Raw genomic sequence first — 268,171 nt, forward strand, 5'->3', positions numbered from 1 at the left:
CTGGCTGACATGATGGAGATGTACTATGTATACAAGAGACCAGGTGGAAGGGGAGTAAGGCCAGGAGTATTGGAGCTGGGTACAAACTGTTCTACCGTGGAGTGGATGGCAGGAGAAAAGGCGTAAGGATAGTCTTGAAGGAAGAATATGTCAAGAGTGTTTTGGAGGTGATGAGAGTGTCGGACAGAGTGATGAGCATGAAGCTGGAAATTGATGGGGTGATAATGATTACGCACATTTGAGAATTTTTCGTATTTTTCGAGCTTATAGAGCTTATTGTGCATAATCACCGGGTGTCATGACATTTCACTGCATATATGTAGGACCGTATGTGTATGTATGTGACAAATAATCTCTTGAACTTGAACTTGAACTTGAATGTGGTCAGTGCATTTGCTCCCCAAGTTGAGTGTGAGATGGAAGAGAAAGAAGAATTCTTTAGTGAGTTGGATGTAGTGGTGGAGAGCGTCCCCAAGGGAGAGAGAGTGGTCGTTGGAGCAGATCTCAATGGGCATGTTGGAGAAGGGATCAGAGACATAGGTGACGAGAAGGTGATGGGTAGTTATGGTGTCAAGGAGAGGAATGTGGAAGGACAGATGGTGGTGGATTTCGCCAAAAGAATGGAATTGGCTGTTGTGAATGCGTATTTCAAGAAGAGGGAGGAACACAGGGTGACATACAAGAGTGGAGTAGGTGCACACATGTGGACTACATCTTATGCAGGAGGTGCAATCTGAAAGAGATTAGTGACTGCAAAGTGGTGGTAGAGGAATGTGTTACTAGGCAGCATTGGATGGTGGCCTGTAGGATGACTCTGCAGGCCAAGAAGAGGAAGAGAGTGAAAGAAGAACCAAAGATAAAATTATGGAAGTTGAAAAAGGAGTGTTGCATGCAATTTAGGGAAGAGGTAAGGCAGGCAATAGGTGGAAATGAACGGTTACCAGATGACTGGGAAATAACTGCAGAAGTGGTGAGGGAGACGGCCAAGAAGGTACTCGGCGTATCACGCGGGAAGAGGAAGAAAGACAAGGACTCTTGGTGGTGGAATGAGGAAGTACAGCAGAGCATAGAGCAGAAGAGGTTGGCGAAGAAGAAATGGGATGGTCAGAGAGATGAAGAAAGTAGACAGGGGTTCAAGCTAAAGCGGCACAAGGCGAAGACAGAAGTGGCAAAGGCAAAGGAAAAGCCATACGACGAGTTGTATGAGAGGTTGGACAGTAAGGAAGGAGAGACAGACTTGTACCGATTGGCAAGACAAAGGGACCAAGCTGGGAAGGATGTACAGAAGGTTAGGGTGATGAAGGATAATGATGGGAATGTGCTGACTAGTGAGGAGAGTGTGTTGAGAAGGTGGAAGGAGTACTTTGAGGAGTTGATGAATGAAGAAAATGAGAGGGAGAGAAGCGTGGATGATGTGGGGACAGCATTAAAGAAGATGAAGAGTGGGAAGGCAGTTGGCCCAGATGACTGTGGAAGCATGGAAATGTTTAGGTTAGATGGCAGTGGTGTTCCTAACGAGACGGTTTAACACCATCCTGGAAAGGGAGAGGATGCCGGAGGAGTGGAGTAGAAGTGTACTGGTACCAATCTTCAAGAATAAGGGAGACGTACAGAGCTGTAGTAACTACAGGGGAATAAAATTTATCCGCCATAGCGTGAAGCTATGGGAAAGGGTAGTGGAGGCTAGGTTAAGAGGAGAGGTGGGGATCAGCAAGCAGCGTGTAAGTATTGCTTCATTAGAAGATGAGTACTAAAGATGCAATGTTTGCTTTAAGAATGCTGATGGAAAAGTACAGGGAGTTCCACTGCGTCTTTGGACACAGTGGAACTCCCCAGAGCAACTTGGTGGATTTGGAGAAAGCATACGATAGGGTGCCCGAGAGAGGAAGTGTGGTATTGCATGAGGAAGTCGAGGATGGCAGAGAAGTACGTAAGAGTGGTACAGGATATGTATGAGGGCAGTCGGACAGTAGTAAGACGTGCAGTAGCCATGATAAGGCATTCAACGTGGAGTTGGGATTGCATCAAGGATCAGCTCTGAGCCCTTTCCTGTTTGCCATGGTGATGGACAGATTAACAGATGAAATCAGGCAGGAGTTCTCGTGGACCATGATCTTCGCGAATGACATTTGGATCAGTAGCAAGAGTAGGTAGCAGGTTGAGGAGAGCCTTGAGAAGTGGAGGCATGCATCAGAGAGAAGAGGAATGAAAGTCAGCAGGAGTAAGACAGAATACATGTGCCTGAATGGGAGGGAGGGCGGCGAAAAGCTGAGAATGCAAGGAATGGAGATGGAGAAGGCGGATGACTTCAAGTACTTTGATATAATTTATTTTATTTTATTGTTGTTGAAATGTGCCTAGCATTCCAAGGCTGTAAGAATCAGTAGCCAACAGGACTTTTTTTTCAAGTTTTTTGGAGGGTGCAAAAATGTATTATTTAGTATATACAGTATAAATCATTTATTTAAATTTAATTTAATTCATTTTGTTGTGGAAAATAGAGCATTCCAAGACTGTGCATTGTCAGAGTCTTTGTAAAACTCTGCTATACTGAGGTTGTTGATTTTTTTTAAATAAATGATTTATAACAACACATTACGTAGTCATATTTTCAAATCTCCAATCAGCTTTTTGCAAAAACTTAATGTAAGGCCCTATGGAATCTGTGTTATTGCTTTTTTAAATTCTCAATTACATGACTGTTTGTTCCTTGATTTTGTTATCTGTTACCTTAATGTGTGTGTTTTCTGAAGTCCACAGTCAACACAGCCACCTACCAGGACATTTTAGAGCACTTCAGGCTTCCTTCTGCTGACAAGCTTTATGGAGATGCTGATTTCATTTTCCAGTAGGACTTGGCACCTGCCCACACTGCCAAAGGTACCAAAAGCTGGTTCAATGACCATGGTAACCTTTGCAGGTGTTTGGAGTTAATTAGCTGATGAGGGTGTGACACCATGACTTCCAATAATGTACTTTTTCACAATCTTCGGATTTTCTGAGACGCTGAATTTGGGGTTTTTGTTGTCTGTGGGCACAATCATCAAGGTTTCAAGAGGTGGGGGCTTGAAATGTTTTACTCTGCGTGTGATGAGTCCATATAATATATGGGTTTCACTTTCTGAAATGAGTGACAAAATATTGAACTTTTTCATGATGTTCTAATTTTATGAGATGTACCTGTATTGTGTGCTTTCTAATGAAAAACGAGTGGTGTTATATCAAGGGAAACCTGTCCTATGTGGACAGAAAAACTGAAATATCTGGTCAAGTTTGTAATGATCATCAGTGATGTGATGATAATTAGGAGGTTAGGAGGTTAAATATGCATATATCAAAATTTTGAAGTGACTTTTATAGCACCGGCCACTTGTGGCCGAAACAGTATTCATTGGTTAAACATCGAAACATAATACAAGGGTTAACTATCACAACAGGCATATTAGATACCTTGGTAATGATATCTCCACCAATCTGTCAGATTTGTTTACCCTGATTATAGAACCCAGAATCGCGATTGTGGCGCCGCCCCTTGTGGTCGCCTGCGCGAGCACCGCGTGTCGATTACGCACATTGGAGTATTTTTCGAGCTTATAGAGCTTGTGCGTAATCACCGGGTGTCATGACATTTCACTGCATATATGTACGACCGTATGTGTATGTATGTGACAAATAATCTCTTGAACTTGAACTAATGCTGCCATCACTGGCCCCCATCAAGAGACATTTGTCCGCTGGCCCCCGTCAATAGATAATTGCCACCGGGCTTAGCAACTTTTCTCATGGAAACCCTGATTCTGACTTAAAAATCTAACATTATACATGAAAACAATGGAGAGCACAAAATGTACATGTTAAACTGAGTTTCCTCCTGGAACATCTCTACTGGTCATTATATTCTACTCTTCCTAGGCAGGGGAGTCAGGAGGACACTGTGTGCTCTGGACACTCTGGACATTTCACTGCATGTATGGTTGTATGTACTGTTTATGTAAGTGATGAATAAACATCTTGAATCTTGGGCGGTCTGAAACTGATCGTCGGCAAAATGTGAGATTTAAATGTCACAGTTTGTTTGTTCCTTTGAGTAAATTGCGCAGTAAATTAGTTGACTGCCGCACAACAGTATGGCTCAAGAGTTCTGCTTGACAAAATCTGCCGAGATTTCCATTAGCAACTTGGCACCAAACCTGCTTGTGATTGGGTGGGTAGTGCATTGATGTGGATAAGAGGGAAGGCACTTGTAAAGGCTTTTTGTGGCCGCAGCGGCTCAAAGTTAAATGCTAAGAATGGGTGATTTACCGGTTTCTGGGTTATGAACCACAGTACAGGCAAAATAATTGTTGTAAATAATAAACATAAAATAAATAAACACAAAGTTATGTTAAGAATTTATAGAGTCAAATAAAGATTACATAGCAACTTACAAATACATTTGATGCATCAGTTATTTACTGTACTGTACTGTATTTCTGCCTTAAAAAACGACTGTATTAACTGTTATTTTTGGATGCCACCTGCTGAGCTTTTATGCGTTTATGGCAGGAATAGAGAGACACGCTATTAATATAAGTTCTCTTTCTGCCAGCTAATGGGACAAACTACCAGCTAAAGGCAGCCAAGAAAGATGCCACGTAAAATCACTTTCTTTCATCTGTATATGTCAATTTTTCCCCACTTGAAATAAAAGCAGGCATACCTGCTTTGTCACTTACAATGAGCTTTGGATAGTGAGAACAGCTACAGCCTACTTTCCTCTGATCAGTGTAATGACGGTATTATTAATAGTGATGAACAATCCCAACGCAGCCAGCGCTTTCACTTGACAAAGGACAGAAAAAGCTTCAACCTATTTAAAATTTCACCGCCATTTATACCGGCATTAATGTGAAACTTGTGCTTCAGCGGGGAACTTTTTTCATTGTGGATGCAGTGTAGGTCAACAGTTTGGCGTTATGAGGCACACTTCCTGCGTAATGTTTAATGAAAGCAGACAAATGTGGGTGTCTGATAACAGAGTCCAAACCAATTTACACAGCAACCAAATAGAAACCATTGTCACATTGATTTATCGCTTGTTTTTTTTTTCCATCTTGCTGTTGCACACTTCAATTCCTTCTTGCCATTTTTATATTTTTAATATCTTAATGATATAACAATAGCTCATTACGATAACTGTATAATGTTATAATTGTGGCTTATGGCCCTGAATTTCGATATAATTAGAAATAGATTTAGATATAATTGGAAATTAATAGTGTTATCTTGTTAAAAAGGGTTTAAGATGGGTGCGGCACAAGTAAATATACATAACATGATTGAAGTCTGAGTAGATTACATATAAAAACATATTGTAATGTATGCAATTGTGACACGATTCCAACAGACTGTTTCTATAATATCTGCAGATTATGTATGGATATAAACTTTATACTGGTCTGATGTTCTCAGACTGGGGGCACTGGTTCATGCACTAATCAAGAACATTTACTTAAACAGAGGTTAAAGTGACAATCCATAAGACCGTCAGTGTAGGATGGATTTCACCGCAAGTCCCCAAATTCCACAATAAACTGCAACATAATTTTTTCAAAAGTAAAATTCCTTCCTTTAAAGTTTGCCTACTGATCGATAGATTTTCACTATCGAGGTCACTTGAGGTGATGGTGATATTTTTTCATGGGACATAACTGGTGCATGGCTGAACTTCAATTAAGAATATATGGTACATCTTTCATGTTGAAAAAAAAAATTATTCTAGTTGTGGAAAAAACAAAAAGGTGAATTTCACTGGATTTGTTCCACACAGACCAGTTACGACTAGTCTACCAATGGAAATAAATTTAATATTTTAGTAAATATAAAATAAAAACACACAAGAACTATAAGCATCATAACTGAGTATATAAATAGCTGATTAAGGCAGTTTAAATGTTATTATAGGCCAGGCAATAAATGCAACACTTTTTTTTTAAATAAAACAAAAATGTAATCTAGGGGCTACCCTGCTCTGTTTCTCTATCCACAGAGAAACAGAGCACGCCAAGGTTTTAAACAGCCCAAGGTCCTTCGGCTAAAAAAGATTGAAAACCCCTGGTCTATATTGAATGGCTGGTTAGTTACGTCAGCTGAACATTTTTTTGAACAAACTAATAACACAATAACCTTACGGATTACCACTTCAAATCGATTGTCCTCCGTTTCACTTTGTTGTCCATAAGATTCACCCGAATTAAAAATAAACTATCCAGTGTAATTGTAAACACATTTGATACTGGGTATATGGTTAACGAAGTGCGTGGATCATTAAACAGCAGGCTGTTTCAGACAAAAGACATTAGTCAAAATAAACTTGGACGTTCTTACTTTGTCCCTCAAATTTTCGGATGATGGTGTCCAGGAAGGTGTTCTGCGGCGCCACATGGCCCCGTCTCACTGGCATGACTGACCGTCAGGGGCCGTCCGATTCCCACTCCTCGGGGGCTGGGGCCTGGAGGGTTCAGGTGGCTGATCAAGGTGAAGGAGATGAAGAAAGAGAAGAAGCAAAGGAAGAAGAAGAAGAAGGAGGAGAAGGAGGTAGGAGCCTTTCTCCGGTGTCCGGCTGTCGGGACACCTGTGGTTCCCTCCCTCTCCGACTCCTTCCACCCTCAGAGCGAGCCGCGCTGCCCCGCCCACACCCGAGACCCTGCTCGTCCCTGATTGGACCGTCCAACAGGTGCTCCCCTCCACCTGCACTGGTCTGCCCGTTGTGACTTCGGCGGCAGAAACATTTTTATTTTGTTTTATGTGTATGTTTTGGAAAGATTTGTGTCGCATTAACGTTGATAATATTAATAATAATTTTGCTTGATTTTGGAAATGCGTCTTATTTTAATAGCATTTTTTATGCCAAGTGAAATAAATTTATTTAATAAATGTCATATTACAAGATTCTTTTTACGTAAATGCAAATATAGAAAAAGCCAACATAGACAGACAGCGGTGTTTACAGCCGCACACATCATTTTTTTTAGAATGTATAGCTATTAATTACAAATAATAAAGTAATATGAATAAAGATTGGAAATAATTGGCATTGTGCAACAAACCTAAAATATGAACCATGATCAAAGAAAATGAACAATATGCAACCCCCCCAAAATAGAAAAAATATAAATACACAATAAACCTAAAATAACCGATAAACTATAAACCTCTGTATCAACAACTCACATTCAGACAAATTTTGAAAAAAACATATTTTTGCCTTTATTCAAACCTTTTCGAATTCCAATAGCAAATAGCCTTTGCAACTGATTGACATTTGTAAAAGTAAAAATAAAAATGAATCGGACTTCTCTGTAATAATGTATTACTCTGTTTGTGTTTTTTCTGTTAAAAACAAAAAACATTGGATATTTGGCCCACTTAAATTGAAATTATATATATTTTTGAGAAAAGAACTCCGATGTGAACATTTTTTTTCAAATTTACCAGTAAAATAAAAAGGGGATTCCACGAGGTTATATACAATCTTTTAAGTGTTATTGCACTGACTGAACGTAAAGTAAAAGCTGCTCCACAGTAAATTGCAGTCGACTGGAACATCCGGGCTTCATTCTTCTAGTGTGTAGGTGGAAAGTGACACCTAGTGGTCAGATTTGATAATAGCCTTTTGTGTTTGAGTATAAATATAAAATAGTGTAGTATAGTAAAGTACATAATATAATAGCAATACATATATAACATGTAATATTGTGTAAAAGAATAACATGGCGCATAAGCTTTCAAGATTCCAAGATTCAATATGTTTTTTTGTCACATACATATACATACGTTCATACATATGCAGTGAAATGTCTTTGCAACACACCCGGAGATTATGCACAATAGTTACTAAACCGAACATAATGGCTAACCTAATTTATACCTAGCTAACTAACTGAAACGAACTGATTCCTTAAATGTAATGCAGTTAGTGAATAGAATAATATAAATAAAATTAAAATTAAAAAAGACTCAAAAAGATAATACAAAGTGGGGGTACAAAATAGAAGTAAAGGGGATAAAGTTATGTATATGGGATAGGCTATTTATATTTACAGATATGTGCAGTAAAGTTCATGTGAATAAAGTGAGTATGGACATATACAGTACACTATACAACAGTAAGAAACAGCAATACAGTAACACTGAACAGAACAGCAATACAGTGCAGTATGCAGTAACCTAGAACAGTGATACAGTATGCAGTACAGTATGCTACATACAGTACAGTAAGGCAATGGGGCCTGTGTGAGTGTTCCAGTGTTTTGTTAGGACCCCTGGTGAGTTCAGCATTGACTTATGGCTTGCGGGAAGAAACTCTGTCTCAGTCTCTCTGTCCTCGCTGTGTGACTATGGAGGCGCTTGCCCGACCGCATCAGCTGGAACTGTTAGAGTGATGGTCAAGAAGACGAACCCAAATACAGGACACACGGTTTTGGGAGTATGTACAGGGGGTTTATTGAGAAGGCACAGGGAGTCGGGAACAGGCAACAGACGGGGGATCAGGACCGGCAGGGACTCGTGACGGGGAACACAGGGACTCACGACCAGGCAGGGAATCCAGAATTAGGAACCAGAGGAGCCGGCGGAGAATCAGGAGCCAAGAGGTCAGGGCACACACCTAGGGAAACATGCAGGGCCCTGGAGCAGGCGAAAGGACATGCAGCAACCTAGGCAGAGACACATGCACGAACCAACACCGACAGAGTTAATGGGAACAGGTTAAATACAAGGGGAGTGACGAGGAAGGTGTAGACATGGGGTGAGTGTCTACTGACTGGGGACAGGTGTGCAGTGACAGTGAAATAAAGTGACAACAGACACAGACAGAGGGAGCCAGAGAGGGACAGAGAGACCTAGAGGCAGACAGAGGGAGCTAGAGAGGGCATTAGGGAGGCCGAGACAGACAGGGAATCAAGGCAAGGGAAGAATCGTGACAGGAACAGTCTGTTGTTGGGGTGGTGAGGATCCTTCATGATCCTGTGGGCTCTGCTACTACACCACCTGGTGTAAGTCCTGCAGGGAGGGGAGAGTAGTTCCAGTGGTATGTTCAGCTGAACGCACCACCCTCTGCAGGGCCCGCCTGTCCTGAGCAGTAAAGTTCCCAAATCAGGCAGAGATGTTGCCTGTCAGGATGCTCTCCACTGCTCCAGAGTAGGAGGACTTGAGCATCCTCACCGAGACCCGGAATTTCCTCAGCTGCCTGAGGTGGTAAAGACGCTGCCTCGCCTTTCTCACCAGAGTCTCTGTTTGTAAAGTCCATGTTAAATCCTACGTGATGTGGACTCCCAGGTACTTGAAGCTGCTCACCCTGTCGACAGAAGCCCCATTAATCACCAACGGCGCATGCGTCCTCGGTTGTAATCCTCTCCTAAAGTCCACAATCAGCTCCTTGGTTTTGCTGACGTTCAGGTGGAGGCTGTTGTCCTGGCACCAGAGTGACAGGTCAGCCACCTCCTCGCGGTAGGTAGGCCTTCTCTTCGTCGTCGGTGATCAGGCCCACCACAACGATGTCGTCAGCAAACTTGATGATGGTGTTGGAGCTGGACCCAGCTACACAGTCATGTGTGTACAGGGAGTACAGTAGGGGGCTGAGGACGTAGCCCTGGGGGGATCCTGTGTTCAGGGTGAGGGAGCTGGACATGTGCCTCCCCCCCAACCGCCTGGGGCCCGGCTGAGTCCTAGCTCCCGTAGCTTGACAGCCAGTCTAGTGGTGTCTATGGTATTGAAAGCTGAACTGTAGTCAATGAACAGCAATCTCACATAGGCCCCCTTCCACCATCCAGGTGCGTCAGCGTGGTGTGCAGTACCTGGGAGAACGCATCGTCCATGGATCTGTTTGGCCAGTACGCAAACTGCAGCGGTTTCAAGGTGCGGGGGAGGGAGGCACAGATGTAATCCTTAACCATGTGGTGCCTTACGATAAATGTTTTTTTTTTTGTTTTTGTTTTTTTGTTTTTTTGTTATTACCATAATAGGCAGTGAATAAGTGATGATTATTGCTTATTATTTCCTCTACCTGCCAATGATCTTCCTGAGAAAGCCAGTCATGTGGTAGGGACGAGCCAATGAGTCATTGCTGATCTCTTGGTCCAGTACTGCGCGCGCACACACACACACATATACACACACACACACACACACACACACACACATACACACACACACACACACACACACACACACATACACACACACACACACACAGAGCACCTGCCCTTTTGCCCCTTGATGCCCCATGGTGCCCTTTTTATCAGGTGCATTTACCCTTGGCTACACCAGAAGCCACATCGGCTTGGACACACCAAAGCGCAGCACACAGACGTTTATGCGTGCAGAGATTTGAGCAGATCTGAACACACCAGACTTGCAAGCGCGTAGACGATTTGAGAGCGCGATTGTTTGTGCACCATCTAGGTGGGATGATGTGCAAAGTTTTGAGAAAAAGTGTAATATAAACAATATGAATACATTTACATAATAGGCAACAATACATTACAATATTAAAATGATTAAAATAGTAATAACAATAATTATAACAATCACATTACACATTACATATGCATTATTTTTTATTATTATTATTATTATTATTGTTATTATTATAACTATTATTATTATTATTATTATTATTATTATTATTATTATTATTATTATTATTATTATTATGGTTGTTGTTGTACATTTCCTCAGGTGCTTTTGAGGTGGGTGGATAAGGGAGGGAGGACAAGATGACTGTGGCTGCAGGCCGTTGACAACATAGCAGCATCAAACAATCTCCCTTCATTCCAATCATTCCCTTTTTCATTCGGGCCTGTATCAAAATATAATATGTATTAAAATAATTAATAACAATAGTAATACTATTTGTAGGTTGAAAAACATTGATATGTGGTGATATGATGCAGATGTTGGGCATATACAATATATTTTTATGCTGCAGAAGACCCGAGTGGAAAAATCAGCTTCATGTCATCGAGCCGTCCGGCTGGCAGCCATGCGCGCATGGCCGGTTTGAACCACGGCATTCATTAACATGGGAGTGGAAGTGAAAAGTGTGTTTGCGCGTCTACTTGTGTGTACGGGTCGTTATGGAAACAAAAAAGTATTCAGTGTGGAGGCTCTCTCAGGTCCCTCGGCAGGGTGTTCCATTTTAAAGAAAAGAAGAAACAGTCTTTAATCATCACACGACACTCCACAACACATGCTTGCACACACACACACATGCACATGCTTGATGGTGGCCGGTGAAATGGCTCCTCTGCTTTTGACCCATCCTGGCTTGTCCTTCCTCCGGGGGCACAGCCAGGAGCAGTGGGCAGCATACGTGGACGCGCCCGGGGACCAGGTGATAAGTGTCCATCGCTGGTCAGACGATGATGGGTGCATGTTTTTGGTGGGGGTCCTTACTGACGTGAGGTGGAGGAAACCCCATGTGAACACGGGGAGAACATGCAAACTCCACACAGAAAGGCTCCTGTTTTTGGAAGATAACCCGCCGGAGCACGGTGCCAACAGCGCCCCAGGCGGGAATCGAACCCAGGACCTTCTTGCTGTGAGGCAGCAGTGCAATGCACTGCGCCACCATTTACTTGGGGCATAGACACAGAAGGCAGCCTCCCCTGCTTTAGAGTTGGTACGAGGGATAGTTAAAAGACCACTGCATGTTGACCTGAGAGTTCTTGCTGGTTCGTGTATAATTTGCATTTATTTTATATAATGAGGTCAAAGGCCATTTATAGCTTCATATACAAGTAGTAGAATCTAAAAATCAATTCTAGTTTTGACAGAGCCAATGAAGAGATCTAAGAACAGGTGTGATATGTTCAAACCTTTTTGTCCCAGTGAGAACGCGTATAGCCGCATTTTGGATTAACTGTAGCTGCTGCACAGCTGATTTTGAAGTGCCGGTGAATAGGCCATTACAGCAGTCCAATCTACTCATTATGCATCCATGGATTCATTTTTCAGAGTCTGTTTTGACAGGAAGTCTCTTAATTTTGAAATGTTTTTTATATGGTAGAAGTCAGATTTTTTGATGTGATTGATATGCCTCGTAAAATTTAGATTGCCGTTTATGATTACACCCAGATTTTTGGCTTCATTCTTGCTTTCCAGGGACAGAGAACTGAGATAAGCTGCAATTTTCTGTCTCTGAGCCTTTGCACCAAAGATGAGTATTTCTGTTTTGTCTTTGTTCAGTTGTAAAAAGTTCTGTGACATCCATGCATTAATATCATTAATACACTGAGTGAGGGAGTGAATCTGGAGTACGTCAGTAGATAGGGATATGTACAGTTGTGAATCATCTACATAATTATGGTAATTTATTTTGTGTTTCTTTACAATATGTGATCCACCGCATACTTTAGGGTCATTTGGCGTCATTTAGACTTTTTTTTCGTATCATTTGAAAGTGGAGAATCAGAGCTTCCAAGCAAGGTTTTAAAGCTATGACTTGTTAATGACAAGGGTGTGGCAAACCGTGTTTCTGAGACGATCACCTTCAAAGTTTTCCCCCACACTTGGTTCATTCAGCCAGCCCCCAGAATGCAAATGGTTGGAGGACTACAAGAGTCTAGCTAGTTGTCACATGGCTACTTAACATCCTGCTGAATGGGGACTCGATACCTTGCTGAATGGGGACTTGATACCTTGCTGAATGGGGACTTGACACCCTGCTGAATGGGGCAATCACTGCTTTGTTCTTGTGTTTGAGGGAATTTTGAACAGTGTATTTTTGTTTTTAAAAAAGCTTTTATTTATCAGTAAGAATATACATGTTTCATAAAAGTGGAATTATTTCGGAGATTAAAAGTACGGACAACACAACAAAATGTAAAGTTTATGAAAATAAAATATGAAATCTGAAATTTGAAAATCACCAACCTCAACGGACTTCATCACGTCATCAACTTCTTCCGTTGTAACAACAACGGGCGTATCGTCGGGCTCCTCCGGTGGTTCTTGAAAATATTCTGTTTCATCGTCACATTCAGGTTGACATCCGCTGTTTGAAATGTTCTCCATGTCCGGGATAATATCAGATTCAGCCTCGCTGTCATTCTCAGCGTCGCTGTCGGAGAACTGACTATCATTGCGGAAAAAGAAGTCCAGCTGCTTACACTGACTTGGATCTATCGCACTGGTCAGATTAAGGTCCGTGATATCAATTTGATCTTCCTCCACCTGCTTCTCGTAATACATAAAAAAAAATTTCCTTCAATAAAGGTTTTTTCAACTTATTTGGCAGCTCCTGGTGATTTTAGAAATGCGCGAGACAGCGGGTTTTGCTGTGGCGGGTCACATATGTACAAATGGGAGCATATAGAGATTAAACAATAATGGGGCTAGAATCAAACCTTGGGGCCCTCCACATATAATATTCACTTTGTTTGGCACAAAATCGCCAATGGACACAAAGAACTGCTTGTCCTGTAGATAGGTTTTGAACCAGTTTAGAACTGGGTCAGATAGGCCGATCCATTTTGGGATCTACACAATCGCGCTAATAAAATCTGATTGGTCAACAGTGTCAAAGGCAGCACTGAGTTCAAGGAGCAGAAGAGCAGATAGTTTTTTTGCATCAGTGGTAATGTGCAGATCGTTCAGAACTTTAATAAGTGCTATTTCTGTGCTATGGTGAGGTCGAAAGCCAGATTGATAGCTGTCTAAAAGGCTGTTTGAGGTTAGATAGTTGTTAAGCTGAAGGTAAACTGTTTTTTCCAAGTATTTTGCTTAGTAATGGCAGGTCGGAAATTGGCCTGTAGTTGGCAATAACTGTTGCATCGAGATTGTTCTTCTTCAGGAGTGGTTTAATGACAGCTGTTTTAAATTTTTCATGAAATATACCTGATTCGAGAGAGCCATTTAACATTTCTAATACCTCATGTGCTAGGTAGTTAAAAACTGTTTAAAAAATGTGGTAGGGAGGGGGTCCAGGCAGCAGGTGGAGGACCTGAGCTGTCTGGATGTTGAGGCACTAATATTCTGTCTGATAGCTAAAATTTTGTGACTAAAGAATGTAGCAAACTCATTTTTTCAGTGGAGAGCATCTCTGATGCGGTTGTAGATGATGGATTAATAAGTCAATCAACAGTGGAGAAGAGCACTTTACTATTGTTGAGGTGTTCATTAATGATTTTAGAGAAGAAAGGCTGTCTGGCCTGTTTAATTTCTATGTTGTATTGATTTTGTCTATCCTTGTAAATTTCATGATGAGCCTGAAGTTTTGTCTTTCTCCATTTTCGTTCTGCCTGGCGACACTGTCTCTTAAACTGTCTAACAACTGCTCCATATCTCTTGGGGCCTTTTTGTTTTTCTATGTTTTTAGTTTTAACAGGTCTAATGTTATCAATGATATTTTGGAGTTTAAGTTGTTCACAGGATCCTCAGTTGATGATGCCATGAACAGCGGTAACTCATTTACATTTCTCTTAAAGGTTTCAATGGTATTATTGTTAATGATCAGTTTTTGTTTGGGTACCTCTCTGTTGTACAGGAATAGCCCCTCCTCTCCGTGCACACTCTGAGACACTCTAGAGACATGATCATGCGTGGGGTGTTTTAAACGTCCCATTAGGTCATGGTTAGGGTTAGGGCTAACCTGGTACCACTTTAGCAACGGTTCCTATATGGTTCCATTTCGGTGCCATGCACGAGTTGTTTATAGATTGTAATAGCTGCCCTCCAGTGCTCCAAAAGCACCACAGCCTTCACTAAACATTGTTGTTTGGAGCGCCCTCCTGGAAATCCCCTGTATTCCTTTGCGTGACGTACCTGTTCTTTCCTTTCCTGTGCGAACGATGTGGCTCACCTTTTGGTCGATAGCCAGACAGCAGCGCCGCTCGTCAATGTCACAATATATTCGCTTAGCCAATCAGATAAAAGAGGCGGGTTGTAAAAGTTTTCACTATAGATAAGTTCATACAGAATGTCATTTATTTGTAACCATGTGTAAAGTATATGAAAAGTAATGAAGGACAAATGGGGTTAGTTCATAAAAATATCTATATGTCTGATCTCTGGCAACAATTGATAGATTTTTTTGAGGCAAAATTAAGAATAATAAAAAAATAGACCCGGATCTATTAATCTATATATTTTGTATGTATTTCATTTAACTGAACTGCCTAACTGAACCGAACATAAATAAGCACTGTGTGTAACTGCACCCCCCCCTCCCCCGGCCCATACTTGCCAGTGGGCCTAACAACTTTTCTGGAGGAGACCCTAGCTCTTAAACTGATTATGTTTTTCTCTTAAAAAAAAAAGTGATAAAAGTACCGTTAAAGTGCTGGATAGATAAGCAGTATCAGTAAGAGTAGTGGTACTGTGAAATTCGTAACGATACTCATTCCTATGTGTGCCCCGTTCCCCCATGCCCCATCCCAGTTCCTCCAATTCAAACTACTGAGAACACACTGTTTTAGTTGTTTTATTGGAGGAACTGGACAGGAATTTCGTACTCTGGGCGCACAGAAAGGCATGTTCACATCCATCTCCGGATGCAAACGATTCACAAACTGGTTTGGGTTCTCTGGTCCAGGGGCTAGCAGCAAAGCAGTGCTCTAGCATTGTTGACCCCGGTCCCTTGTGTAAGACCTGGGCTTGCCTGGTTCAGATTCTCTGCTCCGGTGGCTCCCAGGAAAGCAGTGGGCAAGCATTGTTGACCCTGGTTCCTGGTGGAGGACCTTGACTCGCCTGGATTTGGTTCTGTGGTCCTGGGGCTCCAAGGAAAGCAGTTCTCTAGCATTGTTGACCCTGGTCCCTGATGGAGGACGTGGGCTAGCCTGGTTCAGGTTCTCTGGTCCGGGAGCTACCAGGAAAGCAGTGCTCTTGCATTGTTGACCCTGGTCCCTGGTATAGGACCTGGGCAAGCCTGGTACAGGTTCTCTGGTCTGGGGGCTATCAGGAAAGAACTACTCCGGCATTGTTGACCAGTTCAGGTTCTCAGGTTAGGGTGCTACCAGAAAAGCAGTGCTCTCGCATTGTTGATCCTGGCCCCTGGTGGAGGACCTTGGTTAGCCTGGTTTTGGTTCTCTGATCTGGTGGCTACTAGGAAGGCAGTGCTCCGTCATTGTTGACCAGCTCGAGTTCGCTGGTCCGGGGGATACCAGGAAAACAGTGCTCCAGCATTGTTGACCCTGGTCCCTGGTGGATGACCTGAGCTAGCTTGGTCGGGGTTCTCTGGTCCTTGGGCAACCCAGAAAGCAGTGCTCAAGCATTGTCAGAGAACCACTTTAACATATTTACTTAGGTCATGTGCTCAAGTATACTACTCCCGACTTTGGGAGATGTAGAAAAACAAAGTTATGTTATGTTAAAATATGTTAAAGCTGTCCTTCCATTTGCTGAACTTGGACGCCCCGCCAGTGGCCACCGATTGGGTTTCCCTGAATCACTGTTCCTCTCCCTTATTTCAAGATTCACTATTATTAGTGTGTGAGTTTATCTTCCTTATTTCAAGACTTATTGTTTGTGTGTGTGGGTTTATGTTCTTGCATTCCAAAGATTTACTTACTGTACATGTGTCATGTTATTTTCTTGCATTTCAAAGATCTATTTACATGTGCGTTTTATCGTCTTTTATTTCAAGATTGGTTTTTGATACACATGAAAATGATTCTGGTATTAAAGTTTTTAATGAGACTGATTGTAAGCCAGATTCAGAGTAAAAGCTTAAATCTAAATGCACCTGAATCAAGAGAACACCTTCCTTCTGCCACGGACCAATGGGAAATCGATGGCCATCGAAGGAGGTCACTTCCGAATTCTGCCCCCTCAGAGGACATAAAAACCTTGGGAAACGAGTGCTCGTCAGTTCCTTCTCCTGCCACTCTTCTCTACTGCAACCATGACTTTTACCTGAAGGGACCATTCCTTCACTTTACCTGGCGCAGTGGCATGCGGCTTATCTTTTTCTTTGTTCCTCTGAAACAACATTTTTCGCACCGCGTAGGACCCTTGCACCCTCAGGACCATTTTTAAATGAACCACCTCATCTGTGTTGAACAAACGCATCAGATCCTCTGAAGCCGCCAGCAAGCCACCACATGTCAAGGCCAGAAAAACCCCTGTTGAACACGTTCACCTCATCCCGCTGTTCCAGAATCTGACAATATTGAGGGATTCATGACCCTTCTCGCAGTTCTGGACCAGAGAGAATCCCGAGGTGATCCGGTAACAAAGGCGAAAGACCTATCGAACCCAGTAACCTTTTGAGGTTGAGGTATAAAAGTTTTCTTATATTATTTTAAAATTATTAAACTCTGTAATTATAAATAATCATTCATTGTTTGATTAAGTAGTCAAGTTTTTATCTGAATACAATTACATCTAGAGATGTTTCCCCTTCATTCACTTTTGGTGAATTTAGCCTTGGCCAGGAGGAGTTGATGTCATCAGACGGTATTCATCGTTCACCGGGTGTTTCGACCCTGAACCGCAAAACCCTCAGGATGGTGGGTCGGCAGTGGTGGCCAAGTCACTGCCCATCTACTCCTCCTGGCTTCCAACTAAGCTCCTCCCTCCTGTTCCATAACCAGCAAGAGGCTCTTTCTGCTGCCTCCCCCATCCTACGAGCAGCTGTCTTTCTCTCCCTCCCTGTCATCCCAATGGCAGTGAGCATTCTCCACACTGACTGGACAGGGAATCCTCTACAGCCAACCTCAACAGGAAACAGTCATGCCTGCCATACTTTCCCCCTGCAGTCATGCAAGAGATCCTGGTATTTGGCGTAATTTTCTTTCAAAGGCCTGGTCGCACCCCTCTTATGAGAGGTGCGACTTCTTATGAGGATGATCTTCTTTGTCTCTTCAGACAGCAGTACCACATCCGGCCTCAGGGTTGTCTGGACAACCTGGGGGAACTGCAGTCTTCCTCTCAGGTCCACCTTCATTTCCCACGAACGGGCCTGATGTAGTCTGTGAGAATTTCTGAATGTAAAAGAACTCGCTTACCTGAGAGCTGTGGGTGGACATTTGTTGCCATGCGGCCATAAACTATGTTTTATTAAAACTTTGGAGGTGGCTAAACTAAACTCAAAATATCAATTATAGGTCCATATCAGGCAACAACTGTATGGAAATAGATCAGATATACTATCCTTGAAAGACTTTTAGAAGTGGGGTAATCATTTTATTTTTGTGCATTTTCGGTAATTGGTTTTTGTTTATTTTGAGCAGGTCAGACAATGAGATCTCTGTGTACCAGAGTGAAGCAGGAAACGCTGCGTAGCGACTGTGAACTTAGTGTTATTTTTGCTCTTTACAGAGAATCTTTATTAAATGTGTAGCACCAGATTGAGCCTGTGTGCCATCATTCTGTGCCCCACTACATATTTTGCAGAGCCAGCCAGGAGGGTGATCCAGCCAGTGGACCATCCGGAAGTGACAAACTGGATCAGCATTAGGAGAGAAGGGAATCATGGGGAACAGTTACAGTTGTTTGGGGAACAGGAAGGGGACACAAGTAGCGGTGGGTATCATTAAGAATTTAAAAGTTTAGATTAGAAGATTTTAACAAATTAGAAACGGGTTATATAGCCTAAATAAATATACATTTATTTTTCTGAATTTCTCCAATACCATCAGCAGTACAGGTAACGTCGGAACTTATCGATACTAAGATGTTTGATCATTTAGCTCCGGGGCCCGTTTAGTTCCAGGTCAGTCGAATATTCGCATTGAACAGCCAAATCTGATTAGACTGACAAAACTCTGAGTAATGTACAGCCCTACCGACCACACTGTCAGAGGTTGATGAGGAGACTCCTTCACAGAGCTTGTTAGGAGCTTCAAACATCTGGACTGCAAAGATAAGGACAGCAAAGATAAGGACAAGGTCTTATCATAAGGGGCCCCTCTTGCTATACACATGTACCCACCCTGATGGCAGCAAAACCCGCTATATTTCACTCTGGCGCAATTTCTACAATTTTTGCAATTTTTCCAGATTCCTGTGTTTATTCCTTTGTGTTTATGTCTCTCAATGTATTTTCAAAACTAAGTTTGATTTATAAATAGTAGAGAAATGTTAAACTGTCAATTTAGATATTCCTGTTAGATTACATAGGCAAACGTAGTTAACTTATCGAGACACTGAACAGCGCTGAACTATGCCAATCAATCATTTCCTTTAAACTGACTGTCCAGGTGAAAATCATTCCTTCATATTCCATGTGATGCGAAATCACAATGTGAAACTATTTTGATAGAGTTCAACCTTTAAATCGTGCTACTTTTACACACACACATGGAGACATTATTGTGTAGGGGGCGTATACCAACGAAGAAGTAAAGCTGACTTATTTTCCGTAAACAAGACGAGGACCTTTCGGTTTCACTTGTCTGTAAAAACTTTCATCTCCGTATTCTTATGGATTAGGAGGAGTGGGTGGCGGAAGCTCTGAATCATATCGCGGACCCTAATCTGACCAGTGCGATAGATTCAAGTCAGTGTAAGCAGTCAGTTCTCTGACAGCAACGCTGAATCTGATACTGGCGTTATCCCGGAATTGGAGAACATTTCAAACAGCAGATTTCAACCTGAATGTGACGATGAAACAGAATATTTTCAAGAATCATCGGGGGAGACCTACGACACACACGTTGTTGTTGTTACAACGGAAGAAATTGATGACATGATGAAGTTTGTTGAGGTTGGTGATGCAGATTATGAACAAGTAGCGATGGACAAGATTCTCATATTTACCTGCAAATGCAGCCAGGGGCGAAAAGAAAATGAAAAGAGGCGGCCCCAAACAGGCTCTCAGAGTGTAGCTGGGATAGGGTGCGTTGGGGTTAACCCACACAATAGCTCCAACAATTTTGAATATATATGGCATACGCATATTTATCTATTAAATTACACATGAGGTTGATATACAAAGACTAATATTATTAAAAGACTGTACTTTTTGTTGTGTTGTCCACACTTTTAAACTCCTAAATAATTCCACTTTTATAAAACGCAAATTTTTACTGTTAAATAAAAGCTTTTTTTTAAAAAGAGATGTTGTGTGTTGATGACGCTGTTCAACATTCCCTATAAACACAAGAACAATACAGAGATTACCCCATTGGGTGTCAAGTCCCCATTCAGCACGGTGTCACGTGGCCATGAGGCAAGTAGCCATGTGGCTCTGTTGGTCCTCCAACCTCGTTGCATTCTGGGAGCTGGCTGAATGAAGCCAAGTGTGGGGATAAACTTTGAGGGTGATTATCTTAGAAACACAGTTTGCTGCACCCTTGTCATTAACAAGCCATAACTTTAAAAATATTTGCTTGATTCACACAGGTGACACCTTATTTGAAGCTCTGATTCTCCACTTTCAATGACGTGTCAACAAATGGCAAAGTCAAACGGCACCAAAATTACCTAAAATCTGTGGTGGGTCACATATTACCAGCTAGCTCTGAGGATCGGTACTTAATAAAACATTGTTTTTTTTCTCCCTAACTCTTCATCTTCTTTCACTTGTAGTTTAGTTTCTTGATGGGTGTGATGTGTTGATTAATGAAGGAGTGACCGCTGACGCTGACTTGAATAAAATAATAGTATTATTACACAAATAATCCGAGACCCGAGCCAGATGGAATCTCTCCCAAGTGACGCTCAGCATTCGCTTTTAAAGCTGTACAGAGATAACATACCACATCTGGTTCCAACCCATAGGTGCCTGCTCAGCCTCTGTCCTGTCATAAGTCTAAACATTTCCTCCTCTGGTCAAGCTGGAGGAAACAACAACATTTCTTTCCCATAGGACCTCTGATTAGACCCATTGTTGTCTTCGCTCTTCCTATGACATCAAGGCAGTAAATCTACAGTAACAAACATTACTATTATTCCCGCACTATATCTCAGCCCTGGGAGCTCAGTGACCTTTTCACCTCAAACCTTCCAGACACCTCATATTCCTCCCTTCGAGACTACACAAAGTCTCGACAGAGAGAAGAGTAATTGAACATACGATGTTAATTGGCTTAATAGAAATCACTTAATAAAAACACAATTGGTTATAATATACCCTTCTGACCATGCTTAGTCGTAGCAATACAGCAAATTTGTGGAGTGTGAGAGCGAAAAACCCATCCGGCAGCTTCCTTTCTTAGAACATCCATCAATCAATCAAGACAGGAAAATTCTCCCACGGTCCCTCTGCCCCAGGCAACCACCTAAGGTACTCCAAATCAATTAACAGAAAAAGATGAAGGGTTTAGAATACTGTATAGGATGTTACATATAAATGTATACATTTAGAGCCTCAGAAATAAATCAAAAATGAGTCCAAAGTCAGGCTGGTCGACCCATCGGACCTTCCAGTGGACCTTTCCCTGCCTAGCACCAATGTCCCTCAAAAACCGCAAAAAAAGAAAATGTATTCACTTCATCCTACTACAGACAACTCAAAGAAAACAATAGCAAATCAAAGTAATATGTCTTGCTAAAAATATCTAGCGTAGAGTACAGGATATTCATAAATAATACAGGTTACATTGTAGTAAACAAACTCCAATATTATAAAAACATTCAGGACACATATGTATGTATTGAACTGTCGCTTTTTAACACCATCAACTTTTAATGATATTTCACTCGACACTCCTGATCATGATGTCTTCATTCAGGGTCCGCCGTCCATTTCCATCCTCCATTTTCAAGTGTCCATGTTTGAGTGTTCAAGTCCATTAGGCTGTTAGGATCTCTGGACACAGCCATCCTCTGACTGGTCCTGAAAGAAAGAATCACCAGCCAGTATCTTGCACAAACATCAAATACAGTATAATAATTTCACTTTTGCATTATACTTTAACATTATTCCAATATATGATTAACATTTTCCTTTCCCCCCTTTGTCCATGTATTTCCCTCGTTAACAATAGTGTTGAGTAAATGATGGAATCAGATATTTAGAATGGGTCTTTCTCTACTAGTGTTAGCTCCTAACTACACACCTCTACCCAATTCAGACCTGTATGCTGACAGATTTTAACAATGCGATTTTTCAGCACACCATTCATTTTTTCACAAACTCCTTGGCTTTGCGGATGATAAACAGCTCCTAAACGTTGTTTAGTTCCCAATTTTTGCAGAATTAATTTTATTGTTCTATCCACGAACTCTTTTCCATTATCTGAGGATATCCGATCTGGAAGTCCCCACCTGCTTATGACCTCACGACACAAGAACTTGGCAACCGACTGAGCATCTTTACGCTTGGTTGGACATGCCTCAGGCCACCGTGAAAATCTATCCACGACGACTAGCATGTATCTTTTACCTCCTATTGGTCTTATCATGTCAACAAAATCCACAACCAACTCACACATAGGACCTGTCGGAGTTGGAATGTGACCGGGTGGACTCAACACACCCCTTCGAACGTTATTTTTAAGACAGATTGTGCATCTGCCTATGACATAATCAATTTGCTCAAGCAAGTACGGTGCCCAAAAACCATACTCTTTCGTGATCTTTCTCCTTACCTCCCCCCTTGCAACATGGGCTAACCCATGTGCTTCCTGAATCATCAGACCTAGTAGGTCAGGGGGTGCTACCATCAGTCCTTCATGATTTCTCCACAGACCAGCAGAATCTTGTGTGGCCCCTCGGGCCAACCATAATTGTTTATCTATTGCTGACACCGCCTCTTGCATCGCGATCACATCTCTGAGCGTGATTTTATCTTCCAAGTCCACTTCATGAGTGACCAGAAGAACCTTGCCTGCTTTGTTTGCTCCTGTAACTGCTTTAGCAGCCTCATCAGCCGCTTTGTTACCTTGTGTAACCCTTGACGTGTCCATTTTGTGTGCTGCACACTTAGCTACAGCTATTTCCTTTGGTTTCATCATTGCATGCAACAATTTCATTATTTGGGCATGATGCTGTATCGGAGAACCATCGGTTTTTTTAAATCCTCGATTTTTCCACACTGATCCAAATAAATGACACACATTATGTGCATATGCCCAATCTGTATATATTGTCACTCGCTTGCCTTCGGCCAATAGACAAGCTTCAGTCAGGCCGACAAGCTCAGCAAGCTGTGCAGAAGCAGGTTGTGGTATTGCTTTTGCTTTCTCAACAACAAATTCAGTTCCCTGGGCTTTGACTACTGCATAACCAGCACTCAATGTGTCTCCTATTCGATAGCAGGACCCGTCAGTCCAATACTCCACATATGACACAAGCTTGCAAGTTTGATCTGAGCTTTGCATATCTCTCTACTTCCTGAATACAATCATCTGGCTCTCCATCCCCTGGTGTTGGTAAATTATCAGCTGGATTTACCGTGACGCACCTTACTAAGGTGACATCTTCCTGCTCTAAGAGCCTATGATTGTCTCTTAGCCTAGACATAGTCAATGTACATTTACCGAAGTTCAAAAGATTTCTGAGACTATGATGGGTAAGAATTCACATGCCACTTTGAATGCACATATCTGTATATACATAGGCATATTCCTTCTATCTATTCCATTTTATTTCAATTTATTTTTATTGTATTTTATTCTATATATTTTTATCTTATTCTATAAGTATTCAACTTACTGTATTACGTTTTAGGAGTCAGTTAGTCGGTCTATTAGAAAGGAATTTTCTACTTTCTTATTTTCCTAGGACATATTGTGTGCTATCACCGGGTGTGTTGCATTACATTTCACTGCATATATGTATGAAAGTATGTATATGTATGTGACAAATAAAAATCTTGAATCTTGAATCTTGAATCTTGAATCTTGAATTGTCAATGGGTAACCCATAGTTACTGATGATGCTTTCTCATACATTAGATCAACTCCCACCATTGCTCTGTAGCACAGTGGTAGCCCCGATTCTACTTCTGAATAGGCAGTAGAATAATACACCAAAGGTTGAGGACTTGTCCCTGTACCTGTTTGCTGACAAAGAACTGCACATGCATATTTGCCTCCAGTGGACGTAGCCACATACAGCAAAAAGTTGTTAGAGTAGTCTGGCAGCGCTAGCGCTGGAGCTTCTTGTAGCCTCTGTTTGATCGTTTCAAATGCCATAAGACCTTCCTGGGTCCAGGTGAGGTTACAATGGAGTTGAGCATTCCCAGTCTCTTTTATCATGGCTCTCAAAGGCCCTGTTAGGCAGGCATAATCTTCTACCCAGGCTGAAGAATATCCCGCAATGCCAAGAAATGTCATCATCTCTCTGACTGTTCTAGGCTTTGGTGCCGTTCGAATGGCTTCCAAATGACTCTCAGAGATGCGTCTGTGTCCATGGGTTATTGTTTGACCCAAATAAACAACTTTTTCTTGACAATACTGTAGCTTCTTCTGAGAGGCCTTGTGTCCTTTGTCTGCCAATAGCTGTAACAGTTTAACTGAATACTCATGGCATGTTTCCTTATCCGGTGAACAGATGACGATGTCGTCCACATGCTGAATGACAGTACTTTTCAAGATCTGATCAATCCCAGCCAAGTCATCCTGCAATACTTTATTGAAAATGTGAGGGCTATGTTTGAATCCTTGAGGGAGCCTCTTGTACTTGAAGGTTTGTCCTTTGTATGTGAATCCAAACAATCCTTGACTTTCTTCGCTCAGTGGAACACTGAAAAATGCTCCACACAAATCCAACACTGTGAAGTGTGTAGCCTCTGGAGGAATTTGGGCTAACAAGGTATGTGGATCTGGTACATCTGCTGGAAAATCCTGCACCACTTCATTTATCGCTATTAAATCATGTACCAAGCGATAGGACTCATCTGGTTTCTTTAAAGGCAATATAGGCGTATTGCTCTGAGGATCCAAACATATTTCAACTACACCTGCTTTTAACAGTCCTTCAATTTGTGGTTCAATCCCTTTGATTGCCTCCTCCTTAAGTGGATATTGGTTCTTCCAAGGAGGTTTGGTTCCTGGTCTCAGTTCAACTCTCACCGGTTGGGCTGACTTCACAAGTCCGATGTCCGTACTATGTCGTGACCACAAACATTCTGGAATTTGTTGCAGCATCTCCTCTCTCGTGCTGTCTGAGTCCAATTTAGCGCTGAGCATTGACTCATGTGTCATCTGTATCACTTGTGGTTGTCCTTGTCCTTGAGCTGAAATCATGATTTTCATGAACTTCTGTTCTTCACTTGTCCAGATAGCAAGATTCTCCTTTATTGGTGAAAAAATGGCTTCCTCAGCTTCTGCCATCATTTCTCCTATATGCTTCTGCTCAAATCCTTCAGCCACCATTAAAGTCACATGTGGCACACTTTTCACAATGTGTTTCACATGTCTTTCTCAAGATATTCATTGGTGTTTATCTTCATAGCTGCTCACAATTATGCAGCATGAGGTCAGCTGAACATGCTTCGGTTGACTACTCAACCATTCTTCTGGATTCAATTGGTCAGCTTTCTTGAAATATTTCAACGTGCAGTGATGTGGATACTCAGGGGGCTTAGCATCAGGCACATTTGCCACAATGAACTTCTCCCACATCTTGGCTGGCTCTAATAGCTCTGGACTAAGATTTCCAATCCAATATACTGAAGAAGTCTCGGTATCTGGTGCGATAAATAATTGGTGGTAGACATCAGGTGGCACATCCACCAGACAGCTGTCCGGTGTACACCGTATTGTGCAATTTAGTTTGCACATAGCATCTCTTCCCAAGAGTGCAATGGGCGTATGTTCTGACACCAAAATAGGTAGTGTGATTTTCCGATTTCTACAGCAGAGCTCAATTGGTTTTGTGAGAGAAATCAGCTGTTTCACACCCTCAAACCCGATTGTCCGTACCAATTGGTCAGACATGGGGAGATGTATAGCATCTTCAGGCCGAACACAGGTGAAAGCTGCTCCACAATCTGCCATTACTTCCAATGGCTTATCATTTATTTTCACCTCTATTTTTGGATCTCAAGATTCAAGATTCAAGATTCAAGATTTTTATTTGTCACATACATATACATACTTCCATACATATATGCAGTGAAATGTAATGCAACGCACCCGGTGATAGCACACAAGAAGTCCTAGGAAAAAGTACTAAAATAAAATAAAATAAAAAGTAGAAAATTACTTTCTAATAGACCGACTAACTGACTCCTAAAACGTAATACAGTAAGTGGAATACTTATAGAATAAGATAAAAAATATATAGAATAAAATACAATAAAAAATAAATTGAAATAAAATGGAATAGGTTGAAGGAATATGGCTATGTATATACAGATATGTGCATTAAAAGTGGCATGTGAATTAAAGTGGCATGTGAATGTGAATAGTGTGAGGTAGTGTTTGGGATAATACAGCACAGTATACAACAGTACGGCGCAGCAATACGGCATCACGAACAACCCTGAACAGTGATACAGTATGCGGTACAGTATGCTACATACAGTACAGTAGGTAGTGGAGCCTAGTGCATGGCTCAGTTAGGACCCCTGGTGAGGTCAGCATTGACAGTTCTGATGGCTTGAGGGAAGAAACTCCGTCTCAGTCTCTCTGTTCTCGCTGCGTGACTGCGGAGGCGCTTGCCTGACCGCAGCAGCTGAAACAGTCCGTTGTTGGGGTGATGAGGATCCTTCATGATCCTACGGGCTCTGCTACTACACCTCCTGGTGTATAACTCCTGCAAGGGGGGGAGGGTAGTTCCAGTGGTACGTTCAGCTGAACGCACCACCCTCTGCAGGGCCCGCCTGTCCTGGGCAGTACAGTTCCCAAACCAGGCAGTGATGTTGCCTGTCAGGATGCTCTCCACTGCTCCAGAGTAGAAGGACTTGAGGATCCTCACCGAGACCCGGAATTTCCTCAGCTGCCTGAGGTGGTAGAGACGCTGCCTCGCCTTTCTCACCAGAGTGTCTGTATGAACAGTCCATGTTAAGTCCAGGGCCGGATCTTGCTCCGGCCCTGATACTACCAGCTGACACCTCCCTTTCGAGTCTTCTGGGCACCCCTAGAAACCAGGTTCCGGACCCCTGTAAGGGTTCGCTGGTCCCCTGGGTGGCTGTGGTTGTCCTCTGAAGCCTCCTCTGAAGCCTCCTCTGAAGCCTCCTCTGAAGCCTCCTCTGAAGCCTCCTCTGAACCTGTAGCAGTCACGTACAAAATGACCTTTTTGTCGACAATTATGACACGCTCCTTGAGACTGTTGGAAATTTCCTCCTCTTCCTCTTCCTAAATTTCCTTGACCTCTTCCTCTCCATGTTTGTGGTTGGTCAAAAATTGGCTGTGGAAAGGAGACAGTGAAGACCACAGGTGGTAGTACCTAAACCTGTCCTTGCTGTGGTTGTGGTGGTAATTGATTTAGTTGTGACTGGCTCTGCATAACCACAGCTTGTTTCTTTTTCTTCTTCTTATTATCCACCAACTGTATTTGGTTGACTTTTCTGAGAGTCTCCTGATCCTGTTCCTTCTTCTTTGTACTGTTGGAGCTCGGGTACATCTTCATGGTTGTTTTAGCCTTGCCCATCTCTATTATTTGTTCATCCTCATCTTTGAAAAGATAGTTGCCCTCCTGTGTAATCACTGGGAGCTGGGGATGAACATCAGTGCACTTCACCACCTTCTCATAAGGCGGGGCTTCTTTACAGAAACTGTATGTGAGAAGGGTGCGGTAATCTTTCCCATCAATTTTTCTGTTTCCTTTTCATTTTTCTTTATTTCTTGTCTACTTTGTTCTCTTTTTTCCTTTGCAGCTTCGAACCATGTCTGTCCCTCCTTTGCAAACAGTTGCAGAATGCCAAGTTCTGTTTGTCTTTTCTCCGTGTGTCTCTTTCCTTTCTTGCCTTTCTTTTGATTTACTTTATATGTGGACACAAGCACCTGCATTGTTTTAATCACATCCGGGTTAAGAGTTCCTTCAACTGGCCATGGTTGTTCAATGTCCGGCCAACGCTTGCTCCATTTTCCTGCAATTTTTGCAATATCTTTAATAAGGGGATTGTTCTTTTGCACTACATCAATAGGAATGATTACTTTTGTAATTTAAGTATCCATTTTTTACATCCTAATGACTCTCTTATTTTTCTTTTATTGTAAATCAAATTGAATTATTTTAAAAATGTGTTTATAAAGCACCGTGTAATCACACTCAACCAACAACAGCTGAATTTGCCAACCCCAAAGGAGACCAATCGCTTTCCACCTGTGAAAGCCAATTCACTTGTTCACCATCTGATGCATCTGATCACACTCATTTATGTTTAATTATCAAAATTACATCAGTGTTCATTCTCAAAACAGCATAGATAAATCATACCCAGATAATGAAACCAATATTCACAGAACAGTATTTAAATCAAATCAGCTTTTCCCTATGTGATAAATCAATTAATCAATAATACTCCATTAATTAGGCAAATACCTTAATTGGTCAGTCTGTTGCCAAGTCTCTCACTAAATAATTGCAAATGCAATGTATGAAAAAGAACTACTACAAACCCATATGTGAAAACAAGCTAAACACATTTATTATAACTAAATTTATAGGTATATAGGTAAATGCAGGTGAGGTCTGTTGAAAGAGTTTGTGGATAAAACCGTACTGGCCTTTAATTGGTTTGGATGGATTCAGGATTCCAGAACGTTGTCATCCGCAAGCCTCAGTGTCTGTGAAGATCTGCCAGATGTCTTGTCATCTGCCCTATGGATGATTCAGTTCAGACTCATTCCATCTTCTCTGTCTTTTCCCCAGCTTTCACTCAGCATAGTAAAAGAGAGGAAGAAAGAAAAAAGAAAAAGAACAACAGAAGAGTTCAATGCCTTAGGCTCACTCTAAATTCTTATACACACTGTAATACAATTCAGTGCGACATACATTATCAGCTTTTTTATTTTGCGCACACTTGAAATAAAGCAATGGTTACTTTTAATCATGCAATGCATTTAAAGTCCAAAGAGTATATTAGTCAATCTGATATCACTTTTAATTAGTTATTTTTATTCTATTTATCTATTTATTTTTATTTGATTTTATTATTTTTATTCTATTTATCTATTTAATTGTATTTTATCCTTTTTATTCTTTCTTCTAACTACTGAGAGAAAAGAGTAGAGAGGGGGCTCACCAGCCCCTCTTCTCAGGAGGAGTTAACTAAATTCCACTCTTGTGTGAAGCACCACCCCTTGCTCCACCTCTAAAGTTTAGCAAAGACTTCCAGTATGGACTGGTCGTCAGCGAGTGAACATCCTGTTTTGGCTCCCGTAGGGACAGCCCAGCTCAATGCAGTTACACGCACTCGTAAATTAAAACTGTTTTCTCTCAGCAGTCGAATCACAAAACCTCTTTTCTTGCATCAAGAACCAGAGTCTCCCTTCACCCCAACAAGACCATCTGCTCTTTTAACCAGACAGGACTCACAGAAATCACCGCCACACACACCCCAAGCATAAAAATAGAAATAAAAAACCCACACGCCAATCAAACAAATCACAAATCCTCCTTCCAATTCAGAGCAGGAGATTTTCTTTTCTTTTCTGGAAGTGTACATGTATGTGTAGGCAGACTGTGGCTCTAGTCCTTCAGAAGACTCATTTTTTTATCAACTATATTACTATAAGTCCTGTAAAGGTTCATATCCTTTACCAAATGCACAAACGTCCTTGGAAAAAAGGCTCATATATATTTATCAAAAGTCCTTAAAGAAAGGCCCATATATATTTATCAAAAGTCCTTAAAGAAAGGCTCATATATTTTTATCAACTTTACAAAGTCCGTAATCAGGCTCATATATGTTTATCACTAAAGGGGCAAGAAATGTTTCTCTTTATGTACTATTCAACTGCTCACCACATATGTATACCTATTAATAACACATATATTCTATATCACATACACAAAACATTACACAAAGCTCTTCTACCTCTGCAGCCGCGGCACTTTCACACTCACACACAAAAAAAGGAAAAAAAAGAAAAAGGTATGTCTGACCAGCAGAACATCTAATCCCCAGAGACTTTAACAGCGCTTAGCTTTATGTTTTAGGTCGACTCATTTATACTTTTCTAATTTCATCAAAATTTTCACTTTGGCCAGACTTTTAAAATTTTACTTTGGCCAAACTTTTAACAAATTCTTTTTAATCAGATTCTCTCATCATGCATGTTCACTAGTTCTCCAGAGCAGGTTCTGCCCTGTTTTTCCTCACTTTTCTTTACAAACTTTATTTTTTCATCTTTTGAGCCTTTAACTTGTAACTGTTTTTATTTCACTTTATCCTTTTCATCTTACTTTAGCTCAAACTTTATTTTTCATCTTTAGCCTTTATCTTGTAACTCTTTTTAATTGACTTTATCTTTTTCATCTTACTTTAGGCTTTTAACGTTTATCTCTTTTTCACTTTACTTTCCTGTTTTTCATCTTTATTCATTTAATTTTATTTTGAGTCAATTCCCCTGGCCAGGGTTATTTCCTCTTGTTTTTTCCTACCTAGATTTGACTAAATTATATCTTCATTCGGCCAACTTTCACGCAGCATTTAATGTACACATGTCTTACTGTTTAACGAGATACGGGCCCTGTCTTCGTTTATCTTGCATGGTTATTTAAATAACTTTTGGCTACTAGTTCTGCCATTCTACAATTACTTTTGATTTCTACTTTCTCCACATCTTTTAAGCCTTTAACTTTTACTTTTAACTTCATTTTTCATTTCTCTCATCCCTATTCTCTATTTCAACTTTTAACTTTTAGCTTATATTGCTCTCGTCTCTATTCTCTATTTCAACTTCTAACTTTTATTTCTCTTGTCTCTATTCTCTATTTCAACTTAATTCTCTTTTTCTTCATTTATTATTCTCTTATTCCCCTTATTTACGTCTTTTACATCTTAATTAACCCCAATTTAGACGGAAACTCACTTCACACATCAACACATCATCTCCATCTCCGCATAATCTCAGTGCAGTCCCTGCCAAAAACACAACTGCTCCAGCCACATAACAGCTCAATTTTGTGAGAGGTCACTCACCCTGAGAGCGGCAGTTCGCTGGAGCAGGCAGCATCGGCAGATGAGGCCCAACAGATCCTGTTCGTGACGCCACTTTGTAGTTTAGTTTCTTGATGGGTGTGATGTGTTGAAGAATGAAGGAGTGACCGCTGACGCTGACTTGAATAAAATAATAGTTTTATTACACAAATCAGCATCAAACCAGACTTGCCATGGATGTCCTGGGAGAGACCCGAGCCAGATGGAATCTCTCCCAAGTGACACTCAGCATTTGCTTTTAAAGCTGTACAGAGATAACATACCACATCTGGTTCCAACCCATAGGTGCCTGCTCAGCCTCTGTCCTGTCATAAGTCTAAACATTTCCTCCTCTGGTCAAGCTGGAGGAAACAACAACATCTCTCTCCCATAGGACCTCTGATTAGACCCATTGTTGTCTTCGCTCTTCCTATGACATCAAGGCAGTAAATCTACAGTAACATACGTTACTATTATTCCCGCACTATATCTCAGCCCTGGGAGCTCAGTGACCTATTCACCTCAAACCTTCCAGACACCTCACACTCCAGCACAAAACCAGCCCGTCAGGGTGACTCTGATGCGTAACTTTTGGATCTGTGGGCAGATTGGAGAAGCTGGTCTGAAGGACAAACTGTCCTACACAAGCTTCATTAACCAGTTGGAGTCTGGGCAGCGTAAAGGACATTCAGAAGCAGAGATTATTGAAGCTGTCGTATGTGCAGTAAGTCCAGGCCCTCATCTGAGGGAAATGCTCGAAATAAAGAGAGGACTGACAATCCCCACAGTGAAGAATATCCTCAGAGGTCACTTTAATGTTGACTCGTCCTGAGATCTGCTGCATCGGCTGATGAACATCCACAAGACCCAAAAGAATCAGCCCAAAATTTCCTGATTAGGCCAATCAAATTGAAAGAAAAATAGTTGTGGAAAGCAAGTGATGAAGTTGAGAAATTTAGTCCAGAGCTAATTCAGAGAAAATTCCATCACTCTGTAGACACAGGATAGTTCAGTGATGCAGTTAATTTCCAACTTCAGCCCTACCTCAGTCGTCACTCTGTAGCAGATGAGGTATTAATTGAACCAGTAAGTGAAGCTGCAAACCTAGAGCAGGAAAGACGGCAAAACTGAGAAAAGTAGTCATGAGTAGGACCCCCCAAGACTCAGTGAAGTGCAAGTGTATCCACATGCCTTCCAACCGTCTCATGGAGGAGTAACTGAGATAAAAGATGATGAAATAGACACGGTTATAAGGAGGGAGGTAGTGAAAACGGGTAAGAAAAATCAGGGGCGAAACATAAAGCAGGAGACAGGCACGAATCAACTCATAAAAGGGCTGAATGCTGAAATGCTAGAAATAAAAGTTAGTGCTAGAAACAGTTGAGGCCACAATGAAAAACCAGCGAGATAGATTCAAGATTCAAGATTCAAGATTTTTATTTGTCACATACATATACATACTTCCATACATATATGCAGTGAAATGTACCCGGTGATAGCACACAATATGTCCTAGGAAAAAATAAAAAAAATAAAATAAAAAGTAGAAAATTCCTTTCTAATAGACCGACTAACTGACTCCTAAAACGTAATACAGTAAGTGGAATACTTATAGAATAAGATAAAAAATATATAGAATAAAATACAATAAAAATAAATTCAAATAAAATGGAATAGATAGAAGGAATATGCCTATGTATATACAGATATGTGCATTTAAAGTGGCATGTGAATTAAAGTGGCATGTGAATGTGATTAGTGTGAGGTAGTGTTTGGGATAATACAGCACAGTATACAACAGTACGACGCAGCAATACGGCATCACGAACAACCCTGAACAGTGATACAGTATGCGGTACAGTATGCTACATACAGTACAGTAGGTAGTGGAGCCTAGTGCATGGCTCAGTTAGGACCCCTGGTGAGGTCAGCGTTGACAGTTCTAATGGCGTGCGGGAAAAAACTCTGTCTCAGTCTCTCTGTTCTCGCTGTGTGACTGCGGAGGCGCTTGCCTGACCGCAGCAGCTGAAACAGTCCGTTGTTGGGGTGATGAGGATCCTTCATGATCCTACGGGCTCTGCTACTACACCTTCTGGTGTATAACTCCTGCAAGGGGGGGAGGGTAGTTCCAGTGGTACGTTCATCTGAACGCACCACCCTCTGCAGGGCCCGCCTGTCCTGGGCAGTACAGTTCCCAAAACAGGCAATGATGTTGCCTGTCAGGATGCTCTCCACTGCTCCAGAGTAGAAGGACTTGAGGATCCTCACCGAGACCCGGAATTTCCTCAGCTGCCTGAGGTGGTAGAGACGCTGCCTCGCCTTTCTCACCAGAGTGTCTGTGTGAACAGTCCATGTTAAGTCCTCTGTGATGTGGACTCCCAGATATCTGAAGCTGCTCACCCTATCGACAGAAGTCCCATTAATCCACAAGGGCGCGTGCGTCCTCGATTGTGATCCACGCCTAAAGTCCACAATCAGCTCCTTGGTTTTGCTGACGTTCAGGTGTAGGCTGTTGTCCTGGCACCAGAGTGACAGGTCAGCCACCTCCTCGCGGTAGGCCTTCTCATCGCAGTCGGTGATCAGGCCTACGACCACGGTGTCGTCAGCAAACTTGATGATGGTGTTGGAGCTGGACCTGGCCACACAGTCATGTGTGTACAGGGAGTACAGTAGGGGGCTGAGGACGCAGCCCTGGGGGGATCCTGTGTTCAGGGTGAGGGAGCTTGACATGTACTTCCCCACCTTGACCACCTGGGGGCGGCCTGTGAGGAAGTCCAGGATCCAGGTGCACAGCGTACCATTCAATCGTAGCTCCATCAGCTTGACAGCCAGTCTGGTGGGAACTATGGTGTTGAAAGCTGAACTATAATCAATGAACAGCATTCTCACATAGGCCCCCTTCTGGCCATCCAGGTGCGTGAGCGTGGTGTGCAGTACCTGGGAGACCGCGTCATCCGTGGATCTGTTCTGCCGGTACGCGAACTGCAACGGGTCCAAGGTGTGGGGGAGGGAGGCGCAGATGTAATCCTTAATCAACCTCTCGAAACACTTCATGACCACCGAGGTGAGGGCCACCGGACGGTAGTCATTCAGGCAGGTTGGAGAGGCGATCTTCGGGACAGGAACGACGGTGGACCTCTTGAAGCAGGATGGGACCACTGATTCAGCCAGGGAGATAGCTGGTTAGCACAGGTCTTCAGTACTCGCCCAGATATGCCGTCTGGGCCCGCAGCTTTCCTGGTGTTCACCCGCATCAAAGCCCTCCTGACCTCGTGCACGGACACTGAGAGTGCGCGCTCGTCCCCGGCGGTGTAACTCCAATTAGCCGGCGAGCTAGCGGTGTTGCTGCCAGACTCGAACCGCGCATAAATGGAGTTCAGTTGGTTGGCCAGGGAGGCGTCCACACTCGTGGCTGGGGAGGAGCTGCTCTTGTAGTTTGTTATTGTTCGCAGCCCCTCCCACAAGCGTCTGGTGTCCCCCCGCTCCATCTGCAGCTCCACGGTCTCTCTGTACGTCCGTTTAGCGTCCCTCACCGCCCTCCACAGATTGTACGACGCCACTTTGTAATTGTCCATGTTACCAGATACAAGTCCGTCGTTGTAAGTGGCCGTGCGCGCATTCAGAGCGCAGCGGATGGATTTATCAACCCACGGTTTCTGGTTTGGAAATATCCGAACTTTCACCGTGGGAACGATTTCATCCGCTAGCGTAGCCACAAAACTTACTACAACCTCCGTAAACTCGCTGACGTCACTTGAACTTGTTTGGAACATGTCCCAGTCTACGTCAGTCAGAGCGTCCTGAAGCGCAGCCTCCGATTGGTCCGTCCACCGCTTCACTTCCCTCGTCATCACCAGATCCCGCGCGATTAGAGGCCTGTAAACAGGAAGCAGCGAGATCGCGGCGTGATCTGATTTCCCGAAAGCAGGGAGCGAGACGGGCTTGTATCCGTTCTTGTAAGGAGTGTAACAATGGTCCAGAGTTCTGTCTCCCCTGGTGGCACACGTGATGTGTTGGTGGAAATTCGGCAGAACTTTTTTAAGGTTGGCCCTGTTAAAGTCCCTAGTCACCACCACAGCCGCGTCGGGATGTCTGTTCTGAAATCCGCACAACACATCGTACAGAACCGACAGAGCTGCGTCAGTGTCCGCTTGCGGTGGGATATAAACGGCTGTAATGATGACCGTGCTGAATTCCCGGGGGAGATAAAATGGACGGCATAGTATGGTCAGCTGTTCCAGGTTGGGCGAGCAGGAGTGGGAGAGGAATTTGGTGTTGTTGGCGTTACACCAGCTGTTGTTTACCATTAGGCAGACGCCTCCACCTTTGGATTTCCCCGACTCTCCCGTTCTGTCGCCGCGGAACACGGAGAAGGCCTCGGCTGGACGTATGGCTTCATCCGGCACCAGTGGGTTCAGCCATGTTTCCGTCAGGCAGAGGACGCAACAGTTCCTCGTGTCACGCTGGAATTGAATCCTCGCTCGAAGTTCATCCATCTTGTTCTCCAGGGACTGGACATTAGCAAGAAGGATGCTTGGCAGAGGTGGACGGTAAGGTTGCGTCCTCATTCTGACCCGAATGCCGCCTCGTTTACCTCGGTGCTTCCTCCGTGGGCCGGCTCGTGGAACAGCGACTCCATTTTTGTTGTTGTAGTTGTTGTTGCGAGTGTTCCCGCGTAGGATTTCCGCCGGCCACTCTGCTCCCACGGATAAAAAGTCCCAAAGTTGTTCGTTTAGGGAAATTTTTATATCCATGAGTCCATCGCGGTTGTATGACTTAATTGTTGATGTTTTTCTGGCGAACATTGTGATAAAAAAAGGAAAAAAATACTAAAGAGTAAGAAAGTAACCGGAGCGCCGGCGCAGGCGACCGCTAGGGGCGGCGCCACTATCGCCTTCCGAGAACCGCCACTCATAGCTGTAGCAGACTCAGTGGTTGCGGACACTGTTATAGGTGTGATTTGGACATTTGTGTTCACACATACAGCTCCCCCGTGTAATGTCTTGACAATTTCAGGGTTGCAGTGCATGTCTGAAAGCAGCTTAAGAGATGCATCGTCCATTGTCAGTTGGATGCAGTTTTGGTAGAAGCAGATTGGGACACAAGCATCCAGGCTTGTCTCAATAATGAGGAATGGGGAAAATTGTATTTTACACATCATATAGTGAGGCCTGTCGATGAACTGATAGAGTCAGCGACACTGGTAGTGCTAGCTGCAAATCAGACACAAATGCCTTTCCTGGGTAGCGTGGAAGAGAAATTCATACTAAGCCAAGACAGCCTCGGTAGAGTCACTGCTAGTATTAATTAGCAGAACAGTAGGCATGTTGCACACAGGAAAAAGAAGAATCAATGTTACCGCCGAACAGCTAACCATTTTTTCTGTTAAAGCCAATACTGGCGGCCAGTTCAAAGGGCAGGACCTTCGTATAGTCCCTAGTGAAGAGCCTACACTACCAAAGGGTGTCACAATTAAGTAGGGTCTCATCACCGTCCCCAATGATAGGTCAGGGTATGCCAATCCCTATTGCTAACACAAAAAAGCAGGGCATTATCTTAAGCCAGTGCACAGTTTTTTGCCTCCAACAAGCATTTAAGACCACTTATGCTGCTGAACAGAATCTAACAATATTTCTAAATCTATGTAAGCACATAAACATATATGCATACACATAATGAAGAACACAACCTCATATCCTCAGTCACATATCTTTATTGCAGCACAGTGTTAGTTTCCAGACATTCCAAAACCATTGGAGTACAGTCTGTATGCTGTTGTCTTTTTGGCCTCCCCCGATGCAGCTCCGAGAGCAAGACCAACACCTCAGTGTCCTTTGTGTGTCAAAGAGTTAACCTTATCTTGAACAGGTATGAATCTGTGACGCCAAACTGATCATATATTCTCTGACTCCCTGAAAATAAACTGTTCCTCTCAGAGAGCTGATCGAGAGCACATCTTTGATCCAACCCTTGTACAAGTAAAAACCAGTGTCTGTCTGCCTCATTTTTTTAAATCACCGACTGACAAACTGCAGATTAAAGCGACCCTTTAATTTATGTAACAACCAGAGATAAACATAGATGAGGGAGGGAAAAAAACAAGAGAGTAAACAAAGAAACACAGTCCCAACTTGAACTTGAACTGAAGTAGAAATCCAAGTTAATGGTGAGAAGACAAAAACACATAAGCCGACACATTAGGATCCCCAAGTTAACCTCAGTCACTTAAGTGTCCAAGGAGAGGCTGTGACAGTTACTGAGAGAGGGGAGTCATGTGTATGTCTACAATGGTTCAATTATTTTCTTGAAGCTCCACATCACCCTACATGACATCACCCCAGTAAAGAAGACATACATGTCGGTTCCAAAGCCACTACACCAGGAAGTCAAAGAATACCTATAGGACCTGCGGAATCGAGGTTGTTTTGTTTTTGTTACTGATAAAATGCTACAATTTAATTATAATAACAAATGAGAGACAAAGCTGCACGAAATTACAAATGACACACAAAAATTTACATTTATTTGACACTAATGTTATTGTCTGCATTGTCTCTACAGTTCACTTATTTTAAATAAAAAAATGTATCTACTAAATTCATGTCCACAGGTAATCAAAAAACTAAACTTTGTAAAAAAGGAAAATGCATGAATGAAAAATGTATCAACGATAAAATAATAATAATTATTATAAACTGTGTTATATTAACGTCTGATCTGGAAATAGTCTCCGCATTGCAGAAGTGCAGGATTTATTATTGACAAGTAAATTATTGATACAAATACATTCAGTTTTAACTAAATGAATTCCCATAGCAATGGAAAGCAACAGGGAAACAGTGTGACGTGGCACGGGACTGTGGGGACACACAGGCAGGCACCTGCAGAAGTGGGATGCTGAGGGCGCCTGAGCACCTGCCACTTGATTTCCATGGTGCCCTTTTTATGTGGCGCTTTTTTTTTTAAGCGTGAATGGGCTAGCAGACTTCCACATGAATGGGCTAGTGGATTTCCGCGATCGGGAAACTCGCGATGATGCGCATCGAGTCACCCATGAATCACAAAACGGATCTGTGCTCCGTTCCTAAGGGAACGGAGCACAGATCCGTTTTGTGATTCCGAAGTTAGGAATCACAAAAATGAATAGATCTATAATAAAGGTGTAACGGGTGTGGTTAGGACCCAATTGCAGCACAAAGACAGGCAGGGATATTTGGTAAAGTCTTTTATTTGTAGAGCGGACGGAAGACAAGCATGGGGCAGGCAGGATACATCGTCGGGGACAGGCAGGTTCGATAACGAGGAGTGCAGACAGAAGACAGGCGGAGGGTCAGGCAGGATACGTCGTCGGAGCGAGGCAGAGTCGGTAGCGGGCAATGAGTCCGGAGAACGCTGGAGAGTCTGGTGCACGCATCGAAGACAATCTGGCAATGGGTGACTGGTGAGAGAGGCATATATAGTGGTCAGATTGCAGATCTGGAACAGCTGTGTGCGCAGGTGAATAGAGGCTAATGGGACAGGTGAGGAGAGGGAGGGGAAAGTGAAACAAGGCGGAGATCATGACAGAACCCCCCCTCAAGGGACGGCTCCTGACGTCCCAAACAAACAAAAGAGGAAAAAAAAAGAAAATAACACCAAAAGTCCATGCAGGGTGGGAGGAGGGGGTCCGGAGGAGGGCTAGTACTCGTCGGAGACCCCGTCCATCTCCACGTCCTCCGCTAAATGGGCCACGTGATCCTCATCGGAGTAGTCGGAGACCCCGTCCATCTCCACGTCCTCCGCTAAATGGGCCACGTGATCCTCATCGGAGTAGTTGGAGACCCCGTCCATCTCCTTGTCCTCCGCTAAATGGGCCACATCCACCTCAGGCGGAGGATGTCCTGGGGGTCCCTCCTCCGCCTCTGAAACATCGCTGGAGGACGCAGACAAGAGAGGTGGTGGGGTCTGCGGTCGGGAGGGTTGACCCGGTCTGGAGGGCTGGTCAGGATGGTGCTGATCGAACCTCCTGATGAGGGTGTGGTCCAGAATGTGCCTCGCAGGGACCCAGGACCTCTCCTCCGGGCCGTAACCCTCCCAATCCACCAGGTACTGCAGGCCTCTCCCACGCCGGTGGGAACGTAGGAGATGGCGGACAGAGAAGGCAGGACCCCCGTCAATGAAGCGTGGAGGAGGCGGGGGAGGGGCGCACTCTCCCGGACTGGCTTGACCTTGGACACGTGGAAGGTGGGATGGACGCGCATGGACGTGGGGAGCTTGAGCCGCACTGCCACCGGGTTGAAGACCTTCTCAATCTTGAATGGGCCGATGAACCGAGGAGCCAGCTTCTTAGAGTCCACCATCAGGGGAAGGTCCCAGGTGGAGAGCCGGCAGAGGCGTTGCGGCCAGCGGCTCGGAGGAGGGTGACCCGGGCCCGGGTCCAGGTCCTGCGGCAGCAGCGAATGAAGGCCTGGACGGACGGGCAGGAAGCCTCCTTCTCAAGGGCCGGGAACAGACGCAGTTGGAAGCCGTAGGCACACTGGAAGGGGGAGAGGCCTGTGGCCAAACTGGTCAGGGTGTTGTGGGCATATTCCACCCACAAAAGCTGCTCGGACCAGGACGACGGGTGTTGTGATGTCATGCAGCGAAGGGCCGTCTCCATCTCCTGGTTCTTCCTCTCTGTTTGGCCGTTGGACTGGGGATGGTACCGTGAAGAGAGGCGGACGGTGGCCCTCAGGAGCGCACAGAACTCCCTCCAAAAGACAGAGGTGAACTGGGGACTCCGGTCTGATACAACATCTACCTGGATGCCATGGAGGCGGACGACGTGGTACAATAATAGCCTGGCGGTGCCCTTGGCCGACGGGAGCTTCGGTAGAGGCACGAAGTGAGCCATCTTGCTAAACCGGTCCACCACAGTCAGGATGGTAGTGTTTTGCTGCTAGACGGTGGCAGACCGGTAACAAAGTCCACGGAGATGTGAGACCAGGGGCGATGAGGAACCGGCAGTGGGTGTAGGAGACCAGCAGGAGCAAGAAGAGAGGGTTTGTGCTGATTACAGGTGGGGCAGGCATTGACGAACCCTCGGACGTCCTCACCCAGGGAGGGCCACCAGAAGCGACGCTGGACGACCTCCTTCGTCCGCTAGATCCCCGGGTGGCAGATGAGTCGGGAGTTGTTGCCCCACTGGAGAACCTCGGACCGGAGGTCAGGCAGGACGAACAGACGGTCGGGCGGACATGCGCTGGGTCCAGGTTGATCCTGGGCGGCGGCTCTGATCCTCTCTTCCACCTCCCAGGTGAGTGTGGCAACTAGACGGGAGGACGGTAGAATGGTGTCAGGGTCAGCAGCATCTTCCTCCTCCTCCTGGAACTGCCGGGACAGGGCGTCAGGTTTGATATTGCGTGAGCTCCCTATTCCCGATGTCGTAATTCCTCTCGGCCGGGGTTAAACGCCTCGAGAAGAAGGCGCAGGGATGAAGCTTCTGATCGGAGGCGGTTCTCCGGGACAGAACAGCTCCGACTCCCACGTCGGAGGCGTCCACTTCAACCACAAACTGCCATTTTGGGTCAGGCAATAACAGAATGGGGGCTGAAGTGAACCGTGCCTTCAGGGCCAGGAAGGCGTCGTTGGCAGCGGTGGACCACCGAAACGGCACCTTGGAGGAAGTTAGGGCTGTGAGGGGGGCAGCCACCATGCTGTAGCTTCGGATGAACCTCCGATAGAAGTTGGCAAAACCGAGGAAGCACTGGAGTTGTTTGCAGGTGTCCGGGGCGGGCCAGGTGGTGACGGCGGAGACCTTAGTGGAGTCCATCTGGTGGTCCCCCTTCCTACTACGTACCCCAGGAAGGAGACGGACGGGATGTGAAACTCACACTTCTCCGCTTTCACAAAGAGTGAGTTCTCCAGGAGGCGCTGCAGGACCGTCTGGACGTGGTGGACGTGCTCAGCTTGGGATCGGGAAAAGATCAGGATGTCGTCGAGGTACACGAAGACAAATTTGTTGAGCATGTCCCTTAGCACGTCATTGACCAGGGCCTGGAAGACGGCGGGGGCGTGGGTGAGGCCAAAGGGCATCACCAGATATTCGTAGTGACCGGAGGGAGTGTTGAACGCCGTCTTCCATTCGTCCCCCTCTCGAACCTGGACCAGATGGTAGGCGTTGTGTAGGTCGAGCTTGGTGAACACCGTGGCCCCCTCCAGGAGTTCGAAGGCTGATGAGATGAGGGGCAGGGGATAGCGGTTCTTGACCGTAATGTCGTTGAGACCGCGATAGTCAATACAGGGGCGAACTGGGCATCATTAATATAGGTGTCCATGGCCTCTCTCTCCGGGGGCGGACAGGGAGTACAGGCGGCCTCTGGGGGGGGGGTGGCAGGTACCGGAGAAGACAGGAGAACTCGACCAACACCCAGCTGCCGTGCTAGGTTATCGTCGATGATGTTAACATTGGAACCAGAGTCAATAAGTATGGCGAGGGAATGTGAGCCTTGGGGCAGGAGCAGCCGAGCAGAGGCAGAGGGGGCATAGGTTAGATGACACCCGGAAATGTAGTGTCCAGCTAGACAGCAGTAGAGGCAAAGGTTCCCCACCCGGCATCTCTCCTTCTCCTCTGGGGTGAGGCTGGACCTGCCAACCCGCATGGGAGAGGCCTCACTCGTGGGTTGACGGGCCGGAAGAGCTGGCGGCCCAGAGGAACCTGGAAGACGGGTTGCTGGGCGGCGCTCCACTTGCCTCTGACGCCTCTCTCGCTGGCGGGCCTGGATGCGTCGGTCGATACGGGAAGCAAGCTCAATGATGCCATCGAGAGAGGTGGGCAGGTCGTGGGAAACTAGCTCATCCTTCACGTACTCTGCTAATCCCATCAGGAACGCGTCAATCTGGGCTGCCGGGTTCCACTCGCTCAGTCGAGCCTGTGTGCGGAAGTCGATCGCGTAATCGACCACGGAACGGAACCCTTGACTGAGAGCCAGGAGACCACCAGCAGCATCGGGACCTCGTGATGTCACCCCGAACACCTTGCGGAGCTCGGCGGCGAAGGCGTGGAAGGAGGAGCAGGCTGGTGTGCGTCGTTCCCACTCGGCCGTTCCCCACAGCCGAGCGCGGCCCGTCAGGTGATTTACGGTGAACGCCACCCTGGCTTCCTCGGAGGCGGAGGTGTGGGGCTGCAGAGCGAAGAGGATGGAACAGTTCGTAATGAACGGACTACAGCCGTCTGCGTCTCCGGCGTAGCGTTCTGGAACCCGTACCCGGGGCTCCAGGGAGTACCCAGGCTGGGCCGGTGCAGGTGGGTCCGGGGAAGCAGGCAGTGGGATGAACTGACCAAGAGCGATGGCGAGCTGCTGGACCTGGGCAGCTAGCGTGGCGAGCGCTTGCTCCTGGCTAGCTGCTGCTAGCCGAACGTCCGCTGAGGTAGAGGCTCGGACAGCCTCCTGGTGTTGGAGCTGTGACTCCACCCTTCCCAGGCGTGCCAGCAACTCGGGGTTGTGTGCTGGGTCCATTGTTGGCCAGTTTGTACTGTAATGGGTGTGGTTAGGACCCAATTGCAGCACAAAGACAGGCAGGGATATTTGGTGATGTCTTTTATTTGTAGAGCAGACAGAAGACAGGCAGGGAGCAGGCAGGATACATCGTCGGGGACAGGCAGGTTCGATACCGAGGAGTGCAGACAGAAGACAGGCGGAGTGGCAGGTAGGATATGTGGTCGGAGCGAGGCAGAGTCGGTAGCAGGGAATCAGTCCGGAGAACGCTGGAGAGTCTGGTGCAAGCATCGAAGACAAACTGGCAATGGGTGACTGGTGAGAGAGGCATATATAGGGGTTAGATTACAGACCGGGAACAGCTGCGCAGGTGAATGGAGTTGGACTAATGGGACAGGTAAGGAGAGGGAGGGGAAGTAGAAGAAGGCGGAGATCATGACAGAGAGATGTCATATGTCAACTATATTTGGATGATAACCTTGTCCACAGCCCAACCCCACTTTAAGGAACATGTCGGTCACATGAGAATTGTGTTGCAAAGATATCAGAAACATGGGGTCAAGCTCAGTCCACGCAATTGTGAAGTGTTCAAAAGAAAGGTGAGATTTATGGGGCGAGTGGTGTCCAGTGAAGGCTACACTATGGACCCGGCTGAGGTGGTGCCAGTGAAAGCATAATAGAGGAGAGGGTGACAACAACTGTTGGAGATTTGAGAAAAATGCATGGATTTCTCTCCTAGTACAGAGCGTACATACCAAATGTTTCCGTAATAGCAAAACCTCTCTACCAGCTGCTCTCACCATCTCCTGGGAAAACATTACCTGAAAGAAAAAGAGAAGGTTGTCACCAACAGAAATAAAGCTAACCTTCCACCTTACACTCCCATATACTGGACACAGAGCCACCAGGAAACACTAAATATCCTCATTGATAAACCCAGATCTCACACAACCCTTTGTCCTCCATACGGATGCCACCCAGGAGGGATTGAGGCAAGTTCTTTATCAGATAGAAATGACAAGATGGTAGTAATCGGATACAGCTCCAGAACGCTGACTCCACTGGTGAAAAACTATTACATGCACTCAGGGAAGTTAGAATTATTAGCACTATTATGGGCCATATGTGAGCGTTTTCGGGATTGTCTGTATCATGCCCCTCACTTCGTGGTATTTACAGATAATAACCCCCTAATCGACATCCTTTCGACAGCTAAGCTTAACGCCACGGGCCACAGGTGGGTGGCTCAACTGTTAGACTTGGATTTTTCCATTAAGTATCGACCTGGCAGACGCCATGCTGATCCAGATGGCCTCCCGTATGCCACTGAACATAAATTAACTCATGGAACAGTGTACAGAGAAAATGGGCCAGGAGCTGATCAGTGCAGCTGTTCATGGAGTGAAAGAAAGACACTCCGCCAGCCTGGGTAACGACAGCTCATCTAGCTACACTGGACATAGTGAGCGATGCATGTTCGCCTCCCTTAGCTGAAGCATTAACATCAGAGAAAATAAGAGTAAAGCCAAGAGAGAGACCCTATCATTGCTGGAGTTCTGCAGTACAAAAGGAACAACCAGCACCCTTACAGAAAGTCTCTAAAAACTGAACCTACAGATGTAAGAGTCTTACTGAGGCAGTGGCAGAAACTGTGTATTGATGATAATGGTCCTCTACAGAAAAGCTGGGGATAAATGTCAGCTTATACTACTAAAAAAACATTAGCGCACTATTTTCCAAGAGCTGCACAAATAGATGGGAAACCTGGGGTTTGAGAGGACCCCAAACTTGATGTGGGACAGATTTTATTAGGCCCATATGACCAGTGATAGTGAATTTTTTGGAACCCAAGTGTGTAAGTGTCTGAAGGCAAAGTGCTGACAAAAGGCGAAAAGAGCTCCTCTGAGATCCATCGTAACTACACGCCCATTTGAGCTAGCCTCTGTAGACTTTTTGCATTGAGATACCTGTAAGCACGGATTTGATTACATTCTCGAAGTAATGGACCATTACACTCCTAAAACTGTTGTTGAGAAACTATTCAACAACTTTGTCCTTTGTTTTGGGTTTCCGGAGAGAATCCACCACAACATGAACAGGGAGTTTGAAAACCAGGTGATGGTACAGTTGTGGAGGTGCTGTGATGTACGCAGCTCCTACATTACCTGTTATCACCCCCAAGGCAACAGGCAGGTAGAAGGGACAGGTTAAATAGGACTCTGCTGTCAATGCTTCGCACACTCACAAACACACAAAAGGCTGACTGGAAGAGCTTGCATATTACTGCACCCACAGTGGAGTCACAGGGTTTTCTCCGTATCACCTGCTTAATGGCTGTTCCCCCCATTTGGAAATGGACCTGCTCTTCAACCTACAGCCCAGTAAGACACAGAACCAGGGGGCGGAGGGTACCCGAGCACCTGCCCCTTGACGCCCCATGGTGCCTTTTTGGTCAGGCGTGGGTTTTTTTAAGTTTGAATGGACATCAAGATAGCGGACTGTCTGGGCAAGATATGCATATTCATGAGGAATTTGTCTCTGGTGCCTCAAGATGTGCGCACAGCAGACCGCAGATCACGGGCATCTAACCTTGTGGCATGTACCTCCAAAAACAGTCCAAAACATATTCCGCTTGTGTCCTCACACAGGGAGTTTGTTTGCAGCTCCAGCACAAAGGGTCTGAATCGTGTCCGTTTATTTTAGTGCCAGAAGTTTAAGAAGTTGATGAAATGTCTCTGAGAGACATGCAGTGTTTAGTCTGTTTGAATAGAACCATGTTGTCTGGAACTCGAAAATTTGTAATTGGTGTCGATAACTGACCCCATATGTATTGCAGCTGTATTTATTAGTAAAATCAATACTATTAAGGTTGTTCTGGGAAAATTCCCTGAATTTTGAAATCTAAAACTATTTAGAACATAAGAACAGCAGAACCTACGAACACTTTTTACGTCTTGTTTGAACCGGTATGTCACAAATACCCTGTGGTTGAAGTTTTATTCAAATCGATCCACATACGGAGCAGAAATTTGTGACCAAATTTGATTGATGTACTGCACGCCAAAACATGTCCACCCAGCTCAAATCATCTGGAACACAATAATGACAGAAGCCATGAGCATGGTAAAGGTGTCATTTTGGCCAGTATGTCACAAGCATTTTGTGGTTCAAGTTCATACAAATTGATTCACATACACACCAAATATTAGTGAAAAACAAAACAACTTGGACCCTAAATATTCAGCTGGTCCTGCTTGACTGAAATGCCATTATTCATTAACAAAATGAACAAGATGAGATTAACAGTAAGACCCATTATGACGCCATCATACTCTTCTTCTTATTCTCTCGGCTGCTCCCGTTAGGGGTCGCCACAGCGGATCATCTGCCTCCAATACCTTCTGTTTTGTGCATCTTCCTCCCTTACACCAACTGCCTGCATGTCCTCCCTCACCACATCCATAAACCTTCTCTTTGGCCTTCCTCTTTTCCTCTTGCCTGGCAGCTCCATCCTAAGCATCCTTCTCCCAATGTAACTCTCATCTCTCCTACACACATGTCCAAACCATCTCAATCTCACCTCTCTCACTTTTTCATCAAACTGTCCAACCTGAGCTATCCCTCTAATGTGCTTATTCTTAATCCTGTCCATTCTTGTCACTCTCAATGAAAATCTCAACATCTTCAACTCTGCCACCTCCAGTCAAGCCACCTGCCTTTTTGTCAGTGCCACCGCCTCTAAACTGTAAAACATAGCTGGTCTCTCTACCGTCCTGTAGACCTTCCTCTTCACTCTTGCTGGAACCCTTCTGTCACAGATCACTCCGGACACTCTTCTCCATCCACTCCACCCTGCCTGTACTCTCTTGTTCACCTCTCTCCCGCACTCTCCTGCACTGCTTTGGATGGTCGGCCCCAAGTACTTGAACTCATCCGCCTTCTCCACCTCTACTCCCTGCATTCTTAGCTTTTCGCCGCCCTCCATCTCATTCAGGGACATGTATTCCGTCTTACTCCTGCTGACTTTCATTTCTCTTCTCTCTAATGCATGCCTCCACTTCTCCAAGCTCTCCTCAACCTGCTCCCTACTCTCGCTACAGATCACAATGTCATCCGCGAACATCATAGTCCCCGGAGACTCCTGCCTTATTTCATCTGTAACCTGTCCATCACCATTGCAAACAAGAAAGGGCTCTGAGCTGATCCTTGATACAATCCCACCTCCACTTTGAATGCCTTCGTCACGCCTACTGCACACATTACTACTGTCCAACTGCCCTCATACATATCCTGTACCACTCTTTTGTACTTCTCTGCCACACCCGACTTCCTCATGAAATACCACACTTCCTCTCTCAGCACCCTAAAATATGCTTTCTCTAAATCCACAAAGTGGATTTAGACTTTAGTGCAACTCCCTCTTGCCTTCCCTGTACTTTTCCATCAGCATTCTTAAAGCAAACATTGCATCTGTTGTACTCTTTCCTGGCATGAAACTATACTGCTGCTCGCTGATCCCCACCTCTCCTCTTAACCTAGCCTCCACTGCCCTTTCCCATAGCTTCATGCTGCTGCTGATCAACTTTATTCCCTTGTAGTAACTACAGCTCTGTATGTCTCCCTTATTCTTGAAGATGGGTACCAGTACACTTCAACTCCGGCATCCTCTCCCTTTCCAGGATTACATTACATTACATTACATTGCATTTAGCAAACGCTTTTATCCAAAGCGACTTACAATTATATAAACTTATCAACATAAAAATTATTTTATATAAAATTATTTTATATAAAAAAGTCGGCAGCGCACAGCTGGAATGGGTCCCCGGAGCTGATGCGGCGGGTCTTCCTGAAATAACACTTGAGCTTGAACTCGCCTTACTCCTAACCTGAGCTGGCGCAACTCCCGCAATAGGAGAGCGATGAAAGAATCAGCGATCTTCAGTGACGTCAAGAGTCCCTCCGTCTGCTCCAAACGTTTACTCTATGCTGGAGGTATAGTAAGTTAAGTTTTATTTGGGAGTATTTAAATGTATATTTAATACAGCACAGACAAATAATTCTATTATATAAGTTTAGAACCCAGAATCGTGATTGTGGCGCTGCCCCTTGCAGCCGCCTGTGCGAGCATCTCGTGTCGATTGCGCACATTTTTGTATTTTTAGAGCTTATTGTGCGTAATCACCAGGTGTCAAGACATTTCACTGCATATACGTATGACTGACTGTATGAATGTGACCAATAAGCTCTTGAATTTACACTTGAACTTGATTGTCGTCTGAGAACACCCCGAAAACCGCATAAAAGGAGTTCAGTTCGTTGGCTAGGGAGGCGTCCACACTCGTGGCTGGGGAGGGGCTGCTCTTGTAGTTAGTTATAGTCCTCAGCCCCTGCCACAAGCGTCTGCTGTGCCATTGCTCCATTTGTAGTTCCACAGTCTCTCTGTACGTCCTTTAACCCTCCTTCACCGCCCTCCGCAGATTGTACTATGCAGTTTTGTAGTTGTCCATATTTCCGGATACAAGACCGTCGTTGTAAGTAATTGGAGAAGGAGCCCCTCTCACTCTTTTTTGTTGTACTTGAATCTCTGATACACAATAAACATTTTTGCATTAGACTTTGTTTAGTTCCATTGTTTTTTTTCCATTTTTGAGGCCAGAATAGAAAGAAACATCATCCAGAGATCCAGACTTCTTACTAGCCCAGGTCTGGACCTTTTTTGCTCACGACACTTTCCCACATGATGCCAATACGGAACATTGCCAGTAGATTTATGGCTTCCAATGCAAATGGGAAAGAGGCTTTAGTTAATTGTAGGTCCATGCATCATGCTACAGGCTAGGATGTTAATCCTATAAACTAGCATGCTAATGCTACAAGCTAACATGCCAGAGCGAGCAGCCTAGCCCAGCCTGCAATGTGAGCAGCATTCAATAAAAAGGAAGGTCTGATTTGCTTTATTGAAACTTCATAGTAGACGTACTTACAAGTAAATAGTCTGTGCCATTCCTCGTTCCCCTTGCTACAGGATTGGCATCTTAAACAGTCCAAACAAACACGCTCAAAATTGACTGTCTTTAGACGACCAAAATGTTCCTCAAAGTTTTGTGTGTTGACAAAACATAGTGCCTTTACAACCAATCAGCCACAACATTAAAACCACTGACAGGTGAAGTGAATAATATTGATCATCTCACTCCAATGGCACCTGTCAACCTGTTAGGCAGTATTTGAACAGTTCTTGAAGTGAATGTGTTGGATCCGGATCTGAACGAATTTGACAAGGGCCAAATTGTATAAGCTAGATGACTGGGTCAGATCATCTCCAAAACAGCAGGTCTTGTGGGGTCTACACGGTATGCAGTGGTTGGTAACAACCAAAAAGTGGTCCAAGGAAGGACAACCAGTGAACCGGCAACGAGCCTCATTGATATGCGTGGGGAGCGATGGCTAGCCCGTCTGGTCCGATCCCACCAAAGAGCTACTGTAGCACAAATTGCTGAAAAAGATCATGCTGGCTATGATGCTGGTCATGCAGCAATGGAAGAAGGTGGTGTGGTCTGATGAATGACGTTTTATTTTACATCATGCATGTGCGTCGTTTACCTGGGGAATTATGCTCTATGGGAAGAAGGCAAGCTTGCAGAGGCAGTGTGAAGCTCTGGGCAATGTTCTGCAGGGAAACCTTGGGTCCTGGCATTCATGTGGATGTTACTTTGAGATGTACCACCTACCTAAACATTGTTAAAGACCAAGTACATCCCTTCATGTGTCTCCCGGCAATAGTACAGTACAGTGCTCCGGACTAGTCCTCCATCTAATGGGTTAGATCTCTAGCCTGCCAGGTATTACAACTGGACTAGGGAGCGAATTGACTCGCCCAGCTGCAAACTGTCTCCCTCCTGAAGCCTCCCCTGTTTCAGCCCTGAATTATACCCCGTCAGTAAACCTAAAAACTAAAGGATATAACTAAAGGCCTACTAAAAGGCCACTCCAGTTAACAACAGCTCTATTCTAATGATTGCCAGTTGGTTTGGTTGCTGAGTGTTCATTTAACAACAAGTATACTTTTGTCCTAAGGAGATGATTCTAATTGGGGGGGCTGGGCTAACCATTTAGATCCTGTAATGCACTCTTCCTAATTTTTTACCATTTACAAGAAGGGTACTCAGGCTTTGGTGACTTGTTTCTCTAAACTAAAATTATAACTAAAACTGATTCTAACGGCGCCTCCATCTTTTACTACTCAGCCCCTTTTGTTGTATCATATCCTCCTTTCTTAGCGGTCGCTTATCCATCCGGGTCCAAGGTATATAAGGTGCGTCAGAGTGGTGGAAGCCCATACTCCGGGTCTTGCCGACACATGGTAACGGTATTTCCTAATGGTAGTGGCCTCAGGATAATGGATAATGCGCCCTAACACACTATAAAAACTGTTCAGGAATGGTTTGAGGAACATGACAAAAAGTTCAAGGTGTTGGGTTGCCCTCCAATTTCCCAGATCTCAATCCGATCGAGCATCTGTGGGATGTAGTGGAACAACAAGCCTGATCCATGGGGGCCCACAGGACACTGTCAGAGGTCTGGTGGATTCCATGCTTCGACAGGTTAGACCTGTTTTGGCGGCACAAGGGGGAGCTACCCATTATTAGTGGCACAGAAGTCCAATAACAAAGCACCACTTGGATTCAGATCAGGCAGGCCGTTCCTCCCAATCACCCCCTTCCAGGTTTCTCCATCGTTGCCCACGTGAGCGTTGAAGTCTCCCAGTAGAACTTTAGAGTCCCTAGGTGGAGCCCTTCCAGGACGCCACCCAGAGTCTCCAAGAAGGCCAAATACTCTGAACTGGTGTTCGGTGCATAAGCACACACAACAGTCAGAGCCTCCCACTTAGCAACTTGTAGTCGCATAGAGGCGACCCTCTCATTCACTGGGGAGAACTCCAACACAGGGGCACTCAGCAGGGGGCAAAAGGAGAGAGTCCAGCCCCTCTCCAGGAGTTTGGTTCAGCCAGTGGTGTGCGTAAAGGTGCGCCCAACTATATCTAGTTGGCACCGCTCCACATCCCGCACCAGCTCCGGCTCCTTCCCTGCCAGAGAAGTGACATTCCACATCCCTAGAACTAGTCTGCGATGCCGAGGATCAGCAGGTCCAGGCCCCCGCCTTTGCCCATCGCCCGGCTGGCATTGCACCCATCCCAAACGCCTATCCCTGCAGGTGGTGGGCCCACTGGGTGAAAAAAGTATGTCACTTCTGTTGCAAAAAGCGACATGTGAAAGCAGATTGCTATTATCTAAAGAAAAGAAACAAACAGATAAATGTAAAGTTTACGTCATTGGCGGCTCAAGTGGTGAGTGGGATTTCGCACCTACCTTTTTTTCAGGTGTGTGAAAAAATGGTGTGTGAGAAAGTTTCTTGTGAGGATGCTTATTTGCCTTTCATATCAGGTGTTTTTATTTCCCGCACAGGACAAAGTGAGAAGGTGCCGGGTAAAATCCTCACTCAGGTGTGTTCGGGACTCAGGTGCGTTCGATTCATTTATCCTGGCGTTAGTTCTCCCTTTTCAGAGCAGTCTGATACTGGTGGTTTAGCGCTAGTTTGGGCATGGGATTGTCTATCCTGTCTGCTGCAGTGCACAGGCTGCATCTGTTTTCAGATTTGGTGCAGTGGGAGGTGTGCATCACAGTGCACCTGGCGTTGAAGGAGTCAATCTCATTCTTGTGAATGGGCTAGCTCAGGCATGGGCAAACTACGGCCTGCGGGCCATATATGGCTCGTTGGGCTTTTTAATCCGGCCTGCCAAACCTGTCTAAATTATATAAAATAATATTATTAAACCTTATTTATTTGGCATTTTCCCTGCAATGCCTGCGTTTCCCCAGTAGATAGCACACCCTATGTTCATTGGCCTTTGTTGGGTGTATTTACTCTCTTGGTCTCACGCTTTTCCCCTTTTCCCCTTTTTGCCCTTGTGTTTAATAAAGAGTGGACAACAAAATATTTTTTCACTGAAGTCCGATCAACGGCTGTTTGTCTGATATGCCAAGAAACGGTCACAGTATTCCAAGAGTACAATATCAGCCATCACTTTGCTCCGAATCATGCTATCTATGCTAGCAAGCAGTCAACGCAAGAATGGGCGGCTACTGCTGAAAGGTTGACAGCTAATTTACAGACTCAGCAAAGCTTTTTTCAACGACAAACTGCGATTCAAAAGTCAAGTACAGAGGCAAGTTTTTTGCTGGCATTCAAACTAGCAAAGGCTAGCAAGCCTTTCTCCGAAGGCGAGCTTTTGAGAGAATGCATGATAGAGACAGCAGGGCTCTTGTGTCCGGAGAGCAAAGACAAGTTTGAAAAAGTCAGTTTATTACACAGGACAGTGACTCGCCGCGTGGAACTGATTGATGAAGACATAGCCAGCGAGTTAAACAAAAAGGCGGAGACCTTTAATTTATATTCACTGGGCACTGGATGAAAGTAACGATATAAAAGACACTGCTCAGCTCCTTATTTTTATCCGAGGGATTAACGACAGTTTTGAGATAACGGAGGAGGAGTTTTTGGCCATGGAATCCCTGAAAGGACAAACCCGGGGAGAGGACTTGAATGACCAGGTGTCTGCTGTCATCGAAAGAATGAAGCTACCTTGGAGTAAACTTGCCAACGTCACCACGTATGGATCGCCAAATTTAACTGGAAAACACGTTGGGCTGCTGAAAAGAATCCAGGATAAAGTGAAAGAGGAAAACCCTGCACAGGATGTTATTTTCACTGCATCATTCATCAGGAGTCTCTGTGTAAGTCCGTATTGCAGCTTAATCATGTTATTAATCCAGTTGTAAAACTTGTTAACTTCATACGAGCGAGGGAACTTCAGCATCGTCAGTTTATTACGTTCCAGGAGGAAACCGATGCGGCTCACCAGAACTTGCTTTACCACTCTCGTGTCCGCTGGTTAAGTTTGGGCAAAGTGTTCCAACGAGTGTGGGAGCTGAAAGAGGACATCAGCGCATTATTGGAGTTAATGGGGAAAGCCGACGACTTTCCTGAGAAAGTCAAACTGGCTCTGTGACTTTGCGTATGCTGTGGACATATTTTCACACATGAATGAACTGAATGTGAAGCTACAAGGGAAAGATCAGTTTGTACACGACATGTACACAAATGTGAGCCTTCAAATCCAAGCTGACCTTATTCTCCAGACAACTTTCAAACAAATCTTTCGCTCATTTCCCCACATTAGCCATGCAGAAAGAGGCCCCCTGAAACGAAGAAATACAGCAAATCACTGGATGACCTACTCAGAGAATTCTGCTGTCGGTTCTCTGATTTGGAAAAAATTGAAAAATCACTTCAGTTGGTGTCCTGTCCCCTATCATAAGATCCTGAAACAGCACCACAGGAGCTGCAGTTAGAACTGATCGATTTTCAGTCTGACTCCGTGTTAAAGGAGAAGTTCAACTCTCTTAAACTGAATGACTTTTATGCTTCACTTCATGAAGCCAAGTTTCCAAACCTGCGGAGGACGGCACAGAAGATGCTGGCATTGTTTGGCTCGACCTACGTGTGTGAGCAGATGTTCAGCCTCATAAACATCAACAAAGCACGTCACAGATCTAAGTTAACGGACCAACACCTCAGATCTATTCTGAGAATTGCCACAACAAAACTTACTCCAGACTTTGATGCACTGGTAAAAAAGGGAGACCAACAACACTGTTCCCACTGAAAATCAACGTGAGTTTCTCTACTGTGTTGTGAAAAAAATGCATTTTGAAAATAATTTGTACAAAAAGCTGTCACGACCAGAACAGGGAGGAACCCAAACACACGACACAGGGAGACGGGAGGCAGGCAAGGGATGTTTATTAACCGGGACGGTGGAGCTGGCCGGGGGGACCTGGTCGGGAGGGGATGGAGCAGGGCAGGGCAGGGACGATGACCAGGAGATGGGGTCCAGGATCCGGGTGGAGAGACGGGGAACCAGGCTGGGTGGAGAGTCCTGGTCGACGAGCGGAGACAGACAGGTGAAGGCGAGACAACAAGACATAAACTAGAAACTTGGAACGGAGCCAATCGCGATGCAACTCGGGGAAAGCTAGTTGACGGTCTGGCAAGGAATGGCTAGGAAGCTGGGGCTAAATACAGTGCGGGTAATTGATCCCAGGTGTGTGCAATTGGGTCTGAGTAGGGAGCTGCAGATGGGGCAAGGGCGGCCTCTAGTGGCGCTGGGAGGCCGTGGGCCTAACAAAAGCAGGCTGGGTGGGAGGGATTGAAAACTAGCGACCATTCTTAAACAATGCAGGATGCTCAAGGACATGGTAAATAGAACAAGTAAAACATCACTGTATTGTACAATAGAAGACACCAGGCTCTATAAAGCTCTGGTTGAATTCCTAAAAGTGATCCGAAAGTGTTGAATCCAATGAGAATCATTGATGGATCACCCTCTGAAAAGGGGAATCAAAGCGCTGAAGAAGTGTATGGTTAGGTAGGCAGATGCCAAAGCATGATAGTATTTTTTTTTTTTTTTGTGTGTGAAATATTTTTTTACTGCTGTTAATAATTCTTTTTATTATTATTATTTTTTTTCAAAAAGCCTTGCATATCCATGCTTTACTACCTATTAAAGGCCAAAACCTTTTATGCAATGGCCTTTACACGTCATTTTTATTACTTCACACAAACACTACATCCATCTGCTCGTGGCACGGCCCCTCTGTCAAATTTTAGAACCCATTGTGGCCCACGAGTCAAAAAGTTTGCCCACCCCTGGGCTAGCTGGTGGGCGCGTGTGGCCAGATGTTCCACCATCTGCAGTTGTTAATTCAGTTCCTGTGATTAACAGTGAACCAGATGAGAGTGAGTGTGACTTCCCAGAGGTGTTTGCTGCGTGTGCCGTGATGCGGACTGGAGCCATTTGCAAGAGTCAAAAAATGTTGAGTTGGCAAAGCTATAGGCAGTTCTCCAAGATTGTTTGGTGACACCTTCACAAACTCATCTTATAGAGCATGATATAGTAGTGGGGGATCAAAACCAATCAAACAGCAGTTTTATAGTGTCTGATAAGATCTTTATCTGCTGATAAGAGCAAGTATTTAGACGCAGACATTCAGTACAGGCTGGAAAACACTATTGCTAAACCAACATTGTCTAGTTGGGCCAAACCATACCTGCTTGTCCCTAAGTTTGATAACACCCCAAGATTTTCCTCTGATTTTCATCAGGTCAACAGTGTTACCATCCGGATGCATTTCCACGTCCACGGATGGATGAATTCATCGACCAGGTTGGACCTGCGAAGTTCGTGAGTAAATTTGAGCTCAAGGGATATTGGCAGGTACCATTGGCCAAAAGAGTGCAAGAGATTTCTGAATTTATAACTCCATCAGGCCTGTATTCATAGAAGGTGATACCTTCTTACTTGCGAAAAGCACCAGCAACATTACAACGTTTGAAGAATATGGTGGTTGGTGATTTGGAAGGTTGTGTTGTTTATTTGGATGACGTGGTTGTCTACAGTGACAGTTGGGAGAGTCATGTTTTACATATTCCCTCGTTATTTTGTACGTTTGGCTGCTGCACGACAGATTTTGCTCATACAGTGGTCCCTCGACTTACGACTGCATCTACTTACGACTGATCCAAGATACGAGTAGTATCGTAGTCGCGAAAATTTGTATCGATTTGCAACCAACTGCTCCAAGATACAACCGTGGAAAATTGCAGTTGGCGCATTGGCGGCCAGTCAGCAGCCAGTCAGCAGCCAGTCAGCAGTCAGTCAGCAGTCAGTCAGCGGGCGACCTACATCGTGTGTGCACATAGTTCGTGGCTTATCCATATTTTTTTCATATTTACTGTGTTTGTGCTGTGTATTTTGTTTATTTTCACCCTTCATGATGAGTCCCAAGAAGACGGATGATAGAAAAAAGAAAAAGGCAATGATTCTTATTGAAACTAAGAAGGAAATCATAGAAAAATATGGGCGTGGTGTATATGGAAAAAATTGCTTTTACATATGATTGTTTTAACATACGACCGTTCTTATAGAACGAATTACAGTCGTAAGTCGAGGTACCACTGTACAACAGTAACATACCTTGGACATGCGACTAGTCTAAGCAAAGGTGCTGGATGTAGAGCAGTTTCCTTTGCCAACATCAAAAATGGAGCTAATGCGGTTCTTGGGAATGGTAGGATACGACCACAGCATTTGGAGAAACTTTTCCTCTGTTGTTCTTCCCTTTATTGATTTATTCAAGGCAAATGCAAATTATGTGTGGTCTCCTATTTGTCAGTAGTCCAGAACACCAAGGCCCTTCTTTGTCATGCTCCAGTGCTGGCCGTTCCCTGTGTGGAGAAATCGTTCAAGCTGCAGGTTGAGGCCAGTCACGTAGTAGTAGGCGCAGTATTGATGCAGCCGGACAATCAGGAGGTAGATAGGCCTGTAAGCTTATTTTCTACGAAATTTAACAACATCAACTTAACTACTCGGTGATCGAAAAGAAGACTTTGGCTTTAGTTTGGGCTTTGCATCATTGAATGTAGGTTCAGGAGTACCAGTTGTTGTATTTACTGACCACAACCCACTAACATATTTGAAGTCTTTGAAATGCCTTAATCAAAGGTTAATTAGGTGGTCTCTGATGTTGCAGGCTTATTGTTTGGACATTCACCACATTAAGGGGTCTTGCCCCTGTGATGTGATATAACCTGTGTTGTATTTACCTCTTTTCTTCCTTATGCAGTGTATATGCAGGATCCTGGTGCTGAGGTTGAGGGGGAGTGTTGCATGCAGGTTGTCTATTTTGTTTTGAGAATTCACTGAAATTGTTGTCGTGGCTCCTGTGGGGGTGGAGGGGGTGGGATGGTGACCACCCTCCCTCTCTTCGCTGCTGGGTTGGCTGCTTGTCTTTGTGTTTTGTGTTGCAGATGTCCAGTAGGTGTGGTCGGATCATCATTTATTAGGAACACCTGGGTCCTGTGTTCCCAGTACTTAAAGCGCATACCCCAATACTATAAGAGTGGAGAGAGGAAACTCTGCTCCCTAGCTCCATGCCCTCAATCTTTATCTTTGTTTATTCTTTTGCCATACATCACTCCACTCACTATACTTTATTTTTGCCTACACACCAACACTACTGACTTACTGACTGCCACACCTCATCGCAACTTTGACATTTATAGTTGTTTTGGTTATTTTCAAATAAATGGTTTCTCTGTGTAACCTCCTGTTCTATGTCATGGTTTTTGAGATGGTAATGACACTGGTATGAAACCCAGTCATAGTTCACCCATCGATACCACTACACGTTCGATGTGAAGCCGGCACTAGTATCCATTGTCTAAATTAACTTAACACTGAAAACCTATTTCAATTAGACTATTTTTACATGTAATGAAAAACAAATGTCAATATTTAAATGTGTAGCTCAGTGCATTATGTTTTATTAGGAAAAAAATAAGTTAGCATTTCATTCAATTCAACTTACAAATACATAAATAAAAACAATGGGTTGCATTCATTACAAACATGAGTGGACCAGTTGTAGAAAACGACTTACAGGATTTATCAAACAAAAGAATAAGAGAATAATTAAAGCACTTTTCTGCACTCCGAGAGACCACAAGCCCTTGGCTTTGATAAAGGAAGAGGAGGATCAAAATATTTCCATTTAATATGTGTTACATTTTTTTTCTTTGTACAGACCAACATTGTAATGAGGAAAGCAGGTGAGTGGAGTCCAATTCATTTATTTAAAACATAGCTATAACATATCGTGGTATATAAGGGCAAATACAATCAATATAATCTATTGATTATATTTGCCCTTATATTAAATATAACAAAAAAAAAAAAAAAAGTTCAGGTCGTTCATGACATTTGCTCTCTCAGGTTGTTCCAGATTGGATCAAAGGTTCAACCATTTCATTTCAGGTGACCTGAGGTTCAGGTGGCTTTGGATCTTTTCCATGGAAAGTATTAACGTCTGCAAGACTCAAAGAATCTTTCCATTAGACCCGTCTAAAGTATCCTGTTATCCTGTTAAAACAGAGCCCCTCATCGGGAGTCGTAACAACTCATGTCACGATACATCAGTATCATGAGTGTATTAATGTTAAGTGATAGGTTGGCTATTTTTCAAGCCAGTCCTCATTAAGATGTGGGTTCCAATCATTTAAAACTGTTCACAGCACAGCCCCCTTGAACGCTTTATTCTTGAGAAACTTACCACTCTGCTGCAGGGTGGTAAGTTTCTCACTAGGCTTAAATGCAGTCCAATGGGGCCAATGTGTAACAGTTAAATTTCCTGTTTAAGCAGTGATTTTCAACCACACTGCCGCACCACACTAGTGTGCTGTGAGAGCTTGGCAGGTGTGCCATGAAAATGTTTTAAATTCCACTTGTTCAAATTCCACTTAAATACATAAATTTCCGATTCAATATGACATTTAACAACTGAAAGTTGTGAGAGAAAGTCATGCAAGCAAGTGCTAAACAGTACCCTAATGTTTCAATAACACTTTTTTTCTTATCCTGTGAAGAAACAACTATGAATACCTTACAAATTAATGAGCAAAGTCTATCTTACGTATATTACTTCACGTATGAAGCCTCTCATTGCAAACGTATTAACCATAACCCATTGGACTACCCATTGGAAAGACTTAAGTGTTAAGGCGATACACAATTAACATCTGTTTAAGAAATGTTCTGGTACATTGTATTTTGTTGTTATATACTGTACACGCCAAAATTGGATTTTCCATCTGTAAAATGATGTGCTCTCATAAACAAAAAACACAACTTTTCATTTGCACTCGAAATAATAGAAAAATGTTATTACTTAGCCCTAGGATTACATGACTCTAAACAGAGCCGTTTAAGGTTGTAATAGTGTCCTCCCCTAAATAAATCTGAGGTAAATGATGAATTAGATAAATCCAGTTCATCTAAACACGATAAAAATGTGTGATGTGTGATGTGAAATATAATATCCATTGATCCATCCTATGATTTAAGTATAACTACTTAACCGTGTTAATTTTTAACTGTATAAATCCCAACCTGGGGCAACTTTCCCTATAGATATTATGTACCATGGCCTCAGATCCTCCAAAAGATTAACGTACAACTCTACATTAAAAAGACTAAATCTCCGCCGTATTTTATGTCTTTTCAAAGTGGTAATCACATTAAAAATGTACTGATAGTCACAACGTAATCGTCGAAAGCACCAAAAGAGGTCACAGTTATGGGCCAGGCTCAGACTACACAACTTTTAAAATGTGTGATTAATTACTGCGGTTCATATTACTTAAAATACAATACAATAACTATTTTTCTTTAGCTCAAAGACTGGTCCACCAGAACAACGAAGGACCCCAACAAGGGCATTTTGTCGCAAACCTCCAAATATTGTCTGCGCCTGCCAAATTACGGCTAAAGTCCTGTAGTCTGAGCAGGTGTAATTCACAGTGTCAGATTAAAGTCCATATTTGGATGGCAAATACCATCGAGTTACAGTAATATAAACATCTTTAAAGCCAGCATGCCATTACAGATCACCTCCTTTGTTCGGTGCAATGAACTTTTTAAAATCAGTCCTGCTATGACTGTCTAAATGGGTAAAAACTGGATTGCATTAGATTAATTTCAGCCAGTTTAAATGTTTTGTTACAGTTAAAGTGTTAAGCCGTCGGTTAAAATGCAGGTGTAGTGTCTCAGCCAATGAGGTGAGACACTAGATGACAGCAGAAGTAAAGTAGGTTAAAAGAATACTACCCAACATGAGATCTGCAGTCAACAGCGTAGGGTATGGTCCTACATAATGGTCCTTCTCAGAAACCGATGAGCAGTTACACATGCATGGTGGCACAGAGGGTGACTCTTCCTTTTACTTAAGCTTTATTTTGATATCAAGAAAGTACCATTGGCCACAGTGTCCTCCAGGCTAGCCAGTGATAACTTGGGGTGACATTGTTTTGTTTTTCCAATTTGAATGCTGTGATATTGGAACAAAGGCTGATATCACAACCGAAAAACTTCCTGCTCTTGTCTGACGGTTGTACGACATTTTTGAGGAACGTCAATTGTCGTGCTGTCAACATCCACCGAATTTCAGTTGAAGTAGAGAGAGAAAAAAACATGGGGGTCAGGACCTGCCTTGTCATCAAGTATATCAAATGAGAAATGTTGAAAAAAAAATTATAATACCTGGGGGAGGGGTTTGGCTTGTGGGAGCCATCACCGCAACTGGCTAGATTTTCCCAGAATCCGATGCAGCCCTGGCGACATGAGGAAAGGTTTCTCCGTACTGCCGTCGTTCCTCTCCAAGTCCTCGCCTGGTTTGGTGGAGGGGTGGACGAATGGACAAACAATGGCATTGATAACAGATAGATGGGAGAGGGAATGCAGGGGCAGACAGGTGGAAAGTTGGATTGACAGGTGGATGGATAGAGGAATAGATGAATGGAGAGGACAGCAGGGAACATGGGTTAGATGGTTGGACAATACCAGAGAGAAAGTAGAGGTTAGAGGGGCTTTGTAAATAGCTTTGTAAAAAAGGCAATTTTTTTTTACATCTTGGTGGAACCGGGTCTCCTGCAGCGGAATTGCCTCTTAGTTACGTTCATGTTTTTAGTTTCAAACAAATAGGAAACTCATAAATAAATCTGAAATAAAAACACACTCTGAGCGTCTATTGCCAAGTTGCCATTCAGTATAGCACTAGTTCTGTCTTGTCTCCCCTATGTGATGTCATGTTTAAGTTTGCATACAATGTCAGAATGTCAGACCCTCCCCCACCCCCAAATGAATTTGTGACACGGTGGAACAGTGCATTGCACTGCTCCCTCACAGAAAGAAGGTCCTGGGTTCAGTTCCCACCTGGGGTGCTGTTGGCACTGCACTCTGGTGGGTTATCTCCCGATTAGGGCCTTTCTGTGTGGAGTTTGAATGTTCTCCCCGTGCTCACATGGGATTTCCTCCATATAACATCGTAAAGAACCCCCACTAAAAACATGCACAAGAAACATCATCTGACCAGCGATGGACGCTGAAGTTGGTCCCGTGCGCTGTAAGCTGCCCACCGGTCCTGGCCTGAATCCTAGAGGAAGGACAAGCCTCGGTGTGTCGGCTGCTGTTGCTGCACTTTGTGGTGTGTGTGATAATAAAAGACAAGCAATTACCCGGGGGGAAATTGTGCATTCTTTTAGGGATAAAAAGGGGGAAATTCAGGGGCCGATGCCAGAGGCAGCCATTGTTGTTTTCAATTATTAACCTTCACATGACAAGAAACTTGTTGTATTAAGCCACAAATGTTATATGAATTTAAAACCATTTTTTAAAATGTATGCTAAAACAACCCAAAAGATACTGAAGCTATGAAAACGATGAAAAGAACTTAAGTCTCCTGCAGGAAAATGCCCCAAAACATGCCCAGGCAAAACACCAGTAAAAGAAAGGAACATGGCTAGATATGTTGAAACATGATGACATGTTGACACCAGTATTTCAGAGACCATGGAAAAACTCCCTAGAAACAAGACTGATTGGTTCCTTGGGACACACCCCACAAGACAATTATTGGTTCCTTACACTGAAAGGGGCAGTGCATGATCTAGGAGGGGGGAACATCTTGCATATATAAGAAGGTCCAAAAGCACAGTTCTTCAGTCAGTCTTCAGAGCCACTCACTGTTTATTGTTGTTTTTGACTATCAGATACACCTTTCAACAACCAATAAACTTTGCATCAGACTCTGCTTGGTTCCAGTGTTTTTTCTTCTATGTTTTTGAGACCAGAACAGATATAGAGGAACTTAAACAGAGGCTGATGCAGATTATCTATGTGCACGTGTTAAGAAAAAAACCCTGATGTGGAAAGTATGAGGGACCCTCTGTTGAATGTTGCTATAATCGGTTGGTGTGGGGTTTATCTTTTGAATGCTGGAGGATTGGTTTGGCTAACACAAAATGCCGGCAAACTTATAGAAGAACTATAGGAAAAAATGTGCAAAAAAAGCATGTCAGTGCCATAAGTTACTGTTACAGCACTAAGAAGAGAAGTTTGTTGGGTATTCGATCAAATCTATTGGAGAGTTTATTGTGTTTATTGAAAATAGAGTGGTATACAGAGGTTTGTTATCAAGATTCCCAGGTCTACTAAGAGACAACGACGTATATGTTATAATTACATTGAGACTGAGGAGGGCCCGGGTGTGGATGAACGTACAGCTCATGCAGGGGGTCATCAGAAAGTAATTACATATGTCTTTCTTGTGTTGCGGAAGTGCATCTAGAAAGAACACCAGACAGGTAGAACATAAAAGTTCAAAAATAACTTAAGCATATTTCTTTCTAGTGTTGAGGAAGTGCATCTAGAAAGAAAGCCAGATGGCTAGAAGATAAAGCTCAAGAATAACTTAAGTTGACACAACTACTGTGGATACTGCTTTTCGTCTTGTGTCGTCGCAACCATATGCTGCGACGTCCCAAGTGCAGGAGAGGACTGTACGGACAGGGAGTATACTGTAAGAATTGCCTCGGGGATATGCAATCGTACATGTGTCGCTAGAGAGCCTTAGGGCAGTGACCCTTGGCCAAGAAAAGAGTATTAATAAGTGCTTGTAAATATTGTTATTATAACGATAAAATAGTAATTATAACGATAAATAATAATACTGAATGAACCACCTGGAGTGGGTGGAGTGTCAGGGGGAACACACAGAGATAATTAGAACAACCAACATAGGCGTGAAAGGATTTCTGGCATTATTTGGATTAACATTGTTCATACTGTGGATCGCAACTCTGCATTGGCTACTGAAGGAAAAAAGAGGATATTAGGTGCCGTCCCACCGTAGATAGTTGGGAAAAGTATCAATAAAAGGTCTGCATACGTGAGATTATTCCCAAATCAGAGTGGCTGTCTAACTTACAAGTTGAAAGATAAACGATAGTTAATGGACAAAGAATACTTTAGCGAGGACAAAAGTCTTAACACCGAACACTACAGCGGGAAGGGGAACCCAGAGACAAGGGGTATACGTACACTTTTGGCTCGAACAGAAATACGAAGACGAGGAGGGCGCAGAACACTGGCAGGACACACAGCTTATCAATCTAAAACTTTGGCAAATTATTTGTTAACTTTAACTCAAGTAAAAGAGGATTTCCCAAACGTTCCTTGGGAACAAGCGCTGAGTGACTGGTGGACACCAAAAACTAGCACAGGTATTAGAACAGTTGTGCAATGATCCGAGTGTGGTAGCCACCATCCCATTAACCCTTGGAGGTCGACAATTGCACCCGTGCAGGATTGCAGGGAAAAAGTGACTTTGATTGATAAATCTCTCTCTGCCTCTATATACGTGCGAAAGCTTAGAACTTCCCGTTTTAGAATAATATGATAATTATTAAATTAGGTTGGATTTGGCTTTAAGTTAGACCTTGCATTTGTTCTCCCTATCTGTCTTTCCAAACCAACACCTATTTATCATGTCAATGGATTCGCGGCTCCCGAATCCACATCGATAAACATTAGATAAATATCAGACCACACCAAAATCACGATGCTTCTCTGAATTCAGCTTGGACTTCAGTGGGTTAAACCCAATATTCAGGGTAGGGGTTTGCTTTAGAGGGCCGTGACAGACAGACTCTAAATCCACAGCTGAGTATCACCGTCAGTCCAGGCGAGGGTGGGAGACAGGCAAGTGGACACACATAGTCACCCCGAGGGAGATGGGGCAGTAAGTTTAGAACAGGGGTCTCAAACTGAAATGAACTGGTAGCCACTGGCCAGGTTGTCTTGTCCTGGGGGGGCCATGTTGAACAAGGGAAAAATATACAGTCCGGTGTTTTTGTTTTTTCTTTTTATAGTTAAGGCCTAATAATATGTATGTCATCATAAAAATAAAAATGAATCATTATATTATATTTTAATCTGTTTTATATTCTGAAAACATGAGGTAAGATTGCTTGGATTGATTAAGGATAGTGATATAAAAATTTGCAATATATTATAAACATGTAACGGGCCGCATTAAATTGTCTCGCGGGCCGCATGTGGCCCCTGGGCCGGTAGTTTGAGACCCCTGGTTAAAAATATAACCCTATGGATGGTAATAAACTCAAAGACGGAAGCACGGCAGGGAAAATAATTGTACAAATTAGACCCAGGGAACTAGACGAGGAACTAGAAATACCCAGGTCCCTTGCAAGCAACCAGTTTGTCAGTCAGAACAATAGGCTTCTGTGGGAATACAAAAATGCTACCCCTCGCCACAAGATTTGGCGCTGTGCCAACACTGGAGCCCGTGGGAGCCATGGATACGAGCCAAACCAGGAAGAGTCTGCGAACCACAAATGCCCATACACAGATTATGATGCATGCTGGAAGGAGCTGATCAACGGAAAACAGAACTCCATTATCAGCTGGGACCTACAGTATATATATATATATATATATATATATATATATATATATATATATATATATATATATATATATATATATATATACAATTATTTTTATTATATATCCAGACATCAAAAATAGCTCAGCAATGCCCTGCCCAGCTTGCTGAAATTAACAGCTAACAGCAGCATGCGACTTGGGGGCGGGCAGGCGCCTCAATGCATACACAGATTATGCATATGCATACGGCGTATGTTATGTTTATGGCAATATATGGAAACAGAGAGGTTGCTGCAGCACTGACGGCACAACCATCATTCATGGGGACGCCATCGCTCAGCGACTCAGCGCTCGCCATCGTCAAATGCCCAGCACACCAGAAAACAGACACCATCATAGCCAAAGGTAACAATGCCGCCGATGAGGCAGCCAGACATTCAGTATCACTCACTACACTATGTCCATACTAGAAACGGAGGACCTGCCGCCCATCATGAACCTGCCCTCCCTCATACTGGCCCAGAGCAGAACTAGTGCTCTAGTAATATCTGTGTGGGTAAAACGAGGAGTGATTCCAAATACGCAAGACGGACCCCAGAAAGGCTTATGGCGGAGCAACAACGACCACTTTGTGCTACCCATGTCACTGCTACGATTTTCCATTAGGTATGCGCACAGAGACCATTGCCCAAGAGGGGAGGTTATAGGATGCCTCAAAGTTGTATGGTGGTCACCATTTAGCCACAGTTGATAGAACATTGCACGAGTGTGAAGTATGTGTACATTACAATGTCAGGGAGGAATTCTCAGCTCCCATAGCACATATTCCACCACCAGATGGCCCTTTCAGAAATAGCCTTTCATGACACAACCCATAGGGAGAATGAGATACAACTTTATGGTAGTCCGTCGTCTCAGAAGGTGGGTTGAGGCAGTATCCACACCAGGGCCAGACTCCAGATCAGTGGCAAAGTTTTTGTGCAGGGAAGTTTTTCCAAGATTTGGCCTTCCCGACAGCATAAGATGTCAAAGACACAAAATGTGTCTTTGACAGGACAGCGTTGGAAATGCTAGGAATCAATGGCGGGTTAAATTGGATCCAGGCCTTGCCACTAGCACTATTGTCCATGCGATTGAGCACAAACAGAAAACACACCTAACCCGGCATGAAATGCTTACAGGTCGACCCATGCCTTTACCTTACCTCAGAGGTCCTTACGAAGGACCTCCGCTTGAGAAACTGGAAAGTGGAGCTGCAAATCCACCTATTTCATCTAACACAAAACATAAAGCTGTGTTCCAACAGGTGAAAGGTGCACAGACATCAGAGAAGCAGACATACCAGAGGACCTACAAAGAATACAACCAGCGGACTGGGTGTATCTCAAGGTGTTCAAAATAAAGTGAAACCAACCTAGGTGTGAGGGACCATTCAAAGTCTCATTAGCAACCAGAACTGCCCTTAAAGTAGGCCGTAAGAAATTCTGGTTCCACCTCAATCACTGCTGCTGCACAGAAGACCCAGAGAGAACACGGCTTATAAGAGAAGAATGATCGCCTCGGGGGCAGAAGGGGCAGGTGAAACTGCTCCGCAGGGACAGGTGAAACAGCAAGGGGTGGGTGAGACTGCCTCAAAGAGACAGGACCACCACGATGATTGGGAAGGTCCCACCTGCCGCGGGGATAGAGACAATCCAGGAGACTGACTGCAAGGCGGAGAGCCATGGGGCATGACACTACAAGCAGCAGCCAACAAGCAGCAGCTGAGGAAGTGGTAAGACCACGAGCAGCAGTGAAACCACTAGCCCAGCAGGAAGTCAGAGTGGGCAAACAACCAGTCCCGGGGAGGGAGGCTCATCAGTATAAGGGCATAATACACCATCTTAAAGAAAGAACCAAAGAAATGTCATCTAGTGGGCAAGGAAGGGCCTTCACATATACATTGCGTTTAACCAAGAACCTTATGGCGTACCCAATGATCATTGGGTAATAGGTGAGAATTGGATAGTGTCGGGACAAGTCGCAGGCTCCATTCCCATGTAGGAACAGGTGGTAAATGCTCAGTATCTAGCAAGCAACAGTCGATGGGTAAATTACTAATGATATAATCAACAGCGCTTTATCAACCACACTATACAGGCTTTAGAGGGAGTGCGAGAGCAACTGCAGGCCATTTCCCTTAATACCCTGCGAAACAGATTTGTTATAGAGACACTACTTGCCAAAGATCAGGGGGTGTGTGACATTGTGGGAGACAAATGTTGTCATTCCCATTCATGCAGGCAAAGGAGGCAATCTCACTGAAGGGTTGAAGAAATTGAAACAACTAAGGGGAGAACATGTTCAACATTCCCACTGGAACACACAGGCCGCTGCTATATCCACATTTTTACAAAATCTATCCTGGCCCAAGAAACTCAAAGGTGTAGGGATTGCTACTGGTTTAATTATGTTAGTAGTATTGATAGCTTTTTGTTATATAGTCGCATTGATTAATGTTATGGTTGATAAAAGGATGAAGGCTATAACAGGCCAGTTCCCCATGCACAGAAGGAAACGAGTACACAACACATGCAGACATATACAGTACCACCTGTATAGCCTCCTCACTAACACCCAGGCGTACAATCACACAAATCAGACTGACCCCTACCACCCTTAACACATATCCACCAACTCCCAGGCATGCAAAGACACAGGTCAGATGGACTCCTATCAGTTATAGTGTTGCCACTAACAACCGATGCGTGAGATGTGAACCCCTATACATGTCTATGAAACGAGCCCGTAAAGTGGCAGATGCGGAGACCACCGCATCTCACGTATGGCTGGTTCCCCTCACTCCCATAACCCCAGCCCACGTGGATTCCTCCCGCGACACCGCAGGACATCCAGCACGACTAGATGTGACCCTTCAGTCCCACGACACCAGCCTCCTCCGAGACTTCATCCAGCTCCTTGTCAGACACAGACTCTTGAGGCAATGCCCCACAGGAGGGCCTGGGTACAACAATAGACCCGTATTTTGCCCACCCTGCCATGGTGGCAGCTATGTCTTTGCCTGGTTTTCCGTCCCTTCTGGCCAGGTTCTACAAGCTATAGCCATCCGGGTACGCAAAATATGCATCAGGGACCAATGGCGGCTCCCGTCACTAAGGCCCACCTCGATCAGAGGACATCATACAAAGGTAGAGTGGACATACTCAATACCGTCATCAACAATCTACGCCAGCGGGTGGCCACCCTCAATCAATAACTGCTGCGTATTCAGCGGCTGTGAAGCATGGTTCACATGGTGAACTTCACCACAAAAGGCAGCCGCGGAAGAATGGTTTCTTATACAGCGCTTATATTAATGTTGTTGTTGTATTAAGGTTATATTTAGTAATATTATTTTTCTGTATAAACACCACAGAAAAGATGGTTTTGCATATTTTTATCCATCACAAATATTGAGCGAAAACAGTTTTTTCTGAAAACCAAATATGACTGCTCGTTTGTTTATGCATAAACGCAAAACTCCATACCAGTATTTCTCACATAATTCATTGATCCTCACACGTAACTTACAACCATCACCCACCATATTATTGGACCACCTATATCCTTGTAGTATTCGTACACTCACTGCAGTTGTTGTGGTATGCATTTGCTTGATATACTCACAACAGCTATTGTATTGTGCATTTGCATACAGGTAGATATATGTTATGTGCTTGTTTGCGTACAATATATCCAGCATACTCAGCGTTAACACTTAGAGTCATATGTTATCAGCATACTCAGCGTTGATACTTAGTCATTTGTTTATCATCGTTATTCTGTTGGAGCGTGACTTTAGAAGTCACAAAGGGGGGTTAATTATTAACCCCCACATGACAAATAACTAATTACATGTTGTACTAAGCTGAAAATATTCAAGTTATATATATTAAAAACCTTTTTTTAAATATATGCTAAAATCCAAAACATACTGGAGTCATTAAAAATATTTGAATAGCTTAGTCTTCTGCAGAAACATGCCCCAAAACATGCTCAGGCAAAACACCAGTAGAACAAAGGAACATGTCCAGAACATGCCCATGTTGAAACTTGACACCAGTATTTCATAGACCGCGGAAAAACTCCCTAGAAACAAGATTGCGATTGGTTCCTTTGGACACACTCCACAAGACTGTTATGGGTTCCTTGCACTGAAAGGGGCAGGGCATGAACTAGGAGGAGGGAACATCTGGGGTATGTGACCCACCGCAGCAAAACCCGATTTGTCGCACATTTCTAAAATCGCCACGGGCCGCCAAATAAGTCGAAAAATCTCTCAAAGTATTTTCAAGACTGAGGTTTTATACACAACTGAATATATTGTCGTGAAGGTGGCGTAAGCTGCGAAGAAGAAAAGCTGTTGTCACTTCCGTAAACAGATGATTAAAGTGCAAGACGAGGAGCCTTCGGTTTCACTTGTCTGTGAAAACTTTCATCTCTGTATGGTTATGGATTATGAGAAGCGGGTGGTGGAAGCGCTAAATCATATCGCGGACCTTAATCTAACCAGTGTAATCTAGTCAGTGTAAGCAGCGCATACTGGACTTCATTTTCCGCGATGATAGTCAGTTCTCCGACAGCGACACTGTGAAGGACAGCGATGCTGAATCTGATATTGGCTTCATCCTGGACTTGGAGAACATTTCAAACAGCGGATTTCAACCTTAATGTGATGATGAAACAGAATATTTTCAAGAACCACCGGAGGAGACCGATGAAACACCCGTTGTTACAACGGAAGAAGATGATGATGTGATGAACTCTGTTGTGGTTGGCGATGCAGCCTATGAACAAGTAGCGATGGAGAAGATTCTCAAGTTTACCTGCAAATGCAGCCGGACGAAAAGAAAATGAAAAGAGGCAGCCCCAAACAGGATCTCAGAGTGTAGCTGGGGTAGGGTTGTGGTAAGCCCACATAATAACTCCAAGTACTTTGAAGATATTAGGCACGCGCACATTTATTTATTAAATGACACACCAAGGTTGATATAAAGAGACTCATATTATTTTTATTTTATTTTGTTTAGTTGTGTTGTCTGCACTTTTCAACTCCTAAATAATTCCACTTTTACAAAACATGTATATTATTACTGTTAAATAAAAGCTTTTTTAAAAACAAGATGTAGTGTATTGATGATGTTGTTCAACATTCCCTCAAAACAAAAGAACAAAGCAGAGATTGTCCCAATCAGCAGGGTGTCAAGTCCCCATTCAACAGGGTGTCAAGTGGCCATGTGGCAAGTAGCCATGTGGCCTTGTTGGTCCTGCTCCATTTGCATTCTGAGAGCTGGCTGAATGAAGCAAAGTGTTGGGTAAACTTTGAGGTTGATAATCTCAGAAACACAGTTTATCGCACCCTTGTCATTAACAAGACCAGAAATATTTGCTTGATCCGTACAAGTGACACCTTGTTATGTACCTAAAATCCATGGTGGGTCACACATATAAGCACAGTTCTTCAGCACAGTTCTTCAGTGAGTATCCGGAGCCACTCGCTGTTTATTGTTGTTCTTGACTCTCAGATACACAATAAATACATACCTTATTGCCTCACTCTGCTCAGTTCCAGTGTTTTTTCTTCCAAGTTTTTGAGGCCAGAACAGATAGAAGTGTCATCCAGAGATCCAGACTTTTTACGCGAGTAAAAAGGTCCCAGGTCTGGACCTTCTTGGTCGCAAAACCATGCAAGGATGCAAATTTTACTCATTGGGAGCAGTTAGGGATTGGGGTGTATTTCTCAGGGACACTATGCTATGCTACTAGGAAGAACAAGAGGTATAGAACCAGCAACCCTACCCTCTAATTACCAAATGACCTGCTCTGCATCCTAAGCCACAATCAGCGCCTTTTGAGTTAATTTGTGTTGTCTAAAGTGGTCTAAAAATAGAGAAATTAGCAAATTTATTGTTAGGTTAACATTTGGAAATATTTGGTTAGATGGTTTTCTTTAAAGCACAGTTATTATACTATTGTTATATGCCGTTTCTCAATAACAAGTACGCCAAGTCCGGACATGCGGACTTGGTAGTTCAGACTTGGCAAGTTGGACTCGGGAATACAGACTCCTGGGGACCAATACCATTACCACCACTTGGTGCGAAATGCATTCTGGGATATTTGGCTGTCCCAAGTCCACACAAGTCACCACCGATGCATCCTCCATAAAATGGGCGGAGCAAGTCCACATCAGGGCATTTGGACTGGACTTGGCTTGATGCGTACATTGAATTGGAACAGTACTTGGGCTGCGACTGATGACGTTTCACAAGTCCACAAGAACACAAGTACAGACAAGAACGCACATTGAGAAAGGGCCATAATGACCATATTCAGAGCAGAGTCTGTCAGAATGTTGCACAAGATCTAAATCCATGGCAACTTATTGCCATGATTTAAATGCAGCTCATTAAAACCTGAGAATCCGGAGTGACCATAACAACGCATCATCTTAATTTTGTTTGTTTTGAGGACGTACTATCATCATGAATGGTAAAAAGAAACATGAATCCAGCTACCCTAGCACCAGTCTTGGGACTTACAGAAGCAGAGGAAGAGGGTGTCAACACACATGGCGTAGACGCTGAAGAAACCATGAGCAATCAGATAGGACCCCATCACTACGCTCTGGTGGAAAAAACAAGGGTCAGAACCACAGCGACTTTGTTGTAAAAACAACGGAATATCTGAATTGAGATTATTTTTTGGTCCATTCTCAGAAAAGCAGAAGAAACGTTTTTCATGTGTGCGTGTGTGTGTGTGTGTGTGTGTGTGTGTGTGTGTGTGTTTCATACCAGTATGGGGACCCAATGGTAGTTGAGAGTGGGTACTTCCTCCTCAAAAATGGGGATTTTTCGAGCAAAGAAGAAGAACGCCACCATGCCTGAAGAACAAACATGTATACACACATACACATGCACACACACGCACACACAAAAATTAACAATCCTAATGCTGACTTTTACATTTATTTCAACATGATTTTATTTATTTCATTCAAGGTTGGAGTCTGGACTCTGCTGCTCATCTCTCCCAGTGAGGTGTACAAAAAACATAGTCATGCTTAATGAGCTAGAAATATTGGAGTGCTAATGTTGAATCCCAGCACTGGAAGTAAGAGTAGAGCCCAACAGGTGGATGCAGAGGAGGTGGAGGTAACCCAGAAAAGCAGGAAAACACAAAGCAAAGCAGGTAGGGCTGCTTAAATAGGCCGGCAAAATAAGGGCATGGAAGCGCGTAGCTGTCGAGTTGTCTGACAGAACTAGCTCTGCAAGCTTTACATCATCAATCAACAATCGTGATAAATGTCATAAACCATGACATAAAACATAGGCTACATTCACACTGCAGGCAAAAGAGGCCCAAATCATATTTTTTTGGCCATATGTGACTCAGAATCAGTTTTTTTCATGACAATGTAAACAGCACAAATCACATGGAATCTGATCTTTTCAAATCGGAATTGGGCCAGGTTCATATCCTAAACCAGATACTGGTCGGATTTTTTACAATGAGACCTCAGTCTGAACAGTCAAATTGGAATTCATGGGACTTTTAAGTCAATCTAGAGCAGGGGTTCCCAACCTTTTAATAATCACAGACCGGATCACAACGCACGGAGGAAAATAAAAATCTACAAATATATAAAAGTAACTCTGTGTTTTGAGAATAAACTCGGTATTATGCTCCCAACTTCGGGACTGGGGAGCAGAGGGAGGTGCACAGCGGCCACCCCCACCACGGCACCCCAACCAAGGCACCCCCACCCGCACCGCGGCCGGCCGCCACAGTTGAGCAGTGTATACAGCGTGGGGAGGGAAAATAAATAATAGATACTGTAAATAAATAGATAAACAGACCGTCACGTTTTATTAAGAGTATGGATCTAAAAATAATGTGTGTGTGTGTGTGTGTGTGTATATTTGTGTATCTGTGTGTGTGAGGGAGTGATCAGGGCGTAATTTGCACACATTGTGTTTTTATTTTAGATGTATTTTTTGTTTTACAAAATTTCCCTATTGAATGCAACAAAAAAGTAATGTGCCCCTGTCTGGAGTTAAAGATTTAATCTGTGAGCTTGTGTCTAGGTAGACGGTCCCAAGCCACCGTGCATTTGCCTGCCATATTTACTTCCGCATGGTAGCGTTCTGCATGTGACATCTTTGTTACTTCTGATATTGGCCACATTTAAAAAAATAATGTGAACAGCCAAACAAAAAAAGTGGCTCTGAGCAACAAATCCGTATTGCGCACTAAGGCTTGCAGCGTGAGCGTAGCCATAGACTCCACGGTGGCTCACCAAGTCCGCCCGCGATGAACACCTTGCTGAGAAACAACAGAAAGTGTGTCACTCTGTCCAGGACAGCAACCCTGCAGGGGTAAGAGACGAAGAGCTTGACCACCCACTGGGATGCATCTTACCTGAGGGGGGCGCTCGATTCTACGATCAGGCTCCAGAAGGCCTGGCAAGAATTTGCTCGCTGAGGCCAGAATGTGCGAAAAGCTAATATGATATATCTGAAACCTATACCAATATGTATTTCCGCTTATAGATTAAACATATGTTGAAAAATGGGGTAATATATAAAAAATATAATTTTGTACTGTATAATGAATATATATTTTGTGTTGTATGTACATAAATGAAAGATACATTATTATATTATAAATACAATGTGCAATACATACAACAATACATACAGTACAATGTATTGTGCTTTTTCAAAATGTAATGATTCCGTGCACTCATATTTACATTACATATATTGCTACATCATTTATTTGTTTTAGAAGTAGATGGTTATACTTTTTAGAGCACATAAAAAAGACAACAAAAAATGTATGTGTTTATCCACTTTGTGACATTTTGATCAGCGTACAAAGGTTTGCAGGTTATAACCGAGTCTTAACCTCCTCATAAAATGTTACACCTTTCTTTACCTGACGACATTCCTCATCAGCAGCAAGAAGGCCTCCTGAGCCGAGGTGCAAAAGTTTGTGCCGTAGATCGCCACCTAGTGGAGAGGAGGCAAGGCCGAGGTTTCACCATTCTCAAACAATTGCCCAATGATACTTAATGATACTACTACAAGCCCAAAACAATAGCTCACCATGATGTAGGCATTGCGATTCATGTAGCGTATGAACCTCTCCAGACACCAGAAGCAGCATTTTAGACAGTACAGTATGAATCTGGCCACCACATTGTTGGCTCCTAGACAGAGACAGGGAATCAGAAAGCAGCAGAGACACACTTACTATGGTTTGTCTATCCCTCTGAAGGACAGTGCAAGATATCTTCATATAAATGTTGTGTCTGTATTGTGTATGCATTCATCATGGTATCCCAGTTTACATACACACCCACCTCTCAGTTTCTGCTCCAGGTACTCCAGTATTATTCGGGCCAGTTGCACCACCGACAAAATCAGTGACCCGAATGCCAAAGACCCTGTGTGGTACCTACAGATAGACACACCAACAAATGTGTCTGTGTTTCTCAAGTAGCACGACTTTACTCTCATCAAAGACAAGCTTCACCTAATAGTTTTTCATATCAGCTGCTACGTCGTACTCTGATAACTGCCTCCGAAGGCTCAACAATATGCATACGGTCACCCTGGTCTGTAATCAAAGGCGTCTGCAGTCACCTTATGGCCCGGCTGAAAGATGAAAACAGGGGGCAGGGAGGTATGTCCTGCGGCTTCCTCTGGGCCCAGTAGAAGCTAGAGAAAGCCCCGGCCAGGGTGCACTGCTCCAGTGCCAGGCTGAAGTTGACAAGCCACAGGAAGGCCAGCAGGTTGAAGAGCTGCAGGAGGAAAAGGTAGTGGTGGTAGGGTGTCTCGCCGCCGTAGAAGGCAAACGTGCACTGGGAGCCCATGCAGGATTCCACTTTAGAGACGTTGGTCCGGTTGAAGGTCTGCGGGGGTGAGAATAGGTATTTATACTGTTTTGATTGTAAAATACTAGGGAATACACACAGATTTATAAGACAGATGTTGAAAAACCTACATGCCTAGTTTAAAGAAAATGCTAAGCTATTTCCTTAATCATAGAAGCCTTAAAGAACACAAAATTTGAGATACAACCCTCGAACCAGCCACGAATCAGGTAACCAATGAGTTAGTGCCCCCTGCATTCCTGCTACAAGTCACTTGCGTCTCAAAAAACAGACATGGACATTACTCACTTGCTATACCATTGAATTCAGTCTCACAAAAAGAAAGGTCCTCACTGAACAGATTGCAATCATTAATATTTGGTGTTACAACGGCAACTAAGAAGTGGACAAGCAACCATGATGACACACATGGTAAACTCAGGTTAGGTGTTTTTTTAAATGAAACTGAACTGATATAGTTTCTCAGGTGACTTTAATAGAATACGGCCATCTTATATGTCACCTTCGTCACAATCTTTTTAACTTTTGAAAAGCATGTACCTCAGGGGCACAGGTGCTATTGGCATGGGGGCAGGTGGCATCGGGTGACATCACCTTGTAAACAGCCTCCGCGGACGACGCCAGGAAGCTAATCGGTACGATGTCGGTCAAGGTAAAAGCAGAAAAGGTCAGACTAAAACGCAACCAGATGCAAAAAAACAACCCAACAAAACATAGTCACAACTGGATTTATGCGATTTGCCACCAGCTTCCTTTCTTAAAACTTGATGCAACAGATAGGGGTTAAAAGCTGGAAAACATGTCTTCAGCTGTCTAGAATAGAAAACATACTGAATTCCAAGGATTTCTAAATTGGAAATAAACAGCAGCAGACTTGAGATTCTCTCCACTATGAATGAAGAAATAACACCGAACCTTCATTTTTAGAATACAATGATTTGCGCTATTCCATAAAAGTAATCCACTTCAAAAAACATTGTTACAAGAAAACTCATAGCAATACAATTTCTCACTCCCTTCATTGATAATCTTGCTTAATTCAACTATGTTTTCCGAAAAAAATATTTTCTCTTTTTAACAATGGTTTCATGCAATGCCGCTATTGGTCGTTGTGAAAAGGATACACAGCAGTCACTGCCCAATAGGAGATACAGAGAGCCAAGAGAAGAAAGGTGATGACGGGATAGAAGAGAGTGGACATGATGTATCCGATGGCCCTGCCGAGGAGAAAATCGTCAGTGAGAAAATAAATGGCACCTTTGTTATTATTCAACCTAGACCTTATTAAAATGTTGCTTACCATCATTTATTACTGTTCATAGCACGGGCTCGCTGAGCACTTTATTATTGATAAATGTACCGCTTCTAAAAGAAAAACGGTCAAGTTAACGTAAGAGACTAGAAACAGGAAGTTGTGCCACTTCAAAGGAGATTTAACCTATTTTTTACAAGGTTAAAAGGTTTGCCCCATTGGACTGCATTTAAGTACATTGGGCCTCATTCATGAATATTTGTGTAGTAATCTTCCTACTTTGTGCACAAACTGAGCTGGACACACAAAATCAGCACCGGATTCATGTTGCATGCGTACCAGCCACATTTGTTCCTCAACATGTGTGTATGTTGATAAATTTGAACCATTTTAATTTGTTAGGCACCTGCTTTGTATTGCTAATTACCATAAACCACCCTTCGATTTCTCAATATAAGGAACTTCCTGGTTCTGGCACAGAGGTAAACGAAGAGAAGGAGCCGACTCTACTGCACATGTCCGCTGCGGCCACCAGAGTTTAGCGCTGCAGTGACGGAGCCAGTAGATGCCGCACTGAAAGGGCTTAAATAAAAACTTGGATTGATATGTGAATTTTTTTCTATTTATTAATTGCATGGAGGCTGTTTGGTGCTTGTAGTGTGGAAGCTGATGGAGGATATGAACACGGTGGTCTCGCATGCGACGATTGATCCGGTGATTTGATCGGGCTCCAGGTTATTACTTAACATATATAATGTAATGAAATACAAATAATTCATAATAAAAGAAGGGCTTCTATTGCCAGTGGAAACCAGGTGATCAGCCATTGATAACCCAGTTAACAGATCATTGATCACTAACAGTAAACAGATCAGGCGATCTCTATAGATGAGCTCTCCCCCGAAGCTGCATGTCATTATCCATAAAGGGAAATAATCCATTGTAAAACCTGCTTGGAGATGAATATGATTGCTTTATAGGGGTCTTTGTAAAGTTAACCAACTGCACTTACAACAGAGTTAATTTAAGGATCCCATACACAAATAAGATAAATAATAAGTGTCAGATTATTATTGGTAGAAAATCTTTTTTTTAATATTATATATTGTGTAATATTGACTATAAACATTTTTTTTTTACTAATTGTGGTACTAATATGCCACTTGAATGTAGGTAGCAGTTCGAAATTTTCTTTTAAAGTAAGAACAAATTAAAGTATGAACATATTGTTGAATACCAAATTTTTGCTTATAAACCGTGCACACGCAGGATTTTAGCACAACGTTTTGCAGCTCACTGTTCATGAATGAGGCCCAGTGAGAAACTGCAGTACAGGGTTACGTTTCTTAAGTTAAGTGTTCAGCAAGATTGTGCTACGAAAAGTTATAAATGATGGGAACCGACATTTTTACTGTCCTGCCTCAAAAAACAGAGAACCCACCCCTTAAGTCGATTCTACTAAACCACAAAGCAGTTATCTTTAAATCCAGGCCTGAAATATAAATAATCTGATGAGTCTTAAATTACACAACTCTTAACACTGAAACTAAAAATGACAATCTTATAGAATTGTCAGATTTAGTAGATTCTGTGCATTGTAAGGTTGCAAACTCTGCAACTTTACAAAATATTAGGGTGACAACAGCCCTGACAATGGATGTTAAAGTCTTTAAGGATGCACAGTTTTAAGTCGGGATATCCGTTTTGTCAGTCCAAGTACTGAGTATGGACTCTTGGATACTTGCTGACACATAGAGAGAAATGTATTCCCTGATTTGTTGAAAAAAAAAAAGGAAAAAACAGAACGTAAACCGACTACGTACTTCCCTAAGATTTAAGGGTTCATACTTGCTAGCTTCCCTGAGAAGAGCGATAGCAACGCAGACTCGTCTCCTGAGGAAGACCAACATCAACAGGACAGAAACACTGGTCACTCCAAGAGACACCACTGTGAATGACAAAAATGGGCGCTTGTTTGTTATTGTATTGTATTCTGGAAGTGTTCTAGTGCAGTAATCAAGCAAAAGTCAGAGCTTCCAGGGCATATCCTTGCTGATGAATACCCAGGTCAATGACAAGGGCTAAAACAAGGTCTATGTAAATAGCTTTAGTGAACACACTTAAAAAAGATATGTAATTGATATAAAAGCAAAGTTAAAGTTAAACATATAGCCTCACTTTCAATTACCTTTAAGGTAATGAGTGTTAAAATAGTTTTGAGTGAGCACCAGATGTGAAGAATATAGAGGAATCTTCAACAAAGGCAGCTTTGAAATGAGATTTATACACATTATTTTTCCAATTAATCATTCAGGAAGTATGTTATTCAGATTTTTTCTGACAAAATCTTTTGCTGATGTAACCTGGTACTACAGAACAAAATTACAACAATATGAACTTGTACCAAAAGATTGAGAATTTATTTTTAGAGCTGATAGCTGTACACTATCTATTTGTTCAATATTAAAGATGAACTGAAGTGTATCTTTAGATTGAATTGTACAGTAAACAAAAAATAAAAAGGAAACTAACAAAATGTTGCGTTCTAATGTAAACAATATATTTCAGTCCTTAATGAACCTCTTTCTCTCACTGCTCGCCAGTAGAGCTGTTCCAGAAGGAAACAGAAATTGTAAGGGAATGAGCTTTCCGAGAGACATTGGTAGTCCTACCATATAAAGGAAATAAAATAAAATAAAAGAGAGTTCTCATAAAAGATCATGTCCCAGCACAAATACTTGAATCCAATATATAGTCGCTGTTCTCAAATGGAATGCGCAGGATGGGCACGCCAACAGGTCCTCAACCCACTGGGCAACTAATAGAAATATAATTGAAGCGATAGGCTGTTTCAATGATGGTGTCGAGAACCGGAGCTTGTTAGTGCTGGTCGTAAGAATCTCCGACAGCTTCTCATGCGGTCTCGCCTCACCTGAACCACATGTAGCCTAACCAATGCATTTTCCGTAACCGTATTAATGTAATTACCTTAATACAACTTTCATACTTTATAGTAAAGCACATACATTACAATTCCTTTTTTTTTTTTTTTTTGTCTGTGAACTGGGGAGCATACTGTGATCTCACAAGAAGACGGAAGCAGAAGTGAGTAGTGAGTGGAAGACCCAACATGGCGGCGCCCTGCTAGACTAACTAACACACCGGCAGCTCTACCTCAGACAAAATAACAAAGCGAATTGCAAATAATATATATATATATATATATAAAAAAAGGGAACACTGCGCGAAACCAAAGTGGAGAGCCTCGAGGATTATATCGATTTTTTATAACGCATACGTGATGGAAGACGACCAGGACCACAATAATTCCGCGAAAAAGGAAGAAGACCGACTCAGCAACGGCACAGACGATCTCATACCGGGTGCTGTAGAGGTGAGTGTCTTAGATGAGATTAACAAGAAGTTGGACATGCTCGGTCCACTTCTCCGAGATATTCCCCGAGATCAAAGCCAGTATTGATTTCCTGCACCGTACGGTTGGCGAGATGCAAAAAGACAACACGGATCTAAAAACCTCCGTGAAGCGTCTCACAGCGGAGATGGAAGTTGTAAAAAAATAAAATAAAATAATGAAAGAGACTATCCTGGATATACAATCCAGAAGTATGCGGGACAACCTCATCTTTTCTGGGATCCCAGAGAACAACACAGAGTCCCCAGAAAATATGGTGAAAGACTTTCTATGCATCGCCCTGAAACGCCTGACACCGTGAAGCAGATCACCTCTCACCGTGTTCATCGACTGGGACACCGCGTGGGGAACCGTTCCCGCTCCATCATTGCTAAGTTTTAACACTTCAAGCACAAGGAGCTGGTTGAAAACAAAGGACGGAAGCTGAAAGGAACCACGCTGGGCATGAACGATCATTTCCCCCGGGAGATCAACGTCCAACGGAAAGTGCTGTATCCTGTCCTGAAGGAGAACCGGCAGAAGAGTAAATGTGTATCGATGGTTGTTGATAAACTATATATAGACGGTCTGTTATACTGAGATTCCTCCACTACACCCTGGTTATTTTGATCATTATGTATGTATTCTTGTAATTCTAGTTATTATATACGGCAAGATGTAGGAATAGGCACGCTATCTATGTCAGGATTTAAAATATCGCTCCCTCTCATCTCACCTTCCTAATTCCCCCTCCATACTTCTCTCATCATCTCACCTCCCTAATCCCTTTCTTCTTACTTATCCTATCACTCTCACTCTATAATGTCTCTCACATTATGTATGTCTAATCTGGCAATGTTCTGTGTTATCTTTGTCTTCTTCTCATTTGTTTGTGTAGTTATGTATCCCTACAAACTTCCTACAATACTATGGCAGTGATAAGGAATGTAAAGGAGGAAATCCCAGACTTACGGTAGTATAGCTATTGCCTTGGATGCACTGTGCCATCACCCCCTAACTAGCTTCAATGACACCCATTAAGTTTGTTAGTTGGAATATGAGAGGCTTGGGCTCACCTGCTAAATGTAGCAAAATCCTAACTCACCTCACCAAGATGAACCCCAGCTTCTGTCTAATGCAAGAAACCCACCTCACTGCATCTGAGCACCTCAAACTCAAAGCTAAATGGCTAAATCCTTTTCCACATCATACAACTCAAAAAAAGAGGTGTATCTATATTGATCAATAAAAGCATCCCATATCAAAATAAAACCACAATTTCAGACCCAGAAGAGTGTGACATAATGATTAATGGGATTTTAGGTAACATCAAATTAACCATAGCTAATATTTAAGGCCCAAATGAGGATGACCCAAATTTCTTTCACAATATATTTCCAAAACTCTTAGAATTCTCTGAATCAATTATCATATTGGGAGGAGACTTCAACACAGTACTGGATCCAAATTTAGACCGTTCTCAAGCCAGAAATATTCACAAATCCTGGCGTTCGTCAGACACTATAAAACAATATAGTGATCTTGCCCTTGGGGATTTTTTGGCGATCAAATAACCCACATTCAAGAGAATACACATATTATTCACCACCCCACCAAAATTTCTCTAGAATCCACCTTTTCTTGACAAGTAACTCCGCACTGTCCAAAATCACTAATCCAGAAATCCACCCTATTGTAATTTCTGATCACGGGCCGATTACTTTCAACCTGATAAATTAAACAAACCGGAACCCTCCAGACAGGTGGCGGTTTAACGCCTCACTTTTGACAGATAAAGAATTTAACCATTTCTTTTCCAGAGAATGGACTTCCTTCATTGAACTGAGTGACTCCCCAGAAATATCACCATCCTTACTTTGGGAAACAGCTAAGGCAGTTCTAAGAGGTAGTATTATTTCATTCTCCACTCACAAGAAAAAGAAAGGACAAGAATGCCAAAATAAACTCGAACAGAGACTAAAGGAGTTGCACTCCCAAACAGGAAACTCTGTTCACAAAATCAGTTTGTATACAGACGATATCTTGTTGTACATACGGAACCCAATATCATCCCTACCGGAGGTGTTCAATCTTATATCAACATTTTCAGCTATCTCAGACTATTTCATAAATTGGACTTAAACCACAGTCTTACCACTCAGTGGGGGCGACTGTAATGCTGCAACCCAGAAACTTCACTTAACCATCACAATGGGCAATATTAGATACCTTGGTATTGATATCTCCACCAATCTATCAGATTTGTTTACCCTTAACTTCACTCCATTCCTCAAATCCATTGAAGAAGACCTCATTCAATGGAACAACCTACCCATCTCACTAATTGGTAGGATAGCAGCAGTGAAAATGAATGTACTTCCAATAATAAACTATGTATTTTTAATGACCACAGTGCAACTAACAGTACATTGGTTTAATACTCTAGACTCAATAGTCAACTAATTTTATTGGAAATACAAGAAACCGAGAATTAAACTAGCAACATGACAGAAAAGCAAAGACTGTGGAGGCCTAGCAGCCACAAATTTTAGATACTACTATCTAGCAAACCATCTTCAATTTATAATTAAATAGTTACAACGAGAGCAACAATTGGCCCATGGATGGCGAGACATTGAACAATCTGGATGTCAGGAGTTATCAGGATCCGATCTCCCATTCCTGACTGAATCCATAAGGAAACATAATTGCTTTTAAAAAAACATTTATCACAACAACTCTGTCAGCCTGGTGGAAATTCCTCAAACTCAGTGGTTATAATCTATCTCTAACCAAATTCACGCCAATCTGGCACAACCCAGATTTCCTGGTTAAAACACCGAGGTACTCCTGGGGAGTACCTCCGTGTGTTGGTTCGGGGCGGGGATGTGGGTCGCTGGTTCGGATCTCAGCCCCGTGGTCGGCAGGTCAGTGCGCTGCTGGGGTCGCCCACCCGCAGGCGGAGTGGCTGGGTTTGTGTGTCCTTCTGCGTCCCTTGGGGAGGGGGGGAGGGCTGGTTACCGTATTTTCGCGACTATAAGGCGCATATAAACGTCTATTTTTTTCCTCAAAATGTGCGGCGCGCCCTATAGTGCGGTGCGCCCTATGTGTGTTCCGCGGACATAAGGCGAGGTGGCCCGAGTTGGAGGAAAGACTCGAGCGGTGGATCATCGAGCAAAGAACGAGTGGGGCGAGCGTTTCGACGGTCACTGTTCGACTAAAAGCAGTAACGCTAGCGGAAGAAATGAAAATTGAACATTTTCAAGGAGGTCCGTCGTGGTGCTTTCGTTTTATGAAACGGTGCCATTGTTCCATCCGGACCAGGACTACAGTAGCGCAGCAACGTCCGGCGGATTATAATGAAAAGCTGGCGAGCTTCCACTCCTACTGCAGCAAACACATCGCCGACAAACGCATCCAGCCAAGCCACATCACCAACATGGACGAGGTGCCGCTCACTTTCGACATCCCGGTGAATCACACGGTGGAGAAGAAGGGGACCAGCACGGTAGCGATACGCACAACGGGGTATGAAAAGGCGTCGTTTACTGTTATGCTTGGCTGCCACGCAAATGGACAGAAACTGCCGCCTATGGTGATTTTTAAGAGAAAGACTTTGCCTAAAGAGACTTTTCCAGCTGGAGTCGTTATTAAGGCAAATGAAAAGGGCTGGATGGATGAGGAGATGATGAAAGAGTGGCTGAGGGAGGTGTATGTAAGGAGACCAGGTGGTTTTTTCCACGCATCACCATCGCTGTTAATCTGTGACTCCATGCGTGCCCATCTCACAGCCGATGTGAAAAACAAGGTGAAACAAATGAACGCTGTGCTTGCTGTTATTCCGGGAGGTCTGACAAAGGAACTTCAACCGCTCCACATCGGTGTGAACCGGCCATTCAAAGTAAGGCTGCGAGCGGCGTGGGAGCGATGGATGACCGACGGAGACCACAGTTTCACGAAAAGTGTAAGGCAGCGCCGGGCAAGTTACGCCACAGTTTGCGGATGGATTGTAGATGCTTGGGCTAACGTGTCTGCTGGCACTGTTGTTCGAGCTTTCGCAAAAGCCGGCATCATTTCCGAGGAGCCGCACAGCACGGAAAGTGACTCTGACAGCGAAGAAGGGGAAACTGGCATGTCTGATTTAGCGCAGCTGTTTAATTCAGAAACAGAGGATGATGACTTCGATGGGTTTGATTAATACTTTGTAATAAATACATGAATAAAGCACAAACATACTCAGTTTTGCTCCCGCTCTATTTTTAAATACGCAGTAGAGGTATTTAAACTTAGTAGAGGATATGTACCGGTATATAAAACCCGCGCCCTATAATCCGGTGCGCCTTATGTGTGTGTTAAATACAGTAATGGCACACATAACTGAGACTGCGCCTTTTAGTACAGTGCGCCTTGTGGTCGTGAAAATACGGTAGGTGTTTTGTCTGGTTTGTCAACCTGGGTCCTGAACCTGGCTGGCTGAGCTAGGCGTGGGGCTCAGCATGTGACCTCTTTCATGGGGGCTGGTCTCCTGTCATCACACCGGGCTGCCGGGGCACCTGCCCTCTGGCGCTCTCGGTGTGCGGGCCGCTCGCCGCTGGGGGGTCGGGCTGTGGGTGGGGGTGCTGTCTGCCACCATTTGTTCGGTACTCAGCATGTTTGGTGGCTGGGGGCTGACCAGGGGCCTAATGGGGGCGCGGAGCTGCCTGACATGTCGGAGGTGCATGGCCGACCACTCTGCGCCCTTGGCTGATCGCTGTAGATTGGCTGCCACCAGGTAGGGGAGGTGGGTGTACTGGGGCATGGTTAGGTCCGGGGGGAGGAGGTCAGCGTGGTTGCCTGCTGCGCCCCTGGATCGATCCGGTCGCGACTCGCCTATCTCTCCCAATGCCAAAACTCATACTCAGCACATACACCACACAATAGACCAAGGCCTTGCGGGATGGGCGGGGTGCTGCTATGTGGGTGGGGATGCAGCGGGCAGCTGCCATCTTGCCTGTCACGCTCCTGTTCAAGCATGCTTCTTGTCCATCCTGAAATTTTAATCTCACTCACATTAGCTTAGAACACGTACACTTGCACACCAATCGTACTCCGAACAACACTCCATCAGACCAGGGTCTGCGGGACAGGGGGGGTGCGAGTGATTCGGGTTCAACTTGCCTGAAGGACTCGCACCCCCAACCCCGCAATTTTAACTGCAATTACCAATAGCACACATTGAGCACTGGGGTTTTCTGGGGTGGCCGGTCAGTGTGGGTGCGTGGTTGGCTGGGGGGTGGTCGGGTGGGCCCCCCCTCCCGGCCTGGCTGGAGTTCTGATGGCTTGCGCCTGGTGGCTTGGGTTGTGCTGCAACCTGGTGGGGCTGCGGAGAGCTTCGCCGGGTGCCTTCAGGGGCCCCTGGGGGCACTGCTTGCCATTGTGGGTGTCGTTTGGGATGTGGGGGGCGGCTGTTGGCCTTTTTCCTCTGCGGCGCGACTTATCTGCGGCGGGCGCCCTGGGGGGGGGGGTAACATCGAGGTGCCCCGCTGGGCACACGCTGCTACGTGTATGGGCACTTGGCAATCAAGCCGGGTGGGGCATCTGGTCGGTCGTGGTGGGGCGGGCATGGGGGTCCTGCCGGCTTGCCTGTGGCGGGGTGTCGGTCTGTCACCGTGGGGCCAGGATCTTCCTTATGCCCGTGGCCTGGGTTCTGTGCCGGCGTCTCGTGCCTGCACCTGGAGGGATGGTTGTATGTGTGCGCCCCTGGAGTTTGGAGTCTCCTTGTGCTCACTGGGACTGGGTCATGCTCCTCGGGGCTGGGTGTGGGGGTTGCTCCACAGCCCTCTGGGGGCCCCTGGGTCTTCTGTGGCCGCAGGGTAGAGTACTTGGGGCTTTCATGCAGCCGTAGGGTGTCTACAGGGCTGCAGAGTTCGGGGGGCCCCTTCGGCTGCTTGGAGGCGCTACGACATAATAACGACCTTTTACACCAGTACCAATGGGGATAAGTCATGTACACTCACTGGTGGACATCTTACACACACACACACACACACACACACACACACACACACACACACACACACACACACACACACACACACACACACACACACACACACACACACACACACACACACACACACACGCACACACCACCACATACGTACCCTAGCACCCTCCTGGTTTCATTCCTCTCCTTTCCTCCCTCATTTACTGCCATAACTATGCCAGGAAGAGGCCACGTGACCAGTTGTACTTCCAGTTTTCCTGGACCTAATTCACTGTTTTTCAAAACATGTTGTCATCCAATGTTTATGTTTTTGTGTAAATGCTGTTTGTTTCTATGTTTATTTGTCTCACCCGTGGTGATTCTCCCCCCCTTGGAGTAGTGATCAGTTGTTTATGGACCCAAACATGATAAATAGTTCTCCAAAGAGGGGGGTTGATGGTGGTTCTCTATAACCAAAAACTGTGCCCTTGTCATTCTACAGGTCATCCACAGGACAGAGTTATTGCAGCAGTTCTTGATGCTTTAAGAATTAATAAAGTTGCATTGCAGGTTGAGAACCTCACGTCAGTAAGGACCCCCCTCAAAAACATGCACCCATCGTCTGACCAGCGATGAACACTTATCCCCTGGGCACGTCCACGTATGCTGCCCACTGCTCCTGGCTGTGGCCCCGGAGGAAGGACAGGACAGGCCAGGATGGGTTAAATGCAGAGGAACCATTTCACCGGCCACCATCCAAAAGCATGTGTTGTGTGACAAATAAAGACTGTTTCTTTCTTTCACTTGCAGACTAACTCTGTCCTGGATGCAAATGGCATACAAATACTCTGTGTTGTATGCCCAGCATGCTGACAGCACACGTTAAAAAAACAAAAAAACAACAACTCATTTCTATGTGAACCTTAAACATTCATCTGCCTAATACCCATAAACCCCATAAGAAAATATAGTTTAAATTGTGCAAAACCATTTGGATAATACAGCTTTGTAAACATTAGGCAGCCATCACCTCGTAACCAAACACTTAGCTAAATAGTTAGCTAAAAACAATTAGCAATTTTACGCTACAAACAATATAAAGTCTTAAGGGTCTGTAAACACATAAAACACTTCATCAAGTACCAGTGTTAAAGCATGAATGCTCACCTAATAGAAATATAATTAAAGCAATAGGCTGATTCAATAATGGTGTCGAGAACCGGAGCTTGTTAGCACTGGTCGTAAGAATCTCCGCAGCTTCTCATGCGGTCTCGCCTCACTTGAACCCCATGTAGCCTAACCAATGCATTTCCGTGAGTCGTAAAAGCAACACCGTAATCTGTGTTACTGTTGTGCGCATTTCTTAAAGATACAGCTATCTATTTAAACAGACTGCCTAAATGGCATGTAGGTTACACTGACATCAGAACAAGGACTCTCTGGCAGACCCCTTAGGACACTGGATGGAAAGGCAAAGGCATAAACACAGAAAGTACATATACACCTACAGAAGGACGGGCTTACAGAATACAATCCATGTCTGTCGGAGGTGCAGATAGACGTGTAGGTCGGTCTGCAACCCAACCTCTACGATGGCAACATCGGAGCCTGGTATCTCTCGGAGCTGAGACAGCTCTACCGAGCAGTACCACATTCCTGGAGCGGGACAGAGATGAAGATAGTTAGTTTGAGACAAATCAGCAAAGACAGTTAGTAGTTAGCCGATCAGCCACAACATTAAAACCACTGACAAGTGAAGTAAATAACATTGCTCATCTCGTTCCAATGGCACCTGTCAAGGGGTGGGATATATTAGGCAGCAAGTGAACAGTCAGTTCTTGAAGTTGATGTGTTGGAAGCAGGATACATTGGCAAGCGTAAGGATCTGAGCAATTCTGACAAAGGCCAAATTGTGATGGCTGGATGACTCGGTCACAGCATCTCCAAAACGGCAGTCCTTGTGGGGTGTTCCTGGTATGCAGTGGTTAGTACCGGACAAAAGTGGTCCAAGGAAGGACAACAGTGAACCGGCGACAGAGTCATGGGTGCCAATGGGCTCATTGATGCGTGTGGGGAGCGATGTCTATCCCATGTGGTCCAATCCCACAGAAGAGCTACTGTAGCACAAATTGCTGAAAAGTTAATGCTGCTATAATAGAAAGGTCTCAGAACACACAGTGCATTGCAGCTTGCTGTGTATGGGGCTGCGTAGCCGCAAACCGGTCAGAGTGCTCATGCTGACCTCTGTCCACCACAGAAAGCACCTACAATGGGCATGAGCATGAGAACTGGACCATTGGAAGAAGGTGGCCTGGTCTGATGAATCACGTTCTCTTCTACATCATGTGGATGGCCGAGATAAGGGTCCAATCTGATCGAGCATCTGTAGGATGTGCTGGAACAACAAACCTGATCTATGAAAGCCCCACCTCACAACTTACAGGACATAAAGGACCTGCTGCTAACGTCTTGCCACCAGATGCCACAGGACAACTTCAGATGTCTTGTGGAGTCCAAGCCTTGGCGGGTCAGAGCTGTTTTGGCAGCACCTGGGAGAACTACACAATATATGTGTATATAATTTAGCGGAAATACTCACCATATGCTAGCAACAGCATGATGGTGAAGATGGTGACCCAAATCAGTAGCCCTGCTGTGAACCTTAGGAGTAGGATGAAGATCAAGCTAACTGCTAAAGAAATCAGCAGACCTCTGTTAAGCCAAATACACACACACACACACACACACACACACACACACACACACACACACACACACACACACACACACACACACACACACACACACACACACACACACACACACACACACACACACACACACACACACACACACACGTCATTGAAAAAGTCCATCCAATCCAACTAATGCAGATTTAAGATCCACAAAGTAAATTGTCTTCAAAATGTCCCAACAGTATCCACAGCATGAAAATAGTCTACCTTAAACCTTAAACACATAGAGCATTACATGCATACATTACATATTGACATTAACTCAGATTTTAAGCATCGTCAACTCATCTGTGCAGGCGCTAAACACTAATTGAAAATAAAACAAAGCACAAAAATACTGACACAAATTAAATGATAAAGGAATCACCTCATAGATTTTCACACTAACATAGGAACAATTTTATCATTCATCAGGAATGTGTTGCTTGACTTGTATTGATTTTCATCAAAAGAGTTTTGGAGAAGATACTTTCTTCATCCTTTTATTATACATTTGTCATTCATGGACCGACCAAAGATAAGTAATCATGTCAGTTTAGCCAAGACAGGTATCAGAAAAATAAATATGAGGGGTAATTTAAACTTTATTGCATCTCATTTTTTCCCCAGTAATCACAGGCAGCTCTGTAACTCAATAGTCTTTTGACATTTCGAGGATTTCACTGCCTTGCTCAGGGGCAATTTCGATAGCAGTCAATTGATTCATTCCTACTATCCAGAATTGTGACTCTTTACTTTATAACTCATGTTGACGCATCCGAAAAACAACTTAATCAACATCAAAAGACAGACAATATTTTGTATTGTACTTATATCAACAAATCCCATTCCTGAAGTTATTGATGAAAATGGTGGATTCCCTAATCAGTTACTTACAGTGTAGAGGGAGGTAGAGTAGAGGGAGGAGGACTAGAGTAGAGGTAAAGTAAAGTGGAAGTAAAGTAGAGGTAGAATAGAGAGAGATGAAGGTGAGGCAGAGAAGAGATACAGTAGAGCCATGCTTACGCACATGCACGCGTCATAGGCGTTTTCATCAGGATGCGGTAAAATTATTATTATTATTGCTTATGTTTGGCCGTCTTGGACGTCTTTTCACCATAAAGGTAGAGTAGAGGTATGGTAGAGGTAGCTACATTAGAGAGAGAGAGAGAGAGTGTGTGTGTGTGTGTGTGTGGTTACATGAGTATCCACGCCCATGATTTAGCATAATCCTCAACTATCTTCATCCCCACTTCCTTGGTGTCTGCAAGCCCCGTTATGCCACTGCCAAAAAAGGAAATGGAAAATCATTCAGCAAGACAGACAGCACACGCATATGAAATACAGACATTGTGGACAGTTAGGCCCGAGCTTTTTAATCCTGAACGGAAGTGTCACAGTTTGAAACATTTCAATGGTTTTTACACTTAAATAAACCCTTAATGAGCAGTAGGACCTTGTTGAGCTGTTCGGGAGGTCGAGACATGAATTTACAAGAAAATTGTACCTCAGTCGATCCAAGCAGTTTATTTGAACTCAGCCAGAAACAAACATATGAATAACCTATACATCAGGGGTCTTCAACCGTTTTCAGCTCAAGGAGCCCATGGTGGATAGAGAAACAGAGCAGGGTCCCCCTAGATTTTTTTAAATAACATTACAATTAAAATGCAACACGACATTTTTGTGTTGAATTTTAAGCCTGGCCTATAATAACATATTTATAATGCCTTATTAACCAATTATTTCATGACGTGTGACTGGTCTGTGTGGAAAAAAAACACAGTGAATGCCACCTTTTTCATGTTTTCACAAATAGAATAAATATTTCACAAATTTGAAATAGCTTTTGCTATAACATGCTGTTTAGGCTTTTAATTATAATCGAGTCCAGGTTTAACTACTATAAAGTACAGTCGTTTTTTTTGTCTAGACCTGGTCTTAAATGGAAATGTGTGTAGAAAAAAATAAAATTTTCACAAATCTCAAATAGGGTTTTACATGCTGTTTAATATCAGTACAATAATAAAAAACATTAACCATGCGTTTTTATTGAAGTTCAGCCATGCACCAGTTATGTCTGTCAGAGACGTAGTATGTTACTGAATATTCCAAGGTTTTTGAACGTTACTAAAAAAATCTGGTTTTTGAAAGCACCGTAATGTCAGAAGCTGCTAATCGGCTCACTTTCAGCTGATTACTGAAATAAAATATCACTGCTGTTCTAGTGTTAATGGTTGGGGTTTACTCAAGATTATTTTCTTGTCTAAAATACATTTTTGAAATGTACTCATAATGTGATCCATGAACATATAAAATGAACACAAATAAACATATAACATCCGATAATACATCTGTCAGTGTAACTTGAACTGTAGCCTGCATGCCTAATAGTCCTGTCAGGTGCATTGCACAACAGTGAGCCGTAAAGTTTTTAATAAGCACTTAAAAATAGACATCTTCTTTCATGCTTTACAGCCACTGCTGCCTAGTAATCAGCATGATTCAGTTGATGGATAAGTTCAGATAAGTGAGGTATGGATGGAAAAAAAAAAATCTACTTTTCACGGAGGGGTGGAGGACACACGCGTATGTGAGATACGTACTGTATATACATAGTTCATAAGGAAAAAATAATAATTAAAAAAATAATTTATTCAAGCAAATAAGATTCCTTCAGACAAGAAAATCTTGATAGAAATTATAGATGAAAATAATGATCCTTATAAAATAATGTATTCTTAAAATAAGGGAAGATGTCTACAAATGTATTTTAGACAGCATCGGAAGTCTGGGGAATTCGCTTTTTAAAATGAAATAAAATAAAATAAAATATAATACATTTAACAAGAAAAAGCTCACTTAGCAGCATCGCGGAGTTCGGTGACACTACGTGCTGTGTCCAGCGCGTCTTTAAACCTTGTCCTATTGGCCACCGTCAGTGTTCCGTTCAGAGTGATGAAGTCTGGCAGACACCTCTGGAGGACTGAAATAGATAAGATGGACAGGAGGGTATAGTTGTAGCAGAATCAATTGTTCCCAACTTTGTCTCCCAAATTGGAAAACCAAAAGTTAAAGTTTGGCATATGTAACTTGAGCACTGCATGCCTACATGGTCTGCTCGGTACGATCATGGAGGGACAGTCTTCATCTCGTAGTACCTGAGATACCGGCTGGAGAGAGACACAAGAAACACACAAGAGGATTGGAACACACACGTTTCAAGGAATCATTAAAGGATAGCTTCACCATATTAAACAGCAGCAGCTGCAGCAGAATGGTAAGTTTCTCACGAGTAAAGCACTCTTGGTTGTGCTGGGAAGACCTGAATTGAAAATAGCCAAGCTACGTTTTGAAAATGTGAAAAAAATTAATAAAAGGATATCTGTAGCGACATGGCATTGGTTTATAGATAGATTTGTTATTCACCTTTGCTGGTTACAGTGGCGAGCCAAGTCAAGTGAAGTGTTTTAGTTTTCAACTGAGTTGCTTTGCTGGAGATGACGGAACTCTTTGAAAACCTAGTCTTAATCTTCGGGGAAAACACTACTGCTCCTCTTAACACTGTACTTAGGGGCTTCAAATAATAGATGCAGAACAGAGATAGAGGTTGAATTGGGGTCACCACAATACCTTGTTGGGGTTATTGAAGCCAGGCTTGCAGAATTGTCTGTAATATTCCCAGTAGCTCCCACTGAGTTTGTGCTGCAGCTGCATGTCTGTGTAGGTGGCAAACCTGTCCGGGCACTTGGACACACACATCTGGACGGGGCACAGAGACCAAAAGATCAGAATTATATTAAATAAGTGTATTTTGTTATTTCTTATATTTGTTGTAAATCATGTGGAATTAAATGAATGCACGGAGAAGTTAGACATTTGCTCAAAACAGAACAATACATTCCTTTAGGATCATTAATGTCATGATCCTTCTCCTGCCGCGTTCCTGTCTGTCTCTAGGGCTCTCTGTCTCCCTCTAGCTCCCCCTGTCTCCCACTAGGTCTCTCTGTCCCTCTCTGGCTCCCCCTGTCTGTCACTAGGGCTCTCTGTCTCCCACTAGGTCTCTCTGTCCCCCTCTAGTTCCCCCTGTCTGTGTTTCATGTCACCTCAGTTCCCAGTCACTACACAAGTTCAAGTTCAAGAGATTATTTGCCACATACATACACATAAGGTCGTACATATATGCAGTGAAATGTCATGACACCCAGTGATTACGCACAAGCTTTATAAGCTCGAAAAATACACACCTGTCCCCAGTCTATTACCACACCACCTGTCTCCACTTCCCTCGCCACTCGAATTTGTACTTAACATGGTGCTCTTCACTCTGTCGGTGTGTGCTTGTTGCCTGTGTTTTCTGGGGCCTTGTGCCCAATGCCACGTCCCAGCCACGTCCCAGCCACGTCCCAGCCACGTCCCAGCCACGTCCCTGCCTGTTCCCCTGTGTTTACCCTGGACTCTCAACTCCTGATTCCCTGCCGGCTCCCGGTCGTAAGTCTCCTCCTCCTCTTCCCCGTCACAGTCCTGTTCCCCTGGACCCTGATTCCCTGCCTCTTCCTGGACCCCGAGCCCCTGCCGGTTTCCCTGGACCATCATTCCCTTGTTTTGACACCTGCCTGTTCTTCAATAAACCCCTGTCATATCCCCATCATGCGTCTGCAATTGGGTTCTCATCCTGACCATCCCATATTTGACAATTAAATAATTATAAAAAAATGTACAAAATACGTTTATACGTAGCTGGTTTCTTTCAAAAATACTTGAATTAAAGGAACACTCCAAGTTAGATGGAAATTCACATTTTGTCCATCTTACCCAGATTTACACAAGGTAAATACCAATTTCATTCTTACGTGCCCAGTACTAAGCACATGCACTTGCATGTGAGGTGTCTGGGAATGAGTAGTGTCTCAAGACAGTGCCCATTGTATAAAATAATAATTATTAACAGACGATGCCAGGGGTCTCAAGAGAGAGACAGAGCCCATTTTCAGGGGTCCTGGTGATAAAGGAGGTGAAAACGTGAACGGTGACCTATGCAGGGGAATCAGATGGTCAACATTGTCTCTGGCTTAGCACAAAAACACCTGCCTGAGTGTCATTCGACAGAGAATCCATCCGGCTTGGTTCTCTCCTGGGCATCCTAGGCAAGTCCAGTCTGATGTTGTTCTTTTGTAATAAATCTATTATTTTACTCAAGTCAGCGTCAGCGGTCTCTCCTTCATCAACACATCAAATTCATCAAGAAACTACTAAGTGGCGTCACGAACTAGGATCTGCTGGGCCTCACCTGCCGATGCTGCCTGCTCCAGCAAAATACCACTCGCAGGGTGAGTGTTACCTCACAAAATTGAGCTGTGTGTGGTTCTTGAAGCGGTAGCGTTTTGAGGCTGCACTGACAAGAGCGAGTTGTGGAGATGGAGATGATGTGCTGATGTGTGATTTGAGTTTCTGTCTAAATTGGGGTTTATTAAGTTGTAAAAGACGTAAATATGGGGAATAAGAGAATAATGAACGAAGAAAGAGAAAATTTAGTTGAAATAGAGAATAGAGACGAGAGAAATAAAAGATGAAGTTAAAAGTAAAAGATAAAGGCTTAAAAGATGTGGAAAAAGTAGAAATAAAAAGTAATTGTAGAATGGCAGAACTAGTAGCCACAAGTTATTTAAATAACCATGCAAGATTAATGGATACAGGGCCCGTAACTCTTTAAAAGTAAGACGTGTACATTAAATGCTGCGTGAAAGTTGGCTGAATGAAAATATTATATAGTCAAATCTAGGTAGGAAAAACAGAGGAAATAACCCTGGCCAGGGGTATTGACTCAAAATAAAATTATATGAATGAAGATGAAAAAGGATGAAAAGTGAAAAAGAGATAAAAGTTAAAAGCCTAGAGTAAGATGAAAAGGATGAAAAGTGAAAAAGAGATAAAAGTTAAAAGTCTAAAGTAAGATGAAAAGTGAAAAAGAGATTAAAGTTAAAAGCCTAAAGTAAGATGAAAAAGATGAAAAGTGAAGTAAAAAGAGTTACAAGTTAAAGGCTTAAAGGATGAAAAATAAAGTTTGAGAAAAAATGGGGAAAAGCAGGGCTAAACCAGCCTAAGAGAATGAATGCATGCTGAAAGAATCTGATTAAAAGGATAATTTGTTAAAAGTTTGGCCAAGGTGAAATGTAAAAGTCTGGTTGAAGTGAAAATCTTGATGAAATTAGAAAAGTATACATAAGTCGACGTTAAAGTATAAAGTCAAGCGCTGTTGAAGTTTTTGGAGAATTTGATGTACTGCTGGTCAGATATGTCTTTTTCCTGTTGGGGTGTGTGTGTGCCGGCTAAAGAGATGTGAAGAGATTTGTGTATTGTTCGTGTATATGTGTAAATGATATATAGAATATGTGGGTTATTAAATAGGTATACATATGTGGTGAGCAGTTAAATAATATATAAAAGAAACATTTCTTGCCCCTTCAGTGATAAATATATATGAGCCTGTTTATGGACTTTGTAAAGCTGATAATAAAGATTATGAGCCTTTCTTAAAGGACATTTGATAAATATATATGAGCCTTTTTCTTTCAAGGACGTTTGATAAATATATATGAGCCTTTTTCTTTCAAGGACATTTAATACATTTGATAAAGGATATGAACCTTCACAGGACTTTATATATTTGATAAACAAAATGAACCTTCTTGAGAGAAGCACTAGAATCACCAGAAACAGTCTGCCTACACATGCATGTACACATTCAGAAAAGAAAAGAGAATCTCCTGATCTGAATTATGGGTAGGATTTGTGGATTGTTGGTTAGTGTGTGAGTTTTTTCTCTTTGTGCTTGGAGTGTGTCACAGTGCTTGTTGTGAGTTCTGTTGGCTAAAGGAGCAGATAGTCTTGGTGAAATAGAAGGAACAGTGAGATTTTTGATGCAAGAGAAGAGGTTTTGTGTTTCGGCTGCTGAGTGAAGGGAACCAGCTTTGATTTATGACTGTGTGGCCTAGGGGAGCTGAAACAGGATGTTCGTTCGCTGACGACCAGTGCAAACTGGAAGGTGTGACTACATTTAAGAGGTGGAGCAAGGGGTGGTGCTTAGTCGACTCCCCCTGACAAGAGGGTGTTGAAAAGAAGCTCCCTTCTCTCTCTCTCCTTTCTTAGTATGATAGAAGGAAATAAATAAATAAAAAGAGAAATCAAATTAAATAGGAATATAGAATAAAAATAATGAATTAGAGGTGATATTAGATTGACTAATATACTCTTTAGATTTAAATGCATCGTATGAATAAAAGTAAAACATTGCTTTATTTCAAATGCGCGAGGAATAAAAAGCTAATAAAGAATAATGTATGCATCATTGAATTGCATTATAGTATGTATAAGAATTTAGAGTGGTCTTAAGACACTGAACTCTTGTGTTGTTCTTTTTGTTTTTTCTTTCTTCCTGTCTTTTACTTTGCTGAGTGAGAGCTGGGGAAAGACAGAGAAGATGGAATGTGTCTGAATTGGATCATCCAAGGGGCAGATGACAAGACATCTGGCAGTTCTTCGCAGACACCGGGAGCTTGCGGATGACAGCGCATAAGAATTCTGAATTCCTTGAATAGGGCTAGTACGATTTATCCACAAACTCTTTCAACAGACCTCACCTGCATTTCCTATATGCCTATACATTTAGTTATAACGTACATGATTGCTTGTTCTCAAATATAGGATTACAGTATTTATTTTTCTTATATAGCGTTTGCAATTGGTTAGTAAGAAACTTGGCAACGGACTGACTAATCAAGGCATTCGCCTAATTAATGGAGTATTATTGATTTGATTGATCACATGCAGAAAACTGATTTGATCTAGATACGGTTGAGTGCTGTGAATAATGGTTTCATTATCTGAGTATGGTTTACCTTGATTGAGGCTGTTTTGAGGGTGAACATTGATGGACATTTAAGATAAATGAGTATGATCAGATGTATCAGATCATGAACAAGTGACGTTGCTTTCATAAGTGGGAAGCTATTGGTCTCCTTTGGGGTTGGTAAATTCAGTTGTTTTTGGTTGAGTGTGATTACACGGTGCTTTATAAATGATTTTTAAATAAATCAATTAGAGTTACAATAAAAGAAATGGATACAAGAATTACAAAAGTAATCCCTCCTATTAATGTAGTGCGAAAGAATAATCCCCTTATTAAAAATATTGCAAAAATATCAGGAAAATGGAGCAAATGGTGGCCTGACATTGAACAACCATGGCCAGCTGAAGGAACTCTTAACCCGGATGTGATTAAACAATGCAGGTGCTTGTGTCCACATATAAAGTTAATCAAAAGAAAGGAAAAAGAGGAAAGAGACGCACGGAGAAAAGACAAACAGAACTTGGCATTCTACAGCTGTTCGTAAAGGAGGGACAGACATGGTTTGAAGCTGCAAAAGAAAAAAGAGAACAAAGTAGACAAGAAATGAAAAGGAAGCAGAAAAATTGATGGAGAACATTACCGCACCCTTCTCACATACAGCATCTGTAAAAAAGCCCCGGCCTTATGAGAAGGAGGTGAAGTTCACTGATGTTTATCCTCAGCTCCCAGTGATGACAACGGAGGGCAACTATCTCTTCAAAAATGAGGATGAGCAAATAATAGAGATGGGCAAGGCTACAACAACCATAAAGATGTATCCAAGCTCCAACAGTACCAAGAGAAGGAACCGTTTGGGAAGCAGACAACAAGTCAGAAGCCTGGAAATAGGAGAACAGAGTGTGAGTGACTCGGACGAAGCTATTGGAGGATATGACCCCGCAGTCAGACGGATGTGGGCTAAAGCGGAGGAAGGAACAAGACCAGGAGACTCTCAGAAAACTCAGCCAAATACAGTTGGTGGATAAGAAGAATGAGGAGAAGGCCAAATAGAAGGTTTATAGATGAGCAGAACAGAAGGAATTGTCGGTAGATAATGCACTGCGGCGCCCCTAAGGGGAGCAGCCGAAAGGAGAGGATTCTTGGTGGTTGAATGAAGAAGTAGAGGAGCAGCTATGAAGATAAACACTGATGATTATCTTGATAAAGAACGTGACATTGAGAGAAGTGTGCCACAGATGACTTTAATGGTGGCTGAAGGAGTTGAGCAGAAGCATGTGGAGAAATCATGAAGGACTGATGGTAGCAACCCGAGACCTACTAGGTCTGATGATTCAGGAAGCACATGGGTTAGCCCATGTTGCAAGGGGGGAGGTAAGAATAAAAATCACGAAATGTGATTTTGAGTATGATTTTTGGGCACTGTACTTGCTTGAGAAAATTGAGATGTCATAGGCAGATGTACAATCGGTCTTAAAAACAATGTTCGGAGGGGTGTGAAGAGTTCACCCGGTCACATTCCAACTCCGACAGGTCCCATGCGTGAGTTGGTTGTGGATTTTGTTGACATGATAAGACCAGTAGGAGGTAAAAGATACATGTTAGTGGACGTGGATAGATTTTCACGATGGACTGAGGCATGTCGAACCAAGCGTAAAGATGCTCAGTCAGTTGCCAAGCCAAGTTCTTGTGTCGTGAGGTCATAAGCAGGTGGGGACTTCCAGATCGCATATCTTCAGATAATGGGAAAGAGTTTGTGGATAAAACAGTAAAATGAATTCAGCAAAAATTGGGAAATAAACAATGTCTAGGAGCTGTTTATCATCTGCAAAGCCAAGGTGATTGTGAAAAATTGAATGGTGTGCTGAAAAATTGCATTGTTAAAATCTGTCAGTATACAGGTCTGAATTGGCATTAGAGGTGTGTAGTTAGGCGCTAACACTAGTAGAGAAATATCTATTCTGAATATCTGATTCCGTCATAGACTCAAGTCTATTTTTAATCAAGAAAATGCTTGGACAAAGGGGGGAAAAGGAAAATGTTTATCATATATTGGAATAATTTTCAAGTGTAATGCAAAAGTGAAATTATTATACTGTATTTGATGTGTGTGCACGATACTGGCTGGTGAATTTTTCATCCAGGACCAGTATGAGGTTGGCTGTGTCCAGAGATCCTAACAGCCTAATGGACTTGAACACGCAAACATGGACATTCAAGAATGGAGGATGAAAATGGACGACGGACCCTGAATGAGGACATCATAATCAGGAGTGTCGAGTGAAATAGCATTGAAGATTGATGGTGTTAAAAAGCAACAGTTCTTTACATACATAGGTGTTATGCAGGTTTTTATAATATTGGAGTTTGTTTATTACAATGCAACTTGTATTATTGATGACAAGTCTGTACTCTACAGTAGATATTTTTAGCAAGACATGTTACTTTAATTTAGTATTGTTTTCTTTGAAGTTTTCTGTAACAGGGTGAAATTGATATATTAAGACCTCAGGTGTTTTGTTTTTTTGCGGGGTTTTGAGGGACATTGATAATAGGCAGGGACAGGTGCATTGGAGGGTCCGATGGGTTGACCAGCCTGACTTTGGACAACATTTTTGATTTATTTCTGAGGTTCTGAATGTATGCATTTACATGTAACATCCTGTACAGTTGTCTAAACCCTTCTTCTTTGTGGTTAATTGATTTGGAGTGCAATAGGTGGTTGCCTGGGGCAGAGGAACCGTGAGAGAATTTTCCTGTCTTGATTGTTGTTGAAAGAACTAAGAAAGGAAATTTTACAAATTTATTGTATTGCTACAACTAAGCATGTTCAAAAGGGTAGATTATAATCAGTCTGTTTGTTAGTAGGTGATTTCTATTTAGCCAATTAACGTTGTAACTTCAATGACTCTTCTCTCTGTCGAGACTTTATGTAGTCTCGAAGGGGGGAAATATGAGGTGTCTGGGAATGAGTAGCGTCCCAAGACAGTGCCCATTGTATAAAATAATAATTATTAACAGACGATGCCAGGGGTCTCAAGAGAGAGACAGAGCCGATTGTCAGGGGTCCTGGTGATAAGGGAGGTGAAAACGTGAACGGTGACCTATGCAGGGGAATCAGATGGTCAACATTGTATCTGGCTTAGCACAAAAACACCTGCCTGAGTGTCATTCGACAGAGAATCCATCCGGCTTGGTTCTCTCCTGGGCATCCTAGGCAAGTCCAGTCTGATGCTGTTCTTTTGTAATAAATCTATTATTTTACTCAAGTCAGCGTCAGTGGTCTCTCCTTCTTCGTCAACACATCAAATTCATCGAGAAACTACACATGTTAACTGTGTTGGCTCAATGCAAGGCTACAGAGGGAAACAATTAGCCAAGCTCAGGTCAGATCAGGGAGATTCTGTGCTAATTAAGCGATACATTTTGAGTACAAAAAAATAATAAATTGGTATCCAATTAGTATTGACCTTCTTGTCAGGGTAAGAGATTTAAAAATGCCCCTTAAACTTGAGTATCTGGAGTATAGCTTTAAGGACCTTGTATGGCCCCTGCTTTTATGTGGCATAGCCGGATTTAATGGACATATGTATACAAAAAAAACAAGCATGTGAGGAGCATGAATAACCATCAGCTTGAAACACAATTTGGGTTGGAGAGCGGAAAGGTAAACAGGTTACGTCTTTTCTTACCTGAGTGGTAGGACACTGGAGGTTGATCAACACAGCTGGGTTGGCACATTTCATGATGTTGAAATAGAACAGGGTCGGCTTCTTCCTGTGAAATGGCATGTTTTGGAGAAAGCGTTTGAATTGTTTGTGGTTGACCAAAGTGGGAATTTTCAATCTATGCTTTGAGTCCAGGCTTAATAAGATGGCATACAGTAATACATTCACCATTATACTTTACTGACAAAACATTATTTCTGACAGACAACTCTTAAATTTAATTTGTAATTATCTTTATTTTGCATCTTTGAGTTTGGTAGCAGAAAACAGTACAGAAAAAATAGGTATGCTTAATGATCTAGAAATATAGGTGTGATGAACTCAAACCCCACCATTAGATAGATGAGAAGAGCCTGCACAGCAAAGCAGGTGGGTCAAGAGGGATTGGCTGCTTGAATAAGGCCCATAAAGACGTGGAAGCATGTGGCGCGGTTGAGTTGTCTGACAGAACAAGCTCTGCAAGCTACAGTGAGCCTCATTTGTCCATAATCTTCACTGTTTTACACATGTTTTAGTGTTTAGCAAAATACATTTTAAATTACTCCTTAGGCATGTAGTAAAGGGGAATCACCAACAGGTGGCAATAAAATTGTAAAAAATAAAAAACCCTCCCATCTCATTCTTAATACTTCTTGCCCTCGCCCTCAAAATAAAAACATTTGAGGATGCAATACATATACAAATACATGCACACACACACAGGCCCTCATCAGGTTGATATGATCGGCATGGATACAGCCTGCCAGGCATCCAACACTTTGACAGTGAGAAAGTTGCCACTCTGACCACCCGAGGGGTGAAAATGTTCCTGGCCATCAATGTTCTGGACAAATCAACAGATAAGAGAAGCTATCAGGAGCAACACAAACAGAAATAAATGTGTCACTCAACTCTTCCCTGCCCCTCTTTTGTACCAGGGCAGGGTTTTATAGTCAATACAGGAGCCCTCAATCTATTAGATCAGTCCAATCTGTTGACTGTTTTAAACAGTGCCTCAAAGCTAATTTTTATAGGTTAGCCTTTTTTCTATTATAAAGCTTTATCTTTGTTTTATGTCAATTTCAACCCCTTTTACATTGGCATTAAAATGTGATCTGTATCTAGATATGTTATCTGGATAGTGACATCCCATCACATGCCTTTGCATTTACACCAAGTATTAATAACCGTTAATATTGTAATTTTAATTCTGCCCGCGTTTGGATCAGATCTCAGTATAATTACAAGTACAATTAATCGACAATCAATTAATTTCAAATAAGAATTTAATCTATTACGATTTTTCTAATCGATAAGAACTGAACAACCTGCGGTCTTGTTATTGTATCAACGGGAGTCTTTGTGGGGCACAGAGCATTACGAGAAGAAAAAAAACCCAGCCAGGAAGTAGTAGAACTCACTGGAACAACAGGAGGAAGTGGAGAAAAAAATGCCCAGTGGAGCAGGAAGTATTAGTAAAAGCGGATGGAGGCTTCCGGAAGAATGACAAACAGCAAACAGGGCTGCACGTAGAAAACAGGTGCTTCTCGACGCCGAGGAGGAATCTATATGTTTATTGTTCCTCAACAACTGATGCTGCGTTCAGAAGGAACACGGTAGATGGGAACGGGATAACGGCACTTTTCAACGGCACGGGGGGAGGAAAAAAAACCTGTGGCGAGGGAGAGGTACGACGGCAAAATAAAACAAGCAATATGTTGCGATGCTAATGACTCCAATAAAATATAATAAACTCAATTATTTTGTGTCTGTTTATATATAAGAGTTTTAGTAATGTTTTAAATACTTTTATTAGCCTCTCGCTGTCCATATCGGCACCAGACTTGATATGCTACCCAACATCCGACTCATTCTGTCGCAGAGTTTTTAAAATATTTAACTTGTGCAAAGACCAGTTGTAAATATTCGTGTATGCATGAACCAGCACAGCGAGTCTTGCCTCGAACTTCTCTATTTTGAAATTAAATGTAATTAAATGAGGAGAAACACTCCTCACGCCCCTTGTGCCCCTGGTGCCAAGTCAAAAGATCTTGGAGGTACGCAACATCCCACAGGCCACCCCCTGGTGATGTCATTAGCATTTATGTTATCAATTTATCGACGATTGTTTGTTAAGTTTAACAACTATCGATTAAAGAAAATTACTTTAAATTAGCCTCCATAGTTTATGCTATTACAAAATTTGCAGTCAACAAAATGTTTCTATTTTTATCTATTTGTATTTATTTTATTATCAAAAGTGGACACTTCTGCTGCATTCTGAATTCACTGAATTCACACATTTTTTAGTGGTGGTACATTTTTAAGTTGACTTCTGCGTGGAATAACTGAACAAATCAATGTATCCACACAGCAGTTTCATGGACTCTTACATAATTAAGGATGAGTTTTGTATGTACAAAATGTCTGAATCTACCAACCAAAAGTCGGGTTAAAATCTCACCGCCAGCGCTGTCGCTCAATCCCAGTGCCCCCCGCACCCTATCTTGGTCAGGAGACCAAAACTCCATCCGTTCAGTTTCCCACCCGGACTCCTCCTGTCACTGAGCTCTCCACCTCAGGGGGATCTTTAAGCCCTTCTCTTCTTCCCCGATCTGAGTGTGTGTTTTACTCTGAGCCAAGCCATACCTGCTTCCCTCCCTATGTTTGTTCGTCTTATGAAAATAACTGTGGGACTCTGCTGATGTTACCTTTTCTTGCTGGAGACTTTGACAGTTGAGGCGATTTCACTACTCCTGACTAATGGACATACATTAAAAAAAGTGTTGCTTTGGATAAATAACTTACATGTTTGAAGTCCCCTTCTGGCCGCAGAATTCCCCATAGCTGTTGGTGGGATGAAGCACCTTCCTCGGGTCCCCGTGCAACCAGGCTGAAAGTGGGAAAAGAGACAGACAGATAGATAGAGACGGAGAGATAGATGTGTCAGAATTGAAACCTAGAGAACACCAGACAGGCTGAATTCTCCTCTTGCTGAGGTGTCCTTGAGCAAGACACTTCACCCTTAAGAGCTCCCGACGAGCTGGTTGTCTCATCGTAAGGCTGACAAGGCCGTCAGTGTGTGAATGGGTGAATGTGAGGCATGTAAAGTGCTTTGATTGGCCTTGGTGGCTAGAAAAGCGCTATATAAATGCAGTCCATTTAAAGTGATATGAACCTTTTGTCTGAACATTTGACTGTATGCGTTCCCCACTTTAAGATATACAGTAAGCCCATACGATGATGCTCACTTGTATCACAAAACTATGGAAGTCAATGGAGCTTGTATAAACAAATATGGAGGGACGTGGCGATTCGGGATATTTCTCATTGGATAGATAATTACAACATTTGGCTGCCTGCTACCGCGTCATAAGGTGAGGGTGATGACTGAGCTGAACCCAAGCAGCTTTTTGTTTGCCGGTCATGTTTTAGTTCGAGGTTTCAGTGAATTAAAAGTTTACATCTTCAATTTATCAAAGAAGTCCAATTTTGATATTTATGTACTTATTTTGCCTCTCCTGTGAATTTGAGAGCCTCGACAAGTGCCTCCCCATGCTGCACAGCGTCAAAAGGGGCTTTACCATTGTTTTTTCTTTTTAAATATAAACAATTTATTAATTGAATATACAGAAAAAGTGCTTTATTCCAATATATATCATTATCGAGATATGAAATTACATATATCGGGATGGAACATTTTGGCCATATCGCACCCTTGACCATAGAAACCTATAGCAACCGACAAACTTCCAGAGCCCGATAGTGTTGTTTGCTTTGAGTGGTTGGAATGCCCTCTAGTGGACAAAAAATGCATAACAACTATATGCGTGCTGATAGTGTGGGTACAAGGCCATTAGCAAAAAGGACAAAAAGTACTACATTTTAGCAGTAAAAAGGTTAAAATATTTGAGTATTAAAAATAATATAGCATACACATTTAAATGGGATTATTGAAAAATATCTAGAGCCCTAGAGTGGAAATGTATGGAGTTATATCGAGATAAGGAAGCTATGCAGTCAGATGTTCTACAAAACTTACAGATCACTTTAAGGTGATTTTCAGCCTTAAAACAATACAACCATCAGCAACGGAGAGAGGGTGGAATGTTGAGGTAGCAAATGTGTGTGTGTGTGTGTGTGTGTGTGTGTGTGTGTGTGTGTGTGTATTATCATGACATCTATTCAATAAACCATGCTGGAAATTTCAGCTGACGTTCACATGAAATTGCACAGTAATGTTAAGTATATGAGACCAAAACTCAAGTGTTTCAAATAAAGCCAACGCTTCAGGTGTCACATCATACAATTTAGTTATTTTCATTGTCATGTGTTGTGATGCGATGACATCATAATTTCATGACAATCCAACACCTGTAATGTATTAGTGTTTCTGTCTGTACGGCAAGAGAGTTCCTTCTATGAATAAATGCGTAGATCAGTGGTCATTTGTATCAAATACAGCCTTATGCCTCTAGGAGACAGGATATTTTTCTTTTCCAGTTGTGGTTCAAGATTTTGTCTCTCCAGTGATCATTTAATCATCATTTAGCTGAAGCGACCTCTTACAAGACGTGTGGTCAGGAGCATGTTCTGTTTACAAAGAAAGGCAAATTAATAGTTTTTTTTGCGTTGTATTTGCTTATTATTTCCATATTTACGCTGTTTCACTAGATAGGCTTCAGAAAAAGTGGGTGAATAAATCATCCCCAGCATTGAGTGTGTAAAACCTGCTTACACTGTTTTAAACCTGTAGGTTCAGGGTTGTTGTTTTTTAATGCAGTGGAATGGGTGATGTCACCACCACCAGCAGAAAGACAAAGGGGTAAGGGGAGGAAAGGAAGGGGAGGAAAGGAAGGGAAGGCTAAGACAGAAGATTAGAGGAGAGGAAGGAGAGGAGAGGAGAGGAGAGGAGGGGGAGATGAGGAAAGAGGAGAAGAAAGGAGTAGTTCAATTGGTGAGTGGTAGTAATAGGGGTGTGTGTGTGTGTGTGTGTGTGTGTGTGTGTGTGTGTGTGTGAGCTCGCCCATGTACATTTCCTAATGGGGGTGATGTCATTGGGAATGATGTCATGGTATTGGTGGTCGAGCTCAGAGTCTTTGTCTGAACTGTGTGCTTGGAATGTGTCTTTGCGTAACTCATTCAATTCAATCACACTGTCGTCAAATTAAAGATGTCGTTATTTCCTTGACGCAGGATTTCTGTGGTCTAACTTAGTGACGATGATGAAGGAGGATGAAAATATTGGAAGCAAAATAGTTTTTATTATTGTGATATTGATTATCGTGTTGTATTCTCTGTGATTATTGTGATAATGAATGATTCCGTATCACCCTGTCCAAAGTGTGTGTCCCTGTTAGTGAATGTCTTCAATTTAATTTAAATATGCAATCATAAAGTGTGTGTGTGCTTGTGTGTGTGTGTGTGTGTGTGTGTGTGTGTGTGTGTGTGTGGGTGATGTGATTTCTTTACTCTTAACAGTATGGTCTTCTACAGCTGCCACACACACACACACATACACACCCACATTATTAATGCATGCCCTGAACTGTTCATTCAGCACTAGACCAGCCATGTCAGACTACTATATTGCTGCACCGAGAGAGTGAGATCATACTACAGTTAGAGAACACACACACGTTGGTGAAATCATACTGGTAAATTAGTTTCTCGGAAATGCGATTTGTAGAGCTATGATCTCATATGCAGTTTCACCATAATGCGCTCATTTCAGTTCCATCAAAAAAGAACGGGGTAATGGAGTTACCTAATTTTTAAAACATCAATAGAGACATTTAAATATTTTTTAAAAAAAAACTGAATACCGCTGTAATGGCTCTGACTGGTTGGGCACTTTACCTTTCTTGGGCTGAATAATGCAATTAACTCCATTTAAATGTTTTACTGGCAAACATCCGTTTTGGTGCACCAAATATGGATAAATAACTGAATAACTAACTTCCTGCATGAAAATGTATGCCAGTGGTCACAGATTCTCTCTTTCAAAACAAATACATCTCTGTTAGACGGTGATGTGGCATGTCAATATTTTCAAATAATACTGTATGTTGAGGTGTTGTCTTTACTTCGATCCGCGATTCTGTACATACAATATGCGTTTGGTATAAAATGGACATTCACCGATTATTTTAAGGGTGCAGAAATCGGTGTGTGTGTGTGTGTGTGTGTGAGTGTGTGTCTTCGTGAGTAACACTGCCACTCTGGGGGTTAAGCTCTCACATCAAATGCTTTTTTATTCCGTTTCTTCTTCGCAGGACTGGGACGCCGTGGCGCACGTCCTTCGGAAGACCCAGGCAGTATTAAAGAACTTTTTTGGGTACAAAGAGATTTTCCAACTGTCCCCACTCGTGTGAGCCCTGCCATCAAAACGGTTCCCCTTTGTTTCCGGTATGCTATCTTTTCATCTCTCTCACAATCTAATCTTTCTCTCTATGGACTTTTGCTGGTGCCAGCTTGCCTTCCTTCTCCATCTTCTCTTCCCTGTTGTTTGGAGAAGTATGATGAGCCTTGGTTCATCCATTCTCTCCCTCTCTCTCTCTGCCTCTCTCTGTCCCTCATCTCACTCTATCTTTTAGTTCCCCCTTCCCTCTGAGCTACACTCGCCCTCCCCTCCCCTCACCCCAATTCCGGCCCAATCGATGAGATCAGAGGCAGAAAAACCTGCTAGGGATTGCACGTGGGAGGAACCGGTTGGAACTGTTGTTAGAAATTGAAGCACAGTTTACAAGAGGAATGAACAAATAGTGTGGATGAGTTTCACACCAAAAACATTTGTACAGTGCTCAGTCTTGCAGCGAAAACAAGGGAAAAGCATCTGGAAGTCAGTGGCTTCAATTGAGTTCAGCCTCAAGTGGAGGCTGAAGCAAAATAAGTGGTTGACGTGTTTATCTGCTGTTTTCCAACTGCAAAACAAAACAACAGTTCCTGTCAATGGTAAAATGGAGGAGAAGCTTATTCTCTTAAAGAGGTAGAGTAGAGGGAGAGCAGAGGTAGAGGGAAGTAGAGTACAGGGAGGTAGAATAGGGAAAGATTAGAGGGAGTTAAAATAGTAGTAGACTAGAGTAAAGGTGGAGTAGAGAGAGGTATAGTGGAAGGAGTAAAGGTAAGTAGAGCAGAGGTAGAGGAGGTCAAGTAGAGGTAGAGTAGAGGGAGGTAGGGTAGGGAAGAGTAGAGGAAAATAGAGAAGAGGCAGAGTAGAGGGATATAGAGTAGAGGAGGTCAAGTAGAGGTCGAGTAGAGGGAGGTAGAGTCGAGGGTGATAGAGTAGAGGGAGGTAGAGTAGAGGTACAGCAGAGGTAGAGTAGAGGGAAGTACAGTAGAGTATAGGGAGAGTAGAGGGAGCTAGAGTGGGGGTAGAGGGAGGGAGGTTTAATAGAGATAGAGACTTGAGAGTGGAAGTAGAGTGATAAAGTAGTGGTAGTAAAGGGAGGTCAAGTAGAGGTAGAGTAACGGTACAGTAGATCACACAGTCTTGCTTGTATCATTTCATTCTTGCTCCAGATGAATTCAGTGAAATTCAAGCACTTTTCCAACACCTTTGACGTGCACAATCAAACTTTAGTACAAACAGGTTGCCTAGAAATTGGGTTGACAAGTGTTTTGTCATTTGTCCTTGTCAGTGCTTACTTGCATCATTGCACTGTTTCTTTATTATTATTATTATTATTATTATTATTATTATTATTATTATTATCAAACATTGAGGACTTTGTATGAACCCCAATCATTAACAATTCACTCACTGCCAATTTAGGAAATGTCTTGATAGATGATGGAAAATGAATATGGATAATGTCTTGTCCATATTTTGCTTGAAATTATTTACTGCAAACATTTTCTGTGCACTCATTTTGCAAATATTAGATCATCATTTTATTTTTAATTTATTCAATAAATGTGCATCTTTACACTGAATATATTAGCAAAGTAATACTTTAAACAATGATATATATATATATATATATATATATATACCGACAAATTTATGATTGATGAAATTATGAAATCCATACATTTCTCAACATTCTACACTGTTGCATGTACGTTTTGCATGTACGCATGTCCTGACTGTCACTAGATCTATATATCTATCTATGTTATGCTGCAAAAACATGGAACACAGTAGATGGGAGACGTTGAACGGCACTTTCTGATCGACACGGGGGAGCAAGGGGGAGGTACCATGGCAAAACGTGACAACATGTTGCTATGACGACGTACAAAGCCTCTAATTAAATATATTAAACTTAAATTATTTTGTGTCTGTTATTATATATAATAATTTCAGTAATGCATGTAGCAATGAAAATACAGCTTACTATAATTATTTTATTGCAAACTTAAATTAATGTTAAATTCCTTCCAACACCTATTGTGATTCACAGTTGGTTAACTTAACACAAGCCGGCTATAAAGCATCATATTCATCCACAATCAGGTTTGACAATGGATTCTTTTGCATTTTGGATACATTTATGGATATAGTTATGTGGCTTCAAGGGAGAGAGCGCTATCTATAGAGAGATCTGTCAACTGAGTGATCAATGGCTGATCACCTGGTTTCCACTGGCAATGGAAGCCCTTCTTTTATAATTAATAATTCATATTTAATTACATCATAATATTAGTAATAACCTGGAGCCGCTGGACCGGCGCCCCACGAGACCACCATGTCGAAATCCTCTATCTGCTTCCACACTAGAAGGACCAAAAAGCCATGCAATTATAATAAATATAAAAACTTTTATATCAATCTCTGTTTTATTTTAGGACATTTAAGTGCGATATTCCAGAGAAAACAGCATCTACCGGGTCCGACTCCAAAACTCCAGGTCTCCGGCAGTCGCAGCAGACATGCGCAATAGAGTCGGCTCCTTGCCTAGGTAACATCCCGCTGTAATGCCGTCGCGGAGAACCGCAAAAAGTTTAATGTTTTAACTCTACAATGGTACCCAGAAAATGCCGTGTACCATTGCCGTTTGCTGGATTCTCAGCCGGTCTGCCCTCATGCTCTCGTCGTCTAACATAAATTCCGGTCTGCCGTCTGTCATGTTCCATGTGAATACAGCATTGTTGAAGACAGCTTGGAAAATAAGAATTTCATTGCCAGCAATGACTTCTACTGCCTGTTTTGTTATGCACAACATTTTCATATTGTTGTGCACAATAAAGAACTTGATCCATCTATCTATCTATCTATCTATCTATCTATCTATCTATCTATCTATCTATCTATCTATCTATCTATCTATCTATCTATCTATCTATCTATCTATCCATCCATCTCTGACCCAGGGATCAATCTATCTCTTTTATTTTCTGCCTTGTACCCACTGAGAGAGATGGAGAGAATGATGCACAAATGGGCAGAAAGAGAGAGGAGTGAAGATGCAACAGTTAGACAAAGAGAGAGATAGAGAGAGAAAGAGTCAGAGGGAGGTGGAGAGGGTAGAGAAGGGGAGAGGAAGGGCGGTGAGGACTAGAGAAAAGACAGAATACAGAAACAGAGGAGAAAGTGATTAAGAGAAGAGAAGAGAATACAAGAGAAGAGAAGAGAAGAGAAGAGAAGAGAAGAGAGGAGAAGAGAAGAGGAGAGAAGAGGAGAGGAGAGGAGAGGAGAGGAGAGGAGAGGAGAGGAGAGGAGAAAGATCCACATTATGATACAATGCAACATTCATGTCGGCCCAGATCCTCAGAGCTCTGACGTCTGGTGACGTTAGAGATATCCATTCTATTTCTGTCTCTGACATGTTGTATTTCAGGCAGTTACAGATTCAAGAAGAAAAACAACGATGGAATTCCACCCAAAGGGATTCATGAAGCAGTTACTCTCCCCTTCATATCACTCCATCCTGAAAAAGGATGTCTGTCTGTTCTTCTTACTGGAACAATAGAAAGAGACGGACAGAAAGACACACAGAGAGATAGATATATAGATAGATAGATAGATAGATAGATAGATAGATAGATAGATAGATAGATAGATCAAATTTATATAAACTATTCCACACTCACCCTATTGTCTTATATCTGAAAGGGTGCATGTTGTGTGTGTGTGCGTGTGTGTGTGTGTGTGTGTGTGTGTGTGTGTGTGTGTGTGTGTGTGGAGGACAGGTGAGGGGAAGAGTAAGAATGGCTGTGCTCATTTGTATGTGTGTGAGAAAAAGATAAAGATGACAGAGAGAGGAGAGTCTAATTTGAGTGCGTGTGTGTGTGCGTGTGTATGTGCGTGCGCGCGTACTCACCCACTATCCCGAGAGCCACATAAGCGAAAATGACGAAGGTGAAGATCAAACAGCACAAGACATCCGTACAACTTCTAAAGCAAAAAATAAAATAAAACAAAAAATAAAACAGTGAGAGCGAGAAAACACAATGGAGGAAAACAGATTGTTCACATAACACTTTGAATCGCAACCGTTCAAAGTAATATCAAAATAACAGAATATTACAGTCTCTTTACCCCTTTTCAAACCACATGTAAGATAGGACCATAAGTGGAAAAGTTCTGATATAGAATAACTTTGTCCGATTCCAGTTGGAATACAGTGAGCCGGAGCCAGACGCTCATTTATCCTGGAAATTGGGACACGCTTCATGTTACAATGTCATGTTATATTGCAGGTAGTAATTTTAATCTTGAGTCTCAAAATAGTTAGACCCGGTATTAAACGGGCCCCAAGGCTAAATTATTAGAGACTGTAGTATCGATAAGCTCCGACGTTACCAGTACTGTTGGCGGCATTGGAGAAATTTAGAAAATGTTTTTCGTATTTATTGAAGCTATATAACCCGTTTCTTACTTGCAATAACATTAAGATAATCATCTAAGAAGCATTTTCGCTATTATCAGAAGAGACTGAGAGAGATCTCTCCCCTCTCTCTCTCTCTCTCTCTCTCTCTCTCTCTCTCCATCGCCGAAGATATGCGCAAGTGGGGCGGGGCCGGCTTCTTTTGCCTGCCTCTCACCTGCAAAGAGACCCTGCTCCAAGTGACAGTAGCACGGCGAGCGTAGATTGCGCCCCGATCGCCCCCTCTCCATGCGTAATGCGCAGAAAATAAAGCAATGGTAATGCTGCACTTAATTTTAGTTTTTCTCTTAAAAAGAAAACAAAAGAACCAATAACTGTTCTGTTAAAGTACCGGATCGATATGCTGTACTACTCGTTTTTAGTTGGTTTATTTGGAGAAACGGGGCACGGCGATCAGGGCGCACGGAGAGCCGCATTCATGTCCGTGCCCGGGTGCAGACGATTCACATATGTAAAAATATATTTATTATTATTATTAATAATAATAATAATAACTAATACAAAAATAATACACTTGCACTCAAATAAAGTAGAATGCAGGCAACGGAATTGACAATTATATGAAAATCATATTTATCCTTCAACTACATCAAAGATTCTAAAATGTCCTTTTCATCTATTTAATTTCAGCCTTGCCTCTCTTTCTTTCCCTCACTTTCACTCACCGCTTCTCTCACACATGAATACAATGATCATACAATAATCGTCCTTTCCGCCATGATGTATTTTTCATCCACTGGTGAACAAGTGTCAATGTAAATCAACATAAAAAAAAAATGGAAAACATGGAGTGGAATAATATAGATAGAAAGCAGACAATAAAAATAACCATCAGTCCAAACAATTAGCAATTAGCAGAATAGAGTCTTGTTAATACAGTCTTGTAACTTTGACCTTTAACCAATGCAACCAATGCAACTGCTTATTGTTCATACTGATCATTCAGTAGGGAGATTTCATTTAGTCCCTTTTTGTGTTTCAGTGTTTGTGTTTGAAATACTTAAACGGCCAATAACTATGGATGGGCACCCGAATCCCATTCTAAACAGGCCCCGGATCGAAATGAGTAAAGACTGAAGTATCAATACTGTAAGCTCAGATATTGGAAAACTTAAGGAATGAGATGTTTGATTTTCGAACTGTTTGTTCATTTGATTTGGTTGTTTTAAAGCAATGTTACCACTGCGCCACGAAAATATTTTGAATTCCACCCGTTCCAGCCAGGATACCAGCTCTGTTCATCACAATACGTTTCACACTAAAAGTGAGAGCTATAAGTCGGCCATGATAAAACAATAACAATGGCAGAGAGAACTTAACATTTAAAACCCAGTATTTTCTATGTAAGGGAGAGAACGCATTTATATTTTTTATATACAGTATTTAAGAGAAAAATAAAGCAATGTCAATTATGTCTGTTTCATCCTCAAAAATAACAAGAACAACCGCTACGGGTGCCGATGAAGCACTGGATCAATAAGCAGTATTGATAAGAGTTGTAGTATGGAGGAAATCTTAATGATACCCTTCCCTAACCAAGAGAAATTAAGTATTTTATTTACTCCCTTAGCCCCGCCTCCTTAGAGGGGGGCGGGACACAAGTCGACTGACAGATACGGTGGCTTATCACTGCTGGGATTAACAATTTGGCTATAAATACACTGACCCCTTTGGAATGCAGAGATCCTGACAAATAAGCTGATTAGTGAGACTCACAAAGGTTCAAATCAATGCCGACACTTGGCAACTGTTAAATGAACGTGGAGTGGAGCTCAGCAGCATTTAGACCGGGTGTCATGACATTTCGCTGCATATATGTATGGCCGTATGTATATGTATGTACAAATAACCTCTTGAACTTGAACTTGAACAAATGTAGTGTAAACAAATTCCTAAGATTTATTATCATCAAGGTTGGGCAAGTTACTTTGAAAATGTAATATATTGCATATTATTTATAACTTTAATTTGAAAGTATAAGTTAATTTACAATATTACTTTTTGTGTAAAGTAATGCATTATATTACTTATTACACAACTGTTGCGTTACTCAAGTTAAGAAGCTCAAGTTATTGCAGCATAATTAATCCAATGGGGGGCGCAAGAGTTTCACTCAGACCCTAATAGTGACACCTCTATGGAAAGCTGAGAACCAACGGAATTCAATGGGCGACAAGTTGTCAGCAAACGTTGCGTATACCACATGTGTTTTGACCGTGAAAGACTAAAACTAGCCAGAAGGAGCCTGGGGAATGGAAAGAAACGTGATAGGAAATAATGGGTTTTGTATGGCAGGTTGGCTGTGCATATGTTTTTATGTGCAGTAACCTTTGGGTATTGGGTACTTTTAAGTTTGGTTACAGTAACAACACAACCATAATGGTTTTGTGTTTTTGAATATAAAAAATTAAGTCCTTGTCTACGTTTAAATGAGGTCCTAGCGATTGGCTGTGGAACGTTTATCGACATGGCAGGGCTCTGTGGAAACAGAATGTCTGCTTTACAGAAAGACCAGGTAGTGCTGGGTGGTATACCGTTTCATCTGGTATACTGGTTTTAATTTTGTGTATGATATGAATTTTTCATATACCACCATACATGCATAATATATATATATATACGTATATATATATGTGTGAAACAATTGCTGTAACTCTTCAATAGGCTGCAAAATATATAGTATTATGAAATGCGTACCCTTCTTACTAACAATTATAACTTTATAACTCTTTAACAACACCACCAAAACACGGTGGCACACAAAAATTTGTGACACAAACAATTTGAAACACTAATAATTGGACATTTACAAAATTACACTGGTGAACGGCATGCAGGGTACAGCTGGCTAGCTCGCCATGTAGCATGACAGTCTGCTGCAGCTGGGAGAGTCTCTGTCTTCGCTACAGTAACATTACATTCAAGAACAGAAAAGAGCAATGGAGGATGGAGAAAGAGAGACCTGAGGCAGAAAACATGCACCATAAGAACTTGTGCTTGAGAGAGGAGCTGTGTCTGCTGTTTGGAAATTCTTTGGTTTTAAAAAATCGAGCCACTGTTGTTGCCAGTGGTGGTAACACAAGCAAATTACGGCATCACCTCAGCAGAAAACATGTGTTGTAATACAGAGTCTAGAGTGATTACCGTTGTCAGATTGGAGGTTGTCAACCATAAAATCGATTTATTTTTAAGTTCTGTATTCCTAACAGTAAAGTAAGTCACTATGAACCCATGTAAAGGCCCAGTCATGCAAAAAAAAATAATATAGTGATATACCGCTATATGATATACTGACATTTTTGGTCATATCGCCAAGCACTAAGACCTGGGGTGTATTTCCTAAAGGTCGCTAGGATTAGGTGGTTAGGCGGAGTGGCAGTCTAGTTGTCTAAACACTGTTTGGAGCTATAGCCAGCAGCCAGACTCAGTGGAATCTGGATCAGATGGAGATAGTATGTGCACGTTCTCGTTATTGAAAGGATCAACCAGTCAGCAGAATGCAGTCCAACACAGGATGAATACAGAGTGCTTCCTTCACATATGGAGCAAGAATTACAGATGGAACAATATTTAAACGATATTTAAAAATTTGACACATGAATAAAGAAATTACAAAAAAGGGCGATCCTGCAGATCAATCACAAAACAAATAAACATGCAATTTATAATGTTACTTAAACTGATCTAAAGCAAATAAAATGCATGTTCCATTTATATTAAATTGCGTTCCCTTAAAATACATTACGTTAAAAAAAAGAAACTGATATGAAGCTTTCACCAACTTGCAATTTCAAACTTCTGTTTTTTAAACAGGCCCTTTTTTAAGACAAGGAGAAATTGTTGCAAATGATTGTACTGCATGGAATGATCGGCTGCCACCACCCTGGCACACAATACGCTTCATGGTCTCAACACAATAAGCAGAAGAAAAGAAGAAGAAATTACACTACCATCTGAGCAAAGATACTGTGATAGTTTCAGGGCCCTCCGGCAAAGAGAAACATGGCGTTGAGAGAACATACATTTATTGTGGAGGGTGGGGTGGAGTTCTTACCTGTTGCTCGTTAGACCAATCAACAAGCAACAAGCAACAGGCAAAAAGCAACCTAGACCCAAGAGAGATGTGGCTGCTCAAACAACACTATCCCCACACCGCAGACGCCTTGGGAAAGAACCAAGGCAATACCAAAGTAAAGAGAAGGAGACGAGGGTCAACACCCAGCACGGGCAAGGCTGAGAGGAGTGTAAAGACCAGTTCAGACAAAGAGGGAAGAAGACAAGCCTGCTGGAGGCCGTATGGGAGAACAAGATTGTCAGCCGCCTAAGTTGAAGGGGATGCCCAATGTCACAGCACCGCAGCTCGCAGAGGGGAAAGAGGAAGTACCACTGATCGAGATCCAACTCGTAGCATCACTGAGGATGAGAGTGCTGAAATCCTCACTGTGAGGAAAAAGAGAGGCGAGAGAAGCACAGAGAGGCGAGAGAAGGCTTTCAACCGAGCCTCTTCGTCTGGGAGTTACCATTGCCAATGCTAGATGAATAAAACACACTAAAGCATGATGTATAGCAATAGCGATGTTCTAAAAATATTTGTATAATTTACCGTGATTTAAAATGCGATGATTAGATAACAAGTGATTCATGGTAGAATGCAATGATTAGAATGATTCATGATAGAATGCAATGAGTAGAATGATTCATGGTAGAAGATAATGATTTAATGGTAGTAATTTACCTGTATAAGAATGCATGATTAAATATGGTGACTTAATGATTAAAATGATAATTATAAGAGAAATTCTAATAATTTGTAAAAATGTATGGTGTTGACAAATCCAGAGAAGAGAACTGTAGGCTGAAGGAAAGAGATAGAAAGATAGAGAAAGATGAGAGAGATAACACCCCGAACGAAACCACTCTGGGGATAAAGTAAAATAATGGAGGGATTCGTAGTATAAAGACACTGATTTAATTTCTCGGATCTATGTATGTATATAATAATCTGAGGGTCAGAAATATGATTTCATGGTTGAGATGATAGAAACGGTAAACTGTAGGGTGTTGACTGATTTGGGGTGAATAAAGTAATATTATACATGATGTAATTACATGTAATGTGAATTAATAATATATATAGAGTATATTCTGAGTCATTTCCTATGCCCATTAATGGGCCTGAGGAAAGACATCCTGATGCGTGGGGAGGTCCAGGAGGAGGAGACATGAATTGAGCCACATAAAAGCAGCAGCCCGACTGCAGTCATTGGGCTTTGGCTCCAAAGACAGACGCAACATCCAGGAAGGGATCATGGCAAGCCACAATCGTCTCCGGAGAATTTGAAAAAAATCCCCCATCCTGGAGGCTGTTAGGTTCCAGATTTAATTGGTAATATCAACCAGACATCTACTGTAAGGCAGGGCACCATGTAGTCAAAGCCTGGGTTCCTTGGAGGGAGAAACAGGTCTTTCTGGGGAGGCAGTTAATGGAGCTCTAAGAGAGAGCGAGTGCTCCTGATCAGTAATCATCTCTTTTCTCTCTAAATTAGATTGAATCATACAAGTAGTGGCAAGAAGTAGGGTATTTGATGCTGTGATCTAGGGGAGCATGCTGTACTCTCGTGAAAATACGGAAGTGAGTACAGATCAAACATGGTGGCGCCATGCTGCACTGACTAAAACACTGACAATCCGCTCCAACTCAGACAAATAACAATTTAAATTGCAAAAAAAACAAAAACTTGAACTCATTCACCTTCTCCACCTCCACTTCTTGCATTCTCAGCTTTTCGCGGCCCTCCCTCCCATTCAGGCACATTAGCTCCTGCTAACTCTCATTCCTCTTCTCTCTAATGCACGCCTCCACCTCTCCAGGTTCTCCTCAACCTGCTCCCTACTCTTGCTACGGATCATAATGTCATCCGCGAACATCATAGTCCATGGAGACTCCTGCCCGATTTCATCTGTTAACCTGTCCATCACCATTGCAAACAAGAAAGGGCTCTGTGCTGATCCTTGATGGAATCCCACATCCACTTTGAATGCCTTCATCATGCCTACTGCTCACCTTACTACTGTCTGACTGCCCTCATACATATCCTGTACCACTCTTACGTACTTCTCTGCCACCCCCGACTTCCTCAAGTAATACCACACTTACTCATATGCTTTCTCTAAATCCACAAAGATGCAGTGCAAATCCCTCTGGCCTTCCCTGTACTTTTCCATCAGCATGCTTAAAGCAAACATTGCATCTGTAGTACTCTTTCCTGCCATGAAATCCACTACCCTTTCCCATAGCTTCATGCTGTGGCTGATCAACTTTATTCCCCTGTAGTTACTACAACTCTGTACCAGTACACTTCTTCTCCACTCCTCCGACATCCTCTCCCTTTCCAGGATGGTGTTAAACAGTCTTGTTAGGAACGTCACTACCATCCCACCTAAACATTTCGATGCTTACCCAGGTATGTCATCTGGGCCAACTGCTTTTCCACTCTTCATCTTCTTTAATGCTGTTCTCACCTCATCTTTGCTAATTTGCTGCACTTCTTGATCCACTATCCCCACATCATCCACTCTTCTCTCCCTCTCATTTTCTTCATTCATCAACTCCTCAAAGTAGTCCTTCCACCTTCTCAACACACTCTCCTCACTAGTCAGCACATTCCCATCATTATTCTTCATCACCGTAATCTGCTGTACATCCTTCCCAGCTTGGTCCCTTTGTTTTTGCCAATCGGTACAAGTCCTTTTCTCCTTCCTTAGTGTTCAACCTCTCATATAACTCGTCGTATGTCTCCATCATGTTAGCCAGCTCTCACTCTTTAACCTTCATATTGCCAACGTTCAAAGTTCCTACTCTCAACTCCACTCTCCTACCCTTTTTCCTCTCCTGCTGTCTCCGGACACGCCTTCCACCTCTTCTTCTTCTTCGGCTGACAGTAGCACAATTTCCACTGGCACCCTGTTGGCAAACGGCGCCAGAGGCGGTCGTTATTAACCCGGGCCTGGACTGATCCGGTATGGAAATCAGTTTTGCTGTCCGCATGTTTAATTTGGTATGGTTTTTATGCCGGATGCCCTTCCTAATGCAACCCTCTCTATTCCAGGCTTGGGACAGGCACTGATGATACACTGGCTTGTGCACCCCCAGTGGATAAACTGGATTATTGCGGCCCTGATCCTCTTCCATGTCATGGAAGTGGATCAGGACCGCAATAATCCAGCTAAAAGGAAAGAAGACAGACTCAGCAACAGATACAGAAAATCTAATCCTGAGTGCTGTAGAGCAGTGATCTTCAACCACTGTGGCACGGCACATTACTGTGCCGCGAGAGATCGTCAGGTGTGCCGTGGGAAATGATCCAATTTCACTTAATAGGTCCAAAAATATATTATTTAGTCACTACACGGAATTGTTCAGCGCCAGTGCCAGCTATGTAGTGGCTGGTAGAGTAATACTCCTCCATGTCAGTGGGTGGCAGTAGGGAGTGCATTACCTTATTAAGACAACAGAATTAGTGATGCATGATTAGTGATGCATGATAAATGTGACGGTGACGAGAAGTGCGACAGCTATGGATAAATATTTGAAAAGGAAAAATGCAGTCTCTGACGTAGGTACTGGTCAAAATTCTAATCAAGATGAGATGCCTAGTATGAGTTGTGGTCAAAAGAAAGCAAAGCGGTGAGTTTGAGGCAGTACAGCGAAAGTTATCTTTCATTTGGATTGGATTGAACTCGTAGCCAAATCAAAAAAGCCACACACTGTGGAAGAGACATTAATACTACCTGCCTGCAAAGCCATTTCAAACTAGAAGCTCGGACCTGACGGAGTTAAAGAAATAGCCAAAGTCCCTCCCTCAGATAACACGAGCCTGACGTATTGATTACTGCAGATGTCTGCAGACATCGAAAATATTGTATTGGAGAAGATACGCATTAGTGGGAAATATGCATTGCAACTTGATGAATCTACAGATATTAGTGGATACGCTCAACTCTTGGCGTTTCGTGGATAGAGACACCATAAGAGAAAACTTCCTATTCTCGTGCGTGGCAAAGTGCTGACCCGTGTGTATGAGCTTCGAGAGGAACTAAAAGTGTTTTTGACGGATAAGAGGTGTGATGACGCAAAGCTGCTTGCAAGTGATGAGTAGTGTGCAAGGTTGGCCTACAGTACATGGCAGATATGTTTCAGCATCTGAACAAACTGAACACACGAATGAAAGGCCGAAATGAAAACCTGCTCACAAGCACAGATCAAATAAATGGATTCTGTTCAAAGGTGCACCTCTGGCAACAACATCTGTTCATGTTCTCACTCACCCAGAAATGGCAAGATGCCAACACTGCTGCAGTATGTGAAACAATAGGAAAACACCTGAAAACTCTTGAGGAGAAGTTGTCGTTTTATCTCCCGTCAGACTCCACTGATTGCCTTGACTGGTTTAGGGACCCATATAGCTCAGCAGCAGTTTTTGAAAAGGACATGACTTTGCAGGAGCAGGAAGAACTAACTGAACTGAGACAAGACCGAGGTTTAAAGCTAAACTTTGCTGATCTACCTTTGGACAGTTTTTGGTTGACTGCTGTCAAGGACTTCCCCATGCTGGCAAACATATCTATGTGAGCAGAGCTTTTCAAGCATGACTGCCATAAAAAACAAAACAGAGAGACTGAGAGCTGTTGAGAAACAGCTCCGTGTGTGCCTTTCTTCAATTCCTGCCAGGATATCAGCTTTGTGTACATCGAAACAGACCCAGGTTTAACACTGAGTGAGTATGAATAAATGTAAAAAACTAAACTGTGGTTACATGTACTGTATTAGGCTGTAATGTGTCATTTTGTAACATTTTTGTTCTGTGGTGTGATTTTTCTTAATCTAAAAATGTGCTGTGTCTCAAAAAAGGTTGAAAAACACTGCTGTAGAGGTTAGCGTTTTGGATGAGATTAACAAGAAGCTGGACATGCTTGGACCACTTCTTCGAGACATTTCATCAAAGCCAGCTTTGATTTCCTCCACCGCATGGTCAGCGAGATGCAAAAAGACAACGCGGATCTAAAAACCTCCGTGAAGCGTCTCACAACAGAGGTGGAGGTTCTAAAGAAATTTAATAAAATAATGAAAGAGACGAAGAAGTATGCCGGATAACCTCATCTTTTCTGGGTGCCCAGAGAACAACACCGAGTCCCCAGAAAACATGATGTGAAAGACTTCCTCGACCCCCCCCTCAAACTCCCCATGGACACCGTGAAGCAGATCACCTTCCACAAGTTTGCCGACTGGGACACCGCTTCGGGAACCGTCCCCGCTCCATCATTACCAAGTTTGAACACTTCAAGCACAAGGAGCTGGTTAAAAGCAAAAGAACAGGAGCTGAAAGGAACCACGCTGGGTATGAACGATAAATTGCCCCGGGAGATCAACGACCGACGGAAGATGGTGTACCCCATCCTGAAGGAGAACCGGAAGAAGGATAAACGTGTATCGCTGGTTGTTGATATATAAAGACGGTCTGTTATTCCGACACTCCTTCACCACACCTTGGTTATTCTGATAATTAAGTATGTATTTTGGTAATTCTGGTACTTATATACTGCGAGATGTAGAAATTAGCATGCTATCTATGTCAGGATTTGAAATATTGCTCACTCTCATCATCTCACCTTCCTAATCCCCCCTCCCTACTTCTCTCATCATCTCACCTCCCTAATCCCTCCCTCCCTACTTTTCTTGGTGATTAAGTAATCCACATAATAAAGAATACACATATTATTCACCACCCCACCAAAGTTTCTCTAGAAACAACCTTTTCTTGACAAGTAAAAATGCAATGTCCAAAATCACTAATCCTGAAATCCACCCTTTGTAATCTCAGATCACAGGCCGATTAATTTCAACCTCATAAATGAAACCAACCGGAACCCTCCCGGCAGGTGGCGATTGAACGTCTCACTTTTGACAGATAAAGAATTAACCATCTCTTTTCCAGAGAATGGACTTCCTTCATTGACCTGAATGACTCTTCAGAAATATCACCATCCTTACTCTGGGAAACGGCTGGTCTAAGAGGTAGTATTATTTCATTCTCCACTCACAAGAAAAAGAAAGGACAATGGCAACAACAACAAGGAATGCCAAAATAAACTTGAACAATGACTAAAGGAGTTGCACTCCCAACAAGCCCACTCACCCAAAGAGCAAATCTGAAATGAGATCCAGACAATTTCATCTCAACTTGACATTTTATCATCCATCAAAAGACACAATTCCTCATGCAGCGAACAAGAGCAAACTATCTTGAATTCAATGACAAATCAGGTAAATTTCTTGCCAATCAATTGAAACACAATAGAGAAAAAAGACTTATTGCAGCCGTCACAGATCCACAGGGTAGGATAACATACAGCCCGAAATACATCAATAACTGGTAAGAGACTTTTATAAGAAGCTATATCACTCGGATAATGAATCTAATATATCAAACATTTACTCATTCCTTGATGATATCGACCCCACTAAACTTTTGACAGAGCAGGATACCACATTAGATCAACCACTTGCTCTAGACAAACTCAGGAAAGCTCTCTTCTCTATGCCCAACAATAAAACACCCGGATAGGAATCCTACCCAGTGGAATTCTATCAACACCCTTTGGACACTTACATCCCCATTATTCATCAGAATGGTTACAGACATTAAGTCAACCTCCACCATGCCTCCGCACATGAATACGGCTATCATTTTGGTTTTGCTCAAACCCAATAAGTTTATTATAGACCCATAAGCCTTATTAATTCCGATTTAAAGATTATTAGTAAAACACTAACCAACAGAATTGAAAAAGTAATTCCATCTATAATTCACCCAGACCAAACAAGCTTTGTCAAAGGCACACTCATCCAGCAATATGCGCCGTTTATTCAGTCTGATCAGCACATCTCAAAGGAACAACTTAACATATGAATGAAGCAATAACATACTGTTATTGCTTCATTAGATGCTGAAGAAGCATTTGCCAGAGTTAATTGGACATATCTCTTTTCAACCCTCGAAAAATTTGGCTTTTGAGAGTCACTCATTCAATGGTTCAGAATCCTGTACAACTCCCCATCTGCTTCTGTTATGAGCAATGATTACACTTCACAGCGTTTCACTTTACAACGCGGCACAAGACAAGGATGTCCGCTCTCCCCTTTACTATTCGCCGTCTTTACTGAACCCCTCACGATGGCCATCCGTCAAAACAGTAATATTATTGGCATATAAACAGGAAACTCTGTTCACAAACTCAGTTTGTATGCAGACAATATCTTGTTGTACGCAACCCAATATCATCCCTACCGGAGGTGTTCAATATTATATCTAAATTCTCAGCTATCTCAGACTGTTCAATAAATTGGACTAAAACCACTTAGTGGGGGGGAGTGCAATGCTGTAACCCAGTAACTACCCTAAACCATCACAACGGGCAATATTACATACCTTGGTATTGATATCTCCACCAATCTGTCAGATTTGTTTACCCTTAACTATACTTCATTGATTCATTTACTTCATTTCTTCAAATCCATTGAAGAAAACCTCATTCGATGGAACAACCTACCCATCTCAATCAATCGTAGGATAACAGCAGTGAAAATTAATATACTACCAAAAATAAACAATATATTTTTAATGACCCCAGTGCAACCAACATTACATTGGTTTAATACTCTAGACTCAATAGTCAATAAAATTTTATTGGAAATACAAGAAACTGAGAATTAAACTAGCAACACTACAGAAAAACAAAGACTGTGGAGGCGTAGCAGCCCCAAACTTCAGATACTACTTTCTAGTGAACCATCTTCAATTTATAATAAAATGGTTATAACCAAGGCAACAATTGAGCCATGGATGGCGAGACATTGAACGAACATAATGTCAGGAGTTATCTGATCTCCCATTCCATATTGAATCATTAAGGAAACAAAATTGCAACAACTCTGTCAACCTGGTAGAGATTTCTCAAACTCAGTGGTCACACTCTATCTCCAAACAAATTCACGCCAATCTGGCACAACCCAGATTTTCTGGTTAAAAACAGACCAATAATCTTCAGGTCTTGGAAAAAACAAACAATTACTCATCTGGAAAATATTTATGTCCCACCACAGCAAAAGCCGCCATCTCGCGCATTTCTAAAATCGCCAGGAGCAGCCAAATAAGTTGAAAAAACGTTTCTTGAAGGAAAATAACATTTTTCCAGATTCGTGTTCCATTGTGTTTTTTTTTTTTTTAATCTCTCAACGTATTTTCAAAACCGAGTTTGATTTATAAATAGTAGAAAAATGTTAAACCGTGGAGTTAAGTATTCCCGTTAGATTACATGGAGAAACGCAGTTCACTTACCGAGACGCAGAACAGCACTGAACAACGCTTATCGATCGTTTCCTTCAAAGCAACCATCCAGGTGAAGATCATTCATTCATATTCCATGTGATATGAAGTCACAATGTGAAACTGTTTTGATAGAATTCAACCTTTATATCGTACTACTTTTACACACACAGAGCCATTGTTGTGAAACTATAAACAAAGCTGTTGCGAAGAAGAAAAACCCTTTGCGTCACGCACCTACGTCACTTCCGTATACAGACAGTTAAAGCGCAGCACGGGGGTGTTTCGGTCTCACTTGTCTGTGAAAACTTTCTTCTCCATATCGCTATGGATTACGAGAAGCGGGTGGCGGAAGCTCTGAATCATATTTCGGACCTTAATCTGACCAGTGCAATAGATCTAAGTCAGTGTTAGCAGCGCGTACTGGACTTCATTTTACATTACATTACATTTAGTCATTTGGCAGACGCTTTTATCCAAAGCGACTTACAAGGGAGAATAACATTCAGCTACATTTCCGCAATGATTGTCAGTTATCCGACTGCGACGCGGAGAACGACAGCGCTGCTGAATCTGATATTACTCCAGACTTGGGAGAAAATTTCAAACAGCGGATTTCAAACTTAATGTGACGATGAAACGGAATATTTTCAAGAACCACCGGTTGAGACCGACGATACGTCCGTTGTTGTTACAACGGAAGAAGTCGATGACGTGATGAAGTCCGTTGAGGTTGGTGACAGATTTTCAGATTTCAGATTTTCTAAGACTCATAATATTGATAGATTCTACATTCTGTTGTGTTGTCCGTACTTTAAAACTCCTAAATAATTCCATTTTAATAAAACATGTGACCCTCAAGTACTTTGCTTAAATCCTTCCCAACATCAACCCAAAGGTATAATATTGGTGGCCACGGCTTCCTTCAATTCCTTCAACTACAGCAGTCCCTAAGAGGTTAAAATCAAATTGAGGAACAACATCCTACAACCACCTCCAATAATTGAACCTGTCACTCATATCGGCCATTAAAAAAATCCCTTTTCCAGAATATAGAAACTTTTATTAAAACAGATGACACTTTATTTTACCTTTACCTGCAAAAACTGTGCTCATGTCATCTTATAGGTCATCCACAGAACAGTTATTGCAACAGTTGTTGATGCTTTAAGAATTAATAAAGTTATGTTAAATTAACTCCACTTGCAGACTAACTCTGTCCTAGAGCTAATGGCATATAAATACTGTGTGCTATATGGCCAGCATGCTGACAGCACAGGTTACAAAAAAAAAAAAAAGTGGGGTATTTTATATTTTATTTTATTTTATTAACTTTGGAGCCATGGGGCCTATGTTTGGTGGACGGAGAACTCAGGCTATTTCTGGGAATGCTACCAAACGGAGCAGATATGGACCAGGACCACTTTGTTCACACTAAATTTTATTAAATCAGAACTTTTAATCATTATTTTACCTTTTTATTTTGTTCTTCACTTTATTCTTATCCTAACCATTATATTAAAGAAACATTATTCTTGCATTTAAAGTAAAAGCTTCATAGTAATCTATTATAGAAAGAACACTGTCAATGAAGTATTGATAATCCTCGTTCGCTGTAAAAAGTAAGTAAACTGCGCATGATAGGATCTAAATGGTTGGTCTAGCCTCCCATATTGAAATGGTAAAAGTATAGCCTGGCATCAACCAGACTAATTGGCAAATGTGTATTAGTTTCAAATCTCTCTGTTCATTTTTGATTTCCAAGCAGAGTTAAGAACGGATGCAGACCAAAATGTCTCTGGACGCAATTGGGTAGACGGCTGAGTGAGTGAGTTTGTAAATTAAACTTTTACCAAATCCTTTCGCAAGTACGGCAAGCACATCTTTGTTATCACCAAAAAAAAATTACCGTCCAGTTTTTTAATACTGTCGCGATAGCGGATTCAACAGACCGTTCCACATTAGCGGCAGCCATCTTGGTTGTTTACGAAAATGATATTGATAATGAGATTTCCACCCGCCCCATATTAGATAAACAGTTGTCATTGGCTTGACCCTGGGACAGTCAGGTGGAAATCTGTTTAAATGGGAGGGTAGCCAGACGTACTCAGAGCTAATGAAACATGAGCTTTTTTTCCTTTTTATTTCACCTTTATTTAGTTCTGGGGGATAGACTGAGGGACGAACCCTCATTTTCAATGATACAGAGACCACATTAGGCAGGAAAAAAATAAATAAAACAACACAAGTGAAGTAATATTTACTGGTAATTTTTTTAGGAGCACTTTGTAAATTAATATATCCCAGCGTTGATATCTTCTCGCAAAGAGAGAGGGCCAGCCAACTTTTTCATGGAGTGTTCAATGATGGGTACTGTAGGCATCACCAGTAGTAAATCTAAGAGCAGGGTGATATAAGCTCTTCTTTATATATATAAGAGCTTAAGGGTGGTAACAGCTGCATGTCTATATATTCCATAACCATAATCCAAGACCGAGTAAGACAGTCTCAACAATTATTTTTCTACTAAACATGGGAAAAGAAGTTCTATTTCGATAAAAAAGGCAAGTTTCAGCCGCAGCTTTTGAACCAATTTATCAATATGAACTTTAAAAGCGAGTTTACCATTAATCCAGATGCCTAAGTATCTATAGTGTGGGACTCTTTCAATAGCCAACTTAAGTGCTAATATTAAGTTTGTCATAATCTATTTCCTTAGTTCTTGTGAATAGCATATATTTCAATTTTTCAGCATCTAATACAAGTTTGAGATCAATAAGTGCCTCTTGAAGAACATTAATAGAAAGTTGCAGATTGTAAATAGCCAATTGTATGGAGTCAGCCCAACAATATTAGATAGTGTCATCTGTGTACAGATGGGCACTACAGGTAGCCCTGCCAATGACAAAGACCTGACGATATCATTGATATAAATTGCAAAAAGGACCCGTCCTAAAATCGAACCCTAAGGGATAACTTTGTTATGGCTAAAAATGCAGATTAAACATAACCAATTTTCACACACTGCTGTCTATCAAAGAGGTTGTTTTGGTACCATCTAAAAACATTTGTGTCATAACCAATACTAAGCAGTTTTTGTAAGAGCAGGGAATGATCAACTGTATCAAAGGCTTTTGCTAGGTCGATGAACAGAGCAGCAAAATACTTATTTTTATCCACCGCCGTCAGACGTTGATGTGTGCCAGTTTTTGAGGGGGGTCCTTACTGACGTGAGTTGGAGGAAACCCCCATGTGAGCACGGGGAGAGCATGCAAACTCCACACAGATAGGCTCCTATTTGGAAGATAACCTGCCGGAGCACGGTGCCAACAGCGCCCCAGGATCCAGGCCAAGGGACAGTGGTGTCAAAGTCCGGTCAGATCACAGCCGAGATCATGGAGCAGGAGATGTGCTTAGCCTGAGCGCAAAGCTTCATTCCCCATGCTGATGACCCTGTTAAGGTGCCAGTGTGGCAGTTTCTCCAAAACAAGCCACCCAAGTGTCATTTCAGGGACCTCCGGCACAGAGACAAAGACAACGGGGGGTTGTTAACACCAGTTTATTGTAGAGATGAGGCTAGGTGGAATTAGCCGGGAGCAGATGGAACATGTCATGACAGGGCTCCTATCCTAAGTGCGTGTGTGATTCAAGATTCAAGATTCTTATTCGTCACTTACATATACATACTTTCATACATATATGCAGTGAAATGTAATGCAACGCACCCGGTGATAACACACAATATGTCCTAGGAAAAATTTCTAATAGCCCAACTAACTGTGTGGAGGAGGTTTCTAAACCTGCCCCTCAATTGTCCAACCAACGAGTGGCTGCTCAAGTCATCCCATCCACCATAACAACATTTTCACGAAAACATAAACATTGGATGACAACATATATTGAAAACAATTGATTACGTCCAGGAAAACTAGAACTACAATTGGGCATGTGGCCTCTTCCCGTCATAATTATGGCAGTAAATGAGGGAGGAAAGGAGAGGAATGCAACCAGGGGGGTGCTGGGGTGTACTCGAAGCAGGTGTGGTGGTGTGGGTGTGTGTGTGTGATGGGACTGCCTGTATCTGTGTGTGTGTATCTGTGTGTCTGTGTGTGTCCACCGGTGAGTGTACATGACTTATCCCAATTGGTTATGGTGTATAAGGTCAGTATTATGTCGTGGTGCCTCCAAGCAGCGTAAAGGGCCCCGAAGCCCCCCCAAGCTCCTGCACCCGTCAGCTGCAGGAAAGCGCCAAGCACCCCGCCCTGGGACACATACAACCCACCCCCAAGTGCAGGCACAAGACGCAGCCGCAGCACAGAACCCGGGCCGTGGGTGCCAGGAACGGACCGCAGGCCCGGATCCAAAGTGCCGCGCAGACACCCCACCCAACCCGCCCGCCCCGTAGGCAAGCTGGTGGGACTCCCATGCCCACCCACGCCCCGCGCAAGGGCGAGGCCCACCCCACCACAGCAGACCAGACGCCCCACCCAGGTGTGAACGCCAAGTGCCCATCTACGTAGCAGTGTGCTCAGCGCGGGGCACCCGGATGTTAGCTCCCCCACCCCCGGGCTCCCCCACCCCCGGGCCCTCCACCACCCCCGGCACCTGCCACAGAGAATCACACCCTCCCCCCACACCCCAACCCACACCCACAACAGCAAGCAGCCCCTCCAGTGGCCCCGGAAATCACCTGGCGCAAGCTGCCAGGACTCCAGCCCAGCCCGCGGGGGGCCCACCCGGCCACAGCCCAGCCAACCATGCCCTGACACGACCCGCCAGCAACCTGCCAGCCCGGAAAACCCCAGTGCTCAATGTGTGCTGTTGGCAATTGCAGTTAAAATTGCGGGGTGTGGGGGTGCGAGTCGATCAGGCAAGTCGAACCCGAATCACTCGCACCCCTCCTACCCACAGACCCTGGTCTGGTGGAGTGTTGTTCAGAGTAGGATTGGTGTGCGCGTGTATGTGTTCTAAGCTAAAATGAGTAGGATTACAATTTCAGGACGGATGAGAAGCACCCTGGGACAGGAGTGTGACAGGCAAGATGGCAAGATGGCAGCCGCCCGCCACATCCCCACCCACATAGCTCGCACCCCACCCATCCCGCAAGCCCTAGGCATAATGTGTGGTGTATGTACTGAGTATGAGTTTTGGTACTGGGAGATGTACTGATCAGATCGATGCAGCAAGCGTCCACACAGACCCCACCCCGGACTCGACCACGCACTAGCACGCCCACCTCCCATACCTGGTGGCACCCAACCCACAGTGATCAACCAAGGGCGCCGAGCAGCCCGCAATAGGCTTCCGCCATGCCGGGCAGCTCCAGACCCTCACATCCTTGACCTCCAGTACTTGCATTTTACTTTCTTATTTATGTTTATTGCTTGTGAGGCACCGAAAACCAAGACAAATTCCTTGTACTTGTAAACTAACTTGGCAATAAAGACGATTCTAATTCTGATTCTGAAATAATAACATCACAGTAAGAACAATCCAAACAATCAAACCAAATAAAAAAAAACAACAACAATGGTGGTGAAAGTACGAATGCGACAGTTCGCAGATTCACCTGGTACCCAGGCTAGCAAAAGTATACTTACCTCTAAATAAATTCCCAGCAACCACACTTACTTGCACTCGATTAGAGAAGAGCCTACTGAATTGGCTTTTGAGTTGTATTCTATTGTAGGTCACTTATGAGGTATAGCCGAAGCTGAAACAGCGGAGGCTTCGGGACGTAGACAGCTAGCAGCTGGGCGAATCTCCTCGACAAGCCTGAGTATTTTTAGAAACCTGTTTAGTTGCAATGCCCTGCATGCTAAGAATCTAACCCGTTAGAAGGAGGGCAGGTCTGGAGCACTGTAAGGCGCTGTTGTGCTGGGAGACATTTACATATTGTGCGCGGCACACTTTTATCTACCAAGGTATGTTCAGTCCCACACAATATCATCGACTATAATATGAAATAATATCATTGTACAGGAAATAAAATACGTATGCACCTACTCTGTATAGCTGCATAAAAAAAGATGCTAACATTTTGTGTAACATTTGAAAAAATAAAAACGTACAATTTAATTAAACACTTGTTTGATGTGTCTTGATCATTGGTGGTCCAGAAATATCATAGATACTTCTCCAACACCGTAAAGACTGTCGATCGTTAAAAAGTGTAATCCAATGCATTGGCGCCACAGTTGAGGGCTGACTGCTGCTTCATCAGGCTGCAAGTTACATATATAGTTAATTTTGAAAGGTGATTTATACCTTTCATGAAGAGGTTATTCTGGGACCCTAAATGGGTCTATTCAACAGAGAATGAAGACCCTTCATCAATCGGTCAGTCACTTGCGTTTGTGTAAATAAAATAATTATTGTAATATTGTTTAAATAAAAAACTTTAATAAATTATATTTATATATTATTTATAAACATTGTATACATGTAAATTATAACTTTGTGCAGTAGAAATACATATTTCATTGCATTGCACTGAGAGGGGTGCTGAGATTTATTTTGCAATAAGAAAAACACTAGCTGTAGTGTACACCCACAACCACTAAGTAGCACATGTGAGCAGTTCAGAAAGGACTTGTAGCTACTGGTAGCCTCTTTCACACATGCTGTCTTTCCCAGCAATGTTCTGGAACTGTTCCTGCATGGGGTCATGTGTCGACATATTATTGTGTTGTTTATTACTGAATAATATCTAAAACAATTGTGTGTTTTCGGGAAGAAAAAATAACATTCTGAAAAATGGTCCAATTCGAACTGTGGCACTCCGCTGCAAAGACGAGAAACTTAAACATGTCCAGTCTCTACTGAGACAGGTCTTTACATTCTTAAACTGATCCGAAGGTTCGATGATGTCATTCTGCATAAAGTGAGCCAACGGTAAAAGGGTGGTTAGGGTAATTGCGTCGGGCACACCTCCACCCACCTCCACCCGGTCTATCGGATATTTATATTTATTGCCTTGTTTATTTATTTCAGGATTTATTTCATATGATTATTGATTTATAAACAAAAATAAGAATAGAATTTTGGTTGTGCCGGTTTTCTTTCTTGGTTTTTTTTTTATATAAATCGATGAAGCGCAAGCCCTGGGAGCAACAGGGCTTAGTAAACTGCTTTTAGCTATTTAAAATAATAATCGATTTTGCACGATCGATAATTTCTCAGCCCTCGCATACATGGAAACTTATTCCTCTGCATTGACCCATCCTATACACCCCTAGTAGCAGTGGGCAGCCAACTCCAATTCTTTTGCGTCAGGGGCACCAACAGGAGTATTAACCCCTAACATATGTGTCTTTTGATAGTAGGAGGAACATGGAAGAACATGCAAACTCCACACAGAAAGGACCTGGGATGGCCAGGGTCCGAACCCAGGACGTTTTTACTGTGAGGCAACAGTGCTATCACTGAGCCACTGTGCCATCTAAATACTGGAGTGATACGCTTGAATCGATTTGGCTAGAAGAGCAGAACAGGTGAATGTGCGGGTGCTGGAGGGAGCACAGCAACGCAGCAAACAAAGCAGGCAGCAAAGCAGGTAGGGCAAGAGGGATTGGCTGCTTAAATAGGCCGACCCAGCCGGGGTGGAAGCGTGTGGTGCCGTCGAGTCTGACAGAACTAGCTCCGCAAGCTACGTCAGTGGTTTTAATGTAGTGGGTGATCGGTGAATATACTATATATAAATTCGAAGATTAGATTCAACTTTATTAACATTGCACAAAGTACAAGTACTGAGACAATGAAATGCAGTTTAGCATCTAACCAGAAGTGCAAAAGAAGCAGTAAAGTGCAGCGTATGTATAAAATCTAGGTATATGAATTCCTAGGACCAGGTTGTTAAGCGAATTGGTCGATATGCAAGGACCTGCGTTATTTCATGGTAAGGGGGCTTGGCGATTGCGAATACTAGTGTAGTGTAGACTGAAAATGGTGATGTGCAATGACATGCATGACGCTGAGACCACGCGCATGCATCGCGCAGACTGCGGTATTGTACGCAGCGCACAATATAGGCTGGTCAGAGAGCTGGTCGTAGGTCTAAACGGTTGTTAAACAGGTAGGTCATTAAGTGGAGGATATACCTGTAGTATATAAATAGACTTAACAGTAGTGGGCATGGATATACTTAATATGTACAGTATGAACATAATTAACAGTATTGACAAAATAAATGTTAACGCAGTAAAATATATATAGTATGAGCAGTATTAACAGAATGGTGAGAAGTATTTACAGAATGGACATGGATGCACTAAAGCATATACATTAATAAAGGTATAAGCAGTATTAGTTCAAAGTTCAAAGTTCAAAGTGTACTTTATTGTCAATCGTACCATGCAACACGTAATTACACAGAGGATCAAAATTGCGTTTCCCCATACTCCAAATGTGCAAGTAATATTTGTAACACAAACATATGACATGAAAGTGCAAAAAGATAACAATAGACACAACAACATAACAAGACTAGGGATAGTCTTAAACTAAGGATAGTCTTAACAGAGTGAGACTTAACTATTAACAGAGTGGGTATGAATTGGCTACAATATATACAGTACTAACAGATTTACATTAGTATAGCCGGTTAAATAAATATGAACAGAAAAACAATAAATAGTAGTATGTAAGGTTAAGGTACAATGTGCAAGAGTTCAGTCACTGGAGTGAAGTTGTGTGTGTAGGGGGGTGGGTGGGTAATCCGAGGGGGGTGGGGGGTGCGGGTGTAATCCAGGTATCTCCCATACCTGAATTACCCCCTGTGACTGGCTGTCACCATGTTGTATAGTTGAGCAGGATGACAGCTGAGGGGAAGAAGCTGTTCCTGAACCTGCTGGTTCTGGAACGGAGGTTCCCGTAGCGCCTCCCGGGGGGGGGGGGGGGGGGGGGGCAAACAGCCTGTGGCTGGGGTGAGAGGTGTCTTTGGCAATGTTGCGCGCCCTCCGCAGACACCGCTTGTGTTGGAGAGCCTCAATCGCGGGTAGTGGAATGCAGGTGATGCGTTGGGCAGTTTTCACCACCCTGTGCAGTGCTTTCTGGTCCACAGCAGTACAGTTGCTGTACCAGACTGAGAGGCAGTTGGTGAGGATGCACTCGATGGTGCAGCAGTAGCAGTTTATCAGGATCTGTGGAGACAGGTGGGTTTTGCTCAGTCTCCTTAGGAAGAAGAGACACTGGTGAGCCTTCTTGACCAGGGTTGAGGTGTTGATTGCCCAAGAGAGGTCCTCGGAGATGTGGCCACCCAGGAACCTGAAGCTGGTGACACGCTCTACCTCCATCCCGTTCATATGGATGGGGGTGTGTGAGCCACCATTCATCTTCCTAAAGTCCACTATGAGCTCCTTGGTCTTCAAGATGTTTAGGGCCAGGTTGCTATCGGCACACCACGTTGCCAGATGCTGGTCCTCCTCCCTGTAGGCCGTCTCATCCTTGTTGTATATGAGGCCAACCACCGTTGTGTTATCTGCAAACAGGCATGTACAGGAGTGCAGTCGTGGGTGAAGAGGGAATAGACGAAAAGACTCATTACACAGCCCTGTGAGATGTCGGTGTTCAGGCTAAGGGTTGAGCAGGTGAGGTCACCTAATTTAACATGCTGGGGTCTGTTGGTTAAGAAGTCCAGTATCCAGTTGCAGAGGGAGGGGTTGATGTTGAGGTCACCTAGTTTGGTGACCAGTCTGGAGGGGGTGATGGTGTTGAATGCTGAGCTGAAGTTGATGAACAGCATACTCACGTAATTGTTGTTGTTGTCCAGGTAGGAGTGGGTGGAGTGTCGTGCCATGGAGACGGTCCTCCGTGCACCTGTAATGGCGATAGGCAAATGGTAGGGGCTACAGTTTGAGGTAGGCAGGATTTGAGGTGAGCCAGTGCCAGCCTCTCGAAGCACTTCATGATGGTGGGGATGAGTGAAAAAGGGCGGAAGTCATTTAGGCTCGCTGCAGAGCTGTTTTTTGGTACCGGCATGATGATGGTAGATCTGAAGCACATCAGGACAGCTGCTTGGGCCAGTGACAGGTTGAAGATATCAGTCGGGACCTCAGTCAGTTTCCCAGCGCAGGCCCTGAGCACACGTCCATGGATACCATCAGGGCCAGCAGCCTTATGTGCATTGATCTTGCTCAGTGCAGCACGTACCTCGGTGGGGAGAGTGTGAGGAGCTGGTGGTCTGGAGGGAGCACAGCCTTGATGGCTGCCTCCTGGTTGTCCTTGTTGAAGCAAGCGTAGAAGTTTGTTGAGCTCATCAGGGAGGGAGACGCCGCTGGTTGGGGCGTGGTGTTGGCGATGGCCTGGATGCCCTTCAACATGTGTCGGGGGTCAGAGTTGTTAAAGTGATCCTTGATCCTTGTGATCCCTCCTTAGCTTGCGACTGTGCTTGGCTCTCTTGATGCCCCTTTTCAGGTTAGCCCTGGCTGAACAGTAGGCCTGCGTGTCACCTGATCTGAAGGCGATGTCAGCAGTATGCAGACCTCTCTGTTCATCCACGGCTTCTGGTTGGGGAATGTTGTGATCGGTTTGAGGGTGGTGACACTGTTGATATTAGTATTGATGGAGTCCAGAACGGAGGTGGCATAGGACTCAGGGTGGGCTGAGTAGCAAACATGCTCCAATCGGTGTTGGAACCGGTGTGGTAGGACAGAGTCTGGCCCCTCTGGCCATACTTTAGCTGTTCTGACTGAGGGTTTCACACATTGGATGAGTGGTGTGTGCCTGGGGAGTAGGAACAGTGAGAGGTGGTCAGACTGTCCTGGGTGGGGGATGGGAATGGCTTTCTAAGCTCCAGCCATGTTTGTGTAAACATGGTTAAGGATCTTGTCCCCTCTAGTGGGGCAGGAGACATATTCGTGTTATTTGGGGAGTACAGTCTTCAGGTTGGAGTGGTTGAAATCGCCTGCAACAATAAAGGCTGCCTCTGGGTGTGTAGTCGGTTGTTTGCTAATGGCAGCATGCAGGTCTTTCATTGCAAGCGTAACATTAGCATCTGGGGGGATGTATGCTGCAGTCATGACAACAGATGTAAGCTGTCTGGGCAAATATAATGGTCTACACTTAACCACAAGATATTCAAGTTTAGCAGAGCAGTGACTCTTGATGATGCCATTGTCCCTTCAGCAAGCTTTGTTAATATAAATGCACACTCCCCCTCCTCTGGGCTCACCGGAGTAATCAGCTGTTCTGTCCGCCCTGACAATGTAGCGCTCCGGAAGCTCGATAGCGCTATCGGGGACACTGCTGTAAGGCCACGTTTCTGTGAAAATCATGACGTTGCAATCCATAATCCTTTTATGAGTGGTGATCTGCAGACGCAGTTCATCCATTTTGTTCAGAGACCGTACCTTGGCGAGGAAAATGCTCGGTAGAGATAGCCGACGAGGAGTTAGCCTTAGCTTAGCCATTAGCCCTCCTTTCTTCCCTCGCCTTTATTCAACTCTCGACACCACCTGCAACCTCTTCCGGCCGGGTTGGTAGCCTCCGGTGTCCTGATGATCACTGACAAAATTATCTAAATTGTGTAATCCAATGACCAAAAGTGCTTGACATGTGTACAATAGGTTTGCAAAGCTGTTCCGACTGAACAAACTTAAAACTAGTAGGTATACAACTGCTAATTTGCAGAATCTGGAGAGACGTTGAGAATCGCGTTGTGCATGCGCTGCCATCTTACATCATATATATGTATACATACTGTATATGTGTATATATATTTTTTTTTTCAAAACTGACCAAACTGAGAGCTTGGAAACAGATTTTAATTGTCTCCGTAATTATTCGCCACAGCCAGGTTTGAAGAAAAAAAACAAATACTGTCTGACAGCTTAAATACACACATGCAGTGAGCACACGTGCATCCACAAACAAAGAAAATTGGATGAGAACGCACTAACCCCCCCTGTACACACACACACTCCATTAAGATCTATAATTACATCTTTTCAGCTTTCTGACTTAAGACCCCCCCCCCCCCCCACGGTTGACATCTCTCACTCTGTTTCCCTTCATCTCATTTTCATCCATCTAACTTTCTTTCTTGAATCTTTTTTTGTCCCTCTCTCTTTCTTTCGCTCTCTCTCTCTATAACCTCTCAGCGTCTCTTCATGAGAAATCATTTCCCGCCCTTCTTTTTCATTATGCCATCCATCGCAAAAAAAAAAGAAACTACCCTCCTCTCCTCCACTTCCTGCTTTTCCTTTCCTTGTCAGAGACACAGGGAGATGCAATTAAGGATTTCAGAGCGCCTGTCTATATCTTATTTATAGCCTGTGCGAGTTGTACGTGTGTGTGTGTGTGTGTGTGTGTGTGTGTGTGTGTGTGTGTGTGAACAAGTGGCTGAGAGAGAGAGAGAGAGAGAGAGAGAGAGAGAGAGAGAGAGAGAGAGAGAGAGAGAGAGAAAGAGAGAGAGAGAGAGAGAGAGAGAGAGAGAGAGAAAGAGAGAGAGAGAGAGAGAGAGAGAGAGAGAGAGAGAGAGAGAGAGAGAGAGAGAGAGAGAAAGAGAGAGAGAGAGAGAGAGAGAGAGAGAAAGACTGTGCTCAGACGTTTGGAAAGTGTGAGCACTTGCCTGTCTGGGTTAGTGGGGCACTAAGTGGCTGTGTGTGTGGGTGTGGGTGTGTGTGGGTGTGGGTGTGGGTGTCTGTGTGTGTGTGTGTGTGTGTGTGTGTGTGTGTGTGTGTGTGTGTGTGTGTGTGTGTATGTGTGTGTGTGTGTGTGTGTGTGTGTGTGTGTGTGTGTGTGTGTGTTGTGTGTGTGGGTGGGTGTGTGGATGGGTGTGTGAGATGTTTTATCGCCAGAAGGGCTGCAGTTACCTGGGTGTCTAATAGACATTGATTTCACTTCATGCAGAGGTAGAGATAAAGACGGATGGAGACGGATATGGAAATAAAAATTTGTCTGTGAGTGTGTGTGTGTGTGTGTGTGGGTGTGTGTGTGTGTGGGTGTGCCGCAGATAGAAAGACAGGAAAATTGGGACATTTATCTTGCTCTTTTCATCCGTCTCTTTCCTTGCCCATCACCATTTCTCTCTCCTGATCTGGTATCTTGATTTGGAAATTATGAAGAAAGAAATGGCATTTTGCCCATATGAAAAAGTCTAATTTCAACCCTTTCCATCCCCTCATCCTTCTCAAATACCTCTACTTTAAAAAAAAAATATATATATATATATATTTAAATAAGAACCCAAAGAAAGCGTGGGATCACCTTCTGCCAACAGGTCCTCGAAAGGAGGGGTCAAATTTCCGTGGCTCTCCTGAAAAAAAAGGGAAAACAAGACCTAAATAAGCAGCAGATTCAGACCAAAGTGAAAAATAAAATAATAATAATAATATAAATAATAATATGAATAATAATAATACAGGTACTCCTCCCTTAACGACCGAGTTCCCTTCCTCGGACCAGGTCGTTAAGGGAATTGGTCGATAAGCGAGGACCTATGTTATTTTACGGTGAGAAAAATTTGTTTGGCCATTGCAAACACCGGTGTAGTGAATACTGACAGACTGTAGGAACGAGACTGAGAAGGGTGATGAGATGAGATGCATACAGTGTATATAGTATATATAGTGTATATAGTAAATATAGTGTATATAGTGTATATATAGTGTATAAAGTATATATATTGTCTATAGTGTATATATACTGTATATAGTGTTTATAGTGTATCAAGTGTATAGACTATATAAAGGGTGAGGTGCGATGAGATGCTTGACGCTGAGACGCCGTGCATGCAGCGTGCACACTGCAGTATTTTACGCAGCCCTTACGCAAGTCCGAACGGTCGTTATACAGGTAGGACGTTAAGCGAGGAGTACTTGTACAAGAAAACACACACTATTATGCTCCTCTGCTTCCATGACTCATTTAGAAGTCAAAAAACACGTGTCAAAGTGATATTTTTGGTAGGGTGAGATTCCTTCACAAGGCCTTGTGAAGTGGGCCATTTGGTGTTCCCCAACTGAAACAGTAGCACACAAACAAATTAATTACACCATTTATTCCTAGCCTCATGTCTAACCGCTAGCCGCTCTTTTGTGTGGCAATTTATATTCAGGCAAAGTGGAATCGTTCGAAATACAATCATTTGACACAACTAAAATGACAGCTTGCTGCACTACATTAAGCGAAGGCCACGTTACATGATTTTCAAGGCCGATTTGGAAACGATTTGAGATTGGGCAGAGTCGTGGTCATCTGGGGTAGTCGCTCTGCGTAATCGTACTGTAGCTTTCATCGATATATGTGTGTGAGTGACATCTCTTTCAATACGATCTCAATCGGCCAGGTCACGATGTTGGATTTTATCGGGGCTAGTCCTTTTTAAATCTTTGGATGTGTGGGTCAAAGCTTCACATCGCAACTGTAATTTTCAACAGCCAGCGAATTAGTGCCAGTGCGCGAGAATCTCCAGAGAAAATACATCCTTGAGAATGCTGGAGTACCACAAAACTGCGTCCATCTGTTCTGTCTTTGGATTTGTGCTCCTCAATGATGGCAGTTGTTATGTGTGAGTGCAGAAGAGACTGAAAATCTGCAAATGTCAGTCGTTAAATGTGCACTGCTCAATCGTTTCATTGTCACTCACGATCGAAAGAAAATCATGCAATGTAGCTTTAATGGTGTTGACCAAAGTTGAACTCTATGCAAAGCCAAAGTGGCTTTACTTCAAATTTGATAAGAAATATCGCAATGGAATTTCTGCTAGTATTAGAAGAAATGCTTGTGTGACAGTGTCGTTGGACAAAACCAAACTATTTGTGACGTCAGGTGAAACAAAAAAAAAATGTTTAATGAAATCATGAAACCATATTAAAATGGACTTTAGCATTGAAATTATTATTATTTTCTTTTTCTTTTTAACATTTCTTTTTCATGTCTTCATTTCATTCTTCATTAATGTTTTCTCTTTGATTTTCAGGAAACAATTTCAGTGTCCACCAGCAGGGAGTTGAATTCCGTAAATGTGGCGCTGAAACCTGCTGCATTGAACTCCAGCACAGAGCTACTCAAAGTCCGGACCTTGGCACCGATCCAGACCGAAACACAATTCAATCCTGACCCAGGTCAAATTAGATGTTTATTAAATATAGGAAAATGGTCTTTTTTAATCTCAAAGCGTGCAACGCTGAGCGCTAATGATGCCCAAGAACTCATAACACTAAACTGCAACCGAACTGAATAAATTAAATGCAATTGTGTAGTTTTAGTTGTAAAGTGTCCCAGGATGCAATCATGTGGCAGTAAAGCTCTTACCATGGTGTACTCAAAGCTCCTAAAGTTGCGATTCAACATCGCTTAAAGCCACGCCATTGGGATGATGGGATGGGGGGGAATGTTGTGAAAATGTATCACGTTCTACAGTATGTTGCGAAAGCAACATATCAGCTTTAAGCTGTGACGAATGCAGGTGTCAAGGTTTCAGAACACATCAGTTTATGACATAAATGGCACAATGATGGCAAACAGTGCATACTGTCAGATCCACAAAACCTACTGTGAATTAAAGCAATTGAATAAGGGGATGCGCAAACGGTATTCATTTCCCTAATTAAAAGACCCCATCAAAATGACTTTGACCGCTTTGAACGCTGGCACCTGCCATGTGATACCGCCTCCTATGGGAACTGTCTCTGGCGACAATATAAAGCAAGCTGCCAGGAGATAATAATAACAATAATAATAATAATAATAATAACTTTCTTTTCCTGCCCCAGCTTCCAGTTTACTAAAAGAAGATTTAACATGTTTTTGTCAGGTTAAACGTTTGCCCCTGTATGAATGACTGCATTTAAGCACAGCAAAAAGCTGCAGCAGAGAGGTACATTTCTCAACGGTCAAGCGTTCAGTGAGGCTGCGCTTTGAACAGTAATGAATGTTGACAACCAATATTTTAATAAGTTCTCTCAGTTTTCTCTCTAATACCAAGAGTTATGCATCACACAATTCACATTATACTTCATTACAGTTTAGTACAGTGCAATCATTTCCAACAATGCTTTGCCTTGGTTCTGCCATTATAGCAGAGCAGTAATGATAGTTTGACTGTATGTATGAAACAGTGAGGTAGTAGTTCCCATCCTGCACAGCAGTTTTCCCCCTATTTCAGCAGATAGACATTACATTTCAGGAAAAAATATAAAGAAAAAAAATATATATATATTTAAATTGCTGGTTAAAGGAAACGCTTGGTATCGATGTTTCTTTCATGCAAAGATTCATTTTTAGAAAGGAAATTTCAGGTTAAGTTTATTTCTCTATATCATTGTTAATTTTATTTCATTAGTAATTGTACATTTTCTTTTAGGTTTATTGTCCATGGAAATGTATCAAAGTGTATGTTTTTTAAATTGTATTAATTAATTTGTTAATTTATTTTATACACATGTTTATTGTATGCGACCAAATTATTCTCGATTATTTTTTAGGTCATTTGTATGGTTATTCGTTACTTTTCAAATTTTGACTATCGTTTATCCTTGGGTTTATTGTATATTATATTGTATAAATTGTATATATTTTATTGTTAACTTTTAACTGTATATTTTCAAAATGTTTCCATTGTCTAGTTAACTTTGGTTTACTGAATTGACTGTATTTTCTCCATTCTCTAATTTCCCTCTAGGGATGAATAAAGTGTCTATCTAATTGACACAGATCATGGTAAAATTTTGAATGTCGTTATATTTTTTGCTTACTTTTGATAATTTTTGTAAATATTTATTAAATTTGCATATTAAATTTTTACATTTGTTTGAGTCACTTGGTTGTGCTAACATTACAGTAGGAGCCACTTGGAGAGGGCAGCTGGAACAAGACAGGGCCCAGGAAGATCCGTGATTGGAACATGGCTGACCCATGAAGCGTCACTCCTGGGTCCTTGCTCGGATCTTGCCAGTAATGATATCCCCCTCGATGACGTAATCTAAGCGCCAGCACCTGGGAGCGTCCCCAGGCTGCATTTGTGGAAAGGCAGTTGCAATGATGTATCTGTCCACAGGGGGAGAAGTGGTTCAAAATGTAAAGCAGCTCGCGTCTATGGGATAATCTTGCATTTGTTTAATAAAAAATATGCATGTTTTGGAACGGAACATATTTTTACCATATAAAGCTGTGAATGAATCAGTGTTTTTTTGTTTTTTTTATTGTAGATGTATCGCCAGCTCGCCTGCAGGTTAAGCGGTTCAGGTGGGGTGCCAGTCTGTCAGCGTGGGGCCTGGCAGGGGGCATGGCTCTGGACCTGCGGTCCATGCCTGGTGCCCGCAGCCGGAGTTCTGCACCTGCGACTGCGTCTTGTGCCTGCACATGGGGGTGAGTTGCATCTGTGCGCCTCATGGGTGCGGGGTCTCCTCGTGCTCCCTGGGACTGGGTTATGCTAACCAGGGCCGGGCGTGTGGGTTGCTCCGCGGACTTCCAGCTTCTCTGGGGGCCCAGGTGTCGTCTTTGGCTACAGGGCTTCCCTGCAGCCGTGGGGTGTCTATGCGGCTGCAGGACTCGGCGGTGGCTTCGGGGCCCATTCTGCTTCTTGGAGGCGCCACAACATAATACCGACCTTATACACCAGAACCAATTGGGATAAGACCTGTACACTCACCAGTGGGCACTTCGCACACATACAAACTGTGAACTTGACATCCTACAGGTCGTCCACAGGACAGAGTTATTGCAGCAGTATTTGATGATTTGAGAATGAATAAAGCGTTGAGTCAACACTCTTTAAATTCTGTTTTTAAATACTCTTTTATTTTAATCACTACTAAGCCCTTATTTTACTTATTATGTAAAGTTGAGTTGGCTCCGAGACTAAGAATCCCATTACTGGTCATGATGCTTGCATTGTTATCAATTGGCTGGAAGCTGGTTGCCATTCGGCTGTCAGCCGGCTGGGACAGCCCTCTTCGAGTGGCTCCTACTGTACACTTACTCTTATATTATGCACTGACAAATTAAATTAAAAAAACAAAACTTGAAATTGAGGCTATTTGATCTCCATATATGAAAATCATATCTGGGCCGTGGAACTACGAAAGGAGAGTTTGGATCAAGTGCATGTAACATGCAAGGGATAAATTAGGGTTCTTCTGCCCTCACCACGTAGCCGTACATAACTATACAGCGAGCAAAACACTCTACCATAAGTACCCTGAGACAGCTCCCTTTTGGTATCTTTAATGAAAGCGGTGTAAAACTGTGGAACAGTACAGAAATATGCAGATTAAGGATCAGTGTCTATGCAGATGTAAATAACCTGTTAATACGCTGTCATAGCTCCTACACTGTATGCATACACCAATAACATGAATGAACTCACAGATTGAGTTTTCTCAAGGATAATGACGAGCCTGATGGAAGAGATGTTAGTATTGGTTTGAGACCTGACCTGATTGACTGCGTGTGTCTCTGTCTGACCATCTAATGTGCCTGTGTTCTGATGTCATACTATCATCCCAATGCTAGGATGTCACAATACGGACTGAGGAGGCGGGAAACTCCCCATCTGTTGAGTGTGGGGGCCTCTCTCAGGTCCTCAGGCAGGGTATTCCATCTACTTTGGGCATAGATACAGAAGGCAGCCTCCCCTGCTTTAGAGTTGGTACGAGGGATAGTTAAAAGACCACTGCCTGTAGACCTGAGAGTTCTTGCTGGTTTGTGTATAATTAGTATTATTTTATATATGCTGAGGTGCAAGGCCATTGATAGCTTTATAAACAACTAGCAGAATCTTAAAATCAATCCTAGTTTTAACAGGGAGCCAATGTAGAGATCTAAGAACAGGTGTGATGTGGTCAAACATTTTTGTCCCAATGAGTGCGTGCAGCCGCAATTTGGATTAACTGTAGCCGCTTCACAGCTGATTTCAGGAGGCTGGTGAATAGGCCATTACAGTAGTCCAATCTACTCGTTATGAATGAAATGTTTTTTAGATGGTAGAAGGCTGATTTTGTGATGTGATTGATATGGCTCTTTAAATTTTGATCGCCGCCCATGATTACACCCAGATTTCTGGCTTCATTCTTGCTCTCCAGAGACAGAGAACTGAGATGAGCTGCAATGGATTTTGGTGGCTGATAGAAAGTGATGATTAAAATTGGGGCACTGCAGTTTATAGATATAGCAAGGTGTTCAAAAGACGTGAATTCTCCAAGGAGGATTTCCTTGCAGGTATAGATATCAGAGAAGACAGCAGCTATTCCACCGCCTATCTTATCAGCTCTAGTTGTTTGGATGAATTTGAAATTAGGAGGTGCTGTCTCAATGAGTGCAACTGTGCCATTTCTGTCCAGCCAGGTCTCAGTCAGTAGAGAGAAATCCAGGTTATGGCAGTTAGTGACCTGACGTTTAATAAAGCCATTTTTATTGTTCTGGATGCATGGCTTTGCGGGGGACTGATAGTTAAGAGTCCGAACCGGTAGTAAATTGTTTAGATCCCTGTATGTTACAGGGAAGTTACGTGATTTTGGTCTATGGTTTATAATTATAGGAATTTTGAAAGCACAGTGACAGTCATTAATGTCAGTAGAGTGGATTGGACTCACCAAACATCAGTAGTGAACAGAGAATTCTAATGTAAGTTCCATGTTCATGGTGAGGAGACCTGATCCGTAAAAGTTTGGATGTACTCCATTATGTCTGAAGACGTTTGGACGGTTTAAGAAGGTGCCATAGTGGTCCACAAACGGTATGTTGAGAGAGCAGCAGTATCCCTTGAGCTACATGTGTAGCTGAAGGACACGTGAATTTTTTAGCAAAAAAAGCTGGGACACGGCAGCGGGATGGATACGATGGACGGCGGTCAGACTGTAGAAGACTATCAGTAAGCTTTGTAAAGTCCTCTTTAAGTGTCTCAGACTGTTTGTTCCTGAGATCATTGGTTCCGACGTGGATGAGAACAGTGGAGTCAGACGGGTTTTAATTCTTCAGCTGTGGGATTTTGGAGTATATATCCTGGACGGGTCACCCGGGTTCTAGCTGCAGGCAGGGTGATGTGTCGAACCATGGAGGAGCCGACAATGAGCATGGATGGAGGTTTCGGCAGTCGAGGATTTCCGAGGGACAGCAGCGGCAGCTGAGACCAGGAGTGCACCATCCTCCCGGAGGTGGCACAGGGGGGCGGTCCAAACAGTGGCCCCGGAGTGGCCCCGACAGGCGGAGACTCCGCTGTGGGAGCCAAGGCAGCGCTCTGCAGCGTTGAAAACAGCGGGGTCCACGGCGGAGGAGGAGCCACCAACTGGCTCGGGAGCAGAGGCCAGGCAGACGATGGATAGTCTGGCGGCAGTGGAGACGAGGCTGGTGGAGGTAGAGAGCGTCTCGGTGCCCTCGATGCCACGGTGGACTGTGAGCCCCCCCCCCAAAGGGGTGAATTCCCGCATATCCCTGACATCGACTGTGTGCTCCAGGGCTTGGAATCTGTTCTCCAGCCAGAGAGTCTCCGACATAGAGCGGCCCAAGGAGCCCAGACAACGCCGGTCACGGCTCGCCGCCAGGGTCCAAGGCTCTGGGGTGAAGAAGGTCCAGGACTTGGGCAATGGCTTCTCTATCACAGCCGGCATGGTGTCAGGTGGACCCAACTCACCCGCAGTGAGAATGGATTCGGGCCATGGGAGAGTGGAGTCTTAGTCCGGTCTGATCACAGCCAAGGTCATGGAGCAGGAGTTGTGCTTAGCCTGGGAGCTAGCGATGGAGGACAGACACACAAACAATTAATCCTTTTTCTTTATGTCCTCACGCAGGCTGTGGATGTCTTTGAGGACCGACTTCTCTAGAGTGCTGACTCTGTCAACCAGTCGCAAACAGTTCCCACAGTCAGTGGAGGTAGGCATTGATGCCGACATAGTTAGCAATATGCTTAGCTAATAGGCTAACTAGCGCTAGCCGAGCCAAACACATTCCAAAATTCGAAAAACAGTTCAAGCAACTGTCGAAGCCAGAAAAAAGTAAGGATATAACAGCGCGAACATTCCGAAATCGGTAATGCAAAATCAGGTAAAGTTGGGAAACAATTCAACGAAGTAACACACTGACGTGAAGTAACGCATACACAAAGACGTCACCAGTACCGGAAGATGTCAAACCACCGTGGCCAAGTGAGCTGGTGGGTGCTGCCCATGTCTGAGGAGTGTGTGGTATTGAAATGCCATGTGCATCCGCACCCTGTCAGGTAGTTCTCAACTAGGGCCGATGGAGTCTATCTGGAGCTCCTTGCAGGCCCCCACAAAGCTGGTCCTACAGTCTGACCTGAACTGGTTCACAGGGCCTTTGATGGCAAAGAAGCGTCTGGGGAGTGTTAATGAAACCATAGGAGGAATCTGCACGTAAGCTCATGCACTGCAAGCGCACTGCACGTAAGCTCATGCATGTGAAGATGACTGCCCACTGCTTGCTGTTCCCTTGTCCTCCTCGGGTTTCAGACCCTCCAGGGTTGAATACCCTGGGTCGAGGGTACAGCCGCCCTTTGGATAGAGGCTTGCTGCAGCTGGGGCAAAGGGCTATTCTCAGATGCTCAGGTGAAGGAGTGGGTGAGAGTCGGGCCCCGGTTCTTGAGAGAGATTTCCAGCTGGAGAAATTCTCGAAGCACGCACTGCCATGCTCACCCTGAAAGGTGTGTGACACAGACACCCTCTGGGTGGAGCTCCCTATCGGTTCCGGCGTTAATAAGGTCAAAGCCTTCGTTGGGTGTTCCAGTTGGGTGCTTGAGTCTGGGGATGGTTATGTCCAGGTTCGGTCTGAGCTTCCGCTTTAGCCACCTTGAGGTACGCGATGGCACCAACTGCCTTGGTGGAGGCGCCGCAGAACATCTACTGAATGTCGGCCATGATTGCAGCTGACTCAGTCCTGAAGAAAAACAGGACCCCCAGGCAGACATGGTAGACTCCAAAGCTTGGTAGATACCAGGGCTCCCTGCCATCTTTCAGCATGGGCGCTAGTTCGGCATGTCCACTGCGAAAGATCTTCTTCACAAAGTCCACAAAGCTGCCTTCGTCTCTAGCTGTCTCGTTAGAGTCCGGCAGAGTGGCATAAGGCGGTTGAGGGCCTGGTCCCTGTTGTTGGGAGGGTGCTGATGCTGATACCTGGGACCCAATGGGACCCAACTGTTAGCATCGGCCTTGAAAAACCCACCCTTCATGATGTCGAAGAAGGCCTCGTCCTCGGCTGAGGGTGCGAGTTTGTGGGCATCGACTGAGTGGTTGAAGATGTGTTCCCCCACATCTTTGCATAGTTTGTGTTGTCCCCCTGGGAACTTCTTTTTCATGTAGATGCTACTCTCACAGGCATCGGAGGTTGCTGGGCTGTCCATTCTCTAGGACAATAGTCTTGCTTATACACACAGTGGGCTGCACCCTCTCTTGCCGAGGCTCCCCGTGTGCGCAGTGGCACCAGTGTCTGACCTCTCTGCTGCCCAGGTCAAGAGACCGGCATGAAGAGCTGCTAAGTGGTGATCACTGTGGCACTCTGTGCAGTGGACAACGACTGCGGGTGCCGCTCCATCGACCGCGGGTCTGTAGAGTGGTCGAGTGGGTCGTTGTCAACATAAGGGGGCCCCACAACTTGGGGTCCTCCATGATGAAGGGCTCTGGGGGGTGGTACAGCCAAGCCTGCATCCTGGGGGCCTTCGTACTGCCGGGCTCCTAGATGTGCTACAGCCGGGCCCCTGAGGGCCTCTGTATTGACGGGTTCTTGGTGTGGGGTCGAAGGTGGTCGGGCTCGGAAGGAGGGGGGGGATCGCTGTTGCGAGTGTCGCCACATTGAGTGTCTGTGGGCTGGGGAACGTTCATGTGTGCTTATTGGCCCTGCCGCTGTGTTGGCCGCTGAAATGTGCGTTGACATCTTCCCTGGTGCGCCGCTTTGGCCTCTGGGCTGAAGCGGGGAGCCGTTCCCCCAGCACGGCAGCATCTAGCAGCTTTGAGCACTTCTGCTGCTGCTATTGCAGCCTTCGCTTCTGCTTTCCTTTTTCCTGCATCCTCTTTCAACCTGCTCTGAGGCCTCAACGCGTGCTCTCTCCGCAGACTTCTCTGCGTCGACGCATGCTCTCCCCCCATCGATGTGTGCTCTATCCGCAGACCTCTCCGCATCGATGCGTGCTCTCTACATAGACCTCTCTATTTCGGCATTGTGCCATTTCCAATTCCATATCCATTGCATTGCATGCAACTGCGGCTCTTGTGCGGGTTGCTGCGATTGCACTGACGTTGGATCCACTGGATTTGATGGACCTGTTTGCCAATTAAAAGGACTTTTTGGCCGACTTAATGGACTTGGCCGACTTGAAGGACCTGCTGGATGACTTGCCGAGCCCGCTTTCTGCAGTCAACAATGTACTGTCACTGTGGTCCAGGCCCTCTGCCCTTTCCTCTAAGCCAGGCTGTCCGGTTGGGCCTAGGAGTTTCGTGGATCCTCTGGGGGGTCTGGGTTTTCTGACATCCTTGCTCTCAACAATGCCTTGAGGTGAAGCTAATCTTTTAATTCTTCTGTTCTCACCACGTGTAGCCATACACAACTATACAGCGTGCTAAACACTCTTCCAATAAGTACCGGAGACAGCTCACTTTTGGTATCTCTAATGAAAGCGGTGTAAAACTGTGGAACAGTACAGAAATATGCAGATTAAGGATCAGTGTCTATGCAGATGTAAATAAGCTGTTAATACATTGTCATAGTTCCTACACTGTCTGCATTCACCAATAACATGAATGAACTCACAAATTGTGTTTTTTCAAGGGCAATGAAACTCGGGAAACTCCCCACCTGGGGGCGAAACAAGGGTTCACTTGAGAAAAATGTTGGCCTATTTCCCAATATGAGCCTTCCTGCGGAGTTTAAAATCATTGATCTATCCTAGACGACTCCTGTGAAATTCCCACTTTCAGATTGGCCAAACATCTCATGGTACTGTGGTCAAGTGAGCCGTATTTGGCAAGATCTAAGTTCCACCTTGATTCCTCCAAGCCAAATGTTTGACCTTTCATAAAGAATAACATTAAATCGCAAAAACTTAAATTAGGGTCAAACCTGCCTCCCAAATGCCAATTCATTCCCCTGGTAACAAGTGCATCAATCTTGGAAGGCAGACAGACAGTTTAACTGTAACTGCCTTGACTTAGCATCCGTCTATCCGAATTTCACAGATTCCGTGAACAGAGTCTCGGTATGGAATATGTTTCGGCAGCTATGCAATGTAAACTAGAGCAGGGAAATAGGGCATAGAAGAGCAATTCTCATGTCTTATTCAGCAACCTTTCACACATGCTTACGCTCCATCCAGTCATAGCACCATGGAGACTCACGCTGTGCTACTGTACTGTAGCCTCTCGCCCTCTCTCTCTCTCTCTCAACAGATTTATTACACAATAACCTGGAACCAACTGAATTGTATTTTGAATAGCAGCAACATTGGAGGTCCATACAAATGAAATTAAGTAAGATTCAACCAACTTTCTAGCACTTTCAACGTACATAATCAAACTTTCTTCCAGCATCTTGATAATTTAGGACAGTGAGAGCATTGTCCAGATCTTCAAATTCAAGCCAATTTCTAACTTTGAAAACGTAACATTAAAAATCAAACTTCGAAGACTTAACATAACATTATGTTAAGACTTCAAAGACTTAACATAATGAAGCAGATTTGGGGCCCGATTCCCTCCTTTGAATAATTGTGAGAAACGTAACAATTTTTTGATGGTTCTAAGAATTATCACGCCAGATTATCCTGTGGTGTGAGGTATGTTACGAGTGTTTTCTACACCCCACATCTGCTCTGAAGTCCATCTTGGCCAAACCATAATTATTTACCATGTTCAATATTTACGATCCGATATCCTGTAGTGTGGGGGAACCCTGAGGACAGCCGAGGACGCTACGGTTTGGATTGTCATGTTGGAAAGACCGATAGCCCATTGGGAGCCAAGCTGCTTTAAAAGGAAGAAGTCATAAACACAACAGCAGCTATGGCGCCAAATGTGAACACTGCGAAGTCAAGCTTGCTCGGCAGTCATGTCTCCATGACTTCATCCTTTTTTATTTTTTTCCTTTTGGACTCTCTTTAAAAAATATTGCAAAAAATAGCATCGTTGCCCACCGACTGCCATATTTGTTTACTCTAAAGTCACATTTGATCGCACAAGATTTTCGGTTTCGACTGTCGGAAATCTCGCATAGCCACACCTCCATGTCAAATCTTGTGTGGCTTCATGAGATTAGAACTCTCACCAACGGTTGTTGGTGAATGGAATCCGTCTGGAATCCGTCAGTGTGTGGTGTGCTGTTTGGGCAAATCGTTGCTTTCCACACACTATAGGAACAAAACTTAAAATAAATAAAAGATAATAAAAAATGATCATGATATGTCATTATGTGTGGGGTCTCACATTTTCAACATCTGTTTAGATTTGAAAAATCTTGTAGTGTGGGCCCCACATTAGTATAAACCTGCATTTCACTGCATATATGTATGACCATATGTGTATGTATGTGACAAATAATCTCTTGAACCTGGACTTGAACTATTAATAGATGCCTGTGTTTTGCAGAAAAATCAATTACTCCTATTATATTCTATGCACATTCAGGGACGGTATTTTAATTTAAATACATTTTTTACAGCTTTACAATGAATATATTAGCAAAGAACATATGTGTCCCACCACATGTGTCTCGCGCATTTCTAAAATTGCCAGGAGCAGCTAAATAAGTTGAAAAAACCTTTCTTGAAGGAAAATAATATGTATGTATTGCAATGTATTTTCAAAACCGAGTTTGATTTATAAATAGTAGAAAAATGTTAAACCGTGGAGTCCTCCTGACATTTCACTGCATATATGTACGACCGTATGTGTATGTATGTGACAAATAATCTCTTGAACTTGAACTTGAACTTGAGTAAAATTGTCACATGCTGTCCTGTTGGTATTGTTTTTTTTCCAATTACAGAATCCACCCTATGTACTGTAAGACAATGGATCTGAGTCGGGGTCAGGTATTTTCTCGATCGGAACAGTACAGATATTTCAAATTAGGCTAATCGTTGTGTACTAGCCGAGAAATGTTACACAGCGGTCCATCCACATGTTCTCTCATGATTAATGCCGATAATAGCTCCTCTCGGATCCACTCGGGGATTGCACATGCCATGAAGGCGAACCTATAAAGGCACCTACCAGAGACTCTATACAGAATGCTCTTCTAGGTTGGTTTTTATTTTTGGGGGGGCCGGTGTTTGGGAGTTTCTGGGTCTGAGGATCTAATGCGTGTTTGGCCCATGTGTCGCCCCAACCCTACTTATGTTTCTTTTGCTGGATCTCCAGCCCTGTAAATGCTTTGAGTTGTTTTGGTTTCAATTGAGGCCTATGTTTTTTTTCGTGAATTGTTTAAATAAACCAGCTCATAATGTAGGCTATGTATGTTACTGGCTAAAGTCACTAAAACATAACAATCTATACTCTCTGTCCCCCCTGCCCTTTCTTGAAAGGTCTGTATCTCTCTCTCTCTCTCTCTCTCTCTCTCTCTCTCTCTCTCGCTCAGAAGGTCTGTATGTCCTTTTATTATCTCGACAACCGTTTATCCAATCTCCTTCACACTTGGCGAGTGTATTGCTGGGGACCCAAGGACATGCAGTTTCGACATGTGACATGTTATATTAATAAACAAATAAATATAAAATAAACTTTCAATAAACAGCGAGGGGCGGGGCTTCGGGGCTCTGCGACTGTATGACTTAAACAGGCAATTTCATCTTCCATTGTGAAAAACAGGACTGAATCACTGACATTTTTTTAAACTGTGCTATTAACATGTCTTACATTTTGAACGGACATGCACTAGTATTATTAAAGATGGATAATTGTGGGGGCATATCACAGATCCACTGGGAAGCTGTTCCAATATATGGGAGCATAGAAAGACAAGGCTGCTTTGCCAGCTTCAGTATTAACCCTCAGAACGTGTAAAAGGTCAGACGACGTGAGAGACCTGACTGGCTCATATAAATATAATTTGGTGCCATGCCAGCTTTGTAAACCATCATAGATATTACTAGTGGATAAGTAATTGAGTAATTGTTTGTGAACTATCATTTCAAGAATTTTACTGAGAAATGGGAGGTTATTTTAGGGTAAGTGTGGTCAATCTTTTACCCCTCTGGAAAAAAGTTTACTCTCTAGGACAGCAACATTAATGATTGGATCGTTTGCTAACTGTTTTTCTGATTAGCATCAAAACCCTGGGGGCCCAAGGACAAACCTGGTACCAAGCAGAGGTCACCATGGCCAGAGGGAGAGAGTTTTAACCCTAGAAGAAAACAATATTGTCATTGCATCGCAAGTAATTTGTCTGTTAAAATGAATAAATAAATGGATAACAGTGAGTTGTAGTGATGTGTGATGATTCTCTTGTCAGTCCTCTCTCCATGTACATGTGTAAGAAATAAAGACTTAGAGACGTACAGACATCTGAATCAATGCATCAATCCAGGTTACTGAGGGGATAATTTCTCCCTGACCAGGGTCACTGATAATCAATTTGGCCATTCTTCTTGACCTGGAAATATTGAGGCACTGAAGGATGGACAGGTCACAACTGATGTTCCTCTCTGCTATTCTGATGACCTCTTGAGTCTGGCCTTATTCTGCCCATACTAAACAAGCAGTTTTTATACACTTTGGTTTTATACATTTTGGTGTTTTTTCCATTATTGACTAACTGCTGTGTGTTCCTTGCTGTCCTGCAGTGTAAACTTAGGTAACACTTTGAATTGCAGTCATTTTTTGTAGATTTAAATTGCTGGTATACATTTGAACCCAAACATAAAATATGTTATTTTAACACAATAGCTGGGTTGATTTTGACAGAGGATGCAATAAAAGTGCTAAGGATCATTGTCTTTCATCAGTAGCTCACAGGGTCTTCCAGTGCTTATTCAGATTGTTTAATAAATTGTTTAATACATTTTTTATAAGAAATTGTTAAACACATTTGATTTAAAATAATTGGTGACTTATTGAATTAATGTTATATTGGCCCATTTTTGAGACAATTGACTTATATATTTATATTTCTAGATATTTGTATATAAATTTCTAATGAATACAATTTGTATATATATTTTTTAATCTGTTTGATAGATAAGAGAAGATAAACCTTGATTAGTATCAAGAGGAAAATTCAGGTGTCAAAGCAGCAACAGAAATGAGAATGAAACACAGTAAATGCACAAGTAAAAGAGTCCAGGGCCGAACCAAGAAATAAAGAATAAAATAAATAAGAAAGAATAAAAAAAAGATATAACACTGGACTGCTGGCCCTAGATATCTGCACTGGATCCCTAGAGAGTGAATGTAAACACGTACAGTCTGTCAACTGTCTATCAATCTCGGTCTATAATTAAATAACCCGCGTGTCGATTACGCACATTTGAGAATTTTTCGTATTTTTGGAGCTTATAGAGCTTATTGTGCGTAATCACCGGGTGTCATGACATTTCACTGCATATATGTACGACCGTATATGTGTGTATGTGACAAATAATCTCTTGAACTTGATCTTGAACTTGAACTTGAATATAATATATTTATATTGTATATATATAAATATGAATGAATATATAAGTATAGGAGTCCACGTGTAATTGTGCCAGATAATCCCTGCAGGATTCAGTAGTTGATGGTGACTTTACGGGAAAAAAAACGAAGGCCAACTTCCGCTGCTGAAGTGACGTGTTTCTTGTAGACCATGGACGTGCCTCTTGCGGACGTCCACCATATTTAGTCTGCATCTAGCTACTCTTGCCAAAAGCTGCGATCGTTTCACCTCTCTCGCTCTCTCTCCTGACAGTGAGGCTGGGCTCCCACTCTAGACTGCACACTACAGTTACTTATATGTGTCCCACCACAGCAAAAGCCGCCATCTCACGCATTTCTAAAATCGCATGGAGCAGGCAAATAAGTTGAAAAAAAAACTTTCTAAAGGAAAATACGATTTTTCCAGATTCGTGTTTCTCTGTGTTTTTTTTATCTCTCAACGTATTTTCAAAACCAAGTTTAATTTATAAATAGTAGAAAAATGTTAAACCATGGTGTTAAATATTCCCATTAGATTACATGGAGAAACGCAGTTCACTTACCGAGACGTGGAACAGCGCTGCATGACACCAATTGATCGTTTCCTTGAAAGCGAGAGTCCAGGTGAAGATCATTCAGCCATATTCCATGTGATATGAAGTCCCAATGTGAAACCGTTTTGATAGAATTCAACCTTTAAATCGTACTACTCTTACACACACGGAGCCACTGTTGTGAAACGTCAAAGAAGAAAAACCCTTTGCGTCACGCACCTACGTCACTTCCGTACACAGACAGTTAAAGCGCAGCAGGGGGGTGTTTCGTTCTCACTTGTCTGTGAAAACATTTCAAACAGCTTATTTCAAACTTAATGTGATGATGAAACGGAATATTTTCAAGAACCACCGGATGAGACCGACGATACATCCGTTGTTGTTACAACGGAAAAAGTTCATGAGGTGATGAAGTCCGTTGAGGTTGGTGACAGATTTTCAGATTTCAGATTTTCTGAAACTCATAATATTGATAGACTCTACATTTTGTTGTGTTGTCCGTACTCTTAAACTCCAAAATTATTCCACTTTTATAAAACAAGTATATTCTTACTGTTAAATAAAAGCTATTTTAAACACAAAATTAGTTGTGTTGTGTTGTTTGTGATCGGCCCATTCAGCAGTATGTTAAGTAGCCATGAGGCTTTGTTTGTCTGCCAACCCCCATTTGCATTCTGGGAGCTGGCTGAATGAACCTGGTGTGGGTAAAACTTTGAAGGTGATTATCTCAGAAACACAGTTTGCCACGCCCTTGTCATTAACAAGTCATAGCTTTAAAAATATTTGCTTGATTTGCACAAGTGACACCTTGTTTGGAGCTCTGACTCTCCACTTTCAAATGGTGTGGAAAAATAAATCTCAAAAGCCGCCAAATGACCCTAAAGTATGCGGTGGGTCACATATGTTTGTCTGAAAAGACAAACGTCTTGACTTTTGTTGAAATAAATGCCCAGCTAAAGCTGCCTTTTGTTCCACCAGTCTCCTGGTCCTACAGAGACTTGTCCCATTGGGCGCTACCGTGACAAGTCTTTGTACGTTGCGGTTGCTCACAGAACTTATCACCAGAAATGTAGGCATTTCAGAAAAAGACCATAGGATAATCAATCCAACCAAATATGTTGGGTTTGCATGTGAGATATTCACACTGTATGATCACTGGTGCAGTGCACAAGGTGGACAATCACATCATCAACTGAGACGCCAAATGGTAATGAACAATGTAAAAAGTGTCCTCCAGAACGCGTACATTAAGGAACTGAAAGTGTCACAGGCTGCTACACTCGCTGATCAGTAGTCATATGCATACAATTGTCTAGGTGGAAGAGCTGTGCATTCTCTGGACAATCATATTTGCGTTCTTATTATTTCAATCCCAAAGAATCTCCCCCTAATCCGGTTATGCCTGTTAAAAAAATGATGCTCCTTCTGCAGAGACAGCGGTAAGAGAGTCCACTTTGGATTTATTGCAAGAAACAAGGTCACGTTATTGACAACTATTTTACTCTTAAGAAAAATAAATGGCTAAAGCCAGTCACTGTTATTGAGACCGTACCAGTCAGTGTAAGAAGTTCCTGCGGTGCATTATTTGGACTATCTCTATCTCTATGACTATCTCTATATCTATCTCTATGATCAGCAGGCCGACAGAAATATGGGCCCATCACCACCCCCAGCACCTGGGGCATCCGCCGCAGAGAAACCGTGCAGCGGAAGCCAAGGCCGACAGCCACCCCCTGCACCCCAACCCAAACCCACAACAGTAAGTGGCCCCCCGGGGCAATTTTTTTTTTTTTTTTTTTAAGTGGGTAAAATGGTATTCACTATAGCGCATTGATTCCCGCTCTCTCTCTCTGACAACGGACCCGTCTGTCAAAAGCTTCTCGTCTCTGTGCACACTCAACAAATCAATGAAAACATAATCATTTGCAGAATGTTTAGGTCAGGTACCGAAACTGGCACTGGTTCTTATACGATCGGTATCTACAGGGCCAAATCGCAACACAGATTTTGGTGCCTCATATCAGTGCCATGCCCAAGCTACAGATTGAAATACCCGCCCTCCAGTGCTCCAAAAACATTATTGCTTGGAGTGCCGCTTGAAATCCTCTGTATGACACACCGCCGCTTTCCTCTCCTGTGCGACTCGAGCCAAACAGCAGCGGCGCTCGTCAAAGTCACATTATGGTCGCTTAGCCAATCAGATAAAAGTTAACATGTAAAAGGTGAAAAGTATAGGAAAAGTAATGGAGGACAGATGGGTCAGTTCATAAATAATTAATTGGTTTATTGGTTTATATATTTATAAAAAAATAATTGGTTTTCACTTTTATTTGAGATTGGAGGTTATGTCACATTAACATGATCAAGCCATACTTTGAGAGACAGCAAGGAGCTTTTCCAGTGCTGGAATCTGTAGACGTAACATCACACACAACACAGACAGTCTACTGTAGTTAGAATAACTGCAAGTGTTCAGAAATGAAGACCTTAAAATAAATGTCATGTGTGTGTGTGATCAGATGCCACTAAAAACTTTTTACTCAATTTAAAGACGTTAGATAACCAGGCAGTTTTGTCGGCTGAAGAAGAAGAAGAAGAAGAAGAAGAAGAAGAAGAAGAAGAAGAAGAGGGGGAAGACAGCAGGTCTGGAGACAGCAGGAGAGGAAGAAGGGTAGAGATGAAGAGAGTAGAGCTGAGAGTAGGAACTTTGAATGTTGGCACTATGAAGGGTAAAGAGAGAATGCTGGCTGACATGATGGAGAGAAGGAAGGTAGATGTATTATGTGTACAAGAGACCAAGTGGAAAGGGAGTAAGGCCAGGAGTATCGGAGCCGAGTACAACCGTTTTACCATGGAGTGGATGGCAGGAGAAAGGGGTTAGGGATAGTCTTGAAGGAAAAATATGTCAAGAGTGTTTTGGAGGTGACGAGCGTGCCGAACAGTGATGAGCATGAAGCTGGAAATTGATGGGGTGATAATGAATGTGGTCAGTATATACAGTATGCTCCCCAAGTTGAGTGTGAGATGGAAGAGAGAAGAATTCTTTAGTGAGTTGGATGTAGTGGTGGAGAGCGTCCCCAAGAGAGAGGGTGGTTGATCTCAACGGGCATGTTGGCGAAGGGATCAGAGACATAGGTGATGAGAAGGTGATGGTATGGTGTCAAGGAGAGGAATGTGGAAGGACAGATGATGGTGGATTTCACCAAAAGGATGGAATTGGCTGTTGTGAATAAATTTTTCAAGACGAGGGAGGAACACAGGGTGACATACAAGAGTGGAGGAAGGTGCACACAGGTGGACTACATCTTATGCAGGAGGTGCAATCTGAAAGGGATTCGTTACTGCAAAGTGGTCGTAGGGGAGTGTGTTGCTAGGTAGCATCACTAGGTGGTCTGTAGGATGACTCTGGTGGCCAAGAAGAGGAAGAGAGTTAAAGTAGAGCCAAAGATAAAATGGTGGAAGTTGAAAAAGGAGGTGTGTTGCATGCAATTTAGGGAAGAGGTAAGGCAGGCAATAGATGGGAATGAACAATTACCAGATGACTGGGAAACAACTGCAGAAGTCGTGAGGGAGACAGCCAAGAAGGTACTCAGTGTGTCATGGGGGAAATGGAAGGAAGACAAGGAATCTTGGTGGTGGAATGGGGAAGTACAGGAGAGCATAGAGCAGAAGAGGTTGGCGAAGAAGAAATGGGATGGTCAGAGAGATGAAGAAAGTAGACAGGAGTACAAGCTGATGCGGTGCAAGGCGAAGAGAGAAGTGGCAAAGGAAAAGGCATACGACAAGTTGTATGAGAGGTTGGACAGTAAGGAAGGAGAAAAGGACTTGGACCGATTGGCAAGACAAAGGGACCAAGCTGGGAAGGATGTACAGCAGGTTAGGGTGATGAAGGATAATGATGGGGATGTGCTGACTAGTGAGGAGAGTGTGTTGAGAAGGTGGAAGGAGAATTTTGAGGAGTTGATGAATGAAGAAAATGAGAGGGAGAGAAGAGTGGATGATGTGGGGATAGTGGATCAAGAAGTGCAGCAAATTAGCAAGGATGAGGTGACCGTGGCCAAAGGGCGCCCGTGGCTACAGGGCGTCCGTGGCCGCAGGGCGGGGTACCCAGGGATCTCCCGCAGCCGGGGGTTGTCCGCGGGGCTGTGGAGTTCGGGGGGCTTCGGGGCCCCATGCGCTGCCTGGAGGCGCCGCAACATAATACCGACCTTCTACACCAGTACCAATGGGGATAAGTCATGTACTCACCGGTGGACATCTTACACACACACACACACACACACACGCACGCACACATGCAAACACGCACCCCTGCTTGGAGTGCACCCTAACAAACAGGGGTGCTTTCCTCTCCTTTCCTCCCTTATTTACAGCCATAACTTTGACAGGAAGAAGCCACGGGACCAGTTGTAGTTCCAGTTTTCCTGGACCGAATTCAGTTTTTCAATACATGTTGTCGTCCAATGTTCATGTTTGGAAATGTTGTTTGTTTCTATGTTTATTTGTCTCAACGTGGTGATTCTCCCTCTTGGAGTAGTGATCAGTTGTTTATAGATCCAAATATGATGAATAGTTCTCCAAAGAGGGGGGGTTGGTGGTGGCTCTCCATAACCAAAACTGTGTTCTTGTCATTCTACAGGGCGTCCACAGGACAGAGTTATTGCAGCAGTTCTTGATGATTTAAAAATTAATAAAGAGTTGCATTGCAGGTTGAGAACTTGAACTCCTCTTGCAGACTAACTCTGTCCTGGATGCAAATGGCATACAAATACTCTGTGTTGTATGCCCAGCATGCTGACAGCACAAAGAAAACAAAAAAAACAAGGATGAGGTGAGAACAGCATTAAAGAAGATGAAGAGTGGAAAGGCAGTTGGCCCAGATGACATACCTGGGGAAGCATGGAAATGTTTAAGTGAGATGGCAGTGGCATTCCTAATGAGACTGTTTAACACCATCTTGGAAAGGAAGAGGATGCCGGAGGAGTGGAGAAGAAGTGAACTTGTACCCATCTTCAAGAATAAGGGAGACGTACAGAGCTGTAGTAACTACAGGGGAATAAAGTTGATCAGCCATAGCATGAAGCTATGGGAAAGGGTAGTGGAGGCTAGGTTAAGAGGAGAGGTGGGGATCAGCGAGCAGCAGTATGGTTTCATGCCAGGAAAGAGTACTACAGATGCAATGTTTGCTTTAAGAATGCTGATGGAAAAGTACAGGGAAGGTCAGAGGGAGTTGCACTGCGTCTTTGTGGATTTAGAGAAAGCATATGATAGGGTGCCAAGAGAGGAAGTGTGGTATTGCATGAGGAAGTCAAGGGTGGCAGAGAAGTACATAAGAGTGGTACAGGATATGTATGAGGGCAGTCAGACAGTAGTAATGTGTGCAGTAGGCTTGACAAAGGCATTCAAAGTGGAGGTGGGATTGCATAAAGGATCAGATCTGAGCTCTTTCTTGTTTGCAATGGTGATAGACAGATTAACAGATGAAATCAGGCAGGAGTCTCCTTGGACTATGACATTCACGGATGATATTGTGATCTGTAGCGAGAGTAGGGAGCAGGTTGAGGAGAGCCTGGAGAAGTGGAGGCATGCATTAGAGAGAAGAGGAATGAAAGTCAGCAGGAGTAAGACAGAATACATGTGCCTGAATGGGAAGGAAGGCGGCAAAAAGCTGAGAATGCAAGGAGTAGAGGTGGAGAAGGCGGATGAGTTCAAGTACTTGGGGTCCATCCAAAGCAGCAGAGAGTGCGGGAGAGAGGTGAAGAAGAGAGTACAGGCAGGGTGGAGTGGGTGGAGAAGAGTGTCCAGAGTGATCTGTGACAGAAGGGCTCCAACAAGAGTGAATAGGAAGGTCTGTAGGACGGTAGTGAGACCAGCTATGTTGTACGTTTTAGACACAGTGGCACTGACAAAAAGGCAGGTGGCTGAATGGAGGTGGCAGAGTTGAGGACGTTGAGATTTTCATTGGGAGTGACTAAGGATGGACAGGATTAAGAATGAGTACATTAGAGGGACAGCTCAGGTTGGACAGTTTAGTGGAAAAGTGAGAGGCCAGATTGAGATGGTTTGGACACGTGTGTAGGAGAGACGAGAGTTACACACACACACACACACACACACCCTTTATACTGTTTACCTCTGGGGGTCAACAGGAAATGCTTGACATCACATCCGACTTTCATCTCCCCCTTTTCTGTCATGCCATCAAAGTAACGGTTACATAACAGTAAATTGTTACATAACAGCCAATCAGAGCCCCCTTCTCCTCCAGCAGTGTTAACTTCCTGTTTGGAAACCCTGGCATAATGTCTAATTTACAATACTGTGCCAAGACTAAAGCTTCACTTTACTTTGAATTACAGACACACACACACACACACACACACACACACATACACACACACACGCATCAGTAAAGGCAGTGAGTGTGTCTGTCTGTGCGTGAGGAGGGATGAAGACTGGTTGAAAGACTAGCAGGGAGGTTGGATAAATGTCTGTATGTATGCATGAATGTATTTGCACATACCATTTATATTCGCATTTTGCAAAATTCAATACTTTACATTTTTTTCTTAAACAGGCTTACATTGCCTTCTATTGCAACGAAATGGTGGTTGGCATCCATTGGGAAATAAATAATCTTGCATAGCCACACCTCTGTGTCAAACTATCCTTAGCTTAGCTAAACTTAAAAAAGGAAAACTGTTTCCACCTTGACTGAAAAACCAACCAGAGGTGCCATTTTCTAGTGTCGTGTAGAGAAAGATGGCTGCTATGTATAAAGGCAGACACTGACAGTTTACAACTCGAAATATGGACGTACTTCGCCTCCAAGGCCAATGAAAAACGTGAACCCGAAAACATTGCAGCACCATTTTGCAAAAAGTGCTTCAAGGCTTGTCACGGCAAGGGAAGCCACACCTCTAAGCTTTCAAAGTACTCAGTTATATGTTCTTCATTATTTGGTTCATAAATAAGATATGTTACATATTTTAAGTTTACATTTTATTTTCTCAAGGGATTTATGGTTATCCGTGATTTACTCTGGAATCGATAACGAGGTGCCAAAGATGGTATCCGTATCAAAGTCAAGATTTTGGTATCCGAACAACTCTAGTGGGTGTCTCTGTAAGAAATGTGACGCAAAGGTCTTCCAGAGCTTAAGAACAGCTTAGACTGTGGCCCTGTCACACACACATACACACACGCGTGCATTTCTCCAGAAATTACAGGGTGAGATTCATTTGTGTGACCTTGCAAGGTACAAGTGAAATTAAAATGCATTTTTGAAAAATATTTGCTCTGCATCAGTGTGGCAGTTCCGCCTTCGACACACCACCCAAGTTGCGTTTTTAGGGCCTTCCGGCACAGAGACACAGACAATGGAGTAGAAACAGCAACAGTTTATTGTATAGAGAGGGCACGTTGGAATAAGCCTGGAGTAGATGGACAACATGTCATAATAAGGGCTTCTCTCCTGTGTGTGGGGATGGGGGTTTTACCTGTTGTGTGTGTATTGCTCGCCAGTCTTTCTTCATTACTTTTCTCACCACCTCATTCACATTAACTGTTCACTTGCACAGTTTACATTTGATACACACAATATGCCATTAAACGTGATCCTCTCTAAACTTCAACGCCAAAATGGTCCATCACCTTATCCTTTGTCTTAGGTTTGATTTTAGGACATAGTTTAAACTGGTCAACCCACAGACACAAGGTACATCTCCAAATGAAAGAAATGGACTGAAAAGAACACAATCATCTGTAATCTACTAGAATATGCCTGTCATTATGCTGGTCCTGCAGTCGCTGCTGTATAGTATGAAAAGAAGGATCGAAGATGGAGGTGCCATGGGAGAGGAGTAACCAGAAATACCACCATTAACGCTTGCACTCTGCTAGGATATCTGCGATCCAGCCGACTGCCTTACCATCTAGATTAAAAAGCTTCTAAAGTCTTGCATGAGTTGGTGAACTGTCCAACTAAGTTCTCAGATACTGAGAACATAAAGAGAGTATCCATAGTAACTAGGGATGTCCCGATCCGATATTCAGTGTAATTTTTCGGGCCCAATAAAGGCCAAAACGACTGGATCAGCTATCTGAAAAAATATATGCTGTAATCCAATACCATGGTCTGATGAATGTACCCCCGAAAATGCTTCAGTGAAATGTGCTTGCTTCAGTGATTTGTGCTGGTCTCTGCAGCCAACAGAGCGCTTCCCATTCATAGCTAGTAGCTCCAATGCTAGCGGGTCTGGTGGCGCTCCAGCCGTGGGTGGAGTTACTTAGATGTGGGGCGGTTCTAATTCTACTGAAGCCCCACTGACATAGGAAGCAAGCAAGCGGGCAGCAAGGGCAAAAACACAGAAAAAGTGTAGCTGTTTTTATCAATCTTGGGCCGTTGAAGTCACACTGGGTAAACATAGACTCATTGAATGCCACAGCGCAGTAGCAGGGCAGTAGTCAGTCAGTTTTAGTTTCACCTCTATTTAGGATAGTGAAGTACTGTGTTTGTGCAGATTGCACAAACTAAAGCTCTAACATTATAAACCAAAAACCCACTGTCTTTTTCTCAAAGACACTTGGGCAAATTCAGAAAGAAATGAATTGCAACCGCTAATAGCGCCATCAATTGCGCACCAATTGCGCCCAGGTCTTAGTGTCGAAATCACAAAAGATATTGTTCTAATGATATGACAGCGTAAACACGCCCATAAAGTTTTGCTGCTGAGTGCAATTCGCCCTTGTTTTGCGTGTGATCACAATGATCCAAGACTATTGCCTACACTTGCCTGTTTAACAAATTATTGGTCTTAAATAAATATAAAACTTACAGTAGTTATTTAGATTTTAAGTGTTTAATGAACATGTAAAATTGGGGGGGGCTGCGCCAGTGCTATGCAAAATCCTGACGGGGCTATAGCATCGGAATGGGATTAGAAAATAATGGAAATTGTCTGAAATTGACATTTTTAATTTTTAATTTCAAAATTAAAATAATTTTGAAATCGAAATGGTACATCATTTCCCCACACATTTATTCACTGGGGTTGCCAACTTGAAAGCTGCACTTTAACTTCAAAAAGGAGGTTCTTGTCACGATCCAATCAGATTCCACTTTGTTGATAGTGAGGATGCACAGGTTTTTTTGGAACAGTACAGAATAAGGACTTTCCCTTAACACAGTTGTGTTTAAAATGTTTGTTTCATACATGTAGGAAACAAACAAAAATAAAAAGATTGAAAATAAAAAAGACAGGCAGCCGGCACGCACTGCTGTATGGAGGAGAAACAAACAAAAAAAAAAACTCTGCTGCAATTCTCTGAGTTAGGTTTACATTTTTCATTTTCCATCCAAGTAAGAAACTTAGAAAACAAAATAAATTGAAATCTTCTCAATGAAATGATATTGTATGTTGCTGCATTTTGAGCCGCACGCAAGTGCGGGAGGCGTGGCTGCGATGTGCGCACAGCAGAGTGCAGATCACGGGTGCCCCGAGGGGGCCCGTCCTCCTAGTGATCTGCACCGTGCATCTGATCCGTTTGGCCAGGGCGGCAAAATGCCTAGGACCCGAGCTGGGGGTCCATGTGCCTTTTCTTTTTTTTTTGAGCACCTGCCCCTCACAGGTTTCTGTATGGGACTGTAGACGAGGAAGTGAGATTCAAGATTTAGGATTCAAGAGGTTTATTCGTCACATACATATACATACTTTCATACATATATGCAGTGAAATGTCAATGCAACACACCCGGTTATTACACACAATATGTTCAAGACTGAACACAAGAGCTACCTAAGAATTTCTACTTGACTAACTAAATGACTCCTAAAACGTAATGCAGTAAATCGAATACTATTGAATAAAATAAAATATATAGAATAAAATAAAATAGAATAAAATAAGAACTGGGGGTACAAAATATATAAAGGGAATAGGCTTATGTATATGGGATAGACTTATGTATATGGGATAGGCTATTTATATATATACAGATATGTGCATTAAAGTGGTATGTGAATAAAGTGAGGTAGTGTTTGTGAGATATACAGCACAGTATACAACAGTACGGCGCAGCAATACGGTAACACCAAACAACCCAGAACAGTGACACAGTATGCGGTACAGTATGCTACATACAGTACAGTAGGTAGTGGAGCCTTTGTGTGTGGCTCAGTTAGGACCCCTGGTGAGGTCAGCATTGACAGTTCTTATGGCTTGCGGGAAAAAACTCTGTCTCAGTCTCTCTGTTCTCGCTGTGTGACTGCGGAGGCTTGCATGATCGTAGTAGCTGGAACAGTCCGTTGTTGGGGTGATGAGGATCCTTCATGATCCTGCAGGCTCTGCTACAACACCTCCTGGTGTAGAAGTCCTGTAGGGAGGGGAGGGTAGTTGCAGTGGTACGTTCGGCTGAACGCACCTAAACCAGGCAGTGATGTTGCCTGTCAGGATGCTCTCCACTGCTCCACAGTAGAAGGACTTGAGGATCCTCACCGAGACCTGGAATTTCCTCAGCTGCTTGAGGTGGTAAAGATGCTGCCTTGCCTTTCTCACCAGAGTGTCTGTTTGTAAAGTCCATGTTAAATCCTCTGTGATGTGCTCACCCTGTCGACAGAAGTCCCATTAATCACCAAGGGCACGTGCGTCCTCGGTTGTAATCCACGCCTAAAGTCCACAATCAGCTACTTAGTTTTGCTGATGTTCAGGTGGAGGCTGTTGTCCTGGCACCAGAGTGACAGGTCAGTCACGTCCTCGTGGGAGGCCTTCTCTGATCAGGCCCACCACAACGGTGTTGTCAGCAAACTCAAAACTTGGAGCTTGACCTGGTCACACAGTCATGTGTGTACAGGGAGTACAGTAGGGGGCTGAGGACGCAGCCCTGGGGGCATCCTGTGTTCAGAGTGAGGGAGCTGGACATGTGCTTCCCCACCCTAACCACCTGGGGCTGGGCTGAGAGGAAGTCCAGGATCCAGGCACACAGCGGAGTATTCAGTCCAAGCCCCTTCAGCTTGACAGCCAGTCTGGTGGGGACTATGGTATTGAAAGCTGAACTATAATCAATGAACAGCAATCTCACATAGGCCCCCTTCCGGCCATCCAGGTGGGTGAGCGTGGTGTGCAGTACCTGGGAAACCGTGTCATCCGTGGATCTGTTCAGCTGATACGCAAACTACAACGGGTCCAAGGTGCAGGGGAGGGAGGCGCAGATATAATCCTTAATCAGCCTCTCAAAACACTTCATGACCACCAAAGTGAGGGCCACCGGACGGTAGTTATTAAGGCAGGCAGGAGAGGCGATCTTCGGGACAGGAACGACGGTGGACCTCTTGAAGCTGGACGGGACCACTGATTCAGCCAGGGAGATGTTGAATATTGTATTGAATACCGGCGCTAGCTGGTTAGCACAGGTCTACAGTACTCGCCCAGATATGCCTATATATCTGGGCCCGCAGCTTTCCTGGTGTTCACCCGCATCAGAGCCCTCCTGACGTCATTCTCAGACACTGAGAGTGCGTGCTCATCCCCAGTGGTGTAACTCCAATTAGCCGGCGAGCTAGCGGTGCTGTTGCCAGACTCAAACCGCGCATAAAAGGAGTTCAGTTCGTTGGCTAGGGAGGCGGTCTGGTGTCCCGTTGCTCCATCTGTAGCTCCACAGTCTCCCTATACGTCCATTTAGCGTCCTTCACCGCCCTCCACAGATTGTATAACGCCACTTTGTAATTGTCCATATTTCCGGATACAAGACCGTCGTTGTAAGCGGCCATGCGAGCATTCAGAGCGCAGCAGATGGATTTTTTCGACCTACGGCTTCTGGTTTGGAAATATCCGAACTTTCACCATGGGAACGATGCTGACGGCTAATGTAGCCACGAAGCTCACCACTAAGTCCGTAAACTCGCTGACGCCATTTGAACTTGATTGGAACATGTCCCAGTCGAGGTCAGTCAGAGCGTCCTGAAGTGCAGCCTCTGATTGGTCCGTCCACCGCTTCACTTCCCTCGTCACCACCAATTCTCGCGCGATCAGAGGCCTGTAAATGGGAACCAGTGAAATCGTGGCGTGATCTGATTTCCTGAAAGCAGGGAGCGAGACGGTCTTGTATCCGTTCTTGTAAGGTGTGTAGCAATGGTCCAAAGTTCTATCTCCCCTGGTTGCACACGTGATGTGTTGGTAGAAATTAGGCAGAACTTTTTTAAGGTTCGCCCTGTTAAAGTCCCCAGTCACCACCACAGCCGCATCGGGATGTTTGTTTTGAAATCCGCACAAAACATCATACAGGTCCAACAATGCTGTGTCGGTGTCCGCTTGCAGTGGAATATAAATGGCTGTGATGATGACCGTGCTGAATTCCCGGGGGAGATAAAATGGACGGCAGAAGATTGTCAGCTGTTCCAGGTTCGGCGAGCAGGACAGAGACTTGGTGTTACACTAGCGGTTGTTTACCGTGAAGCAGACGCCTCCACATTTGGATTTCCCTGACTCCCCCGATCTGTCGCTGTGGAACATTACATTTAGTTATTTAGCAGATGCTTTTATCCAAAGCTACTTACAATTATTCAAACACTGATGGTCACAGCCATCAGGAGCAATTAGGGGTAAAGTGTCTTGCTCAAGGACACTACAGCATGCTAGCAGGAGGTGCCTGGGATCAAACCAGTGACCTTTAGATTACTAGACAACCAGCTCTACCTCCTGAGCTACCATCCCCTACATGGAGAAGGACCTGGCTGGACGGAGTAGCTTCTCAGCAGCGCTGAGTGGAGAAGGCGAGAGCCTCCACCCCCTCTCCGCTCTAATTTCATAACACGGTAAACTGCACTTACACTGTTTAAATTCTCAGATTTTTCCCGGTGGATATAAAAAATAAAAACCCGTCTGTCATGAATGTCAATTGCAATCGATGGAGCGGATTGCCGATAGAGGATTTAATTGAAAATCGGCCCAAGCCTACCGGCCACCATTTGTAGCATGTGTGTGTGTGTTGGTCACCGTTGCCACATGGTTGCATAAATAAATAAAAAATCTTGCGTGATTTTTGCGTGAGAAAACAAGCAAATAAAATATTACTTATTGCACCTTTAAATGCAATTTTTTCCCCTCTGTGACCATTGTGATAAGAAACTTGTCCAAATGTCCCCACAGTTGCTGAAATGCAATGGATCTTCCTCTACGTCCTGTCGCTGACTCTTCCTTCCCCTTCTCCATCTTCCTTCATATTCACACACCTATCGGTTCAACCTCCCCTGCGGTACTATTTCAGTGTGAAGTGTTTCATTGTTATTCTGGACTATTCTGTGGAGACAGCAGATACAGAGCATCAGTCCCTTTCTCTTCCTTCAGCTTATATATTATTCCCTTGCTTCCTGGCTTCTTATTCACCTCAACATTGTATAATCACACACACATTGCAAACTCACAAATATGTGCTGTTAGATTTTTCAAATGTCTTGTAAGTTAGGGTAAATGATTTACAGTGGATTCTCTGGAGCAAAGTGAAAGAGTCAACACTCTTAAAGTTAGTTATTTAATATGGTTGGCCTGTACTGCATACCCCTCACTTTGCTCTTCCTTTCTGTCTGCAGACGGACGTGTCAGACAGGAGGCTTGGAACTGTTCTGTCCCAGGTGGTCAAGGGTGTGGACCAGCCGGTGCTGTACCTCAGCCCATGCTGTTTGAGCGGGAAACGCGATAAAGCACTGTAGAAAAACAATGTTTAACAATAAAGTGGGCGGTCACCACCCTCCGCTATTAACCCCTAGGTAGGGCCTTCACCCTCTGTTCGGACACCGCACTACAATCGCTCCGCCGCATGAAAGACACCAATGAGTGGATCACCCGGTGGTATCTGGCCCTACAACCCTTCAACTTCCACAGGCCTGGTGCCCAGATGGTTAGCGCAGACTTCCTCTCCCGCTCCAGGGGGGAGTCGGCTGTCGGCCGGACAGCGCTCGGCCTAAGTGTGACGATGGGAGTATGTGGTGGACTAAGGGGGCTGCCGCTGCTGCAGACAGGCGGTGCAGGCACTCATCCTGGGTCCGCTCAGCTGCTGTGGATCAGGCTAATCAACGGAGGGACTCCGCTGATTCACCTGATCCCAAAACAATGGACTATTTTGTATGTTGGCCTGCGAGTCCCCGAGTTCCCTTTTTGGCCCACGAGCCACCATTGATTTGAAAAAGACTGAACATGCCAACTGGCTCTGTTTTGCCTCCGCCTGTCTCCTCTTCCTCATTCCCTGGCCTTGAGCCAGAACACACACCTCCACAATGGTCTTCCCTTATTATGTTCACTTCTTTAATGTATTCTAATGGACGCCTTGGCCAACCCATTAATGTGTATAGACCTGTCCATCTACCTTTCTGAAGGTCTGCATCTAGTTGTATGAGAACTACCGCAGAGACCAGTGCATGGATGTTAAAGCTGGACAACATTGCCACAGAAGGTCTCGAAGGTTACGAGACCACAATTCCCAGATTATTTGCAGAAATGACGTTGACAGGTGTCAAATTCCTTTTGACTCCTTGGGTGAGTGAAATGGGGCGCCGATTACAATCCATGAAAGCCTTTGAGAGTTAATTGTTGTGCTCCCGTTTGACTTTCTGTACACCAAGATTTTGTGTCGTGGAAGTTGCAGCAGAAGAACCTGCAGTGCCTTCTACCATACCTACTCCGTTTCTGATATTTGTAAATCATATAACTTCTCATGTGGCAGTAGCGTTTGGGGCCATTGTTCTATCCAGTACATCACTACTGAGTCAGCAGTTCAAGTTCAAAATTCTCATGTTGTGTTAATAGTTTCACTGAGGCTTGGTCAAGCTAATTACAATACTATTGGCAATGAAAAGGCAATACTTCACAACTAAACATGGGTAGCTTTAAGCCAAGAGTTATAACCATGGACTGATAGAGGCGTGAAAAAGGAAGGGCTGGGTAAGGGAGTGTTATGGGAAACAAAAATAAAGAAGGCACAAAAAACAGTGACAAAGCAATAGAGACTTGATAGAGACAAAAGTAAAAAGGAAGCAGGGAGAATGTCAGAACCATCAGTCACTCTGTTACTCCCTTCTATTCTGAGACATGTCTTTGTGTGATGGATGGATAGGTATAGATAGAGGATAGACTTCTGTCTGAAATAGTCCTGAGAATTCTGACTATTAAAACGTTCTTCGGACTATTTATTTTAACATAATTCCTTGAAAAATATATTTCACCAAGGCCGTACATTATAAAACTAAGGCATTTACTTCCATAAAAGACCATATTCAAAGTAATTTGATATATCAACTATTCCACATCGTGGCTTGAGAGGTGGTTCGGTCCAAATTTGACGAAGCAGTCTGACATTTTTTATGGAATTGGAAAATTGCATTAAAAATGTCAAATTGTGCACTTGACCTATTCACCAACCATTAACCAGACAATTTATTTAAAAAGAGACAACTCTGTGGCAAACAGAGACTACAAAATATTTTCAAAATAGGGGAAAGGAGAGTGAAAAACAGAGGGAGAAGGATGGAGAGAAACTACCCATGAGGGTTCCTGTCAGACACAACCCTCTGAGAACAAAGACAATGAAAGGAGAGAGAGAGAGAGAGAGAGAGAGAGAGAGGACTCACAGTCAAAGTTATTCTGTTGTTTTACTAAAGTCAGCTTAGAGTCAGCTCCATGACTCACTCACTAAATATATATATATATATATATATATACATACACTAATAAAAAATTATATATATCCTGTATATAAAGGCGGTTAGCAACTGGTGGTCCAGAAATGAAAGTTGGACCTTCCTCCGAATAAAAATGAAATTGAATGCAACATTAATTCATTTTTATTAATTAATGCACATGAATATTGCATTTGTAGATTATTTAGTTCCCAACTTCACATCTACATCCAAATGTGGCTAAAGATACAAAAAACTAAGGTAAAACTAAATACATTATACTAAACATACAGAAATATACAATTTGGGTCCCCAAAAACCCTCAGTGAGACTAAAATGGTCATACTTTTGGCGATAGGAGTAAAGGTATTTTATCAACTTTCTTAAACTTTTGTCTCGAAAAAAAAAAAAAAACAGGTAAAGGAAGAAAAAAGAAAGGGGGCAAAGCAAAAGATGAGATGGAAATATATTCAGAATGTTCAGTGGAAAGTGGGAGCAGAGGAGTGAGGGAGGGGGAGTGTTGAAGACAGGAAAGAGCAAAAGATTACAAAAAACGTCCGACATCTTCAAAACCTTGAGAGAGGATACGTGCGCGCGGTATACGAATGAAAAAGATGCCACTTTAAAGAATGGAAATGAGCTCTTGTGTTGCAAGATCAAAACTGCAAGGCTGCATTAATTCATCAGTTCCAAACAGAATAGCAGTACCAGCCGAGCAAGTTTCACTCCGAAAGAGATGACTATTGGTCACAATGAAAGAGTTTGACCATTTTTTGGGATTCAGTTCTTGACACAGTCCAATGGGGTAAGCTAGTGATGCAATACTCACAAACCAATCACAATAACAGAATAAAACATTATAGAACGAAAATGGATTTACGAAAATGCACAAGGAATATATTACAATATTGAATTATAAATACAATTATAGGGAATTGTAAAATATAAATATTGCAAGTGTTTATTCTTGATGGAACTAGCTTAAGTCACGGATGCAGATGACGCATAGGATTTTGTTTGTCCGTTGTTTCCCTGTTAAATCATTTGTTTCATGCAGAAAAAGGCTAAATACAAACATTTCCCTTTCATCGTAAAGCAATTTGTGTCAAATTTGTTTACTTATTTGTTTGTGTACATTTGTTATTTTATAGGCTGTGAAAATTGTGAAGACTCATTATAATTTTATATAATGAGAATTTTATAGTTTAGTTTAACCAGAGGTACCTGTGTGCTGCTGCCTCATTATTCAGACAAGTGACTCCGACAAATCTGCACGTACGTAGTGATGCTGCAATCAATCAATCAATCAATCAATCAATCAATCAATCAATCAATCAATCAATCAATCAATCAATCAATCAAGCCTTCAAAGCCATCAAATGATCAGCTGTCAAGAGGACAGACAAGAAGGAACACAGACAGAAACATGCTTAAAGGTCACGCGTTATACTTCTTTTCAACAAGTTAATATAGGTCTCCGAGGTTCCCAAAACATGTCTTTGAAGTTTCTTGGTGGAAATACCACTCAGATTATGCATTCTAGCCATTCTAGTATGCCTCAATTCCCCCACGTTTCAGTCCTTTAATCGATGGGCTGGTTCTGTCGCTATAGCTTTAAATGCAAATTAATAAATTAACTGCTGCTGCTGCAAATTAATAATTAACTGCTGCTCCCCATGCCCCACTCTGGAACTGGTCATATTACTCTCCCAGTATTTAAGAGTGTTAATAAGATGGAGTTCATCTTATGGACATTCAAGGAACAAACTAATACTGTAAATGTTACTGTGGATCCTGCAGCAAGTAATGCCAGTAACTTTCGAGTAAATTGCATCTAATATACCTCAGTTATTAGCATTAGCTAGTGCTAGACGGCAAAAGATACACGCAGCACAGTTATTTTCAACCACTTTCCTTCGTCTGCGGTTTTGTCAAGGGCAGTTACTATTAATTCCTCTTTCAGGAATTTTTTTGTGGCTATGCTTAGCTCCTAGCTTCAACATAATGCTAGCGGGTCCTGGCGCATGCAAGAAAAAAAATGGCGCACCTTCGCAAAGGTAGTTCTCATTGTGGCATAATTGTAATGAGCCCCCACTTAAAGAGGGGGAGGCAAATCTGAGTGGCTTGTTGAAATGCATGTTTTCTGATCTAGACAGCCAACGCAAAAATGGACTGGATTGTCTAATTTCAGTAATAAGTATGTAACAGTATTTTAGTAGGCCCATCGGACACCCAAATGTATGTGCACAAGCACTGAAAAAGTGAGATTTCCATAATTGGTGACCTTGAAAAAAAAGAAAAAAAAAAAACATGCATATCAGTGTATCAGTTCTAGTGCAGATGTTCCATCAATAGCTTCAAAGTCTGTGAAGTTCTTGTCCCTAAATAAACATATCTTGTCGGACTTCCTGCAATTCCCTGTTATGATGGCATTATGTTTAACAGTTGCTATTGAAGGGACTGAGCACTCGATCATTCTGAAATGAGAAAAAAAAATCCACCAAGCATCACCATAAACTGGCCATTCACCACACTCCTTTGTGTTCTTATGGTATGAAGCAATCAAGTGTTCATATCCATGAATGTTGTGCCATCTGGCCAAACTTAGGAAAAACTTAAGGGCTGGGAAAATTAACGCATTCTTTTTTGCAATTGACTTGATATGTTTACACACACATAGCTTAAGACTTGCAAGCACTTGTGTATTGCTCAGAATACTTCCTTCTATCATACACAATCACTTGTTTTTTTTGTTTGTTTGTTTTTTCCGATTTTGCTTGCATTATAAGTAAATGTGTAGGTTAAATCAATTTGACAAGCACAGGAGCATTTCTAATGAAGTAGGATAGATTGAGAACGTTTTCATTAATACTTACTATCAATACTTGAGAAAAAAATGGAATTGGTGCATCACCAATTTCCATTTCAATGTCCACAAATCAAAATTAAACAGTGGCAGCGTCAATGCTCAACACATTTCGAGTTTGCCTCCCAGTCCTGCCGGGATTGTAATGCCTTCGAAAAAAGAAATATTTCCACAACAGAAAGTCTTGTGTTCATGACTTCCTCCAGTCGCTTATCCTCCGGAAGCGTTTCATTCCCTGCCAAGAAAAGTGAGAGCATCTTCAAGCTAACTCATCACCCAATCCTCTGAAGAGCTGTGGGCGATACATAATGCAGCATCTTCACCTCGCCTGGCTTCCGGGGATCGCAGTCTGCGTGCCCAGACTACCATCACACAGTTCCACTGGTGAAGCTCACCTCGGTTTCAACCCATGAGTTTCACACTTTTAGGAACCCAGTGCGAACTGGCCTCCGAGCTCGACGTTTCACTGCTGTGATATGATATTTGCAATTCACGCATTTTCTCGCTCACTCAATTATGCAGACTGGCGTGGGTGAGGGGGAGTGGACTTCAGCTCTGAATTGTGTTTTTTTTATGTTGAGGCCTTGCCATATATGGATATTTTTGAAAACGTAGGATTTCCTCTGAGTTTTGGCCTCCTGTCCACACGAAACGGCATTTAAGGTCACTGGAAATGAAGATTCTTCAAAACTCAGTTTTACATGTATTTGTCTCAGCTTATTTGCACATGCGTCAGGAGCTACGAGTCATGGCTGGCCAGTTTCTTTATGTATGGTCAGTACTGTTTGGTTTAATGAAATGTTTACAAGTAAACCTAGCTTTGGTTCATAATTACACTGTCATGTGGAGGTGCATAGATACTGTATACTGTACCCAATATTTCTCAACCTCTCTGGTCGCTGTTCAAAGTACACGGCAAATGGCCATTTGCTGTTTTACCGCCCAAGCCCAGTGGAACTAGCAGCCAGTGGGACAATTTAGAATACGACATTATAAATATGATGGTCGTGCCGCTCAAGAAGAAGCTCAATGTGCATGCTGCTAATGTTCTTCTGTGGTGTTTGACATCAAGTTTGATGTGAAGCACTTATGTGAGTGTTTTAAATAATTTTTGCGTTCTCATGTGTCTGAAGAGATTTTCTAAAACATCATTGGTGTGGACAGGATCTTTTTGCATTTTCAAAAATATCCATATCCGTGTGGAGGAGGCATTAATCCGGTGGTACTCAACATTTCCCAGTTGAAATGCATGATGTATGTAATAATTGCAATTATTATTACCATTACCATATTACTATTAATTCCATGTTATTATTACCATTGCAACTACAAATGTATTATGTATCATGATACGCAAATTATGTACAAATGTACACAGGCATAAGTCAGAACTTATGTAGAGAAAGCGCCGAGCTGACTCTACTGCGCATGTCTGCTGCGCCTGCAGCAGTAGATGCAGTGTTCTCTCAAATATCGCACCTACATTAAGTTAAACGGCTTAAATAAAAACCGTGGATTGATATAAAAGTTGTTTTTTCTATTTAATAATTGCATGAAAGCTGTTCTGGTGCTTGGTCTCGCATGGGCACGGCACAGCATTATCCACCATATAAATTAATAGATCCTCAGTAATATATATATATATATATATATATATATATATATATAAAATTGTGGTCTGCGTACCAGATATTGAAATGGACAATAAAACTTAAGCCATGTTGGCGCACCATGGCCAGAAAGACTCCCTCCCTAAACCCTTAACTGTGGGAGGAGACTCCCACAAGTAGTGTCTGGGCAGGGACCCGGGAGGGGCAGGGCAGGCGTCCTGGAGTCGATCCGCGGGCTGTGGAAACACCTCGCTGAACTAGAGGAAGAGTGGGAGTACCTCCACTGCCAGCTGGGGCACGTCCTCACCAGAGTGAGCTGAGTGAGAATGTCAGGAGGGGCGCTACGTCTGTCTCCAGGACCCACGCGGGATTCGCCAGGTCTCCAGCCCATCGCGGTGCCCCCGAGGACAACATCAGGGGAGGAGCTACGTCTGTCCCCACGACCCACATGGGATTCGCCGGGGCCCCAGCTCATCGCGGTGCCCCAAAGGACAATGTCTCGGGGGTGGCGCTATGTCGACCCCAGGACCTATGCGGGATTGGCCGGTTCTGTGGTGCTGCGGGACGCTCACTGTCCCTCCTCAGCTCCCATGGCGGTGCTGCCGCGGAAAATCAGGGAGCTGCGCAGACTTCTGGGCAGGGGAGCGGACACTGTGGAGGGCCCAGCCACAACCGCCACAGGTGGAGGTTTGTTGTCTGCATGGGGATATTTACACGTATCCGATGGTCTGGCTCAAAATTCGTCACAATGGAAAAAAGCATAGGGTACAGGCTGTGGTTAGTTCCCACCTGCCGCACCTGGCACAGATTAGCCAGGGTTTCACGCATCGATGAGGGAGGCTGGGGGAGTGCATTCACGGCCGGTAGGGAAATGTGAGTGTTGTATGGCGCATGGTGACGCGGAGGGGTTGTCGGCGCCGTTGGTGATTAATGGGACTTCTGTCAACAGGGTGAGCAGCTTCAAGTACCTGGGCGTCCACATCATGGAGGATTTAACGTGGAATACACACACAGACACTGGTGAGAAAGGCAAGGCAGCGTCTTTACCACCTCAGGCAGCTGAAGAAATTCATGGTCTAGGTGAGTATATACAAATAGACTATCCCATATACATAACGCTATTCCATTTTATTTTGTACCCCCACTTTGTACTATCTTTTTTTGTCTTATTTTATTTTCATTCAATTTAATTTATATTATTCTATTCACTAACTGCATTACGTTTTAGGAATCAGTTAGTTTCAGTTAGATAGCTAGGTAGGAATTAGGTTAGCTATTATGTTTCGTAACTATTGTGCATGATATTCGGGTAAGTTGCAAAGACATTTCACTGCATAAAATGATTTATATGTATGTGACAAATAAACCTCTTGAATAAAGCTCTTGAATCTGGTCAATCCTGCGTTTGACTGAGTTATCAGACAATGAGATGAGGTTGATTGTGGCAGAGAGAATTAAATTTTCCCCGATTGTATGCGGCTTACCAGGCTTGGCTATGACTCGGGTGACCCGATAGGACGTTTCTGCTGCCTTTGCATTCTCAGTGACCAAAAATGACATTTAGATAACTTTCTTCTTGCCCTCATAGTCCTTGAGTTTATTGTCGAAAAATTCTGCTGCTGCTGTGCCCTCTTGACAAGGGAGGTGGTGTTAGTAGTCCATGTCAGGTCATCCTTGATGTGCACCCCCAGGAACTTAATACTTTTCACAGACACCACAGCGTTGGCATGGATTGTGAGTGGAGTATGTACAGTGTGCTTCCTCCCAAAGTTAACAGTGATCTCCTTTGTTTTGTTGACATTCGGTTACAGGTTGTTGTTGTCACACCAAACAATGAGTTGGTTCACTTCCTTTCTATAGTCGTCGTCATTGCTGATAAGACCCGCCACTGTCATGTCATCTGCGAACTTGATGATGTGGGTCGAGTTATACTTGGTACAACAGTCGTGGGTCATCAAGGTGAACAACAGTGGGCTCAGAACATAGCCCTGCGGGACCCCCGTGTTCAGGGTGATGGTCTCTGAGGTGTTTTTACCAACTCGTACTGTCTGGGGTCTGTCTGAGAGAAAGTCCAAAATCCAGTTGCGCAATGGGGTTTCGAGGCATGGTGGGCCAAGTTTGTTTACCAAGTGCAGAGAGATGACTGTATTAAAGGAAAGTTGACGTCAATAAAGAGCATCCGCACATAACTGGTCTTGTTCTCCAGATGTGCCGGACTCAGGTGAAATGCTATCGATATGGTATGGTGTGACTCATCAGTGGAGCGGTTAGGGCGGTATGCAAACTGTAGTGGATCAAGTGTTGCAGGGAGGCTTGATGTTATTTGGTCCTTGACCAGCCTTTCAAAGCACTTCGCCATGATGTGGGTGAGTGCTATAGGGCAGTGGTCGTTAAGTGTTAATGCTGGTGACTTATTTGGCAGTGGTATGATAGTAGTGGATTTGAAGCACAGGGGAACGATGGCTTAGCTTAGGGAGGTGTTGTATGTCTGTGAGGCGGTGAATCAGTTGGTCAGCACATTCTCTGAGTACACACCCTGGTATGTTGTCAGGGCCTGCAGCTTTCCGTGGGATGACCCTGTGTAGGGTCCACCGGAGGTCAGCTGGGTTGAGACAGAGTACTTCATCATCCAGACTGAGGGGGGCTTTCATTGTTGTCATGTTGTTCTTTTCCTCAAACCGGCTGAAGTAGGTATTAAGGTAGTACGTACGACTACGAGGTAGTTGGTGTTGTCATCGTAGGGTGGTGGGGAGGACCTGTAGTTTATGATAGACTGGATGCCTTTCCACATGAGCCTGGGATCTTTTAAGTCAGTGAAGTGACTCTGGATTTTTGTCCGTAAGCACACTTTGCTGCTCTCACACCGTTCAAGTTGGCTCTAGCAGATCTAAGAGTGTCTTTGTCGTTGAACTTGAAGGCAGCATTATTTACCCTCAGAAGTGCATGCACCTCTCTGGTGAGCCAGGGTTTCTGGTTGGCACGTGTGGTGATATTCTTGATGGTGGTCACATTTTCCACACACTTGGATATGAATCCCATTGCGGACTCGGCATACTCCCCCAGATTAATGTGTTGATTGACAGTGGCAGCCTCTCTGAACACATTCCAGTCTGTGCATTCAAAACAGTCTTGAAGTGCTGAAACAGCTCCCTCTGGTCAGGTCCTTATCTGCTTCACAGATGGCTTGCTTCTTGTTAGCAGTGGTCTGTATGCTGGAATTAGCATAACAGAAAGATGGTCCGAATTTCCAAGGTGAAGGTGGGGAACTGCTCTGAATGCCTGTTTGATGTTATTGTAAACCTTTTCTGCCCCGGTTGCAAAATCCACATGTTGGTAATAATGTGGTAGGACTGTCCTCAGGTTGGCCTGATGAAAGTCACCAGCAATGATATAAACACAGTCCGGATAAGCATTTTGCATCGCGCTGACAGACTAATCCAGTTGCTTTTGTGTTCGCACTGGGGGGAATATATGCAGCTGTGATGTTAATAGTTGCGAATTCCCTTGGCAAGTAGTATGGTCGACATCTTAGAGTCAGGAACTCTATATCTTCAGAACACTGGATCGAGACAATTTCAGTGTTGGTGCACCAGTTGTTGTTTGTGTAAATACATACCCCTCCTCCCAGAGATTTACCACTGAGAGTGTGGCTCCCGTCCACACAGAATGTTGTTAGTCCATCCACACGAATGGCACTATCGAGAATAGTGGAATTGAGCCATGTCTCTGTAAAGATAAGACCATAACAGTCTTTTATCCTGCATTAGGTAGTTAAATCCAGTCTCAAATAGTCCATTTTGCTTTCCAGAGAACGGACATTAGACAGCAGAATAGATGAAAGTGCAGGTCTGTAGGGGCTAGCTTTTAGCCTAGCACTGATACCCGCTCAAGTGCCGCGTTTGCGTGGTCTGTCACACTGCTTGCGTCGCTCCCTGCGGCAGACAGTGATGGCACGAGAGTTTGCTGCTGTGTAGGCCTCTGGGTCTTGCCAGTGTAGAATCCACAGTTCGCAGAGTGATTTGGGTTCCAAAGCCATTAGACTGCTGGATAAGTTGGATGAACGAAGTCCGAGCAAAATACTACGATCCTAGACATCTCGTATTTGACTGTGTCGGAAAAGACAGTATATTTAACATAAATCGCATGTTGCTATTGAGAGCCATACGGGGGGCCGGCAGTTCCACTGTGTTCACCGACTGGGACACGGCGTGAGGAACCGTCCCCGCTCCATCACTGCCAAGTTTGAACACTTCAAGCACAAGGAGAACCGGAGAACCGGCAGAAGGGTGAACGGGTATTGCTGGTTGTTGATAAACAAAATATAGCTGGTCTGTTATTCTGAGACTCCTCCACCACATCCTGGATATTCTGATAATTCTGAAATGCAAGATGTAGAAATTGGCATTCTATCTATGTCAGGATTGTAAATATTTCTCTCATCATCTCACCTTCCTAATCCCTCCCTCCCTACTTCTCTCATCACTCTCACCCTCTATCCCCTCTCTCACTATATGTATGTCTGCAATGTTATATGTTTATCTTTGTCTATTTGTCATTTGTTTGTGTAGATATGTATCCCTACAAACTTCCTGCAATACTAGGAAAGTAAAAAGGAATACAAAGGAGAAAAACTCTATAAACCTATCCATCAAAAGACAATTCCTCATGCAACGAGCAAGAGTGAATAATTTTGAATTGAATGTCAAATCAGGTCAATTTCTGGCCAATCAATTGAAACCTGATAGAGAAAAAACACTCATTACAGCCATCAAAGATCCACAGATTTGGATACCACACCCCGCAAGATATCAATAAAATATTCATTGACTTTTATAAATAGCTGTATCACTCAGATAATGAATCAAATATATCAAACATTAACTCATTCTTCGATGATGCTGACCTCCTTAAACTATCCACAGCACAGGCTACCACATTAGATAAAACACTTACTCTAGAAGAGCTCAGGAAAGCTCTCTTCTCTTTGCCCAAAAATAAATCACCTGGATCAGTTGGCTACCAGTGGAATTCTATAAACACTTCTGGCCAATTATATCCCTATTATTCATCAGAATGGTTATGGAGAATAAGTCAACCTCCGCCATGCCTACGCACACGAATACTGCTCTCATTTATTTTTTTCTCAAACCCAATAAGGACCCAACACTAACCTCCAGTTATAGATCCATAGGCGTAATTAATTGTGATTTAAAGATTATAAGTAAAACACTAACCGACACAATATACACCGTTTATTCAGTCTAAACAGCATATCTCAAAGGAAAAACTTGAAAAAAAGCATTTGATAGAGTTAATTGGACTCTCTTTTCCCTCCTTAACAAATTTGTCTTTGGAGAGCCACTCATTCAATGCATCAGAATTCTGTAAAACTCACCATCTGCTTCTGTTATCCTCAATGGTTACACTTCACAGCCTTCTTCAATGTGGCACAAGACAAGGATGTCCGCTCTCCCCTTTACTATTCGCCATCTCTATTGAACCCCTCGCGGTGGCCATCCGTCAGAACTGTAATATCTGTTTGTATTGGCATACAAACAGGAAACTCTGTTCACAAAATCGGTTTGTATGCAGACCATATTTTGGTATATTTGAACCCAATATCATCCCTACCGGAAGTGTTCAACATCATATCTAAATGTTGAGCCATCTCAGACTTCTCCATGAACTGGACTAAAACCATGGTCTTCCCACTCAGTGGGGAAGACTGGAATGCTGTAACCCAGAAACTTCCCTTAACCATTACAACGGGCAACAATAGATACCTTGATAGCTCCACCAATCTGTCAGATTTGTTTCCCCTTAACTTTACTCCATTGCTCGTATCCATTGAAGAAGACCTCACTTGATGGAACAACCTACCCATCTCACAAGGATAGCAGCAGTGAAAATGAATATATTACCAAATATAAACTATATATTTTCAATGACTCCAGTCCAACCAACAGTGAATTGGTTTAATACTCTTGACTCAATAAACTATATTGGAGATACAAGAAACCGAGAATTAAACTAGCAACACTACAGAAAAACAAAGACTGTGGAGGCCTAGCAGCCCCAAACTTCCGATACTAATATTTAGTGAACCACCATTTCTAATTAAATGCTTACAACCAGAGCAACAACCGGGCCATGGATGGTGAGACATTGAACAAACAGAATGTCAGAATTTATCAATATCTGATCACCCATTCCTTATTTAATCAATACAGAAAAACACAATTGCTATGTTATAAATAATATGAATGAATGCTATTAGCCATTCATCGCAACAACTCTGTCAGCCTGGTGGAGATTCAACAAACTCAGTGGTCACACTCTACCGCCAAACAAATTCACGCCAATCTGGCACAACCCGGATTTTCTGGTTACAAACAACCAAGAATCTTCAGGTCTTAGAAAAGATAAGAAATTACTCATCTGGAACACATTTTTGAAAACAATTTGCTTATATCATTCCCAACCTTAACCCAAAGATATAATATCAGTGGTCATTTTCCTGCAATTACTTCAACTACAGCAGTCTCTAAAAGTTCAAATCAAATTAACGAACATCCTATATCCACCTCCGATGAATAAACATCTCAAATGGTGTTGGGTGATATGGTGACCGGTGTTGGGTGACTTGATGACCTCTCAGTTGACCCAACACTCAAACACCACCAGCCCATTTTTATTGCCTAAACGATTGCCAAGAAAATAATATTACTCAATTGGAAAAACAGAGATAATCTAACCATGTTCCCTTGGTTCAATGTATTTATAGAATACATCTCAATTGAAAAACTATTGGCAGTATCCAAAAACAAGGTTGATTCATTTAATGAAATATGGGCTACTTTTATCACTGCCATAAGTCCATCCATTAATACTTGAGTCTTCTTAAGTCAGGGCAATGTCGTGGTGTTTCGGGGCATGTGAGGGTCCCTCAGGTCTCACCGGGGCTCTGCGGTTGGGGAGGCGCCCAGTGGCTGTAGGGACGTTCGTGGCGCTCCAGGGCCCCACGGAGGTGTTAGGGGGCCCGGGCGGTGGCACCGTTCTTGTCCCTGGGTTGAACTCCCCAGTCTCCGGGGCAGGAGGGGACAGTGCCCCTGGGGGGTGCCTGCGACCGGCGTGTTGGTTTGAGGCGTGGTTGCAGGTTGCGGGTTTGGGTCGTGGCCCCCTTGTCGGTGGGTCGACATGCAGCTGGGGTCACCCGGTGGTGGTGGGGTTTGCGTGTCCTTCTGTGTCCTGTGGTGGGGGGGGTCGCATATCGTGCCGGGGCTGGTTAGACGTTTCGTCTGGCCCTGTGACCCGGGCCTGGACCTAAGCCTGGCTAGGTGCGCTCGATACAAGCTCCCCCTGTGGTCTCCTTCGGTGAGGGACAGACTCTTGTCGTTGCTCCGGGCTACCTGGGTACCTGTTCTCTGGTGCTCTCTGTGCACTCATCGCTGGGGGGGTGGGGGGGCCATGGGGGGCCATGGTCTACATGAGCGATGACCGGGGGCTGGTCATAGGCCCGAAGGACCAGCATGGCGGAGGCGATGGCGGAGGCGCATGGCGGAGGCGCATGGCGGAGGCGCATGGCGGAGGAGCATGGCGGGCCGCTCTGCGCCCGTGGCTGGTCGCTGTGGGTTGGGTGTCTCCGGGTACGGGGGGGGTGGGGGGGCATGCTGGTGGGGTCTGCGTGGCCCGCTGCCCGCCCTGCCACCCCTGTGTTGATCTGGTTGTGCTTAGCCTGTCTCTCCCAGCGCCAAAACTCATACTCAGTACATACACCACAGAATAGGCCTAGGGTTTGCGGGACTGGTGGGGTGCAGGCTATGTGAGTAGGGATGTGGCGGGCGGCTGCAATCTCACCTGTCACGCTCCTGCCCCGACGTGCTTCTCGTCGAACCCGAAGAGGTTTCTTTGTTTATGTATTTCGATGTACATGTTGTTGTTTGGTTCTATGTCTATTTGTCTCACCAGTAGTGATTCTCCCCCTCTTGGAGTAGGGATTATTTGTTTATAGACCAAAACATGGTAAGATAGTTCTCCAAAGGGGGGCAGTTCTATGTAATAAAAAGCTGTGCTCTTGTCATCCCACAGGTCCTCCAATAAGAGGAGTTATTGCAGAAGTTTTTGTCGATAAAAGAATGAATAAAGAGTTGCATTGCTGAACTTACTCAAACTCCACTTGCAGACTAACTCTGTCCTAGATGCAATGGCATACAAGTATTCTCTGTTGTATTGTTGTATGGCCAGCATGCTGACAACACAGGTTAAAAAAAAGTATATCCCGCAACCCCTTTTAGCATTTTTTATTTGTAATTTTTTTTAATCCGTCCGAAAGAACGACACCATCCGTGATCGATTAGCTAGTGGACTCGTCTTATAACAAAGATGTGGACACGGCTCTCTGGTTCAGGTGACTGGTGGTTGAGAAGTTGAACTCCACTTGCAGGCTAACTCTGTCCTAAATGCAATAGCATACAAATACTAAATACTAAATGTTTTATATGCCCAGCATGCTGATGGCACAGGTAAAAAAAAGATCAATAAATACTGCAATCTATAAATCTGTATTAATGTTTCAAAATATCAGAGATATAAATGTATTTCTAAAACCACAAATAAATAATGTATTATTGCGTTGTGTAAACCATTTTACAAATGAATGTAACTGAGGCAAATGAACAGAAAAAACCCCGCTGAGACACGTTTTGCTGTCATTTCTGGTCGCGCTGCTTCTGTCTTCTCGTCTGTTCTCTGTGTCAGAGTTTTACTGTGGGCGCCTGGGCGGGGCTCAGTCAGCTCCTCCACACACACACACACACACACACACACACACACACACACACACACACACACACACACACACACACACACACACACACACACACACACACACACACACACACACACACACACACACACACACACACACACACACACACACAGAACAACAGTCAAACAGGTGAAGATAACGTATTTGTGGGCCCGAGAGTCAGAGACATTTTATTTATTGTTTTGGTTGTGTGGTTTTATTTTATTTATGTGTTTATGATTTTGGATAATTTAAATATTTTTTCACACTACAATGTCTGAATATTCTAATAGGAATTAAAAGTTTATTGCTATTTGAAAAAGTGTACTTGCATTATTATGCTATTATCATTATATCAATGGCAACCAATGGTCATAAAAGGACAATACTATCATTTAAGGCAATTATTTCTGGGACAATAAATTGTCCAACAAAAGTAGTTATTGTGAGAGGCCTACAGCCAAGCCTCTAGTTCTGGGCCAATGGGCTTTGAGCTTTACTCGGTAAAAGCTCGGTAAAAGGCGATGGTAGCTCAGGCGGTAGAGCTGGTGGTCTAGTAATCTAAAGGTTGCTGGTTGGATCCCAGGCTCCTCCTGCTAGCATGCTGTAGTGTCCTTGAGCAAGACACTTCACCCCTAATGGCTGCGTCCGTCGGTGTTTGAACAATTGGAAGTCGCTTTGGATAAAAGCGTCTGCTAAATGTAATTAAACATTCACTTACTCTCTGAGTACACTAAAATCTGTTTCTGAACAAATTTGAGGGAAGAACAAAGCAATCCAGTTGCTGAATCTTCACAAATTATTAGATCTACAAGGCCACATTTAAAATTTAGTTCCGACTTTGGTTGCCGTGCTACAGGCTTGTGGGAGACACTGACACCGAACAGCGACACACCAGGACTCTTACACGCAGGGATTTTTTTGTTTCATGTAATTGTTGGAAAAATTTATAAAATAAATGAAAAAATTTCCAAAAAAAAATACACTATTTTTATTGGTTGTGTTTGGAGAAACGCACAGCGGATCGGATGGAGCAGATGACCATATAAAGAAATCCGTGACGAGCTGATGTCAGCTCTTAGGAAAGGGAGTAGGAAAAAAACTTTGGAAACCGAGCATTTGGAAACCTGAGCGTTTTGTTCACAGCAATTGCTTTGTCATTAGTTAACCTCATTATTTGACACTTTGGCCACGTCTAATATGAACATCCAAGATTGTAACATTATATATATGGCAAAAAATAAGGAAAATAAGGGAGAAGCCTTGCAGACCACAGCTCTCTCTAGCTCTCTGTGTCCCTCTCTACCTCCCTCTCTCTCTAGCTCCCTCTGTCTGTCTCAGGTTCCACATCCCTGACACTGCACACCTGTCCCCATTCTGCAATCTCGCCACCTTCTTCACCTTCCTCGTCACTACTCTTGTGTTTAACCATTTCCCCATTCACTGTGTGTGTGTGTGTGTGTGTGTGTGTGTGTGTGTGTGGTATTCACTGTTCTACGTACTTTGTCTTAGCCACTGTATGATTCTCTGCCTGCTCCTGCATCTTGATTCCCTGCCTTCTGGGAATCAGGGTCCAGGAAGGTTCCCCGCCGGTTTCCTGCCATCGAGGTTGTCTTTGACTATTCCCCCGGTTCTGACCCCTGCCTATTCCACAATAAACCTTGCACCTACTCCTGAGCCTTTCTTGTGTCCTGCATTTTGGTTCACCAGACTGTATTCCTAACATGAAGCATCTGTTTATAAAAGGGGTGTCACAATTCCGATTCAAAATCAAAAATCGATCTAAATGAGTGTTTGATTTCGAACTTCGAAATAACAAGCACACGTATTTTTGAGGGTAATATTGTCGACATGGCCGCCATTTTGGGACGGTCAAGATCTGCCCGTAAACAAATGCTGTGAGGGCTGGGGGGTGCGGGCCCCTCCGCGGAGTTGACTCCAGCTCCGAACCGATTGTGGTTGGCAATGCACACTGCACCCTCCACACCAGCGGACCTTGGATAGACCACTGTTCCCCCCCAAAAAAAAGTATTATGGCCATTTTTTATTGGAATTTACAGTCCATTTATGCAATTTAAAAACATGTACAAACAAGGGATGTTAAAATGTGCCATGTGAATGACCGACTGTCTCCGTGTTTTTTAAATGGCCTATTTAAGACGTTCTAAAAACTTTACTGTTTTCCAAAATAGCCTATTCACAATGTTCAAAATAAAATGAAAAACTAACCATACTGTTTACCAAATGTGAGAGGGAGCGTGCGAGTGTCTGCAGGTGCACCGCCGTCGTGGACCCGTGGTGTGCGCTGCACAAGTTTGGCTATCTCACTTTGCATACTTGAAAATGGCAACTTGGCATAAAATTCGGAGGGCTCTCACGAAACCCTGTGGTGCAATGAAAATGATGAAATGAATGAAAGATTCTCCTACCTCGGCCGGCTTGGGCACACCACTTCCTCCGCCCGGTCCGTATATTTACTCATATTTATTGCCTTGTTTATTTATTTCAGGATTTACTGTATTTCATGCGCATATTTGTTTTTGCATCCACATATATCCTCTTTGTGCACACAAGTGAATGAGCTTTGTCCGTGCGTCGCTCTGTTTGCTGCTGCTCCATCTGCTCCGCTCTCCAGTGCGGAGGTGTGGACCAGAACCTACCAGGGGAATTCTGCTGGCCTTTCCATTGTCCCGTCTATTCCGGCATTATTATTGTGAAAAGGTGCTAGAGAGAAATGTCACTGAATGTAGCTGCATGTGTGAATAGCGGTGCCAGAAAGGTTATCCCTGTAATTTACCGGGAACTACTGTATGTGTGAAAGGGGCTTAACAATGGCATTGCCGTCAGTGCTGAAAAGAATACATATGTTTAAATCGTAAATCGAATCCAATCGTGGGTTTGGAGAATCGTGACACCCCTAGTTTATACAATTTATTCATGATTTCCATTTTCTATGTTTGGTCAGCGAGCCTTTCAGTTGTAATAAAACACACACCGCCAGACTTTGTTCACCCCGCTCTGATTGCTGCCTCGTCAATTCCGTACCCCTCCGTGGCCAACCCGCCACATAGTGTTAATCCTAGTGCACCATGTACCCTGGTCCTGGACCTGGACCTGCGCTGGCCAGCCCCGGGGTCCAGGCCCTCCAGACTTGGGGCAGGTGGTGACCCTGGTCTCCCCCGAGATCAGTGCAAAGTTTTGGGCCAGATTGGACCAGGGGAAGAGCCTGGGCATGGTCCTAGACCTCAGAAGGCTTGGACCGGGTGCTCAGGCCCTCCAGACTCCTGTATCAGCAGTATACTCGACACGAGTTCAGTGTAAATCTTAACACCACCAAGTGTTACCTGATCACTGGCGCAGTGTTGACCAATTAATTCATGAGTGTCTCCAATGAGTGAACTTAAAACACCGACTTAATGCTCTTGTCATCCATTTTGGTGTTAATATTTTACACTCTAAGAGTTTGTTTGGTAACACTGTCATAGTGTTTATAATGTTGACTCTTTCAAAAGTGTTAACTTAACACTTTCACAGTGGTGCCCAAATAAACACCGGGTGAGTGTTCATTTGAAATCTAACGATGTCAGATTTAAGATTTCAAGTTTGCACTGTGTGTGCAGCTACACCTTGGAGTAGACAAGCGCTAAACTCAGCTCAGGGTATTAGCGAGTGAGCAGCAGCATCTCTCTAATCTTTATCCTGCTGGCCAAAGGGATAGAGCTGCACTTGGCATTTACAGCCACTCTCACACCACTGTTTACTACCCACCATTGGTGTCATTATCCCACAAGAAATGGAACTGGCAACAGCCATTTTCCAAACAGGTAACAATAATTCAAGTGAGGTTGATGTTCGCTTTACCTCAGATGGTAAAATGCTGTCGCTATTGATCCATACTGATCAGATGGTGGCACACTGTATTTGAACTTTTTTTCCAAACAAACTAGATTGAAAATGTCTCGGTGCAATGGAATGGAGAGAAATATGTAATGGAGGGAAAGGGATAATTAAAGTGCAAATCCATAAGACCATCTGCGTTCGTTCAGTGGATTACACCACAAGTCCAAAAATTATATTCCACTGTAACATGACATATTCCTTTCCATTTCCTCTTCAACATTTACCTTTGTCTTCAATCTAAGATTGCCAAATTCCTTTCTCCAAAGTGTTTCTACTTCTGCTGATTAGGTTAGTGGGGATATTTTATCATCCCTACCGTTCTTATATTTATTTATTTTTTGCATGATCGCCAGGAAAGGCGGACCCCGCCACCAACAAAGGAAACAGCATAGAGAGGAGCACATTAATAACGCAGATCACAAATACATTGATTGGCAGATTATTAAAAAGTGCCTGCAAAAAAGTATGAAAGGTTTTTTTTCTTTGTTTTTTTCTTTTCATTTTAACAAAATAATCAAACGGATTATCACTTTAAAGTTCCCGAGAACGGAAATAAATTACAATTAAAAAAATAATAATAACAATAAAATAAAGTAAATAAACCGCTGATGATATAACGGTAAATGCACTATATCGTTATATCGCCATAATATTGTGGTCACGTCGTGGTAATAGAAAGACAACAAGACACATTAGAATAAAACACAGTGTCCAAAAAGAGTGACATTTCTTTAAACTCCCGCCATAGCATATGTAGATCCCAAGTATATTCGGTAAATGTCGCTCACCGTAGCAGGTGGCGGCTCGGCCGGCGACCTCGCTTCGAACGACGGCGGAGGACTCAGCGGTGTATCGGTTGGGCGGCATGGCGCCGCGCCGGGACGGAGGCAGTGGCAGCGGAGCGGAAGACAAGTTACTACTAGTGGCGGATTCAGCCGCTGGTCTGGGAGCTGCTTCCATCCCTCCTCCGCCGCCTCCTCCGCCTCCTCCTCCGCCTCCTCCGCCTCCTCCTCCTCCTCCTCCTCCGCCTCCTCCGCCTCCTCCTCCGCCTCCTCCGCCTCCTCCTCCTCCTCCTCCTCCTCCGCCTCCTCCGCCTCCTCCTCCTCCTCCTCCTCCGCCTCCTCCGCCTCCGCCTCCTCCTCCTCCGCCTCCTCCGCCTCCTCCTCCTCCTCCTCCTCCTCCGCCTCCTCCGCCTCCTCCTCCTCCTCCGCCTCCTCCTCCTCCTCCTCCTCCGCCTCCTCCGCCTCCGCCTCCTCCTCCTCCGCCTCCTCCGCCTCCTCCGCCTCCTCCGCCTCCTCCGCCTCCTCCGCCTCCTCCTCCGCCTCCTCCTCCTCCTCACGTGTGAAATAACAAAATAAGCGTGGAATTTAAAAAAAGAGTTGCAGTGTGGAAGAAAAATAACAATAGCGCGTAATAAAATAAAATAGTGTGTAATAAAATAATAGTGTGTAATAAAATAATAGTGTGTAATAAAATAAAATAGTGTGTAATAAAATAATAGTGTGTAATAAAATAATAGTGTGTAATAAAATAATAGTGTGTAATAAAATAATAGTGTGTAATAAAATAAAATAGTGTGTAATAAAATAATAGTGTGTAATAAAATAAAATAGTGTGTAATAAAATAATAGTGTGTAATAAAATAATAGTGTGGGGGGAATTAACGAAGGCGAATGAAAACAATGAATGTGGACTAATAAGAATGTGAAGAAAAATAATTGTGTGGAATACAAAAATAGAAGCGTGTAAGAAAAGAACAATGGTGTGGAAGAAAAAACGAATAATAGTGTGGAGTGAAAAGAAAGTGAAAAGTGTGTAATAAAAAGGAATAATGTGTTGTAAAAAAAATTATAGTGTGGAATAAAAAAATATTGTTGAAAAAAAAAAAGTGTATTTGTATTTAGTATATCTGAATGGTCGCCTACCCACTCTCCACCCTAGTTTTTATCCACATTTTTTCATGTCTTTGTTATTATATTTTTTCATGCTGATCTATTAATTCCAATTAATATTTTTCCTTTATCTTCCTTGTGTATAGTTCACTCGTTTCTTCAAAAGTGTCAAGCGTTGATCATTATTTTAATTCTGTTGTTTACGACGGGTTACCTATATAAGAAAATCCATTATCTGCACACATTAATTTGGTAATTATATATTAGTTTAAAGAAATATTGGATGATTGAGCTTGACTGGAGATTTTTTATTTTTTGCCAATGTTTTTTCTTTTAATTGCGGTTTCATGTCGTACAGGGTAATGGTGCAGCAGCGCTCCCTGCTGGAGAAGCGGCAACAGCACACCCTCATAAAGAATTCATTAGCCTTCGGATTTGATTAATTCGGTGTTTTCTCCTGTTTTATATTCAATTATGAATACATAATGCAGTGCCTCTAAGCTAGTGTGTTCCTCGACTTCTTTATCTACTCTCTTAAAATTCACGTATTGAATTTGATATATATCCCCCCTATTTGTATTATTTATTTATTTGTTCATTTGTTTATTTATGTATTTATTTATTTATTTGATTTTTATTATTATTATTGTTTTTGTTGTTTTATTATAATTATGATTATAATTTAATTTTTGTATTATTATTATTATTATTAATAATATTATTATTGTTATTATTTATTTTATTTTTATTAGAAGCAGCAGCAGCAGCTTACTTTTCGTCTTCGTTTTTCATTATATTATGTTTCCTTAAAATAAATCTGTATAGTGCTGGTTTAATACATTACCATTGTGTTTAATTGTGTGTCTTCTCCTTGTGCTGGTACCTTGTTGTTGGTGGAGAGGCTTGTGTGTCTCCATGACTCTTGAAAGCTACCCCGGCGGGGGTAGCCCTGGCAGGTTTTACCATGCCGGACAGGTTTCAGAGTAGAAGCCAGACGAAAGTCAGCACCCGGTCCTCCAGGTTGGGGGTTGGGCGTGGGGTTAACAACCTCACCCCGGAAAAAAAAAAGCATGTTACAGAAACGACGAGAAGAAGCCATTCCGGTAAATCACGGCGAAGAAGAGACAGCACATCCTTGGATGTATCAGTGACAGGGCCGGGTGAAATCCAGCAGGAAGCCTGACCCCTGATAACCCCGATCTTCAACACCAAGGCAACACCAAAGTAGGCACCTGGTACGTATGCAAACTGTTCCAGTGTGGCCGCACGGACCAGGTGCTGAAGACTATGAAAGACTATCGCCTGGACATCTTAGGCGTTAGTGAAATGAGGTGGATTGGGCAGGGGCGCCTCATGATTGATAGAGCAACCCTCCTTTACTCTGGGAAGCAAGGTCACCATACCCATGGAGTCGGCATCATCCTCTCCAGCTGCGCAGCAAAAGCATTAGTTGGATGGAAGCCGGTGAACGACTGCATCATCACAGCGAGACTTTACACCAGACATGCCAAAGTAACCATCGTGCAAGTCTATGCCCCAACCGAAGTTGCCTCAGAGGAAGACAAGGACGCCTTTTACAGCCAGCTCCAAACCGTGCTTGAAGAGATCCCCAGCTATGACATCACGATGCTGATTGGAGACTTCAATGCAAAACTGGATAGCGACAGAGGGGGCCTTAACACCACAGTGGGACCACATGGGTCTACAAGCTCCACAAACGGGGAGAGACTGTTGATGTTAACTAGCACCAATGGTCTCAGCATCGGCAAAACCTTTTTCAAACACAAGCAGATCCACAAGATGACTTGGGTGTCGCCTGGCGGCGAAACCCGGAACGAGCTGGATTATATCTGCATCAACGCAAGGTGGCGCTCATCATTGTTAGACGTTCGCTCCCACAGAGGTGCAGATGTAGGATCAGATCACTTCCTTGTGGTGGGTAAAATCAGGCTGAAGCTGAAGAAGGTGCAAAAGGTGCAGCCCAAGAGACCTAACGCGGTGGACAAGCTGAAGAACACCAACATATCACAAAGCTACCATGAGGAGTTGAGAAAGAAGCTCGAGGTACCACAACATTCAACAACCATTGAGGAGCAGTGGAGCCTGTTCCCCCGTGCCATCTCTGTTACTGCAGAGGCAGTTTTAGGCAGAAGAAGAGGTACCAACAAAGAAAGATGGATAACAGACAAGACATGGAAATTGACTGATGAAAGGAAGATGGGCAAGATAAAAACGGAACAGAAGAGGAGGCTCCGGAGTTGGAGGATAGAAGATGAGGAGTACAGGCACCTGGACAGGGAAGTGAAGAAGAACTGCAGAAGCGACAAAAGAAGGTGGCTAGATGAGAAAGCAAGAGAGGCACAAGAGGCAGCGGAGAAGAACAACACAAAAACACTGTACAGGATCGTGCGGGAGCTAACCAGCTCCAGGAGCAGTTCCGGTGTGCCATTCAGGAGCAAAAATGGCACGGCACTTCTGAGCGACGAAGAACAGGAGGCTAGGTGGGTGGAACACTTCAGCGAGGTTCTTAACCAGCCAACACCTTCCACACTCTTCAGTTTTGACCGGGAACCATCAGCTGCAACCCTGAATGTTACTTCAGAGGAGATAACCGGGACAGAGGTTGCCAGAGCAATCAAGAGCCTTAAGAACAACAAGGCACCGGGACTTGATGAGGTAGCTGCCGAGTTATTGAAGCACGGCCAGGAGGTCGTTGTGGAGAGCCTCACCCGCTTGTTCAACATGATTTGGCATGCAGAAGAAGTTCCTGCCGATTGGAGACGTGGGGTCATTGTGAAGCTGCCTAAGAAAGGAAACCTCGTGAACTGCAACAACTGGCGAGGCATCACACTGCTGTCTATCCCTGGCAAGGTATTCTGCAGTGTACTGCTCCAACGCCTAAAAGAAGAGGTGGATAATTTCTTGAGGGAAGAACAATCTGGCTTCTGGAAGGGAAGGTCCTGCTCCGAACAGATCTTCTCTCTTCGCAACATCATTGAACAGTGCCAAGAATTTCAGACACCCCTCATGATCAACTACATCGATTTTAAGAAAGCTTTCGACAGCATCCACCGGGAATCACTGTGGCAGATTGTCCAGCTGTATGGTGTACCACCAAAATACGTCAACATCTTCAGGGCCCTGTACCACAACTCCACTTGCAGAGTCAAAACCAACAACGGCGCAACCAAAGACTTTGACATCGTCACCGGAGTAAGACAGGGTTGTATCCCGTCACCCTTGCTTTTCATTATTGTCATTGACTTTGTGATGAGGAAGACCGTCACTGGTGAAATCTTCGGCATCAAGTGGGGAGGGGACAGACTGGCCGACCTGGACTTTGCAGACGATTTGGCTCTGTTCAGTCATACCCACCTTGCACTCCAAGAGATGACCAACAACCTCCATAAGCACGGGGAAAAGGTCGGCCTACGGATAAACCAAGAAAAGACCAAGGTCATGACCGTCGGAAAGGACCAACACCTTCCACCTCTCACTGTAGGCGAACATGACGTAGAGTACGTTGAGAACTTCACATACCTTGGAAGTAACATCTCAAATACAGGAGATGTGGAGAAAGATGTACGAACCAGAATCGGCAAAGCTGTAGGAGTATTCCAACGGCTCCGCAACATCTGGTCGTCCAAAGCCATCAATGCGGACACCAAGCTACGCCTCTACATGTCAGTGGTCATCCCAACAGCGACCTACGCCTGTAAGACGTGGATGAAGACAGCCAGCATCACCAACAAGTTGGATGTCTTCCATCGACGATGCCTCAGATCCATCTTGAGGATCTCCTGGAGAGATCACCTCACCAACGAGGAGGTGATGAAAAGGGCAGGGGTGGCAGCCCTGTCCGATATTGTCTCTGCCAGGAGAAAGAGAATGGCTGGGCACATACTCCGACTGCCAAGAGAGAGACCGGCAAGTGTGGCAATGCACTGGATGCCAGAGGGTGGAAAGAGGAAGAGAGGGAGGCCGAAGAAGACATGGAGACAGACAGCCAAGGAAGACCTAAATTAAATGGGTGTCAGCTGGCATGGAGCAAGAAGGGTCGCCAGGGACCGGAGCAAATGGAGGGGACTCGTCGCCCAATGTTCCAGAAGGAACGGGAGGAACTAAGTCTAAGTCTAAGTAAGTGATTGCGTGTGTTAGGCCCACGGCCTCCCAGCGCCACTAGAGGCCGCTCTTGCCCATCTGCAGCTCCCCCCTTGAGCCAATTGCACACACCTGGGATCAATTACCTGCATCACTCCACACAGTATTTAGTCTCCAGCTTCCCAGTCATTCTTTTCCAGACCGTCAACTAGCTTACCCGAGTTGTACAGCTACTGGCTCCATTCCAAGTACCTAGTGCTTGTTTCAAGTCTCTAGTTTATGTCTCTTTGTTTCGTCTTCCCCTTACCTGCTTGTCTCCTCTCGTCGACCCAGTCTGTCCGGTTTACCCGCTTGTCTCCGCTCGTCGACCAAGGCTGCTCATACTTCTCCATCCAGCCATATCAGAAATTCAGTGTTCACTAATTAAAATTCTGATTGCTGATTTCAATATACAAAATTTCTCAAAGTCCTTCTCCATCCAGCCCGGTTCCCCGTCTCTCCACCCGGATCCTGGACCCCTCCTCCCATCATCATCCCTGCCCAGCCCTGCTCCATCCCTACCTGACTGGGTCCCCCCGGCCAGCTCCACCGTGTGGGCTAATAAACAATGAAGCGATCATCAGTGTGGGATTTCCCTCTGAGAACATCCTGTTTGAAGCCTCGCTATGGCGAGGTCCTGTTGATCAGTTGTTAGGTGTCATCTTGGTCTCATGATGTCAAAATGTGAACAGCATGATGAAGAGGACTGTTTAAATACCAATTCTAATTGAACCAGGAAATGTATTGGTCGATTCATGGATCAAACACTTTTGCTGTTGAATTTTGCCGTTCAGCTCCTTGTTAGAGAACAGCAAGTTGTGCAAAAAGTACTGAAACATTGAACAGTTGGACATGTACATTCAAAAGTTTAGAGAAGGTCAAATTAAGGTTATAGTGCATTTTAGGTTCATCCTGAAATTTCACCCGAAAGCCGAATATCCCTGACTTTTTGTGAGTAGTGTATATACTTTTTTTAAAATTATTCTGAGCTGGGGTGCGGTTGCTCAGTGGTCCGTCCATGGTCCTTCTGTGGTCTGGTCCAGTTGCTCAGTGGTCCATCGCATGGTCTTAAATCCACCACACACCTCCTGTCTTATCTCCCCTTCTCCTTTCTCTCTCCTTTGGCCGTGTGCTACACTTTTGTTAGTTATTAATGCATTGCTTTTGTTGACGAATACAAACAAACACCACAAATCATATTTTATCTATGAATTATATTCTGTTGTTGATCGGGCCTAGATTGTATTGTAATTGTCGTACAGTATTTGGAAGTTTGTCTGATGATAGATGGATAGATAGATTATATATGTTAAATACAATTACAAAAAATATTTATTATAAATATCTTATTATTTGAGGATTTGGGATTAAATAGGAATGAAATATTGATGCCAGAAAAATAAAAAAATTTGTTATCAATAATTTCATTTGGATATCAGGAATAACATTCAATTCATGATCTCAAAGGTTTACACTAACAACATTTGTATCAAGACTTAAAATTTGTATATTGAAATCAGCAATCAGAATTTTAATTAGTGAACACTGAATTTCTGATATGGAGAATTCGCTGTGAAATTTTAATGTGTTCAAATGTAAACTCCTGTCGGAGGGAATAACAGAGTAGCTGTAATTTACTTTCTCCTGAATGGAATTCAAACCAATTGTTTCCCTTTTACATCTAGTAAATATTGCATTTCTCATGAATTTTTAAATTGAACTTCTGATATCAATAATTGTTATTATACCTCATTAGATTAGTTGTAGTGTGTCTATTATTTGATGCTAATGAACCATTTCTCTGCATTGGAAACGCATGCATTTTTCAGCATCAGTTTTCAGATCTCGAGGAGGAATTTGATGCAAGTGTTGATGCAATGTCGTCCGCCAGGGGGCAACAGCAGCCTAGCTAACGGAATACGAATACTGAAAAGAAAACGTTAGCCAGCCGTTTCAATAGAAATATTTTTTTAATTATTGTCATATTATGAGCTTATTGAAGGCTTATAGTAAATGCATTTTATTTCCATTAACAGTTTTATTTTCAAAATCAACTTAACAGGCATTCATCCCTTTGAGAGGCACACACACACAGCCATTCAGAGACTGTCTTCTTATTAATACATCTAACTTAGGGAAAACATTTCTAATGTTTACATGGCATTCTGAACCGATAAACAGTGTTTGCTTTACAATTTCTTTTTTGGGGGGGGTTAAAATCACATGTTAAAATTTATATAATTATTTCATTATCATTTACAAATACTCATATTTACTGTTATTGGTTTCACCCTCGAGCCGCGACATCACAAAACATTAACCCGTGGTTGAACATTATTTCCAGGCAAGGTTAAAAACTCTATATGCCACCTTTGAAAAATTTGGACCTCCAAAACACTGGATCCAGTGTCATTCATATATATATATATATATATATATATAGACTGTATATACTGTATATATATATAGTATATATATATATGGTGATGTCATGTCATGCAACGTACATCCCCTCCTTGTGGCTGGCACAGGAATGGCAGTTCTTGATGGCTGCCACCCAAAAGACTACACTTCCCTCACCCCAGGGGGAGAGGCCCCACTAATGGGGGGATATGAACTCATTGCTGGGAGACAGTGGTGAGCATGCAGGGGGAGAGAAGGAAGGAGAGAGTTTTAATTGAATAATGTGTTAATTCCTAAACTCCTGGTTTTTGTTTTGTGAATGCCCAGTTTGGAAGAACCAAAGTTGTATTGTGAAAATAAATAGAATCTTCTTGAGTTGAAGACCCCAGTTTGAGCGGGTTTCTTTTATGTTCACGCATTCTAATTAAAAATAAATGTCCGATGACATTACAATGGCGGAGAATGCTAAGCCAAGAAAGGATGGGTAAGAGTAAATGTCAAGACAGCGATTTGGAGAACGAGTGACGACACTATGGAGGAGATAATGAAGATGATGGTGGAGGCCAGCTGGGTCTAAGTGGAGACAAACCGGGCCCTGTTGGAGGACCAGAAAATAGCTAATGGTCTATACAGGCAGAGGAACTCCAGTTGAACTTCAGAGACCGGTGGCAAGAACCTGGAGCAGGCAGAAGCGCTAGGATAAGGGCAAGTGAGTTTATCCCTAAAATGGGGTCCAGCGATGACATTGAAGCCAACTGCATGAGGCCAAGCCAGTGAGGGAGGGATAGCCAAAGGAACAGTGGGTGGGAATCGTTGCCCCATTCCTGTCAGGGGACGCACAGAGGTCTTTTGAGGATTTGGACTCCATGGTGGCCAATAAATATGAGGGGTTGAAGGGGGGGATTCTGAGTAGGGTAGGATGTATGAAGTTTGTATTGTAGTCCAGCACTTCAATACACGGGACTTTCAACATGACAGCTAAAAAGTGGCTGGAACCAGAGGTAAATTTGGCAGCAGCTATAGTGGAGACTATTGTGCTGGATAAATACCTACCATATGAGGAAAAGAAGAGTATTAGTCTAAGCTCTCCAGCTTCTGCAAGCGCCTTGGCAGAAGCCGTCAAACAGTACCAGGCTACCACTGAGATGCTGATGGGAAAGAGAGAGCCACCTAATTCCCCAGGGCATCAAGTCAACCCTGTCCACAAACCCAAAGGCTGGTCAAAAGTAGTCCGGTCCCACAGTTTAAGCAACAAAGACAATATTGGGGCGGGTCGGAGACCAGTAGGCTCTCGATTACAGATAGTAGATGGTGCTCGAGGTGGGGGGAAGGTCTTATTTCCTGGCAGTGTAGCAAACCAGACAAACCCAGGGAGGGAAGATGAGTTACCCCAAGAGAGCAGCCATCCATCAACGGGGGAAGAGGCTAGCCCCTCACCCATGGCAACACCCCACCATCAGGCCATTATGGTACTGCCCATTAAATGACCCCACAGTGACAAATGTATTCAGAAATGTCATGACTCTTTAGTTTTTCCTCATTATTCAGTTAATAAAGGTTTGCTTCACTGGGTGATAAAAGACCAAGATAATATAACTGAACAGTTATTGGTGCATAAGCCCACATCGGCTTGGGCCCCACCTAGGGGTAGATCAAAGTTATTTTGGCCAGGAGTCTATAAGGAGAATGAAAACTACTGCCGTAGTTGTCCAGAGTGTCAAATGACCATTCCTAAGTGCCCATTCAGAAACCCCCTCACCCCCTTGCATAATTGGTCAAGACATAGTAGGGCCTCTGCCAAAGAGTGCTAGGGCCCATCAGTATATTCTTGTCCTTGTAGACTATGCCACTCGGTATCCGGAGGCAGTGCCACTAAGGAAAGCTACAGCTAGTCATATAGCTAAAGAGCTCTACCTCCTTTGTAGCCAAGTGGGGATTCCAAAGGAAATCCTGACAGACCAGGGGTCCCCTTTCATGTCCCGGGTCACCAGGGGCCTATGCTCCCTGCTAAATATTAAACAACTTAGGACATCAGTATCCCACCCTCAAAGCTTGTTAAGCTGTCTACCCACCAAAGATTAAGGTGAACCCTCGAGGGAGGAGGTGAAAATGGAACCTGACCTGACACTGCAGCAGCGACAGGAAACACTGGAAATGGTGGGCCGCAAACAGGATGTGTTTTCAGCAAGACCAGGTCACACACATTCAGTAGAGCACCATAGGTAACGTAGTTAATCGGCAGCTCTGTAGAGCTCCAGAGGCACACAAAAAAGCAGTTGGTAAAGGGATTAAGAAAATGCTGGAACTGAGGGTCATTCAGGAGTCCCACAGTGCATGGTCTAGCCCTATCGTTCTAGTCCCCAAGCCTGATAGAACGCCTCCCTTTTTTAACGATTTTAACGATTTGAGGCCCCACTGGGGCCTCAAAATGGATTATGTGGATGACATATTAATCCAAAGCAGAGATTGGGAGAGTCACTTAGCCAGAGTGAGGAGGTGCTATACTCCCAAAGTGGAAGCTCTCAGCCAAACCCTGCAAATTCAAACTGCCTTATAATGAAACAGCGTACCTGAGGTACACCATAGGTCGAGGCCTTATCAATCCCCAGGAAACCAAACTGGCAATTCAGGAATGGCCGCGTCCTCTATCTTATAGGCAGGTGAAGGAATTTTTGGTCTTGGCCAACTAATAGAGGAGGTTTGTTCTTAACTTCTCAGACCTGATTGCCCCATTAATAGAGTTGACCACTGAGAAGCATTCCAGGATGGTGACATGGTCAGGAGCCCTCACCAACCTCAAAATGGACCTGTGTTCCCGGCTCGTCCTGGTGGTCCCTTTTTTTTTTTTCCAAGAGGGAGAGGAGCATCCCATCCTCTACAGTAGCAAGAAGTTATTGCCATATGACAGGAGGTATTCCACACTGGAAAAGGAATGCTTAGTTATTCAGTGGGCTCTTTAGACTCTACACTACCTGCTGGGAGGGAAATAGGTCGCAAATTATGGCCCCTTACAGTGGATGGAAAAGAATAGGGAAACTAATGGTCGGGTCACTGAATGGTTCCTGAGTCTCCAGGCCTTCAACTTTTCCTTCATCCACAGGTCAGGTTGACAGCATGGCAATGCTGACACCCTATCAGTTGGCTGAGTCGAAAGCCTAAATGCACTGTTGGAATGAAATCAAGTCATTTACTGACCATAACCCTACCATGGGGATGGTAGCTCAGGCAGCTCAGGCAGCTCAGGCGGTAGAGCTGGTGGTCTAGTGATCTAAAGGTTGCTGGTTTGATCCCAGCCTCCTCCTGCTAGCATGCTGTAGTGTCCTTGAGCAAGACACTTAACCCCTAATTGCTCCTGATGGCTGCGTCCGTCGGTGTTTGAACAATTGTAAGTCGCTTTGGATAAAAGCGTCTGATCTATGACTAAATGTAATGTAATGTAACCCTACTCTAGTTCTGGCCAGCGGGGGCAGCTGCCAACAGACTATATATGTTCAGAATCATTGAGGTGGTCATCGGTCGTTTTCAGCTCAGCTGAGAGAAATCAAATTGGCATTAGAGAGATCCCTTGTTCTCCAATTAAAGAACAAGGAAACAAACTAAATGGTATGAAGGGGACATTTTAAATCAGGGAAGTCTGTGGATCGAGGTGTTCTTTAGACTAACAGGCACTGACCTTCGTCATTTTCCTTAATGTGTAAAATGGCGAAATGGAAATCTCTCAATTCAGATACAAAGTACCAGTCTTGAACTTTTCAGCACTATGCTTGATATATTGTTAAATCTAGTACTTTGAACCTGTTAAAAAAACACCCCATTAAATTGAAAACGTGTTTCAATTAACTGAAAGAACAGTTAACTTTGTTAGTTTTCTTCACTGAACAGTCTTTTCCACTCAGAATAAACATTCAAACGCAATGTTTAAGGATGGCTTAAAAACAGATTGAAAAACTTTAAGACCTGCCTTGTGGGACAAAACATTAACATTAACATTAAGGGTTAAGGTCAAAATTTGTTTTAAGAAGCTATAACCAGTTGCAGTTAGATAGACCCGATATAATAGATTGCATTTCTCTGGTTGTTAGAGAAAAATACAGAATATCATAAATGGTTGGATAAAATCATGCTTAAGCATCAAATAGAATTGATCCAAATCCTCTTCTTTTCCCCCAAGTTTTTGCCTGGAAACACAAATCTGTACAGCTTCCTTCTGGGTGGCGTCATCTTGCTTCCTCTCCTCTTCACTTCCGGCTTCCTTCACTTCACTTCACTTCCAGCTTCCTTCACATCCCCTGCCCCGCCCCCCTCCCGGCCTATTGCAATTTCTTGGTATGTCCGCGGAAGGAGTCCATGACGTTGAAGGCTCCCAGGTACTGGCCCAGCAGAATGGACTGTTTCATGGGCAGGAGGCTGTCAAGATAATAAATACAAAATAAAGAGAAAAGTAGTTAGCTCGGTAAATCTGGGTTTTCCATTGTAGCATTTTTGTGCCGATGAAAGTGCCGTTTTGGATTTTAATTCCACTTGTAACGATTTTCTGGATGTTTTGTGGCATCTGGCCAAATGTAAAGATGGGATGGTCCATAATTGATATTATGGTCCATAGACGATTAGCAGAATTGTGCTTACTTTCTCATCTCAAATCATCCTTTGCAACCATCTTCTGCTGCTGTGACCAAGGTTTGTCAATAATTTGAATAGTTAGAATTAGAAAATATCGACCTTTGGCTTTGGTGCACAGTGGTTGGACCTCCAATGGCAGAAGAACAAGCAAACTTAAAGTTGTCCTCATGAAAAAAACTAGGACAATTTGTTCTAAGCCTGCTCCTCAACCTACACACAAACCCACATTTGCCCGCTCGAAACAGGATTGCCGACACTCATTCATGTTACTTGTTGGCTTTGACATGTCGTTGACAATCTTTAGGAAACATAGCCTTTTAAAATTTGATTAATACTCAAAACGCTCACAAAACGCACTTTTCTTATGTAAAATATTTTACAGCAGTGGTTGATGTTGTCACGCAGCTGGTAGGTAGGTTTTTAAATCTCTCCCTGGGTATCTGACTGAATTTGCAGTTTTCCTTGTTTGGTGTGTGGGTTTTCTCCAGGTGATCAGACTTCCTCCCGCCCCATGGATAGTTGGATTGATGTATACGCCACCAACAGTTCCTTCATCTGCTCCCAAAAACGCTATTTCAGGCCATTTATTTCTCACCCACAACAATCAAACTCACAGTTGACGGCTCGTGATACTTAAGGGCATACAGCTGTGCATTATTGCTATTTTCTTGGGAGAACTGAGTGACTTTAAAAAGATGAAAAGCTTACAGCTGAACAGGGGGCATTTCAAGGGCCATTTGTGGCTAATTGTGAAAGATGACAGGGTGTAGATATTAAGCTGGTTTGCATGAACACTAAAGTACCACCTTTCATGGATATAACAAGAATTGTGGGTAATAATGGAGGAAGAACTATTTTTTTTTGGTCAATTTGCACCAACAGACTAAAAAAAGACTTCTGACTTCTGAAAGGCTGATTTCTTTTCCCAATTTAATAATGTGTACTCATATGGTCAAATGATTAAACTTACACTAACCACACTAGAGTATTTTATTATCGTTAACAGAGGAGTTCATTGAATATTCATGCTCAGAGTGGTTATACATGTGACAGTTTCGGGATAATGAAAATGTATTTCATAGTCGTTCTCGGAACGGGAATAGAACTGCACTTGCATGAGGGATCAATTAAGTCATTTGTTCTTGCGGGGAGGGATGCCATTCTATGTCTCCTCTCAAATCGCTTCAGGATGACTAACAATATCGCCCCTGAATCACAATGACTGTCTCTAGTGGACAAAAAAGCTGGAGTCATATGGTGTATTATTAAAAAGCTCCAACACAATGGCTTCTATAAAGTGTCTACAAGGCTGACAGGCAAGACACAATCCCCATTTGTATAAGATGTGTTCTAGAGACAAAAAAGCTTTCTAATAGAGAATAATGGCTCTGTTCTCAGATGAATCAACCAGAAAAAAGCAAAATGAAGGCAAAAATAAAGCACAGCGCGGCAACTTAATATTATTCTCTTATCAGAGGCAATTAAAGGAAAAAGCACCCTGCCGAAGAAAAAAATAAGCTCTTTACCTTCCTAAATACACACTTATCAGAGAGGAAAGTTGCATTCTAATGTCCACTATCAGCCCTACCAATACCAAACGTCTCGGCCTCACAAGCAATATCTTACTTTCCTGAGGGGCAATTATGGGGAGGTTTCATTTTCACGACCATTCTTTATTCTGGTAATAGCATGGTTGCATTTTCTTGCGAGGGTCAAGTAATAACTTGCAATTATTCTACCCACAACAAAGATCATCACTGACCCCTTCCACTAACAGTTTGATTAAAATAATTTGCAATTGAAACTCATGTTGCGTGTAAACCTACATTTGAGTGATGCCCCACTATCATCTAACTTGAGTCCAGAGTGTCTCTCAAGTAAACAACTAAAGTAACTCAACTTAACTAACTAGTAAAAACCCCAGAAAGATTCATTCATCCATTCATCTGTCAACTCAACATGACTTTAAATGGAAACTTACAGGTTGGCATAGGTGGCCATGTCCACCGAAGAATCTGACCTTGCCCACAATGACGCAACATGGGGGAAACGGGACAGAGCTCGTAGTAAACAGTGAATGGCAACTTGGCAAGTAGAAGAGATGCTCAGAGTGTGTTTTTATTTCCGATTTTTCGAGTTTCCTACTTGAATGAAACAAAAAATGTCAGCATCCACCCCCTCCCACCGGGAGCGCAGAGCCCCGTATATCCGGGAAGAACTCTGAGAAACATGCTCTGTCGCCAGATAGACAGGGCGCAGACAGGATGTGTTTTGATTTAATTTTAGATTTAGATCTACAGGTAACGACCTACCTGTTTAACAACCGTTCGGACTCTGCGCACAATACTGTGGCATGCCCGCTGCGTGCGCAGTGTCTCAGTGTCAAGCTGTGTACTGTATATAGTATATAAAGGGTGAATGAGCGATGAGATGCTTGATGCTGATACACCACGCACTCAGCGTGCACGCCGCGGTATTGTGCCCACAGCCCGAACGGTCGTTAAACAGGTACTGTAGGTCGTTAAGTGAGGAGTACCTGTAGATCTAAATCTAAAATTAAATTAAACCACATCCTGTCTGCGCCCCGTCTATCCGGCGACAGAGCATGTTTCGCATTCACCCTTTATATACTATATACAGTACACTATATACACTGTATACATCTCATCTCATCACTGTTCTCAGTCTCAGTCTAGCTCCCACAGTCTGTCAGTATTCACTACACTAGGGTTCGCAATAGCCACAACACCTTACCGTAAAATAACACTCGCTTATCCTTGCATCGGGTCCTTGCTTATCGACCAATTTGCTTAACGACCTGGTCCTAGGAATGAAACTCGGTTGTTAAGTGAGGAGTACCTGTATTTGTTTTCCTTTGTTTCCCACTAGAACAAAATAAAGCAAAAGCTGTGTCTCTCCATTGTTCTCTTTAACTTTACCATGGTCTCCATTGGTATGGGACTATATTTTGTAAAAACTGATTTTTTTTTTTGTCTAAATACTCTTTTACTGCTCAATAATAAATCCTAAACACAGCACTTCACCATCCAAAATAGCTGTGAAACTAAAACTGACCAACCTACCGACTGACTTCCACCGTGTTACTACGTTGCGACAGTGAGAGGACCACTCCACCAGCCGTGATGTGAAAATAATTGCCATTTTCACCGGCAAACTTAAAACACCTACATTTTTCCTTTATTTTTGACCTTTCTGCCAGTTTGCTGGCTGATTTAGAACTTACTTGCTTGGGAGCTGTATTTCTATCCTTTCTTTCATGTCAATATTATGTGCAACTCTGTTGTACACACAATGACTGTATCGACTTACAGTGCAATCAGTCACCAATCACCAATAGGACAACCTCAAAGACCGATGATGGGAACAGAAGGGTTGATCTTTGAGCTCACCCTTTTCATTTATATGCAACGACTACTGACTACCAACATAAATTACAGTTTTCTGAGTTCCCATACAACTCAGCATCACTTCCGACACGAATTGCAGTTTTCCATTTCTCCTGGACGCAGCACTTCCTGCAGTTTCTCGACCCAATACAAACTTGGGTCGCATTCTAGCCACCTGAATCAGAGAGCCGTGGCCATGTCTTCTCACATAATAGGACGAGTCCATTAGCTAATCGATCACAGAAGGTGTGGCTCTCTTGGATGGATAAAAAAAAAAAAAAAAAAAAAATGCTAAAATGATTAGCCGAAATACACTTCTTTTTTTACCTGTGCTGTCAGCATGCTGGCCATACAACACAGAGTACTTGTATGCCATTGTATCTAGGACAGAGTTGGTCTGCAAGTGGAGTTAAATTTCTCAACCTGCAATGTAACTCTTTTTTAATTCTTAAATCATGAAGAACTGCTGCAATAACTCTGTCCTGTGGATGACCTATAGGATGACAAGAGCACTGTTTTTGGTTATACAGAACCACCACCAACCCCCCTCTTTGGAGAACAATTCATCATGTTTGGGTCTATAAACAGCTGATCACTACTCCAAGAGGGGGAGATTAACCATGGGTGAGACAATTAAACATAGAATCAAACAACATTTACACGAAAACATAAACATTGGACATGTATGCATGTATTGAAAAACAGTAAGTTAAGTCCAGGAAAACTATAACTACAATCGGCCATGTGGCCTCTTCCTGTCATAGTTATGGCAGTAAATGAGGGAGGAAAGGAGAGGAATGCAACCAGGAGGGTGCTGGGTGCATTCGAAGCAGGTGTGGTTGTGTGTGTATGTGTATGTGTGTGTGAGTGTACATGACTTATCCCAATTGGTTCTGGTGTGTAAGGTCAGTATTATGTCGTAGCGCCTCCAAGCAGCGGAAAGGGCCCCGAAACCCCCCCTGAGCTCTGCAGCCGCGTAGACACCCTACAGCTGCAGGAAAGCCCAGAGCACCCTGCCCTGAGGCCACAGAAGACTCCCGGGCCCCCAGAGAAGCCCACGCCTGGACCCGAGGAGCATAACCCAGTCTCAGGCAGCACAAGACCCCGCACTCCAGGGCAACACATACAGTGGGGCAAAAAAGTATTTAGTCAGCCACCAATTGTGCAAGTTCTCCCACTTACAAAGATGAGAGAGGCCTGTAATTTTCATCATAGGTACACTTCGGCTATGAGAGACAGAATAGGGGGAAAGAATCCAGGAAATCACATTGTAGGATTTTTAATGAATTAATTTGTAAACTCCTCTGTAAAATAAGTATTTGGTCACCTACAAACAAGCAAGATTTCTCACTTTCACAGACCTGTAACTTTTTCTTTAAGAGGCTCCTCTGTCCTCCACCTGTTACCTGTATTAATGGCACCTGTTTGAACTCGTTATCAGTATAAAAGACACCTGTCCACAACCTCAAACAGTCACACTCCAAACTCCACTATGGCCAAGACCAAAGAGCTGTCAAAGGACACCAGAAACAAAATTGTAGACCTGCACCAGGCTGGGAAGACTGAATCTGCAATAGGTAAGCAGCTTGTTGTTAAGAAATCAACTGTGGGAGCAATTATTAGAAAATGGAAGACATACAAGACCACTGATAATCTCCCTTGATCTGGGCCTCCATGCAAGATCTCACCCCGTGGGGTCAAAATGATCACAAAAACGGTGAGCAAACATCCCAGAACCACACGGGGGGACCTAGTGAATGACCTGCAGAGAGCTGGGACCAAAGTAACAAAGGCTACCATCAGTAACACACTAAGCCGCCAGGGACTCAAATCCTGCAGTGCCAGACGTGTCCCCCTGCTTAAGCCAGTACATGTCCAGGCCCGTCTGAAGTTTGCTAGAGGGAATTTGGATGATCCAGAAGAGGATTGGGAGAATGTCATATGGTCAGATGAAACCAAAATAGAACTTTTTGGTAAAAACCCAACTTGTCGTGTTTGGAGGAGAAAGAAAGCTGAGTTGCATCCAAAGAACACCATACCTACTGTGAAGCATGGGGGTGGAAACATCATGCTTTGGGGCTGTTTTTCTGCAAAGGGACCAGGACGACTGATCTGTGTAAAGGAAAGAATGAATGGGGCCATGTATCGTGAGATTTTGAGTGAAAACCTCCTTCCATCAGCAAGGGCATTGAAGATGAAACGTGGCTGGGTCTTTCAGCATGACAATGATCCCAAACACACCGCCCGGGCAACGAAGGAGTGGCTTTGTAAGAAGCATTTCAAGGTCCTGGAGTGGCCTAGCCAGTCTCCAGATCTCAACCCCATAGAAAATCTTTGGAGGGAGTTGAAAGTCCGTGTTGCCCAGCGACAGCCCCAAAACATCACTGCTCTAGAGGAGATCTGCATGGAGGAATGGGCCAAAATACCAGCAACAGTGTGTGAAAACCTTGTGAAGAATGACAGAAAACGTTTGACCTCTGTCATTGCAAACAAAGGGCATATAACAAAGTACTGAGATGAACTTTTGTTATTGACCAAATACTTATTTTCCACCATAATTTGCAAATAAATTCTTGAAAAATCAGACAATGTGATTTTCTGGATTTTTCTTTCTCATTTTGTCTCTCATAGTTGAGGTGTACCTATGATGAAAATAACAGGCCTCTCTCATCTTTTAAGTGGGAGAACTTGCACAATTGATGGCCGACTAAATACTTTTTTGCCCCACTGTATACAACCCACCCCCAAGTGCAGGTACAAGACGCAGCCGCAGGCATGGAACTCGGGCCCGCAGGCGCCAGGCACGCACTGCAGGCCCGGATCAAGGCCCCGCGCAGACAGACCGACACCCCGCCCAAACCGCCCGACCCCCAGGCGAGCCGGCAGGACCCCCATGCCCACCCACGTCCCACCCCACCGCAGCCGACCAGACACCCCACCTGGCTGCAAGCACCGAGTGCCCATTCACGTAGCAGAGTGTGCTCAGAGCGGGGCACCTGGATGTTAGCCCCCATCCGCTGATGCCAACAGGCTTCCAGATATATGGGCCCTCCACCACAGCCTGGCATCCGGGGCCCCGCAACAGATAAGTCGCACAGCGGGAGCAAGGGCTGACAGCCGCCCCCCACACCCCAACCCACACCCACAACAGCAAGCAGCGCCCCCAGGAGGCACCCAGCGGCGCTCTCCGCAACCCTGCCAGGTCGCAGCACACCTTAAGCCACCAGGCGCAAACCGCCACGACTCCCGCCCAGCCGGCAGGGGGCCCACCTGCTCGCCTCCCGGCAAACCACGCCACAACCCCCCAGCGACCCGCCACCCTGGAAAACCCCAGTGCTCAATATTTGCTGCTGGCAATTGCAGTTAAAATCGCGGGGTGTGGGGGCGAGAGTCCTTCAGGCAAGTCGATCCGAATTACTCGCACCCCTCCTGCCCTGCGGACCATGGTCTGGTGGAGTGTTGTTTAGAGTAGGATTGGTCTGCGAGTGTATGTGTTCTAAGCGAATATAAGTGAGTGAGTGATCGACGCAGGGGTGCAGTAGGCCAGGGAGTGACCACACAGACCCCACCCCAGACCCAACCGTGCCTTAGCATGCCCACCTACAGCGCTCCGCCATGCCGAGCAGCTCCACACCCTCATCAGGCCCCTGGTCAGCCCCTGGTCTAACCAGCCCCGGCATAAAGGGCCCCCCACAGAAGGACACACAAGGCCCGCCACCCCGCCCACGGGACAGGCCACCCCAGCGGTGCGCTGACCCGCCAACCACGGGGCCGAGAGCCGAACCCGCAACCCGCACCCCCAACCTGAGCCCCAAACCCGCAACCACGTCCCAAACCAACACAGGGACGCCAGCTGCAGGTACTCCCCAAGAGCACCGCCCCACCCCTGGAGACAGGCCAGCTCAAGTCAGGAAAAGGAGCGGGTGCCACCACCCGGCCCCCCTAACACATCCGTGGGGCTCCAGGACCCCCTACAACCACAGGCCTACGCGCCACGGACGTCCCCAGAGCCGCCCAGGCACCCACCAAACCGCAGAGCCCCGGCAAGACCAGGAAGACCGCCACATGCCCCAAAACACCATGACAATGCCCTGACTTAGGAAGACTCAAGTAATGGATGGAGTTATGTCAGTGATTAAAGTAGCCCATCTTTCATTAAATGGATAAACGTTGTTTTTGGATATTGCTAATAGTTTTTCCATTGAGATGTATTCTATTAATAAAAATTTAGTAAGGAATGGGAGATCAGATAATGATAACTCTTGACATTCTGTTTGTTCAGGGTCTCGCCATAAATGGCCCAGTTGTTGCTCTGGTTTAACCATGTAATTATAAATTGAAGATGGTTCGCTAGATAGTAGTATCTGAAGTTTGGGGCTGCTAGGCCAATTAAATGTATTGACTATTGAGTCTACAGTATTTAACCAATGACCCTTACCCTAACCCTAACACTAACCCTGGTTGCATTGGGGTCATTGAAAATATATAGATTATTTTTGGAAGCAAATTCATTTTCACTGCTGCTATACTACCAATTTGTGAGGTGGGTAGGTTGTTCCATCAAATTAGGTCTTCTTCAATGGATTTGAGCGAAGGAGTGAAGTAAAGTTAAGGATAAACAAATCTGAAAGATTGGTGGAGATATCAATACCAGTGTATCTAATGTTGCCCATTGTGACGGTTAGGGGAAGTTTCTGGGTTGCAGCATTGCAGTCCCCCCCACTGAGTGGTAAGACCACGGTTTAAGTCCACGGTCTTAAGTATATTATATATATTTTCGAATAGTCTGAGATACCTGAAAATTTAGATATAAGGTTCAACACCTCTGGTAGGGATGATATTGGGTTCCATACATACAACAACATATCGTCTGCATACAAACTGATTTTGTGAACAGAGTTTCCTGTTTGCATGCCTACGATATTACCGTTTTGACGGATGGCCGTCGTGAGGAGTTCAATAAAGATGGTAAAAAGTAAAGGGGAGAGCGGACATCCTTGTCCTGTGCCGCATTGACGCTGTGAAGTGTAACCATTGCTGATTACAGTAGCAGATGGGGAGTTGTAGAGGATTTTGATCTATTGAATGAGTGACTCTCCAAAGCCATTTGTTGGGGATTGAAAAGAGATATGTCCAATTAACTCTGTCAAATGCTTTTTCGGCATCTAAAGAAGCAATAACAGTATTTAAGTTGTTCCTTTGAGATATACTGACTGAATAAACGCAGCATATTGCTGGATGAGTGTCTGCCTCTGACAAAGGCTGTTTGCTCTGGGTAAATTATAAATGGAATTGCTTTTTTAATTCTGTTGGTTAGTGTTTTACCAATAATCTTTAGATTGCAATTAATAAGGATTATGGGTCTATAACTGGAGGTCAGGGTTGGGTCCTTATTGGGTTTGACAAAACCAAAATGAGATCGGTATTCATCTGTGAAGGCATGGTAAAGGTTGACTTAATCTCTCTAACCGAGTAAGTGGTTAATCTAAGCGGTAGGCTGCTCTGTCAAAAGTTTAGGGAGGTCAATATCATCAAGGAATGAGTGAATGTTTGATATATTAGATTCATTATCCGAGTGATATAGCTTATTATAAAATTCTCTCAATAAGTTATTGATGTCTTAGGTAGGGTAGTATGTTATCCTACCCTGTGGACCTTTGTTGGCTGTAATAAGTGTTTTTTCTCTATCATGTTTCAATTGATTGGTAAGATATTTACCTGATTTGTCATTGAATTCAAAATAATTTGCTCTTGTTCGTTGCATGAGGTATTGTGTCTTTTGATGGATGATATTATCTTGAGATGTCTAGTTGAGTCGTAATTGTCCTGATCTCATTTCGGATTTGCTCAGTGGATGAGTGGCCTTGTTGGGAGCGCAACTCCTTTAGTCGTTGTTCGAGCTTATTTTGGCATTCTTGTCCTTACTTTTTCTTGTGAGTGGAGAATGAAATAATACTTGTTCTTAGACCTGCCTTAGCCGTTTCCCAGAGTAAGGATGGTGATATTTCTGGGGAGTCATTCAGTTCAATGAAGCAAATCCTTTCTCTGGAAAATAAATGGTTAAATTCTTTAGGTCGTTAAGTGAGGAGTATCTAGCTCTCTCTCTCTCTCTATATATATATATGAACACACAAATTGCCATGTTGTACATATAGTGTAATGAATAAGAATTTGCCCTCCTTCACAGTAGACCCAAGCTCAATTCCCCATGTATAAACATATGTTTCAAACTTGATATTAAAATCTTTATTGTGAGAGTGTATATTATTTTGACAATAAATATAAGGACAGAAGAATAAAATGGATAAAGAAAAACAATGAAAGTTATATTGCACTATCACTTTGGTTGTCTTTCTTTATCCATTTTATTTTTCTTGTTGGGTGTATAATCTTCTGCATTAGCCCTACCTGCTGGACTGGAGTGGAGCAGTTAGTTTTTTTTACGTGTCATTTTCATGCGTGACTATAGTCACGCATGAAAATGACATGTAAAAACAGACCTTGCTTAGTCATGTCAGCAGACTAATTTGCACAATCTTCATGGGTCTTTAGAACACGGTGGAAACGCAGACAACAAGCTGAAGGTAACTTTTAATTCCTTGAATAAAAGTTCTGGGAACTTTGGCTGGAAACACGGGTTAGGGCTGCCAAGAACAGGTAGTTTGATGGTTAGCACTGTTGACGCAAAGCAAGAAGGTTCTGGGTTCCAACCCTTTGTGTGGAGTTTGTCAGGACAAAGGCATGCATCCAAGGAGTTGGTGTCATGTTGCGGCTACTCCCTGGTTCATTTTGGCAGATACTGATCATGTGGGCTCAACATTATGTTATATATCATTATCTAAAATATAACTATATGTCATTCAATTTCATCTGTGTCTTCCACAAGTGCGGAAAAACCTTCCCTCTTTGTTATTCATTCATCCTCACAGGAACTCCATGCTAGGGGCCAGTAGGAATGTGGAACAAACCTTTGTCCAACATCCCCCAACAGCTGAGCGATTCAAAACAATGTCAGAGAAGCACTAAGGTGCCAGAGAGGCTTAGAGTGGTCCACCATTACTGACGCCGCAATGGAATCTGTATTTGACCGATATGGTGCTTTGGCAAAAGTTCAGATAGGAAAACGACATCTGATTGAATCACCTGCAGTTACTTCACTCAACCGATCGAGAGTCTGCTACACTGAGATCAGATCCTGTTGCTGCCTGCAAGTACTTCTTATTTTACTGCTGCTTGCTTCCCAGTTTTTCCATTTTTAAGTCTCTTGACACATATCTAGATTTTGAAAAATTCATACATTTAATTTCATACAGCATTAACACAGATTATATAGCTCATATTCTTTAGACGTTCAGACTATTTAGCCTTGTATTGCCAATAATCTATCCATCAAGGGCACTTCTTTGTAAATCCTGCACAAACCAAGCCAGAAATGTTGGTGTAGTCATGGACTCTGACCTACATTTCAACATCCACATTAAAACAATTACAAATCAGCCTACTATCACCTTAAGCATATATCAAGGATTAAAGAACTTAGGTCTCAGCAGAATTTGGAAAAACTTGTCCATGCACTTAACTGTCTGACAGTGTCTTTACAGGTCTCATTAAAAGATCGATCAGACAGCTGCAGTTGAGTCAGAACACTGCTGCTCACTAAGTCCTCACTAAGAACAAGAAAGTGGATCATATCACTCCAGTTCTCAGATCTTTACACTGACTTCCTGTCTGTCAAATAATTGATTTCAAAATACCACTGTTGGTTTATAAAACACTGAATGGTTTAGGGCCAAAATACATTTCTGATCTTCCGCTACGTTATGAACCATCCAGCCCTCTCAGGTCGTCAGGGACAGGTCTGCTTTCTAAATTCATGACTAAACATGGACAAGCAGCGTTCAGTTTTTATTAAATTTTCAGAACAAACTCACACAAAACTGCAGGTCTGCTATAACTCTCACCTCTTTTAAATCAAGGCTTAAGACTTTGTTTGCCGCTGTGTTTTACGAAACCAAATATTAATTTCTTGCACTGCCACTTTTATGACTTGATTTTATGCATTCTATTTCTTAACTTTATAATGCTCTTGCTTTTACAATGGGTTTCTTTTGCACTTGGTCTTGATGCTTCTAAAGTTTTATTTAAAGCACTTTGAATTGCCTTGTTTAAATGTGCTTTATAAATAAACTGGGTGATCCGATCACAAGTGGACAGCTCTAAGTATGTCTGTTTACATCTTGCGTTCAAATGCGTCTCCACATGCTTCTCGAGTAACTACTTGTAATCGGATCTCACTTCCCTGCTCTATATATGCGAATAAACATGTATATCATTTGCGTTTGCAAAGACCAAATGTGAAGACCTTGACACGCAGGCAAAATCCAAACAATACAGACCGAAATTTATGTAAAATGTACGCAATTTGTACATACTTCCGCTTATGCAGAGGCTGTCAGTTGAGTAGGTGGTCCTTCAATGTGACACATCCACGTTTACACTACTAAAAGAATGTGGTCTGAGCGATCGGCTCTCAATGGGTCCTCAATGCGTCTTGGGTGCGTTTACACCTGTACTTAGAACTGTCCACTTGTGATCGGATCACCCAAGACGCATGTTAATGCCAGGTGTAAACAGGGCCATAATTTACCGCCACAAGTAAAAAAAAAAACAAAAAAAAACAATTGAAATTATTAGGGCTCAAACCAAATAATTAAATAGAGCAAATGTTAGGTGGTATGAAGTGCTGTGTTATGTTAAGCATGATGATCCATAATCTCAGTGGCATGATGGTGAATGAAACATGAGTCACGGCTGTTTATTATAAAAACAAAAGCCCATCAAGGTTCATGAAAAACAGGAAATACAAAAACATTTATTAATCTTTCATCAAGGCAACAATGTCAAACTTACTAAACAACCAGGCAGAACGACCCACCCCAAACATTTTAGCGCGCGTGTGTGTGTGTATGTGTGTGTATATATATATATATATATATATATATATATATATATATATATATATATATATATATATATATATATATATATATATATATATATATATATATATATATATATATATATATATATATATATATATATATATATATATATATATATATATATATATATATATATATATATATATATATTTTTTTTTTATAAACACAAATCAATTTACCGCAATTACAAGAAGCTGCTGTAGATGTTTCACAAGAAACTTAATTTGCAAGGTCACAAAGGGGTCAGAGTTGTAGCTGTCAACAATATACAGGACAACCAGCCTAGCGATTTAGGAATAAACATACTGTCAGCACCATTATATGATGGCTTTTCTGGCAATGACCGACTGGAGTGTTTTAACGGCATGGCATATCCCGTTGTGCTTCCCCACAAGGTTAAAGTGCTTTATGTTCAACAACCCAAGACCACCACTTAAACATTGTATCCCGCAAGTGACATTAAAAACCACAAATCATTACATAGTGCACTCCATTTAAGTATCCCCCAGGTACATTAGGGCTTGCTTCTATCCTCAAGATTTCAACAGGAAAGCAATAAGAACCACCACCGCCCAACGTGAGGGGTATTTAAGCACCTTTAAAATACTCTATAGGCATAAATACACAACTAGTCCTTCCTAGTAATCATTAGTTTGTAGTATTATTATTCAGCTCCACTAGACACATGGTGTCTTAATATTTGTTTCCAGTAACAGTGGCATTGACTTGTTTTTCCATACACAATGTATATTTTCCATGTAGAATCTCGCCAAGCCTGTTAAACATGCCCATCAGCACCACTGCATCTGTTCACCCATGTGCTAGCGCATTTTGTGGACCAGCGCAGGCTTGGAGTCGCAGCAGTCTACGTTGTTGGAGACTCCTAGGTAGCCGCCAAGGAGGGAGGCCAACTTCCAGTCTACAACACTGGAGAGAGAGGATGATGGGAGGGAGAAAGACAGGGCAGGAAGTCTTTCCAAGGTGGATGATAACATACTAAAGAAAGACACTAGGATTCACAAAATTGGACCTGAGTTTGAAGGAATTGAAATACAGCAGAAGACCAACAGAAGCAAAAATGACAATAAAAAATACAATAAACAAGTGTTGCAGCAAGTTTACCCTGCTACAGGACACAACCACACTTCTTGAGACAATTGCACTGAAATTAAATGAGTCAAACGCTGGTGCGACCGGCTCGTCTCAAGGGTAGGTACAGCCATTTCACACCGGCAATTTGTCAGGAGCCAAAAGACACACAAAAAGAGGTTATTTTTGCGTGTCCACTGCCATTACCTAGTGTGACAGAGGTCTTGTTTAGTCGATAAAGTGGTTCATGGGGTTTGAGTCAATTAAATTAAACCCTTTGAATGTGCATGTGTCAGAAGCAAATATACAGAGGCAAATTCCATTAATTTTTAATTTGTTCGCCGAAAAGAAACTAGTTCCATTTTTTGTTAAGTTATGGTCTGATGAGCCAAGGCTTATGGGGTCATGACAGGGGAAAAGGACTCAAACAGTGTGAACCTATTGCTCTTATGGGTGTGTTTGCAAAATTTTTCAGCTCCTTCCGACTAACAGGATGGTCCTTTCTTTATCCCCTGCTCAATCTAAATCTGATATCTTCTTAAATAACCTCCCTGATGTCAGTGAAGGTACTGAGTCTATCAAAAAGACTTTTACTTCAAAGATCTTCACCAATCCCTGTCAGGAAATAACTTTTGACCCTTGTGCTGCCTGAAGCAACCCATGATTGCAGCACAGACTTGATCTAAAATAGATCAAATTTACAGAAGATTGGACAATGTCGAAATGCATCCATAGTGAGAGTGGTTTAAGAGAACGGTTACAACCAGAACAAATTTTACTTCCTGGTAGGATAGTGTGGACCTATCCAACAAAGGGGTTTTGGTCCATGCAAATATTACATTTAAGGGTTAAAGTTTGCCCAACACCAATTTTTTTCTCTTCCTTTAATGACCTTTACTGCTGCTGTCCTGTTAGGTCAGTGTTTTAATTAAATGAGATGTCAGAAAGGAAGACAAGGGAGCTCATTCATTAATAGAATTAAAAATGGCCTTTGGATTTCAAAACAAGTTGCTTGCTCAAGTTCACCAACTGAACCTCCCTCAATAAGTAAACAACATGGTATATGACCACACACACACAATCATTCAACCAAGCAGCTTAATAGTCAAGAAGTAACCGATCTGGAAATGGTGCTGATCAATAATTTATCGAGGACTAGCTATTAAATGAATGCACAACAGACATGGATGTTCATTAGAAGGACTAATACTGTGGGTGCCGGGGAGAGCAGTGCTGGATGGTACAAAAAGATTCATTGCAAGAAAAAGTGTGAGTTAAATTCTAAGATGTAATTTACATGCATCGTCTACAATATGTTGTTGACAGCTTTACTAAAATGTCAATGGCTGTCTTTGTTCTGCATTACAGAATGAAGAGTTGTGTTTTAGACCAATGGGTATACAGGATTAACCATAGTTTTGCAAAAAAAATACAGGTTTTACTTAATTTAATGTAATTTTATTTCAGTAAATTAAATTGTATGGATTATGTAACAAAATTGAATTGACTAATTAATCGAATATTAAATGAATCATTAAATTTTACTTGTACTGTAGTATTCAAGCCCAGAACCATCAACAGAACCACCAAACCAAGCTGGTGCTCCATTTTAAAAACAGACCAACCTATCGACACAAGCCACAGCTAAATGACCTAATGGACTGCTGTTTGAGTCCATTAGGTCATGCAACTGGCTGTTAAGATATAAAACTTCCAGAGCTTCAAAGAAATTGCCAGACAATCTGGTTCTAAATGCAGTGGAACCAAAGCGTAAATGTCTCTCTCGCCCAGTCTTTCTTTTCCCCTCAACAGAATAGCAGTTGTACTTACCCATTGAAAAAGTCTGAACCATATACTACCAGAATCAATTTCACAAATTGGAATACTTGCACGCCTTTAGAGTGGTGAAAGTAATTAAAATTCTAAAGAAGGGGGCGGTCGGTGAATAAGTTAAGAAAGTATTTTCTTAATTAATTAAAAACTTAGTTGTGGTAATGCAGTATTGTCTCTGTAATTCAACTTAATGTCAGTATATCCATTGTTTATGGCTTGAGATTAACATAATATGTAAAAAAAAAAAAAAACATTGAATCAAAGTTTTTTTTATTCAATTACCCACTACCGAGATGCATCGTTCCGGTTCCAGAGTAGACTTTATTTGGAAAATAGATGCAAACATTTCTAACACCCAGTAAAGGACACTTTGATTGAACTTTGCTCTGATGCTCCTGTTTTACTCCACTGTTTTGTGTCATTTCAGATGTTTAATAGGAAAACAACCTTGATCAAGGGAAGCTATATTGTGTGTAGGACTTGCCCGAGCTGAGTTTTTGTGGTTGAATTTGCACCTTTAGTGCATCGGTGCCAGATACTGTGCACATGCATTCACTACAACCACTTATGAAACATTGTCCCCTTGACCAGAGGGAATTAAGTTGCCCATTTTCAGAGCAGCCCAACCGCTGTCTTTTTGGACGTCTATTTGAAGCTTCATGACCATGGAGAAAGTTTCAAAAAGATGTTGAAGCAGTCACCACCCAGCCAGGTCTCAGGCAGTCACAGCCAACAATTGTGGCCATTTACCGCTCTGTACATTACAGGCATTGAATCCATTCCCCAACTGAGATTAAATACAAAGCTAAAATCTACAATTCAGTATTCTTCTGTGGCAAATCTGTGGACACATTGGCAAATCGATTTGAGACCATAATGGGATTAATGAGTTTCACTAATAACTGCGTGGAAAACATCAGTTTCCAAACAATGAGAATCGCAGAAGCTATGCACCACCTTTTCCCGATGTCAATTATATTTCAGGTAGAAAGTCAGCTTCCATTGTTCTTTCGGAGAACCAAAACAATGGTGAGAAAACTACAATAACAGGTTATATCACAACATGATTGTGTACTTCTCCCCACCATAGTGACACATAAGAAATGCTCTGATAATCATGCCAAAACCGTTAAACCATGATATTCCCTTGGACTCTCACCAACACCAGAGGTTTAAGTCATTCAATAGCTGTTCAAGAAGCACCTTGACCTACAATTAAAGCTGTGCAGCCTGAAAAAAAGTGGGGTGGGGGTTTAAATGGGATTTCCTACCAATACATTTCTCTCCCCCCGAGATACATCTCACCCTTTACATGGTTATGAGCCTTGTGGAAGCATGTGATCGCAGGCCACAAAGAGCCTTCAGGAATTTTAGCTCTGACCCGTGCTGCCAGCCTGAGGAAGAAGTGAATTTGCAAGATGGGAGGAAAGCACGGATGAATGGCTATCGGCAAAAGAATAACCCAGACTTGGATATCGGACAGGGTGGGGTGGGTGGTGAGGAAGAGTCGCAGAAAGAAAAGAATGGGATGATGAGAGACTGATTCACACAACGATTTATCAAAAAGAAAGGGACAGTGGCGTGTACTGACTTCTTCAGCGCAGCGCAGAAGTACATGCCCCTGGGCATCAGCAGATACACCTGGTCGGTGAGAATGGCCTGGACAATCTTCTTGGCCACGTATTCTGGCTCCAGGACTGGCAGTAGCGTCGGCCACCTGAGCAGACAGAAAAGGAAATATACGTTAAGGTACATTGGAGGAGTAGGTTTGCTTCTCCCAATTACAGAGAACAGGATGAGAGAGCCAGACAGACCGACCGACAGAGAAAGACACATACAAAACACCTCTTACTAGAAATATCCTTAATGCCAACAGGAGTTTTCTTAGGGGAATAAAAATGTTCATTTGTATTTTTAATGACTTTCTTAGAAGGCAATCATGACTCATTACAGAGCCAATTCTTAAAAAGGGCTTAAAACATTCAAAGTCTTGTCTTCTCGTGGATACGTCCATTAAGCTGGGTAATGTTCCATCGCCAGGTCATTGAAATGTGCTGAAGGCTGAAGCCGATTGCCCGGTGAGACTCAAACAACTAATTAAGTCTCAAAGTGCAAACAAACAGCCCGTTACGCAATTGATAACAACGGGAAGGTATTGTGGCCGGAGATAATGATAGTTACTAAGGTCTACTAGACACTTCTGGCCTTCTTACCAGTGGGACCAAAAAAGAAAAAAAGAAAAATAAAACGTTATTTAATATTTATGATTCATCATGTTCACTTCAAATATAGTTATGCAATTGTCTATATTTAAAGCCAAAGCATTCATTGAAAAACTCAGCTTGATAAACAGTCAGTTGAAGCAGACAGCTTTCCTCCCACTGCAGGCTGCGGGCCAAAGACTAAGGGTTTCCAAACATATTTCCTCTAGATAGAGTGCAGGTGAATCAGATGTGCCCTGACATCGACCTGGCCGTCACTGCTTATTCCGAGAAGCCAGACATATGTCTCGGCACATTTTGGAGACAGGTTGGCCTTGGGGACCTACTTTTTGGGGGCTTTGGCAGCGGGTCAAAGCCTTTGAGGTTTTCCTATGCCATGATGTAGGTTGTGCATCTAAATTCCCATACCTGCCATGGCAACACAATGTTCAAATTTTATATATTTCGTGCATCTCATCTCCCTCAGAAAGAGCCCACAAATTTGTGAAACTGATACATTGTCGTAAAAGGACAGTTTAAGTGTTTGGTGGGCGGACTGAATGGGGGGGGGGCGATTATGCTGTGTGCCTGTGTAACCAATGCGAAGTGACAGGCCAGGTGGACTAAAAGATCCGTCAGGCTAGCTTCCGGGGAAGAGAGAGCAAGAGGGATGAATACAGAGATAGACAAGGGTGGGATGGACAGTAGGGTGGGCTCACAGGAGGATGAGGAGAGTGATAATGGATAGGTGGAGACACATTTCAAAGATGGACATAGGTACATAACACCTTTGCAAAGTAACCTCCGGGTAATGAGGTGTTGGCCAAAGGCACCTGTGCGAGTGCGAGAGTGTGTGTGTGTGTGTGTGTGTGTGTGTGTGTGTGTGTGTGTGTCTTGGAAAGTTAATCAGATGTCTACTGACAAACCGAAGCCTCAAGCGACATTTTACTATTCGTGGAATTCTGGTTTGAGCTTTCTATTTGAAAAAATAAAAATCTAATAAAAACAAGCGCCCAACCCCCGTTTGTCCAGCCTCCCCTCCGCCAGTCTGTCTATGTGTCAGTTCTAAATCCCCACTGCTCCATTTCACGCTCCATAAAGCTCAACTCTTATCTACACACAATCAATTTCTTATTTTCTTCAGCCTCTGTCTGTCTCCCTGGCCCCCGTACGTTCTATCCCTGCTCCGTCAAATCCTCTTCTACCCACTAGACAGGAAGCCATAGCAAGACTCCAATTCGATACTGATGTCAGCATTCTTGAGTGTCTGTTTGATAAGCACTCCGTACGGATTTTGATTCACCTAGTGTTCACTCATTCCAATTCAACGGCATTTGTGTTGATCAATTACTATAGCATGAATCTTGAGTTTCACTCGTAAAGATAATGCGCAAATATGTCCGTTTTGGTGAGTTTTATTTCTTACCGTTATGGCTCAAATGTTTGACATTCAAATTCACCTCCTTCAATATATCATAAATATTGATTTGGGAACTTAATGTGTGGAGGGAAATAAAACAAAAAATTTATAATGAAGTCAATCGATTTATTCTGCTATGCCTATAAACTGTCTTAGCTGTTCTTTCAAGATACCCCCTTCCCACCACATAATAAAATAAAAAGGATGTTTAAATAAACAACATAAAATCCCCTCATTCCATTTCTTGTATTGCGTCTATAGGGGTCTATAGGACTCCATTATGAGGCGTTTCTGAATGACGATCGTAATCTATCTGAAAAGTAAGAGGCTAATAAAGACGAGATGAACTTTGGAGGACGTGATGGTCACATAATTCCGGCATGGTGGGAGATGTACACCGATTAGGATGAAAAGCAGATAGTAGATGACAATGTCGACCGTCAACAGTGTCATTATAAGGCACCAGAGAAGAACTGCCGAAAGGGAGAGAGGTAAATATTAAAAAAAATGTCTTTGGAAATTGATGATTGGAGAAAGCAATAACAGCGGGATGATGGGGGGGGGGGGGGTCATTTTGGCAAGATTAGCTCATTGGGTTTGTTGATTTGATGTGAAGAGGTCAAAATATCAGTAGCAGTAATTTCAACAGTGCAAACTAAGTGTGATACAGTGTGATATTTAAGTCTTGTTTGATGTGATCATTTCTGGCTTCAAAGATTCCAAGAATTGGTAACTTAGAAACTTAAAATTGATAGAAAATGTCTGATGTATAACAATTCATAAGTTAAAAAAAATGTATCTAACATCTCACAAATATATAACAATGAAATAATCAAACCTATCTTCAATAAAAAAAATGGCCATTTTCATTTAATCCAGAGGATAGCTGATATGTGAAGACTGACTGAGGGGAGCATGCTGTGATCTCGCGAGAAGACAGAAGTGAGTACAGATCCAACATGGCGGCGCCCCGCTGCACTGACTAAAACATCGACAATCTGCTCCTACTTACACACACACACACACTTTGGTTTTTTTTTTAAGAACGAGTACATCATGGAAGAGGACCAGGACCACAATAATCCCACGAAAAGGAAGACAGACTCAGCAACGGACACAAACGATCTAATCCCGAGTGCTATAGAGGTTAGTGTCTTGAATGAGATGAACAAGAAGCTGAACATGCTTGGTCCACTTCTCCGAACCATTACAGAGATCAAAGCCAGCCTTAATTTCCTGCACCGCATTGTCAGCAAGATGCAAAAAGACAACGCGGATCTAAAAACCTCCGCGAAGAGTCTCAGAAAGGAGGTGGAGGTTCTAAAGACATAAAATAAAATAATGAAAGAGACTATCCTGGATATACAGGCCAGAAGTATGTGGGACAACCTCATCTTTTCTGGGATCCCAGAGAATACAGAGTCCCCAGAAAACATGGTGAAAGACTTTCTCCACACCGCCCTGAAACTCACCACGGACACCGTGAAGTAGATCACCTGCTACCGGGTTCACCGACTGGGACACCGCGTGGGGAACCGTCCCCACTCCATCATTGCCAAGTTTGAACACTTCAAGCACAAGGAGCTGGTTAAAAGCAAAGGAGCTGAAAGGAACCATGCTGGGCATGAACGATCAATTCCCCCGGGAGATCAACGACCAACGGAAGGTGCTGTGCCCCATCCCGAAGGAGAATCGGCAAAAGGGAAAACGTGTATAGCTGGTTGTTACATTACATTGCATTTAGCAGACGCTTTTATCCAAAGCCACTTACAATTATTTGAACACCGACAGACGCAGCCATCAGGAGCAATTAGGGGTTAAGTGTCTTGCTCAAGGACACTACAGCATGCTAGCAGGAGGAGCCTGGGATCGAACCAGCAACCTTTAGATTACTTAACCAGCTCTACCTCCTGAGCTACCATGCCCACATTGTTGATAAACTATATATAGACGGTCTGTTATTCGGAGACTCCTCCACCACACCCAATATTGTTGTTGCTGTTGTTTCAGGGGCAGTCTTTTGAAATGACGAGCTGACAACTATATTCTTTTTTTGATTGTATTTCTTTGTGGCTTGGAGCGATGCCAGGGGGGGGCGCTGTGACCCCGGGGAACATGCTTTTTTTTTTTTTTGCACGAACAAGAGCACAGCTGGAGAGCAGGAGATACGAAGGAGATACGAAGTGCAGATAAAAAACCCTTAAGAGACACCTTGGAAAAATATTTAACAGGGATGAAAAGAAAGGCGGAGAGAGACGGAGATAATGAGACAAACGTAAGTCTCCCGAAAGCTAAGACGAGGAAATATGACGAGGCGTATGTAGCGATTGGCTTCACTGTGACTACGGTGGGAGACAAGGAAAGAGCGGTATGTTTACTGTGTCTAAAAAAGTTGGCAGCGGACAGCATGAAGCCAAATAAATTAAGGCGCACTTAAAAACATTACACCCCAATCACGCTGATAGGCCGCTTGAGTTTTTTTCCAGTGAAAACGTGCCGAATATTGCCAACAATCGTCCCGCTTTGTGAATGCTACTTCAGTAAACCTGCGACATGGTCTCTGTCATGTTGGATGACGCAAGTAATGCAAAAATAAAAACTCTCTCTCTGTCCAATGACACTGTCGCCAGACCTACATAAATGACATTGCTAACAATCTTAAAGAACAGCTGGTAGATAAACTCAAAGACAAACGTTTTGCCTTACAGTTCGATGAAGCAACTGACAACAACAAAGACTGTTTGTTTATCGCTTATGTACGTTTTGACATGACAAACTCCCTGTGTGAGGATCTACTATTTTGTAGATATGTCAGAGATAGAGCCACAGCTGAAGAGCTATTCAAAATGCTGGACTGCTTCCTGACTGAGAATGGGCTAAAGTGGGAGAACTGCTTTAGTGTTTGCAGTGATGGTGCACAGACCATGGCAGGGATGAGAAAAGGACTTGGGGCGCTCATCAAGAAGGCCTCACCTAATGCTGAGTGGACACACTGTGTTATACACAGAAGCACTGGCATCAAGGCACCTTTCCTCTGAATTAAGTGAGGTTATGACTGACATTGTAGGTGTAGTCAATTTTATAAAGACCAGACCACTAAAATCAAAGTCTTCTCTGCTATCTGTGAGGAGATGGGAGCTGAACATCAAGCTGTCACAGTGAAGCAAGGTGGCTGTCACGAGGAAAAGTCTTTGAGTTTTTGAGCTCAGAGAGCAGATAAGAATGTTTTTGGAGGAGGAGCACAGGTATGACCTCGCAGAAAAATTTAGTGATGAGAACTTCCTGGCAAAACTGGCCTACCTGAGTGACATATTTGGAAAGCTAAATGAACTAAATCTACAGCGTGAAGGGAAAGATAAAAACCTCCCTCAGGTCACAGACAAGATCAGCTCTTTCACTCGAAAGCTTGCAATGTGGGGTAGGCGACTTGATGAAGGAAATACTGATTCATTCGAGAACCTGCATGAATTTGTTGACACTACTGACTATGATGCCACCTCAATGATTCCATATATTAAGGAGCATATTTCATCACTGATAGGATTCTTTAAAAAGTACTTCCCTGAAAACAGTTCCCAATATGACTGGGTGAGAGATCCTTTCAATGCACTAGCTCCAACTGGTTTCAGCTCTGCAGAGGAGGACCAGTTCATTGATATGACCTCTGACTCCACATTCAGACTGAGGTTCACATCACAGACACTGAGTGAATTCTGGCGTGAGTGTAGAGAGGCAGTATCCACTCTTAGGGCAGAGGGCCATGGGCATTCTTCTTCCCTTTGCAACATCTTACCTTTGTGAGACTGGCTTCTCTGCTGTTGCTGCACTGAAAACCAAGTACAGGTCCCAGCTAAACATTGAGCAGGAGCTGAGAGTTGCAGTATCATGTTTCAAACCCCACTTCGAAAAGCTGTGCACTGCAAAACATGCTCATTGTAGCCATTAATCCTGACTTCCTCATTTTGATTAAAAAAAAAAAAAAAAAAATCAAATTGTTTTATTCATTTTTGTTTTATAGGTCAAAGTGTTTTATATATTGTGCTCCTGAGTTAATGTTGCTGATCAATTTGAATTTATTATTATTTATTGATTATCAAATGGTCAAAAAATGTTTACAGTTTAAATAAGGATTGAATTTTTTTATTTTTTTTATTTATGGGAATTTGATGCACTTTAAATCTTTTCTGTTACAGACTAAAAAACAATGTTAATAAAGTTATTCTTTGCTGTAAGTTGATCCATATTTCTTTTTTTCTTTTATGTTAATAAGGATACAACGTTATGCAGAGGTGACTTATAACAATTTTATAGACAAATGATACTATTTACAGTCACGGCAGACAGTTGGGGGGGCACGAAATGTTTACTTCTACCGAGGGGGGGCGTAACAGAAAATAATTGAGAAGCTCTGGTCTATTAACAGAAACTCACCTCACTGCATCCGAGCACCTCAAACTCCACCCCCTCAAACTCAAAGCTAAATAGGTTAATCAGATGTTTTCTGCAGACAACTCAAAAAAAGGGCGGTTCTATATTGATCAACAAAATACCCCATATCAAAATAAAACCACAATATCAGACACAGAAGGGCATTACATAATGATTAATGGAATTTTAGTTAACATAAATTAACCATAGCTAATATTTATTGCCCCAATGAGGAGGACCCACATTTCTTTCACAGTATATTTTCAAAACTCTTAGAATTCTGACTCAATTATCATATTGGGAGGAGACAGACCTCAAACTAGAAATCATCACAAATCCTGGCGTTCGTCTGACACTATAATTCAATATATGAGTTATCTTGCTCTTGGTGATTGTTGGCGATCAAATAACCCACATTCAAAAGAATACACATATTATTCACCATCCCAACAATGTTTCTCTAGAATCAACCTTTTCTTGAAGAGTAACTCTAATGTCCAAAATCATTAATCCTGAAATCCACCTCATTGTAAATTCCAATCACAGGCCGATTCGTTCCAACTTCATAAATGAAACAAACCAGAACCCTCTCGGCAGATGGCAGTTTAACGCCTCGCAGACAGAAAGAATTTAAGCATTTCTTTTCCGAAGAATCGACTTCCGCAAATGAACTGAATGACTCCCCAAAAATATCACCATCCTTACTCTGGGAAACAGCTAAGGCAGTTCTAAGAGGAAGCATCATTTAATTCTCCACTCAAGAAAAATAAAGGACAAGAAGGCCAAAATAAACTCTCTCTACGACTAAAGGAGTTGCACTCCCAACAAGCCCAATAATCCACTGAGCAAATCCGAAATGAGATCCCGACAATTACATCTCAACTTGATAATATCATCCTTCAAAAGACACAATTCCTCATGCAACGAACAAGACTATTTATTTTGAATTCAATGACTAATCAGGTAAATTTCTTGCCAATCAATTGAAACGTGATAGAGGAAAAAACACTTATTACAACCTTCAAAGATACACGGGGTAGGATAACATACACCTTGCAAGACATCAATGACATATTTAGAGACTTTTATAATAAGCTATATCACTCGGATAATGAATATAATATATCAAACATTCACTCATTCTTTGAGGATACTGACCTCCCTAAACTTTTGACAGAGCAGGCTACCACATTAGATCAACCACTTAGTCTAGAAGAACTCAGGAAAGCTCTCTTCTCTATGCCCAACAAATCACCTGGATCAGATGGCTACCCAGTGGAATTCTATAAACACTTCTGGCCACTTAGATCCCCATTATTCATCAGAATGGTTACAGAGATTAAGTCAACCTCCGCCATGGCTCTGCACATGAATACTGCTCTCATTTTGGTTTTGCTCAAACCCAAAAAGGACCCAACCATCACCTCCAGTTATAGACCCATAAGCCTTATTAATTGCGACCATAAGATTGTTTCAGTCTGACCAAAATTTCTCAAAGAAACAACTTAAAAACTGTTATTGCTTCTTTAGATGCCGAAAAAGCATTTGACGGAGTCAATTGGACATCTCTTTTCAATCCTCAACAAATTTGGCTTTGGTGAGTCACTCATTCAATGGATCAGAATCCTCTACAACTCCCCATCTGCTTCTGTCATCACTAATGGTTACACTTCACAGCGTTTTACTACGCGGCACAAGACAAGGATGTCCGCTCTCCCCTTTACTATTTGCCATCTTTATTGAACCCCCCGCGGCGGCCATCCATCAAAACAGTAATATCGTAGGCATACAAACAGGAAACTCTGGTCACAAAATCAGTTTGTATGCAGACAATATCTTGTTGTACATACAGAACCCACTATCATCCCTACTGGAGGTGTTCAATCGTATACCTAAATTCTCAGACTATTCAATAGGACTAAAACCACAGTCTTACCACTCAGTGGGGGGGGGGGGGGGGGTGACTGCAATGCTGCAAACCAGAAACTTCCTTTAACCATCACAACAGGCAATATTAGATACCTTGGTATTGATATCGCCACCAATCTGTCAGATTTGTTTACCCTTAGCTTTACCCCACCGCAGAACTCATTCGATGGAACAACCGACCCATCTCAGTAATTGGTAGTATGGCAGCAGTAAAATGAATATAGTTCCAAAAATAAACTTTATATTTTCAATGACCCCAGTGCAACCAACAGCACTTTGGTTTAATACTCTAGACTCAATACATTTTATTGGAAATACAGGAAAGAATTAAACTAGAAACACTACAGAAAAAAAAAAGACTGTGGAGGCCTAGATACTACTAAACCTCAGATACTACTATCTCACAAACCATCTTCAATTCATAATTAAATGGTTACAACCAGAGCAACAATTGGGCCATGGATGGGGAGGCATTGGACAAACAGAATGTCAGCAGTTGTTATCTGATCTCCCATTCCTCACAGAATCAATAAGGAAACACAATTGCCTTAAAAACCCATTTATCGCAACAACTCTGTCAGCCTGGTGGAGATTCCTCAAACTCAGTGGTCTCCAAACAAATTCACGCCAATCTGGCACAACCCAGATGGTTCTGGTTAAATACAGGCCAATAATCTTTAAGTCTTGGAAAAGACAAGGAATTACTCATCTGTAACACATTTTTGAAAACAATTTGCTTATATCCTTCCCAACCTTAACCCAAAGGTATAATATTGGTGGCCACAGCTTACTTCAATTCTTTCAACTACAGCAGCCTCTAAAAGTTAAAATCAAATTGACGAACAACATCCTACAACCACCTCCAATGACTGAAATCTCACTCATATTGGTCATTTAAAAAAATCCCTTTTCCAGAATATAATTGTTAAAAACAGACAACACTTTATCTTTACCTACAATGGAATGGGAACGAGACCTTGCTGTCCCCACCGATATCAACCCATGGAAGCTTATTTGCAACTCCTTTTCTCTGACCTGCAACTCCAAAATGCAACTCATCCAATATAAGAGTTTGCACAGAGCTCATATCACGGAACATAAAATGTTCAAAATGGGTTTTGTGGATGAAGACATTTGCTTTCACTGTTCCCTTAATACCAGAGATGACTACTTTGATGTCTTCTGGCTCTGCCCCCCTATGCTAGCATTCTGGACCATCACCAAGAAGCTATCAACCCTTCTGGTCGCAGAATTCCAGTCTCCTGGTCTATATGTCTTCTCGGTGACCTCTCCTCAGTCGGCCCACCACTGAAACACCAACAACCCATTTTGATCGCTTTAACAATTGCCAAAAAAACAATATTACTCAATTGGAACAACAGAGATAATCTCACCACATCCCAATGGTTACAGTTATTAATTGAATACATCTCAATGGAAAAACTATTGGTAATATCCAAAAACAATGTTGATTCATTTTAGAAATATGGGCAAGCCCGTCCTGTCAGGGATGGTTAGGCGTTCCGTCTGGTCCTGTCACCCGGGGTCCTGAACCTGGCCGGGTGTGCTTGGCACAGGGCTCACCATGTGGCCTCCTTCGGTTGGGGCCGGTTTCCTCTAGTCATACCAGGCTGCCAGGGTGCCTGTCCTCCGGCGCTCTCGGTGCGCTTGGAGCTCGGGGGGGGGGGTGGTAATGTCTGCTGCCCTCTGTTCTGTGGTCTGCATGCTTGGCGGCTGGGGACTGACCTGGGGACTGACCTGGGGGCTGACCAGGGGCCTGATGGGGCCGCGGAGCTGTCCGGCATGGCAGAGGCGCATAGCGGCCCGCTCTGCGCGCATGGCTGATCGCTGTAGGTAGGGTGCCAGCAGGTACGGGAGGTGGGCGTGCTAGGGCACGGTCAGGTCCACGTGGTCACTGCGCTGTGCCCCTGAATTGATCTGGTCACGCTTCGCCTATCTCTCCCAGTGCCAAAACAAATACTCCGTACATACACAATAGGGCTTGCGGGATGGGTGGGGCGCAAGCTATGGGGGTGGGGGTGCGGCGGGCGGCTGCCATCTTGCCTGTCACGCTCCTGCCCCAGCATGCTTCTCGTCTGTCCCGAAATTTTAATCCCACTCATTTTAGCATAGAACACATACACTCGCACACCAATCGTACTCTGAACAAGACTCCACCAGACCAGGGTCTGCAGGGCAGGAAGGGTGCGAGTGATTCTGGTTCGACTTGCCTGAAGGACTCGCACCCCCACACCCCGTAATTTTAACTGCAACAGCCAAAAGCACACATTGAGCACTGGGGTTTCCGGGGTGGCCGGTCGCTGGTAGGTCGGTGTGGGGGCATGGTTGGCTGGGGGGGGCGGCCGGGTGGGCCCCCCGCTGGCTGGGCTGGAGACCTGGCGGCTTGCGCCTGGTGGCTTAAGGTGCGCTGGACCTGGCGAGGCTGCAGAGAGTGCCGCCAGGTGCCTTCCGGGGCCGCTGGGGGGGAGGGGGGGGGGGGGTGATTGCTGTAGTAGGTGTGGGTTGGGCGTGTTGGGCAGCTGCCTTTTGCTCAAGCTGTGCGGCTTCTCTGCAGCGGATGCCCCTGGTGGTGGAGCCTCTGGCATCGGCGGGGGGGGTAATGTCCAGGTGCCCCATGCTGAGCACACTCTGCTACGTGGATGGGCACTTGGCGCTCACGCCGGTTGGGGAGTCTGGTCAGCTGCAGTGGAGCGGGCCTCGCCCTTACGCAGGGTGTGGGTGGGCATGGGGGTCCCGCCGGCTTGACGGGACGGGCGGGGTGTCGGTGTGGGGCCTTGTCCTCATGCTCCACGGCCCTCCGGCTTTTCCTGTGGCCGCAGGGTGTCTACATGACTGTGGAGCTCGGGGGGTGGGCCTTTCCGCTGCTTGGAGGCGCCACGACATAATGCCGACCTTATACACCAGAACCGCACACGCACACTTTTGTGTAAATGTTTGTTTCTATGTTTAATTGTCTCACCCGTGGTGATTCTCCCCCTCTTGGAGTAGTGATCAGTTGTTTATAGACCCAAACATGATAAATAGTGGTGGTTCTCTAACCAAAAACTGTGCTCTTGTCATTCTACAGGTCATCCACAGGACAGAGTTATTGCAGAAGTTCTTAATGATTTAAAAATGAATAAAGAGTTGCATTGCAGGTTGAGAGCTTGAACTCCACTTGCAGACTAACTCTGTCCTAGATGCAATGGCATACAAATACTCTGTTGTATGCCCAGCATGCTGACAGCACAGGTTAAAGAAAAGAAAAAAGGAAAGAGGGGGGGGGGGGGGGGAAAGGAGTGACTGCAGTTGTGTTCTTGGGACCTACTTGGTTTGACATCCATCAAACATGCCGGTGTTGATGAAGTAGGGGCACACGATTGTAGTCTTGATGCCGTCTTTGCCTGTGGCCAGGAGCTCCAGACCGACCGACTCAGCAAAGCCCACCGCTGCAAACTTACTGGCACAGTAGTCTGCAAGGCAGAAGTTAAAGCTTGAGGTCAAACTACATATAGTTACATTTATCTTTTTTTTTTTTTTTTTTGTCGCTTTCCAAAGTCGCGAGTGAGGTCAATTTTGGAGGAAGATTTCGGGTTCTACCAAAGCATATACTTCAATCCAAGTGAAATGTATTTATATTGAAGTAAACAAAATGAGAAGCTTTAAACACATTTTAGAAAATTTGTCAAAAATAAATTGACTTTACAAGCATTTGATTTAAAGTATAAAGTATAGTTTGCGAGGATAGATAAATGTCCCAACAATTCTACATTTTGTCTAATGTTGTTCATGACAAGTTTGTTGTGTCGTTAATAAAAGTATTTTCCATCTGTTCCATTGATCTATACCCTTACTTTGACATGCTAAGGGAATACAATTATTAAAAAAAGGGCAATTATTCATGTTAATAATTTTTTCAGGTCAGACTAACTTAAGTAAGTACTGTAACATTGAACTGACGGCAAATATAAAAAGAAAATAATTCTGTACTTGCCTTATGGGTAAGTGCCTCTAAAAGCTTCACATCAATATCTGCCATCTAAAACGGCAACATTAAATCTCTGCGTGCATTTGTTTCTGAATTGAAAATATTGTTGTGAGGTCATTCAATTCCAATCTGTGTTAATCAGAACTCTAGCATTATCATTAGCAACGTATGCCTGGCTATTTGTGCCACAAGTCAAATGCTCATTCTCTGGCCAAAGTCCCAACTCCAGACATTAATTACCAAGTGTGGAATTTGAGTGAAAGGGCACTCAAGTCATAGAGAGAGCCACCGAAAGTGAATGCAATGTCCAAATGAAGCTAAGCACAGGGTAACACAAACCTGCCAATCCATTGACTCCAATGAGTCCAGCAGAGCTAGCAATGGTGACCAGGTGTCCATGGTTGTTGGCAATCATGGCCGGCAGGAATGCCTTGTAGGTCTAAGGAGAGTGAAATATAAAAACATATCAACAAAGATAAGGTAATTGCAGGGGGGGAGAAAATGCATGGATTGACTAATTATATGAATATAGTACATACATTGGATAGTCCCTGAACACCACAATCGACTTTAGTCTTTTCAGTTAAAGGTGCAGCTATGCCAAGCTTGTAAGGCCCAATAAGGCCTTATGCCTGTGTTTTTGTGAGTCCTTATGCTTCCTATAATTAATGTTCACATTAAAGTGTTTCTAAAGGAAGTACAGACTGCATTAGAGCTGTTCAGAATTACGTTAACAGGGACGACCGTGGAATTTTGAACTACACTCACAATGAAGTCAAGTCACACTTTATTTATAGAGCGCATTTCATACCAGGACAACACAATGCGCTTTACAAAGAAATACAAAAAAGAAAGTGAGAATGTAGTTCTCAGCCAGTCATTACAAAAGAATGCCCCTGAAACAACAATAAAAGCTACTCCAACCACAGCGGCAACAGAAAACAACAACAGCAGCGACAACAGCCACAGAAACAGCAACAATGGCAGCAGCAGCAGCAACATCGACACCAGCAGCAACGCACACGTAAAGACTTCACCGGAACCCGAGGTGGTAGCTCTCACCGGAAAGGTCACTCAGGTTAGACATGGTTAAGTCAAGGTATAAGGTTACGTTAAGTCGAGGTATAAGGTAAGTGAGGGTTAAGTTGAAGTATAAGGTTAGCGAGGGTTAAGGTTAGCAGCAGCAACGACAACACCAGTTAAGGTATAAGGTTAGCGGCACCAACAACAGCACCAACCACAACATCAGCAGTGACAATACCAGCAGCAGACAACAGCAGCAACCAAAACAGCAACAGCAGCAGCAACAGTTGCAGAATGAACAGATCTCAAAATGGTCTTAGTCAGGGTCCGATATCGTGCACATTCAAAAACCAGGGTCTGCAATACCAAGGTTTCCATTTTGAGTGACCACCTCAGGTAGAACGTTGTTATTGTTGTTTACTGAAGTCGGTGCCATACTGGTGGAGTCAGTGCCGTACTCATAAAAATGCACAGCTACTTAAAAAAACTCATACTGCTGTAGCATCCTTTTTTACACAGTTAATTATTTAACTGTGCTGTACTTTTGTGTTACGTGATTTTGTTTATATGAAGAAGTGAGTCCCAGAAATAATGAACACAGATGGTCATCTCACCATCATTGTCAGCTGGTATTTTAACTGGTATTCTTACTCAGAATAGAGAACATTTTTATAGGTTAATCCCTAATAGGGTTGGGGGATACGTCAAAAACCAAAAAAAAAAGTTTAATTTTCCTACCAACCCAACAACCGTGATTGCAGACATACTTGCGTGTTCTACGAACAATTCTCAGTGATCAGGCTCGGATAAATCTGCTGATCCTTGTCGCCTCTGTCTGCAACAATAATTTTCAATGCTGGTGTAGAAAGTCTCCAATCTCCACTTGGCCTTAGACAATTCTTTGCAAAAAAACAAAAAACCAGTCAACACTGGTTGCACATGCTGCACATGGCTTGAAGCTGATTGGATCTGTCAACAATATGATCGGTCTGATTGGTGGGCTGTGGTGGATAGTAATCGAGCTTCTGATTGGTTGACTGTGACATCACTCATTGTAACGTCAAAGCCACGTGGTTTGCCAAAAGCGAGGACTATCCAATAAAATAAACAGCGCATGTGATTTCCCCAGAAAGTAAATGACACAGAGAAGCAACACATATCACCAAACCATCTCAATCTGGCCTCTCACTTTTCCACCAAACTGTCCAACCTGAGCTGTCCCTCTAATGTACTCATTCTTAATCCTGTCCATCCTTAGTCACTCCCAATGAAAATCTCAACGTCCTCAACGTCCTCAACTCTGCCACCTCCTGTTCAGCCACCTGCCTTTTTGTCAGTGCCACCGCCTCTAGACCGTACAACATAGCTGGTCTCACTACCGTCCTGTAGACCTTTCTCTTCACTCTTGCTGGAACCCTTCTGATCACTCCGGACACTCTTCTCCACCTACTCCACCCTGCCTGCACTCTCTTCTTCACCTCTCTCCCGCACTCTCCGCTGCTTTGGATGGTCGACCCCAAGTACTTGAACTCATCCGCCTTCTCCACCTCCACTCCTTGCATTCTCAGATTTTGCTCACGCAAAAAACACTTGACATCCATTAAAATAAATAAATAAATAAAATAAAAGTTTGGGTTTGTATATACAGGGACTCACTTAACGACAGAGTTCCGTTCCTAGGACCAGGTCGTTAAGCGAATTGGTCGATAAGCGAGGACCCGTGTTATTTCACGGTAAGGGGGCGTGGCCATTGCGAACACGTGTATAGTGAATATTGACAGAGTGCGGGAACGAGACAGACTGAGAACGGTGATGAGATGTATACAGCGTATATTGTGTATATAGTATAAAAAGGGTGATGCGCGATGAGATGCTTGACGCTGTGCACGTAGCTGTATTGTACACTGCGTACAATACAGACTGGTCAGAGTATTGTCAGTCGTTAAACAGGTAGGTCATTAAGTGAGGAATACCTGTAGTCTTTAGTGAGATTAGTTTCCTTCAAAAAGTTGAATCAGTATTTGTTTCTCATATCAAAAGACAATATACAGTATTTTTTCCCTCATATCCAATGAAATATTGGAAGGTCATAGTGTGGCAGACTGACCCAGAAGTGAGCCATGATGTTGACTTCCATCGTCTTCTCAACTAGAGAGTCGGGGGCATCCATGAACTTCTTCCCAGTCACGATGCCGGCGTTGTTCACCAGAATGCTGACATCGCCAACCTCACGCTTCACCTAAACGGGAGTCAAAGAGCATTTGAAAGGACTGTGATAGAAAAATGCAAAAATTGATGCTCTGTTCATATACACCGATGCTTACAAAATGACCCGGTACAAGAAGGGAAAGGATTCTCTCTATGCACAGGGTAAGAGGAGGGTCGCGCTATCCTTTCAGTTATTGACCTTGTTATTTTAAAGCTTGTGAAGGCGGTACCACACTCTCTTCTTCTTCTACAATGTGTAGAGCTAAGACAATATGGTGTTGGCACAAACCAGTGAGTGCTGAAGTAAAACCAAGGGCTTAAGTTTGAAGATATCCAGAACATTCCTTTCCACACTTAGGAAATCCCTTTCCACTCTTCCATACTGATTATCTACTACAAAGGGGATAATCATGGGTGTGGAAAACAACTGCAAGATGTACCGGGGATGGTAGCTCAGGCGGTAGAGCTGGTGGTCTAGTGATCTAAAGGTTGCTGGTTGGATCCCAGGCTCCTCCTGCTAGCACGCTGTAGTGTCCTTGAGCAAGACACTTTACCCCTAATTGCTCCTGATGGCTGCGTCCGTCGGTGTTTGAACAACTGTAAGTCGCTTTGGATAAAAGCGTCTGCTAAATGTAAATGTACCTGTCTTATCTGCTACAGTTATCTTGCTCGTGCACGATAAGATTGTGAACCTGAAAGCGCTCGGACTCCAACCGCAAATTATTGTATGAAGAACAAAACATATGCCGTGGTCACTAGGGATGCAACGGTACAGTGGGCTCACGGTTCAGTATGTATCCGATTTTGGGGCCACGGTAACGGTACCGTTTCGGCATCTTTACATTTAAATTGGTTTTTTTTTTTCTTTTATGTTTTAAAAATGCTTTTATAGTAGTCTGCCACAAATAACTGGTGTAATACTATGTGTATGACTGTGGGGGGAAGGGGGTTGTCAGGGGTTCAAGTTCATTGGTGGATTGTTATAATTTGCATAAGTTCATCTGAGTGGAGGGGAGGTTTTCAGGATAGTGGATAATTCAAATATACATTTTCATTAATATTTATATAAACTATTTTCAAAACGTTTCACAATAAGATATACATAAAACCAGTACTATAGTTAGTTATTTTTGTGTAGAACTGGTATAAAACAATATTTTCCACACATAAATAATAATAGTGAAATAAAACCTCACAATCAGAACAGCACGTGTGTGCTTTGTGAACCTGACGTGACAGTGGGTGTGCTCCTTATCAGGCAGGGCACCTCCCGGCGAGGGCGGAGCATAGGCTATCTCTTACATAGAGGGAGAACATTTGCCAATCGCAAGAGATGGCAACTTAAAACAAACAATACAACATAGCCTGACAAAAATAAATAAACCTGCTCATCACCCAGCGAGACCCTGTTCCCTTCATTCCAACAAAAGAGCCGTTTAAAAGAACCGGATTGTTCATGGACGACAGATAGTCTAATAATGGCATAGCTGTCAGTGCTGGAAAAAATACATAATAATTGAAAACTGTGACCTTAAAATCGAAGGTCAAATCGAGTTGTGGATTTGGAGAATCGTGACACCCCTCATTAGCCCACTAAAATCTCTTTCTGAAGAAATTTGAGGCGAAAACAAGCAATCCATTTGCTGAATCTTCACTCATATTAGATCTACAGGGCCTTATTCATTAAAAAAAAAAAAAAAAAAGTTAGTTCCGACTTTCGTTGCCACTCCAGGCTTGTGGGAGACCTTGACATCGCGACGCAGGTGACTCTTGGGGATTTCTTGTTTTATGTAAACTTCAGAAAATAAAATAAATACATCTACAATAAAAACGCAATATTTTCAAGGGTTTTGTCTGGACCATATAAAGAAATGTTAAAAAAAAAGTGTAAAATGTTAAATTAGTTTACCTCATTATTTTACACTTTGCCTACATCTAATATGAAGATCCCACATTGTAACATTATGACAGAAAATAATTATAGGTCCTCTTTAACCCGGATATGATTGGCGTATCCAAACTGCGCAAGCGCCAAAAACCCCATATTCTGCTGCATATATCTGACCTAGAAAGAGGTGTTTCGGCAAATAAACAACGTACACCATGGCAAACACCGGTAAACACGCACACTTTTGGTCGGTAAGGGAGAATTTTTAGTTCTGAGTTTCATGAGGGAGCAAATATAGTGAGATATTTGGATGGGCGAACCATTGAATGGCATGAGTGAGGAGAGATTGCATTGCAGAATATATAAATGGCTGTGGATATATCGACATGTATTTCTAGCTGTGCTAGAAAATGTAAAAATCGAAAGCACATAATTTGTTACAATTAGGCAGTTAGATGCAAACACGATGCAGCTGGTTATCGTTTTGCTAGCACTCTCCACAATGCACAGTCGCCAACATCAGCTAAACTACATCCATGAGGTAGCAAAAAATCACTAGCCAGCTGTATAGCCTTGAGCATTCGCTACAGTTGTTATTATCCACATGATTGATGGTCATTCGTTGGAGATAAGCTGTATGTGTGAATGTACTTCAATACAAATAAACAGGCCTAGGTAAACACATTTTTCAAGGTGTGCCACATTTGATACATGCAGAGAGGGTGTAATGAAAAATAGAGTTAGAAAAGTTTGGTGAAAAATTATTTAGAATATAGGCCAACATTTTTAATCATCATAGGGTGTGCGTGTGTTTAACCTTTTTATGTATTCTGCTAGGCAATGAGAAAATCTATTTCTGATGAAGCGACATATCTAAAAACACAAAATATTCTTGTGGTTATTGTGGGTGTCAAGAGCAACCAAAAGAGAAAATAATGATTGCAAAATAACTATTACACAGGACGCTGCAAATCCTTCGTACCTGTCTGTGTTCTAAGCAAACAACCAGCTAGTCTGTCAGCCAGGTGGAAATTTACATAGCCATAATCCACCCGCTTTGTGCCTTTGGGCTGCAACTGAACTCACATGACACACAAACACACGCACGTGCACCTTTTAATGGCTTTGTGTGAATCAAATTAGCTCAGATCAAATGATTCACCAAGGTATTTTGCAGTGTTGCCACCCATTTCCTAAATAGCACAGCTTCCATGAATGTCAACAGGTGTTTCCACCATACATTAGAATGGCGTTAAATGGAGTTTTACATAAATAATTCCAATTATGTAATTCACAGAATTAGCTCAAAATTTTTGTAATTCTACAAACCGTAAAGATGTAGGAAAGGCTGCAGAAGGGCAAGATAGCTGTATGATAATGAACAAATTGTAATTAGAAACCAGAACGTATTTCCAACAGGCAGTTCAACTCAATTGTGAATTCACCGTTATGAAAAGTAATGCAGCAAAAGTAGTAACTATACAGCCGAATAAGGCTATAAGTAGTCCTATTATCCCCGTTTTTTGATAGGGGTGGAGTGAGGAGGGAAGCTATAGTAAATCGGATGTGAAGAAACTGAAATGGCCTTGGAGTCATTTCAAAACCGGATTGTGATTCTGCAACCAAAAGCTTGACTTCGAAAATCGACAGAATTAATTTGCCTGCACAGTGTTACCTGCTATACACAGAGCCAAAGCAATTTTGCACGTGTCGCTAACATAGCACTACATATGGAAGGCATTAGAAACATTTATTTGTTAATCTCGAGCTCACACAAACACAGTTGACCTTGTGCCCATCCCTACCTGGTCGGCTGTGCTGTAAACCTCCGCCTTATCGCTGCAGTCGCAGAGATAGTGGTAAACCCTGGGGGCTCCTCTCTCCTGGGCCAGCCTGGAAGTCTCCTTCATCCCTTCCTGGTCGATGTCCCACAACACAAGGACCGCGCCAAGGCTGGCAAACTCCTGGGCCATGAGGCGCCCGATGCCGCGCCCAGCCCCCGAAATCAGCACCACCTCGCCGGCCACATTCTTCCTCTTGGCGGGGATGAAAAGGCGAACAAAGGACTCAAAGTTGTACCAGAGGCAGAGGACGAGGACCTGCAGGCTCTCCAGGATGAAATTCATGGTTGCCAATGAATGGAGACTGAGAGGGGAGAATGGGACTGGAAAAGAGGGAAAGAGAGAGTGATGAAGACAAAGGAGAAAGCAAGAAGTTGACATATATAGAACTGTTTGAAGGACGAAGAAAACAATGATCCGTGGACCATTTAGGATCAACAGTATGCCAAAAGCTATGTAAACTCAAGGTTGGTTAAAAATAAAACATGCAAGTCAGAAAGGAGTTCACAACAAAATGGACCATATCCAGGGACCAAAAATCAATAAGTAGGACAGAACAAACAACTTCTGACTACAGCAGGAACTGCAAGCCCACTCTAATGGCTTCCAACACATGACTGAAAGGCAATAAATATATTATAGTCCATAGACCATGATTCATCAAAAGCATAAAGTTAATGTTATGCGCATAGTCAGATAAGGGGGGGCGATATTGACAAATATCAATCTTTTGTCACGAATACCTCGACCAATAACTTTGAGAATATTTTGCAGGCGACCTCTTTAATAACAGATCAACGAACACAAAATATTTAAGGAGCAATCTTTCGTTACTTGTGTGGGTTTGACTGTGAAGTCTGAAGTTCAAAAAATGTGCATTACTTTACGCGAGTGCAGCGGTAAATGTATTATATTATTTATTATATTTGACCACATCGCGATAACCAAAACCAAGATCTCGGTCTCAAGGGCTCATATAATATATTCAGATTGTGTAAAACATTAAATAAATAAATAAAACGATTAAAATGCTATTTCTCAAAAGTTGTTAACGTCCAATGATATCCATCGTGACTTTGTTCCCCAAAACAACTCAAGGTGTGCACATAGCAGCCAGTCTCCGTGAGACGAGGTTTAAAAACACCGTGAGAATAGAACGAAAGAAGACGTTTTATACGTCTACATGTCGAAAGAAGAGTCACTTTGTTACTCCGTGACTTGAAAAAAAAAAAAACCTTCTTAATTGGTATAGAAACGTTCGGGTGTTGAAATAACCCCCCCACCGTGATGTATGTATATGTAAATACACTATGTATATGTAAATACACTATGTATATGTAAATACACTATGTATATGTAAATACACTACGCATCCGCAAATACAGTATGTCCGCCTTCTTCAAACGCGCGTCGCCGTAACGGTATCGATTGTGAACTTCGGCGCGTCGACTCTAAAAGCGGGGACCTTTGCACGGCGGAAGGCTGCTTTGACGGCGCCAAAGCACGGCAGGTAGACGTGTTTAGACGACAACAAGACGATTTCAAAGCCAAAACAAAGCCCGGAGCCCCCTTACCGTGTCTGCGGCTGTTGGGTCTCTGCGCCGGGCCGGTCGCGAACCAACTGCTCCCGTTGGCCTGGACGACGCGGGGCTCGCGTGCCCTTATCGCTCTGCCGAGGGGCGTCACGTGACGACCGCTGCCTCGCGACTATTCGTCGCAGATCCGTCGGCGCCACCGACCGCGCTAGGCATTGTGGGACTTGTAGGATGTGGCACACGACACGGAGACAGACGGATCTCACAGCTCATCATCATGATCTCCTGACGTATGTCAAACCGTGGACTTGGTATCTCGTATTTCTGAATGACTTGATTGGAATTATGAGACACTTTCATAATATGTCATAATTATGAAATTTGAAAAAACAACAACAATGGAATAGGTAGTTAAAACAAAAAAAAAAAAAACGCAGAGCGAAGGTTCTTAATGTGTGGTCCAGGGTCCCCCAGGGGTCCTTTCCAGAGGTCCCAGGGGATCCCCAGTCAAAAATGATTCACTAGCTAAACGTGAGACGTTATGTCATTTCCAAGGCGTTAGCGCCATTGGAGAATGTCCAATAATGACTATTTGGATCCTTGTTCAAGATTCAAGATTCAAGATTTTTATTTGTCACATACATATACATACTTCCATACATATATGCAGTGAAATGTAATGCAACGCACCCGGTGATAGCACACAATATGTCCTAGGAAAAAAAATAAAAAATAAAGTTGCTGTTATCTAGAATAGAGGTTTGGAGATCCCAGAGATTAATGCTGCATTCACATGGAAGATTCAAGAGGTTTATTTGTCACGATACACGCTAGACCGGAGACGGCATAACGGACCTTTCTGAACGCCATGGGATAACGGCACTGGGGAGCAAGGGGGAGGTACGATATTCTACGGTGAGGGAAAAGACTCCAAGAGAGAATATGAAGTTTGACAGTTGCTATGGGTTGTGATGGACTCCCGTCACCATTTTTGGAGGATCAAAAACATTAAATTGCATAGAGAATTGGCTAAATTATACAGGATGTACAAATATGGAGAACGGAAGGAAGAAAAATAAGGGTCGGGTTTTCACACCAGATGGTCTCTGGCTGGTGGCGGACTCTTTTTTCACCTAACGAGACTTCCAACCAATTCATCTTTTAACTCAAAGATGCTGGTCGACATTCACAGTCAATGCAAGTGATCCCCCAAATAAGGCGGCTTGCCCCAACAATGTGACGTCAGCTTCACATTCCCTATAAAATATATTAAACAAAATTATTTTCGGTCTCCTATGTATATAAGAATTTTAGTAATGCATGTAGCTATAAAAATGGAGCTTACTATTAATATTTCATTGCAAACTTTAATGAATATGAAGTTCCCTACAACATTTTTTGGTATTTTTAGAGCTTATAGAGCTTATTGTGCGTAATCACCAGGTGTCAGGACATGTCACTGCATATATGTAACAAATTATCTTGAATGTTGAATCTTGAAATGTATTTTCATTCATAGTTGGTTAAATGAACACAAGCCGGCTATAAAGCATCATATTCACCTCCAAGCAGTTTTGACAATGGATTATATTGCATTATGGTTATATTTATGGATATTGTTATACGGTTTCGAGAGAAAGCACCTATAAGCATCTATAGACGTCTGTTTCCTAGTAGTTCAAGTTCAAGTTCAAGAGATAATTTGTCACATACATACACATACGGTCATACATATATGCAGTGAAATGACATGACACTCAGTGATTACACACAATAAGCTCTATAAGCTTGAAAAATACGAAAAATACTCAGTGATCAATGATCTGAGCTGCACCAAACCTGCATGCCTCCATGAAATTAATAAATACATAAAAACAACTTTTATATCAATGAAACTGATAAGGGTATATAAATAAATAAATAAATAAATAAATAAATAAAAAACGCACAAAAAAACGCAAATGACGTGTGCCATTGCTGGTGTTTTCTGCTGTCATGTCATCATTTAAGTTGCCATGCGTGACGCGGCACAGATCACACATGGACGTGTTTGTTTTTTTTCTTTCAATTAGGATATGGAGGAAGATAAATACATGATCTAAAATAAAAAGATTTGTTTTGTTTGGAGAAACCGGGAACACCACAGGGCAGCAGAGTGGAGATTTCCCAGTGCGCCGTTGATTGGGGGCCCCCAACCACTCTTGGGGGCCCTCTGGTGGCCCTGTGGGCCCTAAGCAGGCGCTTAGTCCGCTTATGCCTCGGGCTGGCCCTGCCCAATCCTATTGTGAAGAACACAGTGGCATCACTAGGGTTGGTGTCACCTGGTGCGGTAACTCATGGCTTATACACTTGTTGCAGGCGGAGTGGAGAATCACTCTGACGAGTCTGAACACGCAGAAACCTTTGATTGGATGGGCACGATGCACGCTTCGCCAGCTGTCGTGTCGCCCCCTTTGATTATGTCACCCGGCGCGATGGTTTGCACAGGTCGTCTATTCGGCCCCCAACTCTCCCCAACCATCTATTTATTCCATCTTGTACTAGCCCTACATACAGAATATGGTGAAGCAAAAATAAATTACAACAGTCAAAGATCTTTATATGGACAATTTGTTTTCATTCCTAGATCACATTTATTCAGATACTTTCAGATACCTCACTTTGGTTGGAACAGTTTTCCAAATTTTCCAGACTGTCTGATCTAGAACCAGGTTACCAAGGCCAGGGATAGAGCAATGGGATGCTGTTTAGGATTAACTCGACCTACCTTTCACTAGTGGGTTCTCAAACTATGGTACGCGTACCACCAGCGGTGCGCAAAGCACGGCTTGGTGGTATAGCAGATGACTCTAGAAAAATTTGCTATGAGCACTGGGAAACAAAAATAAAAAAAACCCAAGATTAACACCAGAACCGCTGCATTTTTTCTTTGTTTGTTTAGTTTTTTTCAGTAACAGCGATCCCTGGCACAGCGCCCCGTGTCACGTCCTGTTGTTTGGACTGATAGGCCAGTAGCCGGCATCACCAGACACAAGCAGAGCGGATGGGGGAGGGTAAAGTATCGATAGCTCTCCGGAGACTGAGAGTGTCTGAGAAAGTCTCCCCGTACAGAATTCAGGATTTATTATTGAGAGGTAAAGAGTATTTATATTTTAAAAATCTAATAACGGCAAAATTAAATCCCAACAAATCCCAACAAAATTAAATCCCATTGCAATGGAAAGCAATGGTGGGTGACACATGTTTTCATTTTGTTTTGTTTCGCTGAAGTAGGAAACTGAGGAGAACAAATACATCTAAACCTAAACTAAAAATACACCTTGTTTTTATTTGGATGGAGCTCTCCATCATTCCAACACGGTGTGCGTCTTATTTTGTGTTTGTGTTTTTCGTTTCACACAAGTAGCAAACTAACGGAAGTAATTCTAAATCTAAAATAAAAACAAGTTCTGTTTTTCTATTTGACACCACAGACTCTGGACTCCATCTCCATTATGCAGTTCTCGGGATCTGCAAAACGGAGCAGGCCGTCTCCTATGTAAAGATTTTTAGTTTCATACAAGTATGAAACTAACGAAAATAAATAGATCTAAATATAAAATATAAACACAGGTAAACTGGAGGAGAAAAAAAACTCCCATCCAGTTCCCATTTGTGTATACATATAATAGCTTTATTTATAAAGTTATATAATTGTTTTTTTTTGCTTTGTTGTATATATATAGTTTTTCTTCATTAAAGTATAGATTTTTCTTTTTAAAATTATTCTTCCTACGATGCCTATTTTGCACAGTGTCTGGAGTTGGGACATGGGAGCATGGGACATATGAAGAAGCTTGAATCTTTCTTTCCACCACTGGAAATTGGTATGTTCAAGCTGGAGTTGTAAGTTCAAGTTTAGGGTTAAAGAAAAACTCACGTTTTTAAAGTTTATACCGACAATCTAATATAGACAATTAAAAATGGTGGAGAGAAGTAAAGAGAACATTAGCAGACCGAATGGAAAGAAGTCCATTTCAGATGTCCATTTAACCTTCCCGCAAACGTCTGTGTAGCTCATATTGCGTTCCCGGTATGTAATACCAATCGGTCACAAAGAGAAGCAACTGAAACAAAGAGTCTAGTTTTGGTGTACAACTTATCAGAGATCTGCTGACAAAACGTGAAAAAACAAAGGGTTGTTGATGTTTAAGGAGATGTTATGGGAGACACACGTAACGTAACGGCAATATGTTTGTTGACAAAGATAGACAGTCATCAGAGCAACAGCCGTATACAAGAGCAATATACTGCATGCTTATATACTGTACACTAAATGCTTCCAAAGTGAGAAATTCTTATGTTTCGGTATTAGGTTAGACATGTTTAAGTTTATGTACAGGCCCAGGAGAAAGAAATGGTTATGGCTATTTAGTTATTAGGTTAGAAATTTTGGTGAGGTTGTGTTAACCGGAGAAAAGATTTATCGGGTAACATCAAGGTCATACTATTCCCTGAGTATAAACTTACACAACAAGAAATTGCTGATCTTGCTTGGGCTAGTTGTTTTACCCCCTTTGTGTCCAATTTTTATTGGAATATATCAATGGCTAAACAGATAGCTTGATATGATGACAGGCTGAGAGCCCTGACATAACCCGAAGATGAACCATTCAATTAATGAAGGTACAACAAGGTATGTCAACAAATCTAAATGTTTGTTGTTTTCAAAAAAATGTAAGATATCATCTGTCATCAAGCTTTCAAGCTGTCACACTGCACTTCACTTCAAAACGTGGCACAAGACAAGGATGTCCTCTCTCCTCTTTACTATTCACCATCTTTATTGAACCTCTCGCGGCAGCCATCTGTCAAAACATTAAAGATTACTTGTTGGCATACAAACAGGAAACTCTGTTCACAAAATCAGTTTATATGCAAACAACATTTTATTTTATTTACGGAACCCAACACCATCCCTACCAAAAGTGTCAATCCTATATCTCAATTTTCAGCCATCTCAGACTGTTCAATAACCTGGACTAAAACCACGGCCTTACCACTCAGTGGGGAAGACTGGAATGCTGTAACCCAGAAACTTCCCTTAACCATCACTACGGGCAACATTAGATACCTTGGAATTGATATCTCCACCAATCTGTCACTTACGTTTACACTTAACTTTACTCCATTGCTCAAAACCATCAAAGAAGACCTCAATCGATGGAACAACCTACCCATCTCACTAATTGGTAGGATAGCAGCAATGAAAATCAACGTACTACCAAAAAAACCACCATTTTTTCAGTACCCCAAGTTAAACCAACAGCAAATTAACTTAGTGCTCTCAATTCGACCAGGGCTTGCCTGCTGCATGTGCAAAGGGGATGTTTAGGGGTGGATCTGGCTTGAAGAGACATTAATAAAGACTAAGAAGCAGCTTTCCTGTCTTGTTCCTGACTATGGAGTGTGCCAAATATCTTCAAAGTTCTTTGAGTTATTATGTAGGTTGATCCCAAACCTACCCCAGCTATATTCTGAGAGCCTGTTTGGAGCTGCCTCTTTTCATTTTCTTTTCGCCACTGCCTGCATTTGCAGGTAAACTTGAGAATCTTATCCATTGCTACTTGTTCATAACCTGCATCACCAACCTCAACAGACTTTATCACGTCATCAACTTCTTCTGTTGTAACAACAACAGGCGTATCGTGAGTCTCCTCCAGACCGCGCCTCGGTACGAGCTGTGGCTTTTTTAGCTGACTGGCCAATCACAGCAGCTGGGCCGGTTTCTTTTGTGTCTGTCTTGTCTTGCAATGAGGAGTCCTCGGCAGGGATTGTGCAGGAGCCCTCTGGAGCCAAAAAGCTCTGTACCGAGAGAACGTAGATCAGAGACCAATGTCTGGTCTCATCTTTAAGTTGTCCATTTTATTTCCTTTTACACACTTGAGCACCGTCAGTTGTGAACTATTTGTTAACACAACCCGCCGTGCTGGCAGGTTGTGTTAACAAATAGTTCACATAATCAAATAATCTCCATCAAAGTTGCATGCTGCTTGGGGATAACTTCCTTTGACTTGGCTCTTGTGGTTGAATGGTTCCATATAAAATATCACTGGTTCCATCAATCTCCATTCACACCGAATGGCACAATATGGACTTGGATGTTATGCAATATGGATGTTCATTAATAAAGGCCCTAATTAATCTTCATGGGGAGACCTGCTAGACTTCCAGATGTTTTCAATAGTTAGCTGGACCGTTGATTTATGGCAGTGGTGGTGGCTGAGATTTTATTAGAAGACATGTCGTGATCTTTGATTTAAAATGAGGTGTGTGTGCGTGTGATTCGACTTGCGGTTCTAATAAATCCCTTTATACCGTCTCCCTTTATCTTCTTCCTGTCCCCATGATGTCATTTTTTCTTTCTCAAATGTATGCATAAGACACAGACGTGCTCACATACGTGTTAATGAGAGCATGCGACACAGAAAAAGTGTTTGGGCGTCTTTGTGTCTAATGTATGTTTGTGTATCTGTGTGGATATGAGTGGTATATCATTATGGTACAATAAAAGGCCACAATAACATAGGAATATCCATAAAATGGAACAAAACAAATTTGCATCTCGGCAGAAAATGAGCTCCCTGCTGTGCTTTCCTATCGAGAGTAGATTTGCGCTAAGTCTGCTTTGGAAAGATACTGTATGCGCAAAGTGATTACAACCATTTTGTCAAAAGCATTTTACAATGAGCAAGCAGGGACAGGCCATCATGAAGCATTTAAGTGAAAGAAGCATGTGAAAGCAGAAAAGGAGGTGTTGTTTTCATAAAGGAACAGAGAGGAAGGTGAGGAAGGTAATGGGAAAGAAAGAAAGGTTAAAGCCAAAAAATGAATAAGACAAAGACTCAAAGAGATATTGGGGAGGTTTGGAAGAAAGGAGGCACAGTAAAAAAAATATCATATGAGGCTATAGTTTTGGGAACTTCATCAGTGACTGATAGAATTTGACTTCTGGTAAAAAAAAAAAAAAAATCAGGCCCAAAAAGGATATGGACACAAACCAGAGGGATAGGGAGAGAGAAATAGAGGGAGATTTAGTGTATGAAAGGGTTAAAGACTGAGATAAAGGAAGATGGAAGAGAAGGAGTGAAGGTGGAAAATCGACTTTATAAAGGGGATTGATCCACTGATATGAAGACATATATTCTGCGAATAGGGCGTGGAGATTGTATTATTAAAAAGAAATTGCTAATTATAGGGAATTTGGAAGTGAAATTACAAACCTTTCTTTAGAGAGAACGGATGACTTTTGATTCTCTCCACCCCGAATCCTTATTGTTAAGAATACAGTGTTTTGTTGACTGTTTTGGGAGACTTATTCGATTATTTCCATTACGATTCCATAAGTTATTTTTTCTTGTTTATCCGATGAAATAATCTCACCCAATTGGGAGATGCTTTAATGAGACTCGTTCTTATTTTTTGATGTTCTTCTGTTTTGTTGTTTTCCTTCTTTTTTTTATTTATATTGGATTTTTATTATTATTTTCTTTTCTTTTCTTTTATTCTATATTATTTTGTTGTGGACCAGATGCTGGGGGAGTTTTCAGAAGCTGTTGTGCCTTGGCTACATGTGGCTACAAGACTCTAGAACACTAACAGCTGCTTTTCCGGACCAACTTGTGGAATAATATTACGAACATAAGACAGATTCCAAGACAGATTCCATAAAAATGCAATAGAAATTCATGCTGCATGATGTCATCAAAATATATAAATAGAAATAGAAACAGACCGAATGGTACACACCAACAATTACACAAGATAGGACACAGCACAGTAAGCAGGATGCAAAATTATTGTTTGAAATATACTACCTTCCATCCTCCCTACATACTTACCCTACGATGATAAATAATAACAATAATACATTGCTAAGGCCTTTAAAATATGTACAATTTGAAAAATATGTTCCACGTTAAACAATGCATTTTGTCAACAGTTTGGCAGATAAGGAGAGAAGCAACAAGTTCAAGTTCAAGTTCAAGTTCAAATTCAAGAGATTATTTGTCACATACATATACATGCAGTCATACATATATGCAGTGAAATGTCATGACATTGATTACGCACAATAAGCTCTATACGCTCAAAATACAAAAACTACTAAAATGTACTTAATCACACGCCACAATCGCGATTCAGGTAATGTAAAGAAACAATGAGAAATCCAGAGAGTTGGCTATAGCAAATAGCTACAGGGGGAGGGAGAGAGAGAAGAGTTGCCAAATAATAATAACAATATATTGATCAGGCCTTTAAAATAATAGTAATAGCAAAAAAATTATAGTAAAAGCAAAACAATAATAATAATAATGTAAAACATTTTTTATAAATAAATTTGAGGACAAAGAGGAAGCAATGAGAAACGCTATTGTAGATAACTATCTGTAGCAATAGAATAGGAATAGGAAGGTAGAGAGAGGTGGATAGGAGAAGGAAAGGTAGAGAGAGAGAGATATAGAGATAGAGAAAGCGATAAGTCAGAATACAGAATAGTGATAATGTGTGGAACAAGGGAAAAAAAATGCTGTACATTGTTATATAAATGATTTTGGGATAAAGGTTAAAATGTTATAAATATGTTTCAAAAAGCTATTTCATGGGAGAATAATAGGGAACATTGTAATAAACAAGTTAAGAAGACACACCAGAACTCGAACACCAGCACTCCTCTTATGTCGTCAAGTTGAAAGAAGACCTGCAAAAGGCTTACCACATGGCTGAAGAGGTCTCCAACAAGACGCACCTGCGCAACAAAAAGCCATATGACAAGAGACTTGGGTTCCAAAACCTAGAGCCCGGTGACAGAATATGGCTGAAAAAACTTGGACTGAAAGGGAAACACAAGCTTGAGGATAGTTGGTGTGATTTTCATGTCATGGCAGAGAGGTTGCCCAACCTGCCTGTCTATAAAATGAAACCCCAGAGATTCAAATGCTGGATAACACGCAAGATGTGCCAACCAGACCAGCAGCACGAGTAAAGATTCATTATAGGTATAAGAGCCATAACAGACCACCCAATACAAATGGAGTATGGAACATCAACTGAGTCTTCTGATCTTGGGTGCGACTGGCCACATCGGCCGTACAGAACATATCTGAAGGAGATGCTTCAAAGAAGTGTAGTTTAGTTTCTTGATGGGTGTGATGTGCTGAAGAATGAAGGAGTGACCGCTGACACTGACTTGAATAAAATAATAGTTTTATTACACAAATCAGCATCAAACCAGACTTGCCATGGATGTCCTGGGAGAGACCCGAGCCGGATGGAATCTCTGCCAAGTGACGCTCTGTATTCGCTTTTAAAGCTGTACAAAGATAACATACCACATCTGGTTCCAATCCATAGGTGCCGCTCAGCCTATATCCTGTCCTAAATGTAAACCTTTCCTCCTCTGGTCGAGCTGGAAGAATCAACAAAATTCCTCTCCCATAGGACCTCTCAATAGACCCATTGTTGTTTTCGTTCTTCGTATGACATCGAGGCAATAAATCTAATAGTAACATAGTTAATATTATGACCGCACTATATCTCAGCTTTGGGAGCTCAGTAACCTATTCACCTCAAACCTTCCAGACACCTCATATTCCCCCCTTCGAGACTACACAAAGTCTCGACAGAGAGAAGAGTAATTGAACATACGATGTTGATTGGCTTAACAGAAATCACTTAATAACAAACACAATTGGTTATAATATACCCTTCTGACCATGCTTAGTCATAGCAATACAGCAAATTTGTGGAGTGTGAGAGCGAAAAACCCATCTGGCAGCTTCCTTTCTTAGAACATCCATCAATCAATCAAGACAGGAAAATTCTCTCACGGTCCCTCTGCCCCAGGCAACCACCTAAGGTACTCCAAATCAATTAACAGAAAAAGACGAAGGGTTTAGACTACTGTATAGGATGTTACATATAAATGCATACATTAAGAGCCTCAGAAATAAATCAAAAAATTTGTCCAAAGTCAGGCTGGTCGACCCATCGGACCTTCCAGTGGACCTTTCCCTGCCTAACACCAATGTCCCTCAAAAACCGCAAAAAAAGAAAATACCTGAGGTCCCAATGTATTCACTTCATCCTACTACAGACAACTCAAAGAAAACAATAGCAAATCAAAGTAATATGTCTTGCTAAAAATATCTAGCGTAGAGTACAGGATATTCATCAATAATACAGGTTACATTGTAGTAAACAAACTCCAATATTATAAAAACATTCAGGACACACATGTATGTATTAAACTGTTGCTTTTTAACACCATCAACTTTTAATGATATTTCACTCGACACTCCTGATCATGATGTCTTCATTCAGGGTCCGCCGTCCATTTTCGAGTGTCCATGTTTGAATGTTCAAGTCCATTAGGCAGTTAGGATCTCTGGACACAGCCATCCTCTGACTGGTCCTGAAAGAAAGAATCACCAGCCAGTATCTTGCACAAACATCAAATACAGTATAATAATTTCACTTTTGCATTATACTTTAACATTATTCCAACATATGATTAACTTTTTCCTTTTCCCCCCTTTGTCCATGTATTTCCCTTGTTAACAATAGTGTTGAGTAAATGATGGAATCAGATATTCAAAATGGGTATTTCTCTGCTAGTGTTAGCTCCTCTTTTATCACTATTTCCTCCTCATCTTCCCCGACGTCCTTACCACCCAAGAGTGGCATCTGAACACTTTCTCCCGGCATTACAACTCCTACCCATCTCAATATCATGGCCTTAGCAAAGGTCAACACCACCGTACAAAAACAAAACATCACACACAGTGATAAAAGAGCAGCTCCCATAACCTGAGCTACTATAGCTCCTAATGGTCCTAATTTGTCTTGCAGCCAAGCATTAGCTGACCACCCAGCTCCTTTTGATGGCCCAAACGCATCCCGTATATGTTTTAACGCATCTATGATGTTAGTCATATTGTCAGAGCCATCAGGAATCAACGTATAACAGTCATCTCCGGTTAGATTTAAAGCCACGCAAAGGCCACCTTGTTTGGCCAAAATATAATCAAGAGCCATGTCGTGTTTCATCAACGTCAATCGATGACTCCTCTGTGCGTTTGACAAATAATCAAAACCTCTTATGGTCTCATTTGCAAACCCTTGTAGAGTATACGTGATATTATCAATATGATCAGCTAAGAATGTAACCCCGTACCATGGAAACAATCCTATAGCCCATTTTTCTCCTAAAGATATCCTCCAATGATAAGACTCCAAATTGTGAAATTGTGCCAACTCTCTTTTCTTCCTACTTTTGGCAGTCTTTGCAGAATCACCCTCATCTGTCTTTTGTCCCTTCTGAAGGACAAAAACATCATAAGGAAGTTTCAACTGTGCCATATAGCAACATCCAGTCCATCCATACGGCAGAAATAAGTATGCTTTATCTCCACATACCCACCAAATATCTTTGAATGTTCCTATAGTCACATTACCCGGTAAAGTTTGATTCTTTACGCTCAATGTTTTACTGTGACGACTATTTGGCGCATGAAAGGTCACTCTATAAATGTCACCAGTTGTTCTTTCTATACCTTTTCCAAATTCCATCATGTAGATTTCACATTCTGATATCCCCATAAACATACCATCTCCTTCATGAGTGTCATTAGAACAAAAGCAGTCCATACCTTTTGCAGGTGTCACTTCCATCGCTTCAGGTGTTGCTGTTCTAATATCTTCATACTTATCAAGAAGATTTAAATATGGCAATTCTCTCAACCAGGAACACTTACGTTCAGGTCTAAATAGCTTAACCGACAGAGCCATCCATACATCATTGGCTGCTTTTTGTCTGAATAGCAGCCACGATAATGCATTACTTTGACATTCAGACGTCAAAGGTTCCGGTACTGTCTCTAGAATTGATGGCCATGTGCCCGGAGCTGGAACTTTCACTACACACGGACAATTGGAATTAGTAGTTATTCTAACGGAGTGAGTTATCTGTTGGAACCACAGATTTCTCTTAGCCCATGGGTCTGTTATTTGCATCGCCGAGGAATCAAACCCATATGCTTTCCACTGGGTTTCTCGCTTCTTTAAAGCATGAAGATGATCAGTCATGTCTTCTGATGTCCACTCAGGTTCAAGAAAATCATTGACCACTTTTGTCATCGTCATCTGAGCTTTTTCTCCTGAATTACTATCAATCTCCTCAGCAATTGGCTCTCTAATTACAGAGCTCTCCTTGCTATTATTTAACTTAATTTCCAACTTCGCCATAGTCTTCTGAGTTATATTTATCCACTTCTCAGATGATGGGGATGTAGCGACAGTTGTCAGTGTCTTATCTACAGACATTTTAGATACCAAAGAAGTCATCAGTGTTTTATAGGTGGTGGATCTCATCCTCACAACCTCTCTTGTATGATTACCGAGAGTTACAGAAGTAGAAGTTGTCATCATCGTAGTAGTAACATCATTTTCTGCCAATGTTGGGGCTAGAGTGGTAACTGACAATGATACGTTAATGCTACTAGTTATTCCCCGAGCTAAGGAAGTAGATGTCCTTGGTCCAACAGTCACCCTTGGTGTGACTAGTTGTTTTTGGGTTTCATTAGCAATCATGCTTACTTCTTTAGTAACCAGACCTTTTACTACCAGCATTATCTTACGAGTTCTGTATCCCGCTTCCCAATAATTTTGTCTTGGGACGTATTTAAACTCTGGATCCAAATATGTGCATGTATATTCTCCTTGATCTTCCCATAGTACATTATGTACTACTAGTGAACAGTCATTTTTAACTTTAACCCCTCTCCTGTCATTCATCAACACAAACTTTCGTTGATTGCTAGGCACACTGCTAACCTCAGGTACTGCTAGCACTATGTCTTCACCGCGCGCATTTTTCCATTTGGGGGAGATATTTCCACCAGTATTCCATTTACTACATTTACATGGAAGGTTAGCTGTATTTCCTAATTTAGTTCTAATCACAGTATTCACTGAAATTGAAGTTGTTGGAATCATCTGAGGCACAGCAGTAGTTAACTGCAATTCCTCTGTAACATTGGTGAGTTTCAAACCTAACAAGGCAGACGTCTGCTTTGTCTCTTCAGTTGGTGGGGGAGTTGATACTTCAGTTATTAATTTTCCTATTTCTTCAAAAACTGTGGGCTCTACAATTTTACTTTCATTCAAAACCACAAGAGTCACAATTTTATATCTGTAGTAAGGCTTTCTTTGCACTCCATCCTCTCTCACAATCACAAATTTAGGATCAAAATAAGAACACTTGTAGTCTCCTTGATCTTCAATCTGGGGTCTACGTAGATAAAGACTACAGTCATCCTTCATCTTCAGCCTTCTTCGATCATTTAGCAACACATACATCTGTAGCGGTGACGTTCCCGACAAGTCAATTACCTTCCCATGGTTATCTTCCCACTGGACTTGAACTTCCCCTTTTTCATAATTTTCTTTGGTACACTGACATGGCAGCTGAACTGACTTTCCCAAAATCACTTCAACTCTAGTCCTCGTATCGTTTTGGTTTAACCCTTTTTCGAGATTGTCTTGGACTCCTGGGTCCAACTGGGTTGGTACACTTTCCTGGAGAGGTGTCACAGCCCTCTGGAGTCTTTGACAATTCATTTTCTCTGGGATTAGACTCTGTTGTGTCTGGGACATGTTGTAAATCAATGTCCCTGAAGTGTCTTTCTTGCTCAGGGACTGACAATTCATCCCTGGGATCATCAAAAGTGTGCTCATCAACATTAAGCACACCCACATCATCGCCAATCCCTTCTTCTGGGTCTTGACCTCTGAGGTCCTCATGAACCTCTGTTGTTTCAGCAGCTTCTGTTGGCTCTCTTGAGCTTTCAACATTTCTGTTCAGGGATCGTGGCGCCTCTTCGTTTGGCGCTCTAACACAATGCGATAAATGGTACCATGTAGGAGAACCTTCAACCTGAACCGCAGTTCCTGTACTGCGAACAACTTTGAATGGTCCTTCGCGGCGTTCGTTAAACCATTTCCTCCTAAACACTTTCACGAATACCTTGTCTCCAGGTTGCACCGCGTTCCTCTTTTGCTCATCAAGTCTCTCTAGCACCTCCTCTTGTTTTTGCCTGTCAGAGACATATGTGTGTATTTTCTTATGCAGTGTAGCCATGTAGTTAACATACACTCGTATTTCATCTTCTAAAAGGGCTAAGCTTGGACCCTTTCCACTTGTGCGCAAACATGGTGTTGGCATCCGTCTACCCGTGGCTAACTCATGGGGTGTCATGCGCAAATCACGGAGCCCACTTGAACGGCACACCATTAATGCCAACGGAAGCGCCTCTACCCAATTCAGACCTGTGTGCTGACAGATTTTAACAATGCGATTTTTCAGCACACCATTCATTTTTTCACAAACTCCTTGGCTTTGTGGATGATAAACAGCTCCTAAACGTTGTTTAATTCCCAATTTTTGCAGAATTAATTTTACTGTTCTATCCACGAACTCTTTCCCATTATCTGAGGATATCCGATCTGGAAGTCCCCACCTGCTTATGACCTCACGACACAAGAACTTGGCAACCGACTGAGCATCTTTACGCTTGGTTGGACATGCCTCAGGCCACCGTGAAAATCTATCCACGACGACTAACATGTATCTTTTACCTCCTATTGGTCTTATCATGTCAACAAAATCCACAACCAACTCACGCATAGGACCTGTCGGAGTTGGAATGTGACCGGGTGGACTCAACACACCCCTCCGGACGTTATTTTTAAGACAGATTGTGCATCTGCCTATGACATAATCAATTTGCTCAAGCAAGTACGGTGCCCAAAAACCATACTCTTTCGTGATCTTTCTCCTTACCTCCCCCCTTGCAACATGGGCTAACCCATGTGCTTCCTGAATCATCAGACCTAGTAGGTCAGGGGGTGCTACCATCAGTCCTTCATGATTTCTCCACAGACCAGCAGAATCTTGTGTGGCCCCTCGGTCCAACCATAATTGTTTATCGATGGCGGACGCTGCTTCTTGCATCGAGATCACATCTCTGAGCGTGATTTTATCTTCCAAGTCCACTTCATGAGTGACCAGAAGAACCTTGCCTGCTTTGTTTGCTCCTGTAACTGCTTTAGCAGCCTCATCAGCCGCTTTGTTACCTTGTGTGACCCTTGACGTGTCTATTTTGTGTGCTGCACACTTAGCTACAGCTATTTCCTTTGGTTTCATCATTGCATGCAACAATTTCATTATTTGGGCATGATGCTGTATCGGAGAACCATCGGTTTTCTTAAATCCTCGATTTTTCCATACTGATCCAAATAAATGACACACATTATGTGCATATGCCGAATCTGTATATATTGTCACTCGCTTGCCTTCGGCCAATAGACAAGCTTCAGTCAGGCCCACAAGCTCAGCAAGCTGTGCAGAAGCAGGTTGTGGTATTACTTCTGCTTTCTCAACAACAAATTCAGTTCCCTGGGCTTTGACTACTGCATAACCAGCACTCAATGTGTCTCCTATTCGATAGCAGGACCCGTCAGTCCAATACTCCACATCTGACACATGAAGTGGGAAAGCTTGCAAGTCTGATCTGAGCTTTGCATATCTCTCTACTTCCTGAATACAATCATGTGGCTCTCCATCCCCTGGTGTTGGTAAATTATCAGCTGGATTTACCGTGACGCACCTTACTAAGGTGACATCTTCCTGCTCTAAGAGCCTATGATAGTCTCTTAGCCTAGACATAGTCAATGTACATTTACCGAAGTTCAAAAGATTTCTGAGACTATGATGGGTAAGAATTGTCACTGGGTAACCCATAGTTACTGATGATGCTTTCTCATACATTAGATAAACTCCCACCATTGCTCTGTAGCACAGTGGTAGCCCCGATTCTACTTCTGAATAGGCAGTAGAATAATACGACACAGGTTGAGGACTTGTCCCTGTACCTGTTGGCTGACAAAGAACTGCACATGCATATTTGCCTCCAGTGGACGTGGCCACATACAGCAAAAAGTTCTTAGAGTAGTCTGGCAGCGCTAGCGCTGGAGCTTCTTGTAGCCTCTGCTTGATCGTTTCAAATGCCATAAGACCTTCCTGGGTCCAGGTGAGGTTACAATGGAGTTGAGCATTCCCAGTCTCTTTTATCATGGCTCTCAAAGGTCCTGTTAGGCAGGCATAATCTTCTACCCAGGCTGAAGAATATCCCGCAATGCCAAGAAATGTCATCATCTCTCTGACTGTTCTAGGCTTTGGTGCCGTTCGAATGGCTTCCAAATGACTCTCAGAGATGCTTCTGTGTCCATGGGTTATTGTTTGACCCAAATAAACAACTTTTTCTTGACAATACTGTAGCTTCTTCTGAGAGGCCTTGTGACCTTTGTCTGCCAATTGCTGTAACAGTTTGATTGAATCCTCATGGCATGTTTCCTTATCCGGTGAACAGATGACGATGTCGTCCACATACTGAATGACAGTACTTTTCAAGATCTGATCAATCCCAGCCAAGTCATCTTGCAATACTTTATTGAAAATGTGAGGGCTATGTTTGAATCCTTGAGGGAGCCTCTTGTACTTGAAGGTTTGTCCTTTGTACGTGAATCCAAACAATCCTTGACTTTCTTCGCTCAGTGGAACACTGAAAAATGCTCCACACAAATCCAACACTGTGAAGTGTGTAGCCTCTGGAGGGATTTGGGCTAGCAAGGTATGTGGATCTGGTACATCTGCTGGAAAATCCTGCACCACTTCATTTATCGCTCTTAAATCATGTACCAAGCGATAGGACTCATCTGGTTTCTTTAAAGGCAATATAGGTGTATTGCTCTGAGGATCCAAACATATTTCCACTACACCTGCTTTTAACAGTCCTTCAATTTGTGGTTCAATCCCTTTGATTGCCTCCTCCTTTAGTGGATATTGGTTCTTCCAAGGAGGTTTGGTTCCTGGTCTCAGTTCAACTCTCACTGGTTGGGCTGACTTCACAAGTCCGATGTCCGTACTATGTCGTGACCACAAACATTCTGGAATTTGTTGCAGCATCTCCTCTCTCATGCTGTCTGAGTCCAATTTAGCGCTGAACATTGACTCATGTGTCATCTGTATCACTTGTGGTTGTCCTTGTCCTTGAGCTGAAATCATGATTTTCATGAACTTCTGTTCTTCACTTATCCAGATATCAAGATTCTCCTTTATTGGTGAAAAAATGGCTTCCTCAGCTTCTGCCATCATTTCTCCTATTTGCTTCTGCTCAAATCCTTCAGCCACCATTAAAGTCACATGTGGCACACTTTTCACAATGTCAAACTCTTTCTCAAGATATTCATTGATGTTTATCTTCATAGCTGCTCCTTGTGGTCCCACAATTATGCAGCATGAGGTCAGCTGAACATGCTTCGGTTGACTACTCAACCATTCTTCTGGATCCAATTGGTCAGTTTTCTTGAAATATTTCAACGTGCAGTGATGTGGATACTCAGGGGGCTTAGCATCAGGCATATTTGCCACAATGAACTTCTCCCACATCTTGGCTGGCTCTAATAGCTCTGGACTAAGATTTCCAATCCAATATACTGAAGAAGTCTCGGTCTCTGGTGCGCTAAATAATTGGTGGTAGACATCAGGTGGCACATCCACCAGACAGCCGTCCGGTGTACACCGTATTGTGCAATTTAGTTTGCACATAGCATCTCTTCCCAAGAGTGCAATGGGCGTATGTTCTGACACCAAAATAGGTAGTGTGATTTTCCGATTTCTACAGCAGAGCTCAATTGGTTTTGTGAGAGGAATCAGCTGTTTCACACCCTCAAACCCGATTGTCCGTACCAATTGGTCAGACATGGGGAGATGTATAGCATCTTCAGGCCGAACACAGGTGAAAGCTGCTCCGCAATCTGCCATTACTTCCAATGACTTATCATTTATTTTCACCTCTATTTTTGGATCTTGCTCCGGCCCTGATACTACCAGCTGACACCTCCCTTTCGAGTCTTCCGGGCACCCCTAGAAACCAGGTTCCGGACCCCTGTAAGGGTTCGCTGGTCCTCTGGGTGGCTGTGGTTGTCCTCTGAAGCCTCCTCTGAAGCCTCCTCTGAAGCCTCCTCTGAAGTCTCCTCTGAAGCCTCCTCTGAACCTGTAGCAGTCACGTACAAAATGACCTTGTTGTCCACAATTATGACACGCTCCTTGAGACTGTTGGAAATTTCCTCCTCTTCCTCTTCCTAAATTTCCTTGGCCTCTTCCTCTCCATGTTTGTGGTTGGTCAAAAACTGGCTGTGGAAAGGAGACAGTGGGGACCACAGGTGGTAGAACCTGAATCTGTTCTTGCTGTGGTTGTGGTGGTACTTGATTTGATTGTGACTGGCTCTGCATAACCACAGCTTGTTTCTTTTCCTTCTTCTTGTTATCCACCAACTGTATTTGGTTGAGTTTTCTGAGAGTCTCCTGGTCCTGTTCCTTCTGGTCATGCTCCTTTTTCCGATATAGCTCTACTTGATGTGCTATGTGGTCCGTATAAACACTTTTGGTCATGCTTCCAAGACCAACCACTTCGGCCAATTTGCTCCTCACTTGTAGAGGCAGCCCCTTCTGTATTTTAGCTCGGAGAATCGATTTCTCCATTTGATTCAGTTCTGGATCATTTCCTGTGACATTTCTCCACACTTGATGAGTTCTTGACACATAAGCTCTTGGATTTTCCTGTGGGCCCAATGCCTCGATAAAGATGTTGTCCGGGTGTACGTTTGTTGGAAAAGCATCTTTCAATGCTCTCCACATTCGACCTCTGCTTGCAGCAAACAATTCTGGGTCATATACAGCAGTTGCCACGTATCTGTTAAGGCCTGCCGTCTGCAGGATCTCTTCCATAGCTGGGACTCCAATGAGGCTAGCCAGAAGTCTCTTAATATCTCCCATGGCAGGCTGTGTTCCCACCAAAACCTCTTCCAGCTTTGAGATCCATGGATGTGCTCCATCTTGAAGAGTGGGTAACTTTTCAAGTATGTTAGACATATCTGTATTCTGCCAGGGCTTGTATTCTAAATTTTGTCCTCGAATTATCACTGGACACATTTTGTTGGGTCTCTTTCCTTTTCTTGGACGTAACCCATACCTCAACGTGTCTGGCTTTTGAGGCTTTTTCTTCTGGAGTTTCTTCTCTGTTATTTGCAATTCGTGTAATTGCCTTTCCAATACTTGTTGAACTTCTGGACAGGTGGAGTCACTTATGTCCTCCAGGCATCTGTCTATACTCCTCTCAATCTCTCTTAAAATCATGCGTCTGTCATCTCCTACCACAGTGCTGGCTGCTAATGGTTGAAAACAGGAAGGACCTTCTTTCTCCGATTCTTCATCGCTTTCACCCTGTTCACTTTCATCCGTGTCGTCCGTTCCTGGTGACATTTTCCTCACTGGTCGATCTCCCTTTTTCTCTGCTTTAGCCAACATCCGTCTGACTGCTGGGTCGTATCCTCCAATAGCTTCGTCAGAGTCACTCCCAATCTTTTCTCCTATTTCCAGACTTCTGACTCGTTGTTGGCTTCCCAGACGGTTCCTTCTCTTGGTATTGTTGGAGCTTGGATACATCTTTATGGTTGTTGTAGCCTTGCCCATTTCTATTATTTGCTCATCTTCATCTTTGCAGAGATAGTTGCCTTCCTGTGTAATCACTGGGAGCTGGGGATAAACATCAGTAAACTTCACCTCCTTCTCATAAGGCGGGGGCTTCTGTAAAGATGCTGTATGTGAGAAGGGCGTGGTAATCTTCTCCATCAATTTTTCTGTTTCCTTTTCATTCTTCTTTATTTCTTGTCTACTTTGTTCTCTTTTTTCCTTTGCAGCTTCGAACCATGTCTGTCCCTCCTTTGCAAACAGTTGCAGAACGCCAAGTTCTGTTTGTCTTTTCTCCGTGCGTCTCTTCCCTTTCTTGCCTTTCTTTTGATTTACTTTATATGTGGACACAAGCACCTGCATTGTTTTAATCACATCCGGGTTAAGAGTTCCTTCAACTGGCCATGGTTGTTCAATGTCCGGCCAACGCTTGCTCCATTTTCCTGATATTTTTGCAATATCTTTAATAAGGGGATTGTTCTTTTGCACTACATCAATAGGAGTGATTACTTTTGTAATTTTAGTATCCATTTTTGACATCCTAATGACTCTCTTATTTTCTTTTATTGTAAATCAAATTGAATTATTTTAAAAATGTCTTTATAAAGCACCGTGTGATCACACTCAACCAACAACAGCTGAATTTGCCAACCCCAAAGGAGACCAATCGCTTCCCACTTGTGAAAGCCAATTCACTTGTTCACTATCATTCACACTCATTTATGTTCAATTATCAAAATGATATCAGTGTTCATTTTCAAAAATGCATAGATAAATCATACCCAGATAATGAAACCAATATTCACAGAACAGTATTTAAATCAAATCAGCTTTTCCACATGATCAATCAATCAATCAGTCAATAATACCCTATTAATTAGGCAAATGCCTTAATTGGTCAGTCCGTTGCCAAGTCTCTCACTAAATAATTGCAAATGCAATGTATGAAAAAGAACTACTACAAACCCATATGTGAAAACAAGCTAAACACATTTATTATAACTAATATTTATAGGTATATAGGTAAATGCAGGTGAGGTCTGTTGAAAGAGTTTGTGGATAAAACCGTACTGGCCTTTAATTGATTTGGATGGATTCAGGATTCCAGAACGTTGTCATCCGCAAGCCTCAGTGTCTGTGAAGATCTGCCAGATGTCTTGTCATCTGCCCTATGGATGATTCAGTTCAGACTCATTCCATCTTTTCTGTCTTTCCCCAGCTTTCACTCAGCATAGTAAAAGAGAGAAAGAAAGAAAGAAAAAGAACGACAGAAGAGTTCAATGCCTTAGGCTCACTCTAAATTCTTATACACACTGTGATACAATTCAGTGTGACATACATTATCAGCTTTTTATTTTGCGCACACTTGAAATAAAGCAGTGGTTACTTTTAATCATGCAATGCATTTAAAGTCCAAAGAGTATATTAGTCAATCTGATATCACCTTTAATTAGTTATTTTTATTCTATTTATCTATTTATTTTTATTTTATTTAATTATTTTTATTCTATTTATCTATTTAATTGTATTTTATCCTTTTTATTCTTTCTTCTAACTACTGAGAGAAAAGAGTAGAGAGGGGGCTCACCAGCCCCTCTTGTCAGGAGGAGTTAACTAAATTCCACTCTTGTGTGAAGCACCACCCCTTGCTCCACCTCTTATGTTTAGCAAAGACTTCCAGTATGGACTGGTCGTCAGCGAGTGAACATCCTGTTTTGGCTCCCGTAGGGACAGCCCAGCTCCATGCAGTTACGCGCACTCGTAAATCAAAGCTGTTTTCTCTCAGCAGTCGAAACACAAAACCTCTTTTCTTGCATCAAGAACCAGAGTCTCCCTTCACCCCAACAAGACCATCTGCTCTTTTAACCAGACAGGATTCACAGAAATCCCCGCCACACACACCCCAAGCACAAAAAAGAAAAAGAAAAAACCCACACGCCAATCAAACAAATCACAAATCCCACTTCCAATTCAGAGCAGGAGATTTTCTTTTCTTTTCTGGATGTGTACATGTATGTGTAGGCAGACTGTGGCTCTAGTCCTTCAGAAGGCTCATTTTGTTATCAAATATATAAAGTCCTGTAAAGGTTCATATCCTTTATCAAATGCACAAACGTCCTTGGAAAAAAGGCTCATATATATTTATCAAACGTCCTTAGAGAAAAAGGCTCATATATATTTATCAAAAGTCCTTAAAGAAAGGCTCATATATTTTTATCAACTTTACAAAGTCCGTAAACAGGCTCATATATGTTTATCACTAAAGGGGCAAGAAATGTTTTTCTTTATGTATTATTCAACTGCTCACCACATATGTATACCTATTAATAACACATATATTCTATATCACATACACAAAACATTACACAAAGCTCTTCACATGTGGCACTTTCACACTCACACACACAAAAAGAAAAAGATATGTCTGACCAGCAGAACATCTAATCCCCAGAGACTTCAACAGCGCTTAGCTTTATGTTTTACGTCGACTCATTTATACTTTTCTAATTTCATCAAAATTTTCACTTTGGCCAGACTTTTAAAATTTTACTTTGGCCACACTTTTAACAAATTATTTTTAATCAGATTCTCTCATCATGCATGTTCACTAGTTCTCCAGAGCAGGTTCTGCCCTGTTTTTCCTCACTTTTCTTTACAAACTTTATTTTTTCATCTTTTGAGCCTTTAACTTGTAACTGTTTTTATTTCACTTTATCCTTTTCATCTTACTTTAGCTCAAACTTTATTTTTCATCTTTAGCCTTTAACTTGTAACTCTTTTTATTTGACTTTATCTTTTTCATCTCACTTTAGGCTTTTAACTTTTATCTCTTTTTCACTTTTCATCTTACTTTAGGCTTTTAACTTTTATCTCTGTTTCACTTTTCATATTTTTCATCTTACTTTTAGGCTTTTAACTTTTATCTCTTTTTTCACTTTACTTTCTTCTTTTTCATCTTTATTCATATAATTTTATTTTTAGTCAATTCCCCTGGCCAGGGTTATTTCCTCTTGTTTTTTCCTACCTAGATTTGACTATATTATATCTTCATTCGGCCAACTTTCACACAGCATTTAATGTACACATGTCTTACTGTTTAACGAGATACGGGCCCTGTCTTCGTTTATCTTGCATGGTTATTTAAATAACTTTTGGCTACTAGTTCTGCCATTCTACAATTACTTTTGATTTCTACTTTCTCAACATCTTTTAAGCCTTTAACTTTTACTTTTAACTTCATTTTTCATTTCTCTCATCCCTATTCTCTATTTCAACTTTTAACTTTTAGCTTTTATTTCTCTCATCTCTATTCTCTATTTCAACTCTTAACTTTTATTTCTCTCGTCTCTATTCTCTATTTCAACTTTTAACCTTTAACTTTTATTTCTCTCGTCTCTATTCTCTATTTCAACTTAATTCTCTTTTTCTTCACTTATTATTCTCTTATTCCCCTTATTTACGTCTTTTACATCTTAATTAACCCCAATTTAGACGGAAACTCACTTCACACATCAACACATCATCTCCATCACCGCATAATCTCAGTGTAGTCTCCCTGCCAAAAACATAACTGCTCCTAGCCCACATAACAGCTCAATTTTGTGAGAGGTCACTCACCCTGAGAGCGGCAGTTCGCTGGAGCAGGCAGCATCGGCAGATGAGGCCCAACAGATCCTGTTCGTGACGCCACTTTGTAGTTTAGTTTCTTGATGGGTGTGATGTGCTGAAGAATGAAGGAGTGACCGCTGACACTGACTTGAATAAAATAATAGTTTTATTACACAAATCAGCATCAAACCAGACTTGCCATGGATATCCTGTTCGTGACGCCACTTTGTAGTTTAGTTTCTTGATGGGTGTGATGTGCTGAAGAATGAAGGAGTGACCGCTGACACTGACTTGAATAAAATAATAGTTTTATTACACAAATCAGCATCAAACCAGACTTGCCATGGATGTCCTGGGAGAGACCCGAGCCGGATGGAATCTCTGCCAAGTGACGCTCTGTATTCGCTTTTAAAGCTGTACAAAGATAACATACCACATCTGGTTCCAATCCAAAGGTGCCGCTCAGCCTATATCCTGTCCTAAATGTAAACCTTTCCTCCTCTGGTCGAGCTGGAAGAATCAACAAAATTCCTCTCCCATAGGACCTCTCAATAGACCCATTGTTGTTTTCGTTCTTCGTATGACATCGAGGCAATAAATCTAATAGTAACATAGTTAATATTATGACCGCACTATATCTCAGCTTTGGGAGCTCAGTAACCTATTCACCTCAAACCTTCCAGACACCTCAGAAGGTAAGAGAACAGTACAGGGAGACCAGAGCAGCCAGAAGTCCTCAGTCTCTCAGAGGGAGAAAACCCTCTTATGGACGATCTTGATCCAATACTTCTCCTAAGATGGATGAGAAAAGTTACAGTAAGGCTGTTTGAACAATACCCTTCACATTGTTGAGATGTGAAAGTTCAGTTCACTAGGTCTGATGAGGACATCACATATTTAGAAGGGGGAGGGTGTAACCAGGTTAAGAAAAACCGTACATTGCGATATTAATGATGTTAAGATAAATATTAAAATGTTATAAAGATGGTTGGAAAAAAATGCTATTTCATGGGGGAATAAATGGGTACAGTGTAATAAATAACTTGAAAAGACACAGATGTATAGTTATAACTATTTAGTTTTATTTGTAAGAGGAAATGGTATTTGAGAATAAGAGTAATAATTCATCAGACAGTGTTACGAGCTGTTAAGTCAATGCTCAGAGTTGCTGGGCCTGACATAACGCGAGATGGACCACGCAAACTTCGAACCCCTGTTTTCCATCTCCTTCTGCACCGGAGACCGGCAGACTGGCAAACGTTGCAGATTGGACTCCTAAACGAGGTACCACACTTTGATTTTGTTGCTCTCTGGACTGAAGCGGCCAAATAGTTTTGGGCCTCTCCGCTCACAAGCATCACATCAGGCCTGCAACGAAGGGATTTTCTTCACTTTGATATGCTTGCGTGTGTGTGTGTGTGTGTGTGTGTGTGTGACCACTGAGTTTGGTGTGAACTTGAATTGGAGGTAACCTGAATTTTCGTTACATTATACTTTTTGTGTTCAAGGGAATTATTGAGGTAACTTTTAAGTTATTTAAGAGAAGGAAAAGGTTAAATTTAAAGGAGACTGAATTTTGTTTTATTGTGTTTATTCGCATTTTCACAAGTAAAAAATTAATTTAATATTTCTAAATAATGAATCAATGTGATGTTTGGGTATTCCTTTTGCTCGAGGTATTTAAGGATAAGAGATTAAGATTAATTATAGTTGTGAAGTGAAGTGAAGTGATACATTTATCTCATTGCAGTAGGCTAATTCATTAAATGTTGATAACAGCATTGATTTGGTAATAGGATTAAGTAAACATAACCTAATAATAGTGGTATTGAAGTTCATTACAGGTTGATAAAGAAACCCATGATAATTTAAAGTGTTTAAGGGTAACAGAGAAACAGGACAACATTACCTTAAGTTCTTTATTGCAAATTAAGTTAACTGAATGGAAGAACTCAGGGCCCCTCCCTCACTAAAATAGGGATAGGTGGGTTACATGTGGTAATATTAAAAAAACGTTATCTGGCATGTGAGAAGTGGTGTATCATTTCCCATCTTACTTTGCCTCGTGAAAGAGCGGCAGGACAGATGGCGATAAGGTTCTGAAATGAGTTTTCTGGGGCCAGAGTCATCCGACTTGCGGAGATGCGAACTACTGGAGCTGTTGTTTTAATCATCTTGCTGACATATTAGAACTGAGCATGAGCAAGGAAGTTTTCCCGAGGGGTGGCTGGCCGGTCGGACAGTCGGACGGACAGACTATGTAAAAAGTAATTTATTTCACCTAAAATCCACAAAAGTCGCTGGTTGTTTTCAGCACGGATAGTTGGAGAATTGTCCTCACGAGATAAACAAGCTCCTACACACACACAGGCCGGTTGGTTTAGCTCAAAAGGACAAAATAACATCTATCTTTCATTCGCCATGTAGAAAAACAGCCGCTGCATTTCGCCTATCCTACTTTTGTACAAACTAATTGAGGTAAAACACTGTTCCGTTCTCATCCGAAACAGGACAGAATGATACCATTTCCCAGCTGAGAGCTAATTCAGCAGCTGGAGCAAGGGGTGGAGCGGGTGGGGGGGTGGCAGGAGAGAGAGCGAGAGGGGGAGGGAGGGCGAAAATGAAGGGAGAGATAATTGAAATGAGAGAGATGGAGAGAAGCAGTGAGAGCAAGGTAAGAGAGACTTGCTATAACAGTGTGTGTGTGTGTTACCATGTGACCGCTTGCACACTTTGCCATCTATTTGTGTGTGTGTGTGTGTGTTTCTGTGTGTGTGTGTGTGTGTGTGTGTGTGTGTGTGTGTGTGTGTGTGTGTGTGTCTACATCCACAAGTGTTTTGGTGTTTTTCGAACAACAGAGCGATGGAGGACACAATGTGAAAGAGCAGTGGGGTGGGGAGTGGGGCTTGGAGTGAATGAGAGAGCTAGAGAGGGTGAGAGAGATAATTATCATCTGTGATTGAACCACCTCGCTTTCTGGTGCATTGTGTTCCAACATAGCGACGAAAGCATGCAGCCCCAACTGGAGCTCCCTCCCCCCACAAGACATTTCAGATATCATCACCGATTGTGATTACAAATGTTGTTTATGTGGCGTTTATATACATGATTTGTCCTCCCCTCAAAAAGACGCATCTAGGACGAGAAGGGATCAAAAATATTTTTTAAACTTGAATGTGAAGAAAGTTACTGGTACTATATATTGGTATATATAATACTGTATGTTCCAACTCTTATTGAGGTCATTAATCTGAGAGTTGCTTTGACTCACGCTTGCCTTATATTCATCTTAAAGTACCCACCTCTGGGCAGTATACTTGCAGCAACACAGAACCTTTTGAGCCAAAAGTCCTTTGCAAACTGAAATTCTTTTTAGAATTAGATTTTGACGTCTCCTTGCTGCCCGCCAGGCGAAAGAGGAAAGAGTCAGGAGTGGGCTAACCCATTAGCCCCCAGCTGGCTCTTTCCAATCAACATCTGGGCGACTAGGGGACCGTGGAAGACTGGAAGCCCACCCCTACCAATCCACAGAGGCCGAAACCTGCCCAGCGGGGCTTCCGCACCTCCGGTCACATGGCCCCTTTGTCTTGGATACTCCAGGACGACACAAGAAGATGGAAGATGTTGATATTCTGGACTGTGAATGGGTCGGTCCTGGTAGTCCAGTTGAATTGCTTAAAAAGGGCCTCCAAACATATGGAAGATGAAGCTAGTAAGGGTGACGTAGTCAAATCGGTAGAAAACAGCAACGGACCCTCGTGGACCTTGAGGAGGACTGGGAAGTCACAATGATGAAGGGATGATGCATAATGGTTCCTCCAATACATCCCTTAAACCATCAATGTGAGACTCAGGGCAAAGGGTGAAGGACCATCAGGCTGATGGTTCAGGTCTTAAAATGTGTCGGCTTTGTGCACAGCACAAGCTAGGAGTACGGTTTTACTATAACACCTGAAGTTCTGGTGTGGAAAGAGTTATGGAACATTTTCTTATAAATTATAACTGAAAAGCCTAGTATTGCAGACAATACTGTCTGAGGCACTGAGATACTGTTTCTGTGAGAAATATTGTTCAAAGCAACTATCTGAACTTGATCTTGTGAAAAGAAAGAGGTGGGACTATGCTCTGGAGCCTGAACCAATATGAATGTTGAAACCTCCACATACCTGTAAGCTACACCTGTACCTCCATAGTTGTACCCTTTACAGAGAAGCATTTGCCTCAGAACAATGGCCATAGTTCAGCGTACAAAGTAAAACAACCATGTTATTGTTAGGATTAAACAAGAACAAATTACTAACTAACTTTTAAATGTATGCATAATGATTTAAAAATTGCGTTCCACTTTGGGACAATTGTTAGGCGAAGGAATGGTGAACTCCTTAGTAATTAGTCATTTCTGATATAACTGTCCCTTCTCCCAACAATGTCTTACCTTACCATGTGCCTTCTGGCTTCCTTCTGGCAATTTCTGTTCATTTTCCCCAAGAAGAAACAAAGAATATCGCTACAGAATTGTTTTATTGGGCATTAAGTAGTGAATCATAATAACACTAAGCCAGGCAAAGTACTCAGTTAATTACATGTAGGCACATGTAATTAACTGAGTACTCTGCTGACCGCAGAATCCTGAAAAGACAACTCTGTCAAACTAGAATATATTAATACATACATCTTTTTACTTTTCCACACAGATGGCAAAACCACCTTACCTGGAGAAGTCAGTTCAAAATGGTTGTTTCTCAGGGCTGAACACCAATGATTATCAGATGATCTCCAACTTTTTAATCTTGCTAAAATGACCTAACCTGTAAAATGACACAATAGTCCCCTTGAATATACCTTTAAAAATGAAGAATGCCCTCTGCAACACATAGAGCAAATTATTGGTTATCATAATTAATCATATTAATACCCAGAATACTAATCCAGAATACTGGATATATGGTAATCATTAGTTATGATGTTCCAAGTTCATAATTTAAGTACTAGTGCCCTTATCAAGAAAGGGTAAAATACTTAGGCGTGGAGATATTTCCAGGTTTCCTTCAAATCTGCCCTTTGAGCATAATTGGACAGTCACCACCATTGTCCCTTGTCCTGTATGGATTTTATGCATACAATTACATCTCCAGATACAAAAGTGTGTTCTTTGGCCTGCGAGATGGGAGGTGGTTTAAGATTCGATAGACAGTGTTGTGGATTACTGCGGTTCCTTGGCTGCTGTAATGGCCCTGCGCGGTGAGTCAATCAACTCAGTTCAGGCGAGTTTTTTGGGTTGTGGTGGATCTATCGACTTTTCCAAAAAGTACTTGAATAGTACATTCAAGACACATGACACATAAAAGTGCTGTATTGTTTCATGAAAATCACATTCTACAAACACACCTTGATCAACAGATTATTTTAATAAATAATAACAATTATAATATCATGAAAACCAATATGAACAGATGCCAAATTTTCAGCGGAAAAAGGAAAAGGATTATATCTGGAGATATGAGTGACACTTTTTTTTTCTTCAAATGTTTTATATAGTTACAGTGATCTGTCAAACTCATGACTTAGCCAGCAGTAGGTAGAACATTTTACAAAGCCAGATGATGAACTACGATTGGCAGGTGAGGGGGATGGGGGGGATTGATTTTCAACATTAACAAGTCCAGACGATTGGGTGACTGTTTTTTGGGGTGAGGAAAGATCACATTAGGGTGTGGATGCGTCGAGGGGGCAGATGGGGGTTGTTTACCTAGTCCATGAAGCCCCCGTACCTCTTCTGTAGCTCACTGCCGTCCTCCCAAGCCCGCTTCATCCCTCCGGACATTGCCTTGCTCTTGGAGTCGTCCACCAGCCACTCGGGCCGGCCCACACGCCTCATGAAGCCCCCATAGCGCTTCTTCAGCACCCGGCCCAGAACGGCCTCTAGTGGGTCGGCCCTGGTCCCGTCGGCCCCCGCCCGACGCATGAAGCCCCCGTAGCGCTTGGCCGTCTCCCCGCCTCTAACGAGAGCCCCCTTTCTCTCAGACCCCAAGCCGCCGTGCTCGGCCTCTGCGTTGAGGATCTTGAGGATCTCCAGGCGAACGTTCTCTTCCTCCTCCTCCTCCTCCCCATCCCCCCCCGCCGGGACCTCCTCTGGCGCCCCCTGCAGAGAGAGGGACGCCGGGGAGCGCCGGGACATGAAGCCGCCGTAGCGCTTCATGAAGCCGCCATACTTCTTGGCCAATTGATGTTCCAGGGACTCCGCTGCATCATCGCCCGCGCCAAATGCTTCCTGTTCACCTTGAAGTCCCGGGTCACTGTTGAGGGTGAGTTGGTTTCCCTCTTCTGATAGGATATCCTGGCAAAGGTGGAGCTTCTGGCTGTCCAAGCCGCCTTCACACTCCAGAGTGCATGTCTGGAAATGTATTTAGGGAAATTCAATAAAGAATTCAACAAAGATCAATATAGCCAAAAATTATTATAGTCAGTATGACAATATTGGAAATACCATTCACCAATATCGTGATGAGTGATCTGACTGGTACACATATAGGGTGCTTTCGGACATTCTAAAAATGTTCACATAAAGTTGGCTTACTAAATAGCATGTATCACAGGACAAAGGATTTCACTTTCCTGGTCACACAACTGAGGATAATCAATAATCAAGGAGGATAATCAATAGCACAAACAAGTTTATGATCATGATCATTGGATGCAGATGGATGCAGATGATTTGATTTCATCCTCAAATTGCATCTTGGAGAAGCTTTTATCACACTTAATCACACTCACACAAGTTTTATCACACTTAATCTTTTAAAAAATGTATACGAGGTAAATATTTCAACTCCACAAATAATTGTGTTGTGAGACATGAGGTGTAGAAGATACAACAACAAAAGCCAAAAGTCAAGCATGTATGGGCGGCCCATCTCTGACTCTTTCATCGCGCTTCAAAGCTAATTTCAAGTGGGGATTTTTTTCCCAACGGTGACTACCTTTACATACAACAAGTGACCGATTTTCAATGACTTGTTTTTGGGGCATGTGATTTATTCAGGGTTAGGGCCATCTATTGTTATGTCACCGCGGTGATTACGAACAGGCTTGGTGGCATTAGTAACACTTAGATCGTAATTATGAGATGGAAATGCCAGACACGCGGATATACACAGAACGGGGGGATTAGTAAAAGTAGGATAAACAAATTGTGTGTGTAGTGGGGGTCTCCAGCCAATTTGAACAGGTCTACTTGCAGGTTGGGGAACAAAGAGTAGTGGTGAAATTACTTGGCCCTCGGTTTGAACGGGTCCTCTTCTTTCTATTGTCCGTGGCAGTGAAATAGGTCAGAAGGTCACTATAGCAAGAGAGAGGACTGGCAGAATAAAGAGAGAGAAGCAAGAAATTAACGAAAGGAAGAAAGAATCACAGAAAGGAAGATTGAGATAGATAGATAGATAGATAGATAGATAGATAGATAGATAGATAGATAGATAGATAGATAGATAGATAGATAGATAGATAGATAGATAGATAGAATAAAAAAGAGTAAGAGACTAGAAAGAAAGAAGTCGATAAATTAACAAATAGAATGAAAGGAAGAAAGTCAGAAAGAGGATCGGTCTACAACATGAGGCAGATGGTTAGGGGAAACCAAACAGCTCGTTTTTTGTCATTCGCATCCCTCACTTAGTCCCTATACACAACAAAAGAAAGCAATCACCCTTTACCACCATCTGTCCCATGCATGCACTCCTTCTAGACGTTCAACGTGTCCTTATCTGGCCGAGTTCGTCTTTCCCCACTAGCCCGGTAACCCCTCCCTCTCTCTGATAGCTCTATGCAAAGGCAACTACTTGGCCCTATAGGGGTCAGATATTGCCAATCAAATCAACTTCCACCCTCCGATCCGTCATTGGATTATTCGATCTATCAGAAATTCAGTTTTTGTTGGAATGGACAAGGCTTTTCCTGCTGAGCTTTCACTGCCACAGGCTCATAATGGCAGAATTAATGAACAGGAAAATTGAAGTGGGGACATATTGACGCCTGGGGGGGGGGGGGCGGGGGGGCGTACAGGCCCTTATTTCCGCTAATGCCCTCTGGCGGTCACGGGGTGAAAGTTCACATCAAGATAATGGGTTATGAACACGCTGGGGGAGGGGGAGGGGGGTTCTTCTCTAGTAGGGGTCCACACAAAAATGTCATTTACAAGGCATTAGCATCGTTAGAGAACGCATAACCATGACTGTTTCGATCGCGGTTTCTTCTCCCTATAGCACAGACAGGTATGGGATTTCAGATTAACTCATAACTCATTCTCGATTTCTCGATTCGGGATCCATGGCCTCGCGTCTGTCCATTTAGTTGCAGACGATAAAGCACATTGTCATGATCGATCAGAGAGCGGCCGCCGAACGCTCTGTAAATCCATTGCCGTCGTTATTATAATTATATTTTTTTGTCGTATCCCTTTGAAGTCCCACGGCGCATCACCAGCGTCATTACCTTCAAGTCGAGGTCCCCGCGTGGGCGGAAACACAGCGCACCAGGAGAGCGGTGACAAGATGTCAAGAAGAAATTAAACAACCAGGATAAAAAAGGAGACCAGAGGCAGGGGAGTGAGGAATTAAAAAAAAAAAAAAAAAAAGAGAGAGAGGGTCCCCTCATTTCCCCCCTCACTCCTGGAAAAAATATAAAAGTAATAGACTGTAGATAGTCATTTATGGATAGAATATTGTATAGTCTGAATCAATATAACATGACCGTTGGAGGGTGGATGGCTGTTGTGAATGGATAGATGATTTTACATATAGGCCAAAAATTAGGAAACCACACGCGCACATGCGCACACATACGCACAAACACACATACACTTGCACACACTTGACGTCATTGTAAAAAAAAACAAGAAAAAGTGCACGCACACGCAGTTGACACTCTCTCAGGGTTTCTATTAAACTGTATTTGGAAGAAAAATCTTGTCTTACATGGAATTGCTGCTGTACGAAATGCAGATGCTTAAAGTACTTGAATAGATGCTACTACTTGATATTTTTTTTTAATGGGGACGTGTGAAACTCTGGTACTTTTAATACTTCACTGCAGATTTTTTTTTAAGTCCAATACCGCATCTAATCGTGATTCCTGCGGGAGGCTCAGTGGAAGTAAGACTTCTTTTTTTTTTACGAATTCAATGAATAATGAAAACAGAGTGATGCGCCATTCGGTCCTCAACTCGCGGGGTTATCGGTGAAGTAGGCTATTTAAATCAATCACGATCATGAGCGCGCTCTCTCTCTCCCTCTCTCTCCCTCCCTCTCCCTCTCCCTCCCTCTTTCTCCCTCTCTCTCCCTCTCTCTCCCTCTTTCTCCCTCTTTCTCCCTCTCTCTCCCTCTTTCTCCCTCTCTCTCCCTCTCTCTCTCCCTCTCTCTCTCCCTCTCTCTCCCTCTCTCCCCCTCTCTCTCCCTCTCTCCCTCTCTCTCCCTCTCTCTCCCTCTTTCTCCCTCTCTCTCCCTCTCTCTCTCCCTCTCTCCCTCTTTCTCCTCTTTCTCCCTCTCTCTCCCTCTCTCTCCCTCTCTCTCCCTCTCGCTCCCGTCTCTACCTCTCTCGCTCCCGTCTCTACCTCTCTCTCCCTCTTTCTCCCTCTCTCTCCCTCTCTCTCCCTCTCTCTCTCTCCCTCTTTCTCCCTCTCTCTCCCTCTCTCTCCCTCTCTCTCCCCCTCTCTCTCCCTCTCTCCCCCTCTCTCTCCCTCTCTCTCCCTCTCTCTCCCTCTCTCTCCCTCTTTCTCCCTCTTTCTCCCTCTTTCTCCCTCTCTCTCCCTCTTTCTCCCTCTCTCTCCCTCTCTCTCCCTCTTTCTCCCTCTCTCTCCCTCTCTCTCCCTCTCTCTCCCTCTCTCTCCCTCTCTCTCCCTCTCTCTCTCTCTCTCTCTCTCTCTCTCCCTCTTTCTCCCTCTCTCTCTCCCTCTCTCTCCCTCTCTCTCCCTCTCTCTCTCCCTCTCTCTCCCTCTCTCTCCCTCTTTCTCCCTCTCTCTCCCTCTCCCCCTCTCTCTCCCTCTCTCTCCCTCTCTCTCCCTCTCTCCCGTCTCTACGTGACTGGAAGGGACCTGTGGAATTAGCGCGCGTAGCCAAGGCAGTTCCGCGCGTAATATTTGGAGAGGCGCGGAGCGTTCTCGGAAAAGAAGTTACAAACGGACGTCTCCAAATAGAACGTTTGTACCGTGAAATCTGCGAGG

At 42.9% G+C, this 268,171-nt stretch overlaps 4 protein-coding genes across 5 annotated transcripts in view; all 4 read right to left on the bottom strand.

The window, feature by feature from the left end:
* The window catches only part of LOC307238289 (voltage-gated inwardly rectifying potassium channel KCNH2-like), a gene marked incomplete at both ends in the record, with an annotated part of 137,626 nt that extends 131,184 nt beyond the window's left edge, over positions 1-6,442 (bottom strand). The window contains one exon of the mRNA XM_080011222.1: positions 6,367-6,442. Coding sequence (XP_079867348.1) covers positions 6,367-6,442 — 76 coding nt within the window. The remainder of the gene's footprint in view (positions 1-6,366) is intronic.
* A 50,452-nt stretch (positions 6,443-56,894) lies between these two features.
* On the bottom strand, positions 56,895-184,736 carry LOC307237541 (choline transporter-like protein 5-A; the record flags this gene model as incomplete). Its single annotated transcript, XM_080010275.1, has 23 exons — positions 56,895-59,519; positions 59,636-59,763; positions 70,423-70,507; positions 70,675-70,763; positions 72,180-72,250; positions 72,821-72,894; positions 72,991-73,094; positions 73,248-73,342; positions 73,531-73,799; positions 74,322-74,409; positions 74,906-74,998; positions 76,882-76,981; positions 85,935-86,066; positions 87,010-87,122; positions 88,346-88,429; positions 90,008-90,131; positions 90,258-90,318; positions 90,779-90,907; positions 98,684-98,768; positions 101,507-101,591; positions 108,964-109,037; positions 135,123-135,171; positions 184,658-184,736. 22 exons carry the CDS (start codon positions 184,734-184,736, stop codon positions 59,666-59,668), a joined length of 2,181 nt encoding a protein of 726 aa, XP_079866401.1. The 3' UTR covers positions 56,895-59,519; positions 59,636-59,665.
* A 7,116-nt stretch (positions 184,737-191,852) lies between these two features.
* On the bottom strand, positions 191,853-234,847 carry LOC307238238 (epidermal retinol dehydrogenase 2-like). Of its 2 annotated transcripts, XM_080011155.1 has the most exons (7): positions 234,756-234,847; positions 233,146-233,504; positions 229,352-229,483; positions 226,561-226,660; positions 225,562-225,706; positions 213,847-213,972; positions 191,853-196,711 (listed from the first exon to the last, which is right to left on the bottom strand). In XM_080011155.1, the coding sequence occupies exons 2-7, from the start codon at positions 233,464-233,466 to the stop codon at positions 196,615-196,617; spliced, it is 921 nt and encodes a 306-aa protein (XP_079867281.1). In that variant the 5' UTR covers positions 233,467-233,504; positions 234,756-234,847; the 3' UTR covers positions 191,853-196,614. The 2 variants fall into 2 exon arrangements, with proteins under 2 accessions (XP_079867281.1, XP_079867282.1); XM_080011156.1 differs by lacking the exon at positions 229,352-229,483.
* A 28,857-nt stretch (positions 234,848-263,704) lies between these two features.
* Positions 263,705-268,171, bottom strand: part of LOC307238290 (proenkephalin-A-like) — a gene marked incomplete at both ends in the record, with an annotated part of 4,992 nt that continues 525 nt past the window's right edge. Inside the window, one exon of the mRNA XM_080011223.1 lies at positions 263,705-264,349. Within this exon, the coding sequence (XP_079867349.1) occupies positions 263,705-264,349 (645 nt within the window). The remainder of the gene's footprint in view (positions 264,350-268,171) is intronic.

Source organism: Zeus faber (genome assembly GCF_960531495.2).
Source record: "Zeus faber genome assembly, chromosome: 12".
Lineage (NCBI taxonomy): Eukaryota > Metazoa > Chordata > Actinopteri > Zeiformes > Zeidae > Zeus > Zeus faber.

Bases quoted from the DNA above. Each gene is read 5' to 3' on its own strand.
- LOC307238238 (XM_080011155.1), bottom strand. From the start codon at position 233,466: ATGAATTTCATCCTGGAGAGCCTGCAGGTCCTCGTCCTCTGCCTCTGG. The intron at 229,484-233,145 runs GTAGGGATGGGC...ACTCCCGTTTAG, and splicing joins TTTACAGCACAGCCGACCAG to GTGAAGCGTGAGGTTGGCGA. The intron at 226,661-229,351 runs GTCAGTCTGCCA...CACTCTCCTTAG, and splicing joins ACATCATGGCTCACTTCTGG to ACCTACAAGGCATTCCTGCC.